This window comes from Caretta caretta, chromosome 12 (genome assembly GCF_965140235.1).
Source record: "Caretta caretta isolate rCarCar2 chromosome 12, rCarCar1.hap1, whole genome shotgun sequence".
Classification (NCBI taxonomy): domain Eukaryota; kingdom Metazoa; phylum Chordata; order Testudines; family Cheloniidae; genus Caretta; species Caretta caretta.
In genome coordinates this window covers 25737560-26025917 of record NC_134217.1, presented here as the reverse complement: position 1 = coordinate 26025917, position 288358 = coordinate 25737560, and the positions used below count along the sequence as shown (strand labels likewise).

Genomic DNA, 288358 nt, shown 5'->3' with positions numbered 1-288358 from the left:
TAGACTTTCGCTAGCAGGGCTTGAGCTAACACACTAAAAATAGCAATGTAGATGTTGTGGCTCAGGCTCTCAAGCCCACCTGCATGTTAAAGCCCATCTGGCTTTTCCAAAAGAAAATCGGAGCAGTTATTTATATTCAGTGGATACATTCTGGCATTGTGGTTATTTTTAACTAAAAGTGATTAAGTCTATAATATTTTTGTGATTTGTGCCCAGAGACAATTATGGTGGCATATTTTTAAAAACTGAAGAGGAAAAAATCAAATAGATAATATGGCATGTGTAATTAGGTTTACATTCATACACACGTGTACATACTAGTAGACTGAAATATATGATTTAAAAATGAAAACCATCTGGTGGTGCTCAACTGAGCGTGAAAACTGAATAAATGTAAAATGATGTGCATTTAAAAAATTGTTTTCACTGGGCATTCAGTTGTTGAGACACAGAAGCAAATGAAAAGAGCCTCAGAAAATGATCACCTTGACAAGTTTCAACTCTGTCTTCAGGGTTGGAAGCCCAAGGAGATAGGCAATATATGGGGCAGTGTTTGTGGCTACCCTCAGAATGCTGTATTGAAGTTATGATTGAGAATCTCTGTCTATTCTAACTTTTCCCCTTCGTTCACCTGCTGGTAACTTTCTCAAAAATCCTTTGAGCCTAAAAAGGTCCATACTTGGTCTCAGGTAAGAACAGGGTGTGACTGCGTGCGTATGTGTGTGTGTGTGAGGGAGAGAGAGAGAGAGAGAAAGAGATACAACCCTTTAAAAATAGTGAAAACCAAATCTTTTCAACTTTGGGGCCTGGTCTACACTGCCAAGTTTTTCCACCAAAAGGCAGCTTTTGGTGATGACACAGCAGAGGTGTACACACTGCAAAGTCACTTTTTGCAACGAAACTCCTCGGTTCCAGCGCTGTAATAAAACCACCTCAACGAGAATGATAAGGCTTTTTTGAGCAAAGTGCCAGGGTAAACACCTTGCTTGCTTTTACTGCTGTAATTGGCCTCTGGAAGTGTCCCACAATTCCTGTGCTCTGCTCCTTGTTTTGAACTCAGCAGCCCGGCAGGCATACGCCCCTCCTCTTTCAAAGCTCTGCATGCTGTGCTGCTCCGCTCTGGGAAACAAAGAGGAAATCCATGGGCGGCAGGTGAATGCACCCTTGGGGGAGGCTAGTCCCTGCCCCTCCCCCCACCCAAGGCCCTGCCTCTCCCCTTCCATTCCCCCCCCCACCCCCGCCGGAGCCCAGAGCACACTGCACCCCCTGCGGCCACCACTCCCCTGCTTCCCCCCAGCCCCAGCGCACCAGGCGGGTGGCGCAGCTGGAGCGCCCCCGGCCCCAGCATGCAGGGCCAGTGGCATGGCCAGAGTGCCCCCACCCTGGAACGCCGGGCGGGCGGCACGGCCAGAGTGCCCCCAGCACTGGGCGGGCAGTGTGGTCCCAGCGTTGGATGGACGGGTGGAGCAGTGTCGTGGCCCCAGCCCCTGGGTCTTGTGCGCACACCAACGTTCCAGCCTCTTGGCCCCAGAAAAGGAGAAAGGGATGGGAACAGCAGGCAGGAGGGGCCGACCTGGGGGTGGAGCGTGGGCAAGGCCACATCAGGCTGTTTGGGGAGGCATAGCCTTCCCCTGCCTATGCTACCTGCCGCCCATGAGCAAATCATTCACGTGGAATGCTCCTGCTGTCTTCCACACTATGAACACAGGCAGGCAGGGGTGGATGTGTGTGTGTGTGTGAAAGACCGACTCTGTTCTGTGCAAAGCCAGTGAGGGAGGTGGGGGCTGATGTCGTCGTTTCCTCTTCCCCCTACCTCAGAACAGTGGCTGTGGTTGTCTGAACTTAGTGCCAACACACTTACTCTGCCCCAACACAGTCCGTCCACCCCCATACACATGCTCCCTGTCACACACACTCCCACCCCCCCACACACTTCAGTTGAAGAACGTCTGGCAATCTAGTAGGATGCCCATGAAACAATGGGATTGAGAAACCTGCATCATGATGCTGTGCCTGCCCCATGAGGCATTGCAAACCCTTCCCAAAGCACCCTGTGGTCAGTTTCACAGTGGGATAGTAACAACAATGCACTGCTCTCTTTTTGGTTGCAAGAGCTGCTAGTGTGGATGCATTCCAGAAACACAAGGAGCACAGTGTGGACATGCAACAGCGGTTTAATTAAAGCACTTTAATAAAAGTGGTATAACTTTTAGCAAAAAAACTTGGCAGTGTAGACATAGCCTGAGTTATACAAAGGAGGAAAAATATTCTTCCAACTTGAAGAATTGTTTTTTTTTTTGTTTTGCCTGTCTTCATCTGGGGATCTCAGCACTTCATAAACATTAATTAATGTTGATCAAACCTGTGAGGTAGATAAGTACTGTATTATGTCTGTTTTACAGTAGGTCACTTGACCTGCCTTTCACACAGCAAGCTGGTGGCAGAGCACAGGACAAGAACATAGGAGTCCTTAGTTCTATTTTCCCTGCTCTCATGACTTCATTCCTTCCCTATGCTAATTAGAATTTCACATCCACAACTGCATTATAACAAAAATTCTATAGTCTTATTCCCCTCCCCACCCTGCAGCAGAGTGACCTAATGATTGGCATGCCAGCCCGAACATTTAAATTGCTTGGGTTTTTTGTAATGCAAACGCTTACTTTGAAAACATATAGAACACCTGTTGTTTAAATGTTTTAGGTTCCTAATATCACCTATTTAATTAATACTGACTCACATATTGGGAAATGGACTAAATGTTAGAAATTTTTAATAATGTCGTAGTGGCAGAGTAGAACTACAACAGAATTTGACTCGTAACACACGGTATGACAATCTGATCTGAATGCCACTAAGCTTAATTCTGTATGTTTGTTTCTTGGTGTATTTTAATTAGGTTCCAACTGTATCTTATCCCACAGTTGGAACTGACTCATGTTGCCTCCCACCCAGTGGAAAATTGGATCAAACCTTGTTGGAAACTTGTTCATATCAAGCCCCATTGTGAATACACACCAATGTCTCTTCTTATATTAGAGACCATGCTCTGTTCTGTGCTGTTGCATAGTTTACTGCATTGTTTGAGGATTCCAGGAGCCTAACATACTGTTGGGGGAACTGACTAATTGCACCATATTGTGAATGTTCTTTGATGGCATCTCATATGATTAGGGGAACTGACTCATGGCAGGACAGTCTTTTATTATGAGAACGTGACATTTTGTGTTTATTAGTCCTGTGACTCAGTCAAAAGAGGTCTGTTTTGATTTTGGGTGCTCTTTGGCAGAAGTAGTGCTTCATACTACTGTACCATGTTGAGAATCCATGTTTGGACTTGAGCTTGTTTGCTAAGCTACTATGCTGGCAACTGCTCAGAGATGACTGTGTTAGGAGGGAGGAATTGGTGCCATGGCAATGCTGGACCTGGCAGGTATTGAAAGGTAAATAATCTGAAAAGCCTCACCCCATCCTCTCAACCAAGGCATCCGCCATGCTGAGGAGGGAATTGCTTGGTTGCATGACACTATAAGTAAAAAAGGCACAGAGCACACAGCTGCTGCTGGTGTCCTAAAGCTGCCTAGGCCCCTATGCACCGAAAATGGGGGTCAGATTTTTCTCTACGTTACTCCTAGAAAGCTCCAATGACTGAAGTCAATATGGCTATATGGGTATAACCATGGGCAGAAATCAGTTTAAGGGGTCTGAAGGCTCCTTAACATTGAAAATGCTACAGAGACTTTCATAAATACTATCTGGTCATTGCTGGGACCTTTATTGAAAATTGGCATTTTGTGGTACTGTGGTGTTGTTTGGTTTTGATAGCTGTTATTAAAATAATGTGTATGCCTATTTTGTTTAGGATATGAACAGAAATAAAATCTTTTATTGCTATTGTAGGTTTTCTATTTATTTTTCCATATTTATATTATTACATTAACACCAATTACTGTTTCTGAAGACAGACAGATCTTGTCAAATCATGTCACATCAGACATGTATTAAAATTAACATACTTAAATGTAGAACACCTACAACAGAAACCAAGCAAAATAAAGTACACTCTTCATTTTAATAATAAGATATATATCTATATCGAGATATAGATATATAAACACTCTGCTGGTATAGTTTTCTGTGAAGATCCCAGATCCTTTACAGATGTTAATAATGTTCAAAGATAGAAATATTTCAGGAGCTGTATAAAGTGTGACAACATTTGTTTGAGTTAAAGCCCATCTGGGAAATATGGAATGTGCCAGTTCCTAACTTTAGTACTGCACATTATGAGAAATTTGTTGCCATTAAAAACAGAATAACCGAGGAGCAGCTATCTATAATGTAGAATTATTTACACCCAATTGTCATTCTAGTGGAGTGTGCAGGTGATGACATAAACTGCAAGAGCAAAGCTTGAGTAGTTGTCATTGTTATTATTATCGTTTGTGGCAGTGTCCAAGATGTGCTTGGCCCGTTCCAGGCATACAAGAAGGGATAGTTCTTGGCTAAAAGAGCTTCGTTGCTATTAGGACCCCAAGATGGAACCACAGCCCTATATTGATAATGAACATGATAATGAACACTTTTCTTCTTTGCTAACATTTCCATCTCTCTCCTGCTGCTGCAATCACAATTTCTCCACTTCTGGTCTGTGTTGGTCTCTCTCTCTTTCCTTGCAGAGTAACAGCCGTGTTAGTCTGTATTCGCAAAAAGAAAAGGAGTACTTGTGGCACCTTAGAGACTAACCAATTTATTTGAGCATGAGCTTTCGTGAGCTACAGCTCACTTCATCGGATGTATATGATGAAGTGAGCTGTAGCTCACGAAAGCTTATGCTTAAATAAATTGGTTAGTCTCTAAGGTGCCACAAGTACTCCTTTTCTCCTTCCTTTGTAAACCAAACATGCTGTTGAGGGTTTTTTTTTTTTAAGCTAATGAATTTAAAAATATATTTGTAACAAATTTTGTAAAATCAGCAATCTGATAGCTTAGTGGACTAATACTTTATGTTTCTGGGCAGTTAGTCTTTAGAAAGCTTTGGTGGCAGCACCTAATCCAACCACTCGGTATTAAGTTGAAGTAGTTATTTTATTACCAGAACCTCAGGCTCCAAGCCTTCGTGAACCTACAGGACCTTGTTTGCTTCAGACCTCATGAACCAAAACTTGAAAGGTCAGTTGAGAAACTTATCATAAGATGACCCGGACAGTATTTTCTCAGCTCCAGACTGTCTTCTTGGAGAGAATGGAGGCATTAAATGGGCTCTGATGATCTGCAAAGGACAGTTATTAGCTATTTTTATTTTCATTGTTACATCATGTTCCTGAGGCTGGCATTCCTCCTCTTTCTCAGAGAGAGAACAGCAGGAGCGGCCAGATAATCAGATCATACAGGACATTGAAAAGGGCAGAGTAATAGGCTATACTAAGGCTGCCTCTGACAGAGTGTACCAAGGATTTAAAACCTAACTTTTGTGACAGAAATTGTAATGGGAACAGAAAAAGGCACAACGTGAATCCAGTTTCAAGGCAACAAGTGTAATAAGAACAGGGAAGTGGCAGAAAATGCCCTTTAACTAAGGGCACAACAAGTGAACTCATAAACATGAACACAAACTCAAACTGTCCTTTAGCTACCATTCGTATGCCTGGTTACCCAATCTACCTGTGCAAATGCTGCTTTGTGTGCAATGCTGGGTTTTGCATGTTCAGAGGGGTAGCAATATGGGCCCACCTGTTGCAGCCATGACTGAAGAGCTATCCCAAGACTTTTAAGCATTTGTCTCTCTTGGATACTGTAGAGGCATAATGCGCAAAGATGCCATTTTATTTTAACTGGAGCGAGAGAGTGGGGAATCTATTATGACTCCTAGTTCCAGATTATTATTTCTTCTTTCTAGAAGAAACCAATGACAATGCAAATTTGACTGACAAGTATTTGCAAAATCTCTAATGATGGTGCATCCAGTTCAGTTCAGTTTTAGTATCTGTTTTCAATCTGTCTCGCTGCAATATTTAACAGCTTTTAATTTCATAGAGTGTTTGTTTGGATTTTAATTTCTCTTGTGGTTCTAAGTATCTAAATTCTGGAAGAGTGGCTGGTTGTTTTGCACCAGGTGGAGTTCTTCTGATCCATTTCATCTTTGGTTATGGTAATGCAAATCTCCTTTTAACAAAATGGCAACTTCTTCTGGTGGGGACATGCTGATAATTGTCAGTCAACTAGTGGCCAACCTCTGCCAGACAAATCTTAGCCAGTACAATAACCTGCAACTGGTGATTTTTATATGACGTGCTCATAATGTAGGCATCTACGTAACATAATTTGGCCTGAAAATTTTTGTGCCCACATTAGTGCTCCTGCAGGAAGTCTAGGTTGAGGTTGGGCTAAAATCTAGTTTTTTGTATATTCTTGTTTATATTCACTTTGGCTCAGCTTTTCAGAAAAGAAGGGCCAAATTCTCTGCTAATGTAAATCAGTGTAATTCCATTGAAATCAGTGGAGCTGTGCCCATTTACAGTGTCAGGGAATTTGGCCCATAGATTTTTTTTTTTAACCGTTCCTTAGATTTCAGTGGAAGCACCTCATGAGATCCAAGAGAAAACTTCATTGACTAGAAATGTACTGTTGACTTCAGTGGAGGATTTCTCATTAATATGATTTTTCCTAGTATTATTTACAGTGCAGTAGCACCCAAAATGTGCTCAGTGCTGTCCAAACATTCAGGGAGACTCTTGAATCCATTTGTCTCTTCTCTTGAAATCAAGGTAGGTCTTTGTATTATTCTGGTGGCTTAGAAATTTAGCCTCATGCCCACTCATTCATCTCTTATCTTAGTAAAATATGTTTGTCTGTTTGTTTCCCCCCACAGATTCCTCAGTCTTGTTGATGGATATCTTAGTGCTAGTCTCTTTTAAAACAGAGATGACTTAAACAGAATCTGTGCTTATGACAAACTATTTTTGCATTTGTTTCTAATAACAGCAACAAAAACCCCAAACCCCCATGTTTTTCAACAAGCTACACAAAAATTCCCTTGCCGAATGAGTGTGTACCAAGATTCAAATTGAAATGTAATTTTTCTAAAACTATAAACTCCTGAAAACAGGGGGTTGATCACAAAACTTCTACTGCTTTCTCCTCTACCATAACACAGATATAATATCTTAATGTTATATTGCACTGTGCAGGAGGTCAGACTAGATGATCATAATGGTCCCTTCTGGCCTTAATATCTATGAATCTATGAATCTATGAATGCACTACAGATAATACCAGTTTCATTCTCTAATAAAACATGGTGCAAACAAAATGCCAATATCCATTCTCACTGGGAATGGTAATACCTTTTCACTGGCACCAGAGAGCATGATAATGCGTGTTAGCTGACATGCCAATGTTTAACTAAGATCTGTGAATGTAATTCTGCCCTGTCATTGTTGTGACTTTGAGGGAAAATTCAAAAACTATTCATGACTCATTGAAAACTTTTAAAGAAAAAAATTACAAACAATTGTGGAACTACATATAAACACACAGACAGCATATTACATTTTTCTTCAAGTGATGGTCCCCATATGTATTCAACACGTGGGTATGCATGTATACCAGGACCCTGAGTTCGAGATTCTTTTTACAAGCTGTGTCCGTTGGCCTGCACGTGTGCTGTAGCTCTCCTCATACTCCAAAGCAAGGACATAAAGGGTGGCATGGGCTGACGCCTCTCCAGTTCCTTCTTACTGCTGCATGGTCCAAGTTGGAATCTTCAGTGTCCTTAGCTCCTTTCTGCTGCATCATTGCTGTAAAGATATTGTATACAGTTAGTTTTTGCAGTGTTGTAGCTGTGTTGGTCCCAGGATATTAGAGAGACACAGTGGGTGAGGTAATATCTTTGATTAGACTAGCTACTGTTGGTGGGAGAGACCAGCTTTTGAGCTTAAATGAAGCTCTTTAGGTCTGTGAAAGATACTCAAGAAGGTCTGTCTACACTGCAATCAAACACCCACGGCTGGCCTATGGCAGCTGACTTGGTCTCGTGGAGCTCAGGCTACGGGGCTGTTTAATTGCGGTGTAGACATTTGGGCTGGGGGACATCTACACCTCAATTAAACAGCCTAGTAGTCTGAGCCCCACAAGCCTGAATCAGCTATTGCAGTGTAGACATACCCAAAGTGTTGCAGCTAAATACAAGATGGAACAGATTGTTTAGCATAAGTAGTTAGCACACATTTCAAGAGACCATTCAAGGTGAAGTGGCCAGTTAACAACTCTCCAGTCATAGCGAGGAAAAGAGATGGAGGAGGGTAGCTGGGGTAGGGGTAGTGGGTCATTGTCATAAATTGTCATAAAAAGCGTCATAAATCCAATGTCTCTATTCAGTTTATGATTTTTAGTGTCTAGCAAAGTTATGAATTTAAGCTCCCAGGCTTGTCTTTTTTGAAGGTATTGTGCAGGTTTCCTTTGAGGATAAGGACTGATGGATCAAATATAGAGTGATCAGTTTGTGAAAAGTGTTCACCCACGGGTGATGTGTTGTTTTTTGTCTTTTGTCATTTTTCTGTGTGTGTGTTTGAGAGCATATTGATTGTCTCTTTTCACCCACATAGTTATTATTGGTGAATTTAATGCACCGGATGAGCTACACCACATGTTGTGATAGAAATGTGTAAGACCATGTTGTGTGGGGTGTTGATCACCATCAGCGGAGATATGTCTACAGGTTTTGCATCTGTTCTGGGAGGGTCTGGTGCCACTTTGAGTTGGTGTGTCCTGGTCTGTGGGGACCTTGCTTCTGATGATGAGCTTGGAGATGTTGTGGGGTTGTTTGAAGGCCAGAAGAGGGGTTCAGGAAAGATTTATTTCAAGCGCATGTGTGGGGCCAATGGACATCGCTTGTTTAAACAAATAAATAAATTACGGACTGAGGCACATGGTATGCATGCATATCCATGTGTGAAATAGGGACCACACATCTCGAAGAACCTCCAGTAACAGATATGTTACCTCCATTTTTCTTTGCTCCTTTATTATTAAGGACATTTCCATTAAGACAGGATTGCTTTTCCCTTAGCAGTCCATCTAGTCCTGCTGCATACTCCTTCCTTGATGTCACAATGTCTATTTGTAGCATCACGCTTAGCTGCTGTGACAATGTTTATGATGAGAAAAACAACAGATTACAATTGCAGGTGAGGAAACAGCAACAGGAGAAGAGCAGCTCAGAAACAAAAAGTCTATTCTTTCCAGATATCTTGAGTAATTAAACAAAACAAAAAAGAGGGAGAGGGGTTGTAGGAGGAAAAAAAACTAGCACAGACATGCCACACCAGCCAGATAGCACACAGAATTGCAACTGACAGAGCAGAGCACATATATCTGTCTCTTTTTTTTATTCTTCCTTTGTGTTAGGGCATTCAAATTAAAGACGATTCTAGAATTCTTTTAACTTCAGAATCAAGCTGAAGGAATGTTCTCTAAGTTTCCCAGAGGCCTCTCTCCCAGCAGGATACTACATCCATATGGTAGCACGTTTGTTGGCCGAACATCTCTCGAGGGCAGGACCCTGAAAGATGGTGATTAAAACCCCAAATCTGCAGTGACCTCCATATATGGATTTGGCTGTTTAATGAAATTTCTAGTACTTCCTCCTCTTTCTGCTTGGCCTGGGACCTAAATGGGCTGAAAACCATAAATAATGAAAGACAATGAGAGTGAGATGGAGGGGTAATTACTACCTAATCTGTGACATTCAAGGGTTGAGTTCAAGCTTTTAGCTGTGAGTTGGGTTGGTTCTTATTTTACCAACCTGGTTTGCCTGTCCCAATATATCTAATACTCTACTCTTCAAGTGTAACACCTCGAGTAAACATGCAGTGATTGGGTTTCTGTATTCCACTCTTGCGTGCTGTTTAGAAAGAGACACGTTCAGTTGTTTGCTCTCATACTGTAACAATGAAAGAAGATTCTCCTTTAGTGGAAGTGGTAGCTTGTTTGTTGTTTTGAGTCAAAGTTCCTAGGTTCTATTCCTAGTACAGGCATGTGATTCAGCTAGTGTTCATGGGGTTGGCTGTTTGTCTCACATGACGGCACACACTGCAGCTGGAATGGTTGAAGGACGAGCAGAACTAACAATGACTGGAGATACAACTGAATCTCGCCTGCTCAAACTGTACATTGGATTAGGAAAATCTTCGAATGAATCCAAGGTGGCCTCTGTTGCTTTCTAAGGACCAGACTGAGCCTTTGCTACTAGCCATGAGTCTGGCTCTCCAGATTGCTGCACCACCGGTTGGTTCCCTCTTGCTTTAAGTGAAGAACATTTCTAACCCTCAGAGGAGTGAGGTTCTGGGAAAGCCTTCCAGTAGGAGGGGCAGACAATCTAACTAGTTTTAAGATGGAGCTTGATAAAGTTAGAGCAGCCCTCAGCAGGCTGCTGCTTTCTTTTCCCTTGTGTCATTTTAGTTCTGCTGTCCGGTACACTGGCAGAACAGAACCCATTGGCTGACAGCGGTAGAAGGACCCGTACAAAGCCTTCTTTCCTCTCAACACTCATAGTCACTATCCAGAAAGGCTGCATAGGGGTTGGCCTTATGCACCTTCCTCCTCAGAACAGGCAGCTGGGAGGCAGTGACCATGAGATGGTCGAGTTCAGGATCCTGACACAGGGAAGAAAGGAGAGCAGCAGAATACAGACCCTGGACTTCAGAAAAGCAGACTTTGACTCCCTCAGGGAACTGATGGGCAGGATCCCCTGGGAGAATAACATGAGGGGGAAAGGAGTCCAGGAGAGCTGGCTGTATTTTAAAGAATCCTTATTGAGGTTACAGGGACAAACCATCCCGATGTGTAGAAAGAATAGTAAATATGGCAGGCGACCAACTTGGCTTAACAGTGAAATCCTTGCTGATCTTAAACACAAAAAAGAAGCTTACAAGAAGTGGAAGATTGGACAAATGACCAGGGAAGAGTATAAAAATATTGCTCGGGCATGCAGGAGTGATATCAGGAAGGCCAAATCACACCTGGAGTTCCAGCTAGCAAGAGATGTTAAGAGTAACAAGAAGGGTTTCTTCAGGTATGTTAGCAACAAGAAGAAAGTCAAGGAAAGTGTGGGCCCCTTACTGAATGAGGGAGGCAACCTAGTGACAGAGGATGTGGAAAAAGCTAATGGACTCAATGCTTTTTTCTGCTCTGTCTTCACGAACAAGGTCAGCTCCCAGACTACTGCACTGGACAGCACAGCATGGGGAGGAGGTGCCCAGCCCTCTGTGGAGAAAGAAGTGGTTCGGGACTATTCAGAAAAGCTGGACGAGCACAAGTCCATGGGGCCGGATCTGCTGCATCCGAGAGTGCTAAAGGAGTTGGCGGATGTGAATCCAGAGCCATTGGCCATTATCTTTGAAAACTCATGGCGATCGGGGGAAGTCCCCGAAGACTGGAAAAAGGCTAATGTAGTGCCCATATTTAAAAAAGGGAAGAAGGAGGATCCTGGGAACTACAGGCCAGTCAGCCTTACCTCAGTCCCTGGAAAAATCATGGAGCAGGTCCTCAAGGAATCAATTCTGAAGCACTTAGAGGAGAGGAAAGAGATCAGGAACAGTCAGCATGGATTCACCAAGGGCAAGTCATGCCTGACTAATCTAATTGCCTTCTGTGACGAGATAACTGGCTCTGTGGATGAAGGGAAAGTATTGTTCCTTGACTTTAGCAAAGCTTTTGACATGGTTTCCCACAGTATTCTTGCCAGCAAGTTAAAGAAGTTTGGGTTGGATGAATGGACCATAAGGTGGATAGAAAGTTGGCTAGATTGTCGGGCTCAATGGGTAGTGATCAACGGCTCCATGTCTAGTTGGCAGCCGGTATCAAGTGGAGTGCCCCAGGGGTCGGACCTCAGGCCGGTTTTGTTCAATATCTTCATAAATGATCTGGAGGATGGTGTGGCCTGCACCTTCAGCAAGTTTGCAGATGACACTAAACTGGGAGGAGAGGTAGATACACTGGAGGGTAGGGATAGGATACAGAGGGCCCTAGACAAATTAGAGGATTGGGCCAAAAGAAATCTGATGAGATTCAACAAGGACAAGTGCAGAGTCCTGCACTTAGGACGGAAGAATCCCATGCACCGCTACAGACTAGGGACCGAATGGCTAGGAAGCAGTTCTGCAGAAAAGGACCTAGGGGTTACAGTGGACGAGAAGCTGGATATGAGTTAACAGTGTGCCCTTGTTGCCAAGAAGGCCAACGGCATTTTGGGATGTATAAGTAGGGGCATTGCCAGCAGATTGAGGGACGTGATTGTTCCCCTCTATTCGACATTGGTGAGGCCTCATCTGGAGTATTGTGTCCAGTTTTGGGCCCCACGCTACAAGAAGGATGTGGAACAATTGGAAAGAGTCCAGCAGAGGGCAACAAAAATGATTAGGGGACTGGAACACATGACTTATGAGGAGAGGCTGAGGGAACTGGGATTATTTAGTCTGCGGAAGGGAAGAATGAGGGGGGATTTGATAGCTGCTTTCAACTACCTGAAAGGGGGTTCCAAAGAGGATGGATCTAGACTCTTCTCAGTGGTAGCTAATGAAAGAACAAAGAGTAATGGTCTCAAGTTGCAGTGGGGGAGGTTTAGGTTGGATATTAGGAAAAACTTTTTCACTAGGAGGGTGGTGAAACACTGGAATGGTGGAGGTATTGGGAGGTGGTGGAATCTCCTGCCTTAGAAGTTTTTAAGGTCAGGCTTGACAAAGCCCTGGCTGGGGTGATTTAGTTGGGGATTGGCCCTACTTTGAGCAGGGGGTTGGATTAGATGATCTCCTGAGGTCCCTTCCAACCCTGATATTCTATGATTCTATGATCTATGGACAAGTGACAGCTTTGTCCTACGTGAAATACTTCAAGGGCCTATGCTGGCTTTGTACCTGGTTTTCAGGTGCCCCATATGGTGTATATACACCCTTTGTTTTTGTAAGTTCCCTGTTGCAAGTTGGTTCTCCCTGAGAAGCTATAACTGAAGTGGACTGCATTCAATATTAAAGTTAACTAACAGGAATGTATGACAATCAAATTATGCTTTCATATCAGATTGTGGCTATGCACGTTTACTAATTCACCCAAAAGTTGTTATTTGCTTGACTAAAATGCTGTAACAATGCATCAAAGAAGAAATTGAACAGTTCTCTCCCAGAGGAGAGACTACCGTATGAAAGCCCCATTAACAGTGAATTTAATTATGACCTACGCTAACTGTGTTTGATGGCCTCTGTGCCCATTTCCCACATCTAATGTAGGTTTGTTCTCTGTGTTAAATGGGCTGTACATCACATTCTAAACCTAATCTGCCTTTATGAGCATGAATATGTTTTTCTTGTTTGCCATTCCACTCTCAAAAAACCAACCCACTCTCAGTTTAATTCTTTGCAATTGCTTTGAGGGTTTGTTGTACATATAAGGGGAAAACAGGTGAATTAAGGATAAAGGTGACCTGGAACAGTCAATTGGGCAGGACCCTAAACTCTTTGTGGGAAAAGGATCCTACTGGGAACAAATTCCACAATGTGTCTTGCCATGGGGCACCAGAAGGTTTCAGTCAGTTGCTGCTTTTTTTGTTTTTTTTAAAGACTGCTAGTCAGGGGGTGTTGCTGGGGAAGGAAAAATGGGATCCCCCTTCTCTGAGCATTAGTGTCCCACTTCAGAACACAGAAAGCAGATAACCCGTTCACAGCATAGTGCTGAGCGCTGTCAGCTCTAATGGTAAAAACATCATAGCTCTTCCTATAATAGTGCTAATGAATCTGTTGTCAAAGGCTTGGGGAGAGAAGGATTTCTGGACATATTTCTGTTTAAGAAAATGTTAAAAATAATGCTCTGATTTACAACATTGCAGTCAGAATGCCCAAGCCTTCCCCTGAAAGAGTCCTCCTGGCTTTCGAAGCAGAGTAATAGAACATCAAATATAGATGTGGATCACTAAGTGGATCCATTAAGTTGTACATGAGGAGTACAAGGGGTCAGGGTTGGGGAGGTTGCCCTAGCGATGACCATTGCTGAAAATTTATATTTCAAATGCAGCTATTCCTTTTCTGTGAGAGGTCAGCGTCTCAAAATAGATGCTGTAAACTTCTGTAGTTCCTGGTTATGGAAACACTTAGAATATGCTAAGCTTACTCTGATTCCAACCCACAAACCTCATGTATAGAATTTCTGGCAATCTACTTTGTGTTGGCATCTTCTAAGTGGTCTATTTGTGTCTCCTCCTGGACAGGGGGAATTCTGCCTTTGTGAAATAATAAGAGTGAAACCATGTGACACCGTTAGCCTGGAGGAATCTCTGCAGGCTCCCATTGATAGTTGGCAGGTGCACATATTACACAGATGAATAGAGCTATTCAGTTCTGGGTAAAACACCTACTGACTACTTATCTACCTCTTGCTTGCCAAATGTTAATTACAGCGATGTCTGTGTGTGTGTGTGTGTGTGTGTGTGTGTGTGTGTGTGGTGGTGGTGATATCAGACTTAGTGCAAAACATGTACCTTATCAGTCATCTGTGCTGCTCTCAGCAGAGTCCGTTTTCACCCATCTCCTCAAATGAGGAGGACAGGAAAAAGCCTTCCTAAAGATTAGGCTCCTGGCAGTTTTTGTTGTGCATCCTTTAACAGCAAGGTTCACCTTTGGCACCAGATTTTTAATAAAGGTTCATAAATGAACTGATAACATGTGCATGAACAAACAGCATCATGACATTCAGCTGTACAATTTTCATCATTAACGGTTATTGTAGTACCTTCCCAGCCAAGAGTAAGTTAGAGAGTTTCAGGTGTTGGTTCTGATCTCCTCACACCATCTGTAGTGTAGCTCCCATTTACACTGGAGTGAGGGGGCTTCAGCCTCCAGTCAACCTCTGAGAATCAGCCTTTCAGTCTAGACACTCACCTTCCCTTGCAGAGTTGTGTGCAGCATGCTGCCAGGACACCGTCACTTGACTGACACATACAGGGCAGCCCTTGGATAACATGTGTGATATAGAGGAAAGTTTCTGTTGAAAACACACATGGAAACTGGAGAAGAGAGGCATGGATTAAGGGTCTGATCTGTTACACTGGTCTGAATTCTCATTTGCTAGGATGCTACTGGGGTTATTCAGGGTGCACACCAGTGTAAGGGAGATCTTAGTGTAAACTAGAGCCTTTTACAATTTATCACACAGCATCTCATAATAGTAAGCCTTTCTGGTGTTTAAAGTGAGCACTGCTAAGTGTGTTGCTAGAGTAAGAAGAATTGAAGGTAGAATCAGTCAAGTCCAAAGGGATCTCTGGCTTCTTCTAGTAAACTGTAGCAGAAAAGGTTTCTTCTACGTAGTCTTCTAATTCACATTTAATTTCATATGAAATAAATGTAAATGGTGGGGCAAACTCAAACCTGGTGTAAGAGGGTGCAACTCCATTGCAATGATTACTGTAGCTCCATCGAGCTCTAATACTTTCTTAGAATATTTCCATTTTTTCATTGACAATTTTTTGAAGCATGAGTCATGATTTATTTTTAGATGAAGTCTGGAAAAATTCCTCACACCCCTTTGAGATCTTGAGCAAGTCACTTCATCTCCTTTTGCCCCCCCTACCTATTGTTTGACATGTCTAATTAGACTATAAGCTCTGCAGGGCTGGTGATTTTCTTTTGAACTGCGTTTATACAGCACCTAGCACCATGAGGCTCCAATTCAGAAAAGAATTCTCCTTCACCATGGCTAGATATTTTTCTGTACTTTAAATTCTGGTTGGCTGAATATAGTCTGACTTGCTAGTTATCTTTGTCTAGCTTCTCCCCTCCACCCTTCAGAGATTTGTGTAAATGAATTACTTGGTGAAAGATACAATGCAGAAAGATGTAGGTAATAAAACCTACAATAAAACCAGTCCTCCAAGATTCCATTTAGGCAAACCTTTACACCAGTGCAGAGTCCCAGTTAAGTCAAGGGGCTATTCATGGGTGCAGGGATGCAGCCACACACAACCGCTTGTTGGATCAAAGCTTTATTTCTTTCCACTTAACTTTTGAAAGACTAGACTTTGCCACAATTCTTTGTGGGTTTTTTTTTTTTCACAATTTAGAGTTGATTCAGTCTAGGAACAGCTTTCAGCCGGAGGCTGCCATCTCTTTCAAAGTTTAGAATTGAACAAATGTTAACATGAAGGGAGATTTTGTACTGAAAAAAATAACTCATTCGCCTCCACCAATAAATGCACTGGACAAAGTGACTGGGGAGAGGAATTTTATCTACAGGAGGGTTCAATTAACTTAATGATCAATTGCATCTACATTATCATGCACCTAAAATAAATAGGTATGTGAAGTTCTAAATTCAGCTGTTGCAATGGAGGACCTACCTTTGAAGCTAATTAGGTCAGATTTCTAATCCTTTCAAAGTAATTGTGAATGGATTGCATTCAGCAGCCTTAGAATATATTTCCTGATGCCTGCTACAATAGCACTGGTTGGAATCATCCTACTCTCAGATAAGCAACCTTATCGCACCAGTACTTAGGAAAACATTAATTTGCAAGAAGAAATTAGGGACTATGAACTGACTTCATGTAAGTGTTGCTTTTAAAATGGTTTCTATTCCTGCCTCTGCTGATGACCTGCTGTGAGACTTTGGACAAGTCACTTCATCTCTCTTTGCTTTCCCACCCATTATCTGATATGTCTAATTAGACTGTAAGCTCTTCAGGGCTTGTGACTTTCTTTTGCTCTGTGTAACACAGCACCTAGCACAATCACGTTGGATCTCAGTGTTACGTTAATACAATTCTTTAACAATTCGTAAACAGATCCAATTCCTAGTATTACAGCTGCCTCATCTTACTGCAAGTTGAGAGAAAATTTGCAATATCTGAAGAACTCTGAACTGGAGTGGAAATGAGACCTAAGTGAGCTGAATGAGAGATATGGAAGAAAAATATTTGCTGAAAATCATAGTCATATAAGTAACAGTTTTAGCTCATGCGGGGACTAGACAGCTATGTACATTGATATGGGATATCGTTTTTTGACTTTTAAATCACTGTTTCAAATTCAGTCTAGTTCCATAGAGGCCAGGTGTCCATCTTCTGGTGTTTTAGATAAAATGACTTTGTAGTCTCAGTCCAGTTTCTAGCAGGCAGGTTGCAATTGTCATGAAAATTGCCATCCTTCTTGGTAATCTCAGCAGAGAGGTCAAGGTGAGTGGGACAGAAGCTTGAACCCTCCATCCCCTATTGCGGGTCTCTCCAGATAAGACTAAAGGCACGGTCTGGTGCATCTCCATTAGCAAACTCAGTAGTAGTAATAGGCTCCCTTGCACCCTGGTGTTGACTACACTAGAAAATTTCGTAGTCCTAATTCACCACTGGTGCATCACGGGGGTATTTCCACTGGTGGGGGCAGTGGTGGAAGCTGTACTGCAGGCAGGGCTGGTTCCAGCTTTTTTGCCGCCCCAAGCGGCGAAGGGAAATAAAAACAAAAAACCAAGCCTGGTTGAGCTGCTGCTGAAGAGGAAGAGAGGGACTGCAGCGCTCGCTGCCAAATTGCCGCCGAAGACCCGGACGTGGTGCCCCGATGACGGACACAGTGCCGCCCCTTTCTATTGGCCGCCTCAGGCACCTGCTTCCTTCGCTGGTGCCTGGAGCCAGCCCTGACTGCAGGCAGGGCCTTCAGCATGTTTCCTAACTGTACTGACAACTTCCAGTTTTGCCATTCCATCGCTGTTGGAGCTGCATTAGTGGTGAATTATGTTTACAAAATGTGTAGTAGTGACAGGGCCCTAATATGAGGAAGTCTGCAGCTGTCTGTGTTATGGACAAACAGGACTTTGGTCTCCAGAGCTGTGAATCTGGCAGCTGTCACTAGTACCATGTTCACTTATTTAAAAAATATTATACAAATAAATTGTTACCGTGTAGTTAACTCAGAAAACATCTTACGGCTGCATGACAACCAGCAATGGAATGTAGCTGGGCAGTGCAATTCAAAGCTATGCTTTGGTGTTGCACTGAACCTCAAGCCATGAGATAATTTAAAACTTCTTGAAGTGACAAGTTCTTATTATCCCAGCAGTAAAGTAGAAAAGCACATGTGTGAGAGCAGTCTCCATTTTCTAGGCCAGCTGTTTCTCTAGTGCATATATATGTATGCTAGAATAAACATATTCCACTATCTTTAACAGAAACCATAAGCTCTCTGACAGGATCCAAGCTGTGCATGAAGCTAGTCACATGGGCCAAAGGTCCTGGAAAGTTTCTCCAAGTCTTTATGCCAAAAATAGCAAATGCTCAGTATCTAAAATCAAAGGGTTGTTATAAATAGACTCCTCTAAGCCTGCAGAATATCCATGTCATTTGTCAGGAGGGTTTATTTTCGTTGAGAGCGTTGACACCACCACTTGAAAATCAAGGCTGATAGAAAGACAGCGGGTGAACTGTGGGCTCCAAGAGTAACAAAGAACAACGTGACTCTCATGTGTGCTAAGCAGGGGAAGGCTACCACTCGTGAGCTTTATATAGTTATCTGGTCTCTTCAGTGTTGTAACATGGACCTCCCCTCATTTTGCTTGGGTCCTCCAGTATCCCTGCATTTTCCTTCACTGAAAGGCCTTACAGCAGGGTGACCCTCCCTCTACCCCATAAGGGCTGGATGCCGCACTGTATGGCGGCCACATGTTGTTAGATATTTGAGTGTTACAAGATATCATTCTCCCAAGAGCTGAGTTTGCAGCCTCTGCATTATCCCAGCCCTTTCTGACCCAGAAACATTGAACTCTGACGCAGTGATCTGCTGCTAGACTCCCTGGCTCCCTATATATCTTCTTCAGATGGTTGATGTCCAAAGTCATGCTTCAGGAAAAAGTCTGAATCAAAGGGGTCTCTTTATCTACTTATAGATCCATCATCATCCTGTTCATATGAATACCTCACCATCTTTAATGTATTTATCGGCACAACACTCCTGTGAGGTAGGGCAATGCTATTATCCCTATTTACAGATGGGGAACTGAGACACAGAGCACTTAAATGAGTTGACCCACATCATACAGGAAGTCTGTGGCAGAGCAAGGACTTGAATCCAGGTTTCTCCAGTCTTAAGCTAGTCGCCTAACCACTAGGCAATCCTTCCTCTCCCTGAGGAATGGTGAGTTCCTCTCACAGGCTGATGAGTTCAGTACAAGGTGGTACAGCAGAGTTGGAAAATTCTGTGAACTCTGAAAAAGGAAGCAGTCAGCTATTCTTTTTTTTGGTGTATTCTGCAGTTGTCGTAGATGTACACAGCGGTTTGCGACACAGATAAAGAGAGACTCCCTACCTTGAAGCTCTTACCAATCTAAAGAAGATAGATGAGCACAGGAAGAACAGATGACACAGAGCAAGGGAGGATGAGAGAGAGGACAGTATAATGACTGGTCACTTGGGAAGCTAGGGAACCGACCTTGAAAGTGACAAATAGGTTACATGAAGACTCCCCTCACCAGAGCAGCCAAGGCTAGGACAGGCACCATCTGGTATGTCCTCTGTGACAGGAATCCTTTGGATGAAGGGCTTCATCCTGTGGGCCAGGCTGGGCTTCTGAACTCGAGCCACGTCCACCCACTATCTTCTGGCTAGAGACTGCTGCTGATGGCAGAGCGCACACTGTGCCGCTGTGGAGCAAGATCCGCCCCTTTGAGAGCGTGGCGTGTGGGATGGCAGCTTAGCTAGCTGGCCTGCCAGTGCATTGCTGTGTGCTGTCGATTCATCCTGCCTGACTGCTTGTCTGTGTGGTGGGGAAGAGGGCTCCTGTGGCCTCTTGGCCCATCGATTCTGCAGAGGGCAGGACTAAGGCGTTAATTTCCTTCCAATTCATTAAAACTAATGAATTACCCAACTGGGAATTCCAGTAAATCTGAGAATATTTCATGCCTATATTGAGTGAGAACTCCATGGACCTGTCTTTCCTCTGCTTTCTTCCTCCTAAAAAAAAAAATTATATTTTTTTAAATCTCTTTTGAAATCAGACTCCTCTCCTCCCCTTTTCGCACCCTCTGAGTGACATTTCTGATCAGCCAGGAAGCACATTAAATATAATGCAGCTCTTGTTGGAAGATACATAGCTCAGTCTGGCCTGGAAGTCTAACAGCAGGATTTCCAAGTTCCCTATGCCGGCAGGGCCTGGAGAGTACTGTGGCAGCAGGATGCTCAGCCCTTGAAGTCAGAAGGAACTTCACATGGCCATGGAGCGTCCCACCAGCAGACATGCAGAGTGTGAGAATAGTGCAGGATGGGGTCTTTGGGAGGAGTGATGGGGAGGTAATGGGCAAGAGGGGAAATGCCACTCCTACCCTAGAAAATATTAGACGTAGATAAGTTACTGAGCAAGTCTGTTCTGCTGCAGGGGATGTATTTATGCAAAAATCTCTCCTTTTGGTTTTTGGGTTATGTAAAACAGATAAAATATGGAGAAACCTGTGCATCCAATGCTCAAATAAATGAGAGCCTGCATTTGCCTCCAGCCTGAGATAAGCATCCTTACAACCATGCAGCACACACAGTTTTGAATGTACTTTTTGCTGCTTTTATGAAATGATGAAATCAGTTATACTAAATCTCTTTTGTATGAACAAAGTCATGAGGCGTGATTCTTTTCTCTTTACACTGGTGTAAATCTGAAGTAACTCCACTAAAGTCAATGGAATTAAACCATTACAAAACCAGCTCGCATGAGAGCACAATCAGGCTTTATAACCTACATATTACACAGGTCCAGTTCTACTTAGAGGTTCACAAATTCTTTGTCACACTGGTTACGCAAATTTTCTGTATGAACATGGAAAAATTCAAACAAGTCTAAAAACAATACAATTGATTTGCCCCTGGGTTCTTGTAAAAGTGAAGCCCCTGCCAAGTTTCCAGGGAATGTGTTTGATAAGGGCTGGGCATCCTCGTGACCTTACTAAATACTACCCCTAGTGTGGGAATATATCTTACACACCATGCTGAATAAGAATAGTAACAAACAGATAGCTAAAAACAGACTACTTCACACCTTGCGTAAATTATTCCAGTATCTGGTGGGCGATGTGCTAAAACCAATGTGTGAGACTGGAAGTTTGATTTAAAAATAAAGGAGTATAAAAAGAGAGAACTCAAATGGTAACTCTAGGGTAATTAAAATACTTTTTTAACTGGCTTCTTTCTGAAGCTAAAGTTACACATGCAGGCTTACTCTGCAGTTCACCACGTTAACTATGAATAATAAGATAGATAACAGGGGAGCTCATGTTTCCTTCTTTTCCATAGGTTGCTAGTGGAAAAATAGCATTTCAGAAATTACAATGTCACAAAGTGAAACTAAAAGTATAGGGGTCACCACTAAAGAAAAACACAACAACATTTCCCTTCAGTATCACACCATGGCATCTGAAAACCACCCTTTATTTCCCATTTTAAATATAGGGAAATAATACAATTTCTCAGGTACCACGGTCTGGTGACTTAATAAATGCTGACTTTTTTTAATGATGACACCCGCCTGGCTTGGCATGTAATGAATAAATAGAAATTCATTCAGTACCAAAATGTATACCGAGAGCGTTGTCTGTATTTGACATAGTCAATCTTTCTCTGTGTCCCAATACCACCTGCCAGTTTAATGTCCTTTCTTACTATGCAACAGTTAATATACAGTAACCAGGCCAAGTGAAAAGGTACATATGAGGGTTTGATGTTCATTTTAGTATTTGTCAACTGTCTGCTTTATAGTGCATTTAAGGTATAATGAGAAAGTTTACAGCAGAGATCAGGCTATATTGATAAATTTAATTCATTATTGAAGATAAATATACAAACTCTTTGCAAATATGTTTGATTGCCATACTGCCTAGTTCCCCTGGTAACAAGGCTTTGCCATTATTTAGTAAACTACAATAAAATATTACAAGAGTACAATTTGTTCTTATGTAGTGTTGACAGCCAACCAAACTGGTTAGCAGCATCTAGAATGATTCAACTCATCCAAAACGCACGAGCACACAATCAATACATCATTTTTTTTCCTCAGTCACGATTGTGAAGAATGTCAAATTACACTGACACAGAAATGCTCTTTATTGTTTAAATGATCAATTAGGCTTCTCCCAAAGCAATGCCTCTATTGTGTTAACCAATGAAAAACTGTGCAGTTCAGTGGTAACAAATCTTTAAGATTAATTAGGAGTCTCATTATTTTTTTAATCAAATGTAGGTTTTTTGTTTTAAATTTCAGCCATCTCTTGTTGTTGTTTTATTCTATCTTAAATAACATTTTCTTCTAAGTAGTATTTTTTCTGGTCACACAGTTGACTTTCCAACTAAAGCAACTAGTTTCAGCAGCATAAATACACACTGGAGCTCCTTTCATTCTGATTTTGAACTGGGCTTTGAGAACATACTCTCCTACTAAGATTAACATCACATCACCATCCACTCTAGACTACTGGAAGCTGAGGCATCTGTCCGAAAATAGAAGAAAAAGACTTTGATAGATTATTTGTGTATTCGAGGTGATGTAATTTAGTTCATCTCTCATAATCAGACCAGAATAATGCTCTGTTTTATAATCTTATTTTTAGATTCCAGTGATTTCCTCTCCCCCCCCCCTTCTTCCATACACACCAAGTTTTCATGAAAGATGCTTTATAGTGAGCACAGAAGATTGCAAACCCTTCTCACTCTTATCATAGGACAGGTACAGCATGGACCAAAGAAATTGGCCAGATTTTCAGCAAAACTCAGCCATACTTTCAAATGTACTCAGCATTCATCACTGGGTCCGATTTTCAGAAGTGCATGGCTCCTCTTTAGGCAACAGTATCAATTGTGCGTGATGAGCCCTTCTGAAAATTCTGTCTAATGTGCTGAAAAGCGTAAACTGTAAGGGACTAATCCTGTAAGATGCCCATCGTCTTCTGAGAGTTGGTTAGTCATTGAAACCAATGGGAGATGAAGGAGCCTAGCAATTTGCAGGAATGGGCCATAAATTAGGCAGGTAACTAACTAAATAATGTGAGTAGGGAGTAAGTAAATTATGCAGAGAGAATGCAGCCACTGGGAGAGCGTTATTGGGTACAAGTATATCGTGTAAGCTGCTTTGGTTTCATTAAAGTTATTGATAGACTGTTAAAATCTTGTGCTCCAACGCTGGTTGAGACAGCATCAGAATGGATATTAAGGGCCTCTGAACTCAGTGGTAAAACTGACATTGATTTAGTTGGGTATTAGACTGGGTGTGAGCCCTAATTCAGAAAAGTTAACCAAAATAAATCCGTTTTGAGGCGGGATTATCCATACTAACCTTAGTATCTCTGCTTGGTCTGTCAAGAGATCTTTATCGGTGCCAGTTGTGATGGTGCTTCTGGTGATGTGTGGACAACTAAGAAATGGACTGGCTCCACCAATTTCATAAACTATTAAGAAAGTCCGATGATTTATTTGTTTTTCTTTTAAGAAAACCTGTATAATACTATTAGCAGTATATTATGTGTCATTGCCATTTTTATTTTTTGTGCTATCAAGTTGAAAGCTCTTATTATTAGAGCTATATTTTCAAATGCAAAAGGCTAATACATTATTGACATTTGTTATTGAAGCAAATTAAATATTGAAACTTTCTATCCCATGGCTGAGTGGGTTGCAGGATGTTTACTTCTGCACTTTTTTCTTTTTAGATAAAAGTAATGTTAAAGTGTTTTTAAATCCTAACATCCACATTATTATAAAACGTGGCAGAAAAATCTCACTTTCCTATCATACGTTTACGTATATGACTTTTCACTTTAAATTTTCCTATGTAACTGTTATTTTGCTCTTTTAAATTATATTAAAAGATGCAATGATTTACCATTCAGAATCAAGACAAAATAGACTGTACTGTCTGAGAAGAACTATTCATATATTCCCCATTGGCTCCACCTGCAAGGCACCCTTTCTGCTAACAATGGGTATTTTAATATTACACCTTTTACTCCATGCTCTGCAGATATAACTTTCAACTGGAGACTGCAGTGTTCTGGGAATCCTTGCAGACTCTGGAATGTGCCATAAATAGAGCATGCACTCAGTAACAGGAAAGCATGACTTACTTCGTAACTATATACTTGCCACAGATTCAGCTTCCATCCAAAGTCAAATTGTTCTTGTCAGGGATGCCAAGTTGTCAGTCCTGCAGAGAAAGCACTTGCAGTGTGCAAGGTGACTTCTCAGATTGGGGAGGGGGAGGAGGCGGAGTGAGGTTTCCCTTTTGCTGAGTAACTGCTTTCAATCATTTCACTAGGCTGTGTTTGTTTTTAATTTGAGTTACCTTCCCAGACTAAGATCAGACTGATTTTGTAGGTTTTCAAGGAAGCCTGCAGTACACTATTCTGAGGTGTGATCTCTGATGAGCCCATATTGGGAGGAGCGGTTCTGCTATTGAGAGGAAAGTGAACCCCCGCCCTCCCCCGAGGAAGATGAGAATATAATTGGACTAAAAAAGTGAACCTTCCTCTTAATTCTGTGCAACATTCTCAGCTGTTAATATAGTAACCCTTCTAGCTCTTCTAGAGGAAGGAACCAATGTGGGGATAGCTGCTCCAGCACCTAGACTATATAGGGCGTATATTCATATTCTAGTAAGCCACTTCAACACCACAAGACTTCATTGAACTGCTGAGCAGCCAAAGCAGAGGCATAAGGGGCATTCCCAAAAGTGCCCCAAATTAATAAGCATTGGTGCAGTTGAAATAGGGAGGAATGCCCCCTCTCAACATTGAAGCTATGGAGAATACTGAAGAGTGGAATACTGGAAAATCTCTTGTTTCTCGGGGAGGGGGGGGGAATTCTATTGAGTCCTATGTATTTTTTGAATAAAGAAATGAAAGAAATATTCAGTACAAATGTTGGGGAATTATGGGACTTTATAGGGTCATGATCTAGGCACTAGACTCTAGTGGTCAGAGCACAGGACTGGGATCCAGAAACCCCTAAATTCTAATCCTAGCTCTGGCCTTAGACACATCAATTGTCTTTGCTTTAGTTGCCCTACCTGTAAAATGGGATGATAAAATATTGCTCCTAGCTACCTCCCAAGAGTGTTGTGAGAACTGAATAATTAATATTTGTGAAGAGCTCCAAAGATGAAAATTGCTATGCAGTGTCTAGGCTAGGAGCTGTGGTACCTCCTGAATTACTGAATATCAGAAATATGTAAAGAGGCAACTCATAAGGGCTGCTACTTACCCAGCCTTATCCAAAGGGGACAGGGCCAGTTCTCAAAGTGAAGCTTAGCAATAAAGGAAGCAGCAAATACAGAATGAGTTGTCTCTGGGATCTCTTTTCTTGGTCTTCCTGTTCAGTTTTTGGAGGAGATTTTGGAGGATGGGCAGTGGCTCCCGTTCACTTGCTCAAATCTGTGACTAAAAAGCTGTGGGATTCTGCTTTTACCTCATGAAAGTACCTGGATTTCATTTGCCAGATATGAATCATTTGTTAACATCACCAGTGGGGGAAAATTATTATACACCAATCTGGTCCCATGAGATTTTTTGTCTTTCTCCTCAATTTCTTCTCTAGGGGGTGATTACCCTCCTCTATGCAGCTTTAGTATTGATATTGGCACTTCTGGCCTGTAAAAAACTCATTACTCAGCTCATCAAAGTAATTACTCCTGCCTTTACTCCTTATAAGCTGAAATGAAGAAATCAACCCTTCTTGTCTGATTTCAGAAAAACAGCAGGATCAAGAGACCCAATCTTGGATGGGACTGAAAGTAATTCAAATCAAGTTCAGGGGGATGGCAATCATGTTCTGAGTTATTGCTTTCTAAAAGTGTCACCCATGTGATTCTCAATTTTGAAAGTGTCAGAATGAGACAAAGATGGAGACAGGTCATTTATGGGTTTGTGTGGGCTCCACTGTTGCTAGTTTTGTCTTTAAAACACCAGCAGTCTTTAAGGTGACTTAGCCAGCCATACTAGAATCACCTCAGCCTAGGTGATTCTCCAGTAGCATGGTGCCAGGTATCACGGGGTAGCCATGTTAGTCTGTACCCACAAAAACAACAAGGAGTCCGGTGGCACTATTTGAGCATAAGCTTTCGTGGGTAAAAACTCTGGAGCAGGTCTAATGACTCCTACACCACTTTTCTCCCTTCTGCCAGGAAGGGAGGCGTGGGTGGGGAAGGGAATGTGGTTTGGTTTCCCCCATGTCATAATGATTCCTGGTTTTAATATCAGCTTGTTGGGATTTTCGTGTAACTCTGAGCAGCCTTCAGGCTGCTGTAACTTATACTTGGGGGAACTTGTCTGAAACACATCCAACCCAAGAGTGACCACAAGACCTCCTCTGCATCCCCCTCCTCATCTGAGCTAGATGTAGCTCAGGATGTGTGCCAATATTATAAGATGTATGTAAATTCCAAAAATATTTGGGATCATAGCTTCAAAGGGATTCTGCAAATGTGGAGCATTTGAAATAAAAACTTTGCTGATAATGTGAGGGATTGTTAGTGGTAGCGAGAGCTAGGTACCACGCGAGTAACTTTCCTTGCTGTTAAGCCAAGGTCCTCAGTCTGAGCCTGTCGTAGCCCTGCTTTTCTAGCCCTGGCATCCTAATGACGCTGAATTATCCAAATTGAAGCACTGAAACCCAACGTACCACCAAACCTGTATATTTAAAAGCTTTTTCTATTATTCTTTTCTTGGTAATTCCATTGGTTCTAGTTAAAGCTTGGTCTGTCTCCTGAAGTAAGTCAGATGGGGCCTCTTTCCAGTCTTGTCAGATTTTTGTCTTTTTTGCTATTGGGAGGCACCATGAAAGTTTAGTTTGACAACTGTGGTTCTGCTACATGTTGCTATAGTGCTCTGATTTGGTCCAAATGACAGAGCAAAATCTGAGGCACGTAAAACGCCCTTTGGTACATCTGTGGTAATAAAGCAATAATACTTATAGCCTCTGGCTGGATCCTGCAACATCTTCACTTTTCATTGGCTTCTGTGGGAGCTGAGAGGATTGGGCCCTTGTAGAGCATTTCATCTGACGAGCTCGAGGTACGTCACAAAAATCTTGAAACCCCCTCTGCCAGGCAGCAAAGTCTTATCCCCATGATACAGAAGGGCAGGATGAGTGCCAGAGAGGATAAGGAGCTTCCTGGCAGTCACACAGTGAGTAAAATTCAACTGTCCAGTCTCCCACTCTAGCCACAAGGTACATTAGAAAGTAGATTGGAAAGACTCAAGAGGACCCCAGGCAAGGGGGGAGCATATTGCAGTGCAGCCACATCAGGAAAAATGATCTCCTACTTAGGCTGAAGAGGAAGCTTTAAAACCAATTTGTCTTTTATTTTGAGCTCAGGGACATCATCGCCTTTCACCTAGAAGATGGCGTAAAACCTACTAAAGAAAGAAAGCCACGCTGACGGCAATGGAGTTCTGTTGGGGTACATGAAAATAAACCAGTCGGTAGAACTCAAATCTTAAAGAGTCAGGGATATTAGAGGAAAAATTAACAGACACTTTGCCTGGAATTTTCAAAGGGGCCAGAAGGAGTTAATTCATAGAAGTTCATTGAGAGTTGGGTGCCTAACTCCTGTAAACTTGAAAATCGCACCCTGCAGACTTTTCTAAACTATTACCCATTCATAGGGGAACTCTTTTTGTATTATTGGTGCACATGCACTATTTATTCTTTGTTCACATATAGAAATCATCCAGCTAGGGTCTGGGCACTGGACAAAAATTAAAAAGAACATGGCTGTGGTCAGAAACACCCTGTAACGGGCCTCCCCACTGTTCACAATGAATCATTTTCTTTTGTTCTGCCCATCAGCCTCCCCCAACCCCCCGCCCCTCCAAAAGCTATGGAAAATAGAAACATTTTGCCAAGTGTTGTGGGGGTCAGCACACATGGGCTTTGCTGGACACATGGGCTTTGGTAGAATTGCTGTCCTTTGGAACAGTGGTTGCAATCTCTAGAGATTCTGAGCAGGGAGGAGAAGTGGGGCCCCTGGTCCTCTCCCTAGGACTGTGCACAAGAGAAGCAATGAGCCAGATGAATTCCTAGTGCAACTCCATCTAACTCAGTGAAGTAACCATAATGGGACAAACCCACCCCTAGTGTAATCTGCTCCATAAAACCCTAAAAAAATACAAAGTGGTGGGAACAGCTCTTCCTCCTGCCCCCCCAGTGCTCCCAGGGCATGCCCTTGCTTTGCTCCTTCTTTTCATAGAAATCCTGCTGTGCTTGTATTTATTTCTGGTTTCTTCTATTTTGATACAGCTACAGTAGATCCTTACTTGCTGGGAGGGTTACAGAGAGTTCAGCCTTCTAGTTTCTTTGTATAAACAGCTTTGGAAAAACAATCCCAGCCTCCTTTTGGAAAAGGATTTTTTTTTCTTGAACAGGGAGGCCTCCTCTTTCCTAAGGGCACTATCCAAGCTTAACAGCGATTCTTTTTTCACTGATTCAATTGAAGTAGCCCTTAGAAGAAACCTGTGTATTAAATACAGTCAGAGCTGCAGTGTGGTTTCATTTGAAAATATGCTCTTGGAGGTCTGTAAGCCCTATGAATTACTGCACTGTACCATGAGAGCCAAACACATGTAGTTCTCATCACCTTTTTATGGCATTATGGCTCTGATTCAGCAAGGTACTTAAGCACATGGCTAACTTTCAGCACACACTAACATCAGTTGTTAATTAAGCACATGCTTCAATCAATGAATTGTGGGTGCAGTACTGCGTGCACAAATTTAAAGGCAAACAGAAATGCCACAGAGCTATCTGAATAAAAATAAAGTTACAGTGGGCTCTTACTAAGCAGCCACACAATACATAGCAGGGAACACATTTGGACAAAGGGTAAAATGAAAAGCTCTTTTTGAAAATCTGACTCAGTGGTTTATTCTTAGTAATTTGGGACCTGATTCAGCAAGGTGCTTAAGCATGTTCTGACTTCAGTGAGGTTGTTCATGTGCTTAAAGTCAAGCACATGTTTAAGCACCTTGCTGAAGCAGCCATGATGCATACGAAGGAGTAGGTAAGAGTCTGATTTTATGGTCGAGCTACATGCCTGATTTACTCTAGATTTAACTTGAGCAACTTTTATAATACTGGTTTTTGCAATTTTTTTCGAAGATCTAGATAAAAATCTGAATCTTGTGTAGGGCTTACAGACAGCCTTATTCCTGCCTTACTCTCTTACTCACTTTAGACAGAAGTCAACTTCATTGTTCCAGTCACGGTATTTAAAATGTGGTGCCCAAAATAGCAGGCGGCTGACAACAGGCCCCTATCTAAACAGAACATGTTTCCATTTTATCATATATACGATTTATAAAGAAAGAAGCCGGGTTGCTGTAACGGGAGAAGAGATGTTACTGTCTCTGTCAGGGTGAGATAATAAAAAGGGGTTTAAAATAAGTGCTAAAAGGCAGTAGGTGAACCCACTGGTGTTAGTGAAACAAAAAGTCTGAGCAATGAATTTTTAATAGCATCATAGGAAATAGGCAGCTTTGGGATTGTCACCCCCTCTGGTGCAGAGTGAATCTCATGGTACCAGAAAGGCCCGTTTCATTGTAGGGGAGGGGGGAGTCATCCTGGGGGTAGGAGTAGATTTAATTCTGCTGGAGGTAGATGGGCTTTAGGAGCAGTGGCTGCAAAAATGATGCAGTGACAGTACCTCCTTCTTGACCGGTGCCCTCATTATGGGGGCTGTGCTGTCTGGCTGTGAGCCAGCCCAGCGGAAGGTGAATTCAGGCACCACCGCAGTTCCCTTCCTGGTTGACTTTCCAGCTGCAGGAGCCCCCCACCAAAGTTATCACCGGCTCATACTGGCACAGACCCTGCATTAGGGACCCTGGCCCTTTAAATCAGTGCGCTGTAGAGGATTGTCAAAGAAAGCTGATTAAACTAAAATCAGAGCATCTGTGGGATGGGTGTGAGATGCCAAGTTCTCAAATGTCCCCCAAACTGTGGGGTGTCTTGGTTCAGACCCATCCCTGCCCTGTGCTAGACATGTGCAAACCTTTATTTTGAATGTACTTAATGTGCTGTGATTCCAGCTCACCCCTCACCCATTCATAGGTCGCTCAGATTTTGTTTGTGGCCACAAACCTTTGCCTAAGCCAGAGAAATGGCTCTGGGTTTCATTTGGAGAGCCATGAAACTCCTGAAGATGCTGTTTGCTGGTGGAATTATTGTTTGATTTATGTTAACTTGCAAAGAATACCTTGGGTAAGTTCCATGGCTTTTCTCCTGGATGGTTCAGCCTGTCCCATGTGACCAGATGATCAGCAGTAACCATTCTACTTGGTTTCTCCGAAAGAGAAGCTGGATTTTAGCTGAGATCTCTGATCTAGATGGGAAAAGCAAAGGGGAATCCTAGCCCTGTAACTGACTCATTCAGGCAGCAGCCTGAATTTGCACATCATTGTTCTTTCTTCCATTAGTTGTTATTATTTAAATCATACTTAGTACTGTCATGGTTTTGAAAGGAAAGAGTTCCCTGAGTGGCTACAGTTTGGATTTAAAACATCAGCAAGGAATTGCCAAAACACTACTGTTTAATGTCATCCGACAGAAGGCAGCCATTGGCTAACATAAGGCAGACTCTGAGACATGTCAGGGTTGCAACTGATTATATCGGAACTCAAATCTCAGAGCATGCTTTTGCACGTTTGGCTTATATGTAGTGCGTGAGTATTGGTTTGTGCATGTGTGGCAGGTCGGTGCACACAGATCTGCACTTCAGAAGATTTGTAGCTGAGCGGGCCGTGTCCCAGTGACAAAGGGCTTTGGAAACTTGAATGTTTCCAGTATTGTATGGAAGGACAATGAAACAAGGCTCAGAAAGCCTATGTGTGGGATTTAAAAACAAACTTAGTAGAAATGGACTGAATAATAAACCTTACAGAGAAGCATAGTGGAATCTCTTCCTCTCCCTGAAAGATTTATCTCCTGTGGTCATAATATAAATATCACAGTACTGTGGAAAAAAGTTCTGAGTAACTCCTGCCTTGATTTCGGTGAATCTCTGTTGGAGTTACTCTATGCCCAGACATCTATGGCCGAGGCACTTTATTGCTTTCAAGTTAATTGAAATCCTGCCCAATGTGTCAGGTCTGAAACTTCAGAATCAGGGTACAGTATGTGTAGAATATTTCCAAGGCACTCCAATACCATGGTGATGAGTACAGTATAAATACTTAGGTAGATAACATGACAATGTAGAGATTTCTGGTTCCCTGGAACCTTTTATCCTTTTGAGAATATAACAGTGGAAAGAGTACATTGAATTGCCTTGCTTTTCTAAGTCAGTGCTCCTTAGCAATGAAATGATTAGGATCTGAAATTAAAAAAGCTGCATTAAATTGTTATATCCTCAACTCGTAGGTGTCACTGTGGTTACTGGAACAAATTCCTAAGTGGTAGGGATGGAACAAAAGAAATAGTTTATAGTGTTTATCTGGTTAGCTAAATATTTAGTAGATCCAGACTTAGCTCTGTGCATAATTTATTAATAGAAACTATTTCACCTTGTTTATTTCTGGTGGGGTTTATAAGGAAAGCTTCAGGAAAATGTTTTGAAACATTACAGTGTTGTTGTTTATATCTGTTCTGCAGTGACATAAGCTGAACTTGCCAACTTTGTCTTCAGGGAAAACTCTGCCACTTGGGACTTGATCCGTTTATGAGATTATTCATTCAAGGAGAATCTATATAAAGTAAATTTACTCCAAGCAAAAATAAACATATGTTGCAGTGTTTTCCTTCTGTCTTGTTAACAAGGTTGTTTATTGCTTTAAATATTTAATACAACTCTATCTTTGTGCTTCTTTTCACTCCACAGTATATTCATTTCCAAGGATCTTCACACACTGGGCTATTGAATTTTTATCTTTTTTATTGCATTATGAAAGAGAATTCCTGTTTTAATGGAATTCTGCTGAGATGTTGTATGAATCTGTTATTCATCATGCTGAAAGCCAGATAAATAAAGACTGCTACTGAAATACACTACATTTTAAATAGTAAATAGTGTATCACTGAGAAATGATTCAGTCTTCAATTGAATATTAGGTAAAGTGCAAAGGAGTGACAGGAGTAGGAAACTGTCTCAATGGTTTATCATAGCACGGAAAACACAGGCAATGATTGTCAGGTTGAATGCTGAAAACAGCTGAATTACTACTACTTCCTTCAATGCTTTATGTGAAAGCACATTAACAATGCTCAGATGCCAGAGTAGTGGGCATGACATAGTTAGACAGAGGCTGGTGACATTGGGTCACAATTGTTGGGTTTACAATTGTTATTTCTCTGCATTCTGTATTGAATACAATATGGAAAGGGCAGAACATCTCTGGAACTAGGTACCAAGAGATCTCATTCTGGGATGTGGCCTGAATAAAATATGATTCCAAAACGGGGTGCTTTAAATAAGCTTTGGGGAAAACTCAGTCTGTGGGTCTACAGTCCTGAAGATTCTGCCCTGGAAAACATTTTTGTTGCCCAATACTAAGACCATGGGATCATAACTTATGGGATATTTTCAAAGAATACTTACCGTACAGAAACACATGATATTTCCTTTTTTCACAGAAATCCATGTAATAAATCTGTCCAGACACCCTGACGAAAATCTTTGGCCCAATTCAGAAGTACTGTGAATGGGTGCAACTTATGCCGGGTCTGCGTTTAGTCTTGTATCTCTAGGCCTCTTCTTTCATTGGAAGGACCCTACCAGTCCTTGGATGTGTCTTGTGGTAAAAGATTCCAAAATAAGTTACATCAGCTTAATTATGTCATCTTCACATGGCTGATTAACATAATGAAATGAGCTTTGAGAAGGTAACATGCCTGGAGGTAGAAGGGGAAATATAGTGACTGAACTGATTTTGAGAGGCAATGAAAATAACCACAGGTTTGCTGACAGAAAGACACATGCTCAGGTAGGAAAGATGGAGGCATAGCCAATATTAGGATAACAGCATATCCATACTACTAACAGCTGTCCATACTACAAACACAACTGAATCAAGTGACATGATGGCAACACAGTTGCAATTTGTAGAGTGGACAAGACCTAACCATGTTTTAACTGTGTTTACAAAGGTAAGGTCCTGTTTATACTACAGGTTGCAAGTATGTTCTGTCTAGGTCAGGGGACAACTGAATTGTAACTGGGTTTCCTGACTCTCACATATATGTACCATGAATGAGCCCTTAACACGTGGCTGGTGAAAGAAAAGCAGGTTAGCTATGCTGGAAGCCGTGACCTATGGTAACATTGGTTTTCCTATAGAGGTTGGGGTCTGAGTAGGTTGCATAGTGCCAGGGATCAGAATGTAACCAGTGTCTGGCCCAAGCCTCAGCATCGGAGCGCATCACAGCAGTGCCCCATCTGACACCTGCCAACCAGAGACCTCCGACACAATGCAGGGTTAGCCCAGATGAAAGCGGACACCTGAGATGTCTATTTCTGTAAGTACAGATATTTGTGGCACAGTCCCATGCATCAGCGCAAACATTGTTATTTGACCAGATAAGGCCTGTCCTGTGAGAGCTATTCATGATGGGTCTGATCCTGTGAGATCCTATGAACTCCTTCAGGACAAGGCATTTGGGATTTTGCAGGATCAATCCCGATGTAGATACTCAGGGGACAGAGATATGTGCTTTTTCTTTTTCCTGTTTAACTTCCTCCATTATATGCAGTGTCGCTGTAGCCATTTCAGTCCCAGAATATGAGAGAAACAAGCTGAGTGAGGCAATATCTTTTATTGGACCAACTTCAGCTGGTGAGAGAGACAAGCTTTCAAGCCACATGGAGTTCTTCTTCAGGTCTGGGAAAGGTACTCCCAGCGTCACAGCTAAATGCAAGATGGAACAGATGGTTTAGCATAATTAGTTAGCACATATGTAAGGGACTGCTCAAAGGAGAGTGGCCCATTAACACCTCTGCAGTCAAAGAAGGGGGTTACAGATTGTAATAAGCCATAAATCCACTGTTCCTTTCCCAGGCCTGAAGAAGAGCTCTGTGGTATATCTACACATACCAGCTGGCTTGGGCTGCAGGGCTCTTTCATTGCTGTTTAGACATAGCATGACTGAGGCACAGGCTTTAAGACGCTGGAAGGTGGGAGGGTCCCAGAGCCCAGGATGCAGCCTAAGCCCAGAAGTCTACACAGGAAGGAAACAGCCCCGCAGCCCGAGCCCCACGGGCCCAAGTTGGCTGGCACTGTCAGCTGCAGGTTTTTCTTTGCTGTGTAGACATACCCTGTTTGGCGCGAAAGCTTGTCTCTCCCTCACCAACAGAAGTTGGTCCAAAAAAGATATTACCTTACCCACCCTTTCTTCCTCCATTATAAGTTTCCTTCTGTGCTTATGCTATAAGAACAACCCGTGTGACTGGAACTTGAATATTTTAGTGTTCCCTGGCTTAGCCTAGGTTACTTGCTCCATTCTGGATTGTTTATGTGCTGCTGCTTTGCCTTTGCTGTTAGGCAAATGCTAAAAATAAGAATTTGCTTATCTAATTTGCATGGATCTTGGTTCCATGTGTGTGATTTCATTGACTTCCTTTCCCCCAAGCAGTGCACAGATGTTCAAAGCCTTATGACTATGGACTATGCATTCATTGCTGTCATAAGGCAGTGTGGTTTTTTTTCTTCCAAAAGTGACATGCCAAATTGAGACAGCCCTGATTCTTTCTATGGGGAATAGTTAGAGAGCACAGTTCCTTGCTCTGTCTGAGCAGACTCTGGGCTCTGTGCTTTGGGGATCTAATTATATTTATTTCCAGGACTGGAAATCTCATTAACAACTTCCTAAAAATCTATATCATAAAGATGTTTTGTAAAATGTGTTTTACAGGGGTTAAACCCATTATTTTCTCCCTCTGTGTCTTTGCTTTAAAATAAATGTAGGGCTTGTGCATGGCATAGTGTTGATAGTTGGAAGGCAGAAGGTTACTATTTATCCAGAGACTGGTTATGGTACAATTAGTGTCAATGTCAGCTTCTCCCAGCTGCCCCACACATGTGCTTTGAGACTTGCATGGAGAAGCCATCTCTGGGAACAAAAAGGTAGCTTGGTCTCCAGGCCCATCTTGTCCGTGGCTGCTCTGTCAAGACAACCAACACAAGTGCCTATTGATCAGTTGCAATATTGTTTTTCATTGTATGGACAGCTGTCCTCAAGGAACTGGACTTAGACCACCATCTTACATCACATTGGTCACCAAGCAGGCCTTAGATGGTAATAATGTGGGCTGGGTTGGAACCGTAATGGCCATGTATTCCATTACCAAGCCCGGCTCTAAACCACTGGAATGTTTTGAAATGTTACCTCATGGTGATAGTTTCAGAGACAGGCACAGCTGTATGCACACAGTGGCACATACCTAATTGCATACAGCTATCTAGTGTATGCACTCTTAGGCAGATAGCTATACGGTTGCACTCACAAATTCCTGATTTACACACATGCATTCGGTATGTACGTTCACTAGAAAGGCATGCTCAAATGTATGAGTATAATTGCATGCACCAGACTTCAAAAAGCCTGGTTCCTGATTGTCTCCTTCCAGCCAACTGGAAGCATGCTGGTAGGTGATATGCCTATCATGCCAAGCCTAGGTCTTAAATAAGGCAGAGCAGCCATTTTATTTATATCTGTTGTATATCCCAAATCAGTAAAAAGCCACACCTGGGTTGTACACCACTGATGCTTACACATGACAGGAACCCCCCCATAGATTGATTTCCCATTGTTTCTGTGGTCTTGCACAGCCTTCTGCACCTGCTTACAACTGATAGGTATGGTTTTTATAACTGAATTGAGCTATTAATCATTGAGAAATATCACCAGATTCAGTCTCAGCCACACCTGGGTAAATCCAGAGTCATTCGAATGACTTCAGTTGATTTCGTCCAGATTTACACCAGAATTGCTCAGATTATAATTTGGCTTCTGGACTGCAATCTCTTTTTCGGTCTGGGATGGGTCAGACTCTTTAAGGGAATAATGAAACAACTAAGGCAAATCAAGCAAATTTCCTCTCTGACAACGTGATGTGATGGCAGAAAAGGCCATTGTAATTTTGGGTTACATGCACTGAGACCCCCCATTCTGGATCTGGGACAGATAATATAGTATCCTCCTAATACAGCCCTTGTGAGAGTACCAGCAACATTGCATTCAGTTTTTACCAGTGAGGTATAGGCAGACGTAAGGGAGTACAGAGAGGAGAAGCTCAAAGGATTAAAGGGCTGCAAAGACAAGCAAGATTAAAAGAGCTAACTGTGTCTATGTGATGCATTAAAAGGGCGTTGATAATTATATACAAATATTGATGCATGGAAACACTGAGGAGGAAGAAGAATTTTTAGCATGGTGTATTGCACACTGACTGGTGGTTTACATACTTCCTCTGAAGAATAATCAGCAGGGAATAACCAGAGGCAGTGTAAAGAAATTAAGAAAAGGATATTTTAAACGAAACACCAAGAAACATTTCCCAACAGTGTTCTATGCTGTAGTCTCTCTGGGGCCGTGGTTGAAGCCCCTGTTGCATGAGATATTTAAAAACCTTCCCATCTCCAATTTCTATAGTTCTGAGCCTGTCAGGTTGTGCAGATGCTACCTTGAAGATTCCAGGTGAAATTCTGGCCCAGTTGAAGTCAATGGGAGCATTGTTATTGTCATCACTGGGGCCAGGATTTCACCAATAGTTTGCAAGAATAACTTCTATGTATGTGGTTAGAAGAAGTGGATAACCCATTATGGGCCCAGAGTTTCTTAAATAGCCTCTGTTTAATGAAAAAGTGCAAGATACATCACAAATGGCTCTAATAAAGGCAAGGCCTACCTGGATGTATCTCATTTGGCGTTAATGAAAGGACCTGGATTTACCCCATTTATTGTAAATCCAGACCCTCTGCTTATTGTCATTTATTTAGCTTCATAGTCCTTCTACTGAAAAGAGCTTTCAGAAAGACATTTCTGAACTTTGTGGAAACATTCTATGCTCAGAACTGGCAATGAGGAAGTAATGTAATTAATTACAGTTATGCAATGGCACTTGATAAATGAACGTGGACTGTAATGGAAGAAATAAAAGCTAATGCTATTTCTGGGATTCCACTTAGTAAATATCTTGAATAAAGACATGGAGCATCCAAACACAGAAGTTGTGCAGTAAGGTACAGATGGGTTTGATCTGAAGGGCTTGGTAGGTTACACTGAACTTAGAGAGGACAGGGGATGTTCTCTCTTTGTTTCCCAACTCCCTGACCAGAAGGACACATTTCACCTGAACATTTTTTAAAACTTCAAAAGAAGTTGGGTGAAATGAATATTGGTGAAAGGTGGTGTATGGAGAACCCTTGAGAAGGAAGTCCTCTGTGTATCCATAGAACAGGGAAAGCACAGGTAGGATTGCCAATACCCATTTGCCTCAACCTTGCCTCAGTCGTTCTTTAGTTCTTGTCATCTCTGCTGGGCTGATAACAGGTAATCAGTTAATTCTAATTCTGCTGGTTGGCTAGGTGACGTGGGAACTGATTACTAGGGACTTGAAATGAGACCATCAAATTAATTACATGTAGCACCGCTGAACAGCTCTGGAGGGGAAAAACTACAAGTTCCATTTTGTTTAGTCACTTTGCCATTTTGTTTGTAAGGAGTTGTTGTTTCTCCATGTTGGTGACCTTCTTCTTGAGACAATTGGCACATTTTTCTCTCTAAGGCGGGAAAGAGAAAAGGTCACATGACCTGTGTTCTGCCTAATAACAGGAGAGCATAAATGACTCCTGCACCCAAGAGGAGAGGCTTTCCTTCCTGAATGGCAGCGCAGTACATGTCCTAGCCAAGACTTCGAGGGATCTACAGAACACCACAGAAGAAGATCCAAATTCCATAGTTCCAGCTATCAGTTCCTGATTGATTCCTATCTTACCTGTATCCTGAACTCCTATGTCCTCGCCTAGCTGTCCTAATGTATTTCATCCATGATGTGCTCTATCATGCGTCCATTCCTCTGAACTTGGTGTAGTATGCTGTGTACCTCTGTACACCTTACCTGTAGTAAATTTCCCTTTATCCTCATGGGTTTGGGACCTTGACTTTATGTCAGTTTTGTTGTGCCAACCTGTACCTGTATGCCCTTTGTGTATTGTTTTGCTGGGGTCCTATAAGTTACTGTTTCCTGTTTGAGTCACTGTTTAATAAAGCAGTTTGCTTTATAGTTAATCCTCTCCTTAATCTTCTCTCCGTTGATCAATGCGGTTTGGGGGAACGAGTCTTCTGGGTGGGGACTCTGAGGTGTGGAACCTAGAGCACATCCGGTTAATCGTAGGCAAGATCTGAGTTCCTAATTAACAGCTCCAGGATGCTAATGACATACAGCTGCTACCAACCAGGGCACATTCCCAGCTGAAGCCAGGATGTATTTGTGTGTCGATAAGCAGAGGACTGCAATCTCTGGGATTATTAATCCAATGTGTATTATGAGTACTCCATTCCTCTGTGATAGAAGCTTGACCATTTCTAAAGCTCATAAATGACCTTGCAAGGGCAATTGCACAACTTCAGGGGACAAATTCCAAGCATTTTGTGTGTGGTGCTTGCCCCTTGTGAAGCTCCTGATACCGACATTCTGAAAGAGAGGTCATGCGAAAGCCAGCACTCCTGTAGGTTAGGGCTGTGTCTGGATTGCTCACCCTGAGAAGAGCTGTGGGTGGATGTAAATCAGAAAGGACAGCAGTGTCTGAACAAGCTCTTCAGATGAGGAGCTCCCACGGATGAGTAGGGGAGTTGGAGCTGACAGGTAGAAAAGCCAAGGCATGAATGTGTGGGCTGCTTAACAGACTTCTGTCACAGATGTATGAGTTCTGACACTAAGAAAGAATCAGTCTGCAGCAACAGAACCTGATGTCACAACCCAGCCCTTGCATGTTGTTCTTCTCATCTTTGTCCTCAAAGTTGAAATGCAAATTAATCTTCATTTTTTTAAATGGATCAACAGAACAATTCCATTCCACCTTAATGACCAAGAAGGATTCAGCTAATCTTGTTGTCTGGGTTTTGGAAATTTTACAGGAGATTAAATTATTCCCTCTCATTACATTTGCTATGCAGACTACATTTATGACTGTATATTGTGGGGTGATGATTTTTTTAAGTAAGGCTGCTTTGATAACATTTCCACTATATTATCTTTTACAATTTCATTTATCCATTTACATTGCTTTTTAAATTCCTTCCTCCCTTCACATTTGACTGACAAAACTGAGTAACAAATTTGAGTTGCTATTTATAACTTTCAGTGGGGGAGATTGTTTTGTGTTGATTACATGGTATAGTTACTTTGGTTCTGTTCCTCAAGTTTATCCAGTTCTTGTTCCTCTCCTAACAAATCAATTGGGCAACAACAAAAACAGCTGCACTGATCAGAAAAGCTGCTGTGCAAATCCTTTCTTGCACTGGGGATCCAATAGCACATAATGCGGTGACCAATTTGTTTGCTTTCAACTATTTATTTTTTAACTGCATGTGTTTCCTGTCCTGAATGGGGAGCAGCTTCAGTAAGAGAACCAGACAGCCCTTGCAATAGACCTGAAGCTTTCATCCATATACATTAAATGTATACATTTATAAAGCTTGATTAATGTTGTGTTATCTCTGCTTTCCCATATAAGAAGGGAGTTTGAATATAGCACAGCTGCTGTGTAGGGTTGCCAACTTTCTAATCGCAGAAAACCGAACACCCTAGCCCCACCCCTTCCCCAAGGCACCCCCTCCCCTGCTCACTACATTCATCCTCCCTCGGTGGCTTGCTGTCCCCCACCCTCACTCACTTTCACTGGGCAGGGTGAGGGCTCTGGCTGGGGGTGTGGGCTCTGGGGTGTGGCTGGGGATGAGGGGTTTGGAGTGCAGGATGGGGCTCCAGGCTGATGGGTGGGGCCAAGAGATTTGGAATATGGGGCGGGCTGCGGGTTGAGGCAGGATGTTGGAGTCTGGGAGGTTGTAAGGGCCCTAACTGGTGATGTGGGCTCTGGGGTGGGACCATAAATGAGGGGTTCAGGGTGCAGGAGGGGGCTCAGGGCTGGGGCAGGGAGTTGGGGTGTGGGAAGGGATGAGGGCTCCGGCTGGGGGTACGGGCTCTGGGGTGGGGCTGGGGATGAGAGATTTGGGGTGCAGGAGGGGGCTCCAGGCTGGGGGATGGGGCTGAGGGATTTGGGAACAGGGAGGGGGCTGCGGGTTGAGATGGGGGTTGGGGTGCAGGAGGGGACTCTGGGTTTGGGGGGTGCTCAGGGCTGGGGCAGGGGGTTGGGGGTTGGGGTGTGGGCTTACCTCAGGCAGCTCCTGGTCAGCGGCACAGTGGGGCTAAGGCAGGCTCCCTGCCTATCCTGGTTCCGTGCTCTGCCCTCGAAGTGGCCAGCAGGTTGGGCTCCTAGGTAGGGGGCAGAGGGGGGCAATGGGAGCGTGGGGCTGGTGTTTGAGGCAGGGACAGTGTGCAGAGCCCCGTGGCCCCTCTGCCTAGGAACCAGACCTGCTAGCTGGTTCCAGGGTGCAGTGTGGTGCCAGGACAGGTAAGGACTAGCCTGCCTTAGACCCACAGCATTGTGGACGAGACTTTTAACGGTCTGGTTGGTGGTGCTGACCATAGCCACCAGGGTCCCTTTTCAGCTGGGAGTTCGGGTCGAAAACTGGACACCTGCAACCCTACTGCTGTGTGATGCTGTTGTGTTGCCTTTGAGAAAGGATTAAGTGTGTGGAGGAAAATAGCACAGAAAGGGGAAAGGTCTAAACTAAACTGACCCCTCATAGTTATCTTGACTCTGTTCCTCTGCATTTTTCAGGAATATGATTCTTTCTGTGTGACTGGTAGTGAGTCACTGACTGGCTGGGGAAAGGAATCTTGTGGACACACTTTCAAAATCTACCTAATTCTGCATCCATCTTTTTTCAGGCATTAGCACCTGTCAGAACTCTGATTGTGAGGAAAAGGAGTCAAGACTGTTTTTTTCCACTCCCAGGTTTGTTGTTACCATCATTTGCCATAGTGCCTTTGACATTAAGAAGGCAGAATCTGCAAGCTAGTTGACTACCCAGTAGGGCTGAGCTGCCTACTTCAGATGCAGATCCAAACTCTTCCAAAGTTTGGAGGTCTTTGGATCTGATTTTTTGTTTGTTTGGGCTGTTATTTTCCAAATTTGTATGCATAAATGCTTACTGATGGGGGAATTTTGCATCACTGCACAGAATTAATGCCCCCCGCAGCTTTCTTTGCTTCCCCGTAGAAAAATGACTTCTGACAGGGAAGCAAAGGGAAGCTGCAAGAGCGGTCACGTGCCCCTCACCAGCAGTGTAAGCAGATTAGTTTGGGCGCTGAAAGCAGCTGGTAGACATGTAAATCACTGGTGGACGGGAGGGCTCAGCAGTCATGCATGTTAGAGAGAGAGAGAGACACTCTGTCCTTCTCACTCACTATTGCGGCATGCTCGAAGTGGAGGGGAAGGGCTTTGGGATGTTTCTGACGAGGTAAGTGTGAGGTAGGCTCTGTTCCTCAGGCAGAGCAGAATGTAGCAGCCTGCCTGCTTAGTGAATTGTTCTCATTGTTCTTAGAGCATTCCCCAGGAGTATAAAACATGTAAAAATTTTATGGATCCTTTATATTGCCAAAGTGGTGTAAAGGAGCCTTATTGTAAAGAACAGTGTGACCTTATAAATGTTTATGGTGCTTTAGTGATTAGAACTGGTCTAAATTTTTGGACTGAAAAAATTTCCTATCAAAATGTGCTCCATAAACTGTTTGCTACTGACCTTTCTGGAGATGGTCAGTAGCCAATATAAATTGTGAGTTTGAGTCCCCAACCCTCACTTGCTCTCCAGTTGCCTATGATGTAACACTGAGAATATGGCTGCATATATTTGTTGACTAATAACTAAAAGTAAAGGCTATGTTGCTATTAGACCGGGGGGGCGGTTTGGTGACTTCCTCCACTGCTCCCCACTCCCATTCTCCATCCATTGTTCTATAGTTTAAATAAATTACCAAAATAATTGAAACCAGCATGATTATACTGCATTATTTTAACAAATAAAATATGCAGAATTTTGCAGAATTTTTAAAACATTGTGTGCAGAATTGTTAATTTTTTGGCGCAGAACTCCCCCAGGAGTAAATGCTGTTTCAGTGTGGTTAACTCGCATGATGTTAAAAGTGCCTCAGCAGTTAATGTAGCCAGGATAAGGGTGTGTGTGTGTCCATGCACATACAAGGTAGGAGTATATTTACATATCCACAATTGCATACATGCCTGCTCCCTAAAATCAGTTCCTAGCTGATCCAGGGGCATTTAATTGAGCCATGTCCCCACTCTTTCACCTACACAGCAGTTATGTATTCAAGTCAGATGCATTTGTGCATAAATCAAAAGGATCAAGAGAGAGCTTATAAACTTTTACATCTGTTTCAGGTCTAGAGAAAACAATTACCATATTTAAGGTATTATAGCCACTCTGGGGATGGAAAAAAGTTTAAAAATACACTTCGTGTTTACATTCCTTTTACAGTAATGGCTCTATTCTCATTTTTGGTTCATTTGTTTAATGGCTGATTGCTGATTTTTAAGCTTATTTAGGATTGGAAACTGTCTAGTTTCGGCCCCTCTTTAGTTGCGTACTATATATGGATCTAGACAACTATCACCCAATTTCTCTTTCAGCCGTGACTGCAAAAATTGTATAAGGGTTGTGGGAGTGGGAACGGATGTTCTGTCAAAGTCATCAGGGTATAACTGTGAATATCTTACACTTTTAACAGTCTGGTTTTAGACTTTAACAAAGTACGATTTCTGTTCCCCTTAACTGCTTAGCTACTGAATGTTAAGGTAGGTTCTGCCAGAATGCACTTTCTGTGCTGCTAAAAATAGCAGGTATGTCCTAATGATTTCCGTGTAACGTTAATGGTGTAGTATAGACCACAAGTAAAAGAATTAAGGAACTTGGCTACATTTGATATCTGACTACCCGAACGAAGGCGTTCCACAGGACAGATCTGAATGTTTTATTCAAATATGGAGGTGCAATACTGGTTTATCACTAGAGCACAAGAGACTTTCATCTGACTTGTTCCTGAAGATGGACTGTGATACAATCTGTTACCTTTTGTGCTGCATGGCTCCTGTTTATGATTTGAGAAGAACCTTGGGAGTTAAGTTCTTCTTGATATAAAACTTAATTCTCAAGGAGCTAATGCATTTTTATTTGCCGCTTAATCTTTTTTTTTTTAAAAAATCTCTTACTCACTGGAAGAGGCATCATTGCTCCATTTGTTTAATTATAGCTTTACTTTTTTTTTTTAATGAATGCAAGTGTTTTTACAGTTTGAACTATAACTGAATATACTGTATTAATTCCATGCTGCAATGCATCTTGCATGATTGCAAGGAGTGGGTTTGTGTGACCATCTCCCGAGGACACTCTTTGAAACAATGGTTCAGCGTGTATCAGGCTTGCTTGGCTAAGTATTGGTAATACTAAGCAAATACAGTACTCCTCAAAGTGCACCTGCTTGAATCATAGAATCATAGAATATCAGGGTTGGAAGGGACCTCAGGAGGTCATCTAGTCCAACCCCCTGCTCAAAGCAGGACCAATCCTCAATTAAATCATCCCAGCCAGGGCTTTGTCAAGCCTGACCTTAAAAACTTCTAAGGAAGGAGATTCTACCACCTCCCTAGGTAACGCATTCCAGTGTTTCACCACCCTCCTAGTGAAAAAGTTTTTCCTAATATCCAACCTAAACCTCCCCCATTGCAACTTGAGACCATTACTCCTTGTCCTGTCATCTTCTACCACTGAGAATAGTCTAGAACCATCCTCTTTGGAACCACCTCTCATGTAGTTGAACCTGGACGCTATTCCATGAGCTAGGAAAGAGATTTATTTTACTCATAGGTATCGTCTTTTTAGGACAGGGGATGAATATGCATAACACAAGGACAACAAGAAGAGCAGAAATTCAACTGGTTTTCATGCAGTGAGGTTGCACATTTATTACGGGAAGCTTTACCTAGCTATAGCAAAGCCATTTATGGAAATGCCTCCACGTTCCAGACCCTAGTTCCTTCTGCCTCTGAGAGAGCCTCTAACCTGGTAGAAGCTAGTTCACTTGGGTTTAGTACTAACCCCACTGCGCCATTGTTCAGGGTTCTAGGACCTAAAGATCAGCTCTGCATCCCTGTGTTGGGTGGTAGAATCCGGCACCCTTCTGCTACGGGATATCAGTTGTCTCTGTTTGCTAGGTGGAAACTCTACTGGAGTTTACTCTCTTCAGAAATGGAACGATGGGCTCATGGAAGCATGCCCACCCCAGAAAACCAGCAAAGCATATTTTGGTCTGACTTCTGTGTGGGGTTCAGTCCCAAGTCTAAACTGAACAGGCTGTACTGCATGCCCTAGTCACTTCAGCCTCAGGAGGTCAAAAAAGTTACTAAAAACAGGAACAAACAACATGCAGATGACAGGTTTCAGAGGAACAGCCGTGTTAGTCTGTATTCGCAAAAAGAAAAGGAGGACTTGTGGCACCTTAGAGACTAACCAATTTATTTGAGCATGAGCTTTCGTGAGCTACAGCTCACTTAAAGTGAGCTGTAGCTCACGAAAGCTCATGCTCAAATAAATTGGTTAGTCTCTAAGGTGCCACAAGTCCTCCTTCAACATGCAGATGGTGGATTTAATTATTTTACAAGTTACAAACTTTGAGATCAGTTTCAATTGTAACAAAGGTCTCCCCCCTTCCCTTGTCTTTCAATAGAGCTTTGTTACAACAGAACCAAAACACTCTTCTAATCCCCAGGGATAGTTGTGCGTATGGGTTTTTGGCTGTTTTATTTTGGTTTATTATGAATTATAATTCAAATGACTGGATTGGCAAAAGCCCCCTCAGCCAATTGACTGCATTTTAGTTTCTAAAAATGATGGTTCATTTTTAACTGTTTAGACCAGGAAGGGGCTGAAGTTTCACGATGTGAGCATGACCATATAGGAAAATGACCTTAAATGTGATCACAGGCACAGGCTGTGGTTCTTAAAGGTTACTTTCATCAGGCACTGAAATGAAACTTTCTGCTAATCAAACGTAAGCGGGTTATGTCGACAGAAAGCCGATGAGCAACTCCAACTGTAAAGCTAGCTAATAAGGAGGTGTCTACAGCTACCAGAAAAACAATAGGTGGCTGGATTTCTTCTGCTTGACTTAGGAATAGTTCGTGCTGCTTTTGCTCCTTCCTTTATCATCATGAAAACCTAATTGGCAGTGACATTCTCAGTATGTGCTTGTCTCTGTATTTGCCACCTTGGACTAATAAAACAGGACATCTCTGTCTGATTAAAAAGACAACGTGTAGCTTGTGGTGATAGTAGATATGTGTCCAGAGGGTGCAGAAGGGATGTTTGCGCTTGCTCACAGAAAGCCAAAAACCAGTCAGGGAAAGGCCAGAACTGAAAGCTCCTTAAAAATGGTTCAAAAGGGGAATTAGAAAAGGGAGGCCGAGTTGACAGAGTGGCCCCTCAGTGGATTTTCTCTGTCCTCTAAGAGTTCTCACACATGGGTTAGTGTCTGAGCTCCTGTAACGGTCCATTGCGGGGAAGAATGAGAATCCTTGCTGTGAATACAAGAGCTGTGCAACAGAGCTCATTCCAGCAGGTGACATGATGACTTTCAGGACAAAATCTCTTATGGCTAAGAACGTCAAGTAGCTACTTCTTAGAATTGCCTACCCGTGGCTTGAGTCCGGGATTTTCAAAGGAGCCTTAGGGAGTTAGGTGCCCAGCTCTCAGTAAATTTCAGTGGGAATTGGGCACTTAACTGTCTGTCTCCTTTGAAAAAACCTAGCTTTACACATTAGATTGTAGTGACTGTAAGGGATCATTATGGAGTATTGGGTAAAACCCACATATTTTCAAAATGACTGCCGAGCCCACAATACATAGACTCCCAATACCACAGCAGGTTATGGAGAAGCCAGGCAAGTCTGTCAAGTAAATAACATGTTTTTTGGAAAAGTACAAGGTTGTATTTCTAGTGAGGCCTAAATCCAGCCTCCCACTGTGTGCATGCAATCTTGAACATACACATGCATGCACACCTTGGTGTACCATGACCCATGAACCCTATTGAGAATCTCACATCTGCATATCCAGGTGATAGAATTGTAATTTCCGATCCCATCAGCTGAGTGCACAGGGGGTTAGAGTCTATTACTTTTGCTTGCAGGTGGTGCTGCATCGAAGTGTTCACTCAGAAGTGTTCCTGTGCAGAACAGTGCAAACACAAATGGGAGCCAAGCTCTGAAAATCCATGCCCATGCTATGTAGGTATCTGATTCTGGTTACACAGCAAAAATAAAGGAAATCACAAGCCAACAACTACATTCAAATAACACTGATTACAAACAGCCCTCCCAGAGAGTTGAAATGCCACCCACACCTTGCCTCCTCCGTCACCATCGTTGTGCTGAGGAAAGTAGCTTGTTATTACTGTCAGCAACTGTATCTGCATCTGCCAGGCATATTGTTTCTAATGAAATACAAGAACACAAACTTTTGTGCTATCGTTGCAATGATCCAACTTTTGTACATACCAGTTTGGCTTAATGAGTTATAAAGAGGGTTTTGGGGAGAGGAACTGTTAATATCAATGTCCACACAAGTCCTTACCCTTCTCCACCTCTTACAAACTCTCCTTGTAAGCCTCTGCTTCACATAACCTGTCTTCATATTTGGGCATTGAATGCAAAGCAGAAGTACAGGCCATCTTAAATAGTCAGTATTTTAACAGATTGCTCTATGACCTGCAGCTGGTTTATAGGTAGTTCTGTGGCTGTCTATGAAAGAGACATCTCATTTTTCTGGCTAAAATCCAAGTTGTGTGTTTTAATGGAATCTCAGTAACACCTCACCCACAACTAGAAACACGGGGGGGTAACATTTTCAAGAGTCACTGAGGCCTGGTGTACACCTAAAACATAGGTTGACCTCACTACGTTCCTTAGGGCTGTGAAAAATGTGCAACGTAGTTAAGTCGACCTAACTCCCACTGTAGACACAGTTGGGTTGACAGAAGAATTCTTCACCTGACCTAGCTACCGTCTTTAGTGGGGGTGGATTTACTATGGAGATGGAAAATCCCATTTCATCACTGTAGCAAATATCTACACTACAGAACTAGAGCCATGTTGCTGCAGCATCACAGTGGTGCTGCTGTAGAATTTATAGCGTTGTCAGACCCTAGGTAACTTAGGAGACTTAAGGTCTGATATACAAAGATAGATAGGCATCTAAAGATAGGTACCTAGTGGAATTTACACCTAAGTAGTTGAGGTACTTAACTCCCCTTTACTTCAATCCTGATGATGTCAGTTAAAGTCAATAGGTTTTCAGAGTTTGTAAGTCAACACAGAAATTGCCCCACAGCTTTAAGTACCCAAATGAAATGTCCGTCATCGTCCATGACATTCAAATTCCCTAAAAGCAATATTTTAACCTGCAAGAGACAGCTCGTAGAATCAGTCACTGTCAGTGTAAGTATTTAGTGTGTGTGTTTTATACAGAATTGCATGTGCGGTCAGATAACTACAAACAATGGGCTAGATCCTTGACTATGGCTGAGATATGCTTGGTGCAGCTGGGCTGGCTGGTGAGCAAAGTTACCTTTGTGTGCCTTCAGTCTTCGAGCCAGGCCAGTCCCCAGTGGAATTCTGGGTGGCTTTAGCGTCATTCTGGCAGCCAGGGATCACCAGGATGGAGTGGGTATAGGAGCTTTTCTGGCAGCTTTTCCACCACCCAAGGATTTCACTCACACTAGGGATTTCTCAGGAAGTCAGTTCAGCCAGCTTCCCAGCAACTGGCCTAGACCTGAGATTCAGGCTCAGTAAATATTAAATCTCCATGTTTATTGGCAGTGTTTCCTTGCTGATGTTTCAGGGCCATGGGAAACAATGTGAAAAGCAGTACCTTCTTATGTAGATTTAATTGAACAGCAGAGATCTGAAATGAGCGTTAATGTTGTTGCTTTAATTTCTTATAGTGCATATTTATTTTCCAGCATAATAGCAGAGAAATACTTTAGTGAACAGAGTCTAGTTTATAGGTCACTTAACTTATCAGAGAAAACAAAAGGGTCATTTAATTACAATATTTAATTAACTCTATTGGATTCATACAATTTATAGCACTATAAAATTCATGAGCTCCAATCATCATTTAGCCTCCCAAATTGCTTAGTGCCCCATGAAAATTTCACAGCAGGTAGAAAATGATAGCTTCCCAGAAATCTACAATTCTTTAGAATCTTTTAAAGCAAAAGTTATTATTTTTCAGTTGCAGTAAGCTGGAGCAGAAGGAACAGAAGAGTATTTTTCCACAGTGCTGAATGAGGCCACTAAAATGGTAACTCTGAAAAGTACTTCAGCTTTCATTTGCAGTTTCTGATCTTGTCACTGAATAACTAGAACCCATGAACTTCCAAGGGGCAGGAAGAAGAGAGTTGAGAGTACTATTTGTAAGAATGAACAGGGGTGTAAAATAGCTACTGGTTGTTTTTCAGCAATTATTGTTAAAAATTCAGTCTTATAAAGGGGGATTGAAGTGAATTATACACAGACAATGTGATTGGGCTACTCTATTATATTGCAAGACAGGCTAACACTGCTTATCGCATCAGGGATACAAGGCAATTTTCTAATAATAAGTACCCTATCTAAAGAAAAGAGGGAACAAGTTTCTACCAAATTAGCAAGGCTCCCATGGAGTCCAGACTAACCTAGACCTTGTGCTGCTCTCTTACTTACTTATTTGGGGCCTGATCCTGCTTTCATTCAAATCATCAGGAGTTTCACCACTGACATGAATGGGAACAAGGTAGGGCTTTCTATTTGGGCTCAATCCTGCAAGGTGCTGAATGCCCTCAATACCCAGTTAAGAGTACCTATTCAGTACCTTTTAGAATCAGGCCCTTAAAGAGAGAAAGGAATCACATTTCTGCTGGTGAAGATGATACAAACCTGGAGTCCCTGGGTCTTTGATCCTCTCTGTCTGTTCCCAATTTACTTTTTCAAACAAATTCAAACAAACATTTTTACAGTAACAAAAACCATTCTAGTTTGTTTTCTTAGTTGAAGGAGGTTTCCTAGATTAAAGAGAGATGACATTTCAGTTACTTTCAGTCACTGCACTCTTTGTGTCATAATCCCATATACTGTACCATATTGAATGTGATTTGACACACACACTGTGTTGGCTGACCTATCCATTTGCAAGTGTTTTGTAAAATAAGCTGGGCCATTATTTTGCTGTGTCATGCATGTCATGGACTATAAAGGTTGTCACAAGCTTTGCATTTCTTCTTTTTATTAGCTCCCAGGAGGGTCAAATGAACAAAGATTATGAGCATGAAGAAACCTGGGGGGAGAAATGGAAAACAAAATGAGTTGAAGCTAACGAGTTGAAGCTTTGTCAGTGTTCACATTTTTGTATTAGAACAATTCATAAACCAGATGTTGTTGTTTTTTGCTTTTTTTGTTTTTTGTTTTTGTAAATGATATTGGAAGTGAAGAAGAAAAAAATGTGAACATTATGGCAGATAAAAATAAGAATATCAAAACAAAGCTTGTGTATCAGAGAATACTTCCACTGAAATGCTACCTGTGCTAGAAATGAGCAGACATAGATTCTCTAAAACAAAGTAGACTCTGGTTTGTTTTGTTTTTGTGGGCAATTCCATACCTATAGTTCCCAAGGTACCAACAATAACGCTCACTGCAGAAATCACTGTAGGCTTCCCTTCCATTCTTCCAACCTCTTGCATGCATTCTCCTTCCATGGTACACAAGCAAATAGTCACTGGGTTCAAAAGGAAAGACAAAGAATTCAGGATTAACTCCCACGAGGGAGATCAGAGATGAATAGGGACAATCCCCTGAGTTGAAAGAGCATTCTCATCAGAACTCAAACTGGAGGGGAGGATGATGAGCTCCCCATGGACAGATCTTGTGCCTGCCTGGAGCAATCAATTCCCAAGTGGGCACATTCTCTAACATGTTCCTCCCCTTTCCCCCCCTTTTTTTAAAAAAAAGTCTGTACTAACAATAGTTGGATAAGGCATACCTGCCTATATTGCCTCCTCCACCAAGTCCTGTACTGATTCTTGTGGTAAAGTTTAGTACAAATGTAAGGCAGGGTGTGATGTTGTCTGATTAGAGTATGACCATGCAAATCATTGTTGCTACCACTGTTATATAATTGCAATGAATCTTATACAAAGTGTGATGCATGGCCAGAAAGGGCTAAGCAGCTTGCAGGCTGATTGACCCAGATTCAACCTTTAGGGACATATTGGTAGATAATGTTTGTGTTTTTGTGTGTTTACATATATATTGTTATCAATGTAATTGTGCAGTCCGTGTCTATTCTGTTAATTCAGAGATCAAAAGGAAGTATTAACATTTAAATGAACTATAAGCATAGGATAGCACAGTATTCATCTCTCTTTGAAATGTATAGCAAATCACCTGTGAATGGTGGAAAACAAGCAATTGTCTTATGTTAATCTGTGAAGCTAATTACTGGTGATGCTTAGGAAATAGGTTTACTTCAAAGTCTCCATGATTGCCTACTGTTCGCCTGAGGACTCCGACCTGTCAAGAGAAGGCCTGGAACTGTATAAAACCCCCTCAAGTCCTGATCCTTTTTACCTCAGATCTACTTGATGCTTCATGCAGGGGAAGCTTAAGACATAAGGCTGAGATCTCCAGTCCTAACTGGATCACCCTGAATATGGACATTGAACCTATTGACTAAATCTGAAAGAACCCTTTGCAACTATAAAGCTCACCATCTCCACTATGAATCTGATCTCAGAACTGTACTCATGTCTGTATGTATACTGATCTTTTAATAAAGACTCTCTCTTTTCTCTTTTAATAAATTTTAGTTTAGTTATAAGAATTAGCTGTAAGCGTGTGTTTGGGCAAGATCTGGAATATTCATTAAGCTGAGAGGTAATGTGTGTAATCCTTTGGGATTGGTAGAACGTTTTGATATGATGAATAAGATTTTCAGTAAGCCTCATTACATTTGACTTGGGTGTCGGGGAGGAGGCCTGATGCTGGATTGCTTGAAGGGAACTGTGTTGGCTTCTCAGTAACCAGTAAGGTATTATAGAAGCAGTTTTGTGTTGGTTTGGTAAATTTAAGTGTTGGAATATCCACCAGCTTTGGGGATTGCCTGCCCCATTCTTTGCAGTTCACCCTAATTGAGTGACCTCAGTGCGGCTCCCCCGGGATCCCGGTTACACAGGGTTACAAGGTTGGGAAAGGAAGAGGAGCCTGAGTTTGCAGCTGAACTCAGCTCTGCCTTATTTGCAACAAAATAAATCCACCTTCTTGACAATCCAAGAATGGGAATCAGAGAAAATTACCTAAAACTATGAAAGAAAAGGATAAGCAGACACAGGCAAAGACCTGGTATTCATATGGGTAAAACTCAAACAGATGGGAACTCAGGTCAGCTTCAGACTAGGATTCAGGGTTTATTTTGCCCAGATTAGTTCACCCATCCCCATTCTCAACCAATTTTTTTGATGAGCACCTCACATATCAGAGGTGTAAACAACCCTGAACCAATTCTCTGCCCTCGCCTAGCTATTTGGCAAAAATAAAAACCATCTTCCGTATATTTTTAGCCCTAGCTAGCAATGTTACAGGGAGAGAAATTGCAAAGAAATCATTAGCAAAATTATTTTAAAGTTGTAACATCTTCAGCAATAACAACTTTCCAACCCTACTTAGCACTGTTAGCTGTATAAACTAACATTTTAAAAGCAAGAGCTTGGCTTGTAATCAACTTTATACATACCAACAAAGCCTAAATTCTGAGATATCAGTTTTAACCCTTTCGTGAGAAAATCATTTGCATTAATAGAACCAGGTGAACAACTTACAACAAATAATTTATAAGGTGAATTTAGCTCTTTTTCCTGTTCATAGATTGTCTGCAAACAGACCTGTGACTTTATACATTTATTTGAGATTCAAGTTGTTTGACAAAAGCTTTGTGTGACCAAATCTCTGTGAAATTCTTAAGCACCCATCCTGCAAAGATTTATGCATGTGCTTAACTTGCACATGAGTAGTCCTTTTGAGTTCAGTAAGACTAATCATGTATTTAAAGTGGAGCATTTGTCTACGTAAACTCACAGATGCACTAGTCAGTTTCACTAAAGACCCAATCCCAAGACCATTGAAGTCAAAGGGAATCTTTCTATTGACTTCAATAAGACTTGGATCATGGGACATTCAATGAAATTAAAAGGTGGCAAATTCAAAACCGATAAAAGGAAAGACTTTTTCACACAATACATAGCATTTAGATGTCATTGCAAAAGAAGTCATTGAGGCCAGGAACTTAGCAAGATTCAAAAAGGGACTTGTCATGTAATGGATAACAAGAATATCCAAAGTTATAACAGTTAATGCTCACAACAATTTTGGAAAGGATATTAAATCTCAAAAATCACGGTTTAAACCAATGTCTATTAGATTAGATTGGTAGATTACTGGGGTGGGCTGGGGGGGTCAAATTTCCCAGGTCTGCCTACTGTGAGTTCTTAGACCTTCCTCTGAAGCATCAGACACTGGCCTTTATAGCTACCTCTACAAAGGGGAAAAAAACCCACTGCTGGCCCAGGTCAGCTGACTTGGGCTTGTGGGGCTCAGTCTCCAGGGATGAAAAATCACCATGGAGACGTTCGTGCTCAGGCTGGAGCCCAAGCTCTGGGACCTACAGAGCTGGAGGGTCCCAGAGCTTGTGCTCTAGCCTGAGCCCGAATGCCTAGACAGCAATTTTAGCTCTGCATCCTGAGCCCTGCAAGCCTGAGTTAGTTGACCCAGGCCAGACATGGCCATGCTGCGGATCTTTTATCCCTGTATACACATAGCCTATCAGAGACTATGGAGTAGATAGACTTCAGCCTGACCTGATATGGCAATGCCTCCATTCATAAGGTCCATGCCCTTATGTGTTCAACGGAGCAATAGCTCAGTAGCCTGTCATGATCTTGTGAGGGTGAAAGAGACTTTTAGTGTACTCTTCTCTCCTGTCTTCCCAGCACTATAGGTGTGCTATGATTTTGCCACTGAAATCACAGAATTCTCTTATTTGAAAGTAAATGCCTGTGTTAATAAATTGTGTTACTGCTACAGTTCATTATATGTATTTACTTTCTTACTGCAGTCTTTGGAACAGTAGTCTGATTAACTGGTGCAGAGGAATAATGATGCATCGATATTAAATGTTTCCATTTATCTTTTCAATGTGTTCGCACTAAGGATGTTCCACTTAGTGATCCTTAAAATAGCCCCTCTAAATGGTTCTTTTTCAAATACAAGTGCAATGCATGCAGATGAATCTGTGTAGCAATTTTAAATACAAATATCAAAACATTACAGACTCCTGAACCCGCGCACATCTATTGCGATGGGTTCTCAAAAATGTAAGTGCCTGCTGACCTTATAAAATGTAACTGAGGCTTTTGAAACATCTTATGAATTCAGACAAAACAAACATAAGCTCATATAAACTGCTCAGAATTACACTGGCACAGACCCAAAAGATGACACCTGTGATACTCCTCCTGTTCTGAGCTGCTTTCACTTTTTAATGTTATAATTTTCTCTACACCACTTAGAGCCACGTAGGACAGGTTTGCTAGCTTTATATACTAGCAGACTGTGCTGTGCTATGGCACGTGCCTTCTTTTGAACCTGAAGTAGATTATTCGCTGTGTTCAGTCCTGTATGTTCTGCTCATTATCCCCTAAGTAAATTCCACTAAGTTTGTCAAATAAGATTTACTATTTATGTAGACTCATTCTTAACAGCTCATGTTTCTTCCCTGTTTGTAATCTCATCTCTTATTCATGTGTCTTGAATCTCTCCTGCCACTGAAGTGAGACTTACTGGGCTTGCCTTCTCTGACTTTAGACCCTCATTCTTCCTCCAGTCTCCATACTTCCCCTCTCTGTCCCTAAATAGCAACCATTATTAGAAATCTCTGTATATGGATCCACAGCCACCCAGCCATCTCTCACATCTCACATGTGGTGCTTCTCCATCCAATTACCATATCTTCATCTGGGTCTGTAGTAGGAAAATTACTGTGGATATTTACTTGGGAGAGGAGCGGTAAGCGAACTGTTGACATGTGCACTGTCTGTAGTTAAAAATATGTTCTGCATTGTTCATACAATCCTTGAACAGGGCACCTTAATTATGTAACTCTTTGGGGTTCTAACATCCGGTGTTTATCCTTGAGGAAAGCTTTCATTTTCTTTACATGACACAATTAACATAAGAGGTTCCACAAGAGATTAATTCGGTCTAGGTTCTTGGTAATGAGACACGGATAAAGTAGAGAATAAAATAAGTGGCTGCATATCTTCTGTTGAAGTTGCAAATGTTTTCGCAAAGGCAACAGCTCAGGTGCAAAACAGGAACATAGACTTTTGGTTCTTGGCCTAAGGCAAAAATATCATTCATGCATTCATGTACATGCTGTCCGAGAAACAAAACTGCTCTTCCCAAAATGTGTTCTGGCACTCAGAACAGTTTGAAGGAACGTAGCAAAAATAGCATCAGTGGGAATGCACAGAACAGCCTCAGCATTAGGCCACTAGAAGCTCAATGCTACATGGTTTAATTCTCTGGAAAATTCATTTTTATTTTTGCTGAAGCATGTTCCTAACTTGGACGTTTTGAGTAACAAGCATGAAATGTTTCTCTGTTGTGCTTAATAATTTGCACTGGCTGGAGAATTTTGAAAGAATCTACAAGTCCTGCACATATTGAATAGCTTGCTGTGAATATTTCACCTCTTACTTCAGACTTGTGGATTTTAAAGCCAGAATGGACCATTCTAATTATCCAGTCTAAACCCCTTGTCATGAGTCTCCCTTATGGGCCAAATCATGGACTGCTTCTCACCAGGAGGTATGGGGAGAAGGTGGCTGACTGGAGATACTCTGAGGACTTTCATCAGTGCAAAGCAGACACATGTACTGTGCTACAGTGAACATACTAAACTGTGCTTACACCGGCTACAAAAAGGAACAGCATGTGCTGTCACACACTAGGAGGCACACAGTGTGGCAGGGCCCTGCCCATGCTGCTAGCCTTGATGACCATGCTGCTTGGTGTAGTCACCGGCCCCACACAGCCTGAATATTAGGTCTATGCTGTCTGGCTCCTGCACTGATGTGCTAGTTGGAGAGGCTCCCTGTGCCTGCTCCCTTCCTAGGGTATTGGCAAAGGGGAGCTGTAATTATTTAGCCCTTCATCTGGAAGTGACCAAGAGTGGTCCAAAGAGTATCCTTGGATTTTCTGGTCTTTCTTTGCGTGTCTTCTCTTTGCCAGGCGGTCTCTTAGTGATCCTTCTTCCTTTCAGAGGGTTGCCAGGGGTGCACTAGTTGAAATGTGGAGCAATCACCCACCCCAAGACGTTCTGCTGCTGCTATTGGCTCTTAGCAGGTGTGCCACCTTTGCAGCCAGCATATCTGAGCAACCGTGTCAAATCAGGGACTTTCCTGAGGTTGCACTTGACCCTGCATCTCCCCCCGTGCGAGGTCTCTCTGCTGTTACCAACTCTTTGTGCTGCCTGAGGTGAGGCAAAACTATTTTTACAAGCAGATGTCTTTACTGATAGCTTTAAAATTGCAGCTCCAGGGTGGCGCATGGGGTGTTGTATATAATGAGAACGGCTTGAATAACAGAACACCAGTGTGATTATAAAAAAACACCCTCCAGATTAAAACCCAGAAAGCGAACTGAGTGAGTGCGACCTGAGATGACATTCCACTGCAGGCGCTACATTACAGGTGCCACATGGAAAGAGCGGAAAAGAGATGCTAGTAGAGACCATAATTTACAAAGGAAGATCTTTGTAACTCCTTAACTTATTAACGTGGAGAAAAGAGTAGATCGGGGTTCTCAAACTTCATTGAACCGTGACCCCCTTCTGACAACAAAAATTACTACACGACCCCAGGAGAGGGGACCAAAGCCTGAGCCCCACCACCCTGGGTGTGGGGGGCAAAGCCCAAGCCCCACTGCCCCAGGTGGGGAGGCCAAAGCCCAAGGGCTTCAACCCCAGCAGGGGGCCTGTAACCTGAGTACCCCTGCCCAGGGCTGAAGCCCTTGGGCTTTGGCCCCGGGCAGTGGGGCTCGGGCTTCAGCTCTGGTCCCAGCAAGTCTAAGCCAGCCTTTGTGACCCCATTAAAATAGGGTTACGACCCAGTTTGCGGTCCCAACCACAGTTTGAGAACCACTGGAGTAGATTAATGGACTGTGTTATAAGAACCCTCTCAGCATGAAATGCCTTCTTATTACCTGGTAGTTGAATGTGTTGGGCTTTAGATGGAGTTCCACTGTCTTTCAGGATAAAGGTAACAAGGTGCACTTTGGGTTCCAGCCAACTGATTCCCATGGTGAGATAAGCATGTGTGTCTGCGGAGTAACAGAGAACATGCAAAATGAAACAGAAGGACAAATATCAGAACTGGGAATGAGGAGGGAAGGAGCGGGGGGACAACAAAACAAACCAGCTGTGGCTTGCAGTCACTCCCTCTTTTCTAACCTTACACTGATCCTGGGCTGCTGTGTACCTTAGGAAGCTGTGGGGCTAAGTTACGGCAGCCTCCCTGCGCCACCATATGGTCTGTAGCACTGCCTGGAATCTCTGCAGCACTATGTTCTGCCCTGCCTCTAACGTACCCCTCCCAGGCCAGCCCCTACTCTTGTCCAGGGCTTGCAAAGGGGTGCTTGCGAGACAGCCGTACAGCTGTCTTCCACAGACCTGGCGCCAGGATAATTGTCCCCCAGTTGGAGCCAGGATTTGTAGGCCTCCTTTTTGCTGCTCTGGCAATTTTACCTGGCCACTAAGAGGAGGGGTGATGATTTCACCCATTATTTTTATCAGAAATGTGTGTTATGTCACATCATAGCAACCTTAACTCTGACCCAAAATAAACCCCATTCCATCAGAAACCTCAAAATACACAAAGGAGAGAGGAAATACACACACACACACACACACACACACATATTAAGGACACACACTGATCAATATCAACTGCAAGGAGCATACATAATGTTACCATAACAACGATATATGCTTTCCTATTAAACTATATTTACAACATTATTATCAAGAAACAACAATAACAAGGACTTACTTCCTAAAAGATCTTATTGTCCATTGACAAATATATTAAGTAATATTTCCCATTAACAATAGCCCTTAAGAGAAAATACATTGATTTTGGTATCTGACTAACACAAATATTATACTAAAATCCCTACTGACCCATCTATCTCTCTATCTTAGAGTTTTATACAGCTGGTATCTATGCATCTTCCATGTAAACACCTCGTAGATCTATTTGTCAGATGTGAGAACTTCCTTTGACTTTTGAAAACTAACCAGAGGTTGAATTAGTTCAGAGGCTGATGACAAAACCTTTCTCTGTTGCTATAATTCCTTTCTCAGTAAGCTTCATCATTGAATGATAATCACATCTGGCTTTCAAATACTGACAGTTTCTTAAACACTCTACTGCTCCTGCCTTTAAAAACTGCCACTTGTGGGAACCAAACTTGAAAATGTTTGAAATTTTCTATGTAATGTTATCTAATGGTGTAGGCAGATGGGCACAAACACACAGAAGACAATTTCCAAAGGTTTCAACAAGGAGCCATTTTAAAGTCTTTTGATCTCCAAGTGCCTACTCAGTTTAATCAGCATTTTCAGAAAATCTTCTAGTTGCTATTGAGACTTAACTGAAAGAGCTGGAAAGCATGAGACTATTGCTCTTCTTTAAAAGTTACAAGGAGATCAAAATCAGCCTTATAATGGGACTATATTTTCAGTCTTACCTAAGGGGGGAAAACCTACTGGTTCTCCCTAATAAAACGACCCTTATGTGCTGACCTGGAATGCTGGCCCCCCGACCCCACTCCAAAAATACTGCCCTCCACCACTTGAGTGGAATGGAGAACTATCAGTTCAGCAGTTAGCTATGGAAAAATCCTGTTGCTCTCTCTAGGCTGAAACCAGTCAATTGAAGGAGCATGATCAAGTGCTGATCCTACTCCTACTTGAAGCCAATGACAAAAACTCCCATTGGCATTATTAAGGGCAGGAATTGGGTCAGTAACTCCCATTGAAATCAAAGGGAGCAGGATTGGACCCCCAAACCATCCATAACAAATAATATTTCACCACTTGGCTTAATTAAAACTCCTCTCCTTCAGATACATCCCGAGATTTCCAGGGGTGAGAGGTTTCAGAGTAGCAGCCGTGTTAGTCTGTGTTCGCAAAAAGAAAAGGAGTACTTGTGGCACCTTAGAGACTAACAAATTTATTTGAGCATTTTCCACTGAATGCATCCGATGAAGTGAGCTGTAGCTCACGAAAGCTTATACTCAAATAAATTTTAGTCTCTAAGGTGCCACAAGTCCTCCTTTTCTTTTTCCAGGGGTGTTTAACCATGTGGAACGTTTGAAAGTGTAGTAAAAAGCTGTTGGTGTAAGACCAAAAAAAAGGACAAAAGGCAAATTTTGAAATCAAAATAACTTTTTAGTGACCTGTAGTTCAAAACCATTTGCCAGATGTCCTTCCCACTTCCCACAAACATTCTCCTTGGCCTTCGTGTTCAACGTGGGAATTCTCAGCCCAAACAATTTTCCTAAGACAAAGTTAGAGCGGGACTAAAACAGGGTTTTGATCACTTCTCTGTAATGAACCCTATAGTTACCATTCACACACCATTGATCAGGTTGATCCTCCAGTTTCTCCGAAGCATGGGGCTATTGGCAAGAGCAAAAATCAATGGGACACTGTTTTCTGCCCCATCAGGGTCAAATGCACTGATAATGATGGATTGCTTTTCCCTCTGAGGTGTGCAGAGATGGGATCTGGAGTAGTCTCCTACTAGGAATGGAGAGTTATCATTGACATCCAAGATGCGGATTGCTATATCAGCAGTGACCATCATTGATGGGCTACCTGCAAGAAAACCGCAAAGTGAAACAGATAAAATTGCAGTGAAATTATTTCTGAGCTGGAATTACAGCTGTTTACAATATTTCCTTGCTCTTCTGAAAATCTGGAACCAGATCTTCAAAAGTATTCAGTACCCAACTGGCACCCAGCATACTGAACTGTTTTGAAAATCTGGCCCTGATTCTGGGTGCTGAGCCCTTTTGAAAGCTTTGGCCATAAAACTTGAGGAAGTGGGAAGGTTTGTGTAATTCCGTGAAACCAGACAGGCATATAAAGGAAATGAGGTTCACAGAAAGCCTTAATAGAATACAGTTCTGAATCAGATACTATAATGCAATCATGGGCGAACGTCTTAGGTAATATAACAGCTAGTATCTTGGAAGCTTCCTCACATTTTCAGCCCGGCCATACAGCATGACTCATTTGGTCTTGAGAACCTTCAAGTAACTTGTAATGAGGAGTATGAAAGCACATTTCTTTATCTAACTTTGTCAGAAATCCTAACCCTTTCTCGCCATAGGAAGTCAGTGTAGACTTTCCAGTGCCAAATTTTCAGGTGTTCTCAACCATTTACACCTATTGATTGCTAGCATACAAGTGAAATGCACTCAATTCCAGCATCCAGTCTGCATGACCAAATTCTTGTTTGTGTGCACACATGTATGCATGCATTTTTGTGTCTGCACATTTAGTGACAACAGCTGAAAACATGGCCCCCAGCTGTCTTTAGTGCATTGGTAAAATTAAAACCAATAATCTTTATTTTTTTAAACTCAGTACTTGGGTCTGAATGCAGTCTTTCATGTGATGTATGACATAGATATCACTTGTAGGAGAAAGGGATAAAAACACTTCTTTATGCTGGCTTGATACAGCCACACTCAAAGGAACATCTGTAATTTTAAGCTCTTCATAAAAGACATGTTCCTAGATCAGAGAATCTAAAGAACGATGACAAAGGTGTTCAACGGATGAGAATTTAAGTCTCAACCCATGTGAGGAGGATGCTCTTAGGTGAACCCATTGATATTTCTTAGAAGTTGCAATAAAACAATATGTATTGGCAAATACTTCCCAAATATCAGACCTAATCAGTATAGTCATGAAATTCCTGTCAGAGTTAATGGACAAAGATATGCGCCAAGGCTGTCCATGTACTCTGTCCCAACCAAATGATCAAAAGCCAGAATGACTCGTATTGTGTGGCAAGTCCTGTGAGCCTCAAGTTGAGTCACTAGCACCTTTACCAATATAAATTTGATAAAGTGGCGGTAGGAAAAAAAGATCCCTTACTAAGTAGTAGCAGCCAGTATCTGTGTTAGAACTGTAGAGGTGATTCCACTGTTGCCAGGTCAGTACTCAGAACACTATGTGTACAGTTACAGATAGTTCTATGAATGGACCCTCCCGCAGTAATGAGGGAACACTAAGCTAAGACATCAGGATGCAATCCTGGGATGTGCCGAGTTCCTTCCATAAGGTGCTGAGCTGCCTCAACTCCTACTGGCTTCAGTGCCTTGCAGGATTGGGCCTTTTGAACACTTGTGGCTATTTATATTTTAGAATGAATCATCCTATTTGTTTCTCACTGCAATTGTGTATAAAGAAATGTGATCAGTCATTTCCTTGACCTTGCCCCTTTAAATGCATTCAGTGATTTACCATTCAGTGGTGATGTTGGGTTTCGGCAATTTGAATGCCAAGCCTTTCATCCACTACACACTACAGCCAGATGACTACTGCTTCATATGACACACAAGATTTTTATATAATTACAATACTTGCGTTCACATATGATTCTTTCATTGACGGTGACAATAGTAAATTCTCTGTCTGGTGTCAGACACAGGTGTGAATCAGACAGGCTGAAAGACGAATGTTCTTGTCTGAATTAGTTGGGGTTTTTTTTAAGTAAATTTGTTCGTGACATCATTGAAGTGTGAATCATTGCTGAGAAGCAGCGTTTATAGGAATAAATGGTTGATATGCTTTACTTAACAGCTTTGGTCTTTAAAAAACAACCTCGTCATTTTCCATCCATACAATCAGACCATGCACCTGTGTCCACTGATTGCAGTGGTGGTAGAGTTAGAAAAATCAAAATCAAGTTATGCTGTTTGGGATGCTGAATGTGAATTGAATATCACTCAACAAGCCCTCTTGTTAAATACAACTGAAAGAGTTTTTTAAGTCGGGACATTTCAATAAGGCCATCCATATACAATTCTTAGTGTGGAGGGGGATGGGAAGACAGACTGTTAATCAAAGCCATTTCACCACAGAAAGAGTAGCTAGTTTTTCTTTAGGTATGTTTCAAAATATTTGTTAAATAATTTGTTTTCTTGGCATTAATCAATTTCCCTTAAGTTTCCCAGCTCTATAGTGGTCACTTTATTTTTAGATAAATAAATAAACAAAACACCCTGGGGGGGAAAAAGTGATATCTCAGGTTGGTTGGTTGGTTTGAAGGTGAAACAAAAGATTAGAGTCTTCTCTCAATTACATTGATGTAAATTTGGTGACTTAGTGATGTTACTTCAAACTTACATCATATAAATGAGAGCAGAATTTGGCTGTAACAGATCGTCAAAACTACTAATCCTTGCAGTCTGTATATCTCAGACTTGGATGCATAGATAATGCATAGGTCCAGGAGGTGCAACCTGTCCTTTTCAGTAGTAAGTGGACCACCAGTAAGTCCATGAAGGAAGGATTTTGGTGAAGGTGTGTTCTGCTGCACATTTCATATACGGTAATGACAAAACTGTCAGTTTTTACCTCATAATGTAAACACAAGCCCAGCACTGCTTACAGAAGTCTTTAGTCCCAGGTTCCTAAAGTAAGCAGGAGTGAAACCTTAAGCTAGAAGTGGCAAAGAATCCTGTGGCACCTTATAAGGTGCCACAGGACTCTTTGCTGCTTTTACAGATCCAGACTAACACGGCTACCCCTCTGAAGCTTAAGCTAGAAATCTCTCTCTCCATGCTGTTTGCAAAATTAGTGAAATCATGCAAGGTTTCATAGACTCATGATGCTCCTGTCTTTGTAATCAAGACAAACTACATGGAGAAACTCCAATCTGAGAGGTGTGTCAAAGTCTAGAAAAAGTAAATCTCTTCTGTCTCCCTTTTTGCAAATGCATATGTTATGCCAATATAGACTGAATGTCTTATTTAGACATATATCCACTTACAAACCTGTTTGCATCACCTCTGAGTTTGGTCCTCTATCTCTTCCCTGTGCCTGAGAGCAAAAGAAACCTCTCTCATCCAAAACCAAATACACATTCTTACCTTTGTCCTGAGCAATAACCTGCACTGTGTAAACATTCTGCATCATTTCTCTGTCCAAAGTCTGCATGACTCTAACTTCTCCAGAATGCTCATCAATGGAAAGCCAGTTCATTGAATCATTTCTTAGGGAGTAACTGTAAAGTGAAATGTGATAGAGGTGATCTATAGTATGTTCATTTAATATTTTATTAAATGAATAATCAGACCATGGCCTACTGTTTTGTTATTAGCCTGGAATATCATTGTACATTCACAACGAGCAGAATATGCTTTATTCCTCATTAGCCTGTCAATTCTACGATGCACAGTTATGATGCAGCTATTAATTATATAATTCCCTTCACCTTTCCCCTGAACAGTAAGATTCAGACTGTGGCATAAAGTCAAAATCACGAACGTGAAAATAAAGGAAGAAAATTCCAATCTGCTAAATCATAGAATCTGCTAAATCAAAAATTAAGATGGAATTGATAAAAAAAATCTAGTGAGTCTGAAATATTCAAGCCCAGAGCTTTAAAAACAGACACTTCATTGTATCAATAAATGTGAAAATAACCCTGTCTCCTTTCAGGAATTCTTAAAGGAGTATTATCTTTAAACTGGAGACAGTAGATAGAAATTCTCCTGGGCCATAGTCTCCCATAGAGGGATACAGGTGATTTCCACTGAAGTCAATGAGAGGGCCTCTTATTCTGTGGAGTGTGTGGGCTGTGTAGATCAATTTCAGTTCAGTGAGTTAAATCACTTGTGGGCCTGATTCACAAAAGTGATGGTTTTATTGCTACGGGTGAAGAGTTATGGGTGGCAGGCAGAAGAGATGGGGTTGGAGAGAGATGCACACCACTATTCTCAATCTGACGTTTTGTCTGACTGGTGGTGATGGTGGAATTTTTAGGGCCACATCATCAGCTTCACCAGCGCTCCATTCCAGCATGCCCCTGGCTCCAGCGCATCCTGCAAGGAGGATTCCTGGAGCTAGCTACACCAAGTCTGTGCCAGTTGACAATTCCATGACATTGAAAGAATCCCCACCTGCATATTCATGGACTTTGATATCTGATATGGTGGAGAACGGGGAGCCAGAAAATGAACCTGAGGGGGACGAGATGGATGTTAGAAAGGCCAGATGAGGAGGATGCTGCAATAGCCAAAATGGGAGAGAAAAGACAATGCTAGCATGTTGTAGCATGCATTTGGAATAGAGCCATGCAGCACTTTCTGAAGTTACCTCTGGCTTTCCCAGGGAAAACTGTATTTCAAGTACTGAGTACAAAATGGAAATCCAGAATTTTGAAGGCCCCCAGGAATCTGTTGGATAGGATTCCCTTTGTGTTTATATTTAATATTGAACACTACTAGACCAGCAATTAATCCATTTTTTAAAGGATCAGATTAAAATTGTATCCTTATTTTAATGCTGTTTGGGTACATGTTTACAGGAACAAATAAGAGGTAATTTGAACTGTAGACTGTGCTCTGAAGGAAATTATACACTGGCTCATTAATTCCTGCTTGCTTTCTGGCAGGGTGCCAGGGCATCTATAATTTACCTCCTCCATTTTAGCCAGAAATCCAGACATTGCCTCTAAAACATGCAAGAAATTTTCATTCTCTTTTGCCCCGGATGCTCTTTAAACAACTGCAATTTCCATTTTAGGTTTTGAATAAAAAGTGAACCGTTAACCTTCTATTTGGTCAAAAAAACCCAAAACCCATGCTTCATGGGCTATTGCAGATGAGTTTAGAATTTTGAATGTATTCATCTATAAATATATTTTTCTATCTACTCTCCCCCATTTAAAGGTAATGCTCACATGCTGGTATATGCAGTTCCTGTTCATGTGTTAATTTGACAACCTCTCCAGCATCATTAGGGAAAAAACTCTCCATGTCCAAATGAACAAAACGATCTCGCAGTAAGCATTCCTTATACTTGACTTTTACATTTATTCAGACAGTGAAGGATATAAATGTGATCACATTTATGAAAGAATGGGTACTGCATTGCCTAAACAGGAGCCAGATTATGGCCTACACAGGAGAAGCTCGAATAAAGTCTACATGTTTCAACTCAGTTTCCTACAGATCATCCCTTTAATTTAGGGGTGGATTTACTTCATTGCTACTAGCAGGAGAGGTGTGGGTGTAGCCCTCAAAGCCTCTGGGTAATGGTGTTTCTACAAGGAATTTTCATGGATCTTGGGGGAGCCATGGAGGGCTGGGGCAATTGTGCCCCCTCTCTATTCCCTGCTCCCACTCTGACCCACTTCTACCTGCCTCTGTCCCTCAGGTTGTTTCACAGTGCAGCGTAATCACTGGGTTAGGAAACTGATAACACAAGGCTTGAGCTATTGCCTATTCAACTCCACAGCAGTCTGTCCATATGGATCAGGACTAGAGATGGCAGTATTATACATAAGGAAATCCCTACAAGTTTGAGTGTGGTATGGTGCTTTTCTTCTGGTTCCTCACTGCCCAGCCACATTCCTCCCAGTCATGGATTCACCAATGTGTGGATGTGGTGTTTTGGACTCAACCTTTATACCTTTGGCTCCCTTCTAGGGGAAATTCACAATGCCACCCACTCCACCCTTCCTGGGGCTTTTCTGAGGGTTGGGCCTGGCCCCAAGTGTTGGAAAGTTGCCAGGGTGGGGAATGTCCTTTTGGACTGAAATAACATATTTCCCCCTCAAATCAAAAGCATGCCAGCCTCTCATATTATTCTTTTTGATCAGCCAGTTCTCTCCAGGCATCACCTCCTACAGTTCCTTAGTGTGATGAATTCCCTAGTATGACTATTCTAGTTCAAGGTGTTGTCATTTCAGGGTTATAGATTCATTACTGAAGATGGTTTTGTCCCATATATCAAAGAATCAGGCCAGGGGTGGCTGTCTCTAATGATTCCTGCTGTTGGGCTAAACGCCATGTCAAGGCACCAGAAACAACCATGTTAACTGAACACATCATTCTGGGCTCTTCAAAGGAGAACATTTCAGAGTGCTTTAAAAAATCATCAGTCCCAAAGGATGCAACATAGCACAATTTCATCAGATAAAGGGAAAGTCTTACCTTAATGATGGTGTGTAGATGTCAGGATCAGTAGCCTTAACAGTCAGTAGCACTGTTCCCAACTCTACGCTTTCTGGTATGCTGACCTCATACCTTTTCTGTGTAAGTACGGGTGCTTCGTTTACATCCTTAACCAACACATGCACTGTAGCTGTAGAGCTGGCATCCTGCTCTTTCTCAACCAGTTCTTCATTGTTTCTCACCGAGACAATCAAAACATACTCCTGAACAGTCTCGTAGTCAAATTCCTGTAATCACATTAATTGGGTGTCTTTTTAAGTCAGGCTAGTCAAAAATTTCCTGACAAATTTTTTGACAGAAAATCGGGTTTTGTGACTGAATGAAGGCTTTCACTAAAAGTGGCTGCTTTCTGTGGAAAGTATTGTCTTTCAGTTAAAAAGCTGAACCCCCAAAAGCCAAAAAGTTTAAATTCATAAATGCTGTTGCCTCAGAGCAACAGTTGTAGTCTGTCTGCCTCATGCCCCTATCCTCCTCTGTGGGCCAGGTTCCCTCGCCAGACTACATCTCCCATGATACACCAACATTAAAAAATCCCATGATGTTCAGCAGGCTGTGACTCAGCAAGAAAGGAGACTGTGGTGCATTATGGGAGATGCAGTCTGTCCAGGAAGCCCAGACCAAAAAAGAGAGAGGGGATACAAAGCACACAAACTACAACTCCCTTGAGGCACTGTGGTACCATTTTGACTAGAAATTTTTGGTTTTAAATTTTTTGCCACAAAGTCAAAATTTTCCATGGGGAGAAACCATTTTCCAAATAGCTGTTTTTGTACGTCACCATGTTTAAAGGTAAGCTATTTCAATCACTGTGTTTTGAATTATTAAAAAAAATAGGAATGAAATAAGTGTTTCATCTGAATTCTTAACAGAGATGAACTGAAACCAACCACCTATATCTAAAGCCCTTTGAATTTCACTGAGAGGAAATTTGAATAGCCAGATCCAAACCTATGCCTAGATTTTTGATCTGGGTTGGAACCAAAACTAGAAGGAATGTAATTTGGGTTGTCTGTGAGTTACATTTATTGAGAACATACTTTTTCCATGACAGCTTCAAATGGTGAGAATTTGAGACTTCTACCACTTAGCCCAAATTCAAACCCTACCCTAAACTTAATCTCAATACCAGTCCTTCTTTAATTCATGGGACTGAGTTCTGCCTTCAGATATCTTGACTGGGGGCTTACACCTCAAGGCATTTATGTTGTATTATGTATAATAAATCTTTCAATCTATAAAAATACAACAGTAATTACTCTTGTGTTTTGGACCATTACTATCAAATATCCTATTCTATTTGTGAAAGGGTTTCCCATTACATTATTAGCATTTGTGGTTTAACATGTAAAACCTGCAGGTCAGCAAGCACAGCAGGAACAGTTCAGAGAGATGCTCATTATATGCAGGTTTCAGAGGAACAGCCGTGTTAGTCTGTATTCGCAAAAAGAAAAGGAGTACTTGTGGCACCTTAGAGACTAACCAATTTATTTGAGCATGAGCTTTCGTGAGCTACAGCTCACTTCATCGGATGTATAAGGCTTGGGTGTAGAAATCTCCTTTTTTCCTTATTTGGTCATGGCACAATACTCCATGAGCATTCTGCCTCCTCTGTGTGCATTGAAATCCCCCCATTAAGAAACTACAGGTGAGTCGCATCATATGCTTATTTAACTTACGCAAATTCAACTCTACGTGCTTGGCAAAAAAAAAGAAAAATAACAAGATACCTGTAAATAGTGTGGGTGATTCTGCCCACCATTCCACTCAATGAGCATATGCCCCGGAGTGAGCGTGAGATGGGAGATGTGAATTTGCTGTTCCCTCAGTCAGTCTCAGTTCCCGCGTGCCTCTCACAGTGTGAGCATCTCGCCATGCTGAGTGTGATTCTAGTGTTTAAAGATACTGTACGTATTTTTCATACAACATGGCCCCTAAACGCAAGCTAACAACTTCATCTGGTGCCCAACCGAAGAAACAGCAATCTGTTCCAACGCTGGAGGAAAAACTGGCTGTGTTGGACTTATTGAGAGATGGTATGTCGGTCTCCAACGTGGCGCATAAATATGGCTGCAACGAATCTAGCATCTGTGCCATCAAGATTCGAGAGAGAGAAATTCGTCAAGCCGTGGGATCAAGTGCTCCAATAACTGCTAAGGTGACGAGCCAGGTGTGTGATAAGACTTTAGTGAAGACTGAAAAGGCATTAAACTTATGGCTGGAAGACATGAACTGTAAAGGTGTCCCTATCGATGGCAACACGTTGCGAGAAAAGGCTCTTAGCCTCTATGCGCTGTTCAAACCTCCCGCCGAAGAGGGACAGCCTTCTGATGAGAAGGAATTCAAAGCCAGCCAAGGTTGGCTTAACAGCTTTAGGAACCACTTCAACTTCAAAAACGTGCAGACTACTGGTGAAGCTGCATCTGCCAATGAAGAGGCAGCAAAAGCCTACCCCGAACAATTAAAGAAAATCATAAAAGAAAAGGGCTATCTTCCGGAACAAGTTTTTAATGCTGATGAGACTGGGCTCTTCTGGAAAAAAATGTGCAACCGCGCTTACACTTCGAAATCAGAAAGACAAGCACCTGGCTTCAAAGCAGCTAAAGACCGTGTGACTGTGTTGTTTTGTGGCAATGTGGTTGGACATTTAATAAAGCTGGGCTTGCTCTAGAGGGCTTCAAATCCCCGTGCCCTAAAAGGCGAGAACAAAAATCTCCTGCCTGTGTTCTCGCAATCAAATAAAAAGGCTTGGGTGACAGCAGCATTATTTCTGGATTGGTTCCACAAGTGTTTCATTCTGGAGGTCAAGCGGTACCTCGAAGAGAAAGGACTTGACTTTAAAGTGTTGCTGTTCGTAGACAATGCTCCTGGCCACCCTGTGGCACTCTGGTTTGCGCATAACAATGTTGAAGTCGTCTTTTTTCCCCCTCAATGCCACCTCCATCCTCCAACCTCTCAACCACGGCGTGATTCACTGTTTCAAGGCCACATACACGAGGCTTACATTCTCACGGATACTTAGCACTATGGATGCTGATCCCAATCTTAATGTGATAGAGTGTATACTGTACTTTATGGGCGATTTAAGGGATTTTCAAGGGTAATTTTGTCTATACGCGATTTTCGCCTTACTTGCTGACTTTAGAACCTAACCCCCGCGTAAGATGCGACTCCACTGTAACTTGTTCTGTAAGTATTCCTCTAATAAACTGAACCTGTGGAGACTTTGGTATACTGCCTCTGTCATAATGAGGGGTATGACAACATTACTGAAAGGAAGATGCAATTGTTTTATGAGATCTTTTAGAAGAGGCAAAATAGAAAAATATAACACTGCCTCTTTAATTCCAGAGAGGAAGTGTGATGTGCTGGTTAAGTACAATATTGGGAGTCAGGAGATACTGGTTCTATTCCCAGATCTGCTGCCAAGTCACTCGGGGACCTTGTTCAAATCATTTCACATCTGTGTTTCATCTTTCCTATGGGTAAAGTGGGGCTAATTTGTATCTAATAAGGACCTGATTCTGTGCCACTGAAATCAATGGGAGCTTTGCCTCTGACTCTAGTGAGCATAAGATCAAGCCCTAAGGAAGCAACTGATAATGTTTTTGAAGTGAAATCCTGGTGCTTTATAAATTTAAATTATTAGGCACTGTAAAATATTTTGTTTTATTCTACCTATAAATTGCAATCATTGTCTAATGTTTTTACATGGAAATACAGAATGCTACTGCCACTACTTAGCACTGATCTAATACTTTTGTCTTCCAAGTTTTTTGTTTTTAATTATTAGGAGTGTGGGAGGGAGGGGGAGGTCCCAGCCAAGCCAACCAGCACTTCTGACAAGAAAACCAAGGGCCCCAAATTGGCACTAGGGAGGAGGACATTAATGAAACCCAACAACCACAATACAAGGTTGATAAACACTATTATCCCCATTTTCCAGATTGAAAACTGAAGCAGAGCCACTTGCCCCAGGCCACAAAGAGGAGTCAATGTTAGGATATGTTTACATTGGCGCTCGAGTAGGCATATCTGTGTTAGTTTTGATTGAGCTAGCATGCTAAGAATGGCAATGCAGCCATAGCAGGGCACAGGCATTGGGATGGGCTAGTTGCCTGAGTACATACCTAGCGTTTTACACAGGATTGTACTCGGAGCAGCTAACCCATTCTGACACCCAGGCTGTTGTGACATTATTGCAACTTTCCGCTCACTAGCTTGATCAGAACTAGTGTAAGTATGTTGAACCGAGCTGGAAATTATACCTCCTGGTCCAGTGTAGACATACTCTTAGAGCCGCATCTTCTGCTCTCTTTTCCTGTCTGAATTTAGTTGAAACTCACTTCTAATGTGTTTATTTGTTTAGATACAGAAAATGCTTTAATTTCTCACTTCCTTATATGTTAAAAACCAGCAAATTAACCCCCACCCCAAAAAAGCCCCTAAAAAGGAGAAGGGATAGGAGTGTGGGAGGGAGGGGGAGGTCCCAGCCAAGCCAACCAGCACTTCTGACAAGAAAACCAAGAGCCCCAAATTGGCACTCGGGAAGAGGAGCATTCTGAAAACAATGATGACTAGATAGAATCTTGGTTTTACAATTCTCAGCAATGATTTACGTCCAGATGTGCCTGGTTTACGTCAGAGAGCACACAAACCACAGAGATGGGGTAGAATTATTAGTAACCCTGCTGGTTTACTAAACACTAAAACAAAGTTAACATTCCTCTCAACGATTTAAAATAATATTAGAATAATGTAATCATCATCATTCTGTAAGGGCAACTTTTAAACCACAGACCAAATAAATACATTCATGGATTGAAACAGCACTCTGGGATTGGCTGCATCTCACTTTTTGATGCAGGATTCCTTCCTGTCTCCTACTGATTACCATTGTGATTATGTGTAGCTATCTGGGTTATAAGAAAAGGAGTACTTGTGGCACCTTAGAGACTAACCAGTACTCCTTTTCTTTTTGCAAATACAGATTAACACGGCTGCTACTCTGAAACGTAGCTCGGTTATAGTATCCCTCTGAACTATAGGCTTGTGAGAAGGAAGGAGATTGATAGATTACTCTCCCAGTAGGTTTAACCATAGTTTTGAGCGTTCTCTGGTAATAGCAATTACGCTTAGCACTTACATTTTCAATACGCTTCATGCTTTTTAACTATAACTCTCACTGCACCCGTCTAAGGTAAGTGAATTGTGTAATCCCCATTTTAGGAATGAGGAAACTGAGACGTGGGAGAAAGTGACAAGACCACATAGCAACTAGAAGTTAGTGTCAGAGGATTAGAACTCAGGTGTTCCTGGCCTTGTGCTCAGTACCCTCTCCTTTGGTACAGAGATACAAGGAGATTCTTCTGTGTAATTTCCATCTTGGCTATGAGCCAAGTGCTGTCCAGATATGTGTGTGATTTCAGCTACCCCATTAACTCCAGTGATATGCTAATCTGATGGTGGAATTTGGTCCGATATCCCTGTTATCAAGATTAGAATTTACCCCTTACATTTTGTGCTTCAGGGGCCTGATCAAAGCCCATTGAAATTCATGGGAATCTTTCTGCTGACTTCAGTGGGCTCTGGATCAGGCCCCTGGATCGTGACTTGTGGTTTACGCCTATAGAGCATTCTGGGCAGGGTCAGCGTTTTGTGTTCAGATTTTAGGGTCTAACACTCGTGGTGGCTGAATACCACAAAGAAATTTGTGGATTCAAGAGCTGCTTTTTCTGAATCATTCTCATTACATTGTTCCTGACTGTTGGGTTCTCAGTCCTCCTGCTGTTCTAGAGGAGACCCTCAGAGCAACTCAAACCTTCAGATAAGACAAGTGAGATGTCTGCTGCAGTCTAAAGGCCAGAATTTGCAGCTCATGACAGTGAAATACTGGCTCAAGTCAGGGATGGTGCAAGGTTCTCCATGCAGTTCAGCACAGGCATCTCAGACCTAACTTGCCACATCCCCTGCTATTTCAGTCCTGGCTATCTCCTGAGCTAGGACTCCCACCTGTGATATTAGAGGGTGTATTTGTCTACCAGGTATTCAGCTGATACTGCCAAACTCTAGTATTTATGACCCAGACACTGCAATTTGGACAAAGAACTATTTGAATTTTTCCTATATTGCTTATGACCTCTCGCCTCTGTGCTATACAAAGTCATATGCTAAAAATGAAGCTCTGTGCCACTGAGCTCCTAGTTTTTAAATATTATGTTTAACATTATACCACTAACTTTTTTCAAGAGCTTAACTCTCCTTATAAGTGTCACACAGCAAGTAAAAAGGTAAGGCTTTAGCTGACTTCACTGAAAGGATATTATCACTTATACTGCTGTCTATTGAAGAGTATCAGCACTTTCGGTGATGACACTGAAAAGCCAAGCTTTTACCCTTTCACTGACGTCAATGGAAAGGTAAGACTGGTTTACACAGATATAAACCAATAAGGATGTACTGCATTATATAATTACTAAAAGTTAATCTCCTTTGTTATTAGTGACTCATATGGTCCCAGCACAGAACCCTCATTGCCTTTTTATGGCTTTGATTGTTCCTTCTTGAAAGTGGAAGAGAAATGGATACATGATAATATAGAAGGGCTCAATCATACAGTCCTTACCAGGCAAAATTCCCACTGAAGTCAAGGAGTGCAGGGTCAGATTTCTAATGACAATCTCTTTTCCTAGGGATGACGGCCAAATGACTAATTCTGATGTTTGTTATTTAACAAGTACAATGACTTAATTATTTACTCAGTCTGTAGTTGATCACTTACTATTTTAATTCAAGCCAAAATTGCCAAATTAAAGTGAATAGAAAAACTGAAACTTAATTCCCAGGAGTTTAGAGATTTTTTTTATGAGAAAGGAAATAGTTTAACTCCAAAGTTTTAGAAAGTTGTGTATTATTGTCTTTTCCCCACCTTTCTCCTGTAACTTTATACTGCATTCTGCTGGCTCTCTACAAAAGAGCAGAGTAAAAGGAATATCTGTCATAGGAATGAGGAGTTTGCTATAACCCTGCTCACAGCCTTGTCTGTTTTTCTTCAAATTTTCTATTGAGACTGCCACTGGTAGGAGCGCTAGTGGTACCTGGTGTTCATGAGCAGCATGTCATGTAGACCTTGAGCAGAGTTAGACAATACCATGCTTAAAACATCAGCAGTTGTGTAGAACTAGTGCTCCCACAATTGGTACCAGTGGTATTTTAGCAGTGGGATATTTTAGCAAAGAATTCCTCCCAGAAGTGTTGACAAGGCCATTGTGAGCAGAGATCGCGCTAACTCTTTTTTCCTATTGCAGATGTTCTTTTTAGCTTAGTGCCCATTAACTCGGCTCTTTTTGTGGATCCTCAGAAGAATGAAGTATCAAGTTAGAAGAAGAAAGAAGTCAAAAAGATAAGTTTCAAAGTGCCTCCTTTTTGGATACTGATCGTGGAACATTAGGCATCCCATGAGCCTTTTAAAATACAAGGCAGATGGACAATCCTTTCTAGGGGTCTTGTCTTCACTGATAAAAAAATGCATTTTATTTTTTACCTCCGGGTAACTAATGTGTGTAAGCTATCCTGAGGTAAAAACACAGTGAAGACAAGGCACTTTGGTTTTATCACGAGGTCAACCCCAGGTGAGGATATAGTGCTGACCTCACCTAGCTTAATTTATTGTAAAACTCAATTGGCTTGTATTCACTGTGTTTTTACCTCAGGATAACTCACATGCATTAGATACCCCAAGGTAAAAAATGCACCTCTTTCTTAGCAATTAGACATGGCCTAGGTCTGACAGTCGGGCACCTTTCACAAACACTATATATGCTTTAAAAAAATTCAGAACAAAAGCCCCTTGGATTTAATGTTCGGAGGTAGAGCTGGGCTGCTTCTACAGTCTCAGTAACCCCTATCCTCATTAAACCATAAACCAGAGACGGGTGAGACTGCCTTCTAAGATATGTTCATACACTGTGGGTAGAATCTGGAATGTCATTTAGAGCTGGTCAGGTTCATCCATGTTCAGACAATTCAGTGCTAATGACATTTACCTTATCATATGGTGCCACAAGACAAAGGAAAACTACACCATAAGTAACTGTAGTGACTACAGAGAGTGCTAAGTAGTAACTAAATAATAGTATTTTAAATTAAAACAGTTCTGTTATCAATATGGTGGTGTTATCAATCTGGTACTGTTGTCACAGCAAGAGACCAGCTTCTTAACACTTTTCAGGAGAGCCAGTCTCAAGATGCAGAACAGGACGTGAATGGGCAGATTCTGTTCTTAGTTGGTTCCACCGGAGTAAATGCAGAATAACTCTACTAAAGTCATTAGGATTACTCTACATTTACTTTGGAGGAACTGAGATCAGAATCTGGCACAGAGGTTTTAATTCAGAAGTGACACTAAACTGCTGTAATTTACACCTTATTCCTGAGCATCTGAGTAAAACCAGCTAAGACGCAGGGTTTGTCTATAGGGAGAGTTAGTGTATGGCAAGCCCACATGTAAATCTATAGTGCACTAGATTGCTATACTCTAATTGGCTGTGTGGATCCTGCTACCCACACACTAAAAGTTCTATAGTGCATTTTGACATACTGCTGTCACTTCCGAACTTTTAGTGTGTGGGTAGCAGGATCCGCATGGCTAGTTAGTGTACGGCAAGCTAGTTCTCTGTAACTTTTTACTCTGGCTGGCCGTGCACGAAGTCTCTGTGTAGACAAGCCCTCACTTTTTACACTCTCACTCACTTACAAATAGGTAACCTACACCCAGTTACATATCGCCTCTAATTTTGGCCCACTAAGTCTAAGGGAATCTACATTAGTGTACTTGACTGGTTGGAGGAAAGGGGTGTAGAAGGAATAGGAGGTGGTAAAAAGGAGTATATTAAAATAGCAGGGCAGCCTACTGATCTGAGGAAATTTAAACATAGAGGGCCCACCCCTGTAGTTCTTACACACACACGCTCCCATGGATTTCAGTGACCGTGTTCCAGACTAAAAGCACATAGTACCTTTTCAAGCCAGATGCTGGCTGTGCCATTTTGTGGATTGCTTAGAATTTTGAAAGTTTCATCTTCATTTCCCAATTCCACGGAAAAGTTTACGAACTTGAACTTCATCTCTTCATCCGCGTCTGTTGCTGTAATAGTTGTTATTAATGTACCTACTTCTGTATCCTCAGGAAAACTGAATGGCCCATACTGCATTTAAAAAGATAAAAGAGAAATCAGAAGTTCTATTTCTTATTGTGCTACTGTTTTACACCTTCCCTCAGGTTACTTTTAGGTGCAGTAGAAGAAAAGAAGTTGGTATAAGACACGATGATTGCACCAGTGGTTATAAGTATAGGATGATTATTGGACAGTCTCTATTTATTTAATCTAGGATTGGTTTAACTAGGATATGGTTTACCCATATTATTTGCATTATTCCTATTATGATAGTGTCTAGAAGTCCTATTGTGCTATGAACTGTATAGCCATGTAAAGGAAATTATCCATGCCACAGTGATCTTACCTATGAACATACCAAGTAGTTATAAAGAAAATGGAGGGGATGAGGGGAGGAGGAGGAGATTACGGTAATATAAATATGTTGTTGCATAGACAAGCTATGTGCACAATTTGTAGGTAGCCAGTTTTTATATAAACGGTAAATAAGCATGGTAGTATCTTAAGCCCATAGAAACTCTCCATTTTTCATTTTTTTTTACTGTGACAGGTCTTTGACTCTCTAGCACATGTAAATACATTTGTTATTGTAACCTTAGACATAGTAAATTAACATTTGTGATGAAGTGCCAGGTCTCATACATAGACATTAAGGGAAGGATTTTCAAAAACACTTATTAACTTAAATCTGCTCTCACTGAAGTCAATGAGAGTTTTATCATTGACTTAAGTGGGAGCATAGTTAGGCCAACACTGAGCATGTTTGAAAATCCTACCCTTAACCTTTATTATATCTATCTACATATGGAAGTGATTAAGCTGCAGGGCTATTTGCATTATATTCAGTGCACCAGGGTGCCATGCTGTAAGATGTCAGCACTCCTTTGACAGCTAGCTATCAGAACAAACTTTCCAACTCTGCTGTGTTAATCTTTGAATTCTGTCCCCACTGAGATCAAACATTGCACCTTCTATAATAAGAGTGACAACATCTTAACAGGGCTGATATTAATCAAGAGCACTTGGAATTTCTTCTGTGTTTTGTGCTGTGTTTATTTTACCCTTAAGCAACCCAGGGAAACACTGAAATTACAAGCAAAATCTGTTGTCATTCTGAGTAGTACTCAGTTCATCAGGACCGTTTGTGTGAAGCAAGTGAGCCTTTGCTTTTATAAAATAATGTTGCCATCAGTAAATAGAATGTTGTCAAAGCTGCTACAGTCAGTCAAAACCCTGACCTGCCGTTAAAAGTTTCATGAGTTGCTTTTCAGTCTTTTAACAATTCTTTGTGTCTTTATACACCCAATTCAGTGTTGCTAACGCTCATGATTTTATTGAGAGTCTTGCAATATCTGGTGGTCTTCTTATAGCCCAGCTCGTAGAGACAGGTGATTAGGTGACAATCTCAACCTTTATTTAAAAAAATATGAAGAGTAAGTTTTTTGCCCTTGTGTATGTGGAGAAAAGCTTAAAACTGCGACCTGAGTGTCACCTCTACAAGTTCAAAAATTAGAAAGGGAAAAAAAGAGCCGCATATTTATTTTTTCTAAATTTTGTGGGGGGGTTTAAGATAATCTCATGATTTGCAGGGCCAGACTCATGGTTTTTGAACATCTGCTGTTGTCAGTACTGTAACTCTCTGTGCATGGAACTACCCCTACATGAACACACCCTGGGGTTTAGAGGTGTTCCCTTAGTTATGACTTCTGCGATGAGTAGGGAGGATAACAGTAGCTCGAACTGGAAAATACAGAAGTGTACATACCAACACAAGACATCATAATACCTAGACTACATTTTTATCTTTCTTGCTTGGACTGTTGAATCTAATGTGCTCTGGATTCCCTTCATCAATAGAACTGAGGGGAGAATACAGCATGTGTCTTTACAGTGCTGTAATATCCATCACTTTGTGGATATCTTTAAGACCATACCATATCTTCCCAGTCACTGATCTACAGATGTTGTAAATCACTCGCATGCTGTGTAAGAGGGTTACCTTTGTCTGTGAGAATACAGGAGGGCTGTCATTTACATCCACAACTTTAATCAAGACTGTACAAGTGCTGCTGAGACCTGGAAACAAACACAGAGGATTTTTGGTCCTCAGATTTCTTGACCAAAGTAAATATTTGGTGCAGAACAGCTATTCTGTAATGGAAGGATGTCTGGGATGCCTGGTACAAAGTCAGCAATATTGTGCTTTTGAGAGGAGATGATAATCTGTTTCTATTCAGGACCTGATCTGAATCTGAAGACTACAGAAGCCAGGAGAGCAAAGTCTGGGTGCTGTGTGTAGACATCATAAATGGGAGTTGAGATAGCAGTTCCTTAATTCCAAAATTGTCTGTATTTCAATGTGTGCGCACACAAATATAAAAAAAAATTATCTAACACATACAACGCACTGATCCACTTTAAAAATTATCTTTCGCTCCCTCTCTTCTGTTCCCCAGCCATTCCAGTATGAAACCCTGCCTCCCCTTCAGTTGCACCGTATGTCTCTAGTGCATGGGATCACTCACAAGAGTTCAGGAACTATTTTTTTCTCCAGGGGTTGCAATGTGTTTAACACTATAATCTGCATGTGTGAGGGAGCATGATACATTGGTTAGCAGATGAGACTGAGCCCAGATTCTCAGATGGTTTAAATCAACAGAGCTCCATTCACTTCACTGGGGTTACACCAATTTACAGTAGCTGAAAATCTGGCTTTTGAATCCTAGCTCTGGCACTGCCACCTTGTACAAAGTGTTAATAATACTCATTTCTTTCCCAGGGAGGCAGGAGGTTAATTTCACTGGAGAGAGACAGAAACTTTACAATCCAGCCTGAGTAAAGTGCAGCTGTGCCTGGAACGGAACGAAGACTCTGACAGACACAGACTTACCTATGCTTGGCTCCTGGAGAAGGTCAACTGTGCCAGCCCTTTTATTGGTTTATCTTGTTGTTCCCTTCCTTACAGCTCAGCTGCACAGACTGGCCCATTGCAGGGATAGCCCTCAGGCTCCTCTCACTACTTCTGCCTGCCCACTCCCAACCCATCTCTGCAGCCTAGCAGCAGCTGCTTTTCCTCCCACCCCTTCATGCAGTCTGGCAATGCCAGTACCCAGTGTAGGGACGAACAGGTGCTTCTTATTTTTTGCACAGGTGGACTACCAGACTCATAAGTGGCCTTTAGTATTTGTAAAGTGCCTTGAGATCCTCCAGTGAAATGTTACAGAAAAGGCAAGTGTTGCAGTCGCTAAGCTGCACCGCATGACTTAAACTAGCAGGTTTAGTGGTGCTGTGTCACTGGGTGATCGCTAAATAATCATCTCAAGTCATGATAGTGGGCCATATAACAAATTTGTATCCAGAATGTGAATGCCACAGCTACTGTCTGACTAAATATTTACATGTAGGAGACTTGCTATACTGAACAGTTTCCCCAAAAAGGCAATCGTTTTTGGACTTATTGAATTTCTAGTCCTGGAAAGTGATGCCTGTTATGACAATTTCATGCCAACTGCAATCTGATCGATGTATTTAACTGAGGGAGTGTTTGTTTTAGATGAGGTGGGTTTTTTTACATTGGGCACTGCAACAGGTTAGTAACAAATCACTGATCAGACCCCACGGTCCTTCAGAAAACGTACCCCCTTCAGTCCCAGCAAGATCTGCTGCGAGAACAAGGAGGTGGTAGCACTTTGCAGCATTGGTCTTCAGTTCAGAATCCTGTAATGTTATCACTCCAGTGTCTTTCCCAATATGAAATAAAAAGCCTTCTGACGCTTGAGGCTCTTGGCTCAATATCTCATAAGCAATTTTAGCATTGTTGGTCTTTGGGTCGTCAGCATCTTCTGCTTTTACTGTGATAATCTCACTCCCTGCATGCAGAGAAACATTACCAATGAATAAAGGAACTATAAACACAGCAATTAAAAAAATGACTTTTTAAAGCAGTGATTTATTTGTCATTTCAACTCTTCAGTTAGCATAAGAGATGAGCCTAAGTTGCAACATTTAGAACCAGATCCAAACTTTTCCCAAGATCAGTGTGTTTTGATCTGCAGTTTGGAGCAATTTCTTCTTAATATACAGGATTCAGTGAATATGTTGGTACATGATATCTTCACAGGAATACAACCAAAACAAGAAACTAGACAAAAGGGGCATTTTTGAACATGCCTATTTTAGGTAATATTACTGTAGGCAGGTACCATTTTCGGTAATATAGTTGCCAAATTTTCCCATAATTAAATTACAAAGGTTTTCATTTCCCTTTTACGAGTCGTATTGCTTTATGTTTAATTTTTATGTTTTAAGGTGAATACAAGATTCACAAAGTGTTTAGTTTGCCATAATCCACTTCTTGATGCTGCTCACATAGTGGTTTAAGGGAACAAGCACTCCCCTTCGAATGCAAGGGGACTGAGTTAAAATGCTCTCCTTGCATTTTATTTTAGGTCAGACTAGAGGATCCTATTGGCCCTAATGGCTTTAAAAATCTGTGACCCTCCGAATTATACCTCCTGCCTCTTGTGCAGGCAATGCTCTCACTGAAGTTTTGCCTTGTAAGGACTGCATGACTGGGCATGGGGTAGAGAATGATCATATTATCAGTATTGCTTCTACCCACATGTTGGCCACCATAAGCATTTTGCTTCCTGTGATGCCACAGATAGACAACTCTCACCTTTGGCTGTGTTCTCCTCAAGTTCTACCTGATAAATCTCCTGGGAGAATACTGGCCCATTGTCGTTCTCATCCATCACTGTTAGCAGGAGCTCTAGTGGCTCATTATACAGCATTCCATCCTTGTTCTCAGCAAAAATCTGAATCTCATACTGACAATGTTTAAATGAATTCATAAGAAAATTTATAATTAGCATAAGATTTAGTCAACTTTATTCATTTAATAGAAGTTAACATTTATATTTGCCCTTTTGGAAAAAGTCCTACTGAGTGCAATGGGGATGGAACCAATGTGCTTCTGTAAAAATGATATGGGAGTTCTATAGAAATTACTCTAAAAGTCTATAGAATTCAATAGAGAATGAGATGCTTTCTTTAAGTATTTTTAAGCCATCCTATAGACTATCATAGCAGGGCTATAATTCTGTGTGAAATTATATAGACTGGTTACCATTCTCTGTTACACTGTACAGAATTTTTCTATGAGACTTCTTATAAATTACATACGGCCTAATTTTGCACTACTTAATCTGGTAAATCTCCTATTGAAACCAATGGGAATTCTGCTGAAGAGAGGAGTGTAGGACTGGACCCGTAATATTTAAAATTCTCTCCCCTTTCCAGTGCTACAGATTGTCCCTCCAGCTGGGGGAAGTGATCCAGATGAAATTAATTCTTATGAAACTCTGTGCTGCATGTGAACCATGACAGTGGATACTATAAACAGCTAAATTACCAGCACAGTCTCACTTGGAAACTAAGCTTTACCAAAACATGTTAATCTTGGGTCATCTCTGGAACATGAGACTTTGTCCCATGAGCTAATCGTTTCTGAACTAGCATGTCTGAAAGACAGAGCCAAAATTTCATTCTATTTATAAACTATACAGACAAGTATTGATCAAGGTTCAAATTACAGTATGATAAAGGGTTTTTTTGTAACAGGTCTTTAGACCCTCACGTTATTGGACATGGTGGTCTCCGCTTTATACGTTCCAGGGATAAGAATCTAGAGTTTAAAGGTAAAACTTGTATCACTGATGGTAGAAAATCGACTTTAGAAACCCAGATGCCAGCTTGCAGGCTTTCCAACTGTATGGAAGGTCCAGGCCTCCTGCTATAAATACTAGGGCCATATGTTCCCTTAATACAGAAAAATGAGCAGACTCTGTTCTGAATAATCCCCTTGGCAAAGTGTGACATGTGGCATTGTGGTCAGGACACTGCCTCCTATCAACATGGAGACCAAAACTGTGCAGCCAATAGGGTCCAAATCCTTGAGTCCAGCCATGCTCCACTTGGCTCAGGATCCACACTCAGTGCCACCTCATTATGCCCCAGGTGACTGCTGGGAGCAAATTCAGAAGGGACCTCAAAAGCCAATTACAACCAGGGATTTCTTGAGAATAGCAGTGCTCCATCCAGGCCACCCTTGCCTCAGGAATGCCCCCAAACAGCCATCTATACTGTCTATCCCACCTGGGGACTCTTTGCAACACAGCTTAGGCCAAAATCTGGCTCTGTTCTTCTCAGTTGGCCAAAGCCTGAGGCCCTTACTCAAACCTCATTCAGGTAAATGCCTGTTGACAGTTATGACATTCACCAGAACCATGACTGAATACAATCTGGCTGAAGATCTTAAGATTTAGCCCACTGGGAACAACTACATGAACAAGCAGAGGTCAGAGTGATAGTGGCATACAAAGATAGATCATATTAATGCAGTCCATTGTATCTGGATGAAAGAAAAACTAAATACTATCTTACTTATATTTGGGAGTTTGCTGAAGGTTGAGTGTAAAGATGTGAGAGGTGCACTGGTATAAATGATAGCAAAGTCTATCACTAATAAGAGAGGAAAGCTAGTCTAGGGGATAGGGAACCGGGCTCAACCACAGACTTCCTATATGAACTTGGACAAGTCACTTAATCTAGCCCATGCCTTATTCTATCTGTAAAATGGGGATAATAGTACTTCCCTACCTCCCAGTGATGAGGGCCATATAAGTACACAAATAGATAGATTCTAGTTGCATGATTCTAACTTTAAGATTCTGTTTCACACACATGCAGGTTTGTTAATGAATAAGTTTCTAGTGAATTTCCTCGTTAGTCAAATCTTCAAGTGCTAATTAAGGGTAGGGTACTGAAACTTTGGACTTATTCAGCTAAACTCCCTAACTGATCCCTATATTCATACGTATCTCTGCTTGGCTTTCTCTGTCCAGTGCTTGTGTCACATAGATATTCCCTTCTTGGTCAATTGAAAAAAGGCCTTGAGGGAAGCTCTCCTTCAGATAGTAATGGACTTCTCCGCTATTCCAGTTAACCTGGAATCAAGGGGACAGACAGCCACACAAATGACAAGTATTCCAAATTTCACAGGAAATGGCAATAAAATAGGAAAGGCTCCATCGCCAGAATGTGTGCCAGTGAAACAAGTTGGTGGTCTCAGTTCAGTCCTAGTGGACAAGAGATCACCCACAGTCACTATCACAATGATCACTAATTGGCACCTTTAGTGGCAGTCTGAGAAGAGAAACAAGAGATTGACTATACATAGAAAATGAACTGCCTTCTCACCCTATAGGTCTTCCATTCAGATCAGTGTTGAGGCATATTGGCAGAGCAGCATGGGGTTGTTTGCACAGTTTCCCTGTTTGATGGATAAATGGAGGCTGTTGATCTCTGGAATTACCAGTTCAGCACCTTTCTTTAAAATTATGTTCATTTTTTAAAAGGCAGTCATAGGAGGTGTAACAAGCAGCATTGCACTGATACCTAGACAACATGTAGTATCTGTCTTTAAAGCAGCTGTAGTTAAAAACCATGCCCAGGTACTTTGCCACAAGAGATTTTAAGAACAATTTATATTATATGAAAGTGTTGTATAGATGTAGTCTGCTGGCTACAGCATGGTTCTGGGAATCAAGAGAACTGGGCTCAGTACTGTCAGATTATCGTATGGCCTTTGGCAAGTCACTCAGGGCCTGATTTTTCAAGGCTGAGCAGCTCCCATTGACTTTAATTAGGTTTATGAGTCTTCATCATGTCTAAAAATCAGGCCTTCCCTAGCCCCTATGCCTCTATTATTGTGAAATAGGCATAGTAGTTGCCTACCTGCCCTTTGGAGTGCTGCAAGGCTTAAATACTTAATGTTTGTAAGTGTGCTTTGAGATCCTTCAGTGACATGCACTATAAGGTCATATTGGTGTTAGTCAGGCTGCAGACAAGAGATGGCAAATGTCCACTGTACCCCAATCAACATTTATATAAATTAAATTCAAAAGGCTAATAGTGCTTTGATCACTGGATGCTAAAAATAACTGAAATTCTTTGAAAACTTTTGGACAGGTTTCCTTGTAGTTCTATGGTATAATCTGTACATCCTCTCAAGCCAAAGCAAAATCAAATCAGCGTAAGATTTACCTGGCATCCTTTAGCAGACTGAAAGTTAAATCACTTCAGATTGATTTAAATCCAAAATTAAATTACTAGAGCTAAAAAGATCTGCAATATCATACCAGCAAAAAGTGATAAACAGTCTTAGGCCAGATATTATAAGGGAAAGTGGACAAGCAAACTCAGAACAATTTTTTACTGTTGCCACAGAAATGTTGTAGCTAAAAACACTTTTGTTTAGACTGCACAGCCCTGGTAAAATATTACCTGTCAGTTGTTTTTACAAGCATAAACCCTTTCAGCTCCATGGGTGCAGAACAGTTCCTAACAAGGAGAAAGTGGAATGGTAACTCTTAGAAACGGGATGTGTGTAATGCTTTATCAAGTCTCAAAATAACAGGGGAGAAGCCATTATGGAGGCCTTATTCTAATTTAAACATCCATTTATTTATGCTAGCACTAATGTTTCTTGGATGACTTTGTTTAGATTTCATGCTTCTTAGCCCGTATGACTCTATAAACTATGTACATGGAGTTTTGTGGCAGAAAGCTCCCTTACTGCATTTCTTGACTAACCACCAGAGGCGAGTGGGAGAGACAGTGCAGTCTGTGAGCAGTGTTTAAAATAAGAATGTTATTTTAAGCAACTTTTTTTACCCTCTTCTTCTGTTCATTCCTGAGGGATTCCCTTCAGAGTTCCAGTAAACAGAGCAACAGCAGGTTTCTGTCCGTACATTACACAGCAACAGTGCTGCATTTCTAGCATTGCTGGAATGGGGAGAGCTTTACAGGAAATCAGGCAGGTTTGGATGAAGAAAGTTGGGGCAATCCAACAGTGATATCAGCTATTGTGTGTGTAGAGGTATGAATGGCAAACACTGGTGTTGAGCTTTGACACTTTGATAAATAGATATGGCAGTCTGAAAAACCAATGGGTGTTTAATACTATGGCATGGAGGAAGCACACATCCATCAGTCATCACTTTAAGATCACAGAATAACCCTTTTCAGTACTATACTCCCAATTAAACTCAGCCTGCTGCCATTCTGGTTTACTTTGGCTTTTTAGATTTCTGACCATAACAATACTTTCATAAGGAAGCTACACTCCATGGCTGCAGTCTGTAAGTACACATGTAAGTAGTAATATTGAGTTTAATGGGACTATTCATATACCCAAGGTTGCTCACATGCATAAGAGTTTGTAGGATCAAAGTCTATCCTACTAATTCAGGAGAGCTCTCAGAAATAGTTCTAAGGGGTGTGATGTTAATTCAGCCAAGTAACATGAATTTGAAAAATCTGCTCCCTTGACTCACCTTTGAAATTTTCTTTGGATAAGTCACATTTAGGTGTTCTTGAAGGAGAACGGGACTTGGGGTTATCCAGGTGTTCTCCACAACTGCAATTTCAATGTTCGCTAATGCACGATATCCCAGAGACTGATTTCCCAGGTCTTTGACTTGCACAACTAGTTTATAATTGCTGACCTGGGATGAGTCTAGCAAAGAGCTACCTGCAAATAAAGAGAATCTTGTCAAAGACATCTTTATATCCTTCATCAGAAACATGAAAACTGGACAGGGGACATGAAAACTGTCCCCTCTTCTTTGGTAGGTTAGGCCAAACGATTAGGCCAGTTAGTTTGCAGTGGGGGTCGGGATTTCGTGACTTTCTATATCCCTCCCCCCATAACTCACAGAACACTAACTTCAGCTTCGCCATTCCCACAAAGTCAGGGGTAGAAGTGCCACCTCTGCTTCCCCTGCAGGTGGTAAGCGGTAAGTACACTGTATCCCTGATAGCTTTTGTTGCTGGTAGTGGTGGGATACTTTCTGTTAAATCTTCTCTCAGAGGTGGTTTCTGCTGCTGAAAGCCACAGGAAGCTGTACTGCCTGGGGCAGACCATCCAAGAGCCGCAGACTGTAGAAGAACCTGCCAAGGGAGGGAGATGATGCATTTGAACTCCCTGGGGAGGGATGTGGCAGGGAGGTAGGTGACAGGGAAAAATGAGAGTTGGAGCCAGGGAAGAATTCAAGGTGACTCACCTATTCTGCTCAGGGCCGGGCCTAATTTCCATCTAAATTTTCCATCACTTACCTGCAATGTGTTCCACAAATTTCCCATGACAGACTGACGGTGCCGTGTGCGATGTAGCACATGACTTCATCCCATTGCAGAAAGTCAGGGTAAAAGGCTTCCAGTGGCTCTCATTAGGACTATCCTGTTCCCGGTCACTAGGGCCCATTCACCCAGTGCTGCCACATCTTGAGCTATGTTGGGTCCTAGGGCCTTTGGCCCCCACCATCCATTGGTGTGATGTTTGCTGCTCACACTCTAGTGCTGAAAGGGGTTGATGCCAATTTGCTTCATGCTGACCAACAGCTTTGTGGGGGAATAACTTCAGGATGTTTCTCACTATAGTGCAGCCCTGGCTGGAGTGTGTCACACGTTTCCCCCCATTATTCTTCTTTAAAAGAAAACCACCATTTCCTCCTTCCCTAACTCCCTTCACACACCCACACTCCAGATCCGAACCCATCTGTTATTACCTTACCACCATCCCAGTCTATGTGCAAATGAGTCTCCCTTGCTGGGGTGGCAGGGAAGTATGGAGCAGGTAGGGGAGGAGAAGTTCACACATTGACTTTTGGGCCTTTTAGTAGAGGCCGGCTTTGCACGGGCCCCCAGATTTACTTTAAACAGCCCTTCCTGCCCTACAACTCTGTCAAGTTGGACATGAGGGTCTAAACCCACAAGTGATCCCAACCAAAACCAGCCAATACTTGAAAGGGCTGCCCCTGAGTGCTTGAGTGAAGCAGGCTGTGACTCCAAGGAGCAGGACTGTTAGGGGTCCTGGGGAGAGGCAGAGGCAGCACCTTGCCCCACACCAGAGGCCCTAAGGCTTATCTCAGGTTGCTTTTTCAGTAGGAAAAAGAATAGGACCAGGAGTCAAATAAATAAATAAAATGGAAGTCTGGGTTCCTCAGCCTGCTTCCCCTGGTCTCTGTTTAAGGTGGCTGTGTTCCATAACTAAACTCTTTTTAGCACAATAAAAGTCAATTCCCTATAAAATGTATTTCAGACACTTTGGGAACAGTGCTTGAATAGATACCTCCATATGGCTCTCAGCCTCAGTTCAGCTGACCCTGCCTCATTATGGGTTTGCTGCTGGACTCAATACGCACATTTTGATTAGTCTAATTAAAACAGAGCTCAGACATAAGTCAAGCAAACAAATCTCCATGGTTGGTCTCTATGTTTCCTGACTGCCCCTGTGACCTTTAGCTTTGATCTAAGATGCAGACAAGAGCTCTCCTCAGAGATGACCCCTCACTATTTTTCAAGGCAGCTCTTGAACCCCAGTCTCATGGAAACAGAGCTACTATCTAGCCTTGGGTTTGCTTTCAAGTGCACTTTACATACAGTAGCAACTCCTGTCTAGCATTTGAAAATGTAAAACTAAAAGTAATAAGTACAACTAGGGCCTGGTTTTCAGACCTAGGTCTTGCATTTGAACACCTAAACGATGTGCATTCACTGTACTACTTCAGTAACGCCGTGCACAAATGACCAGCTATTGCAGCTTCTTAAGCAGTTCTGATGCAAACATTTGTATGTGTTGTTGAAACAATTGTACCTTTGCTCATGCAGGCCTCTGTAAATCTGGCCCGACGATCTCTTTCTTATTTTTGTTATTTTCTACTTGCTGCTATATTTATTCCTGTATTTTGAGGGAATTTTGCTCTATAATAAGCTATCTTCATACTTTAATTAAAATCATGGAAATAGTCTCTTTGGTTAGACAATATTCTACAACACATGGCAGTTAGAAAAAAAAAGGAAAGTCTAAGCCAGCAGGACCTGCTAAGAGTAATATCCTTTGAAACCACACAAGGAGATTCCTTCTTCAGCTGTTGTAGCATGGAATGAAAAAACTTTAAAGCTAGGTATTCTGATGTGGGGGAGCAGTAGACATTTAACCTATTAAGGACTTCTCTTTGCCAACATTTAATATTATTCCATTTTCTTCTAGGCTTTTTACAAGAGTTATTTTTCTCTTAAGCCATTTGGTTCCCCACTCCCCATTGATATCAAATAATAGGTTAGGTACAATTTGTGCCATGAATCAAATTATGGGTTTAAAAAAGCTGTAAAGATTGATTTAATCCCCTCTCCATTTGTGTTGACTTAATTTAGCTGCACTTTCCTGATTTTTCTGACTGTTACATTCACATGGGCTTAGTCTTTGTAGCCTGTTTCATCCAGTTCATGATGACTGCTGGTATGTGCACAAAGTGAATTTCTAAAGGACCGTTCATTGCACTACAAAACCAAGAGTACAGCCTGTCATTACCGGTCATGCAGTATGTGGGTGTACACAAAGCAACTGGCTGTATTTTTCAAGGATAACAATGTTTAAGTGCTCAGCTGTATTTTATAATCTGCAGCTTCAGAAAAATCTAGTACAAAATAAAACCTGGTTCCATGCAGAAAGCATTTTAATCACAAGCCAGGTAGAAATCTGTGTGATTAAATAGTTTCGTACAGTACGGCAATATCTCTGGGTAGTCTGGTGGCACAGTTGAAAGGCAACTGGAAGCCAAAAGCAGGGATTCCACCCAGGATAGTAGATGATCTACTCAATTTGGAGGTTATGATGAAGTGATACTAAAATGAGTAATGTGATCGGATTAGATTGGCATTATTTAGATGATTTAAAAATCTGAATCAGAGTTTTGGCAGCGACTCTTGGAAGGGGCTTCCCTACTTTGTCAAAGGTAGTGGAAGCTCGTGGAAATGTAATATATAAAAATTTTACAAGGAGTTCCATCATGGAGTGGATATTGCACTCTGTTACTTTTCCATTGTGTAGAAATTTGACTATCCAGAAGCCTTATCAGCGGCGTGAGTTATGTGTGAAATAGCCTTGCATATCCAATGAGGCTTTCCAGTCTATTGGTACATAAACAATGTAGGTGCCGGCTCTCAAAAGGAGTGCCTGCTTGCTTTCCACATGTATGCACACAAAAGGAGGCAACTGACCTCGGGCCCTTCAACCTTAAGGACCGGAATTATTCAGACACTTCAATACAAAGGACAAAGCTACCCAGCGGTATCTTACCTTCTGCAGATAATGAAATACCCCCTGTCCTTGAATCTACCTGGAACATATTCTCTGAGGGTTGGCTTGGAGTCTGAGTGAGGATTTTATACCGTAGATCAGCATTTGGTGTGGAAGGGTCATCCAAGTCAATAGCACTGACACTCATGAAAGACGTTCCTGGATTTAGAAAGATCACAGATTGGGTTTGGTGGCACAAAGGTTTATCTAAAACAACATTTTAATTCAACATGAAAAATGCTTTCTATCGCAGAATTTCAATTCTCCTTCCTTAGCTTGACTCTTCCCATCTATAACCAATTTAACTGTGTTGTGACTATAGACATTTTATACATGAATTACTTTTTTTTCATGTGAAGGCGACAGCGTAAGTATAGTGTGTGCAACTTCCCCTCCGTTGCTTTATTTAACCTGGCTTTGGGTATTCACGCTAGTATAATAATTTCTTTTGTAAACTTACATCAATTAAGATTTTAAATCCCATGGATCCTTCAGATGGCTACCATATATGAGCTGGAATAATAAATGATTTGCAGTTGTGTAGCACCTTCTACACAAGGCACTTGGAGTGCTGTACAACCAATGAGTTAAACCTCACAACATTCCTTAGGATCCCTGTTTTACAGGTTCTGTGTTTCCAGCCCACACTGTAGTTGGTGTTTTTCTTAAAGCACCGACCCCTGGAAGCGTTTGATCAGGTGAGACTCTGAGCTTTTAGTGGGGAAAAAATAAAATGTCTAGCATGCATGGTGGCCAAGACAAGTTTGAAAATGTGACCTAAGTGCACCCTAAAGGCTCAGAAACTGGAAGGCAAATATAACCCTGCACACACCCAGTATTATTATTTATTATTATTTTATTTTTAATCTTTTGATTTTTAAGACAATCGCATTCTTTTTGAGGCCTGACTCAAAAACACCAGAGCTGACTATCTTTAAGCAGTGGTCAAACTAGAGCCAAGTTCTGCCCTAGTTTTACCCCTTGTGTAAGTGGGGTAATACAGAGAGTGGAGAGCAGGAATTGGTTCATGGATTATACAATCAGTATTCATAAAGTGCTGATGTCACACTGTCATCACAGTCATTTGGCGGGTTAACAAACACAGACAGACATTGACAGAGACCCAACCTCCTGCCCACTGACCTAGCTCCCTTCCTGGATAAGTCATAATGATGGTCCAATAATGTCTTTAAGGATCATTCCCGGGGATGAGCGGTGCGAGCTATCTGACTCTATACTTCTGCTATGTTCCTGTTACCGTGTAGTGGGGGAAACTATAGTAGCATAAGGGTTAACAGTTGGACTAATAAAAATGAGAAAGTAGAACCAGGAAAGTGCTGTTTGGTTAAATGCCAGTAATGCATTCGGATTGCAGTAGTTTAGTTCTCTGCCTGTTTTCCTCAGTCCTCAGTTTTTGTGACAAATTGTAGCATATGACAAGTACCCATTAAAACTCATTTAGTCTTCACACTATGAAACCTGTTACTGCGGCATGAGATTGCTTCCATGTCTCTCGCAATCATATGGAAATGCACTCCAAACTTTTTATAACATTCTACAATACAAAGAATGCTGCTGTCAAGAATCCACTCCTGGGATATGATACAAAGCAACACAACCAAAGCAACCCAAATGAATGCATTGAGGAAGCTGTCACACTTAAGGCAACTACAGATTTAAGACAAAGAAATTATATTATTAATTAAGGGCCTTATTCTCCTCTTATTTACACCTGCTTTACAGCAATATAAGCCAATGGAGTTCAATGGAGCTACAGCTGATTTTCAGTAGTGTAAGTACCACTGCCTCTTAGCTGGTGTCCTGACTGACACCTGTATTAGCATAAAATGCTGCCTTTCTTAGATGGGAGCTTTTTTACACCCCCTTTGCTCTCAATTTGCAGGGGGTAAAGTCAGTGGAGAACCACCTCAGTGTTTACCCTAGATCCTCTTATGGTATGTTAGGCAAGGATGAGCGGTGTTTTTTAAAACATGTTACCAAACACCCTTTTAAACTTTACTGTAGAAAGGACAAGGTGTATTTTAACACACATTAGCAGATAGAAGCGACCCATAAACTCCCCCTTTGGGGTTCACCTCAACCGGCTAACGTTAAAATACAACTTGCCCTGTCACCACTTGAAGCTTAAAATTTAATTTTTTTTAAAAAAATCTTCTCAAGACCAATCCTTATGCACCGAGGAGCCAGAACCATAAGTTAAAGTAGGGTGGGGGTTACTCCTACTTTGGCCTCAGTAGAGTGAATGTAGGTAGTGCTAAGGGAGTCTGTTCGTGTAAGGGGAACTCACTTACTCATCTTTTCTGATCTTGGCCCTCTCTGTGGTACTGGGCGAGCAATTTAGGCCTAAGTGTTCAGAAGTGTCCACTAATGTTGGATACCTCAGTTCAAGGTGCCTGATCTGGGACACTTACCCACTGTGTCTTGGTTTCACTCAGCTCTTCCACAGGGGAGTTGTGAGGTTTAATGTTTGCGAAGCACGTTGAGATCATCAGTTGAGAGGCTGTAAGCACAAAGTACCTCAACGTCTACCACAAGGTATCACAGCTCATGAGATGTCCCAGTGCAACTTGCATGTACTCAGTGGAGATGCTGAGCCAAGGTGGGGTTGCACTAGTGTCTATGAGAGCTGAGTTTGGCCCCTGTTTCATAGAATCATAGAAATTTAGGGCTAGAAGGAACTTCAAGAGGTCATCTAGTCCAGCCCCTTGTCATCTCATGCCATCATGATGTATCTCTTGGAAGATATCTCATTTCACTGAGGTGCCTGACTTTGGAGGAAGTAAATTTTCAGGAAACCTTTCTCTGTGTTTCTGATAGTGTAGATCACATTAAAAGGTCTTTGTTGACACGAGGAGTTAGATGCATAGGCAGATTAAGTTGATGGCTTAACCATGTCAAACTTTCTGACTCCCTGCAGGAAAGCCCTAAAATTACCTTGGGTTCCATTTTAAAAATGTTCTCTTTATGACTTTATGCTCAGCTAGACAATAACGTTTGTTGTTTAAAAATACGTTGTGAAGTTTATCTATAAAACTAATGATAGAACAGTCTAGCTTCTAAGATAGGCTCCTTTTAGCCTGCTTATCTCCTCCCTGACATTTCACTACTGAGCATCAGTGATCAGGAAGCTTTGTACTGACATCTGAAAGCAACTACACAGCAGCCCTGTGCAAAAGGCTATGGAACAAGCAGTCATGTGGTTTCTATATTTTCTCTCTTGTTTACTGCATATATATCGGCCAAATGGCAAATAAAAAGAATGTGCTAATCCCAAAGAGAAAGGCACTTAGCTTCTCACATCCACACGTATGGTTATGGTTATCTCTAAGGAGGGAAGCCATTTTGTACTTGTTCATTTTCCCTCTAGCTCCCTCGTCCTCAGAGAGCAGATAATCTCTGAGTTGTTTCTAATACAAACATGATACAATTTATATAAATGGATGGTCTTAAAAATGGAACATTTCATCAAATGTACCAAGATTAGCACATGCAGTGTATAAAGACCTTGGCATGAGTCAAGTGGCGGAGGAAAGTAACAATGAAACAGATCTTAACAGAAAGGAGTCAGGGAGGTCACTGTTACCTTGCTTTGTCCCTTTGCTAAGAATTCCAGGGAACATATCCTCAGTCAAGACTGGCATGTTGTCATTTTCATCTTTTACTGCTATTGTTATGGTTACAGGGTTAAAAACCAGCTGCTTCTCTTCATCTTTTACAGTCATCTGATTTTAAAAGAACACGTACTTCAATAGTACTCATTTGCACATGCTGCCTTTTAAGGTTAGTGTGAGGGTATGTGTACTGTTTCTGTAAATCTGTAACGTGAAGCCAAGAGGGAGGGGTGCTGAGGAAGGTTCTAGGCAGAAGCAGTGGGAAACTACAGTAGGTTTATTTAAAGTTCCTTGTTCAGTGTTAGAAGAAAGTTGTGATTCTTTACTGTTGTCACATGACAGTAAGATTAATATACCCTGTGTATACACCAGCCAGCTATGATTTCTTAGTGACAAATGTGATGCTCATTGTGGCCACCTCTGACTTCATTGCAGCAATGGGGATTGGACCGAAATACTCCTGCACTGAAGGCACAGGCTACTAGCACTTGAACTGAAGGAGAATCTCCATTAGCTGTTAGCAGTATGGGGTCTATGACACTCAGACCAGTTCTCATTCTATCCAGTAGAGGGCAATACTCAAAATGCAACAGAAAGAAACAAAACATAACATAGAGGTTTATATGATAAAGAATGGTGACCTCTGGCTCAGTGCTGACATAGACAATATGCCTCTGGAGGCTGTGGGGAGAGGTTGATCGGAGACAGCTGCTGTACTTCTTTTTGTGAGGATGCAGTATACACTGCTCTTCTGTTGACTTAGGTCCCCAGCCAGTGCAGAAGGGGAAGGGGAGCACGGCCTTGCCTTCACTCCATGCGCCCCAGGCCTTTCAAGGTATTTTGCACCACTGTCACTAGTGCTAACAGCCCCTCAGGAAGCACAAGTTTGGGGACTGTGGTTGTCCCTGACTAGGTGAACAATGGGAGAGAGTTCCTTGCACCCTCTTCTGCACCCAGACAGGGCTAGCCACAATCTGGCCCTGTGGGTTGTCCAGAAAGAAGGCTGTGTGGACAGACATCCTGATATCTGTATTAAATGGCATTCCCATTTCATATGCAGAAAACAGCCCAGCTCTTTTACTGCTGGGCAGTCTATTGAAATGATTGTCTAACTTCAGCTTGTCACAAATACACATTTACATCACCAAACCCCTGCGTGGGAAAAAGTACATTCTCTGCCCTACAGAAAACAGGCTTATGCATCAGCCACACTGGGAGGTGGTCTCTGGATCAGGGTTGAGGGATTAGAACAGCAGTGAGGGATGTTAGATACTTTTGATGAATCTGAAGAAGGATAAATAAAAACTCATGTTAGGAGCACAGCACATGTTAGAGAGAAGGGGATTGGGCCAGGAAGAACCAGCTGGAAGCAGCCCAGATGGTTTCTTAGGAAAGGCTAGATATGGTGCTGAGCTACTGTAACTTCTGTAGAACTCAGTGGAGGTTGTCAGTTCTCAACAGGTGCTCAGTAACCCACCAGATCTGGCCCAAACAGCTGTAAAAGGTGGTACAAAGTAAACTCATTGCGCCAGTAATAAATGTATTAATGCACAGTGCGCTAATGCAGTTTTGTAAGGCTCAGTGTGTAAACGGACTCTGTACATAAGCTTTACTTTGTGTAAATGCTGAATCAATTGGAGCAGACTAGATTTAATGCATTTATTCTGTAAATGGATTCAAAGAAGAGTGACAGACCCTCATGGAGTCAGAAACAAGGAGGACACAGTCTCGGCCCCCAAGTCCAGGGCCATTAGTTATTTAATTCAAATTTAGGCACCTAAATGAATGGCCTAAATGATTTCAGAGGGGCTGAGAGCACCCATAGCTTCTGTTTATTTCCATGGGAGTTTGCCAATGTAAGGGCTGAATAAAAACTGAGGGAAGGTCTTAGGAATTTGTCCTTGAGTTTTTTCCTTTTGGTGTCTGGCAATATTTACTGCCAACAGAACAAATGGCATTAATGGTATTAGACAGCTGGGGGATGTGTAGTAGGGCAGTGAGATGAGATGGGGCTTGTGCCATTGGAATGTGCCATACCTGAAGGGTGTAGAAAGCTTGTTTCTCCCGGTCCAGCGGTCTATTGACGTACAGAATGCCAGACTCTGGATCTATTCCAAATAGGCCTTCTTCATTTCCAGCCAACTGAATGTCAACCTGGCCATTGAGCGTGATGTTTATCTGAAGTTGGAAATCAGGTAATCAAGGGAGTATTTTAGTGCAAAGCAAAAGGGGAGAAAACATTTTACTCCTAATAGATGCATCTTATTTTCCATTTGGGGTTCACAGATACTAATACTCAAACCGTGATGCCTGCCATTTTTAATAGCTGGCCACCAAGGGCCATTAATTCTTCTTAGTTCATGCTCAGATTCCACGGATACTCATGGAAGTTCACCACTCCACATGGCCCAAACAGCACAACACATCTGTGGGGCAGGCAGAAGTTGGGGAGGTCTTTTACCACTGGATACCAGGAGAGTATTGTCATCCGGAAGTGACATTTGTATCTGGGAGAGTTTTGAATCCCCAGGTTCCACTTTCAAAATGGGAGGCTGTGGTGAGCTAGCAAGTCGGAAAGGCAGAGGGGCACACTGGGGAATGATGCAAATGAAGAAGGCTCTGCTCTTCTGACAGGGGAGCTCTTGTGTAGCCCAACACTCGACATGTATCCAGGAATGGCCTTCCCCACCATGGACCCAGAGCAATCCTCATTTGCAAATTCACACTAGTCAGATGGGGATTCTGGCTGGGGGACGATGTTAAACAGTTGCATGGTTTTAAATTAATATTTGTTTTTAATTTCTTTTGCTTTTTGGCTCCTGTTCTGGTACTACTACAAATTCTTATTCTTTATATAGAGCTGCACATGGACATGGCACTGTGCAACAGCTGATCTGTGTCGAACAAATAAACCCCTGTCTCAAGAAGAAGAAGAATATCTAGCTCTTATATAGCACTTTTCATCCATAGATCTCAAAATGCAGGGCTTAAAATCTGAAGATACAAACAAGAATAATACACAGATAAACCCAGAGTCCAGTCACTAAGGGCCTCATTCTTTCTTTACTTACTCAGGCAAAACATCCAGTGACTTTAGGGGACATTTTGCCTAAGTAGGAAATTCAGGATTAGCTCGAATGCTTCAAGAAACAAGTACATTTTGTAAGTTTTTTCAAGGAGGAGGCATCTTGACACACAATAAGATAATGAGTTTATTATTCTCTAATTATTCTGATAAAAATTGGGGGACAGATTTTCAGTCTTCAAAAATATGCCTACAAATATTTGCAGGCATATCCATTTGCATGCATAAAACTTGAATTTGCACACACAACTGGACAGTTGTGCACTCAGACAGCCCCATGACCATTACATGTTGCACATGCAAGGCTTATTTTTTCAGGCCCTCTGAAAATATGACCCTTAATATTTTTATTTTTAAAAATGTCTCTGTCCCTGGCACCAATCCATGTGTCCATGCCCTTAGAAGGTACTAGCTCTGGAAAGTGGTACTGCTGTTACTATCGACAAAGTAGTTCTTTGTCACCAAAGATTCAGGCCTGGAAATACCCATATTTTTGTGCTGATACTGGCTTTATCTTTACTGACTATCAAAGCTGACTTTAAAGCATCCTAGTTGGTGGTGCAGAGAACAGCAGCCATAAAATGGCTTGAAGTCAATTTAAGTACAGACTGAGTCACAGAAAACACTTATTAAATGGCAGATGGTGCTTGTGACTATGAAAGAAAATGCTATTCTAACAGAGATCAATTATTGAATTCAAACAGGTTATTATGAATTTAAAAAAAAAACAAATGCAACTATCAGTGATAGTTTCTGGTCCTGTTTTGTTTCAGTAAAGCGCTCTCTGACTTTTGTGTTAAAATTACTTAGCTTTTTATTTTCTTACAGTTTTGTCTTTTCCCCATTTCTAGGGAATGACTTTTTGGAATCCATTAATCAGAAGAATATCTATATGGCATTGGATTATTTAAAATACACATTTAACCTGAGTGACTACAGTAAATGGTGTTTACTTACAGATTCGGGTCAGCGTTTTTTATCTTCATCAAACATTATGCAAGCTTTCAACCCCTTGTTTTTTAGTTGAAACATTTTCAGTTTTTTATTTTTTGCTAAAAATTTAGACATTTCCATGGGAAATTTTAACATTTTTTTTCATAAAATTAACAACAAAAAAATAGAAAATTTCTATTATTGAGTTCTCTGCTCTTTAGGCAAATTAAAATTTCCCTTTTATTGTTCACATTGAACTCCCAATTTCAAACCACTTCACTAACACAAGACATGGCTGAAATAGTTAATCACTATGGAGCAAAAAACAGATTGCCAAAAACAAATATATTCAATTCAATATATATTTATATCATGACAATGGCTGTCTCCTGTGTTTCCTGGATACTCTGAGGATGGAAGAGAGCTAGTAGGGATTAGAAAGCAGACAGAAAACAAAGAGTTAAATTGACTTTTCTATATATAGCAAAAAAGTTCTATTATACAATGGCCCATTGGTAGAGGGCATAGTAGTCTGACTCTCCTCTTCGTCATGCCAGTTTTGCCCCGGCATGACTCCATTAATTTTGGTGGAGGTACTCCAGATTTTCACCAATGAACATGAGGATCAGGCCAATGAAATCTTGATTAGGTCTTTAGCTCAAGTTTAAAGTATTTTACCATTTGTCACCTTGTTGGTTGTATAAAACAGTATTTAGATTCCTACCTTCTTCAGATACAGTGGGAATGAACCACCATAATTTTCAGGTACCTCAATGTGTTCTTCACTGCCAGTGGGAAAACAGTGGAAAACCTGTGAAAGAGGATTTAGCCTCTTAGTTTTGTCAAAAGCAAATGAAAATATTTCTTAATTTAATTTTTCTCCTGACAACATGTCCCTTGCTTTAAGATCATGGCCCAGATTCTGATCTCATTGATACCAATGTGACTCCATAGAAGTTAGTGGAGTTACTCTGGATTTACACCAGTGTAAAGAGATTAGTATGGGGTTCAGTGTCCTCAGTGAGAATAAATGTGAATGCAGTGTCTGTAAGGTGTTACTCTAATCCGTCTCTGCTCATAAGAGATGTGAAGCTGATATGGAAATGGCAATCATTTTGCTATAAGTTAACAAACTAAATAGACCAGCCTATTACATATCCATCTTCCTTTATGGTCACTGTCAGCGGCCTGACACAGAACAGCTAGTCTCAGCCAAGGTTCAACCTGCTTCTAGCAGCAAGTAGGATAAGGTAGTAGGTTCTCATATAGGACCTGATTTTGAAAGGTGCTGAGAGCCCACAACTTCCATTGAAATCAGTGGAGCTGTGTGCTCTCAACACCTCTTAGTATTAGCTTTTGGTCACTATGATCCTAGCTCCCTAGCCTGACAACAGAACCAGAAACTGCTTCTCTCCCCCTCCCCTGCCCTTAAAGTGGTAGCTTGCAATTGCAACACAGTCCTCAATATACCACAATAAATGTTTTGAAGACCTCTTCATTGTCAGAGCTGTCAGCTATCATGATGATGAATATAATGCCTAGATTGACAGATGTCAGAGTAGCCTTGTACACGACTTTTCCTTTGTTGTATTTTACAGACTTCTTGGATTCCATCTTATATAAAATGCAAAACAGGAAAACTCTGAATATGGCTATAAACACACCTTGCTCAGTCTGTTTAGTTAATATGATGTCATCAGAACTCCTTGCTATGCATAGCATTGTTTCTCAGTACTGGTGTAGCAGTGTCTTCAGTATAAAATTTCTCTGTGAAATTGGGTCCATATGTGTGTTTTATAATCTGTGTGTGTGTGTACATAGAGTATATGCCATCCTACAGAAACTGAAATCACAAGTAACACCCTTTTATTTGTTTGATAATTAGAATTAACAAATTATATATGCAATAGAAACTGAGAAAGGAATATACACTATTACTGCTCATTATTCTAATACAGAGATATAAAAGGTATAGCCAAATCTTGAATCTCAGAGAACTGTATTGTAATGTACACTGCTACTCTAATGGATGGTGAATGTATTACAAAAAAATCCAAAAAAGTACAAATGATTCACAGAACAGTAATATAAAAAAATCCTCATCTAAATTATGAGAGGGAAAGAAAGCCTTGAGTAGGCAGGGACCACTCTTATAACCCTTCACAAACACACAGAACATTTCCTGCTGAATACAGGAGTACTAATAACTAGAGATGGGGAGAAGTCACCAAGCATGTGTCTCTTTGGTACTAATATCTAGATATCAATACCTAACATCAAGAGATGTCAGTGAAGTAAATATTCTTCCATTGGAAGTGCATGTGTGTGTGTGTGTGAGTGTGAGAGAGAGAATATGTTTTGTCAGTATGTGTGTAAGAGAGATTTATTTTAACCTCTATAAGCTCTGTCAAGGTTCCTCCCCCACTCTGAACTCTAGGGTACAGATGTGGGGACCTGCATGAAAAACCTCCTAAGCTTATCTTTACCAGCTTAGGTCAAAACTTCCCCAAGGTACAAAATATTCCACCCCTCGTCCTTGGACTGGCCACTACCACCACCAAACTAATACTGGTTACTGGGGAAGAGCTGTTTGGACGCATCTTTCCCCCCAAAATACTTCCCAAAACCTTGCACCCCACTTCCTGGACAAGGTTTGGTAAAAAGCCTCACCAATTTGCCTCGGTGACTACAGACCCAGACCCTTGGATCTTAAGAACAATGAACAATCCTCCCAACACTTGCACCCCCCCTTTCCTGGGAAATGTTGGATAAAAAGCCTCACCAATTTGCATAGGTGACCACAGACCCAAACCCTTGGATCTGAGAACAATGAAAAAGCATTCAGTTTTTTACAAGAAGACTTTTAATAAAAAATAGAAGTAAATAGAAATAAAGAAATCCCCCCTGTAAAATCAGGATGGTAGATATCTTACAGGGTAATTAGATTCAAAAACATAGAGAACCCCTCTAGGCAAAACCTTGTTACAAAAAAGATACATAGACAGAAATAGTTATTCTATTCAGCACAATTCTTTTCTCAGCCATTTAAAGAAATCATAATCTAACACATACCTAGCTAGATTACTTACTAAAAGTTCTAAGACTCCATTCCTGTTCTGTCCCTGGCAAAAGCAGCATACAGACAGACACAGACCCTTTGTTTCTCTCCCTCCTCCCAGCTTTTGAAAGTATCTTGTCTCCTCACTGGTCATTTTGGTCAGGTGCCAGCGAGGTTACCTTTAGCTTCTTAACCCTTTACAGGTGAGAGGAGCTTTCCCCTGGCCAGGAGGGATTTCAAAGGGGTTTACCCTTCCCTTTATATTTATGACAGCTCTACATCATTAACCTCCTGCAGTGTTTCGTACTTGTGTCCATACTTCTCTACTCTTGTTGTGTCATTTCCCTTATCAACTTGTTCTCTTTCTACATAATTATAGAACAGATGCATTAGTAAGTGCACCTTGGTCAAATGCATTATGGATTTATTGTGTTCAAAGCATTCATAATCATATTTAGCTCCTCTGCTCATGATGTATACACGTGTGGCAGTTCACAATATGCTTCAGGAATAGGTTCAAATTAAACTTCTTCCCATGCCCCACAAATAGTGTTTGCAAAGCTAAGGGTTCTTCCGAGCCAGTAATATGGGGAGATTTGTGTCATAATATCATGGGCCAAACAACATCACATCACAATACAGCACTGTAACATTATGGTTGCTAACCCCAAATTCATGGAAGTTTGGGTTCAGTTTGCTATTGTTTAGAACTCAGCCTGTTCTGGTGAGACTGGATTCCAGTCCTTCCCAAACCATCCACCTGGCCATAACCAACTTCATGAGTTGGTAAATGTGGCAATGATGAGGAGCTATGGCTTCAGCATTTGTAGGCATGGATAAGAGTTGTGTTGGAAGATGTGTTCGGTAGGCTTCACAATTAGGACTTTTTTTTTTGTTACAGATACTGCTGCATATCCAGAACTAAGCTCTCTGGGTCACATCTTCTGCTGCATTGCATCTTGTGTATGTAATACCGACACACCCCTGTTGTCAGTGGGTGGGTAGCATTTTACACACCCCTGTTGTCAGTGGGCAGGACCTCTGGAACTAAATGCGTGAGCTAAAAGCCATATGGCTGTTAGCTAAGGCTGTAGAAGAGACTCATTAATCTCTCTCTCTCTAAGTGGTCTCATTGTCATAGGTGGGACAGAATGCCACACTCTGGAGGTGTGTGGGTTACATACTTCCCCTAGCTGAGGAAGCACATGCCGAGCTTCAGAGACTTCCCAGTTGAAATCCCAGACAAGCCCCCACTTGTAATACCAACAGACCCCAGTCATCGTCAGGTGGGATCGAACCTGGGCCCTCTAAGCTAAATGCATGAGCCTCTACTGCATGGGCTAAAAGCCATGTGCCTGATAGCTAAGGCTGTAGAGCAGACTCATTAATCTCTCTGTCTCTTTCTAAGTGATCTTGGTGCCACTAGATGGGACAAAACTCCACACCCAGGAGGCGTGAGGGTTACATGTAGCCATTTACACCTGAGTGCAGTATTTCTGATTTGGTAGCATTTTACACCCACTTTGTACAATGGCTTCACTAGGTGCATGACAGTGAAGAATCAGGCCCTGCACACTTCATCTGATCTAACTTACCTCAGTGTAAACTTGACTGAGTGGGTAGCTCCTAACTGAGACCTGATTCAGCAAGATTGTTAAGTATGTGTTTAACTTTAAGCACATGAATAGGGGGACTAGTCATGTGGGACAGCTCCTGTACTTAAAGTTAGTCATATGCTTAAGATTTTGCTGCACTGGGGCCTTACATTGGTAAGCAAGGTCAGAATCAGCCCCAATAGGTGTTGCCGAGCCACAAATGTCTCTAGACCCAGTAATAAAGAATCTAATTTCTGTTTCTTCTCTTATTAAAAGGCACAGCCCAGATTTATGGCATAAGAAATCTACCCTGCACTTTGCATCATAGGAGTTTAGAAACAATGGGGAGTGGATGGGTGGGGAATTACAAAATTGTTCTTAAAGCTAAAAGTTGTTGTTTTATTTAATTGATGTATATAAATGTTAATTTTGGAGTTTAATATTGCTTTCCTCTTTGTCCTTAAGAACTATATCCGATACTTTATGATAGAATATTGTATTAGTTTACATTCATTCTGTTATAAGTGCCTTTTATTGTCTGACTTCTAGGTTATTTAGTATATGGAGTCTTGCAGTACGTACCATAGTAAAGTTATTAACATAAGCAATGCATGAATGTTCATAGAAACCTAATATGCAATACAAGCACGACGTGTAAAATATATCACTCACTTGAATAATGGAAGAGCAGACAATCAGTAGCCAGACAGGAAACATGCATTTAGACACCCTAAAGTGAAATGAAAGAAACCACATGAGTTGGAATTCACTTAAGAAACAATCTTTTTTCCCCCCTGACTTAAATTCTCTGTTTTGCCTCTGCAATCACATAGCAAGATAAAATTGATATGGTGAAACATGGTTATAATACATATCTGAGCCCGTTTGAAATAAAGTCAGGGACCTAGAAATACACAGGACCTGACCGGGAAATATGTAGATTGCATAGCATCTAATGTAGAACTGGCAGATGTTTCTAATGTAATAGAAGGTACTATATGATACAGCTGGTCACCCCCATTTTTGAAGTTATGTATTAGATCTATCTATGATTATCCATTAAATGTTTGAATGTATGTTGATATGACTGGAGTACGAAGCTCTGCACCTAACCACAGAAGAGTTTCAGAGCTAGCAGAATTAAAGCAAGCTCCCCACAAATTACTGTCAATGCCTCTCAGCCTGGCCCTGCATGGACCACCCCCACAGGAAAGAGGGCAGTCCTCTCTGGGACTGCCAACAAGCATTGCACTTGTTACAGTGACTTTTGTGATGCTGAAACCTTTCGAGACCACCAAACCTATTTCATTCAGTTAGTAATGACTTTCAATCTGTGCTGACCCAAGTCAGATTTCAGTCAGTGACATCATAGCAGGTTCTGTTGTTGCTGCTGCTGTTATTTTCACAGGACTGAGAGGCCCAAATCCAAGGGGGCCTGTTGTGTTAGGTAATGCTTATGTGTAAAGAAAGAAGTGCCAGGGCTTAAGCGAAACAAAATGGCATCCTCCGCATCACATGACCTCGCACTCACCGTAAGTGCAAGGTCACGCCTTGCATGCAGTGTAGAATTGCATGCCTTACTAAATGCCACTGATGGAAGAGGTACCGGAGCTGTGCCCAGCATGAAAAGAGGGGCCAGGGTGAGCCCCGGCAAGCCTCAGCACAAATTAATCCCTGATGCTAGGTAGAGCACAAATACATAGCGAGAGATAGTTCCTGCCCAGAAGATGCTGCAGAGATGATAATGGGTGGGAGGGCAAACAGCGAAGTGAAGTGACTCACTCCAGATCACCCAACAGGTCAGTGGCAAAACCAGTAACAGAACCCAGGACCCCCAGTCCAGTGCCAGTGGATGTGCTGGCCATCTGGCCCCTATACTTCTGATTACTCAAAGCTTCACTGAAAGATTTTTGTTTCTTTAACTATTTAAAATAAGCTTGATGTCCGCAACACTTTTTTGTTTTGGTGAGGTTCAGCCAAAGAATGGATCATCAGAAGTGCAACACAATGGTTTGATCCCAAGACAAACCATTGTAAAGGAAGTATCTTGCTAGAAAGCTCTTAAATTAGCCCTTTTTTGTTTGGTCACTTAAAACAATGGAATTTTAGCCTTGTGCTTTATTATTGTTTTGTGTGTCGATGTATTTTAAAGGACCTACAAAGAGGTTAAAATATAGTTGTGCCCTTGTTGCGTCTTTCTGTTGTTTAAAGAAGACTTGAAAGGAGTTCTTAAAGCACTTTTTTCTTCTTTGCTTTTCACAGCAGAAATAGGTCTTGATTCCCTGTCTTTGCTGGAATGCTACTTGTATGACTGGAGAACTAGTTGGATTATAACTTCACAAGACTGAACCCTGAGCAATTTCACAGAGAAGGGATTTTTAGTCAGGCTGTTTAAAAATTATTTCCTTAGTTTTATTAACACCTATTTAACTCGAAATTCTTGCAAACACTTGAGAGGAAAGCTCTCTTTGTTAACTAGTCTCTTCTCCTTCAAAGCACAACTGAGAAAGCTCCTACTCAAGTCCAAAGAATTAAGTAGGAGATAAACCAAAACCAAGACTTGATATTCCTGATGTTTCTAATGAAAAAATACAAAGCAGAAAATTTTTAAAAAAACTTTCAAGCCTTCTTTATGCAACATAAAGAATCAAAAAGAGGCACAAACGCATTTTTTCTTCTGTCGGTCACCTTTAACGTAATCCTACAGTGTGCTTATTTTCTCTCTCCCTGAATCCAAATAACTTGAGCTGGTAGTAGTCCTATGTAGTAGTTACTATGCTAGGTTAATGCACTGCAGGAAAATACTGGCTCACACAAGCTCAACCTGCCTTAAATGCACTGCTCATGTTTCACATTAATTTACTTGCAGACCCTCAATCCAAAAATTAAGCAGAAGACCAAAACAAAAACAAAAAACCAAACAAATACCAAAACAAACAAACATCAAAACAAGGGTGCCAGGATTTCTAAGCTCTTATTTGTGGTTTCTAAAAAGTTTTGCCTCCTTCCAAGGCTGGGAGTTTTAATCTAATGTAAAGATAACACGTTAATATTTTCAGTGTTCTAAACCTTGAATATTGCTAAACAGAAATATTTGAAAGAGGGTAAATACTTATAAGGAATCTCAGCTAACAAGGGAGGCTGGTATTGCTAGTGAGGTTGGAATGCTAATGTGCAAGATTGTTATAGCATAATAGCCCTTAGGTAGATTAAGTGATGGTACTGTGGGCACAAATTGGACAGATTGAGCCCAATTCTCAGTTACCTCCAAGAAAGATAAAGGGGTTGCAGGGTGTAACCAAGTTGTTCTTATTCTACACATGTTAGAAATATCAAATATTAAAATAACAAAATAATTATGAATAACAAATACATTTCTTATCCACAAATAAACCCACTATTAAGAACATAAGAACATAACAATGGCCATACTGGGTCAGACCAAAGGTCCATCCAGCCCAGTATCCTGTCTAGGACATTTGGGCTTAATAAAATATTTAAGTTTATTAAAAGACAAACAGCAAGGGAATAAAAAGCGGGGGGCGGGGGGGGAATGATTCTTCAAAAGCCAGTTGTGATTTGCTGTTCGGCTCAGTGTGAGAAACTTGGTGTATTTGTATCCCTCATGTACAATATTTTAAAATAGTTGACAGTTCCCAGGGTACAGGGCACCAAACCCAACAGCAGATGAATCATTTTAATTTCTTCTGTTTTTATATGTGTACTGGACATGGTAAGTGATTATTCGATCCCTGTTTCCTGATGCCTTTAAATCTATTATTTATCAGGGAAGGAATATTGGATTGAACACTGAGAAGAGTAATGCCAAAAGAGAAAGAACAAGCTGATAACAAAATTAATCACAAGGGCACTAATCCAGCAAAACCCTAACTCATGTGCTTTAATTTAAGTACTATTGACTCTTATATAAGTAAAGTTAAACACCCGTGTAAGTGTTTGCCGGATCAGGTCAAATTAAATTCTTTTGCATGTTAATTTTAGTTTGGATTTTTTGGTTGTTCAGTAAATGGTAGCTTGGTATGTCCTGGTCCTGCAAACACTTAGACATAACTTTACTCACATGCATAGTGCTGTTGAATTCAGTGGGACTATTCATGTGAGTAAAGTTAAGCAGTGCATATGGTACATCTTTGCAGGATTGGGGCCTTAGTTTCCATTTTTAATCAAATAAAGCCAAGAGCTTTACAAAAAGAAAAGGAGTACTTGTGGCACCTTAGAGACTAAAAAATTTATTTGAGCATAAGCTTTCGTGAGCTACAGCTCACTTCATCGGATGCATGCAGTGGAAAATAGAGTGGGGAGATGTTATATACACAGAGAACATGAAACAATGGGTTTACCCTACACACTGTAACAAGAGTTAAGGTGAGCTATTACCAGCAGAAGAGCGGGGGGGGGGGGGGAGAGGGGACCTTTTGTAGTGATAATCAAGGTGGGCCATTTCCAGCAGTTGACAAGAACATGTGAGGAACAGTGGGGGGAGGGGGAAATAAACATGGGGAAATAGTTTTACTTTGTGTAATGACACATCCACTCCCAGACTTTAGTCAAGCCTAAGTTAATTGTATCCAGTTTGCAAATTAATTCCAATTCAGCAGTCTCTCATTGGAGTCTGTTTTTGAAGTTTTTTGTTGAAGTATTGCCACTTTTAGGTCTGTAATTGAGTGACCAAAGAGACTGAAGTGTTCTCTGACTGGTTTTTGAATGTTATAATTCTTGACATCTGATTTGTGTCCATTTATTCTTTTACGTAGAGACTGTCCAGTTTGACCAATGTACATGGCAGAGGGGCATTGCTGGCACATGATGGCATATATCACATTGGTAGATGTGCAGGTGAACGAGCTTTACAGTAGTTTTTGTTTTTCTACTAGACATAGAAACTTAGTTTCATATTTAGATCATTCAAATATTCAAGATTGCTGCAACAAAACTAATCAACAAATCTTTGCTGGGTTCATTTTCTGGGTTGCTCTGTTTGGGTGCATGCATCTGTCAAAACATTCTTGTCCAAAACACAGAGCAAGAAGAAGTAACAGATGCTTCCTATTCATAAGTTCATCTCTTTCCTCATTTTCACAACCCCCTCCCCCTAAAAAGGGCTTTGAGATTGAATACACCCAATCCTGCAAGGAATGCAAAACCAGGTTTTATTACATCTGGGACTGCAAGGAAAATATAGGATCATTGGGTGATGTTCTGGCCCCATTGAAATTAAGGCAAAACACTCACTAGCTACAAAGAGGCCAGGATTTTACTTTATTTTTTCATCATTGGTCCCTGTCATGGCTTGCCAGCCCTTTAAGGCAAGCTGAGCTCAGCTTTGCCCATGATTTAGTAGCTATCCCTCACTTGTGAGCTAGCAAAATAAGAGCTAATTAGTGGTCCCAGCTGCGTGTAATGGTGCTTAATTAGAAAGGATGACCCCAGTAAGTGGTGCTGAAGCAGCGTGAGCACTGTTTAAACAGAGATGGGAGCTCAGGAATACCCTGAGATAGTCAGGCTGTCACCCACAGGGCCTGCCAAAGGAGAGAAAGACTCACAGGGATCAGAGTAGGTTCCTGTGGGGAACTCTGTGATGGGTCCTAAATGAAGTGGGGAGATCATCAAAGGTAAACTGCTGGAGTCCCTGGCAAAGGGAAGCAGCTGGGGAAGAAGCAAGATAAGAGAGGCTCTGCAGGGGCCAGGAAAAGGGGTGGAGAAGCCCAGGACTTCAGTGGTACCTGAGTAGGGCAGAAGAACGATTAGTCTGAGCATTTGATTTGGACTTTAAGTTGGATCTTTTTTGTTACCCCAGATGGAGAATACATTGTTGTGTGACTTGGCCAGAGGGCTGAGCTACAGAACTCCTATAGAGGGAGTGAGGAGAAGACAGTGGCTGGGACTGGCCATTACAGCCAAGGAAGTGCCCACTGAGGTATAAGTGGTATAAGTATAAGAAACAAAGTTCCCTGAAACATGGTGCCCAGGCGTGAGGGGCGACCCTAGAGGTGAGGGCAGATATATATACACACCTGGGACAAAATTCTAAATGATATGGGATTACTTTATACCATAAAATCTCTAAAATCTTCATAAATCAATATCTGTCAATAATTTACATAAATGAAAGCAAAACCCAGACCTCAAAATAGGGAAAGAGTGTGTGATATACTGCAGCTCTGTCAAACTTTTCTTTCCTTTCTTTTTCCAAATGGTAGTGAGTGAGAACATAACCATCTCTCCAGTTAAAACATTGGTGATGCCCTAAGATCCAATTTAGGTCTACCATAGGTTGTCCTCTCTCCTAATGAAGCGCAACTGGTACACTTCATAATGTACTGAATCACTGTGAAGAGTTAATAAAGGAAGGTTTGGGTGTAAGGAGAAAAAAAAATGTAGACCAAATTCTACTCTGAAGTCGACAGGGTCCCTCTTGATTTACTCTGGTGTAATTTGGAACAGCAGTGAATTAAAGAACATAAGAACGGCCATACTGGGTCAGACCAAAGGTCCATCTAGCCCAGTATCCTGTCTTCCGACAGTGGCCAATGCCAGGTGCCCCAGAGGGAATGAACAGAACAGGCAATCATCAAGTGATCCATCCCATTGCCCGTTTCCCAGCTACTGGCAAACAGAGGCTAGGCCCACTGTCCCTGCCCATCCTGGCTAATAGCCATTGACGGACCTATCCTCTATGAATTTATCTAGTTCTTTTTATTAACTGAGTTTATTTTCTCTCGAGTGAAAATGGACACTTTCTACTAATTATTGCAAAAATCCTCAGTGTTGCCAACCCCAAATGTTTAAAAATCATGAGTCAGGAACCAAAATATTATGAGATTCAAATTATTTATTTATTTTGGTATGTCTAAGAGTAATTGTGATTGTGTGAGGGAGGGGATTGGGGTTTTTTGCACCTTTTGAGGTTCATTCAAGTCACATTTTCATGCTTTTCTCTGCATCCATAGGTCTAGAAAGCTGTGTGTCTCACAAATCACTTGTTTCCAGGAGCTGGGGCTTGAAGGAAACCATCATGTATTGCCAGACTCCTGAAAAAATAGGGAGAGTTGGCAACCCTGACTCCCCTAATGTTGAATCATAGCCTAGTTCTCCTTTGTAAAGTTCAGTCCCCCATTACATTCATTTGCTGAGTTGATGATTTAACTATTTCTTCATGATTTTTTAACTATTTTAATGTACCATGCAGAACTATATTTGCAGTGAATATTCTGAGAAACAATGTTTAATTTGGTATAGATTAATTTTAAGTTCTCCTCCTTGTCCTGGTGATGTGTACCTGATAAATCCTCCCCTTTCCACACCCCCATAAAAAAGGATTAGGGTAAAATAAAAGCAGCAATTTGGTGACGCAGGACAGGGGTAAAAAATGAAGTATCCTAGCCTTGTTCAGACTTTCCCCAGACTGATACCTGCAGGTTTTGGTTTTATTCCAGGTCAAAATATAATGCCTGGTCCTGCAAACATACCCATATAGTCACAAGAGTGCTACTTACACAAACTGCCTCATTAGGCCAAATGCTGCTTTCGGTTACCCCATTGCACAACATGAGTACAGCCCTAAACCTGCAAAGATTTAAACACGTTTAACTTCACGCACAGTGGGTAGTCCCATTGATACAGTGCATGAGGTTAAGCATGTTTTTGTCTTTCCAGGATCAGGACCTAAATCCACTGATTTACCTTGGTTTTACTAGAAGCAGGGTTTGGTCAATTACTTCAATGAGATTACTTGCATGAGCACTACTCACAGGAGTAAGGAGCTGCAGGGTAGGGGCATACATTTTGAAATAAGGTTATTCCTTTCCCTGTCACTACCCAGATAATGATGTTAAAAGAGTAAGTAATATTAGGATTTTAGCTGAGCTCTTTCTCGTTCATCCTTGTGGAAAAATCTAAAGTTGAAAGAAACAGGAAAATTAAAATGCTCTGCATCTACTTAGTCCATTATGCACCCAGTGACCCTAACAAACCACATTCAGGGTCATGTAAAATGTTGAAGATGTTTGTACGGTTTTGACAGCTTTCCTCACAACCCCCTAAAGATGAATTCAAGGTAAAGTCTAGGAAGAGGCCTAAACTTCATCACAAAGGTTTACAAACCTGATCTGGAATTTGTTCTCTGAAATGGATGTTAGTAACCCATTGAGTCTTAGTTAAACCTCTATCCTGCCTGTTTGGAAAATGAGCCTTGCAATCAGTGAATTAAAAATAGCTTGTTGTTTCTTAGGGGGCCCTTTGAAATACGCAGTATAGGAAACCTCCCGCAATGCATGACGCTGTGAAGAAAAAAATTATCTGGCAACATCAAGCCCCCTCATTCGCTTGCTCTCAGTCAAAGCTCCCATCATTTGTCTGAGCTAAATCCAGACCCTGGCTTATGCAGCGGTAAGGGATAGATAAGCTCCTTATAACTGTGTAAAGCAGCTGCACTCCAGACTGATGAATCCTTCAGTGGGTGCATGAGGGTGGGGCAAAGGGGACCAGTGCCTGCTGGGAGTAGCTCAAGGGTGAGGCATTAATGCAAGCCACCCTTTTATTTCCTGTCCCCAACCCAAGCAAGCTCCGTGTGTATCCAAGCCTGCTCCATGGGTTAGCAGAAAAAAGTAACCTCTGCCCTGGACTGGGTCCAAGGCTGTATATTTTTGAATATGGTGTTGGGAACAGGGGAGTCTGCGGTCGTCTTATACCCCTGACTGATTGCCTTCAGAGGAGTATTCTACTGCCTATTGGTCCACTTGTTCCTTCCCTGTCCATGAAACAATATCTCTGGGGCTGGGGTGAAGCCAGAAGGCTGATTGCTGCATGGACACTTGAGTCCATCTCCTGCATGGACACATCAGGCTGTCATAGCCCCCACATACTATGTCTGTTGTCACTCTCCCCCTCCCCTTCCGCCCGCCCCCCATGGTTACCCAGTGCTCAGTCAGGTTACTCAGGCAAGGGACTGTGGGCTGGTTTGACCTTGCATTTGGTCATATGGGGTCAAATCCTAAGAGCTGCTGAGCACCCCTGACTGCTATTGACTCCAGTCAGAGTTGCAGGGGCTCAGCACTTCCCAAGATTAGCCCCTGACGTTTTTTATGTATTTTTCCCCTTAAATCTCTAACATGCCCTCAGCATATTTGTCTAATTTCACCATTTTTGTGTTTAACACCCAGAGCTCTGAGAAAAGTCATTAAAAGAAAAATTCCAGTTAAGACAAATGTGATTTTTTTAAAATTTAAATAACCTTAGCTTTGATTTCTTATTAGTTTGCCACCTCAACAAATCACATCTAACGCAAAACAAAAACCCTAACGCACAAACACTTATAAAATCATTAAAATCAGACTAACAATATTGGTTTGTTAATATAGTAAATGTTCAAAACCTTTACTCAAGAAAGATCTGAAGCTTATGCCCAGAATAGTAACTTGCCTTTTACAATAGTCACATAGTTTCCACCCCTTCCAAAAATTGTCAGCAGGTTTTTTTTTTCTGTTTGACGTTTGCTCGCCATCACATCCCCACTTTAATACTTTGTTAGCATGTTTGCAAAACAAGACGCTTCAGAACCTAAAATCCAAGCAAAACTGCTAGCTTTAGGGGTCACTTTCAGAAGGCCAGACTACGATTGCCTTACCGTTGGCAAGTTGGGGACACACATCCCTTCAGTGGGACCAGCGTGAGTAAGGAGTTCACAATCTAGCTCTTAATCTTGGCAGCGGGATGAAAAATCTAACCTATTCCATGCTTTTCTTGATAAAAGGAAAGTGCTCCTTACCTCATCATGTTCCTTGAAGGGCAGAACATAATATTGAGAGTGAAATAATAAAGGCCTGGTAGTTAATTATTTACTTTATCATTAAAAATGTACCAATCACTAACTAGGATCCCTAGAGGTTAACTGCGCATTTAATTTACAGCTCATTTTCCAAAAGCTGAGTATGAAATACTAACAAATCTGTTAGTATTTTGGGAATTCATGGAATTTTTAGAAAACAGCATACCTTCTCTTTTAAACTCCCATAAAAGCATGAGAGTCTTGTCATTGATTTAATTGGGAGCAGGACTGGGCCTTAATCATGACTGATAATTCAAGATGAATGTTAGTGCAAAGGAAACATTGGGGATCATTAGGATTAAGGGTGTGTTGTTGAGTGTTTCCATACTATATCCTTTCGGGGATTTATCCATTTCAGTTTTCGATCTGACATTTAATTAGCTATGGCTTGTAGTAAAGGTAGGTTGTGTTATGCATGCATGACTGACTTAGCTATCCGGTGAATGTGTGTGTCTGGCAAAATGTGCATTGAATGAGATGGTGTTCTGCAGGAGCTGTTATTGGCTTGACCACTGCCCCTTATTCCTTGAATTTAATATTAATTTGATCTCTGCACCCCATTTATTTGAACATTTAAAAACTGTGTACTAACTTAACTGTGAAAAAGAAACAAAAGAACTGTCTGTTGTTGTTGTTTTTTTAAAGTGGGACATTCCAAAAACGTTGTTTACAAAGCAGTGACCACTCCAGCAGTGCTAAGCGGTCTCCTAGCAAGTTTAACTGTCTAGTAGAGAATTCCCTGCTTCTCAGACAAATTCTCCAGTGGTGTAGGGTTAATATAGTGGCTCTTATGCTGGCTTTCTCTTAGGACGCAGTACGACCAGCATATCCTTTGCCTGGGTTCCCAGGCGGGAGTTTAGCAGCCAGGGATCACCGGGCATGTCAGGTGTAAAGTAGCACAGTCTTGAGGTTCGGGTTGCCAGCTGTTTTCTAGTTTTCACCTGGAAAGTCTGGGTTTCGGCTTGTGTCCAGGTGCCATGTGACAAGACCTGATGTCCAGTTTTTTTACCTGGGAGGGGAAAGCGGAGCAGGTGGCAAGGCCTCAGGAGTCTGGTTACCAGCCATTAGAAAGGTGACAACCCTACTTGAGGTGGCTCCATTTTACACTGGAGTTTAGCCCATCTGCCAGGCAGACTTGGGATTTGGGGGGCAAGGTGGAAGAGAGGACATAGAAGTAACTTAATGTACCCCTTTGGATACCTTTTAGTTCAGCATGAAGCTCAGTTCAGGCCACATTCTGTCAGGCTCTTGTGCTGCTGCCTGTCACTGTGGTATCATGTCCACATTAGCTCTTATATTGTAAGCTCTTTAGGGCAGGGGTTTCGTTTGTACAGCTCCTAGCACAGTGGGGTCCTGGTCCATCACTAGGGCTCCTAGGCACTATCACAATACAAATAAATGGTAGTAGTAACTCACATATGCATGTGCACACTACATGTGTATTAATATAATTCTAGTTCCTTACCTATGTTACAAGTAAAACCTTATCTTATTTGTACTGAAAGAATTAAAAAGCCTAATCTACTTTTCACTACTTCTGCTTGGTGATGTCTTTGCATTTCAGCCTGGGAAGTGAAGAGAGACCAGGTGCTCAGATAATACAGAGATGAGAACATGGTATATAGATTGATAGACGCTAACCAGTTTTGTATTTTCGTAGTCAGTTTCCACTTCCAGATTCTCCTGGACTAGCACAAGGCTGCAATGTGTAGGTTGCAAATCCTGCAGAGAAACGTTGATTTGTTGAATAAAATGTTTTAATTAGAATTTTAAAAAAATCATGGAAACCTTTCTACTGCTCTTAACTGACCTGATAGCGTTTCTTTAGGATCAAGCTTCTAAGCATATTTTCCAATTTGGACTGGGTAGCCTGGCTGAGCTGCAATACTACAGTATAAACCATTCTGTGAACAGTGAGTGCAAAAGAGCATATGCAACTGTGGCCTAAAAGATTTCCACTATAGAATGGATTTAGGGTAAAAATGAGGGAAGGATGTCAGATTGCATTAATTATTAAATGCTCCATCCCTATCCATCAACAGATTGGCTACAAGTCTACCATTCCCCATTGCCTTGTAAGCACCCAGGATCCCTGACATTCAAGGAGAGAGTAATTTAATTTGCTATGTTGTCTTAATCATGGATGTACAGCAAAATCTGACATTTTAATCTAGACTTTATTATGTAAAACAATGGGCTGGGGGACCCAGTTCATATTGCAACTGTTGACAGCTAATGTTTTTCAGTCATTTTTGTAGCAGCAGAGGAGTGTCACTCTCCTGCTCCCAAAGAGCTACTGCTGCAAAAGTGACAGTATGGAACAATGGAGGGTGGAAAGATATAGAGGAAGTTGGCGTAAAATACTGAGCATATGATAAAAGGGAGTCACCCAACTGACATACTTGCACAGTACGAGCTTAACATTTGACATATCAAAAGAGCATTTCATTATTGTTTGTGCTGAATATGGTCGATGGATAGACCTCATTACCAATTCCGGCCGTGCAATGTCATTGACTTTAAAATGGAGTTCATGTGAGTTGGTTTGCTTTTAAAATGCATTGTAGGTTTTAGTTCAGCCATGTTTTGTTTGATTGTTCAGGGGTTTGGGGTTTGTTTTGTATAACCTCCTGGATCTTGGGAGGTAGTGAACAGATCTTTGCTATGATGCCTCATCAAGTCATTTTGAGCTGAATATAAATTCCACTTGTAAAAGCAACTGTTAACTTTAAGCACTCTAAAGTCAGGAAATACCACAGTCCTTACAAAAACTTCAACGAGCTCTGCAGCTAACCAGAAAAGATGCAATAAGAGGAGGCAGCCTCAGTGTTAGCCAGCAAAGGCTATTTACAGCTTTATAGATAATCCTCTGTTACATGCATTGCACCTAGAAATGTATAAAAAGCCAGGCCAGAGCACAGAAATTATGTGCTTCTTTTGGCCTGATCAATTTCATTCATCTGGCCATATTTTCTACTAGCTGAAGCTTCTGGGTGTTTTGTTAAGCAGAGCATATTGCAATTGTTCAGCTTGGAGGTGATAAGGTTCATCCTGTTCTGCTGCCATGCCATCTGCAAAGTGTAGACTCTTCTGAGTGGGGGACAACATGGCACAGATTCTGTGCCCACTCCTCAAGCCCTGACCATTAGCTACCCACAAGGCACCATTTTGGGGCTGAGTAGAACTGTTTTTTAGGAGGATGGGAAAACAGATATTTTATGTATAAAATACATGTTCTTGGGCTCAGTCTCTTCGCCAAATTTATGCCAGAGTCTGATCTTTTACTGCTCATGTGATGTGATATGATATGGGAAATAGAAAAGGTTTGTCAGCTCTAGTTTCCATCTGATTATTTTAAACAGAACAGTTTGAAGAGACAAAGAAAAAACAGAATGAGACAAGAGAAATCCTTTAGATGTTCTCCATCCGTTTTTGTCTGTGGTGGTAATTCACTGGGGGGGAAGAGTGACAGTGTTCAGGATAGGTGATTATTAGGGCATGGTAGTTGTGGGAAGGTAAAAAGTCCATAGCTGTGCCTCCTAGAGCGGAGTGGTAGGACTTTGTGTAGGCTTCTAAACTGAATCAGCTGTTCCCCCTTTGCTTTTCAAAATAGTGTTTCAGGATAACTTTATGTAGGAATAAATATCAGATCCCTCTTTCTCTCCCTCGAGGTGCAAACTGTCATTGAGTAGGGGGCAGTTCAAACCACTTGAACTCTTAATTTTTTAAACTGGAAATTTGTTTAAAATTTTCAAAAATTTCAATACTGGCAAGATATGGTTATTTTTATTTAAAAAGGAAACCAAACTGTCCTAGGAATGATAGACAATAAGAAATAAAATAATAGACAATGTTAAATAGACAGCACCTTTGTTTAGGGATAGAGATGCAGTGAGATCTTTGCGAGGTACTGGTATGTATGGTTACGCTGTACATAATTTTTTAAATAAAATTGGCCATTGTTCTTTACCCAACTTCAGCGTAATATTATTATCCTACCTTCATTGAACTCCTGGTAAGCATTCCTTTGGGTTCTTAATCCTTAATTCACTGTTCATTCTTTTTCACTGAAGAAGAAGAAGAAGAATAACAAGGGCTTAAATTCAGCCAGAGCTGTCCAGAGCAGAGCTCTGGTAAATATTTTTAAACCTGTGGGGCTAAAGCCCCAAGCCCTGGCATGCCCCCTCCCCCACAGGGCTAAAGCCCTGAGACCTCCCCAGTATGCAGCTGAAGGCTGGAGCCCCGAATGGGGGGAGGGAGCATGGGGAGCTCTGGCATATATTGTTTGAGAATTTAAGCCCTGATCATGACCATTTTCTACCACTTCCCTATAGTGATGGTGGGATGACTTGAGTAATACCTTTTTTTGAGAAAATATTCCTGAGTGAAACAATTATTTGATAATGCTACAATTTACCCAAGAAATGGGCATTTAGGGAATAATAAAGCATCCAGGGAGTTGACTCTTTCTGTTGTAAATATTTTTGGTGTGAGAAAGAAATTATACTTGTTTAATATCTTTCCTATTGTAAAGCTACAGTGCTATTTTAATAATAATAATTTGAGGAGACTTCACTTTGTTTACATGTTATCAGGATCAGATGTAGGTTGGATATTAGACTATTTCCTTTCACCATAGAACATAGGTGCTGGAACTAGGGGTGCAGGTGGCTTGAAGTGCTTTCCATCATGTACAGGGTTCACCGTTCTGGTTCAATGGCTCTCAGCACCCCCACTGTACAAATTGTTCCAGCATCCCTGCCATAGAAGATGCTGATAAATCCACTGTGAACAACTGTAATTGTGCCAAGAACACAAAAGGCACCACCACCGAATAATAAGAGACCCATTAGTTGGCAGTCAGCAAAAAGGCAGAGGATTTAATGGGTGTGGAGGCTGAATTACCTTCCTATTCTAAAGGCTGTCCCTCAAAGTCAGGGCTGATGGACCTTGGCAGAGCAGTACAGGAAAGCTTGCAGTGCCACTGCCCATGCTGTGTGGGTTCTGGAAATAAACAGAGATTTGCAGGGAGCAGTCTTCTTTCTGGTAACTTTCATAAGCACTAGAGTCACACACACTAACAATAGCATTCCGAGCTTACTTTCCAATTGCAGATCTCAAAGTCCAAAAAATTAGAGATGATACTGATACTCTTAAAGATGTGAGGTGGAATTTTCCAAGGCATTTAATAGAATTGGGAACCCAATTCTATTAAAACCTGGATCTATGCAGGAAATAGCCCGACTTGATTATGTAAAGAGTTGTCACTTTGGATGGGCTAGCACCAGCAGGAGAGTGAATTTGTGTGGGGGGGTGGAGGGTGAGAAAACCTGGATCTGTGCTGGAAATGGCCCACCTGTTGATCGCTTTAGATAAGCTATTACCAGCAGGACAGTGGGGTGGGAGGAGGTATTGTTTCATATTCTCTGTGTGTATATAAAGTCTGCTGCAGTTTCCACGGTATACATCTGATGAAGTGAGCTGTAGCTCACGAAAGCTCATGCTCAAATAAATTGGTTAGTCTCTAAGGTGCCACAAGTACTCCTTTTCTTTTTGCAATTCTCATTGACATTCAATGAGAGTTCGGCACCTAACTTGTGTAGGTGCAATTGAAAGTTCCACCTAATAACATGAGACTGCAGGAACTTCATGTTTTATTTTATTGATCCCAGAAGTATTATCTCTAGAAAACAGTGATTCTGATGAAGTGAGCTGTAGCTCACGAAAGCTCATGCTCAAATAAATTGGTTAGTCTCTAAGGTGCCACAAGTACTCCTTTTCTTTTTAGTGATTCTACTGTTACAGGAAAATGAATTGGGATTAGATTACTATTAATTATCTTAGTGTGGCTCCTAAAGGACCTAGTCATGAATTGGGATCCATTGTGCTAAACCCTATACAAACATAACAAATAGATGAGTATTTAGAATAAACATTATTGTACATATTTCATTAAGGGAGAAGATTAGACTAGTCATGGACTCTTTAGACTGACTCAATTTGTTTCATACAGTTCTACCATGTGACAATGCTTTCTATATAAACAAATACTTTGCATTTTATAAAATCTCTGGCAGTGTATTCATAAATATGTCAAGTTTAAGAGTTGTTCAAAATCCATTCTTGTGAATTCATGAATACAGAAAAAGGTCTGATTTACAATGCACAGTATTCATGAGCACAACTATTAACCATGACCTTGAGGAGGCTTTAGAGCTACATTCATGTTGTAGCATGAAGAGTGACACAATCATAATAGTGCCTTGTGAGACCCCAAATTCTAACCAGTGAGCTTGTAGCATAGTCCTTATTTGTTAAAAATGCAATTCAGAGCTCATGTTCAATGAAGCAACTGTATCTAGTGTCCTACAAAGAATAAATCTGACAATCAACCCTCCAGTGGTCATTCTGAAAGCACAAGGTGACTAAAAGAGCAAAGCTTCATGAAACATAGGGAGTCACATTGTAGTTTTGGCACTGAGTCTAAGAGGAACAAGCTCACAGTCTGTGCTATAGCAGGTGCATGTGACTTGGGATGTTTTGCAGCAGCGTTAAAGCTCCAGAGTAAATAGATGCAACTGTTTTGCCATCCCTGAGCAAGGTTAGATGATAGTGACCATAGTTTAGTGCAGATTACTACATTCAGTTGAAATTTCAGGGGGGGAAGAGAGTTAGGGATATGTATGGAATCACCTGAGTTGGAGTTTAACCAGACCACCAGTTAACACCTCTTATGAAGATCATCATGAGCTCTTTACAAGCTACTAGTGTTCAATAATTTGGTTTTATGTGTGACCCAGGAGTTGGTGCCTCCTAGCACCAGGCTAGAGCATTGATTCACTACAGACTGAGCAAAGAATGCCACCTACAAAAGCACTGATTCCTCTTCATGCAGGACCTGGCTTTTCCTTGGAGGTCTCCCAAGTATTGACCCAACCACACTTAGCTTGTGAGCACTAACAGGATCCAGCAGTAAGATGGAATGGATATGCAATAGTTATTCTGCATGTGGAAAAAGTAAAAGCGACCCATACAAAATCTTGGGCATGAACATTTCTGAGTGCAAGTTTAAAGCTCTCTTTTGAAAATATCATAGATAGGAGGTAAGGGAAATAGAAGAGAACAGGAAGACTGTTTTGGTCAGAGAGGTGGAGTTATGAATTTAACTAAGAGAATAAGTTCTATACCTGGAAACTAAAATTGATGCAACAAGTGATTTACTAAGACAACAGCTAGACAAGCCCTCTAATCTCATCAATAGGGATGAGTCAAATAATAATGAAGCAAAAAGAACACTAAAACTAAGTGGTAACAGCACAATAGACCAGAATGGCATGTTGTCACGCATATTAGCCACAGTGCTTCCAAGCTGAGGCTTTTAGCAGAGCTGCTCAGAGATTTCCCTGATCTGCCTCTTCTACAACAGGCCAGTTCCCAATAGGGGGGGTGGGAGGAGGGAAGGAAGCTCATTTAACACACTGTAAGGCCATAAAGCACCAAGGAGTAGTACAGCATGAGCTTCATCATATCATCTATTTAGATGAAAGACTTGCATCTGGCTAAAGGTTTTACACAGCAGGCTTATTCCTGCTCCTGTTGAAGCCCATGCAAGTTTTGACACCTTAAACAGGTGAAGGAACAGGCCCTTACTGACGTGAGTAGTCCTAGTGAAATAAATGGGTCTATTTATGTGGCCAAGGATCTATTATATATATTTATATCAAATACTCTTGATTTGGAATGAAGGACATCCATTTTTAAACCCAGAATCTTATCTGGTGTACATCTGCACAGATCTACTGAAGTCTATTTCTACCAGCTGAGACTGTTCCTGGCTAACTTTGTCTGGACACTTATTCCATTTTAGTTTAATGCACTTCCTTATTCTGGAATAAGATTGTCTGGCTCAGAAGTTATTCAGAAACCCTAATAATGAAAAAGGCCATGTGTAGACAAGCCCTTTTTTGTACAGGAAACACTGTCTCACTTTGTGCTTGCTATGAGAAAAACACAGCCTAATAGTATAACAGGAAATAACTTTATTATAAAATCTGCATGTAAACAAGTAACAAATTGAGTAACAGTTAATGGAAGTGCAAATTAACTTCATAAATGATATTTATTCTGTATTTAACTATATATATATATAGCTATCTCCCATTCTAATGCTGTTTGAACTGCCTCCCCCCCCCCAATTTAAAAAGTATTTATCATTGCTTATTTTATACTAAAAAAGTGTACGAGCCTGCGTACAAACATTTTCAAGTTTTGCTCTGCAAAGGAGACAAGTTCATGGTGATATTTCACTTTATCATCCTTTATCTTTGCTTCTCTGGTATCCACAGAACAGGAGGACATGTAACAAATGTACACAGTGAAAATGTGGGCATATGAAGCCACTTGTTTAAAATTAGTTCATTTACTTGCACACACACTGATGCTTAAACCATTTACCGCTGAAGTGTACATGGTAATGTAGCTTCCAGGTTTTGCTTATGAACCTTAAGGCATTAAGGAGAGTCCCATATAAGTCATTCATTTTTATCACCATGTAGGTTTGTTCACACTTTTCAGAAGTCAAATGCTTGTTCACAACCCATGTGCAGCATCTGGCCTTGCTGAAAGATTCTAAAGCACAGATAAATCATGGCAAGACTTTGACTTTGCCTTGAAAGCCATCTTCTTATTGTTCTTTGCCACAATTCTCCCAAGGAATCGCTTGGCCTTTTTGCTTATGCTTTCTCTTCTTTTTGCATTGGCCATTCTCCTGGCATTGTCTTCTTTACTGTCTTTGCGAAGTCTGATTTGTCGAATGATACCTTCAAACAGGTCCTTCACGTTATGATGAAGGGCAGCCGACGTCTCAATGAATTTGCAGTCAAACACCACAGCGCAGGCCCGTCCCTCTAGAAAGACAGAAAAAGGGGCAAGTGAATGACAGTAGAAGGAGATTTTCCTTCATGCATATTGGCATCCAAAGCTGCAATGTGACTTAAAATACCCTTATTAGGGGAATATGGCCTTTATACCACTAATATACTTTGATGCATGTTGAGATGAATATTCCCAGTCACAGAATCATAGAACTGGAAGGGACCTTGAGAGGTCATCTAGTCCATTCCCATGCATGGACTGGATCCTCAGAGAAGGCTGTCCCGTCTTTTCAAGATTATACCATACTAGGGTTGGAAGTCTCAAGTCCACCAATTTGATGGAACATAAGGCAACAGAGTCCCTCAAATAAACTGGCCCACTATGGTTCATGTCTTGAACAAGGCATGCAAACATGTTTGTACAAGAGGGCAGCCAGCATAAGACAGAGCCAGTATCACCATTTCTTTCAGGTGAAAGCCCTGGCACAGTTGTGCTGCCACATTCTGCAAAAGCTATAACTGTAAAAGCAGTGAATTTTCTAAGATAGGCTTTATTTGGAACAGTTATAGCTAGGAAGGCCAAAATCACCAGACCCATTGTTAGAGGTCAGGAAGGTAGAGTTCATTTTGGTGTAGCAAGGTCTGCATCCACAGAAGGATGCAACTCTAATATTTCAGAGATAAAGCTACTTTTGACCACTGCTGAAGCATGAATTTCCACATTCAGCTTGTGTGGAAACAATGACCCTGAAGTTGTAAACTTAATCAGCTTGAGCAGGGCAAACCACATCAATAAATAGAATCACCACTGGGGCAATAAAGACCTTCTGGGCACTGCACCAGCCCACAAGCAAGCAACTGCTCCATGTTGCCTTTGCAGGCTAATGGGCAGTCTAAAGCAGGGAATGAGACAACACCATGACAGAATCACGAGACTGGAAGAGCTAGTATCTCAACATTCCACCTAGTGAATATAAAAACAAAATTTTTAAAAATGATGTGGATTCAGTGCTGTTGGTAGGTGCTTGGTTGACAGTCTTTGACACTGAAATACTCAGAAGAGTCACAGCATAGACTCAAGCAGGGCAAGCGTCCCCACATTGCCCTGCCAATATATCTCCATCCCATCATGAGATCACTTTATAGGAGAAAGGATTGTTCAGTCTCTATTGTCTTGCCCTCAGCAGAAATTGCCAGTTGTGGGTTTTGTACCTCTGTGCATTAGGAACAGGACTGAGACATCAAGTCATTTCATAAGTGTCCTTGAGCAGCCAGAAGATGGCTAATGACTTTCAGTCACTATTGACCTTGAGACACATGCAGTAGCACCCTGAAGCTGCAGCTCTAAGCCACTCCTTTACTACTGCAGCTTCAGGGCACTATGCCAAGGATAGTCACAAATCAACCAGCTCTGCTCCTGACAGTTTGCTCCTTCTCTGTGCTCCAAACTCTGAACATGGAATGTCTATGAACCAGACTCTTCAAATCATGTCCCTTTCTGCAGTAGAACTGGTTATTAACTTTGACTTGAATTCACAATTCAGTAGCATCTCTTACCATCTACTGAGACTTCTCTGGATCGGACAAGGTCACTTTTATTCCCTACGAGAATGATGGGAATATCTTCCGTTTGTCTTGCTCTTCTTAGCTGAATTCTCAGTTCTGAGGCCTTTTCAAAACTAACTTTGTCTGTCACTGAGTACACAATAATATAGGCATCCCCCATTTTCATACAATGATTCTGAAGCCACTGGGTGTCATCCTAAAAGGAAAAAAGAATGGAACCATTTATTGCATTGAAAATACATAAAAACTACACATTCCTGGTTCTAATAAATGAATTATTTTGGAAACCCTGCTACAGCTGGTTTTGTTAAAAACATAATAAAAGAATTGCAAGTCTGTATTAAGTTTTACACAATCGTTCTTGGGAGAGAAAAATCACAGTTTTGGATGTTCTATTATAAAGAAAGAATTTTTATTTCCACAAATTGCATCAAGGCCTGTGATGGGCCAGATTGTGACCCCCTTACTGACTGATAAGCAGCTACTCACAGAACTGCCTCATTGGCTTGACAGAGTCTGCTTGTTCCGGTAACTCCCTAGCAGCAGGAGTAAGGGGTTCAGTCTGGCCCTAAACCATGGTCTGAAATAACCTAGCTACTAGAAATGTACTACTAGAAAACTGAGTGAACACAGAACAAAAAGAATCTCAATATTATTTTCTATTAGGATGTTAGATAACAATAAGTAGCCATACACTACCTTATTCTGAAACTATGCCTAGGCTGTGCAATTAACAAGTGACCCATAAATAAAATGAACTATTCGTACCTGCTCCCATATGTCAAACACTATGAGAGAAGCTTCTTCTCCGTCGACTATAATCGATCTGTTATATGTATTCCCTATAGAGAGAAAATTTAAAATCATTATTTGACTTCGTTGACTGCAAAAATCTTGGCAATCAGAACACTTCACAACACCTGATTGACTAAGGTAAAGTGGTTACCACAGTTATTGCTTCCAAACCAGTTCTTACTTAATTTACTATTTACAGATATTTTCATTATGGTGACAAAGAAGGTTGCATAGTGTGTGCAATATGAAATCAATACTGTTTCTCTAGCAAATTTTGAATTAAACAATTTTTTTTAAAATGCTTCAATGGTCAAGTAATGACCGCAGCCAAGAAAAAAAGTAAATTCAGAGTAAAGGCCATCACTCCATCCTTCACTCACCATGTTATACCTGAGTATTGTAGCATATATTTAAAAATAATCTTTACTCAAGGCATTCTCATTGACTCATTAAGGACTTCAGTGCATAATATTCTACACCCTGGGGCACAATCCTGAAGTCTCACCCCAGAGACTTCTGCAGTCCATTTGCAAACATAGGTACAAACTATAGAGTGATAAACTTAGCTCTGCATTTTCCTGCTGTTTGGGTTTAAGTGAGAATCCTCATTATTTAGGGAGGTTTTTTACCTTAATGTCTGACTTTTTAAGGAGTATTGTTTAAAAGTGCCTAGATTTCCTTATTCCACATGAAGGGAGCTTAGAAAACTTTGCTTCAGGGCAGTTCTAGTCAATTGACTGCCATCTATGTGGTCAATAAGACAAATTTAGAAACATACTATGTGTAAAATGGGGATAATGATACAGCCCTCCTTTGTAAAGTACTTTGAGATCTACTGATAAACCTCAATATAACAGTCGGGTATTATTTGTTACATGAACCTTTAAACCATCTAATGGGACGGTGTATTAAATTATGAAAAATTAGTTTGTTCAGTAGCTAAAGTGTTAAGAAAGATTAACTGTTACCTTTCTTAATCATAAAAAGCCTTTGTTTATTCTATAGAAAAATGCCCTGAAACCAAGCCTTTCTTTACTAAGAGGAGCACATATTGGGTATCCCAAATCAGCTACATTTACATGAATATTAATGTATTGATGTGACTGAGTTAATCATCAACTATAGTCATACTTAATATGCATTCATGCAGTAATAGGCTTATGCAAACCTATTAGTGTGTGAATACATATTCATTTTGTTTAAACCACAAATTGTTTTATCCTATACTTGTCTAGGTCTAGATGTAATAGACATGTGAGCACACGGAGTTGATGGACACACTGCATGTCCAGCTCCAGAAGGGGTCTGTAAATTCCTCCGCACTAAGCCTGTAGTTCAGGGCCAGACACTTCAAGCGGGCAGCTCTGTAGCGAAGCTCCAGCCTGGGACTCGCTGTCCGGGCAGGGCTGGGAAGGGGGAGTCGCTAGCGGCGGGGCGCTGCGGCTGTGGACGGTGCCGCTTTCCCCCTCAGAGCCCGCTGGCCCCACTCCCTCCCCGGCTCCGCCGCGCTCACCTGCCTCCTCCGCATCGGGGCAGTCCTCGACTCCGCCGAAGATCCTGGCCAGGCTGGTCTTGCCCACGCCGTGCTCGCCCAGCAGGATCACCTTGTAGAGGTTGCTGTCGAAGTCGCTGCCCGAGGAGATGACCGAGTCGGAGGAGTCGGACGCCCAGCTCTCCCGGTCCGGGTTGTACGAGGTGCAGCGGCCCAGCGGGGAGAACTCGCCCAGCAGGGCGCCTGGCGGGACGGACGCCTGCAGCTCCCGGTCATCCACCGGCATGCTCCGCCGGTGCAGGTGCTGGTGGGCGGCGAAGGGCGTGCTGCAGCGCCGCTTCTCCAGGCAGCGCGGCTTGTCCCCGCGGTTCAGAGTCATGGGGGCGCCTAGCTAGGGGGAGAGCGACCCGGGCGGCGTCAGGCTCCGCATCCCCCTGCTCGCCCCAGGGAGACTCCCCGCTCCCGCCGGCCCCTCGCCCTGCCAGGCGCTGAAGCCGCCGCCGCCGCCTCCCCTCGCCCGCCCGGGGGCACCCCGGCAGCTTCCCCCTCCCCAAAGACCTGGGTCGGTTCCCGGCCGGCTTACCTGGGACGGGGGCCAGAGAGGAGACGGGATTCCCCGGCGGTGCCTTCTCCCTGTCGCCGCGCTCAGCCACGCGAGCGCCGATGCCAGCTCCTAGCAGCCCGCGCCGCCGCGCTCCTATTTATGCCGCGGCCAGCCCCGGCCCTCCCCGGCGTGACGCGCCGCTGAGACAAGGCCCGGGAGAGGCAGCAGCAGCGGGCCAGCCCCGCCCCCAGCGCCCCCGCGCTGGAAGCCGGGTGGGGGGGTTCCAGGCTGGCGGCTGGGTCACTGCCACGCGGCCCGTACACACCGGGGTGCAAGGGAAAGCCCGGGTTGTGGCCTCTCCTGGGTGAGCACCCAGGGGTCCGGGGCATCAATTACTTAATGTGCGTACAACGCCTGGGAGAGGTACAGCAGGATGGGAGTGCTGAGGACTAGTAATGGTTCCTGTAAGCCAACGGTCTGAGGTATCTGGCTCATCATTGTGGTGTCTGAGTGTCCTTAGCCCTAGTTACAAATACATAAATAAACATGGGCAACTTCTGTTTATTTAATTAGCAATGGAGTCACCTTGAGCGGGCTGCAACAGGGTCAGGCCCCACTGTGCGAGGCACTGGATAGTGGTAAAGTAAGAGACAGACCTTGCCTCTGAAAGAGTACAGACAAATTTCAGTAAAACATGACAGTATTTGTATTTGTATTTTTTTTTTTTTTTTTTGTGTATGAATTTAGAAGAGGTGAAATGTGCCAAACTGACATTCTGGAGAGGAGGGCGCTCAGTTTGTTTAGATTCTGGAGCACAGGCACTGTACGAACAGCGCAAAGCTCCCGTCTTGACCCTGTAAATGTGCTAGGTGTCGTTTTGTTTCCTTATTTATTCAATCCTTGGCTTTTTTTCTAAAGGCTGCAAACAAGGTGCCAGCCAAGATGGTAGGTTGTCCCTTAATGAGTTTGTCCCTTAATGAGTCTGCTGGGAAATGACTATGACCAGCAAATTTGTTTCCCATAAATACCTACAGTATTCTAGAACAATGATCCATAATCACACAGTTTATGATAAGGATGATGGTGTTGGGACTATCAATACAACTCTAGTACTTTTTGTAAGGGTGAGAATTTTGTAAAGCATGAAACCAGTTTTGTGAGGCTGTATTAAGAGAGTTTGGAGCCCCAGAACCATAGAAGTCTATATTATAACTCAGCAGTTGATATTCGGGACACTGCCATATTAGAAATATTATGAAAGACTGGAGTCTACCGTATTAACCAAGCCCCTGGTTTGAAATGCACTATAAAATTATGGAAAACTGATCAATAACATAATTTTAAAAGCTGAATATTTCGGTAAGAAATGTATTCCACACTTCAATTTAATAATGTTTGTTATAAATCATTATAGAGCTTAAAAAACCCTTCTTTTGTGAAAGCAAAGGCACGTTGGCTGGGTCCTACATCTAAACAGAGCCATTTCCAGTTCTGCTCCCTCATGTGTGCACATCTTTGTTGAAGATCCCAACACGACCCACTAAATACACAAGTCTAACTGCTTCCTTTGTTGTTCCCTATTACAGTGATGTATTTAATGTTTGCATGTGTGTATTTGTGAATGGTATAGGATGCAACAATCTTTTTCACAAGGCTAGTGTTGTGGTGTTTTTTTGAAAATGTCTGTCCCCCAGTTTCTCAGATTTCACTTTACTGGTCAGGAGTTTAAACATATTACTGCTGTTTTACAACAGCATTAGGAGTTAGTACTGTAGCACCTAGGAGTCCTGCTCAGGGACAAAGACTGTATTATGCTAGGTGCTGTACAAACACAGAACAAAAGCACAGTCCCTGTCCTAAAAAGCTATGTGTCCTTGTGTAAGATTCTCATAGACCAATATGAAACATAAAGGGACAGAGTCTTCTCAATTTCACCTGGGCAACCTAATGTAACTGTGTGACATTCTCTCTCCAATAACACAGAGCTCCTTTAGTCGTTTACCCTGTAACCACATGCGTACATATAACTAACCAGACATCTGTATTTATATTCTGTATGGCTCATCCGAGCATTATTTAAAATTATTTATTTTCACAGGACCCAAACTGCTACGCACTTTACTGACAGACTAAGGCAGGTTCCTGCCCCCAAAAGATTATAAGCCAAGGCCACACTTCTGCAAACTGTTGGGTGTGGGCAAATTCCTGCAATCATATGGAGTCCTGTGTTATTGGGGTTCCATGCAGGTATAAGGATTGTCCATGTAGATCAGCCTCCAGGATCAAAGCCAGCGTGGACAGCATACCAAGGACAGGAGAAAGGAAGCAAACAGGCGGAAACAGATGAGAGGGAGGAAAGAATCCGCAGAATAGGTTGTGAGGTTGTTGGACCAGTTCAGTACACAGCATGTTTGCACCTAAATTTCTATTCTCTTGTAACATGTTGTGCAGTTGAAGGCACTTGTGTGGGACACACAATCAGGGAAACTACTATAAAGGGACAAACCTCAGGAAACTGATTTTTTGGCTCTTAAATGGAACAGACATCCTGCCACTTTTGTGGAATCGGTGTAATAACTCAGTTGATGTTGGGATGGCTTTTGGCCTTACTGTCCTGTTGGTTACAATTAGAGGTATTCATAGGCAGTTAAAGGTCAGCAAATGCTCACAGCTAGTGCTCTCTGCCTGCCTTGCGACATGGCAGGCAAAAAATGGCCTTGAACTTGTCAGTTGTAATTATAGACTTCAACAGGTGGTTAAAGGTTGTAAATGCTTCAGTTAAATTGACTAAATTGCAAAGCCAAAGCTAAAATTTTAAATAATGTGCAAGTACACTCAGTTTAAAAAAGAATATTTCTTAATTGGGATAAACTGGGATCTATCAAAACATCTTGACTAAGCTCCTTCTACATACAATTAAGTGTGTCCCATTCTCAAAAACAGTTCCTCTTCAGCTGATTGTTAATAAGAGCTGTGTGTTCCTTCCTAAACTTGATCCTACCGTGAAGTGATCACTTAATAAAATATTCAGAGTGGATTTATGAACTTGTTCACTCAACCTTTTTGAGTTCCTGTCTTGTATTTGAGGGTCAAACCATGGAAGCTGGCATGTAAGGTATTTCCCCCCGTTCCCCCAACAATTCCCATGCTGAGGAAGGATTTACTCCCTGAAACAAAGTAAACACACAACATATCTCTGGAAATCAGTGAAGCATTGGCGGGGAGGGCAGAGGTACAGGTGGTTCTGTCAAAACCACCCCATATGTCATGGTTACTGACTGAAAAAAAAAATGAAAGGGAGGGGAGGAGGGACTGAAAAAAAATTGGGACTTATTGGAACACTACTTTGATCCATCTCCTGCTGTGATGAAAATCTTACATATTTTTATGGTGTGATTGCAAGATAGAGCTCTCAAGGGAAAAGAGACAATATGAGTAGGCCTTCGCAACAATCATTGAACATAAACATCCTGAGAACAATGCTACAGGAAAATTAACTAAATCTAAACATTCACAGTAACAGCATTCAAACAAAAGAAAACGTTACAAGGACTGTGTGAGAAATATAGTGTGTGTTTGTGTACATATATGTACAATGAATAGATCCAAAAATATGATAAGAAGGAGCAAACTCACAGTAAAGCATTTGAATCTACTATAAAATACCTATAAAAGATTAAAAAAATATTTTTTCTAAAATTCTAAAACTATCCTGTTGTGACCTCGTGGAGGAAGTCCCCCTCCAGACACATAGGATCCAGTCCATTCTTTAGAAACAGTTGTGTGGCTCTTTGACAAACTTGGGAGGATTGTTGGAGTCTTCTCTGACTGTAGTTTGAGGAATACAGTAATACACCAGGCATGTGGGTACTGCTGAGGCATGATACCTCCAGGCTCTGCGGGACTTGATGCTGGGTTATGTGAGTAGTTTTTTTTACAGAAAGTGAGATGGCCTTGGATTAAGTCACTGAGGATGGGTGGGTGAGATTCTGTGGCCTGCGTTGTGCAGGAGGTCAGACTAGATGACCCTTCTGACCTTAGTATCTATGAATCTATGATTCACTTATTCCTGGTGGGATGACTAGAAGTTTCACAGAGGGAGCACAGTGGCTAGGCAGTTAGGTCTGTTTCTCATCTGCCTCTGGATCTGTGCCTGGAACCCGAGAAAGAGATTCATGACTGAGCTCATACAGCTACTTGATGCCCTTTGATCTGCATAGGACCGACTATTCAGTGAAGTTGGAAAGAATTAACAGATAAGGCAGGATGATTACTGGAGATGGATCACAACATACTTCTTTGCATAACATGTAATTCTATTTATTATTATTTATATATTAGAGTAGCATCTAGTGACCTGTTGTGCTAGGCACTGTATAAACAGAGACAGTTCCTTCTCCACCGTGATTGCAATCTAATAGAGAAGATGCACAAAGAATGGAAGAAAGGGAGCATTCTAACACCCAATGACTTGCCCAAGGTCACACAGGGAGTCTGTGGCAGAGCCAGGAATTGAATTCAAATTTACTGTGTCCCAGGCCAGTGATTTAATCACAAGGCCATCCTTGTAAATTGAGTTAAAATTTGAGGTAAGCAAAAGCCATTGAACCCAGTGAAGATACAGCTGCACTCCAAAGTGCCCCGAAACCCAAGGCTAGATCATCTACTTTATCACTTGTGGCATTTCCAAACTTGTTAACAGGATTATCTTATTTTACATCATTCCCAGAAGTACCAGCAGCAAAAGCAACTGTACCGTAGGATGAATAAGGCTGTTCTGATAGAAGAACAGTCTCAAACATTCACCCACATCTGGAGCTGCATTCAACTGGAGGGAGGGGAGTTGTTTAGGCTGGCTTTACCTAGGAATAATTGGATGGAAATTAAATAAAGGAAACTTCCTAGTTAAGAGCTAATGAAATCAGAATATTTTTCTTCTGTTGCACCTTCATAGTACCCTTTTTTAGGATCTCAGTTCACATTACAGACAATGTATAAAGCCTCAGAATATCCCTATCTGGTAACTTATTGTTATCCCCATTTTACAGAGGGGAAAGCTAGGGCACAGAGAAATTAAATGACTTGACTGAGGATACACAGGAGGTCAGTGGCAGAGCCAGGATATATTTTATTTAGTTGTCATATTTAGATACCTAAATAAAAGTGGCCTGATTTTCTTCTGTGTTGAGTACCTGTATTGCAAACCGTCTCACTGAAATCAGTGGGAGTTGCATGTGCTCAGTACCCGTGAAAATGGGGTCATTTTTATTTAGGAATCTAACTGTAGGCACCCAAGTTTGCAAATGTTGACCTTAGCTCTTTGGCGGATTCCCTGCCTCCACAACCACCTCCCTGTGCTTTTAACAGGTATTTCAGTTGTATTTAATCACTAATTAAAAGGCAATTTTGATTATTGTTTTTTTAAAAACCTTATTTCTACTTCTATTGGACCAATAGCCTGTCTGAATAAGTGCTTTAATCACGTACCGTAGACTTGGTGTCTTTAGCAAATACAACACACAGTATCTCTCACTCTTAACTGGAAGCAGGAAATTACATAACTATTGGTTTTGCATAAAGCCAGACCCTGAGTCTATTCATGTTTATGGCAAACCCCATTCAAGTCCTGCATAGCAGATCTCTGGAGCTTAGTGAGTGAAGGCTATCACTTATGGTGAATTCTGAGCACAAGGTTCTTTATTAAAGGATCATAAATTTGTCTGTATTTCTTTCCCCCCTATTTTTTCAAATCCTAGTTTATATTTTTTTTTATTTCAGTTGCTTTCCTGCTGAAGGTTTTTTCCCCCATACTTCATTTTTCTACCTTGCCTGGTTTCTTTCTCCTTATTACCTCCAGTCCCTTTTCTTCTCTGCCTTCTTTTGTTCCCTTTTCAATCTTTTTCTAACTCTTGAAAAGTGCCAGTGTTCAGTTCCGGTGTGTGTCATATTGGCCGGACCACTCTCCATTATACAGAAATTGTAAAACACACAGTCTGATTTTTTTTCTATTATTTGTTGCTGGGAATAATGCTTGTTCCTTGGGTTGCTTTGTACCATATGAAGTGTAGGATGCATTTCCCATTCTAAATAACAGCTACATTTACTCTCTTTGCAAGCTAAATGCTAATAACTGGAGATGGGGGCAGAAGAAGAATCTTATTCCTTGATCCCTTTGAATTTTGTGTCGGGGAGCAGCAGGTTCAGATTTGATTAATTGTACATGAGTCTGTTTCAATGGTATTGGTTCCAAGCGAAATGACTCATTAAGAGAAGTATACTACAGTAGAACCTCAGAGTTATGAACACCAGAGTTACGAACTGACCGGTCCACCACAAACCTCATTTGGAACTGGAAGTACGCAATCAGGAAGGCAGCAGCGGAGACCAAAAAAAAAAAAAAGGCAAATACAGTACAGTACTGTGTTAAATGTAAAGTACTAACCTGCATTTTTCTTCTGCATAATAAAGTTTCAGAGGTGTGTTAAGTCAATGTTCAGTTGTAAACTTTTGAAAGAACAGCCATAAGGTTTTTGTTCAGAGTTATGAACATCTTCCATTCCCAAGGTGTTCGTAACTCTGAGGTTCTACTTTATGTAAATTTTGTAATATAATATTTATAGCATTTTTCTGCTGTAATTTTTGTGCAGTATTGTTGTATCCATGTTAGGTCCTAGGATTTGAGAAGGTGAGTGAGATTGGTCCAATAGAGGATATTACCTCACCCACCTTGTCTCTCTCTCTTATAATTGTAATTCCAGTCTTTGCATTGCTGTTTGTTTTTATGTTTGTGTTGTTTCATCATCTTCATTTAAATCAGTTCCAGCTCATAGGCTGGAGCAGTGCATAATTTGTAATGAAAGAGTTGCTGGGGCTCAAACAATTAGTTGCATGGGCTCAAGCAATTTTTTCCTTTCACAACTGATGTGGCAAGCCCAGAGGAGCTGGAGCTATGAACTGCCAAGCCTGAAAGAGTCAGGGCTCAGTACTGGCACAAATTAAGCACTGGGCTGGAGTAGCAGCACCGGGGCAGGGAAGATAGAGTTGTCCATCAGCCTGGCTCCATGCTGGGAGAGGTGGATATCAGCTCTTCAATCTCTCTCCCCTAGTTCCCTTTAACTCATCTGCATAGAGCCTAATTAATCAGGCTTTATGTGGGTGAAGGTAATTGTGCTCAGACTGCAGAAATATCCATGGAGATCTGATCTTGCCAAGGTGTATGACACATTGCTCTGGCTGGAGAGTGAGGTTGGCCATTTCCCAAATTCCTGGACTAAAAAAAGATATAGAAGCAATATTTTTATTCTTTTTTAACTACAAAACTAGCACACTGGGGCCAAAGAGAGGGGAAACGGGAGGTAGCAATGGGAAATGGCATCTTAGTATTTTACACAAGCAAGAGACACAGAAGTCCAGGGAGTAAAATAATAGACTGTTTCAATCACCTAAAGTGTTCTAATATCCCTTTATGTGCAGAATCTGCATTAAATCATGGGGCTGCCTAGGTGTAAATGAGGGCAGAATTAGGGTCTGTGGGATGTATTTAAAGGAACATTAGATATTCCGGTCTGTAGTGTACCATATATTGCATTATCTCATAGACCATTCTGTATTTTATATCCTATCCATGAAGGTACAGATTCAGGATAGAGTGTGCATCGTTCACTCTGCACTTCCTTTGTTCTGATCGCTTCATTTCTCAGCATTAACTTGGCCTCCATGCTAAATCTGTGCATGGAATATTCCCAAGGGATGGTGTTACACCTGTCTGTCTAACTGAGGAGCCAAATGAACGAGCTCTGTAGCCACATCTACTATTGCATTTAGTCATATCCAGTCTTCTTTGATTGAAGACTGGTGACTATGAATTGGGGCCTCGAGGATGAGGTGGAAACTGTGGTGGAAACAGGGGAGCCCTCATGGCTTTGAAAGGTTACAGAACTCACCAGAGAGAAAAAATGCCCAAAGGGACTTCATCAGATTTAATCCTTGTATCTATGGAATTAATAGCGGTGTCACGAACCCAGGAGTTGGCTACTGGCACAGATCCTGTGATGCCTTTTACACCCAAACTAGAAACTCTAATGCCTCAGTTGTTAGGGACCTTAAAGGAATTTGGTCCTTTTCAGGATTTTAGATCAGTATTTCAATATATGTAGCTATGCTTTCTTTCCCGCCCCCCGCCCCCCCGATTGCCGCATGAGACAGTGAAATTGTCGGTAACTACTTCTCTGAAGTGCCATTAAAAGGCTTCAAAAATAGCTTGGGATGGGGATTACCCAAATGTTGTCCATCTTCCCGTTGCTTTTTACTTCCTATTGCTTTGAGAAATTTCCAGAGATTTTATCACTGGACTAACCTCCAACTAGACTGGATGAATCACTGCTCTGAAAAAAGACAGTCTGGAGAATGGTATATCTAGTTTCACTTCTGCCCACAAGAAATTTCCCAGTTTCTTTTGTGTAAAATGGAACAGATGCTTGGGGCTGTGTACTTGAAGGGGCTAAACTGACCCTCTGGGACACAGTAGTAAGGAGTGGTCTGATGCAGTCTAATTTCAGACTTACATTTATTTTTAGCGTTTGGTCTTCAGGTCTATTTCTTACTGGTACAGTAATATCCGGATAACGTGCCCTGACTTAGTACTAAAGTCACAATTTGGGCATGCCCTTGAGTCTTTCAGTCACTGTGGAGCTGAATCATGAGCATGTACCGTATATGATCATCTGTTTGCTCCTATTGCATTACAAGTCTGGAATAAAATCAGGACGTGACCTAAGCTTTTTCCTTAGTTATTTTCTCGTAAACCAGGGATGGGCAAACTTTTTGGCCTGAGGACATCTGGGTATGGAAATTGTATGGTTGGCCATGAATGCTCACAAAATTAACAATTCAGAGATATTCAAATAAACTTTATTAAATAAAGATATATTTTAGTGGAAATAAAATTAAACCGTACTTCCTATTATAAATGTACCATCATACGGTATTACAATAATTAAACCAAACTAACCTCCTTTCCATGCCCTCTTTGATTAACGTGTACAATGCAGCTGGCACTCCCTGGCCAACTACTCTTTGTTTTATCCTCAACAATGGAAAATGAACACTACTAAAACAGCAGAGTCACTGAAGCCAACAAGTAGCAGGCACGTGGGCTTGCACGTACTAGGGTCTGATGGCGTGTTTGGGTTTTACAACTGCAGTAACACGCGTGCCGTCACACAGGTCCCACCTGAACAGTATGAGCGTCGGGCAGGTAGAGCGGGGCAAGCCCCCAACCCCGCTCCCGGGGGGGGGAGGGGCGGATGTGGCCCACGGGCCGTAGTTTGCCCACCCCTGTCTTAATCCCTTTCAGTGTCAGAGCCTGTCAAGGCCAGTGTGTGCAACATACACCATCCATAATTTGACTAAGCATGGGATAATAAATATCCTGTTACTATTACTTAGGGCTATTTGCTCTTGAGTGCTGAGTGATGAAGACTATCTCAGCCCATAACAAAAAGCCCCTTGCAAGAAGCATAATATCTGCCTACTAGTCTGATGTCATGACAAGTTGAAACTCTTAAATGGTGCAAGACACAACGTCTGTGTCTTCCAATCAGCTAAAAACATGGTGTCTGTGAAAGTCACCTGTATAGATGCTTCTTCCATATGATACCCCAGAAAAAGTGAAAAAGCTAAGGCTTGGTCTACACCTGAAGCTTAGGTTGATTTAGCTTTGTTGCTCAAGGGTTTGAAAAATTCCCAGCCCTGAGAGACATTGTTAAGTTGACCTAAGGCCCAGGATAGACACCGCTAGGTGACAGAAGAATTCTTCTGTCAAGCTAACTACCACCTCTCGAGGGGAATGGATTTATTACAGGGACAGAAAAACTTCTTCCATCATTATAGCCAGTGTTTATGCTACATAGGGGATAACAAAAGGAGAGAGGGCTGTGGGATTCAGGGACTGACAATCTGGGCTATATTTAAATAATGAATGATCTCAGATAAGGCTAACGTATGATGGATACTTTTATGAATATGGTTCTCAAAAGTCTATTGAGAACTAATATAATCCTGGGCAGCAGGATCATTTTCACCGGAGTCTTTGCACTGGGAATCTTTCTGCATATGCGCAATTGTGGTGATGTGGTCTGTCGTCAAACCTGCGGTAGATTTCACATGACTGATGCTGGGTTTTTTTACATTATGCCTTTCTTGAGGATTATGCTTCATACACTTGCTGCTCTTTATGACAAATGGGACTTCATGTAGATTTTGTAGCATGCTACAATGCAACTTGTTGTGATCATGTACCTCGTCTTTTTCACTGTGATCCAATAAATGATGCCGTTTTCCCTGCAGGTCATAATATTGTCCTAAACAATGAGATCTAGGGAGCTGATGTTAACAAATCCATTTTGTCAATTACCACATATTTTTGTTTTTAAATTAGAATCTTCCCCCTCAGTACCAGGCCTATGTCATGATATCCCTTCTACAGGTGATGGTCTCATTTTGAAACTTCACCTCTACCATGGCTAGAGTGACCAGATACCAGATGTGAAAAATTGGGGCGGGGGTTGGGGGTAATAGGTGCCTATATAAGAAAAAGCCCCAAATATTGGGACTGTCCCTATAAAATCGGGACATCTGGTCACCCTAACCATGGCAAACTGCAGGGGGAAAGCTTTCATTTTAATAAAAGCTTCTGACTTTCTTTTGAAGACACCTTTGATTTAAAGATGAAGAGTGGGTCTCTTAGATTTAGGTGGTGATCCTGTGAAGCATGTAAGCATATGCACAATCTCATTGACTTCAATGGAACTTTACTCATGTGCTTAAAGTTGAGTATGTGTTTAATTGCTGAATCAGGCCCTTAATAAGAGAATTGACTTCTTGAATCAGAAATATGGTATGTTATTTTATATGCTGACATGTGCAATGAGTTCATTTTACTCCACTCCACTGTGTGCTGAATTAAAAGTTGCCTATTAGATGGAAAAGAGGTTTTTGGAAAATCATCTTCCGGTGAAAATCCATAACTATGTATTGGACCGAACACAGGTATCTCAGAGGAAATGATGGGAAAGCTATGGGAATATGTATCAGAAGGTTAATTCTCAGAGGAGACTAGACAGAAATGTAATTTAAAATGTTGGTTTCAATGTCAAGTGAAATTTGAATTGTACTGCCCTCTTCTGTGTGCTGGTTAAGGTTAAGGGCAGGGTATTCTCCTGTCAGCAAGTTTCAGCCCTTCCTTCCAAATGGACATTTCTAGTTTAACCACCTGTAACAATGGGCAGTGAGTTCTGTGGGCCTGTGGTGCCTGGGCACCAGGAATATTCCTGTCTCAGGGGCCCGGCTCCAGCAAAGTTTCCCACCTTCCCCTCACACACACACACTCCCCCTGTGCTTTCCCTGGCCTCACCTGCCGCCCCAAGGTGATTTAAAACAGCCCAGGGGCTCCCGCCGCCACCCAGCAGCGCAGCAGGGCTGAGCGGTTTCCTGTGCACTCGTTCCACGTGGCTGCCGGCAGGTCCTTGCAGCCCCTTCCCCCCCCCACTCCCTCTTGCACTCCCACCCCTCCCCTGCACCTACTTTTGCCCCCAAACTCCCTCCCAGAGCCTACACACCCACCCCCTCCTGCATCCCCGCCCCCTGCCCAGAGCCTGCATCCAGCACCCAAACTCGTTCCCAGAGCCTGCACTCCAGAACCCCTCCCCCACCCAAACTCCTTCCCAGAGCCCGACCTCTCACCCCTTCTGCACCCAAATTCCCTTCCAGAGCCTGCACCCCACACCCCTCCTGCACCAGCCCAGAGCCTTCACCCCGCACCGCTCCTGCACCCCAATCCCCTACCCCAGCCCAGAGCTTGCACCCAAACTCCAGCCCAGAGCCTGCACCCCAGACCCCATCCCCCACCAAACTCCCTCCCAGAGCCTGCACCCAAACTCCCCTCACACCCACTGCACCCCAACTCCCTCTCAGAGCCTGCATCCGCACCCCCTCATGCACCCCAATCGCCTGAACCCCAGACACCCTCCCCCACCCAAACTCCAGCCCAGAGCCTTAGGCAGGTGTGTGTGGGGATTTTGCAGGGGGGTCTGGGTGTTCTGGGCACCACCAAAATTTCTACAAATCTGCCGCCCCTGCCTGTAACAAAATATAACTCGTCAGTGCATGGAGTTTTGGTGTCCTTTGCTGTAGACCCCCCCGGCCAATCACTATGAACACTTAATTAGCCTCAAGTCTCATGCAGCAAAATATGACTTTTTTTGGTTTTGGAAAAGCTCCAGTTTCCTTTTTGTTCCAAGAAAGACTGTAGCCAGTGTGAGAAAGCCCAGTCATGTAGAACTCCACTCTTTACTTTAAGGTGAATTGGAAAGGATGTTCATCTTTTTAGACCTGATCTTAGGACTCTGGTTTTCCCTTGTTAGCGATGTCATCAAGGGATGTAAAATGATATCCCTTGGCTATTATTTGGCTGTCAGTGATGTCATCAGCTGTTTCAGGAGACACCCAGAATTTGCTCTGTTGGAGTGACTTTGCTGACTAGGTTAAGCTCCACCGCTGTATAATAATAGAGAAGTCATAGGCCCCCATACCTCTTTAAAAAAATGTATTCTTTCCTGTTCAGTCTCTGCTGTCTTAAATGGGGATATTTTAGTGGAGATCAATAAGCTCATTATTGTGAACATAATAAGGTCATATGAGCTCTGTTCTCTGCGTGTCTGTGATTTTGCTTTGTGTTTAATTTGTCTCTATTTTTGTCATTGAGAAAGTACTTAATAATAATATAATATGTGATTCAGTAACTATAACTTTCAGCCCAATCCTCACAAAACTGAGCCAATGAAATCTGGATTAACCAGCCTGACTTTTGTGGACATAGTATAAATTTCAAATGATCAAGGCTTAACACATATTGCAAAAGAGGTAAAGAGCCCAAACGAAGGCTGGAATAATAGAATGGTTTGAAATGTTTACTCTGGTTTGTGATTTGTAGGCAGTCATGTGATAATTATTAGAGTGATGCATGTATATCTTAGCACATGGAAAATTTTTTCAAAAATAATTATAAATGGACCCAAATCAAACACAGATCCAACTTCATGGCCAGTTCTTCTTTCTAGAATGAGCTAAACCAAAACCCCTCAAATTTTGTGACTTGGACCCATCTCCAGAAATAATCCACTTCTCAACCAGCTATTGCAAAGCTACTATGAAATTATTCTATTTTGCTGTCAACCTTACTAGCCCTGGAAGTAATCACTTGTTTTCAGGTCCAGAGAATGGCAATGTAATGGAGTCCTTTCAATTGTATTTTCATTACACTGGGTTCTGGTGGTGGTTCAGGCTCATGTTCTTGCACTCTATATGTTATACTTGTGATGGATTGGACCCCACTTCTGGGTTGCCACCTGATGTGGTGGGGTCTCACTGAGCCCGCCCTTATATTTGAAATACTCTCTCGCTGGAAAGGGACTTTCCAATAAAAGATACCTTTAAAATGAACAGTACAATAGAAATTCTAGGGTCTTAGTTGTGGTTTTAAGAATTTCTTAATTTTGTTAATTGTCAAAGGTATCTGGGTTTAAATAAAGGCAGACAGGTCATCCCCTTCTTCTGCAGTAAAGGTGTAACTCCTAATTTGCTATCTCCATTGCTGTCATGGAGTTGCTCCTCATTTACATTGCTGTAAGTGAGACCCAGAGGGTCTATTACCTCCTTGATACCTAGTCTCAGTGGTAGTTAACATGAATGGGATTTACGTGTGAAATCCAGAGAACAAAAGGCCATGCAACCACTTCCTTGATACTAGGCTCTAACATCAAAACCGTCAAATCTGTGACTTCACTGCCAGCTCATGCAGCAGTGGCTGGATTATGAGGGGAAAATGGTATTATTTAGCAGCTAATAACATAAAATATGAGTACAGTACATTGCTCCTAGTATAAATGTTCTGTCTTATTCACACGTTTCAGAGTAACAGCCGTGTTAGTCTGTATTCGCAAAAAGAAAAGGAGTACTTGTGGCACCTTAGAGACTAACCAGTTTATTTGAGCATAAGCTTTCGTGAGCTACAGCTCAGTTCATCGGATGCATACTGTGGAAAATACAGAAGATGTTTGTTTTTATACACACAAATCATGAAAAAAAATGGGTGTTTATCACTACAAAAGGTTTTCTCTCCCCCCAGCAGTCTTATTTGTCTTATTCACATTTGCCCCGGTTCATGGTCTTTCTTTAATAATAACCACCAAGCAAAAGATTGGATATTGATCATTACACCTCTGCTCATATTCCGGCAGAAACAACACACACACAAAAATCATTCAGATGACTTTACAGCCTTCTAAGGTAACAGCAGCAAGTAACTAGGCAACGACAAAGAATATAGTAGTTTGTCGAAAAGGTTTTTTGAAATGATCTCACTCCGATGCAGTGCATTTTCCCTTATAAGAAGAAAAGTGTTCATTGAATAACTAAAGCAATGACTCTGCCATATGTCACTGCAAAGTCATATGGAGATGTGAAACTACATTTTTTTTGATTAACTGATAAAGAAAATACCATACCAGTATATTGCACTTTACAGATGTATAAAGAGCAGACAAATAATTTGCTTCACAGAGGCTAAAAACCATACTACTTTGTAGATTTCATTAACCGTAATCCTAATTAAAATTGAACGTTTCAGTTATTACCAGGTCAGCTGGGATAAATCCCATCCCAGTGCAGTTGGGACAGCCTCAGAATTGAAAAAAGATTTCTTATTTCAGACTGAGAAGATACTATGATATGAACAGCTCCTGTGCAAACCAGTACATTACGATATCTCTTGGTGCAACTGCTGTGATTCTGGATCCTATGAGTCTAAGACTTTTGGAAGATTCAGTTCATTGAAAACAGAAGAACCACCAAGCAGAAAACCTGGAGTAACAGATACAGTGTGGGCACTGGATACTACAATAGTTCAGTCAGAAAGGATAGACAGCTCTTCATTCTACAGCTCAATCTGGCTCTTACTATAAGCAGGAGACAGCAAGAGTTCTGAGACGGGGATAAAGATTGTCTCCTCCCAGCTCTCAGATGTATGTACATTCAAAGTAAAATCTCAGAAAATGCTGACCTGTGTGAAACTGCAGCACCATCTGCTGGTATAAGGCTAACATCACCTAAGGAGCGCTACTTTTATGAGGGGGTTATCTTGAAGTTCCAAGAGGATATTCAGTTTCTGCTGTGGTGAACATTCATGTAGAGATGGCTCCAACCAAAACCTTGTATCGAAACACCTCTGAACCTGGGGGAGGGGAGTTCAAACTTTGGATCCAGATCCCAATGTTGTACTGAGCTCCTGGAGTTCACACTAGTAATGCTCTAATATTACTAGAGGGATCCTTGAGCAGGAGGCCTGACCATACTAGCCTCAGATCAGTCACATGAGCAGTCAGCCCCTTTCCAATTCCTCCATAGACTTTCCATACCATATCTGTTTGTGGGAGTGCATGCAGCACATGTTGTTTCAGTTTCTGTGGTGAATACTTTTTACCACCTACAGCCCATATGGGTAACCAGAATGCAGCAAGGGTTTCCCCTAGGCAGCTTTCATCCATGCAGTTTCTCTCTTTGGCATATTTGTTTTATTTGTTTATTCTAGATCCTTTCCAATGGGAGCCTTTCCAGTAATCCAAAAGGGTGATGGATTAAGGTGCTATTCATGCCACATTGTTCTGTTTACTTGACTTTCTCTCCTTTCTGGATCAGCGGCCTAGGAGAAGAGTGGCCAATTAAACGTACAAGAACAAGAGGGCAATCCAACATCCACTGCGGTCAGTGGAAGAGTCCTGTTAACTTCATGGGGAGTTGGATTGGTCCCCAAGAGTTTTTACACATAATAGAATGAGTGCTAACATTTGGGGAGAAAGTGATATATAATATATGCTTCACCTTTCAGCTGCTCTTCCACCCTCAACATAAAAATGGCAGAGGGTGCCATGCATACCCATCCTGTATTTCCATTGTAATAAAAATATTGCACTTATTTTTATGAATTAGTGGAATCTATTGTTATTGCAATTTCCAGTTCAAGTTAATGGTGCTGGAAATAGCATTATCTGGAGTATATTATCTTAGCTATAGGATTAATTTTGTTCAGCTACGAAGTAAAAAAAAAAATCAGTAATTTGCTACATAATCTGATAAACATACAGTACAGTATCTGATAGACCTAAATGCTTATCCAAGAAAATTTAGATAATTCTGCCTGGTGTATGAATCAACTGCATCTGCATCTGAAGTGAGGCTGTCAAAGGTGATAAGGTTAAAATTTGATTTGATTTGTTTTTTGTATATTTGTTTGTCAAGTTGATATAACTGTTGGATCATATTAAAGAAGTTCTGTATTAAAATCACAAATGAGTTTGGTTCCCCATAGTTTAAATTCCAGGGTATTACTAATTAAGAAGTCTCTTGGTTTTTGGTACTGTTTCTCTCCCTCTATGTGTGAAACTTGCAAGCTGCTAATTGCGTTAGTACATTCTAAGACAGAGTCTGAATTCACAGAGAGAGAGAGACTCAAAGCAATACTCTAACAGAAACAGCACCCAGAGACTCCCCGCCCTTTTGTTGTATTAACAATTGTGATTAAAATAGAGATAGAGGATGTATATGGATGGATGCTTGGTGTGAATAATAACTGAATGATCAGGGAGGTGCCAGCCTAAGAATCCAGTGTCCATCGGCTGAAGAAGGTGTCAAGTGGAAATAACCAGAGGACCCCCCGGAGGGCAGACTGGAATCCACCCAACAGCCTCAAGAATGGGAGAACCAAAGAACAAGATAACATCTGGCAGCACGGTGCCATCAGGAATGTGCTATCTGCTGATTGATTCAGCAACAGCATGATGAAGCAATTCCCATAGACTGGCATAGGAAGAAATTCCTATAAAAATGGACTCTACGAAGTGAGAACTTTGGGATCTGATTCTGCAAACCAACTTCCAGGAGCATCAGATGAGCATCTGACAAGGCCCTGCTCCCTCCTCATGTCCAGGCTACCTGGCCAGTGGCTTGGCACGAGCAACTCTAAGGCTGGTAACTATGATAACAACCTTGCAGAACCTGTGTGTGTGTGTATGAATGAATGTGTGAATAAATATGAGATTGAATGGAATGTTATAACTATAACTAACTGCTTACTATGATTCTTTCTGTATTCACAATAAATGTGGTATTTTGCCTTTTCCCCTTTAATAAGATCCTGCTGGTTTTTATTTTATTGTTACAACATAACCTGTTAGGGGGTTTATTCCTTCACCCACTTACTTCCCTGGTCCTTCTCGCATGAACAGAGAGCAACAATACCCGAAGTCCAAAGGTGCAAACAATTTGATGTTTATTGGGGTGAACTTCCAGCAAGCGTGATTCCAGGTTCCTTCCTTAGTGTCCCCCTTCCCAGCTCTGCCACCACAGAGCCTTACACCTGTGTCCCTGTTCCCATTCCTGCCCTTAGCCAAACATGATTCCAATTTCCCCACTCCCATTCCCTGTTCCCATTTCACCCACCCACCCCCTCCCTGATTGACTGCAGACTATATAGTAAAATGTGAGTTCTGCTTAGCTATACTTTAACCAATCATTTTCCTGAAATTTAACTAACCAATCCTAACATATTGTAACATGATTATGTAACCAATTATATCTCACCACCTTAATTAGTTTACACCCAGCAAAATTAATTATACAGCAGACAGAAACAATCACAGAACCAGACAGAGATTATACAGACAGACAATAGGGAAATGGGGACTACAGTGATAGAACAAACACAGAAATAAGGATTTCACATCCCAGCTATCGATAAGTGAGTTCTTGCCAGACAGGATGCTATCAAACTAAGTTTCCTTTTACATTTTCTAGGCACTTCCCTTTCTCTGGAGGCAATAGGAATACAATTCTGCCCTGATAGTGCCTAACAGCCCAATAGCACCTTATTTCAATGTGACTAGTTTGGAATGTGAGTTGACCAGTAGCTTCCCAGTTTAAGGCTGCCTCTGTTGCTTAGCCAAAGGCCTTAGCCTAAGAACAGGGCCTCAGACTGTCATAGTAAGAGAAGGACCTTACACTGGCAGACAGTGATTTTGATTTTCTTTCTTTTATACCTCTAACTAGCCAAGTGATAATACTACACTTAAATTCTTAGAGTATAGGCCTTTACAGACAGGCCTGAATATCTATTTCCTAACATAACCCTTTATTTTTGCTACAAATGACTCAGTGCTCTTCTTTCTGGAAAAAAAAAATGCCAACAGCTCATCACTCATGCGAAACCCTACAATAACAATCAGTATGTGACCTCAATATGTGACCAGTGTCTTGCAAATGTGCAGAATGAGGCCCTGAACATCCAGCGTGCAGGGGGGGGAAGAAGAAACCGGCTCAGAAACAAACGTATGTTTCAAGCTCCCCATCGCTTATTAAAAATAGTGACCATCATTAATGGAATGTAACTTCACAAGGTATTTTTCAGGATCTGCCTTCATTGTCCAAAAACAAGTTATAAAAAAAATCATTTGCTCACGTAACAGGGTCCACAACCCATCCCTCTTCCTGGGGCCCACTTGCTGCTCCCAGTAAGGTTCAGAGAGGCTTCAGGGTTGTGCAACACCCATGTCTTTATTTACCTGCAGTCATCCCACCACCAGTGTTTATCTATTTACAAGCTTTTTCAACCTCTTTTACAGGCAGAGTCAGCCTTCAGCTAGGCCTCCAGTTCCCTCTCTGCCCACCTGTCCCCCTCCCAGCCTTTATAGCCCGTGGCTTGTCAGGTCAGCAGGTGTTGCCAATCCTCAGGCCAACATCAGGCCTTTTCCATCAGCCCCAATCTGTTTCCCCTGATTGGAGCTGACTGGGCAGGGGCTAATTAGGTGCTTTTGCACCAGCACCCCACTACACTATGAAAACAGAAGCCAAAACTGAGATGGAAGAGTCTGTCGGTCATTGCTGTTTATCAGATTTTTCTTTATCCCAGAAGCAATTGCCCTTAATAAAATGTTGACTACAATGCTAATGCAACCACTTTTTTCAAACACTATATTTTAAATAGCCAGGCCTTATTAAAAAGATGTGAAAAGCTGTTAGTGTCCTTCAGTTTCCACTGTGAAGGTTTCAGATTATTTGGATGATTTATTTATTACTTTGCAAGGGGGGAAAAAGATGGCTGAGTAACTTCTTAACCCTTAAATGCCAGCACTTCCATTAGCACAAATCATCTCAAATTGGAGAATTGCAACCCTCTGACATCAAGGGTTAAGAGCTCTTTCTAATAATACAGCTGCCCCTATAATCCTTTGAGGCTATTGGAGTCTAATTCCTATGTGTTTCAGATGTGATGGCAGCCCACATGAAACCTGACTAGGTAGGTTGTGAAAATAAGGAATACTATGAAGAACACAAGTGTCTATGAGAATAATAGAAATTCCCTTCACAAAAGCTAAGGGGAAGGTGCTGAACGTGATGGGGGTTTCCCTGACCTGCCAGGGATTGTGTCCAACTCCAGCAGCAGGGAAGGAGAAAATTGTCCAAAGTGACCAAAGCCTAGATCCTCAACAGTATTGAGGCAGCTAATTCTCATGGATTTCAGTGGGAGCTAGTGTCTCAATTGTAACCCTTCTGCCCGTCAGAGTTGGCAGCAACAAGGGTCGGGTTCAATATCTAGGGGATCCATTCCAATAACACAATGCAAACCGGCTCGAACCCCCACCCAGTGACCTGGGACAAATATATACCACCCCTGCTGGGCGCCTCCAAGAGGCAATACTTCCCCTCTCGCAAGCACATAGTCTGAGTGTAGCAAAAAGCCTTTTAATAACAGAGAGAAACAATGTAGCATTATGTTGGGGAAACACCACCAACAGGATTCATAACACAACCCATGAGCAAACAAATCCACCCCAAGCAAATTGGGGCATGCCCTTTCCCTTTGGTTCTTGAGTCCAGCAACCCCAAATCACCCAAAGTCCCAAAAGTCTAATGACCCAAAAGTCTCTGTCCCTGGTCAGGGCAACCCCAGAGTTCGAAAATTTATCTGCAGAGCTTTACTTCCCAACCTGGGTGGAGATGGGGGCAGGGGTAAGAGGCACCTTACATGATCTGAAGCTGACCGCCCCACAGCTCCATAGGCTTTCGCTCCGCTCCACCAGCTGCCCCACGAACTGCTTCACTCAGATCCGCTCTGCTCTGCGGCCCACCAGCTGTCCCACGAACTGCTCCGCGTCCCACCAGCAGCTCCCGCTATCCTATGAACTGCTCCACCAGCCTGTCCACAAGGCATGCCAGCTGTCCCACAAACTGCTCCACAATATATCTTCAGGCTCCCCCACTACTTAACACAACACTCAGTGATTTCAGCTCTTAGGTGAATTCAGCTTGTAGTAGATGAGCCTCAGTGCTGGTGCACTATTAGCCCAAAGTGAGCTCAGCAGCCTGTAACTAGACTTCTAATGAAATCAAAATTAGCTCTCAATATTCCACAGTGGAGAAAGAAGGAAGGACAACTAGCACATAAGGCCCTCACCAAGGGGCCCATGCCACCAAGTATTAATACTTGTCCCCAACCTCTCTCAATTCACAGAGTTTTGGAACCCATGACCCTTGCCTAGCGAGTGCTACTTAGTTGATGGTGAGTCCCTCCATCATAACAAAAGGCCTAGTACAGTTCCAAGCACAGTTCCCATAATCAGGGTAATAACAATTTATTCTTCCTGCCCCAATAACAGAGACACTGGGGATCCCACAGCAGCCAAAGTGACCATTTGGGCAGCTATGGCCTCATTCTAGGTGGGGTGGGTGTGCCCATGCAAATGAGATCAGCCCCTGAAGTTCTTTTCCACAACTTGCCACACCTCACCACCAGGTGTCAGGGTGGAGCTCATCCTGACACTGCTTACACAGTATCTTTGAGACTCTGGGCCCAAGTCCCTGGCTCAGATCAATCCTGCTCTGCCAAGGCTGTGTGCAGCTGCTATTCAGGCCTGTTCTGGTTCCCACTGGCCCCTTCACTCATGGTGTCTAGGGGCTCATGGACTCTCTGGTTATATTCTCTCTCATCTTAACAGCCTAACTTTCTGCCACCTGAAGATCTGGGTATCCCCCAGCTCTCCTGGGCCTCTATGTCCCTAGCTGCTGTTTGGGGGCCAGGGATTTGGAGTGACCTATAGGGGGCAGTATGGGATTTCCTTTCCCCTTGTGCTGTTTGAGGGAAGTAACAGGGCTGCTTGAATGGCAAGGAAATGAGGAAGAGCTTAATGAGAAATACAGGGCAAAGTTTATCTGCAAGGGAGACAACGGCTGATCCATGATACCTCAACCCCACCCCCATTAGTATCACAGTGCATCACTGAGTGGCCACGACTTGGAAACCGGCTTCTTATCAGATCCACCTCTGAGGACATTATTTTAGGCACTGGTGACACCCTAAGCATGGGGCAGGGAGAGCTTACTCATGTCGGCCTGCAGGTGGGAACTCCTCAGGACAGCAAGCAGCCACTTGTAGGTCTGTCTCCTGCCATAGGCTGAGGGGGACTGAGGCCGGACGGGTAGTGAGGGGTGTCTTGGTGATAGGAAGCACCTGGGTGTGGGGTGCAGCGTGGGAAAGAAGCAGCCAGATTGCTCTTGACTGGTGGGCTTGGGTGTGGCTGCAGCACCTGCTCCCTCCACACACCATGCTCCAGATCTGCCTGTGCTCCTGCTATGCTGGAAGGTAACCTCCTGCTCCCTGGCTCTCCCCAGAGCCCCGAGAGTTCTCGGGCTGGGCTGGAGACAGCCTCCTACCTGGGGTGCATTGTACCCTGCCTGCGTTGTGGGGAGCTCTGGTTGGACATGTTGCGGGAGCGTGTGGGGTGGGTTGTACTGCCTGACGAGCATGCCCCCATGGAGAGGTGGTTGATTGTGACTCCTGCGGGGTTTGGCTTGGAGTTACTGGTCCAGTGTGATGCTGAGATCACAGCTGTTAATGCTCAGCAGTGAGGAGTGGTAGAGATCTGTGCCTTGTGTGGACACTTGGCTCTGCTCAAATACATGAGTCTAGCAAGGAGTCCCCAGGCTCAGTGTGTACAGCTGGTTGCACTAGTCGGTTCATACCGGGATGTGTGGGTCTGGCCATTGCGTAAATCACAATCGTGGCACCAGAGTCTCAAGCTCTAGGCTTTGTAGAGCATAATCAGGTTTCTGAATTGCTTGGTATGCTCAGGAAAAATCTTGGTGATGCTGTGAAAGAACAAGCATTGCATGTCCTAAATAACTTCCTGAAAGGCTGGGGGTGTCCAGGCACAATGGCGTCCAAGTTCTAATGCCCTTTCTCCAGAAGGGATCAAGACAGTTGCTGCTTGGCTCGGCAAGGGCCATTTGTGCAATTGCCCACGACAAAAGCTTTGCTGAAGCGCTGTGCTCGGCTCACTCTTTCCCAGCACATCCAAGGGTACTTAAGTGCAGCTAGTAGAGGCAGCAGCAGCAAGTCAGAGAATGGCAGTGAAGAGACTATTTTAACATGCGCTGTCAGGGGCTGGGCCTTGAGGGCTGAAGCCTGTGAATGCTGTGAGGATCCTGGAAAAGCAGCCTTGCTTCCTGTCAGGATCGGTGAGCTGTCTAGAGCATTGAAAGTATGGTGATGAAAGGGTTCCCATAAAAATGACACTGCTCCTCATTGTGTTGTAGGAGTGAACATGCTGGTTGAGTTTTTGGGCTCTCTGTTGTGGAAGCTCCACCAAATAAGAATAGAAGTACTTAGTGTACTTTTGCAAGGTCCTTGTGATGTGAGAAATGCCATTTCCTCAGCAAATGGAGTGGAGCATCTTGTAAGGTTGCTGCTTTCCCAGAGAGAAAATATGGTGTTAAACACAAGCTGAGCTCTTCACTATGTGTGTCTTGGTGTTGGTAGGTGTGCCATGTGAAATCTGGACATGTCTTTAGCATCTTGGGCAGCTAGGAAACAGGCAGTATCATAAAATTACCTTACTGGTAATGGGTTTGCCACAACACTTCAGTGGACTTAAATGCACAAATAGCTGCATCAATTTCAATAGGACTTACTTGAATAAAGTACACAGGATATGGCTCCTGTGGATGGCATTCACATTCTCAAGGGAAAATTTGCTTTTGCTTGTTATATAAAAGTCTCCATTTCAGATGAGGAAACAAACATAAACCATCATTCGCTCACCCTCTCTGTTTATTTCAAATTATCTTTTGTTATGAAGGGGAGAAGTGGCATAGCGGCCTGTTCGACAGACTAATGGGAAACATTTGCAATAACTATAAAACCATTGCAAAAAATGTAGTTTATAAAATGAGATTCCAGAGGGAGATATTTATCAAACTGCTCCATGGATATAAACACATTAATCTCAAACACAGGCAAAAGACCAAAATAACAAAATATTCTTTTTACAGACTGTTCCAAGTGTGTGTGGGATATATGTTATAACAGCCAGGGATATGAGAAATGACCAGGAAAAGTGTCATCCATCGGTATGCAAAGTTAGGCCTAACACATTTTCCCTGGATAGTGTTTAACTGTGTCTCTAGATACAAAGCTAGCCCAAACCTTTAATTATCCACGCATGGGGCTCTCAGAATCCCCAAGATGAGACTGCTGGAAGGCAAGGACTACACAAATGTTTCCATACTCCATGGAGCAGAACTCTGTGTGCTGGCCCAGAATATGTCAGTGAGTAAAAAGTGGGGGAACTGAGGGCTTCCCAGGGGCAGAGATACTCAAACCATAACAGTGCAGATCCAGTGGCTCAAACCCACCTTAGTGCGCGTATTAGCTACAGCAGCTATTCCAACATCTAGGTTAGAATAGTGCCTGTGGGTGGTCTTGTATTGATGCCCTGCAGCTTGCCTGCAAGTTTGGAGGAATTAATTCTATTCTCCAACCCCCACGGAAATCCTGGCACAAAGCCTATGAACTTCATCTTTTCTACCTTGCTCTATACAATGTCCAAGCAGAAAAACTTTACGGTGCTCTGTGTGAGTTTGAGTTTCTTTGTATCCCATGTGCCTCGTAGAAAGAGGGATATTTTCTGAGAGGGCATACTATATTATGAAGCATTATAGAGACTAAAATACTTTCAAAAAGACAAAGTTTGGTGCAAATTACTTATAAAGCTGAATCTATGTTCAACCTCTTCTCCCACCTTTGTTTTTTGCAACTCACGTTCTTGCCGCCTTTGCCGATATATTCTCATTCAGAATCAATCCAAGTGAGGCAGCCTACAGTGTAGGTTGGGTGGTCCTAGATAAAGCACTCTGAATAATGCCCTAGACTGAGTTCAACTGTAAACAAACATGATAACAAGGTAACTCGGGATAGCTAGTGGGTTTGTTCTTACTGTGGATTCATGCTTGGAACTGTCATCACTAATACAACATCCGCGTTGATCAAAGAAATACAGCAGATCCAAAGCAATACAGCGTTTCCCCTTCACAAAGCTCTAAAGGGTGGTGCCCAGCTGCGTTTCATTGATAGCCTCCAACATGTTCCCTTCCCTGAAAGCTCCTCCTATGTTTAATTAATACAAAACCAAACACTTTAACCACATACTGCTGACTAAGTGACCAGGCAGGTGAGGCAAAGTGCATCTCCAGAGCTGCTGCCTGTGCCAGGTGTCACCATACAGATGCCAACACCGCAAGGGAAAAAAAGCACCAGGTACCACCAGGTAGTGTGCAATCAAGGCCAGCGCTGAAGTTGTTAAACATAATTTCCAGACCTCTCCCATTAGAAGACAGAGTTGTGAATAGAATCCAAGGTTTCCTTCCTGCCAATGCATTACTTTAGACCAGTGGTTCTCAAACTTTTTTTTTTGTGTGGACCACTCGAAAATAGCTGAGGGTCTTGGCGGACTGCTTAATGATCTTTCCAAATGTTGTTTGTACCATTAGCTAACTATTGTAAAGCGCTTTGGATAAAAGTGCTATATAAAAAAAACAATTAAGGTTTTTTTGTTCTACAAATAAAAGCACACAACTCATATTTTTCTATCAGTAGTCTTACCTTTGTAATGCGATGGATGTGCCCTCTCTCTCCCCCGCCACAGCAGCCCCCAAGCTGGGGCTGGGAAGAAGAGGGGGTCTCTACCTTGCCACAGAGCTGAGGCTGGGAAGGAGGGCCATCTCTCCCCAGCAGCCACAGCCCTGGAGCTGGGGAAAGTCGCCTCTTTCTCTGGCTTCCGCAGCCTTGCACATCCCAAATTCCCCCCCACCCCCTCTTCTTACCCCACTGCCCCCTCCCATCTACCCCCTATTCCCCCCAAGGCCACCACCTCACCTTACATGTTGGTCTTCTCCAGGGTCCAGGCACCTAATTAGTGGAGCCAAGCCTGTGCAGCTTCTAGGAGCCAGATGCTTACTGAATGCTAATGAATGAGTAATACAATGGTGAAAAACTCTTTTATTTAATAGTATCCATTTTGCAGTTTGCATAGAAACCTGTAGTCACTGAGGGGAATGTATTTTGGCAGATTAGTAGCTTGTTTCCATCCTGCTTTCAGCCTTTTAGCTTTCATTTGATAAACAGTACATCAATTATTTCCTTTGTCTGAAAAATTAGTGACTAGTTGGTCTGCTTCTAGAAAAAAAAAATTACTGGCATAAGTATCTTATGCTGTTTTTAATGAGATGACTGACTCCTTTTAAATGCCTGTATCCAGTAGTTTACTACAATCTTAGGACCCTTATGTAATATGCTGGTTTAGTTCACATGACCATATCGGGTTGCCAACTTTCTAATCGCACAAAACCAAACACCCTTGCCTTCCCGACCCGCCCATTCTCTGAGGCCCCACCCCTGTCCTGCCCCTTCTCTGAGGCCCCGCCCCTGCTCAGTCCATCCCCCCTCCTTCCGTCGCTTGCTGTACCCCATCTTCACTCATTTTCACCAGGCTGGGGCAGGGGATTGGGGTGCGGGAGGGAGTGAGGACTCCAGCTTGGGGTGCGGACTCTGGGTGGGGCCAGGATGTGGTAGGGGGCTCTGGACTGGGGCAGGAGGTTGGGGTACGGGAGGGGTGAGGGTTGCCAATTTTGGTTGGCGGTATTCCTGGAGGTTTCATCACATGACATGATCTCTAATTAAAGATTAATCTGTAATTCCTGAAGACTCCAGAACAATCCTGGAAGGTTGGCAACCTTAGAGGGGGTGCAAGTTCTGGCTGGGGGTGTGGGCTCTAGGGTGGGGCTGGGGATGAGGGATTTGGGGTACAGGAGGGGGCTCACAGCTGGGGCAGGAGGTTGGGGTGCGGGCTCTAGGATGGCGTTTGGGTGCGGGAGGGGACTTCGGGCTGGGGTATGGGGTTGTGGTGTGGAAGGGGGTGAGGGGTGTGGGCTCCGACCGGATGATGTTTACCTCAGGCAGCTCCCAGAAGCAGCTGGCATGTCCAGCTCCTAGGCAGAGGGGCCAGAGGGCTCTGCATGCTGCCCAGGCCCATAGACACCGCCCCCACAGCTCCCATTGGCTGCGGTTCCTGACCAATGGGAGCTGTCGAGCCGTCACCAGCACTTGGGGTACGAGCAGCACATGGAGCCCCTGTGGCCACCTCTGCACCTACGATTTGGACATGCCGGCTGATTCTGGGAGCCATGCAGAGCCAGGCCTTAGCCCCACTGCGCTGCCGCCCGGAGCCACCAGGATCCCTTTTCAACTGGCAATGCTATGACCATATGACACTCCAGGGACTGGCTCCAGTGTTGACGCTCCGCAATTTACTCTTGGCTGAAGGAGTTTCCCTTTAGCTCAAGAGGTAGAGACTTGTGTGTTCACTGCTGCAGATCCTATGATCCTCAATGACAGTGAGGAGTGTTTGTTGTCCCTAACCAGCTCTCATAGAAGTCAATAGAGAGATTTGCATTGATTTCAGTGGGAGCTGGATTAGGCCCTGTGTATATGCAGCCGTGGCTCATTCCACTAGCATCTCTGATTTCATACAGTGAGAGTGTAATGTCCAAAGGGTCCAGAGAGTTCCACAGCAGTTGAAAGCCTTTTTCTATGTAAGCAGGGTGACCATACTTCCCATTTTGGCCAGGGCAGTCCCCTGGTTAAGCCCTGTCGCGAACATCGCAAAGTCTGGGCATTTGTCCCATTTGCTCTTGCCAACTGATCATTAGTTGGCAAATGCCCAGTTTTACTAAAAAAGTGGGGTGTGCCCCCCCAGGGGGTCGTGGAGGAATGTTCAGGAGGGGCCGCAGTGATACCAGGCACTGGCTGGGCAGCAGGGCTCTGGCTGTCAGCCCCAGCCCTAGGCAGCGGGGTGAGTGGCGACGCCAGGCAGCTAGGGCCAGCTCTAGGCAGGGGGTTTGGGAGAGACTTTGGCTAGCCCCATGGGGGAGGGGGTGAAGAGGGTTTGGGCCAGGAGCCGTGACGCCAGCCCCGCATGGTGTCCCGTTTTCACTTTGGGAAATATGGTCACCCTATATGAGGGGCATGATTGAACTCTCTAAGTCTTTCTTTCCAGCTCTTCTTTCACATCTCTCAGTGCCTTTCCCTTTAACATACCTTATATAGCAGCTCTCCCCCATGCTCCCAAGTACGTTATATGTACTCAGATTTCAAAATGCACAGCTCCGTTTTACCAGAGTCTTTCTGGCTGTATTAAAACATCAGTCTTCAGCTAATCCTTGTATTTCTGTTTTCCTTTGTTTTATAAATAAAGAAGACATTCAAAGAAGGCTATGCGTGAAATCCTTGGCCTAACTGACGCTAACGGCAAAACTCCTATTGACTTCAGCAGAGCCAGGATTTCACCCAGTTTATGGTGTAAGGGATTTATTGTGTAAGGGATTTATTTTAATACAAGCACAGACAAAGAGAATTAATTTCAGAGCCACATTCTGAGCACTTTTCAGTTGTATGTATGAGCTGGCTCATAACTCAGAGTTTCTATTGTGGTTTTGGATTGGAATACATAAATGACTTGTTTTTACTACTGTGTTCGGCCAAAAATGAAAATCTGGAATACAGGCTTCCAATGTACACACATCCTTCCTCTGTTATAGCCCACTGAAGGAGAGAAGCATCTCCTGGCTGCTGGTACCTTAGCAACATTTGCTGGACATACACAAGTCCATGGGGCCAGATGCAATGCATCCGAGGGTGCTGAGGGAGTTTGCTGATGTGATTGCAGAACCATTGGCCATTATCTTTGAAAACTCAAGGTGACCGGGGGAGGCCCCAGACAATTGGAAAAAGGCAAATATAGTGTCCATCTTTTAAAAAGGGAAGAAGGAAAATCTGGGGAACTACAGACTAGTCAGCCTCACCTCAGTCTCTGGAAAAATCATGCAGCAGGTAATCAAGGAATCCATTTTGAAGCACTTGGAGCAGAGAAAGGTGATCAGGAACAGTCAGCGTGGATTCACCAAGGGCAAATCATACCTGACCAACCTCATTGCCTTCTATGATGAGACAACTGGCTCTGTGGATATGGGGAAAGCGATGGACATGATATACCTTGACTTTAGCAAAGCTTTTGATATGGTCTCCCACAGTATTCTTGGCAGCAAGTTACAAAAGTATGGATTGGATGAATGGACTATAAGGTGGATAAAAGCTGGCTAGATTGTCGGGGTCAGTGGGTAGTGATCAATGGCTCAATGTCTAGTTGGCAGCTGGTATCAAGCGGAGTGCTCCAGGGGTCGGTCCTGGGGCCATTTTTGTTCAACATCTTCATTAATGATCTGGATGATAGGATGGATTGCACCCTCAGCAAGTTTGCAGGTGACTAAGCTGCGGGGAGAGGTAGATATGCTGGAGGGTAGGGATAGGGTCTAGAGTAACCTAGACAAATTGGAGGTTTGGGCCAAAAGAAATCTGATGAGGTTCAACAAGGACAAGTGCAGAGTCCTGCACCTAGGACGGGAAGAATCCCATGCACTGCTACAGGCTGGGGACCAACTGTCTCAGCAGCAGTTCTACAGAAAAGGACCTGCGGATTACAGTGGACGAGAAGCTGGATATGAGTCGACAATGTGCCCTTGTTGCCAAGAAGGCTAATGGTATATAAGGCAGCAGTAGTAGGAACATTGCGAGCAGACTGAGGGAAGTGAGTATTCCCCTCTATTTGGCTCTGTTGAGGCCACATCTGGAGTATTGCGTCCAGTTTTGGGTCCCCCACTACAGAAAGGATCTGGACAAATTGGAGAGAGTCCAGCGGAGGGCAACGAAAATGATTAGGGGGCTAGGACACATGACTTATGAGGAGAGGCTGAGGGAACTGGGCTTATTTAGTCTGCAGAAGAGAAGAGTGAGGGGGGGATTTGGTAGTGCAGGAAGGGGCTCAGGGCACGGGATTAGGGTGCAGGGGGGGTGCAGGCTCTGGCCTGCCGCTGCTTAACTCGAGCTGTTCCGGGGTGGCAGCGGCGCACAGCGGGCCTAAGGCAGGCTCCCTGCCTGCCCTGGCTCCACACCGCTCCCAGAAGTGGCCAGCATGTCCAGCAGTGGCTCCATTGGCCGCAGTTCCCCGTTCCCACCCAATGGGAGCTGCAAGGGGCAGTGCCTGCAGGCAAGGGCAGCGCACGGAGCCCTCTGCCTTCCCTCCCCCAGGGGCTGCAGGGACGTGGTGCCAGCCGCTTCTGGGAGCAGCACGGGGCCAGGGCACGTAAGGAGCCCTGCCTTAGCCCTGCTGCGCCACAGGGCTGGCAATCCCATGGGCTGGATTGAAAGCCCTGACAGGCTAGAACCGGCCTGTAGTTGCCTTCCCCTGCACTAAAGCTTAAACTGCTGGGAAAATGGAGTCCTAGAGAATGTGGCTAGGAAATGTGCATTATCTGATCATGGGCTGCACAAGAGTGACCTTCATGCACCACTGGGTGATCACAGTAATGAAATAAGAGTACGGCAAAGTAGAATTTCCTTCTCTTTATACCCCTGCTGCTGGCCCAGAAGTTATGTTACCCTCTGCTAGAGCAGGCAGGGAATGAGCACACTGTCATAAACTCTTTTACATCCTTGTGATTCCCCCACAAGCTTTATGCTCCCTTCCAAAACCCCCCTCATACTCTGTCTCTCTGTCTCTGACAGGCATTTCTTTTCAGTAAGACCAGCAAAGCACTACATGTTTGGAGGCTGCAGGCTAGGGAAGTGTGATGGACCAAAACAGTTAAATTGCCTTAATAATGTCAATGACAGGGACATATGTAAACATAATTCTTAAATTCCTTTTCTGATCTGTTACAAACTTCCCAGAAGAATTCTACCCTGGGCTAAGATGTGGGCTGTGAAATTTCAGAGTGATTCATTTCTTTGGGGGAATGTGGGGGCTCTTTCAAATATTGGGTTTAAATTGTAAAGCTGGGTTCAGCTATATACCCACTACAAAGCAGCATTTTGGTGCCTTTTTTTTGCAATGAGCCCTCTATAACCTGCCTAAATAAGCTAGCAGTGGAACAATAATACATGGGGTCAAGTCTGTATTCACTTGAACGTCCTGGCCTGGAAATCTGAACGGCCTGGCCTGGCCTGGCCTTGAGGCTGAACCTTGAGGTTTGAGTTCTGTTTAATGGGCAGTTCCTTTATGGCCACGCAGACAGCTCACACACCCTTACTGAATGGCAGTGACAAAAGAGAGCACAGGAAAGGGGGAGACATGGCTGTGCTGAGGCTGTTACTAGTGTTAATAATTGGCAGTGTTGTTAAGGGCATAATAGTGCTGCAGTTCCTCCCTCAGAGCTCCTCCAAGAAGTCCAGCACTGCATTCTCCAGTCTCTTTGCTCCATCTGCACACTCCAGGAGCTCTGGTTGGCTCTCTCCTGCCAGCTGGGTCTCTCTCTCTCTGATATGCCAAGACTTGGCTCTGTCTGCTACCTTCTTAAGTTTCCTTTTGGTCCCTTTGATTGTTTCTTTCAGCTTCCCTATGCCCACAGTGGTTCTCTTCCCCACCTCTACAGCCACAGCTAGCCACAGCTGGATATAGCTGAAGGGTGGATTCTTAAAAGTACCTTTTACAAAGCACTGCTGGAGCTCAGCCATTATGAACTCAGACCACAAATTACCAAGGCTCTTCCATTCTTTAAGACTGTTGCACAAATACATCATTACCATTATACATAGGTGCTTCACAGCTATTTGTTAAATGACAAGTCTTTAGAGTCTACAGTCTAATTCAGACATAGCACCACAAGAAATGACAATAAGCCAAGTTGTGGGTGGCGTGGGAAGACAACGGCGAGGGTAGTAAAAGTCACCATGCATATGTTATATGCACACCATTATCACCTGTGTCTGCATTCCTTCAGGAAGCACAGCATCGATGCCGCTCCCATAGATGCAGATAGTTCACTGTTTCGCCTGCTCTCCATCTCTGCAGACCAAGTACAGGATTGTACTGCTATTGCACTTGGTTATCTAAGCTTCAGTCACATAGCGGAAAGACAACTGCTGAAAAAGTAAAGTACTCGGAGTGCAGCTGGGGCAGGCAGTTAGTTTACAGTGTCAAATAAAATGACAAAGTCTGTTTGCAAAGCACATTAAATATCAGCCTAGACATGTTCATATAGGCAAGCTAAGGAAAGGGGTGGGGAAGTAGCCTTTGCATTCCGCTGATCTTTGGCTGTGCCACAACTGTCCTCCAGAGTCACTTAGAGCTGCCTGAGGAGGTTGATTTCCTGTAATAGCATTACATTGCAGTTTGTTAACCCTTATGGTACTGTCTCTGCCTACAGCTGCAGGAAGGAGCCTCATCTTGCTGAGATATTGTCTCTCTGCCCCAGAAGACACAAGGTATCCTCAGCTTTTCTAGAAAGGTGGCAACTCTCCCAAGCATTGAAGCTGCCTCTTATTTGGTTAGTTGTAGTTTACACAGGTCTAATCATGGTAATTTTATGAGCCTGAAGAGTTGTTATAATTGTAACTTATGCATTTATATAATATCTCATCTCAGGAAGGCACTTGAAGCATTACATATTATAGGTATATATATATATATATATAGAGAGAGAGAGAGAGAGAGCGCGAGCGAGCTTACTTACCATCAGTCCAACTGTACCAGGCTCAGAGGAAGCCCTGCAATATTGTTTTTTGGGGGGAAACCTCTTACTAATGGTGTAAAACTTCAGCAAGATATTAGACTTTAAAGAAGTGCCATTTTTATGTACAGGAAAACTCTCACACACCCATAATAAATACTGTTTGTCCTGAGCTTGACTAGGTGTAGCTCTGGGGGGCAGAAGAGGAATACATATCTCTGGGATGCTTTTTTTTTTTTAAATGATGTCTGTCTGAATCTGTTCAGAGAGCTTGGAATGTTAGAGTAAGTCCCATGGAGATGTCCTCTGCCCATGAATCTTAAGTGTGGCAGTCATGATAAACTCTTTTACAATAGGGATATCATCACTGCATATGTGGTGAATATGTGCACATGCATACTGGACATATGTGTGTAAATACAGATTCCCACAGAGCAGCATTTGGGTTAAAATGCATCATCAATTAAACACACAGGTTAGGAGGGACAGGAAGCACACACCTTATCTAACAGGAACTCAGGAATTGAGATGCAAAATTTAATTACTGAAGATGGAATCTGGTCAGGTGACTGGCACTAGCCTTAATCCTTGTGAAATATTCCCCAGGATCTTTAATGATCTCAAGCAATCAGCCCCAGTTTTGTGAAAGACTAAAAACCCAGCAGCAGATTTCCCCCATCTCTAGGTTGGAACAGTGGTTTGTTACCATAGAATTACCAGCATCGATATTGTTCCTGTGACCAAAGCACATTGTTTATAAAAACTACAAAAAAATCTGTATTGTATAAACGTAAGAGGCTTCTGAAAGCCATTTAGTCATGACAATCTCAATGTCTGATCATACCAATGGAATAAGACTACATTTGCATCATCCAGCCCAGGAAAAGTAAACTTTTCAAAGTTAAGACCCTCTCCAGTAAGAGTCTTATTTTTATTTTCTATTCCCTCATATTTTATCACCTGGCAAGAGGAGCTGAAATAGACACATGTAGAGATGATGATGTGACTAATTCTGGAAATACAGCAGCTCATATTGGATTGCCCATTTGTTCTCATTGCACTCTCTGATTCATGCCTAGCTCCATGGTTTGTATTTAACATGCAGAAATAACAGGTGCTGCTGAAATATTCAAGGTTTCCCTTTGGTTTTTCTTATAACTAACAACTGGCCCATGAACAATTTTCTGTTGCTACAGTTCTCTGCTGTGACTGTTTTTTTTCTCCCCACCAAAAACCTGAGGTGCCATTAAACTTATGTCAAATAAATGGGTCCCACATGGACTGATTTGGAGGTAAAGGTGTCATAGACAGAGCTGGTATAACGGACAATGAAAACAAACATCTACCAGGTTGTTCCACAGCCACTAGCTGGTTTTATGTATCACTGTATTTAAAAATTGTCAGTTTCCTGTTTTGAGTTCTAAAGACTCACTAACCAACAGTCATAAAACAAGATCTATGAGCAATCTGCATGAAGATACCAGCCACAGCCCTGGAACATTCTTACAACTCTGACTAGCACAACACTCTTTGAGAACACACACCATGCCCAAGTCTGAATGTACAATGGCATAATGAATAGGATAAATATCTGTATTTTCAAATGGAGGCCAATTTGTTACCCTTTCTACATTCTCCAATGCTTTCAACTTCTGCAGTCTCTATATGAACTAGTTGTTGCCTTCATTAAAAATAGTTCTGTCTCTAAGGTGGCACCAAAAAACACTCTGAACTCAGTTGCGTACCTGCTTTGGACTGAAAGCTATACAGAACCTCAGAGTTACGAACATCTCGGGAATGGAGGTTGTTTGTAACTCCAAATAAAATGTCATGGTTGTTCTTTCAAAAGTTTACAGCTGAACATTGACTTAATACAGTTTTGAAATTTTACTATGCAGAAGAAAAATGCTGCTTTTAACCATCTTAACTTAAATGAAACAAGCACAGAATCAGTTTCCTTATCTTGTAAAAAAAAAAAAAAAAAGTAACAGTACTGTACTGTATTTGCTTTTTTTGGGGGGGGGGTGTCTTTGCTGCTGCCTGTGGGTAATTTCAGTTCCAAATGAGGTGTGTGGTTGACCGTCAGTTCGCAACTGAGGTTCTAACTGTATACGTTTACTGTCACTGTAATATGTATACACTGTATATGTTCACTGCCAAAGAACACATCTACAGTACTTCTAAGGAAAATGCCATCTTCCCAAACCTTGTAACACAGGATAGGTGTTGCTGTTAGCTGGCCAACTATGATGCCTTACCCCTTGCTGACATTTTTATAGTGAAACTTAACACATTATTATTATATTAACATTGTGATTCAGCCGCCAAAATTTGCAGGGGAGTACAGTGAAGTGTTGCAGCAAGGCAGAACTGGAACTAGCTGTAAGCCACCTTTATTCCCCCTCCTGAACAGAACTGGGCACAGAAGAGCCAGTCCTAAGGATCTTTTATATTATTTGTATTCTGGTTGAACCTACATGCCCTAGTCAGGATCAGGGCCCTGTTGTACTAGGTACTATATAAGCGTACCACTAGAGGTTGATTTATCAACAAAAGCAAAGGAATTCAGACTAACATATTCCAATATGTTGATTATATCTTATACCAAATATTGGATGGCTCCTCAGGACACATGAGTTAATGTAGCAAAACAGGTCAGATTTTTAAAAGTACATGCACACTTGTGTATATGCTGTGTGATATACACAATTAAATTCAAAATTCAATTTGCACACTTGTACTTTTAAAGATCTCAACTTCTAAGACTGAATATAAGCAAACTAACAGTCCAGTACAAGTGTGCATAAACTGATCTGAATTTAAAGATTAAACTATTCCATGGCTTAATGTCTGTATAAATGATCAGAATATAAATAGTCTTTGGTTTAGGATAGTGATGACTGGTCAAAGCAAATCTATATTTTAAGGTAGGAGTTCCTTCTCTCTAAGGAGAAGTCACACTGTTACAGGTGATGAATTAAAATATAAAATTATAAATGTTAAATTCCCTGATTCCAAAATAAAACTGTCATCTTAATTTATTGGTATCTTGGCTGCACCATTACTACGTTAATTTCCACGTTAACTCTTGTAATAGTGGAACAGTCATTTTTAAAAAAAATTATACATTTTAGTAGCTTTATTTTACCCACAGAAACATATTCAACTACATATCAGAAATCCCGTTTATGTATAAAATTATCTTAACACACCAGAAAAACAAAGATTTCTTCATCAGGCAATTATGATCGAGCAGACAAACACTGGTTCACCACTTCCAGCAAATGAGAATTCTCCAAAGCAGCTGCTACTCGTTCTTTGTCAGCAAGTTGTTTATTAACTGTGTGAAAAGAAACCCACAATAGATCGGTCAGTACACATTTCTATAGTGATGCATAACATTTTACATACAAATTGTTTACCTCCCACACTGTTGTAATGGCAGACATAGCCCAATGGTTTTCTTAATTCTAATGTGCCGCAGAATTGCACTGTACAGTGTAAATTAATGATTTAATGCACAGTACTGCAACTTTTTCCAGATGGCTGGACGTAGAGTCCTTAATATTTATTGGAGCTCCGTGTGAACGCAGGGGTTCATCGGCCTGGAACAAGTTGTGGAATCACGGCCTACACATATTATCTCAGTATTTTAGCACTTATTCAGCTACCATGCTTATCCATTGTTGTTGGAGTCAGTGGTAGATTTTGGTAAGGGTAACTTTGCTGTAAAGGGTGCGGAACTAAGAGTTTAAAGTCTCCTCTGACTTCCAATTCCTTCTCTATCCTGCACTTACAGGTCAGTGAACTTGATGACAGATCTATTCCATCTCTCAATTCTAATATTTATTAGATAATTATATTATAATTATTAGCACCCCTTGGACTTAAGAAAAGCTCACCTGCATGCTCAGAGGCATGGGTCCCTGGTGTTATGTGAACATCCATCTAAAAAATAAAATACTCTATTTGTAATAGTTATTTATAAAACTTGTTACACTACAATAGGTCAGTATTTACTTTGACTTCACTCTTGAAGTCTTTGTGAAGTTGTTGGACAAAAGCTATAAAGATAGAAGGAAAATTTATTCAGCAGTTCAGAAAGCAGAATGTAGCATTCTCCCACAAAAAATAAATGTAAAGGGTCTTTATCAGCTTCAAACTCATGCCTGAAAAGTCTGGACCTCCCATAGTTACAAGCAACACCTTGGTCAATACTGAAGTTGCTGAGTAAACGCCAATCCTTTCATGTATTTCTACCTACTCCTGTATTTTCACTCCATACATCTGATGAAGTGGGTTCTAGCCCACGAAAGCTTATGCCCAAATAAATTTGTTAGTCTCAAAGGTGCCACAAGGACTCCTCATTGTTTTAATTAAAAAAAACTGTTTACTTTGTGCATTTGACAGCTCAGAGTCCCCTCTCCTTTCCCCCTCCCACTCTTATGGTCAGTTTCTCCCTTCCTGAAAAGATTATAGACATTTAACAGGACAGCAGAAAAAAATTCTTAAGATTTTTTTAATGCGTTTATCAAAATTCTGGACATACTATTTGAAGGATGTTTTATCAGACTGGGTTTTTTCAATATTAATCAATTTTTTAAAAGAACATGTTAACACTATCCCTTAAAGGTGATTTAACGTTATGACAAACCAACAAAACTCTGGAATTTTGGAGATAAACACTTTCATAATTAAACATGAAAACATTTCTACACAAAGGAATTTTTACTTGGACCAGTCACTTTTTTTTTTTTTATTATCTGAATCAGTTTTCTTTGGGACAGATGCGTAGTTTAATGGTCTGAGCCCAGAACTATAAGTCAGAAACTACTGAATTCTAATCCTACTTTTGCCACAGACTTCCCTTATGGACTGGAACAAAGCATTTAACTTTTCTGTAGTGTCAGGTTCCCCATATGTAAAAATGAGAATCTCTTCCACAGGGCATCAGTTAATTTTGAAGTAGTAGGTGTTATTTCTCACACAAATCCAAGTTACCATTTGCCTTGAGCCTGCAGTGATTACTAATTCTGTGCTAGTTTCAAATTTATTGGGGTTTGGGGGTTTTTTGGTTTCATGGAGCATGTCCTTGTCCCAGAGCAGGAGGAGATAAAGAGAAGTGGTAGTTATTTTTCACTTTAGGTTTTTCTCTTTAAAACACTTTCCCTCTTCTTCTTTGGGGCTGATTTTATTACTCACCTTAAACCTTTCAGGTAGTGATCTGATCAACTTTACTTTTATTGATAGGCCAATTAATGTTGCCATGCTGCAGTGAGGAATTGTGGGAGTAAACTCCACCACTACTGTGCTTTCAGCATCACTCACCTGTTGAAAAACAAACATTTTCCATATACAAAACTCACTGATCTGACCACAAGTCAATACTAGCCATTTTAGTTGAACTTCAACTTAATTAATAGTCCTTAACTCCTCCTACTTCCCTGCTTGTTATTTTATCTACGGTATCACTATTGTCAAATGCAGTTTTTTACCATGACAGCTCTAAATATTCGCTTTCCATACCGGAAATGTGTGATAAACTAAGTAGACAATGGACCAAATGCTGTTCTTTAACACCTGTGCAATCTGGCCACAGTCAGGGGTAACAAACATAACTGAGGACAGAATCTGTCCCAATATACATAACTGCTAAAATAGATATAGATCATATAATCATTTTACCAAAATGTTATAAGCAGAACATAATCCAATAAATGCTCCATGGCAATTTAATAACATTTAATTTGTATAAATAATAATTGTATTTCTTAAGAGATTGATGTTATCTAACTTTGTTGAAAACTGAAGCCCCAACTTTTCCTTGCCTATTTGAGTCATTGCCAGCACCCCACCCTTGCAGGAATGAGATATTTACTGGAAGTTCTTTACTCCAGTTTTAAAACATCTCTACGTTGCATTTCCTATGTATGTTTCCTGAGACAATTATGCGTTTTGCTTTCAAACATGCCAGTACTGAGACAAAATGTGGTTAGTATACCAATGCTTGCTAAGTCCTCTCTATTATAATTTTGCTACTAAAGTAACTTACGTTAACTCTAACTTGTTCAACAACATTCAGCTCTTCCAAAGTAAGGGGATGTTCTGGGTCATTAATTGAACGAATAAGATGTATAATGTAAAGGAAAATAAAGCAGTAAACAGAAATAACAGTGGCACCCAGTATCAATGGAAAGGGACATCAGGTGAATGGGTGATGACCCCCCTCCACACACACACACTCTTTAGGTTTCTCTCTTTTCTACCTATAACATAGATATCCCTTTGTTATTCAAGGAGCAAGTGAGAAGAGACCTACAACTTTCTGCAAAGCTACAATAAAGTATTAGATTAACTGTTTAATTTACTTTTATACTAGCGTAGCTTTCAGAGTTTGCTTTATGGGGGGGAGGGGGGAAGCTCATCCAGCTGTTTGGGATTCAGAGCCCTTAAGTAGTGCCACAGAAGGGCCTGGAGCTTTACAATGTTCTGTAGGACTGACCTACGCAAAGAAACACCCCCACCCTACCAAGCCACTACACGCACAATTCTTTCCCCTGGCGAGGGCATGAGGAAGAAGGGCGCTGATCTGACAGTCACGTCACAGGGCACTACTGGAAGGTGCTCAGAGACTGGGGGGCTGAGGGCGGAGTAAGAACCACGCAGAACACACAGACGTCCACGAATGTCTTCGTACGGCACCGGCCCTGTCAGGAACGGAGCCCGGCCCTGTTAAGCGCGGGCCGAGGCGCTTACCAGGGACTTGCACCGCAGCTGTTACCAGCGCAGTCAAACCAGAGAAAATACATCCCACGTTTTCCCACACAGGGAAGAAATCTGCAGCTGGCGGGCAGGGGCTGCCCCAGCCCAGGGGAGCAGGAGGCGAAATGATGGAGCGTGAAGAAAACTCTCCCCCCGCCGCCCCCGGCCTCCCCTAGCGCAGGATATCGAAGATCTCCCGGTCGTCGATGGAGTCGGGCAGCTCATCGTCCTCTTCGCGCGCCGTGACGGGCCGCTCCCCCGAGCGCCGATAAATCAGGGGGTTCGCGTTCTCCAGGGGGCTCCCCCCCCCGGGCCCGGGCCCCACCATCGTCCCCGGCCGCCAGCACCGGCACCCAGGGGCAGGCGGAATGCCGCGCTCGCTTCCGAGAGATGGGGGTGATGGGTGGGTTACCCGGTCACTCGTCCACTTCCAGCGCTAGGGAGGGGGAAGATGTTCTCTGGTGCACAGACTGACGGGAGGGGCCGAGATTGCTCGCTCGCTCGGACACACTTCCGGTAACGGAAGGGGACGGATTTGTAGCGCGCACACTTCCGGGCAGCGGAGAGGCGCGTCTGCGCTCTCGCGGCCCCTGCTGGGAGGAGGGAGGTGAGTCTCCTCAGCAGAGGGCCGGGAACGGGAACGGAGAGGCGGGGCCGGTAGAGTCCGCGCGGTCCCGCTCTCGGAGGACAGGCCGCGGGGGATGCTCTGGGTCAGGGCCCGCTCGGGGCTGGGGCTGCCCTGTCCCCTGTCCCGCTGCAGCCTCCAGCCCAGACAGTCAGCATCGCATCGTCCCCGCACGCACGGGCACCAACAGTGAAGCGAGTCACGTCCAGTGAGGTGCCTGGGATCGGGGGAGCATGCAAACAAGAGCCCATAAAGGGCATCCGAACAACACACGTGTGAAAACCACTCGTTCTGCCACCGAATTACAACAGGAGACGCTCTCAAGCTCCCCCGGCACCTTCCTGTGACTGTGGCAAAACAATAACTCAGCCCAATCCCACGTCCCTTCAAAGTGCTTGTGTTTGCCAGCAGGCTGAGCAACCCCAAAATGCAGATTTTTAGGTTGCAAACTCACTGGGGCCAATGACCTGTTTATCAAAGTCCAGTGGTCAGGGAAAGAATGATGAATTGGAGAATTCCTTGTAGTGGGGTTTGTTGTAGATAAGTGATCAGGGTTGGTCTTGGTAGCTCTTGTTCAACCTGTCTCCAGAACTGGCTTTTTTATTCACTTAGGGGTGGGGTGGAAATTAATTCCTTTCTAACACATATCTCCAGGGCCTTTTACCTCATATCTGTTTCGATCTAGAGTTTAGTAACAAGCCCTTAGTCACTCTTCTGGCCATGTGACCTTTGTGCCTGCATTTTGGCAATTAGAAGAGAACGAGCAGTTGGTTAGTGTAGACGTGAAAATGCAATCTGCTGTCAGGAGTTTGCTGCTCAGATCTCTGATTTGTACTGCATGGTTCCTTGTGATTGCAACTGAAGGTAAATATAACCTCCTTTACTGATGGGAAAAGTCAGGAAGGGATATAAGCACGGGACCCTTAAGATATTTTTAACATTTTCAGTCTGATTCATATTAGGGGCTTTGTCTTATATATACAACTAATCTTCCTCTCCCCCCCCCCCCAAAAAAAGTGTCACAGAAAGCGGCCAATGGGAGTGTGGAGCCGGTGCTTGGGCAGGGGCAACGCATGGAGCCCTGTGGGCCCCCCCACCCCGCCTAGGAGCCGGACCTGATGCTGGCTGCTTCCAGGGCACAGCACAGTGTCAGAACAGGTAGGAACTAGCCTGCCTTAGCTGGGCAGCACCACCAACGGGACTTTTAATGGCCCGGTCGGCAGTGCTGACCAGAGCTGCCACGATCCAGTGCTTTACATTCTGTGACCCACTACTGGGTCACAATCTGCAGTTGGAAAACCAATGACTCAGAATATGTGCTAACTATGTATGCCAAACTGTCTTGGCTCTTGTATTTAGTTGTGACAGTCTAAGGGCTTGTCTGCACTGGCACTTTACAGTGCTGCAACTTTCTTACTCAGGAGTGTGAAACACCCCTCCCCCAGCCCCCCCCGAGCACTGCATGTTTCAGCTGGTCCAATAAAAGACTTTACCTCTCCACCTTGTCTCTAATATCCTGGGGATGACATGGCTCCAGCTGTTATACCAATAAATCAAAAACCAGCAGGATCTTATTAAAGGGAAAAAGGCAAAATACCACATTTACTGTGAATACAGAAAGAATCATAGTAAGCAGTTAATTATAGCTATAACATTCCATTCAATCTCATATTTATTCACACATTCATTCCTACAAACACACACACAGAGGTTCTGCAAGGTTGCTATCATAGTTACCAGCCTTAGAGTTGCTCATGCCAAGCCACTGGCCAGGTGGCCTGGACATGAGGAGGGAGTAGGGCCTTGTCAGATGCTCATCTGACACTCCTGGAAGTTGGTTTGCAGAATCAGACCCCAAAGTTCTCACTTCATAGAGTCCATTTTTATAGGAATTTCTTCCTATGCCAGTCTATGGGAATTGGTTCATCATGCTGTTGCTGAATCAATCAGCAGATAGCACATTCCTGATGGCGCTGTGCTGCCAGATGTTATCTTGTTCTTTGGTTCTCCCATTCTTGAGGCTGTTGGGTGGATTCCAGTCTGCCCTCTGGGGGTTCTCTGGTTATTTCCACTTGACGCCTTGACACTGGATTCTTAGGCTGGCACCTCCCTGATCATTCAGTTATTATCCATACCAAGCATCCATCCACAAACATCCTCTATCTCTATTTTAATCACAATTGTTAATACAACAAAAGGGCAGGGAGTCTCTGGGTGCTGTTTCTGTTGTTACAGAGTATTGCTTTGAGCTCTCTCTGTGTGAATTGCTTTGAGAACAGACTCTGTCTTAGAATGTACTAACGCAATTAGCAGCTTGCAAGTTTCACACACAGAGGGAGAGAAACAGTACCAAAAACCAAGAGACCTCTTAATACCCTGGAATTTAAACTATGGGGAATCAAACTCATTTGTGATTTTAATACGGAACTTCTTTAATATGATCTGACATAATAACACTGCACAAAACTAAGAGGTGTTACCTTCACAATTGTCTGTTTACAGTGAGGCTGTGCCTCACTCAGAGGCCAAGGGTGAATGTATTTTGTTGAAGTGTAATTTTTAGTATCTAGGCTTTCCTCTGGTTTTTTTTGTTTGTTTTTTGTTAGTTGTAAAATGAAAGTGGTAGAATTTTATTCGGTGCTATGAAATTTATTATCTCATAGACATAGTGAACCTCTGCTCTGGGAGTACAAAAAGACAAAGTGCCTAGTTACAGCCAAACTGGTAGGCAAAACTCGAGTGAATTATTAGAAGCATTTTATAATTGTTAGGGCAGGAGCGAAAAATAGACACTGGGGTGAAGTCCTGGCTATACTGAAGTCAATGGGAATTTTGCACACACACAAAAAATTTTGACAGGTTTCAGAGGAACAGCCGTGTTAGTCTGTATTCGCAAAAAGAAAAGGAGTACTTGTGGCACCTTAGAGACTAACCAATTTATTTGAGCATGAGCTTTCGTGAGCTACAGCTCACTTAGAAACTGTTGCTGTGGACTCTTTGTTTCTGAAAATATGTAAATGAAATTGGTTGTTACTTGCAAGACTTTTCTTTATTGCTATACATTGATTTTACAATGAAATAGTATTTTTATCTCAAAGTGAAGGACGTTATGATATAAATCAAGCCCTCAACTCATGGGCGGCAGCAGGGCCGTCCTTAGGATTTATGGAGCCCTATGCAGTATTTTTACACTGGTGCCCCTATGCCTGACGGCAGCCCGGACTCGCATGTATATTTTAGATAAGGGTGGTCTTTTGAAGGATTTATTTAAAAAACTATATGTTTGAAGATCCAAGCATTTCAGGCTAAAGGTGAATACTCAGAGTGTGCATCTAAAAATTTATGCAAGGATTTTTTTCAGATGTGATTTTATAATCTTCAGCAACACACTAATGAAATATTTTTAAAGCAAATTTTAAACTAAGGTCCTGTAGACTACATGTTCTGAGTAAATATTACAGTAATGTACAACTGTTTTTGTCAGTAAATTCAGAAATTAACAGTATATGCCTGGAGGTTGGCAAATGCCTGTTAAATGGCTTCATTACCACTTGAATGGCTCTTTAACAGTTTCAATGTTGTGCTAATAGGTCTGGCAGGTTTTTTCACTTTTAAGTACTAGATCCCCTCTGGAGGAAGAGTCAACAGGCTGCAGCAGCCAACTGTGATGGGAGCCTGCAGGATGGGTCAGAACTGGGATAGGAAGAGGCGGGAGGGAGGACACTAAGACCCAGGGGTGCTCCAAATTTTCGAGGGCGGCAGATATCCATAGGCAGAGGTAGGCTGTGCTTACCCAAACAGCCTAGTAAAAAGAAAAGGAGTACTTGTGGCACCTTAGAGACTAACCAATTTATTTGAGCATGAGCTTTCGTGAAAGCTCATGCTCAAATAAATTGGTTAGTCTCTAAGGTGCCACAAGTACTCCTTTTCTTTTTGCGAATACAGACTAACACGGCTGTTCCTCTGAAAACAGCCTAGTGTGGCCCTGCCCACACTCCACCCCAAGGCCAGGCCCCCTCCTGTTGTTCCCAGCCCTGGCGGCCCAGGCTAGCTAGCTGGCTGGCCTGCCTCCTTCAGGGAGGCAGGGCGGCTGAGGTTGGAGCCATGCTGCCCAGTGTACCAGGGATGGGGGCTCTGCATCTGCGCTGCCTAGCGCTCTGGGGCTGGGCCACAGGGCACACTGGGGCTGCGGGTGCCATCCAGGGCTGGGGCTTCATCACCTGGCCTTGGGGCCAGGGGCTGCAGTGTGCTCTGGGCTCCTGCGGGGAAGGGAGATAGAAAGGGGTGGCCTTGGACACAAGAGGAGGGGCTGGGGCCTAGCCTCTCCCAAGGGCCGGGTCACTGACACCCCATGCCTCAACTCCTTTCATACCTTTGTCACAGGTTTCACATAACCAGGTCACCTTCTTTCTCTGCCTTTCATTTCAATTCAATTTAATCACTCCTGTGCACACATGTTGCACAAAATCTAGTTTAATCCCTTTGCTGCACACCTATATAATGGTTCTCATGTCCTTTAGGGGAGAGTAACCGCTAGCCATGGGAACAGATTTTATGTTTAGCTTGGCACTTGCTAGACTTGCAATTGCCATCCTTTGCCTTGTGGTAGATGCTTTTTAGGTTTTTAATTCATTCCTTCCTCTGAACAACTGTCAGCTTGATCCTCACCTCTTAGAGATATGTATCATACAAGTGCAGATTTTGGATGCTTCTCCCAAAGTCATGTTCTTTGCTGTAGTCACACCAGAGGTTAATCAGAACCCTGGTGTGATCCTTTGGCTAGCTAGCAGCGTGCTTGCTTGGCATCTTCTAGGGCTGTTTGGATGAGGTGAACTGAATACTGCAGAAATGGAGCATGGGTGCATGGAATGAAGAATTAAATGCTGGCCTGGTGGGTATAAACTGGCAGGTAGCTTCAGGCACATAGGAGGCAAGTAGGAAGTGAGTAGGTAGGAGGGCCAGAAACTACAGGCTTAGAGGGCTGACAAAACCTGAGCTGTGACCTGGGCTACATCTTAATTGCAAAGTGGGCTGGTCAGAGCCCACCTTAAAGAGGACCCTGTGCTCTAACCTGAACCCCCAGATGGGCAAAAAGGTATAGGTTCAAAACACATGCACATGCATAAGGGTTTTGTGTGAGGATGATGGGGGGTAAGAGCATGGGTTAAGCCTGCAGCGTAGGCATGTCGTCTTTGTTTAATGGTCACATATTGATTTCTTGTGTTCAGTAAATAACAAACATTGCCTATTTTACCTTATCCTTTTTTATAAAAGTCATTACATATTCATCAGGAAGAGGAAAATTATGTTGAATGAAGTCTTTTTTGCCTTCTGGTGGTTCATATAGATGCTAGTAACTCTGAGTGGAGCTAATACTTGCCTCCTCAAGAGATTTGTGGGAAAAGTCATGCATTATGCTGCTGTTGCCTAATACTAAAGTACAGCCCCCATAATTCATCCAATCGTAATTCTGGTTATAGTGAGCCCAGTCAGTCATACAAAAAGTACAAACCAACATGGTAAAACTGTGAGAATAGACAGATTCTTATTGTTTAAAAAATGATTATGTTGCCACAGTAGATTCGATACTGAGTTCAGCGTTCTGCCTAATTAACTTTTATATTTCAGTCAAAGGACCAGGTCCTATGGAGTACCAACACCTCTCAGAAGTACTGAATGCCTATGCCTTTGCTTCCCATGGACTTAGTTGCGGGCAGTCAGCATCTCTCATGATCAGGCTCAAAGACTTTAGTTGAAAAGTTGGATACATAAGGAAATGCTTATCTACGTGATAAATTGTGGTAAATAGCACACTGTCTTCTGCTGGTCAGAGCTGACCTATAACCACCTGAAGTCTAAGGAAAAGTCAGAATGGGAGAAAGAAGAGGAAGAAATGAAAAATATCCATACTACATACATTTAATAAGTTAAACCCTAAGAAACTGCACCTCACTGCAAAAAGTTTATGGAGTATTTTTATTATGAAAATGATAGTAGTATCTTTAAGTATTAATAATAATGTGAAGTTCTTTACTATAGTGAGAAGTTAGTAAACACTTCTACTACTTCCTTTTTGTTGCAAATCATGTATGTAGTGTAGCAAATGTACATTGTACTTTAAAAACATAGAAAGTGACATATTCCTTGCCTGAAAATGCTGACAGTCAAGGGCATGTGCACAGAGAAGACTCTTACTCCTGTGTAGAAACCCATTGAAATAAATGAGGTTCTTCACAAATACCCATATGGATTAGTTCAGGATTGGACCTAAGTTTGAAGATACCAGTTTGTATTTTTTTCCAGTTAATAAAAATGTAGCTGCCATTTTTATTTGTTTTAGTTTTAAAGGTGTACACGTCTTTACAGAAAGACCAAGTTGAGTAATGCTTTTTATAAGCCTTTTCCTGAATGTATTATGTACTCCACTTTTTGTAAAGAAGAGACTCTTTGAACACAAGTTATTAAAAGATGTCCATGCCATCTAGAATTCTGCAGACTATCATTACCTTGTATGTGTGCAAAGACCAAAGAAAATCAAACAATAAATTATGGGTGAGATTTTCAAAGTTGCCCGAGGAATTTGTTTCAGAGTAGCAGCCATGTTAGTCTGTATTCACAAAAAGAAAAGGAGTACTTGTGGCACCTTAGAGACTAACCAATTTATTTGAGCATAAGCCTTCGTGAGTTACAGCTCACTTCATCGAATGCATTCAGTGGAAAATACAGTGGGGAGATTTATATACACGAAGAACATGAAACAATGGGTGTCACCATACACACTGTGAGGAGAATGATCACTTAAGATGAGCGAATACCAGCAGGAGTAGGGTGGGTGGGGGGGAAATAAACATGGGGAAATAGTTTTACTTTGTGTAATGACCCATCCATTCCCAGTCTCTATTCAAGCCTAAGTTAATTGTATCCAGTTTGCAAATTAATTCCAATTCAGTAGTCTCTCGTTGGGGTCTGTTTTTGAAGTTTTTTTGTTGAAGAACTGTCACTTTTAGGTCTCTAATCGAGGGACCAGAGAGATTGAAGTGTTCTCCGACTGGTTTTTGAATGTTATAATTCTTGACGTCTGATTTGTGTCCATTTATTCTTTTATGTAGAGACTGTCCAGTTTGACCAATGTACATGGCAGAGGGGCATTGCTGGCACATGATGGCATATATCACATTGGTAGATGTGCAGGTGAATGAGCCTCTGACAGTGTGGCTGATGTGATTAGGCCCTATGATGGTGTCCGCTGAATAGATATGTGGACACAATTGGCAATGGGCTTTGTTGCAAGGATAGGTTCCTGGGTTAGTGGTTCTGTTGTGTTGTGTGATTGCTGGTGAGTATTTGCTTCAGGTTGGGGAGCTGTCTGTAAGCAAGGACTGGCCTGTCTCCCAAGATCTGTGAGAGTGATGAGTCGTCCTTCAGGATAGGTTGTAGATCCTTGATGATGTGTTGGTGAAGTTTTAATTGGGGGCTGAAGGTGATGGCTAGTGGCGTTCTGTTATTTTCTTCGTTGGGCCTGTCCTGTAGTAGGTGACTTCTGGGTACTCTTCTGGCTCTGTCAATCTGTTTCTTCACTTCAGCAGGTGGGTAGTGTAGTTGTAAGAATGCTTGATAGAGATCTTGTAGGTGTTTGTCTCTGTCTGAGGGGTTGGAGAAAATGCGGTTGTATCGTAGAGCTTGGCTGTAGACAATGGATCGTGTGGTGTGATCTGGGTGAAAGCTGGAGGCATGTAGGTAGGAATAGCGGTCAGTAGGTTTCCGGTATAGGGTGTTGTTTATGTGACCATCGCTTATTAGCACCGTAGTGTCCAGGAAGTGGATCTCTCGTGTGGACTGGTCAAGGCTGAGGTTGATGGTGGGATGGAAATCGTTGAAATCATGGTGGAATTCCTCCAGGGCTTCTTTTCCATGGGTCCAGATGATGAAGATGTCATCAATGTAGCACAAGTAGAGTAGGGGCATTAGGGGACGAAAGCTGAGGAAGCGTCATTCTAAGTGAGCCATAAAAAATGTTGGCATACTGTGGGACCATGCGGTACCCATAGCAGTGCCGCTGATTTGAAGGTATACGTTGTCCCCAAATATGAAATAGTTGTGGGTGAGGACAAAGTTCAGCCACCGGGTTTGCCGTGACATTCTCGGGGATACTGTTCCTGACGGCTTGTAGTCCATCTTTGTGTGGAATGTTGGTGTAGAGGGCTTTGACCAAAACCTATTAAAAATTAATAGGAATTAGACATCCAAATGGTTTAGATGCTTTGAAAAGTTCAGGCTACATCTTCTCTGTGAAGTACATATGAAGCAGAGAAAGATTAACACCCAAAAGAAAGAAATCCTTCAAGCCAAAGCAGTCAGTAACAGTGACTAAAGTAAGAGGTCAATAACATATTTGAAGGTATTCCTAAAATATCTAGCGCAGACATTTTTTCCCCTTTTCAACTGTAAAGCAGCTTTAAAAAATGATCAGTAAAATACCTAGTTTGGGCCAACCCTTAGGCCTGAGAGTTAGTGCTCTGCATGATCATATAACCTGCTGTTGTGTGATTCCTGAATCTGGCCTCATGTATCCTTATCCTGCAAGGTACCTCATGTATCCTTATCCTGCAAGGTAACCCTTGCTGGATCGGGACAATAGTTGACCTGCTGAGGGAACACAATGGAAGGAACCATTTGTTTTCTTAGGCACAATGTTGGGTCAACTGAAGGGAATAAATCCCTCTTACTTATTAAGATAATTATTTGTTACCAGCGTCACCCGAACAGTGTCTGAGTTCACGTTCTACAAGAGACAAAACAGTGAGATAGATGAAAGGTCATGCAGGGGAGTATGCTAAGTAATCAAAGTGGTGATTGGCCACTTTTCAACCATATAGGATCAGATAACCCATCGTTTTTGTTGTTTTTTAAAAACTTGCAGCCTATTCCTAATTACACCCCAACTCTCACTATCAGAGCATATTTCTGCTTCGGAATTGGAAATACGATAAAATTCTTATAGTGAAATACTGTAAGGGAAGAAGTAATTATTTTAACAGTACTTTTACTTTGATGTATGATAGCAAACAAATAAAAGGACTATGCTAAAAGCATCGAAGAAAGATTAATAAATTGTAAGGCCAGAAGGGACCATTGGGATCATCTTGTCTGACCTCTTGCATAACACAGGCCATTAAATTTCCCCCAGTAATTCCTGCATCAAGCCCATATCTTGTGGTTGAGCTAGAACATATATTTTTAAAGACATCCAATATTGATTTAAAGACATAAAATAATGGAGAGTCCATCATATGACTTGATAAGTTGTTCCAGTGATTAATTACTATATTGTTGAAAATTTACAACTTATTTCTAGTCTGGGGTTATCTAGTCTCGATTCAGCTTTCAGTCATTGGATCTTGTCATGCCTTTGTCGGCTAGGTTAAAGAGCCCTCTACTATCTCAAATCTTCTCCCCATGTAGGTACTTATAGGCTATGATTAAGTCATCTCATAACCTTTTCTTGGATAATGTAAATAGATTGAGCTTCTTGGTATTTCTTACAAGTACAACTTCTTACAATACTTACAAGAATTTCACTGTAAGGCAGGTTTTCCTGGAAAAAAAGTGGAAGATTTTCTGAGCAGCACTTGAAGCCCTGGGAAATCTGCCTCATTGAGAATGTGCTAATGTCTTATCAATATGTTGCACAGGGCATAAAGGTGCACAACCAGAAGTGACTACCAAATATGGGCGACTTCAAGGAAAACAGACCAGCGTGAAAGGAGCAGACAGGCTCGTGAATGTTTTTCTTGGAATTCCTTTTGCAAAACCACCTCTTGGATCCCTGAGATTTTCCCCACCACAACAAGCAGAGCCATGGAAAGGTCTGAGAGCTGCAATTTCCTACCCACCAATGTAAGATCCGATTGTGTTAGGCTTTGCCTATCTACCCTGTTTAGTAAATGAATCTGAATTGCATCATGTATGCCTTTTTTTGGTTAATGAGAGTATGTAACATTATGTATCCTAGGAAAGGAGTTCGGCTTTATTGAATGTGTTTGCATGATAATGGTGGGTCCCAAAGGGAAAATGTGAAATTCCTAAAATCCTCCAGTCGTTTCTCTTGTGAATTGAATGGTGTCCTTGTCCTTTACTAAAATAGCCCAGTAACACCACAACACTAATATATCGTTAGAGATCCATTTGAGTGTGAGCTGTGAAAACCGTTGCTTTATTTTAGAAAAATAAAATGAGAATAAGAGTCTACATTTAAATTTTGGATACTCTGCCAACCTAGTTAATGTTGCCCTCAGTAAATAAATCTGGAATGTAAGTCCTGCTAGGTCAGTTTAAGTGGGGTCAAGCTGTCTGGAAAAGATTTTATATGTGATTGATTTTTAACTGTAATTTAAATTTTATGGCCATTGCAATAAATAATTTTCACTGTTCATCAGTGATGTTCTCTCCCACTTTCTCTTCCTCCTGCTATGCAGACTCAACTGAGGTCAGGGAGACTACTCTCAGTAGAAAGAAAAGGAGTACTTGTGGCACCTTAGAGACTAACAAATTTATTTGAGCATAAGCTTTTGCGAGCTACAGCTCACTTCATCGGATGCATTCAATGAAGTGAGCTGTAGCTCACGAAAGCTTATGCTCAAATAAATTTGTTAGTCTCTAAGGTGCCACAAGTACTCCTTTTCTTTTTGCGAATACAGACTAACACGGCTGCTACTCTGAAACCTATTCTCAGTAGGAGTTTATAAACAACTGTGCTGTTGACTTCATTATCCAACATCTCCAGCATATTGGCTGGAAGGAGCTGTAAATGAGCAGGCAGCCCCTTGTATACTGAATATTTCCAAATAATGCCTTTTGTAGTATTTTTGAAAATAAGTTGATAGCTTAGTTATTGTTTCACACATTTCCAAGCAAAATGATTCCCCCACTGATCCACTGAGTTGAACTTTGATAAGGCAACCTGAAGCTTTAAGAGCTCTTTTGGTTATATCTTGACTTTCATGAGTTGCGCAGAAACAAAAATAATACGTGTTCAAAGTAAGAGGAAAATCTACATGATTATAATGCCAGGAGGATATAGGTGACTGGGGTTTTCTGTTGTAACTCAGATCAATTGCAATTCTTACTTAAAGCTGGTTTCCTTATTTCAAGATTAATGTGGTGTTGTGAATTTTTGGATCACTCTGTAATTGTGTTCAGCTTTAGAAATGCTGTTGTCAGAAATCTAGTATCAGATAAAACTAATATTATGATCATGTGTTACTATCATTTTACTGAACACTGGCATTTTCATTATATCATTAAAGGTGCCTACAAGTCATGGAGTGGATAAAGACAATAGAAAGAATGTTAAAAACTGAATTACCTCCCTTAACAGTTTCTGAAGATTGTTTATATCTGAATGTTTACACTCCTGCCCATTCCAACAAGAAGGCTAAGTTACCTGTAAGCAAACCTACTTAATGGTTTAATCTGCTAATGTTAACCTACTAACGTTAACCTGTCCTTCCTCTCTCAGCTTCTCACTACTGTTCTCTTACCCCTTTTCATTGTGTCAGATCCGAAATTAGCTTTTCAGAGTAGGGATCATGACTTCTTATCTATATTGCAAGATGTTCATCACTCCCTTGGGTGCTGTAAAATAATAAAAAATAATCATCCTAGTTCTGCTGAGTCACAGGGCAGGAGCACCTTTGTTAGAAATACAAAGTGAAGAGCCATATATGAATTATAGCAAACAATCGAACAAAAGAAAATGCTGAACATTATTTCAATAAGATAACTTGGTTAGCGTAAATAGCCTCTGATACCCTTTGAAATGTCAAAGCACTGTACATAAATATAAGTGAATGACACTGGGTAAAAAGGATATTTAAAATGCATTATCATGGTCTTGGTGACAAAAGTAAATAAAAATGTATTGGTCCTTAGCATGGGTCACTTGTCACACTTCTAACAGAGTAAATGTTGTACATAAACAAGAGTTTGTTTTCTCTTTGTTGAGCACTATCTAAAACTAAACTGTTGCTTTAAAAATAATAATCCTGTTTATATAAATTGCAACCTGCAACCCTTTGATTTGTTTTTGTCATTTATTACAAAATTAGCAAGTTCATCATTACAAATAGTTGTAACTGATCCTGCTTTTTTCAGGTTATGGTGTGGATCCATGGAGGAGCTTTCGTGATAGGTGGGGCCTCGATATATGATGGGTCGGCATTATCCGCCTATGAAAATGTGGTGGTAGTAACTGTCCAGTATAGATTAGGTGTCATTGGATTCTTTAGGTGAGACATGTTTTGTTACTATGAATCTGCTCAAACCAGATACTCTGTTAACTAACACACACACACACGCCCACCCACCATGATAGGAAGTACGCTCATGATGAGTGAACCTTTCTTACTGCACAATTACAGCATCTTTTTTCCAAGTAATTAATTTTATTATTACCTTTCATTTTTAATGACAAAAAGCACCTATCCCGTTCTACTCTGGATGCCCTGACAGCAGTTAAAAATTCACAGTCAAACAAAAAATTATAAAATACAGAAAGCTAATCTGGTCAGCCTAAACCTATAATGTAACTTGATACGTGCCTGTTGCTAAATGCTCTGTCTGTAATATTATGTTGTCTGGAGTTCACATGTATAGTGCAAAACTATTCCTTTGAAAGTCAAGCAACGATCAGCAGTGGCCTGTAGTACTCAAAGCCATACGTTGGGGCTCAGAAATAGACCTTGAATAAGCTGGTGTAAGAATAAAGTATCCACATGGTTTTTGTTCTGTAGAGCCAGTATTGTATGCCAGACAATAAGGAATAAATAGCCGGTGGTATTATTCCTTAGGTAGCTAATTCCTTAGGTATTAGTGGTATACGACTGATACCCTATATACACTTCTGATTTCAGTACTGGTGATGAACATGCTCGTGGAAACTGGGGCTTATTGGATCAAGTGGCAGCTCTGCAGTGGGTTCAGGAAAATATTGAGTTTTTTGGAGGAGATCCAGAGTCTGTTACTATATTTGGAGAGTCTGCAGGAGCATTCAGTGTTGGAGCACATGTAAGTTTCCAATAAATACCTTTGTATTAAGAACACTAAGTAAGTCTAGACCAGGGATCAGCAACCTTTGGCACGCGGCCTGCCAGGGTAAGCCCCCTGGCGGGCCGGGCCAGTTTGTTTATCTGCTGTGTCTGCAGGTTTGGCTGATCACAGCTCCCACTGTCCGCGGTTCGTCGTCCCAGGCCAATGGGGGCTGCGGGAAGCGGTACGGGCTGAGGGATGTGTTGGCTGCCGCTTCCTACAGCCCCCATTGGTAGCTGGAGTGGCAAACTGCGGCCAGTGGGAGCCGCGGACATGGCAAGTAAACAAACCGGCCCGGCCCACCAGGGGGCTTACCCTGGCAGGCTGCGTGCCAAAGGTTGCCGATCCCTGGTCTAGAATCAAGCCTCACTTTTAAATCTAGCTTCTGAAGTAAAGTCAGTCATGGATTGTATCAAATCTGCATTTTAACATGTAAATTATATTTTTGTTTTTCATTTGTAGATTTTATCTCCATTGTCAAAAGGTTTGTTCCATAAAGCCATATCAGAAAGTGGAGTTGCTCTGCTTCCTGGCTTCTTTATTTCCCATGCTCAAGCCATTGCTAACGTAAGTTTTCAGTATTACCTTAACCGTATTTCTCTAAAATACCAAGTTTCCAGTGCCTGAGACCTTTTCAAAACTGAGTTTCAAATTAACCACCATATGTTTGCACCCTCCTGTTCTTTCCTGATGGAGAAAGATGATCTCAAAGGTTTTATTTATAGTTTCTCCTACTTCAACAAAAATTGTAGACTGAAAATATCAGGTTCTGATTTCCCTCTTTTTCTGTAGGACCTCTGCAATTCTAGGAAGACTTTGAATGTAACATCACAAGAGGCTAATGCCTGAGCTGCAATAGTCTGCCAAACTCAACAGATTCATTTATTGAACTGGGAGAAGTCAGTGTCCTGTGCTATTACTTTCCGAATCCGGGAGGAAAAACAGGAGTTAGAACTTGACTTTTCTAATGTTTTTAAAAAAAATGTTAGGAGACAAGGAAGCCTTAGACATTACAAAGGGAACAGAAAAAGGACTGCAATCAAAGGAACCCGAATTTACCCCAGAATTACAACTGAGACCCATCAAAGCATATATCTGTTGAAGATTAAGCTTTTATAAATAGCCTGTTTTGCTTTGAATATTGCCAAGAAAACAGAAAGTATTCTTCAAACATGGGGCCTGCAGACTCCTGTTCATATCTCCATACACCATAATCTGAGTGTATCTATATTTTGACACGCCCACCATTTGATCTAAGGCAAGAGATGTATGGAATGGAGAGTTGACATAGGAAGCATCTAATTGCCTCTGCACACTGGTAACTTGTTTGTGGCGGGCACTTTTTAAAATCCATCATACTAGAGCAGTTTTGGTTATTGATGGATGATTTGTTTTTATCACACCTCTCTCATCCGTTTTTTTTTTTTTTATTAACAGTTGCAGGTAATCGCTAATATATCTGGCTGTGAGACAACCAGTTCTGCCATGGTTCACTGTTTAAGGAAGAAAATGGATAAGGAAATAATGACCCTGAGTGCTGATCTAATGAAGGTAGGTGAGAGTTGCTAGTTTGGGAGCTGCCAGAAGGCTGATTAAGCTCAGTAGAAAGACTCCCATTGACTTCAGTAGGCTTTGGATTGGGCCCTTACTGCAGTTACTGATATTTAGGGCTTGTCTACATTTACACTGTGCCGTTGTAGTCCTTCAGTGAAGATGCTACTTACACCAAGAGGAGAGTTTCTCTCATTGGTGTAGGTACTCCAGCTCCCCAAGAGGTGGTTGCTGTGTCAATGGGAGAAGCCCTCCTGTTGATATAGTGCTGTGTACAATGAGGATTAGGTCAGTATAACTATGTCACTCAAGGGTGTGGAAAATCCACACCCTTGAGTGATGTAGTTAGACTGACACAAGTTCCTAGCATAGACCAGGACTGAGTGTTTCATACAAGGATGGTCCACTGAGCTGCAGAATTTGAATCCACATTTCAAACTCCACAAAGTCCAAGAGTATCTGAATCCAGGACTTGGATTCAAGCCCATTTTTAATTTTATGACATTTATTACTTGTTTATTCTGCTACCCACTGATTCTACACCCACGCAAAGTTTATTGCAATTTTATTTCTGATTATTTATAGTACATCTGCACACCGAGGCTTCTGTATCAAGCATTAGAATGGGAAAGTAAGCAGACTTCACAGAGCCAGCTGTCAGCAGATAGAGTGAATTCAGGAATGCCTCCATTTCTGTGAAGGGGATTTCAGGGTAGAGAGGAAAAAGAGGAACAGCAGCAGCTGTGGGGAATGGAGAGTTGGCCTAGGAAGTATGTTCGTGACAGTGGAGCTCCCAAATATAAAGTTAAAAGACCATTAATGTTTTCTTTAGAAGGAAGTTCTAGTGGTTTAAAACTCTCTTCTGTGGCCCAGAAGTCCTTAGGGGACAATTGGCTGACCCTCTCCCCAATCCTATGATCTTCCAGAAGTGTCCAGAAGGCTCACTTCAGCCTTCAGAGACTACAGGGGAGCCAACAACTGTCCACTGGACTATTGGCCAGGCCAATAAAGAGCCTTCTAGAAGAGAAGCTTCTTCTCTGTTTCCAACCTCCGCGGTCTAGCAGTGTTGCTGTTGCTGCTAAACTCAGCCTGGGATCAGAGTCATGCAGTGTTCTGAGGACTTAGGCATCTACCAGATTTGCATCCACAAATGCAGTTTCAGTATGCAAACCAGATTTTATGTGCACTAAGTGTTAGTCATGGAAACAAAATCTTGGCACCCTCAATTTTAAACACCAGGTGAGGCCACATTTTCGATTCCATTCTGTCATTTCCAGATATGTTGTTCCAGAAATGTATGTTTGAATTGCAAGAAAATATATCCTCTATTCCAGAAATACTGGACGTATGTGTGCTAATTTTAGCATGTGGCCACATCCTTACCTAGGATTATTTTCATGTTCTTGGGCTTGCCTCTTCGGGTCAGTGCTGCTGCTCACCTGTTGTGAAAAATAAATTAATTGTCCCTGTCAAACTGGGAAATATAGCTAGCTCATAGGGAATGTTTCCAGTGCCAGAGTCATTTTTTTCTTAGAAGGCAGAATTAAAGTATGTTACACAGCAGTATAAATGCCACTGCTGGGAATTTACCATCCTCTCTTTTTTATAGTCATGTGAAAGGTTCTTTGAAATTCTTCTTCCATATTATTGAAGTCTTAACTATACATCTTATACAAATCAAGCTAATAACACACATTTCCAAGGTACGTTCAGCTGATGTATTAATCTTGGCCATCTGGAATGGAACATTCTAAAGTTCTCGGTCCAACTTAACTGCTCCTATTGAAATAAATGAGTGTTTTATTATTGACTTCAGTGGGAGCAGAGTTAGGACAACAGAATGGTGAAAATCTCACACCTAGTATTTATTTTGTTGTAACCCTCCTTATTTATTTCCCAGTATGCAAAACTCTGCCATATTTTCCCTCCATGCACCCACATATTTCTGACATGGAAAAGGTGAAATAGACCTAACGTACCCCACACATACATTGTGTAGATATTCCACAAGGAAGCACATGACAAAGTAATAAAAATAGCCTGAGACTTGAGGGCTTTGTTAATGGCTTTTACAACCCTCTTCTGTGTTGGATTGTAAAATGTTAGAACTTGTGAGTACTTATTTTAGTCTTGGCTCGGCTTGGCTTGGCTCAGCAGTGGGAATTTTTCAATGTCATCTAGAGGAAGAAATAATTATAAAATAATATATTGATTTTTTTCTTACAGCAAGGGGCATATTTCTTTGCAGTTATAGATGGTGTGTTTATGCCAAAGAAACCTGAAGAGCTGCTGGCTGCCAAAGAATTCAGTACTCTCCCATATATAATAGGAGTAAATAACCATGAATATGGCTGGCTTATTCTTTCAGTAAGACATTTTTAATTACTTTTCTACACTAATTCCTGTGTTACAAAATATGAGATTGTTCCATAGGACCAGAATCAAAGTACAGTCCCCTAACATGTAGTGTTTTAAATATAGCTCTGCCATCCCTGCTCTACATTGTCTACACTCTGTTCTTACTCCTATAAATCAGACAGCACTCTTTGATGTCATTGCTATCAGTGGACTATGGATCAGGTTCATATTGAATTAGCCTTGCCCCTCTTTTAAATGCATGGGGGTTGACATCTCCCAGCAAATGTTTTAATATCTTCTCCACTGTCTCACAGAGTCTAAACATATTGTACATTTATTGGTCTTTCCAAAGAGTTTGCCAGGAGCCTAGAACACACTGCCAATATGTCGTGTGTTCTGTGAGAGTTTTGATTAATCCCACAATTTATATTGTCATTGATTAATAACTCTAATTTTTGTGTGAAGACTTTTAGACATGTAATTTTTGTTAAAGGAACATGTTTTAACATGTGCTGTCAAACTGTCTTCAGAAAATGGTACTAAATCTGATCTCTGGTATCAGTATGTCCAAATGGCTTTCAGTAACTCAGTCTGTCACAACTTTTCGTGCCCATCTGCTCAACCATCAAGCATTTTTCTGGTTACTTAAATAATTTCGTATTTAAAGAATAAGTTTATATTTAATAAATGATGAATCATAATTACTGGCTAGTATAAAATGGAGCAGTAAGTAGTTATGAATTAAATAACACATGGTATCAAATCATTTTAATCAATATATAAAAAGGAAAAACTATATTTTAACTATACAGGCACTTAACTTTTCTGGCATAGAAGAAGGGATGGAGAAACAAACCATAATCTCATCATTGCAGCTGACATTTTCACAACTGGTAAGAGACCAGCAGGTTAATTTGGGTGATATTTTAATATTCATTTTAAACCCACTCCACATTTGGGGCTATATGATGCTATTGGCGAGATCTCATTTTTGCCGTATTTATGCATTCAGTGGCTTAGTAGTGGATTCCAGACCTAACTGTGGCTCCTCTGGTGTCATCCCCTGTGAAAGGATGGAATATTAGGAATTGGTGGCTCCATACTGCCATATAATATGAGGCACAAGGAGAGTAAATAAAAGAAGGTTCCCACACTGAAACTAATAGTATCTTTTGTGCCCCTCCAGCCCCTTCAAAGAGGTGGTTTCCTTTAACATAAGCTGTGTATGACTGTTCTTTTGCTGTTCTTGTTTATAGCTATTACATTGTTTTATAATTGTATTCCTTAGGGAATGTGTATACATTGAATCTCTACTGTCCAGAGTGATGTTCCAAAACGCCACATCACTTTTGGCTTCTCCAGCACTAATAAAAAACCAATTGATAGTATTTATTAATTCACGAGTGAGAAAGAACTCGAGAGAGAGAAGCACACTAAACGCTGCCGTTAATGTTGTATTTCCATCCTTCATTACAGAAGTTTCCATCTGAATCTGTGTCTGTGGTAGCAGATGAATATTTAGGAGACACAGATGATCCTGCTGAGCTGCGAGACCGATTTCAGGATCTGATGGGAGATTTCCTCTTTGTTATTCCAGCTCTTCAAGTGTCTAAATATCATAGAGGTGAATTTCCAATCAACGTCGAAAATTCAGACCAACTCCCAGTTGGCACTCAGCTGAGAATAAATCATTGTAGCACTAAATTTGTATTATGCCAAAATTCTCACTGATTCAAGATTTGGCACTTGCACATGATAATTTTCTGCCATGCTGCTCTCTCCTCCTATGCTGTTTCCTTCAGTGGAGAAACTCATTTAGGACAAGTATCCTCATTTAGGATCTGATCCAAATGGAAAGTCAAGGGAAAGACTTCTGTTGTCTTCAGTAGGCTTTGATTCATGCCCTTATTTCCCTTTGTTTGGAAAAAATGTTGTCTGCATTTTTCTCCAGTTTAGACTGTGCTTTCTGAAGAGTAAAACTTGGTACAGTAACTCCTCACTTAAAGTCTTCCCAGTTAACGTTGTTTCGTTGTTACATTGCTGATTAATTAGGGAACATGCTCGTTTAAAGTTGGGCAATGCTCCCTTATAACGTCATTTGGCAGCTGCCTGCTTTGTCCACAGCTTGCAGGAAGAGCAGCCCGATGCAGCTAGCTGGTGGGGACTTGGAACCAGGTGGACTGGCAGCCCCCTATCAGCTCCCCGCTCCCCTAAGTTCCCTGTGCAGCAGCCGCCTAGCTGGCTATCAATTTCCTGCAGTTCAGCTGTCCCTCCCCCACTGTCCTGTGCTGCTCCTGCCCTCTGCCTTGGAACTGCTTCCCTAGCCTCCTGCTTGCTGGGGCGGGGGAGAAGAAGGGGGTTAATGTCAGGGTGTCCTTGCTCCTGCACCCTGCTTACCCATCTCCATAGAGCACGGGGACACACGACAGGGCTCAGGACGGAGGGAGCTTCCTGGCAGCAGCTGTGGTCTCAGCTTGCTGATTAACTTAACAAGGCAGTGTACTTAAGAGTGGGGCAGCGTACTTAAAGGGGAAATGCGCATCTCTCTCTCTTACACACAGACACACGGTGTATGTGTCTGTCTCTGTCTGCCATGCTGTCTCCCCTCCCTCCATTCCTGCTGCCTTGTAGAGTGTGAGGCTACATTAACAATGAGTTAACCCCTTGAGGGCTCAGCCAATTGCTAGTTCATCATTTAGCAGTACGGCATTCCCTGGGAAATATCCCACCCTCTGACTCCTCCACCTCAACCAAGCTTCACAATAATCATCGCTGTGTACCGTATTAAATTGTTTGTTTAAAACTTTGTGTGTGTGTGTAGTCTTTTGTCTGGCAAAAAAAAAAAATTCCCTGGAACCTAACCCTCCTATTTACATTAATTCTTATGGGGAAATTGGATTCGCTTAACATTGTTTCGCTTAAAGTCGCATTTTTGGGGAACATAACTACAACGTTAAGTGAGGAGTTACTGTACTGGTTATCCTTCTTCAGTCTAGCCCACCTTTACTTTGTCAACGCTTTCTTGGTTACTAGATCCTATTGCTCTTTCTAGTATCTAATATTGGAGAGAGTACTCTAGAGTTAGGCAGGATCAAGTTTTATGCAGCAGAAATAAATTACATGAAAGAACATAACATGTTAACACTGAGGTTGGATTTCCTCAGCTAAACCAGGAGCTAATGGATGTTTCTCCTATGGTAGCGCCCTCATATTTTTCAGTCAATATGCCAAAACATTGTTTCTTCATTTAGTATTGGATGCAGCTAAAAAAAATATTGGCCCCAAGTTCATTTAGTTCTAATTATTCTGTATCCAATACTATTGTCGGGTCTTGGGTGGTGGTGTGTGTTCTTTAGATCGAAGGAGAGGACGGGAGGGATATTAAATCAGTGAATTTAGTCTGCTTGTACCCCAGCCTCTTGTATTTTCTGAAATCTAGTTCAGAAACAACTGATTCTAAACCTTAGCTGAGCTAGAATTTTAGTCAGCATCTGATTTCAAGATTTAATCTATTGCAGCCTTTTAAAATATGAAAAGAGATTTCAGAACATGCATGAAGCTGTTGATCTGATTTAATGGTTCCCTGTGGAAAGCACAGTAATTGTAATCTTGGCTTTGATTCTCAATGTTATCTTGTTTAGACTCTGGCGCTCCTCTCTACTTTTATGAATTCCAGCATGGACCCAGTATTTTTAAAGATACTAGGCCAGATTTTGTAAAGGCGGATCATTCAGATGAACTTTTCTTTGTCTTTGGTATGCCGTTCTTGGGAGATGATACAGGCATAACTGGTAAGGACTCATCTTTCAGATATTATCCTTTCATGGTAAAGTAAACCTATTTCACAGTATGGATGCATACTTGTCTTTTAAACAAATACGACCCACACTTTTCACTTCGTTGAACTAAGTACTTTTGCTAACAAAGAAAAGATGGGTAAGTTATTTTTTTCATTAACTTTGGTTTTTTTCCTTATAACACTGATGTACTTTTTTTGTCCTTCCCTTCTTCCTTCCACATAATTTAAGCTCGTACATTCTTTTATTGAGGGTTATCTTTAGAGTGGTACTTACGGCATTTTCTTTCTACACCCTGTTGCATCTTTTAAACCCTGTATGTGGAAATACATGTATATTGACAAACCAGTTTTCCACCTGTGCATCAGGACTATGATGTGGTTTTGAATTTAGCACACATCTATGCTGTGAACCTGTCTTCACAGCTTTTTTTTTTTCTCTTCACTGTACCTTCCCGCTTCTCTAAGGGAATGACTAGGAATAGCAGCTTTACACGATCTGTTGAGATGCAAACATATTTATGTATGATTTTAGAACAAGGACTGAATGCTCAGGAACATATATAATGAGCCAACTCATCATTCTTTTGGCTGGTAAACTTTGAAAATACTAGCATTAGACAGGCTAGAATAATATCTAAACAATAAAAATCTGTAAGCGTCATTCCCTATTAAGCAATTCTGTTATAACTTGTATCTTGAATAGTCTAATGCACTCATGCTTTGATATTATGCATGTATAATTTCAAACATTTTGTTTTGGTTTTTTACTTTACAAAATAGTTACATTTACATATTCTCCCTTTCAGCTGAGGCTACGGAGGAAGAGAAACACCTCAGCCGAACGATAATGAAATATTGGGCTAACTTTGCTCGAAATGGGTGAGAATAATGCTATAATAAAATATTATGTTGTAACATTTGAATTTGTTTAGTCTCAATAGATTAAATGGGGATTTTATTCTTCATTCTATCATTTCCAGAAATCCTAATGGCAAAGGTTTGGTTGAATGGCCAGTCTATGATTTGAATGACCAATACCTGGAATTAAATTTAAAGCAAAAGAAAGCAGAGAAACTGAAACAGAACAGAGTGGAGTTCTGGACAGAGATCTTCCCTGAAAATGTGAAGAAAATAACTGAAGACAGGAAAGAGCACTCAGAGTTATAAATGATAATGTTTAAATTTGTATCTTTCAATTTGTCACAGCAAAATTCTACCAGATAATATTGGTTCAATAGAAAAAGTTTAATCTTATTAGCACATTTTTTAGTTTGATTGAGGGAAGTGAGAGCAAAGCTCTGGACATTATAGAGATTTTGTTGCTAACTAGCGAAATATGTGACAAAGTGGAAAACTCCAGATCATTTACATTAAATAATAGGAGATATTAACAATTGAAAAAGTCCCAACAGAAGTAATTGAGGCACTAGGGGCATTGGAGGGAAGACTAGATATAGCATTTAGGGATTTAATGTAAAGGATAATCTTGTATTAGAGGAAGTACAGGGAAATAGAACTCTGTATCTCAGGAAGAGACCCATCTTCTGAGATATGAATCCAACATGGTGTGTATCTTTTAAACAGCAACACATATTCCCCTCAAATATCTACATTTTGATAATGGACTGGAATAAAATTTGGAACATAAATGATTTCAAATATCAGAAAAGTCTGATGGGGAAATGTTAAAAATATAGGGCCAAATTATATCCTGAGATGCATGCTTCTGTTTCCTCAACCAGACTTTGAATGATGCTAGGTAGGGCTTTTTGGTTTATATTAATGCTTTGGGAGGGGGTTTTTAAACAGAAAATGAAAGAGCACACATGCAAAGGTTGTTAGCCAATCTCAATGTACGTACACATATATGTAATATTGCTAAAAGCTTAACCACACTCTCCCATACCAAACACAGTGCAAATAACTTACCAAGAAAAGAAACATTAACATTTTTCCAAAATTAAAACAATCTCTTTTATCATCTAACATTTTTCAGTAATATTTTCACTTGTAAAATTGCACAACATTTGATTTTGTATCAGATAATTTCCCTTTTTTGATTAATTTGTCTTTTACTCTTCCCTGGATAAATTAAAGCAATGGAAAATGAAATAATCTGAGCCACTGAAATTTTCTTTGTTTACTGATACGTCAGAGATTATGTCGTTGTGTGTGATCAGGGATAGATAAAACGGATAAAAATTGTAATACAATAACAGGAATAAAGATGTGAGCCTCAAACAAAAATTAGTTGCCTGTATTAAGTAACTATTTAAAAACACAGCAAAAGTTGTCCCAGTGTCACACACAATGTTACATACTGAAATGCTCATCATACAAAGACAGGATTCTACTTATAATCAAGATGAATAAGTATGTATAGTACTGCATGTTTCAGCCTGGAATATCTCCTTGAAAGACCCCTTCAGAAGCTCTGCCCATGATGTTCATACTGTTCTGAAATTGTTTTCAAGCATATTAAATCCATAAGGCTCACAGGTCTCCCTGCAGGGTGGATTAAGGCTAAGGAAGGGTGCTTATGATTTGTAACTCATGATGCCAGCTAGATCAAGAAGGCAGAGCAGCCAGAAGCAACACAAAGCTCTGATGATTGCTGTGGACCAGCTGGGTTGATTCATTTAGAAGGAAGCTCAGGGACTCAGATGTGGGAAAAGGAAGAAAAGAACCCATCTGCAGAAGCTGAAAGGGAACGTTAACCCTGCAAAGGGCCTAGACTGAGAGAGGACTGCTTGTGAGAAACAGAAGCTCGGTGGATCTGAGCCCAGTGTGGCAAGATTGTTCCCCAAGGCTGTAGTGGTTTCAAGCTGTACTCCCCTGATTAATACTGCAGGGGTTTGTGTATCTGAAGACACAAAGCCCTTCTGGAACTCCACTGTGGTGTGCTGAGGAAAGGTGCCTGCAGCTCTGTCCCTTGAGACTGCGGCATACATGCCTGCTAGTCAGCTAGTTCCACTCAGCCCATAGCCCTATCTCTTCCTGCCACTTTTGGGGTGGTTTGCACCCTATGAGGTGCTGGCAGAAAGCCTACCCTGTTTGTAGGATTGCAATTTTGACTGGCTTCTTGTGCCCTCTCTGACCTTGCGCACCCTGCATAAGGTGGTTATAACCTGACCTTTAATTTTTAACATCCCTGGTTCTTGCTCTAAGGTAAACAGCAATGACTTTCAAACGTGCAGTTTTATTTTTGTTACATGAGGTGAGAGGGGAGAATTTATTTTAGAGATGAAAAATTTGGTCTCTGGAGGATACAATGTAACTGTACAATTCCATCAGTTCAATGTCACTTTCCAGTGGGTCTGATTAATGTTTACATAAGGGGTGGGCAAACTTTTTGGCCTGAGAGCTGCATCAGGTTTCTGAAATTGTATGGAGGGCCGGTTAGGGGAGGCTGTGCCAGGCATGGCCCAGGCCCCAACCCCTATCTGACCCCCCCACTTCTTGCCCCCGACAGGCCCCCCTCTAACCACCCCCTGAACTCCCATGCCCTTGTCATAAATATAAAGGGAAGGGTAAACCCCTTTGAAATCCCTCCTGGCCAGGGGAAAGCTCCTCTCACCTGTAAAGGGTTAAGAAGCTAAAGGTAACCTCGCTGGCACCTGACCAAAATGACCAATGAGGAGACAAGATACTTTCAAAAGCTGGGAGGAGGGAGAGAAACAAAGGGTCTGTGTCTGTCTATATGCTGGTCTTTACCGGGGATAGACCAGGAATGGAGTCTTAGAACTTTTAGTAAGTAATCTAGCTAGGTATGTGTTAGATTATGATTTCTTTAAATGGCTGAGAAAAGAATTGTGCTGAATAGAATAACTATTTCTGTCTGTGTATCTTTTTTGTAACTTAAGGTTTTGCCTAGAGGGGTTCTCTATGTTTTTGAATCTAATTACCCTGCAAGATATCTACCATCCTGATTTTACAGGGGGGATTTCTTTATTTCTATTTACTTCTATTTTTATTAAAAGTCTTCTTGTAAGAAAACTGAATGCTTTTTCATTGTTCTCAGATCCAAGGGTTTGGGTCTGTGGTCACCTATGCAAATTGGTGAGGCTTTTTATCCAACATTTCCCAGGAAAGGGGGGGTGCAAGTGTTGGGAGGATTGTTCATTGTTCTTAAGATCCAAGGGTCTGGGTCTGTAGTCACCTAGGCAAATTGGTGAGGCTTTTTACCAAACCCTTGTCCAGGAAGTGGGGTGTAAGGTTTTGGGAAGTATTTTGGGGGGAAGGACGCGTCCAAACAGCTCTTCCCCAGTAACCAGTATTAGTTTGGTGGTGGTAGCGGCCAGTCCAAGGATGAGGGGTGGAATATTTTGTACCTTGGGGAAGTTTTGACCTAAGCTGGTAAAGATAAGCTTAGGAGGTTTTTCATGCAGGTCCCCACATCTGTACCCTAGAGTTCAGAGTGGGGAGGAACCTTGACAGCCCTCTATCCAAATCCCCTCCCCCCCCCCGCCACCCCCTTACTGCGCTGCCTGGAAAGTTTCACCTTTCTGTCTTATAGCACTAAAATGGATCTCCTCCTCTGCCTTGTCCTTGAAAGCTAAAGGTGAAAGTTTTCTTTCACATAGTTAGAACAATGTTTTTTAAACTGGCATTGCTAAAGTGAGTACAAGCTAAAGTTACATTCTAGGAGGATGCTATTATTTGATTGTACCACTTTAAATAATGAATGCCAAAGCACAATATGATAATAAAAGTAATAATGATAATTACTCCAGCCAGGACAGGTTAGGCATTTTAGAACTCACTACTCAAAGAATTCAATATAAGCCTAAGAGAGAAATACAATTATGAAATGCATAGCCCAGTAAAAAAAACTAAAATAACAGCCCTTTGAAAGAATACAATTACAGAGAATATATGTGCACTGTAGGAAGTACCAACAAGTGACGACGACAATATCAGCATGTACTGGGCCACGGTGGCCAACCTGTGGCTCTGGAGCCACATGCGGCGCTTCAGAGGTTAATATGCGGCTCCTTGTCTAGGCACCGACTCCAGGGCTGGAGCGACAGGCGCCAACTTTCCAGTGTGCCGGGGGGTGCTCACTGCTCAACCCCCGGCCCTGCCCCCACTCCACCCCTTCCCGCACCCTCCCCTGAGCCTGCCGTGCCCTTGCCCCCCCCCCCCCCACCGCACAGCACACCATGAAACAGCTGATCGGGAGGTGCGGGGAGGGAGGAGGAGGGGGAGGTGCTGATTGGCGGGGCTGCCGGTGGGTGGGAGGCGCTGGGAGCAGGGAGAGGGGGCGAGGAACTGATTGGGGGGCTGCTGACATATTACTGTGGCTCTTTGGCAATGTACGTTGGTAAATTCTGGCTCCTTCTCAGGCTCAGGTTGGCCACCCCTGTGTTGGGCGGTGATGAGTGTGAAAGAGACAGTGTGTGAGCTGGGGGAGTGTGTGAGAGACGCGCGCTGCCCCTTTAAGACAGCGGCAGGCAGCAGTCTGAAGGAAAGCTCCTTCAGACGCAGCAGCAGCCGCCAGCCGCTCTGCCCCCCCCACCCCACCACCCGCTGTGCGGAGATGGCTGGGGGGGTGGGTGCAGGGGACACCCTGACATTAGCATCCCTCCTCCCCCCCATCCCTCCCCCCTCTGCACAGCAAACAGGAAGATCCCAAGAGCAACTGCCGGGGCGGCTCTAAGGCAGCGGACAGGAGCTGCAGACACCAGCTGAGCAGTAGGGGGGAGGGGGCCCCCCTGCTCCGGAGGCGCCCCGTTTGTAACGGCGCCCTGGGCTTTCGCCCCATTTGCTCATGCCTAAGGCCGGCCCTGCTCCCAAATGGGCAGGCCACCCCTTACGCCCAGGTCAGCCCAAGGGGCACAAGGAGGCCAAGTGCGAGTGGAACGCCACCAGTAGGCCTGCTAGGCACCCCAGACATCTGAAGCGTGGCTCATAGATGAAGGTCTAGCCCACATCCCGCAGGCGAGCTGCCCTCAGTCTGGGAAAGAGGCTGGCAACCCCAGCCCATTAACATGCTATGCTTGTGGGCAGATGGCACATATCGAGGGAGTGCCCACTGATGGCGTGTGAGTACGCCCCGGGCTGGATGGTGGAAACCCGGGCACGGAAACACCCCCTCCCCAAGTTGATGGCACCGGTGATGGTCCAAGGGAAGCTGCAGCCAGACAGTGGTCCAGGCCTCCATGGTGAGAAGTAACACCACTCCCAAAAACACAATCCACCTTCAATGTATCCATGGCAATGTCAAGACCTACCCCAGCCAGCAGCTACAGCTGATGGTGGGAGCCCATACTGCAGTAATAACCGCAGCCTTAGCAGAAAAATTGGCCTACCCCATGATTATAGCCTAGATGATCCTTTTTATGGCAGGTTATTAATACCCAGGCCTGGGCCGCAAGTGAGAACGGGGCCAAGTGGCGACACCAGTTTGCCAGAGCTTGGCAAACCTTGGGGAAGCCAATGACCCCAGAGAAGGGACATCCTGAGCAACACAGCTGCAGACCCTCACCGAAAGAAAGAAGCAGGCCACCAGGAGCTGGCAGTCCTCTTACGGAATGGGAATTTCTTGTTAGAACAGAGGAGCAACCCTAAGTTAAGCCATGCATATGAGCAACTAGTCCCCATTAAAACAGAGTCTCAGGAAGGTGAATGGTATCCACACTTTGCACTCAGGAAGGTGCACTTATACCAAATAGAGAAGAATCAGCAAACTGGATTGGTGAGAGACCAGCTGGTGGTACCATGCTGGTACCGCCAGGCCGTGTTGCAGTTGATACGTGATATCCCCTACATGGGCCACCTCGGGAGAGAAAAGATATTGGCCCAGATATTAGTTCAAGTCTATTGGCCAGGCGTAAACCATGAAGTGAGAGAATAATGTTCCTCCTGCCCAGAGTGTCAACTAGCTAGAAGCAAAGGGATTCCCAAGGCACCCTGGGTCCTTCTGCCCTGATTGACACCTCTTTTGAAAGGATCGCGGTAGACATGGTCACCCTAGAAAAAACTGCAGCAGGGCATCAGTACATATTAGTTATTGTAGACTATGCAGCCAGGTATCCAGAGGCTGTGCCTCTCCACTCCCCAAAAGCAACAGCTATAGCTCCAGAGCTCTTGAAGCTCTTCTCACTCAGAAGGTTTCCCTGCGAAATATTAACAGACCACAGGACTAACTTCACTTCCCAAATGATACAGGAATTATGCTTCCTTCTGAAGGTCAAGTCTCTGAAGACCTCAGTGTACCACCTGCAGACTGATGGTCTAGTAAGGTGGTTTAATAAGACCCTGAAGGGGATGCTGAAGTGACAAACCCAGGCAGTGGGACCAGCTCTGATACTGGAGAGATTCTTTGGACTCCATTTTGTGTCCCTAGCTTCCATTTTGAATAGGCAAAAGTCAGTCTACCATTAGAAGCTGCAGGTCATATGATACTTCATTGCTGACAGTAGGCCAGAAAGTTTAAAGTTCAGCTAAAAAAAAACAAAAACCACCCTCCATAGAATTGCCACAAAGCCAAACAGGTGTGGCATAACTCTGTGGCATACAAGTAGTGATAAGCATGTGCAGTAAAGATCTGATAGCTGAGAGCACTGTATAAAAGGTCGATGGTTAGAACAGCTGAGAGAGAAGAAGTGAGGAGTTAGGAGAGCGGCTGCCGGAGCAGAACAGACGGCGAGATCAAGCAGAGAACTGACCTGACGGACCAGAACAGAACGGAACAATCTGGCAAAGCAGCAACAGCAGTGGTAGCGGCTAAAGTCAGCAGATAGCGTAAACCCATTAGTTTTAATTACAGTATAAATATAAGTATGGTATAGTATAGCGTAGTGTAGGGTATAGTATTAATGTGTGTGTATGGGTGTTAATAAAGATGCATAAAATTCTGTTGTTAATCATAAGTTACCTATGTAAAATTTAGAGTACGTTTAAGAACTGCTAAAATCTGGATTTGTGCTGGAGATGGCCCACCTGATGATCACTTTAGATAAGCTATTACCAGCAGGACAGTGGGGTGGGAGGAGGTATTGTTTCATATTCTCTGTGTATATATAAAGTCTGCTGCAGTTTCCACGGTATGCATCTGATGAAGTGAGCTGTAGCTCACGAAAGCTCATGCTCAAATAAATTGGTTAGTCTCTAAGGTGCCACAAGTACTCCTTTTCTTTTTGCGAATACAGACTAACACGGCTGTTACTCTGAAACCTGTCAGCGATCTGTAATGGACCAGCCGTTACAGAGCGCATCCACTCAGTATCATAAAATTATGTTATTGTGGTTTAATTGCTCTTTAACTTGCAATAAGGGATTTGTGTCTGATTTTTATTTGTAGATTATACTGTGGTAGGGATTATTAGTTACATTCATAAAAGATACTTTATTTAGGAGAAAATACTGCCTGTGTCAATCATTTTATCGGAAGGTTATAGCTATGTCTTCTAGTGTTTCCTTAACTGCCCTGGAAACCCATATCTTGGGAAGGACAGGTTAAAGGGGTGATAGGCAGGTTATTCTAGGGGTGCCCCAAAATCCATTTTCCGGGTTACACTACCACTCCTGTTTGCCATAAAGGAGGTCCTACAAGCCTCTACAGGATTCTCCCTGTTCTAATTGCTCTATGGTTGCCAACTGCAGGGCATCTTAGATCTGCGACAAGAAGGACAGGAAGAAAAAGATGTGGGGGGCCTTAAGCGCAATTCAATATATCATACAGTTAAGTGAGCAACTCAGAAATATAGGGGTGTTCACCCGGGAGAATTTGAGGAAGGCCCAACACACCCAGGAACAAAATTACAGTGGGGGGAGGTATGACTATGGACTCTTCAGATGGGTGACAATATTTTTCAGCTATTGCCCTCAGCCAAGTCTAAATTAATGGCCTGATGGCCAGCAGTCTCTGGGTGGAGCACCTTCTTCCTCTTCAGCGCCCCTTCCTGTAGTAAATTCCCCCTTTTAAGCTCCTTCTCCACCAGGCTGAACAAACCTAGCAGGTAGGTCTCCTTAGCGTGGAACAGGCCCAGAAGAGCATGTTAGCCTCTTCCATATCGGTGTGAGGAGACAGCCACAAAACCCACCGCTCCCAAAGCCCCCCTGACTTATAGTGAGGCAATACATGGCAGGAAGAGGGGTATAAGGTAAACCTTGCAAAGGGGCAATAGACTCTGGGAGACCAAACCCTTCAAACTGAATGTCCTGGGGCTGTCTGAGAGACTGACCCTCTTTCCAGACAGATCCTCATCCCTTGCAAGGGGAAGGGAAGAGGAGGAGTTGAGCCTCTGGCTGGTGCAATTGCCTTAGAGAGCTCCCTTACGTGCTGCCAACTGGGAGGGAAGTGAGGGTACACAACAGGCATTTGGACCTGAGGGGGTACAGGTTGCCTGACTTCTCCCCCACTCTTGAGTCTGGGTCTGTGAGGTGTGAGCAGTCACATGTGCACTCCTCTCACAGTTCTGTATTGTGACTATTATATTGAACAATATCCCCTCTGCAGGAAGAAGTGCAGGTTTATTGAAATACTCTCAGTGCACCAACCTAATTTTGTAGTGAGTCCTATCAGCTTTTCCTTGCTGAATTGATTTCAAATAGTTTGTACAACTGCTTTGTCTTCCCTCCTACCCTGCATTTCAGAAAGCAAAGAGGAACTCACAATGATTGTGACATAAGTGTGGCTCAAAATGGGGGAGAGGCAGGGAGTGTGATCATTACTCCAGGCAGGGCCGTCCCTACCCATATGCAAAGTACGCTGCGTACGGCACCAGGAAATTTGGGGCACCACATTTCCTGGTGCCCTGTTCAGCTGCATGCTGCTCTGCCCCAGCCCCGTCTCTTTCCACCCCTGCTCTGCCCTAGCCCCACCCCCACTGCTTCCCCAAAGCCCCTGCCCCGCCCCCACTCCCCTGAGGACTGCCACAGGGTCGGGCCTGCACTCACCAGCAGTGGGAAGTGTTGCAACCCAGCCGCACTGCCAGTGAGTGCTGGGGGGGCAGTTCCTACCTGCCCCCGAAGCCAGCCCCGCCCCCACCCCCGCAGAGGCTTGGGACCACACACCCCCTGTGGAGGGGCTGCATAGGGCCCCAGAATAGCTAGGGATGTCCCTGCTCCCAGGTGATTTTCTGTGACAGGTACCATATTGACTTCCTCCAAAAACTACTGACTCATTTTCAGTCAGGGCTTAGGTCAAAACTGAGTTTTAAAAACAGATTTCAACATATTTCTATCATGTGTTTGAAAGAGAATGTAATTGTGAGCTCATAGTTTGGCCCTTGTAGTGTGACTTTTGGGTTTGCTTTTTCAGCAGTTAAAACAAGGAAGACAACACTGTGTTCAAGCGCACAGAAGAAAATGTCTTTTCCTGGCAGGAGTTCCTTGCTTTGGTCCCTGATTTGTGCAGCATGGGTGCTTGCAATTCTAGTTGAGGGTAAGGAATAAAATGTCTTACTTTAAAGGCAAACACTGAGTGGGATTCAGGGATTCCACAATCAGTTTCTGTCTGGTTCTGTGTAGTTTTTTTAATCAAAATCCTATTTCATTTTAATTTTCCCCCAAATGAAGTTGGCAGACAGTTTACAGGACCTAGTTTGTACTGGAGACAAAGGATTATTCTCAGGAATTGATCTATTTCACTTTTACAAAGACAATGTGTGACTTAGTCTGTACATTTTCTGGTCATTTGTCATCACAGTCTTTCTTAAGGCTAATTTAAATATTAGTACATAAAATATTTGAAAGGAAATCTGCATTGTCTGAAAGTAGAAATGTTAAGTTGACTATCAAAATCTATCCAGAGTGCACATGAAGGCTGCTCATTATATGGTTAACTCTGTTGGATCAGCAGTTGAAATTACTTCAACTTTTATCTAATTGTTGTTTCTACAGCAGAGTTCTTGGGTCAAATTCCTACCTGCTGTAACTCCAGTTAAAAAGTTTATCCACTAAATTACAATAGAGTTTCACTTGCTTACATCAGATCTGAGCTTATCTTCTTGTGTTTGTGGGCTCATTTCTGATCTCCAATGCTTAGGCTGGCTGTGTTCTGAACACAGCTTTAGATTACTATTTTTTTCTTATTAAATCTAGTCCTCTTTGTATCCATACTTCATAGTTGTTTTTGCTGTGCTTTTACAGCACCTCACTACTTAGGAGAGCTGAAGGCAGTAGAATGGAGAGAGTGCCAAAAAAAAAAAATCCCACCATTCCTATATTTCAGAGCAGGTTCTTTTCAAGAAAAATAAGGAGCCTTTCTTTTGCTGATAGTCTGGGAAGAGTGTGGCTAGTACTGACCAGAGCCATGAAATATTTTTGCTGCACTTCTTTAAACGTTAGCTCTAAATATTAGAGCTTTCAAAGACGAAGGGGAAATTTACCAGACTACACAAGACATTGAACTTTGTGATGTGTGCTCGCCTGCTCAGCAGCAGGACCGAGTATAATGATTGATAGGATAACAATTGTACTCTAGGTAACTTTAGACCCTGCTTTTAAGTCATGTACTGTAGATAGGGATGGACTCAAGACTTAAGTCACAAAATTTCAGATTTCAAACATTCAAAAGTTTGGTGGTTGTTTGATGGTTGTTTGGATCTGCAGTTTTCACTGTGGCCCATCTCTGGGACTGACTGCAAAACGGTGGCTTTCGAGGCTCTTTTTTCCTAGCTGCTGAAAAAGCTAATGACGGGAAAATATCTGACACTGGGGGAATGTACGCTGCAATGGAGAAATCAGTGTTTGTAATAGCTACATTTACTGTGGCCACTGAAAACAATGGAAAGCTTTGAAGAGAAGGGGTAAAAAAGCAAATTCTATGGGTACTAGTGTTTGGTGCTAGTGGGGCCTGATCCAAACCCCATTAAGTCAGCAGGACTCTGAATCAGGCTATTAACTTGTCCGGTTATTTATTTATCTTATGTTATACAGGACAACAACCCGAACAACCAGAAGTGGCTACCAAATATGGGCCACTGAAAGGGAAACAGGTTACTGTCAAGGGAACTGACAGACTTACAAATGTGTTTCTTGGAATTCCTTTTGCAAAACCACCTGTGGGAGCCCTGAGATTTTCCCCACCACAACCAGCTGAACCATGGATTAGTGTGAGAGATGCAACTTCTTTTCCACCAGTGTAAGAACCCTTGTGCTCCAAATTATACATCTTTTACTTTTTTTTAATGTAACATTTTTGGCCTAAATAAATTGAATTTATTCACTGGGGAAAGGTGTTTATCCTTGAGGAGAACTTCAGCCCAATGAGTATGCTTTTACAATAACGAAAAACTGCCCTGATGGTAAATCTAGTCACACAAACTGGTGCAGGCTTAATACTGTTTTAGCAATACTAAATACTGTTTTACTCTTGCACTAAACCCCTCAAACAACAGTGTTGGGGTTCCTACTTGTCTAAGGCACGCTGGTCTTAACGGGACACACAGTTACAGATGTGATAATCCTATGGAATGTGACTGGAGAACATATAGACTGTTTCATAGAAGTCCTCCACACCCAAATTCTAACTGGGAAACTCAGCTGAAATTGATGAGGATTTGCTTGAGATTCTTGAATAGCAGGTGCTACACAAGTTTAAACTATTACCAGTGATAGATGTTAACACCTCAAACAGTTAATTTTAAACCGCATTGTTGGTGAGGTCTTGTGAAATACAGTATGGAATTACTATTACTGCTTACAGGAAGAGCAGAGAAACTGGTTTGGCACTTTTTTTCTTTTCTTCTTTCCTGCTGTATATAAGAAATATGGTGAAGGAAGCATTCATTACAAATGCCTAAGTTGCTAAAATGACCTAATTGATATCAAATTTTTAAACCATTTTTATACGGGAAAATTGAGCTGCTGATGAAACAGGGTGGTGAAATTTAAATCAAGGTATATTAAATCACTTGATTTTCTTTAAATCATTGACTTAAAACAGGTTGAGGCTTTGTCAAACTGATTTGGAAACTTGTGCTATTGCAATTTTAGATTTAAATTTATAATGAACTAAATTCTAAATGCTGTTTTAAAAACAATGGTGCTACTGGTAGGGTACCTTATTTGAATTTTACAAAACTGCTATAAGCAAAAAACCCCAGATATTTGAAAAATTAACATCCTGATTCTGTAAATATTTAACTTGACTCACATGAATAGTCCCACTGACTTTATTGTGACTAGTCATGTGCTTAAAGTTAAGCATGTGCAACAGTGTTTGCAACATTAGCAGGTAAAACTGTTATGTATTTTTTTTAAATTTACTAGTGACTTAAAACAAAATTCCTTCTGTGTTAACAATGAAAAGTTGCAGTAACTTTCAATGCATGAACCAAGTTATTGCGAACTTTTTTATACATGCACAAAATCTGTAAAAATAGAAGTCAGTTTTAGGCATAAGTGAGCAAATGTCCCTTTGACTTCTGTGTGCAAACTGTAATGGAGGAGTATAGCCTTGTTGAAGCATTTCAACCTTCTTGACTTGTGGAAGGTCAGTATATTGGAAAGTAGTGTTGGTTGGAAATATAGCATGTGCTATTTGCTATCAGTTTCGGGGTTGGGTTTGTGGAGTTATCACAGTAAGGATGTTAATGAGGCCCTGTGTTTGACTTTTTCAACAGAGATGAGCATTTTAATGCCCTGACCTTGCAAACACTAACTATATTCCCATAACTAGCTGAGTTGGTTTCAGTGGGTATACCTACAACAGTGAAGTTAAGCACATGTGTGTTCACTGAATCAGGGCCCCAGCATGAAACTTTTTACTAGAAAAAAATCTCCATGTAAAAACTGAAATTCTGCTAATTGGCAAACTAATTGATGAAACAAGTACAAAACATCCACATTCGCAATTTCAGACTATAAGATGGGAAGAAAGAACTAGCAGCATGTAAACTTTAAAAAAATCTGAATTTAAATAAAAAGAATCATGATTTGAATTTTTTAAATTATTTTTTAAAAAATGTATGATGAAATGTAACATCCTCCAGTGAAACTGATAATGGATATTTTTGTCATCATAACAGTGAAGAACCTTCTTCTCCTTTCTGTTCTTTAAGGTGCTTACAAGACCAGGCGATACTGGAAAAATTTGAAGAAATGTTTCTACCTAAACAACTTAACTTCCCAATTTCTGAAGACTGTTTGTACCTGAATATTTATACCCCTGCCCATTCCAATGAGAAAGCCAAGTTACCTGTAAGCAAAGCTACTGTACAAATGTAATGTTTTCAAACCATGACAATTATTACAAGTGCTCAGAGATCTCCTCCAATAGTACTGGACAGCAGCCAAGACAACGTCTGCATCCCCTTAATTTTGTAGAGCTGGAAGTACTCACTTAAGCCAAAATTCAAGCTAAAGAGTAGTTTTTAAGAAAGGTGTTTTGGAAGTAATTTTTCTGGCAGCTCTCCAGACGAGGAGAAAGAGGTCCTTTTCCTAGATCTACTCCTCCAAGCTTTTTACACATCCTTCATTGTTTAAGAGTTGGGGAGGGAAGTGTGTTTTTGTTGGAAAGACATAATTGGGAGTTGTATCTAAACTATTACAGGTTCCTTCTTAATGTCTTTCAAAAGCCTTTCTGAATCCTACCATATTATTTACATAGTGCTTTACAAGCAGTAATTAACTCCTAGGAGTAATGTGGGGATTAGCTTGCTATTTGTCATTATTCCCATTTTACAGATAAGGCAGAAGAGGTTAAATGACTTGCCTATGGCCACAAAGGGAATCTGTATGAGAGCGAGCATCTCTAGCTCTATTGGACCATGCCTCCCTTTCATGTAATTCATGTCTGCATTTTAGCAGTCTAAATCTCGGAACAGGGGTTAACATAGCCCATGTTTATCTAAGCTTTATGTAACTGACTACACCTGAAGAAAAGCGGCTCTACCTCTGCCCTTGTTTTCCCTGTTGGATGGATTTTAGTCTCCAGAACAGTCTGTGTAACACGAGCACTAGCTTACGTCCAGTCTTCAGTTAGTGCATCTGCGTTAGAACTTCAATCTGCAATGTTCTGATTTGGGTTTTTACATATGAGATCAGAGCTGTCACCAGATTTGTTCTTTTCAGGTTATGGTGTGGATCCATGGAGGAGGTCTGTCGATGGGTGGAGCTTCAATGTTTGATGGGTCTGGATTATCTGCCTCTGAGAATTTGGTGGTGGTAACTATACAGTATCGATTAGGTATCACTGGATTCTTTAGGTGAGTCTTTGTATCATCACATCCCCATTAAAACACAAACAGTTTGTATACAAGGATATAATGGGTGAAACATTTTAATGATATAAAATATTAAATATCAACAGTAGGAGCACTGTTCTGCTGCATTCCTCTAAATATTTGTCCAAAAGAACTATTTTACACGCTTGCTTCTTCAAATGACGCCTCCATGAAGTCCTAAAACACACAGATCACGTGAGATACAGAAGCATGTTTATAGGTTCATTCTTTCAAGTACCTCTCTTTATGGTCATGAAAAGAAAAGGAGTACTTGTGGCACCTTAGAGACTAACCAATTTATTTGAGCATGAGCTTTCGTGAGCTACAGCTCACTTCATCAGATGTTTACCGTGGAAAGTGCAGCAGACTTTATATACACACAGAGAATATGAAACAATACCTCCTCCCACCCCACTGTCCTGCTGGTAATAGCTTATCTAAAATGATCAACAGGTGGGCCATTTCCAGCACAAATCCAGGTTTTCTCACCCTCCACCCCCCCACACAAATTCACTCTCCTGCTGGTGCTAGCCCATCCAAAGTGACAACTCTTTACATAATCAAGTCGGGCTATTTCCTGCATAGATCAAGGTTCTCTCACATCCCCCTCACCCCCATACACACACAAACTCACTCTCCTGCTGGTAATAGCTCATCTAAACTGACCACTCTCCAAGTTTAAATCCAAGTTAAACCAGAACATCTGGGGGGGGGGGGTAGGAAAAAACAAGAGGAAACAGGCTACCTTGCATAATGACTTAGCCACTCCCAGTCTCTATTTAAGCCTAAATTAATAGTATCCAATTTGCAAATGAATTCCAATTCAGCAGTTTCTCGCTGGAGTCTGGATTTGAAGTTTTTTTGTTTTAAGATAGCGACCTTCATGTCTGTGATTGCGTGACCAGAGAGATTGAAGTGTTCTCCGACTGGTTTATGAATGTTATAATTCTTGACATCTGATTTGTGTCCATTTATTCTTTTACGTAGAGACTGTCCAGTTTGACCAATGTACATGGCAGAGGGGCATTGCTGGCACATGATGGCATATATCACATTGGTGGATGTGCAGGTGAACGAGCCTCTGATAGTGTGGCTGATGTTATTAGGCCCTGTGATGGTGTCCCCTGAATAGATATGTGGGCACAATTGGCAACGGGCTTTGTTGCAAGGATAAGTTCCTGGGTTAGTGGTTCTGTTGTGTGGTATGTGGTTGTTGGTGAGTATTTGCTTCAGGTTGCGGGGCTGTCTGTAGGCAAGGACTGGCCTGTCTCCCAAGACTTGTGAGAGTGTTGGGTCATCCTTTAGGATAGGTTGTAGATCCTTAATAATGCGTTGGAGGGGTTTTAGTTGGGGGCTGAAGGTGACGGCTAGTGGCGTTCTGTTATTTTCTTTGTTAGGCCTGTCCTGTAGTAGGTAACTTCTGGGAACTCTTCTGGCTCTATCAATCTGTTTCTTTACTTCTGCAGGTGGGTATTGTAGTTGTAAGAAAGCTTGACAGAGATCTTGTAGGTGTTTGTCTCTGTCTGAGGGGTTGGAGCAAATGCGGTTGTATCGCAGAGCTTGGCTGTAGACGATGGACCACACCACACGATCCATCGTCTACAGCCAAGCTCTGCGATACAACCGCATTTGCTCCAACCCCTCAGACAGAGACAAACACCTACAAGATCTCTGTCAAGCTTTCTTACAACTACAATACCCACCTGCAGAAGTAAAGAAACAGATTGATAGAGCCAGAAGAGTTCCCAGAAGTTACCTACTACAGGACAGGCCTAACAAAGAAAATAACAGAACGCCACTAGCCGTCACCTTCAGCCCCCAACTAAAACCCCTCCAACGCATTATTAAGGATCTACAACCTATCCTAAAGGATGACCCAACACTCTCACAAGTCTTGGGAGACAGGCCAGTCCTTGCCTACAGACAGCCCCGCAACCTGAAGCAAATACTCACCAACAACCACATACCACACAACAGAACCACTAACCCAGGAACTTATCCTTGCAACAAAGCCCGTTGCCAATTGTGCCCACATATCTATTCAGGGGACACCATCACAGGGCCTAATAACATCAGCCACACTATCAGAGGCTCGTTCACCTGCACATCCACCAATGTGATATATGCCATCATGTGCCAGCAATGCCCCTCTGCCATGTACATTGGTCAAACTGGACAGTCTCTACGTAAAAGAATAAATGGACACAAATCAGATGTCAAGAATTATAACATTCATAAACCAGTCGGAGAACACTTCAATCTCTCTGGTCACGCAATCACAGACATGAAGGTCGCTATCTTAAAACAAAAAAACTTCAAATCCAGACTCCAGCGAGAAACTGCTGAATTGGAATTCATTTGCAAATTGGATACTATTAATTTAGGCTTAAATAGAGACTGGGAGTGGCTAAGTCATTATGCAAGGTAGCCTGTTTCCTCTTGTTTTTTCCTACCCCCCCCCCCCCCCCCCCAGATGTTCTGGTTTAACTTGGATTTAAACTTGGAGAGTGGTCAGTTTAGATGAGCTATTACCAGCAGGAGAGTGAGTTTGTGTGTGTATGGGGGTGAGGGGGATGTGAGAGAACCTTGATCTATGCAGGAAATAGCCCGACTTGATTATGTAAAGAGTTGTCACTTTGGATGGGCTAGCACCAGCAGGAGAGTGAATTTGTGTGGGGGGGTGGAGGGTGAGAAAACCTGGATTTGTGCTGGAAATGGCCCACCTGTTGATCATTTTAGATAAGCTATTACCAGCAGGACAGTGGGGTGGGAGGAGGTATTGTTTCATATTCTCTGTGTGTATATAAAGTCTGCTGCACTTTCCACGGTAAACATCTGATGAAGTGAGCTGTAGCTCACGAAAGCTCATGCTCAAATAAATTGGTTAGTCTCTAAGGTGCCACAAGTACTCCTTTTCTTTTTGCGAATACAGACTAACACGGCTGTTCCTCCGAAACCTGTCTTTATGGTCATGGGATCCCATTACATAGTGATGTTCCTCACTTTACTGGCTTATTGTACAAGGTAGGTTTGGTACCATTCTCATCAATTTGAGGAAGGTTTTAAACCCACAGCAAATGTCATTATATCCGCTGAAATAGTGTTAACTTTCGGGAGACAAATTGTGCATTGACAGTGAGTGATGCTGATAGCCAATGTCTATAATGTACATTTAATGCATGGCCTTTAGTTCCTAACCTTTAGAGAGTCCCTTGAATAACAGCACTAAGGTCCGTCTGTACTACAGACCTATGTCAGTATAACTAGGCTGCTCAGAGATGTGAAAAATCCACACCCCTGAGCAGCACAGTAATCTTAATCCCTCTGGGTAGACAGCGCTATGGTGATGGAAGAGCTACTACCTTTCGGGGAAATGGATTAACTACACCAATGATGGGAGAACTCTCTCAAGTCAGGGTAGGCGCATCCTCACTTCAGTGCTACAGGGGCGCAGCTGCAGCTGTGCAGCGTTTTAAGTATAGAGTTGCCATAAACCCTTTCCAGTTCTGCATTTTGGGGGGATTTACAATTTTGTCTCTTTTTGTTTTCATCACCCAGAAATGCACAGAAGCCTATAACCAAAAGTCAAACCACAAATAGGAAAAAGTTTATGTATCTTAGTTAACTTGGGCCAAATTCATACCAGAAGTTACTTCACTCACCGAATGACAGGTTTCAGAGTAACAGCCGTGTTAGTCTGTATTCGCAAAAAGAAAAGGAGTACTTGTGGCACCTTTAGAGACTAACCAATTTATTTGAGCATGAGCTTTTGTGAGCTACAGCTCACTTCACTGAAGGGGAAGTTACCCCAGGGTTGAATTAGGCCCATTCTCTGTAGGTATTTGTAGAGGTAGGCTTGTAGAAATATGTATCTTCAATAAGGTTATTCTAAACAATGTACATAAGTGATTATTTTTGTTTTCTGGAGACAGAACCATAAACTTAATAACAGCAAAATAAAGTCTATTGGGACTTACTTAGAATCCTCTTGCTTTCAGTACTGGTGATGAACACGCTCATGGAAACTGGGGCTTTTTGGATCAAGTGGCAGCGCTCCAGTGGATTCAAGAGAATATCAAACATTTTGGAGGAGATCCAGGATCTGTCACTATATTTGGAGAGTCTGCAGGAGGCATTAGCGTTTCTGGCCTTGTAGGTTTTATAGTGATTAATGCAATACTTTGCATTTCTGTGCTGCCTTCCATCCATGGGTTTCAGTGTGTGTTACAAACACTGACTGATCGAGTCTCATAATGCTGCTGAGAAGTTGGGAAGTATTATCCCTATTTTACAGATGGGGTGACTGAGTCATAGAGAGCTTAAGGGCATAGCAGGTCAGTAGCAGAGCCAGAAATAGAACTCCTGTCTTCCCTTTAGTCACAAGGCCACCCTTCCTCTCAAATGCTATAATGGATACAGATGAGGCTTTGAAACACCTCCCCCCTACAAACTCCTGGTTTTACTTTACGTTGGGAATAACAATGAGTATCCGTCCTACACTACAGCAAGTCTGACAACTGAACCAGCCCCCCAAATAGGAACAACCATCCCAAACTCTGGGAAAGGTTGCATGTCCATCTGAAACTGGAAGCCTGGTCCATCTCTACTGTAAACTGACTATAATGTTTGAACCCTACTTTTTTCCAATCTCTTCCAGGTTCTCTCTCCTTTGGCCAAGGGCTTGTTCCATAAAGCCATCTCTGAGAGTGGAGTTGCACTTTTTTCTGCCGTCTTCAGTTCACATCCTGAAGTGACTGCTAAGGTTCTGATATACCCATTCTTACTAACTATGTTAATGAAGCAGCACAGTTATGATGACACATCGTCTGCCCTCTAAGCTCTGTGTCTCATTCCAGAGGAGTTAACATTTTTTCTTTGTTCAGCTAGATTCTTTGAAACTTCATCATGGGGCATGTGCATTGCAACCTATTACACAGAGATCAGATTCCATCCTTCAAATGTTACATATTGTTTTTCCTACGTGGAAACTGTCATCTGCCTCCTTTGCGAGTTTCTTTCTTCCCTTCCCCCTCAGACTCAGTTTTTGACTTAAAACTTTGTATGTAGCTTCCTTTTTCTTCATACCCCTATATAGGTACTCGTGGAGGGCTCATGCTGGGGAATGTAAGTCTGCTTCAGTAGAATATAAGGACTCTAGAGATTGATTGCTGTTTTATTGGCACAATCTAAAATATTTTTTAAAAATATTATTACATCAACCAAAAGCAGCCAAGCAGTTCAGAAAGAGATGCAGGATACTTTATTCTAAACTCATGCCAATGATCAGACAGGATGATCAGTTATGTGAAACTAGAGTGCTGCGCTTGGCTTCGTTCATTTCTTGTGAGGTTTATAAATGTCCCTTTAAAACAACATGTTTTTTACACTTATCATTTGGTCTCTTGTTTAGATTCCAGACCTACCAAGCTGATTTGTAAGCATATTCAGCTAGTATTCTATGCTATGGGTGAGATTTTTCAAAAGCATCTGGCATAAGACTAAATCAATTAGGCTAACAATGAGCAGTTTTGACAATCCCATCCTAGGACTTCAGGTGCATGTTATGGAAAAATTGGTGCTCAGTAAAGATGGACTTGTAAGTGTGTGTGCTAGGTTAGCTTCACAAATTCCACTTTCTATTCCTTGTAACACTTTCTTGTTTTTACTATTTAACATAATCTCCCTAGAACCTAAAAGATTTTAAAAGATCTAATTTTTTTATTTGTAAATAATTGCAGATAGTCGCTAACATAACTGGCTGTGACACCTCCAGTTCAGCTGCAATGGTTCATTGCCTAAGGAAGAAACCAGAAGAAGAAATGATTTTGAATGTTCAACAACAACAGGTGGGTGAGGCTGACTGAGATATCAAATGCAGCCACAGTGCATGCAGTTATAATGGCACTGACATCCATAGAGGTGTGTCTGGGCTGAACTGGGACCAGCATCATAATTTTTTTTGCATAACTGTTTGTAATAGGGTCACACTCACCTTTCACAAGCACCCCCTGGCCAAGTGTGTGTGCCTGGACTCTCTCTGTTTGTGGTGGGTCTTCAGTGACTCAGCCCTCTGGCCAAGTCATACACAATCTGTCTGTGAGATAAAAGCAAAAAGTCCAGCAGGGGCCTCTCCCAGTGCTCTCTGTAATGGCTCCCTCAAGTTTTCCCTGCTCCAGAATAGAGCAGTGCCCCAGGGCTCCTCCCCTGGAGGTAGTGACTTGGCCCTCTCAGGGCCTTTCTGGCCCCAGCTCTTCAGCTGGGTCACTACAGTTCAGTTCCCCTTCTGGGGTGCCTCAAAGTCCAGGCCACTTTCCTAGTGGCTGGCAGGGAACCTGGGTCCGCCCTCTACTCCAGGTCCCAGCCCTGGGACCCAACAGATAGCAGCCGACCACAATGTCCCTTTAAATAATCTGCATTGCTGCTCTAATTCCCTGGGCTACTTCCCCATGGCTCCAGCACATTCTTCACCCTTTCCTCTGGGCCTTGTCCTGGTGGAGTCCTAGCAGCCAGTTCAGAGTACCATCCACTCTCCTCCAACTCAAGCAAGGAACTGCTTAATCTGGCCCTGCAGCTCTTCTTATACTACCCTGCTGGGCCCTGCTTGGCTGCCTCCCACACAGCCACTCTCGGCAGCTCGGAGGACTCTCTCCACTGCCCTTTTCTGGGGTGAGGTGTGGCAGGGCCACAAGGCCTCCAGCAGGGGACCTCAAGACCTAGTCCACCCCATCACACTGTTACTAATATTTGTCTGATTTTTTTTTTAAGTCTGGTCTCAGTTGAAACTGTGCAATACTGTCTATAGGAAAACCAGTAAGTCCGCATAACAATTGAAAATGTGTAGAGCCCTACAAATCCACAGATATTGGCTCATATCCACAGATATCCATGGACCATTTTTGCAGGTCGCAGATCGGATATAAATTTTGTATCTGCACAGGGCTCTAAAAATGCGTTCTTTTTTTCTCCTCCAGCAAGTCGGAATTATCCCAGCAGTTATAGATGGTGTGTTTATTCAGAAGAACCCTGAAGAGCTAATGGCTGGCAAAGACTTCAGTGCTGTCCCATATATAATAGGAATAAATAATCATGAGTTTGGCTGGTTGCTTCCTTTCGTAAGTAATTTCTAATGGCTCTTCTACAGCAGTCTTTGCATTAACTGCATATTAGTGGCACATTTCCCAACCCTTTTTATACCAGCCTCCTCTCCTATTAAAAACAAAGTTTGGTCACCCATTCTTGTTTAGGAAAGGCCCTCTTCCCCTCCCCCCCCCGCCGGCCCCAAGCTGCTCCTGTGCATTTTTATAGTTTTCACTCTTTCCAAAAAATTACTTTATGTTCACAGAGGGCCTTTCTTTCTGAAGGATCCCAGAGTTATTACATACATAGACCACCTCTGGGATGGAGGGTAGAGTAGCAGAAAGTTAAGTCTAAGAATTAGAAAAGACTGGAAATTTAAAGTAATGATCAACATTCCTCACCAGGCTCTTCCCCCCCCCCCCCCCTCCCCACACACACACACACTCTTATAATCTGAGCTCCAGTGTGTATCTGATGTCACCACAGAAGTCCTCTAAGAATTTTGCCATGGTCCTCCAGCAAAGAGAGGGAAATTTGATGGCCAGAATTTTCAAAATTGACTAGTGATTTTGGATGCCCAGATGGTTTGTTAGAAAGCGCTGAGTGCCACTCTCTGGGAATCAGGCACATTTAAGGGCCTCAGACTGGACATCCAAAAATAAATTAAGGCACCCCAAATCACTTATCTCTCTTGAAAATTTAGGCTGATATTCAAATGTTAAAACACGCAGGGGAAACCACTGTCTTTGTTAATTAATAAATAAAGCTATTTTTAATATCAAATCCATACATCATCCATACATCAAAAAAAGTTGGTTTCTCTGCGTCACTACTACTTTGTGCTTTGCAATTCAACTTCAGGAGTTTACAACCTCACTCCCTCCACATCACCAGCTGCGGGTTTCTCCAAACTGAGAGCCTCCTGTACTAGGAGAACTCCCATAGCTTGAGTTTGATTTACCTTATAGTGAGAACTTTAGGGATTTATATCTAGATCTACCTTCCCCTAAAAACTTGGCAAAAGCTTTACTTATTCTATATTTTGTATCTACTTTTCTAACCTTAACTAGAACCTAGCAAGACTCAAAAAGGGATTGGACGCACATATGATAAGAGTATCCAGAATTGTTGTTGTCATTTTGGGAGGGATGTGAAATCTCACATTTAAGGTCTGAAACCAGTCTCTAACTATTAGAGATCAGGATGAGACATGATTCGGGTGTGGGACGGGAGACAGATTACCCACACCTGCCTACTGTGTGGTTCTTACACCTTCCTCTGAATCACATGGTCTTGACCACTGTTTGAGACCTAATAGTGTAGTAGATGGACCTTGGGTCTGATCCAGAATGGCAGTTCCTCTGTTATACAGAACCTTTCATTTGTGGGTTTATATGTAAATCTCTGTGTAGTTGTTAAGGCTCTTGGGCTATATAAACATAAATGATTATTTTTAATATGTTCCTGTGTAGTTATTGGACATACCTGGCTTGAAGGAGGGGATGCAAAAAGAAACCATCCTCTCAACATTACAAATGCTGCACCCGTTCTTGGTAAGAGACCTGCAGATTTTCTCATGTCTCTTTCTTTTCAGATGTGTTGAACATTTAGGACTTGGGGGAGTTTTTTGGGTTTTTTTTGTACATACATTTTTTAAAAAATCCCACAGATGCTGAAGGACCTATGTGCATTTTTCACACGTGGGCACCTACTTATCTGCATGTACTTAACACAAAGCTGGGCACAAATAGGGGTTGTTCTCAAAAGCTACATTTATTGCTGGGCTGTCTGGTTCTGATTTTAAAAAAAGAGATTTACAAGCTAATTGCTGACTTGGAATTCTAGATACTGACACTTCTTTTTAATGGTTTTTGGTTAATTTCTTCTCCTTATCCTTCTTTCCAGCCTGTGCCAGCTGAATTTGTGTCTCTGATAACAGACGAGTATCTGGGAGACACAGACGACCCTGTCGCTCTGCGGGACCGGTTTCTGGATTTGTTGGGAGATGCAATGTTTTTAGTTCCAGCTATAAAAACATCTAATTATCACAGAGGTAAGTTTCTAGTTAATATTTGTTAAATAAAAGGTCACAAGTTCAAACCTACCAAGACTCAATTGTCACTTGACTTCAGATAGCACACTTAATACGTCCATGATCTGATTTCAATTTGGTCACTGCTCTTTCTAGTTAGGCAAAGCATTCTCAGTTGTATTCATTATTGAAGATTATTGGGTCACTTTTTAATGCGCTTTGTGACGGGTTCCCCCCAGGGTGCTGCCTGGAACTGGAGTACCACTGACACCCTCCCTCCCCCTGACCCATCAGCTTGGGGTCCCACTCACCCTGTAATGCTGTGACAAGCTGCTGTGACAAGCTGACATGTCCCAGTCTCACACTTTCACCAGCACACAGGTAGGGACACACCCAGCTGTAATAACATGCAGACAGGCCTTCTGACCAGCCCCTGCATGGGAAGGCTATACAGCTAGGACACTTACCAGCTTCCCAGGCACCTACACCCCTCTGGATTTATACCATCTTGTGCTGCACAGAGAACTATACAGCATAAGCTCATAAAATTCGCCCTCTCCCTCAATGTGGAGAGACATATGCAACAGCTTTCTGCCCGAAGTTATGATTTCCACACACTTGTTTTAGACAAAACAAAAACAAGCTTATTAACTACAAAAGATAGATTTTATGTGATTATATGGGATAGCAAACAGATCAAAGCAAATTACCTAGCAAATAAACAAAATGCAATCTAAGCTTAATATACTAAGATATTGGATATGAGTAGCAAATTCTCACCCTAAATGATGATTTAAGCCAGTTGCAGAGATTCTTAAAGGACAAACTGCACTTGCTTGCAGCTTAAAACCCCAGGTATTCCTTTCACAGGCTAGAAATCCTCCTAGCCAGGGTTCAGCCCTTTCCCCCAATTCAGTCCTTCTTCCTCAGGTGTTTTCAGGAGTCTCTTTCGGTGGGGAGGCAGTGAAAAACCACAGTGATGCTACTCTCCTGCCTTAAATAGCTTTTGCCTATGTGGGAACTCTTTTGTCTCTAGGCTTAGTTCCTATGCTTTTCAGGGGGAAACACTGGTATTTCAAGATGGAGTCCAGAACCAGGTGACTTGATTACATGTCCCTGTAAGGTCACAGCAGCCATAACTCGGAGGCTGTTTGTAGTGTCCTCAGGAAGGCTCCCTGGTGGGAGACTAGGGAGAACAACAGGTCTTAGAAGAAGCTAATGTCCCTTCCCAGCCAGTCATCTAGACTGATTGCATTTTGTCTAGGGGGCATTCCCCAGGTGTAAACACATTTGTAATAGATGCATAGACAATGTTCCTAACTTCAGATACCAAAATAATACACGCATACAAGTAGGATAATCGTATTCAGTGAATCATAACATTTTCAATATCTTACTTGATCTGTCTTGCATAAAATATATCCTAGTTATAGCATAATCATATAATAATATTACTATGAAGAATATGGGGCGTAATGCCATAGCACTCTTCCTAATCTTAGTGATTGAATAGTGGGCTGGGGACAAGGCATATACATACTTACGGTGAGTATATTTCCACCTTTCACTTGTATAAGCACTTTAACTCTCGAAGACAGAACTCAAGTATTCCTTGTGTTAAGCAGGCTTTAATTATTTCTTCTGTAATATCTCCCTAATCTTTTTCAATCACTGTGCCCAAACTGTTCCCCCTTTGGTACTGGATGCAGCCGAAAAGCCTTTGTATGCAGGTCACTCTCGTTACCGATTTAGCTATTTTAGGATTTTACACTGCCACTTGTCAGCATAGTATTTGGCTGTCTTCCAAGTAAAATGGACAGCAATAGCAAAGTCCCTAGTGGACTTCATGGCATCATTAGTCCTTCTCCTTTTGTGGGGAAAAAACTCTTCTTGGAGTATGTGTTGTGTTTTGTTTTGGTTGGTTGGTTTTGTTTCAGCTTCTTTTTCGGGGTGATGGACGGTTGTGTCAATGGGATTTTGTTGGTGTCATTTTTGCTATGGTGGAAAAGCTTTTTCAAGAGGTTCTATAGCGTCTCCTAAAGATGATGAGATTCTAGATTCAGCTGATTTCTTCTGGAAGTTGGTTCCATAGCAAGATTGGGGGATTGAAAATGCTTTGCTGTCAATGCTCATGTGCTTTGTCCTTTGGTTTGTCCTCTGCATTGTCCCAAACGAGAAGAACTCTTAGTCGTTCAGAGATCAAAATTAAGTCTTTAATGTGTCTGGGGCTTGATCCATTAACTGCTTTGAATCTGTTTTCCTTCCTTTTATGTTTGGAGTTCATGTCTCATCTGAAACTCAAGTCAGAAACTATTGATTCCAATCTCCAGTTACATGCCTAGAATTGTTTTAGCTTCTCACTGTAAAATGTAATATGTTGTCCTTTTATTTTTTTTAAATCTATAACTTCCATTCCCCATGCAGCACTGAATAGGCTCGGTGCCTTTGTGGATTTGTAGTGGTTTTTCTATTTATTTTAATTGTGTTTTCTCTTAGACTCTGGCTCTCCACTCTACTTTTACGAATTCCAACATCGTCCAAGTTCAGCAAGTTTCAAACCAGATTTTGTAAAAGCGGATCATGGAGATGAAGTTAGTTTTGTCTTTGGAGGGGCATTTCTTACTGATGAGACGTCACTGTCTGGTACGGAATTTTGTAACATAGTGTATGTTTATTGTTCCAGTATAACCGCAGGTTAGCCCAGTATTTCTCAGATGCAGCCACCATGGCCACATGCGGCCATGAGGGACTTTTCTTGCGGCCACAGGCTCCTGGGCGGTGATTGCAGGGGGCGTGGACAAAGCAGCGGCCCCCTCCCACAGAGCCGCCAGCAGTGGTTGGGCCCTGCCCACCTCTGGAGACACACAAGCTGGAGGAGCAGGCAGTCAGTGAGTTCCCCACCTTCCCAGGGCTGGTGGGGTCAGGCTTCAGCCCTTGGGTGGTGGGTGGCAGGCTCCAGCCACGGGGCTTCAGGGTCCGTTCCCCGACCATATGGTGGCAGGCTCTGGCCCCAAGGTCACACACCTCCACCTTCAGTGTCCCTGGCCCCCGCTGCTTCCATATCCACCTCCCCATCCAAGGCTTGCTGGGGCTGAGTAAGTCCGCTGTGAAAAGTGATATATTTGTATGTTTATTAATATCACTTTTCACTGCAGACTTAGTTACTAGCATGTCTTGGGGGGAGGGGGAAGCAACCAAAAAAAAAGCAAAAGACAAGAACGTACAAGGCACCTTATTTGTGATTCTATTCTGTTTAGGTCCAGTAAAGAATAGAGACAACTGTACATTATTTTAATTGAGTCTGGGAGAAAAGATTCTGCATAAACAAATTACAATGATTTGGACATGGATATGTGCATATTTATTTACTTTTCCTAAAGTTAATTAAGTAGTTTAGGAAAAATTGTCAGACCAGCCACCAGCAAGAGATCGTGGCCGCATTCTGAGGCCCCCCCTTCAGAATTGTGAGAACCCCTTGGTTAGCCATATGTTGTTCCCTTTGGTATTGAGGGCTGACAGGTACCTGCTAAAATCAGCAGAGTTGCACAAGTGGGTGTATGAGAAGGCAGACTTTGGCCATATTTAAATCAGCCTTGCAAAATTCTACTTGTAAAATTAAAAACATATATTTCCTTCTTGCTCCTCCCATCACAAATTATTCTGTTTGATTAATTTGGCATAGGAGAATAATGGGTAGTTTTTGTTTGTGACACTTTTTCCCAGTCCTTACCTGACAACATGGATTTACATCCAGGCTTCCTTTTTATCCAGCAATATATGGTAATTTAACCCCTTTTTGGAGGCTATAGACATATACATTCCCTTTCTGTAACACCCCCCCCCCCTCAAAGCAGTAGTTTGGCTGGCAGCCTATAAAATACCGAGGTTCAAAAGGTTAACTGTAGTTGGTGCAAGGTGGTTCTGAATCTACACCTACTACCTGTTTTCAAACAAAGCCTCCTTTGATATTCCCAGCTTTCAGAGATGCTACAGAGGAAGAGAAACACCTCAGCAGGACAATAATGAAATATTGGGCTAACTTTGCTCGAAATGGGTAAGATTCATGGCTTCTTTTCGAATAGAGAATTTTGCTATTTGAATGTACAGCCAATTAAACAGCCCAGTTATGCAGACCCCGTAATGTTTCCAAAGTAGCTTCATGGATAGCCCTAGAGACTTCAGTCCTCTGCTTAATCACAGAAAAGGTACAGCATGGGTAGTGACAGTGCAAGCTGCTACCCAGAGCCTCACTAAAATGTGTCGGAATTGTGACCTGGGACCATCTTGAGAGCTAGGAACAGAACCCAAGGCCTAATCTACATCTCACCCTAGGTCTACCTAGCTAGCTCCAGGGCTGTGGGAAAATTTTGTACCCTATGTGACATAGTTATGTCAACCTAATCCTCACAGTGGACACCTCTAGCTCGATAGTAGAATTCTTCCCTTGACATAACTACTGCCTCTCAGAGAGGTGGATTATCTACATCAACGGAAAAACCCCTTCCGTCAATGTAGGAAATGTCTTTGCTACTGCAGCTATGCTGCAGTAGTGTCGATGTACCCCAAGTCTCCTGAGTCCCAGTCCTACACCCTATCCTCCACACCACACTACCTCCTCACAGTGCCTATTATTGTGATGACTTCTCTGCTATGGAAGTGTTGTATTAGAAGCTAACCTGAGCCCACTAACTTATTTCACATGCTAATGAACAGCTGTCAGAAGAAAGTGGCTTTGTTAGTCTGGGCTGGATTAAAATTGAAGGCCTACAAGTTATGGATTATCCCATTCCCAGTCTATATCACCACTGTATCACCTCTTCATTCTATTGTGTGCAGAAATCCTAATGGCGAAGGTTTGGTGGAATGGCCAGTGTATGACATGAATGAAAAATACCTGGAGTTGAATTTAAAGCAGAAAGAAGCAAAGAAACTGAAAGGGAATAGAGTGGAGTTCTGGACAAAGACTCTGCCTGAAAAAATCAAGAAAATGAAGGAAAAGAAAGAGCATCTAGAATTATAATTCATAATGTGTGGGGGAGAAAGGGCGTGTGTGTATGTCACAAAATAAAATCAGATACAATTGGTTTAATTGTGAGAAATTAACAAATTCTGGAGTCTTATCCAGAGATTTTTTTATACTATTTCATGTATCTGGTGTAAGGATCAGCTTGCAGAATGCTTTGACACCCATAGGATTCATTGCTAGCTCCAGCAGGGAGATCTTCCAGATAACTTAAACAAGGCACTAGCATAGATTTTTGACACTGAAGTCATTCCTCGGAAAAATAACTCACCGAAGGAGGATCACCAAAGGTGCTCAAGAGTGAACTATGTGTGACAGGGTGCAGGGTTCCCAGTAAAGGAGGACTTAACATCAGTTCAGCTCTTCCCCTTGCAGAAGTGCCCCTGGGAAGGGCAATACACTGGGTACTTGGGAAATGGTTGGACCCCCAGCTTGGGGGCATTTTATTTCATTTTCTGTTATGTTTTTATTCACCTTTTCACATTACAAACATCTGTTCAGAGCAAAAACTTGCTTGACTGCATGTTGTTTCTGCTGATTCGTTCTACCAGTTTACTCTTCTGCACTGAGCTGTGCAAGGCTGGACTGAAGCCTAATTTTCCCTAGGCTGCATGTGATGCACAGGACCTGTACAGTCTGCTCCATGCATTAAGATGGAGTAGATTGCTCCCCTTGGTTCACCAATCCTGCTCTTGGGTCCAGTGCAGAGTGGGGGAAATCAATACTCCTCTTCTCTCCTTTCTGCCATCTTACTGAAAATGTGAGTGTAGGGATTGGTACCATGAGACGCCCTTATTCAGCTGGGTAAAATTGAGGTGGAGGATTTTGTTATATACCATGCAGGTCTATGTGAGGGCACCTTTACTGTATAGCACTCGGTGAGGGACCCTCGAGATTGGTTGTGTAAAGTAAATGATAACAGTTGCCCTATAAAATCAACCTTCAGATCTGGCACAATGTGGCTCTTGTCTCCATCGGGACTGCTGGACACTACTTTGATAACAGTAATAGATGCATGCAATCCTAGCAAAAATGGAAAAGCTGACGACTGAAAATCTAAAACTCTTCCAGGACTTGAGACATTTAAATGAAAGAAGAATTATTTGTTGAGTTTTATTTACAGTCTTTAATCTAACAACCCATAAACTAAAGTCTCTACCAACAGAAAGTATTTCTAACTTCTACATATTTTCCGTGTGCCACCATAGCCTTATATAGCAACTTGATTTATTACTGCTATTCAAGGCAACTGTCTCTGTTCAGTCTATTTGCCAGTTCAGCCAGCCATGCAGAAATAGTAGAGAAGGACATCACCCCTCTGTTTTCTTAAAATGCAACTTTATAATTTTCACCACTGTCAAAGTCAGCAAGAATCCTTTCCAAAAGTCTGAGGAATAAAACTCCCAAGGAGAGAGTGTATGTAACCATACAAATCTGCTATAACTGAGCTATTATGCAAAAATATTATTTTCCAAAAGATCAAATCTACGATGTTTTTCCATTCTAAAAATGTACCATGTGTACTAACCTTTGGAGGGGATAGCTCAGTGGTTTGAGCATTGGCCAGCTAAACCCACGGTTGTGAGTTCAATCCTTGAGGGGGCCATTTAGGGATCTGGGACCCAAAAAAAAAAAAAAAATGGGGATTGTGCCTGCCTTGAGCAGGGGGTTGGACGAGATGATCTCCTGAGGTCCCTTCCAACTCTGATATTCTATGATTTGGGAAAATACATGAATCAGCAAATCTAAATGAGCCTGAGCAACAGTGGGCTAAGGGCACAATTCAGCACGGATATGAGTAGGTACATAATCCATGGGACTAGTTCCATGTTTAACTTTATACATGTGCTGAAGTGCCTTGCTGAACTGAGGGCCTTTGGCTTCTAAACCAGCACTTGAAGCTAAATACTGATGTAGGCCATGAACTCAGGGCACACAAGTTTGAAAACTGGGCCTTTAAATTGTTAAATGTATCTGAGGAGGAAACTCAATGGATCAGTCCACTCCATCTAGGGAAAGGCAAAAGCTAGAGCAGTTTGCCAACTTCTCAAAATACCTGAAGCTACTTCTCCTAGTGTACTGAAAGAAACAGCCCACTTAAATAAACACAGTTGCATGAAGTTAAATAACTTATGGAAAGCCCGCCCTGGGAAATAGAACATTATCTGTTGACATCAGTGCTACAGAATGAATGATCTTTTTGGAGCTAAGGCCTGTTGAATCACTGCCACAACAATTAGTGAGGGGGAAAGACTATCTTGGAGTACAAAATCAAAGCCAGAAGCAACTGTTGATTTCACTGGTCTTAAGAAGGTTTTTGATATGGAATTATTGTACACCCAAAATGAGCTACTGAAAACTACTAAACAAACTAAAAGCAGTTCTTAGTTGATGGAATGTGCTGCCAACACTAACGCAAAGGAAATTGCCACTTTGCTTTCTCCTCTACCACCCCCCACCCCATTATTTCTTTAATAATAAACTTATTGGACTGGAATGGACTAAAATATGTTGAATGTTTACTCAAAGCCCAACTCTGCAAAGTGCTGAGTGTCCTTTATTCCCATTATATCAGTCAATCTGATAACCCAGAGTAAACTATCACAAATACCTCCAGAGATGAGATCTGACCAGAGCTGCTTGCATAATATTTGTCGAGAAATAGTGCAAAATTTTCAAGTCATTTGCCCAGTACTGCTTTCGTTCACCCAGCTCTTGATATGGCATGTTTGTATACATATACATTTTAGAAATCAGTATTAGCTATGGAAATAATAAATATTCCAGGAGGAAATTAGTACTTAGCCATCAATATGCTGGCCCCATGCACTCCAGTCCTCATGAGATCACAGAACACTGAAAAGGATGATAGGGATTTTTAACACACACACACACACCCTGAATACACCCAGATAGTACGGCTGAAAGTTATGCCTGATTTATTTGTTATGAGCCAAGTAAAGAAAATGGAAACATCTTGCTTTCTGAGTACATGTTATGTCAACTTAAAGTATGCTATGGCCATCTGTAAGGGGGTCTCCTGCACAACCTGACCCGCCTTTCCTACCTGGCTTCACTGCTCTCCTCTCATTCGGGAGCCTGAACAGAATAAAACACCAGAAGCAGCAACTTGTAGCTGTGCTAGGGGGTGGAAGCAGAAGGAGCTGGAGACATTGGGGAGAAGAAAGGCTGTTTCCCTTACCATAACTGTACAGCTGGCAGCTGTCCTGCCTGTTCATGGCTGGGAGAGCTCTTCTCTAACCCCCACCATCCCCATGTGCCTCTACAGAAGCATCAGGAAATAAGTGGGACATGTCCCCCTTTCCATTCCCACACATGTGGCAACAGCTTAGGCTCCCATCCAGCCAGGACTCACCGATCTTGCACAAAAAAATGCCTGTCACCAATACCAATGCTACATAAGAGGCACATTTTATATTGTACATTTATTATTCATATATGAACTCAAAAGAAAGTGGCCTCTATATGCACAGGCTAGATGTGTAACAAAGAGTGCTGCGTTCCCGCAATCCCTGCCAGCATAACGCCCCATAGGGGACTGTGTCCAGCCAACAGAAGTTAAAGGAGCCCTGAAGTTACTCTAAGATATGGTAGGGGCTGAACTGGACCATGACAAACCCAGAAATCAGAGAGTGCAAAAGTGCCATATAATCACCTTTGTGCCACTGGCCCTTCCCCTTCATCCTCTAGGTCCTAGGCTGAACATAGCTTGACTAGACCCATAAATTGGGGGCAGTAGCTTTGCAGAGGTTGGTGGTTTGTTTCTGTGAGAGTAACTGTGGGAGCTAAATCTCATCCGCACAAGGAAATGTTACAGACTACGCCAAAATATTTTGTTACAACCTTATCAAAATGTATTGTGTTGATCGGGCAAAAATGTTGTTTTGTTTTAATTTTTATGTTACATTATATTATGGTTCAGAATAATGTCAGTTTTGGCTTTTACATTACAGAGTTACTGCTTTCCGTTTAGTTTTTTAGTAATTTGTTTAACACAGTATTATACTGTATTTGCTTTCTCTGTGTGTCTGCTGCTGCCCAATTGTGTACTTCCGGTTCCAAATGAGGTGTGTGGTTAACTGGTCAGTTTGTAACTCTGGTGTTCATAACTCTGAGGGTCTACTGTATATTATAAATTATAATACAATATAACATAAGTCAAAATGATAACTTTAAAACTGTTAGCCAATACATATGTTAGGCCTAGGGCTTACCATATTAATATTGTATTATAACCAATATATGGGCAGTTATGTTAACCAAATTATGTTATGTCCTTCACACAATTCTGTCCACTTTGCTTACTTATTTATCCCACAATATTCTGCAAAATTAATTGTGGCTTTTGGCATTAGCGAATATAAAGCTTGTCAAAGGCAAGATGCATTTGTTCTATGTCCTAATACAGGTACCTTCCCAGGCAACTGGTTTAAAATGTAGTAGCCAAAATAGAGATTATGAAACAAGTTAAGGAACTGGTACAAATTGGTGGGTTGGCTCTTGGAACATAAGATCATAAGAGCTGCCATATTGGATCAGACCGTGGTCCATCTTGCCCAGTATTCTGTCTCCAACAGTGGCCTATACAGTGCTTTATGAGGAATGTACAGAACAAGGCAACTATGGAATGAGCCACCTCTGTCTTCCACTCCCTGCTTCTGGTAGTCAGAGGTTTAGGGTTGTGTCCCTGACCATCTTGGCTAATAGCCATTGATGGACCTGTCCTCCATGAACTTATCCAGTTCTCTTTAGAACTCAGTTATACTTTCGGCCATCACAATTTCCCATGGCAATGAGTTCCCCGGATAAATTGTGCATTGGGTAAAAAAGTACTTTCTCTTGTTTGTATTAAACCCACTGTCTATTAATTTCATTGGGTGACTCCTGAATTTTGTATTGTGTGAAAGGGGAAATGACACTTATCTAGTCATTTTTTTCACACCATCCATAATTTTATAGACCTTTATCGTATCCCCCCACCCCTTAGTCATCTCTTTTCTAAGTTCAACAACCCTAATCTTTGTAGTCTCTCCTCATATGGAAGTTGTTCCAGTCCCTTAATCGTCTGTGTTGCCCTTCTCTGAACCTTTTCCAATTCCATTATATCCTTTATGAGATGGGGCAGCCAGAATGGGAAACAATATTCAAGTATTCTTAGGTGATATATAAAGTGCTTTCTAACTTGTAAGCAACTGTGCTGTAAATACAAGTGGCATGGGGGGGCGGGCATATTTGGAAGCACACCTTCTGTGTGGTGAACATACTACAAAATAAAACATGCTTCTTGGAAAGAGGGTACATATGTCTCTTTTTTATATTATACTGGTTGGGCTCTAGACAAAAAAATTGGCTATGTTTGATTAGTTGGTCTCTTAAACATTCTTAATAATGAATGATTGGCTATACTTTTAGACAGTAAAACAAAACATTTCAATAATTTCCCACTGAAAATTTCAATGAAATTGATACATCCCTGGAAAATGTTTTGATTTAGTTGAATCAGAATTTTCCAATGGAAAAGTGTTCCATCAGAAAATTGTTTACAGTTATAGCTGCCAGTTTTTAAGCAAAACACCCAACTCAATTTGCTGCGGAATCCCTGTATACGGTTGAATGATCCAGACAGTCTACAGAATGTCATGCCTTCTTATAGGTCTTTATACTGTAATGTTTGAGTTTATAATCCAAGCAAGGTGAAATAAAGGTGAAACCATTATTTCAGGACAGTCCCAAAGTGCTACTGGTTAGTGACTGCAATGTACTTTAAACAGCAAATAATCTATGTCGGAAATTGTGTAAGATGTCAGCTGTTACTTTTACATAATCTTTGCACTTTACTGACTTTTTAAAGCAAAAGCAATGAACTGGACCTCTGACTCCTGGAGCATCCTGCAAAATGTCAACCGGTGAGAATATTTTGCTGCTGTCCCTGATTCTTGCAGCCTGGTTCACAACCTTTACAGTTAATGGTAAGATTTTAAAATATTTTACACTATTGCCTCTCCTGGGGAAACAGAACAATTGAAGTACGGTGAGTTGGGAACAGCATGGCTCATGTGTGTGTGTGGTTTTAACACAGGAGCTGGGCACTCATGAATTGTTTGGAAGAAATATGACAGTCTGAATATCAAAGTGTTCTTGCCTGCTTTTCATTTTCCTGTTTTCAGGCATGTGCCTGTTTGTTGCAACTTTAGTTCCTACAATGTCTGCATTACTCCCATGTGATTGTGAAGGGCACTCTCCTTAGTGGAACAGGTACAGCTGCATTAATATTCATTAACTAGTATTACCTGAACAGCAATAAACTACTTATTTAGTGCTACAGATTTACACAGAGCCTTCTAAACAGCAAACTACATTCCCTTCCCAGAGAACCTGGACTTCAGTCGCATCTGGATCAGAGCCTGGGCACTTTTTCAGAGGGCTCAGAAAATTCTTTTCCCCTCACCTGTGCCAGAGGCAGCTGGCACGCATGGAGCAGAAGGACCACTAACACAACTGGGGTTCTCTGTACTGCAAGCCTGATCTGACTGCAGGTTATGAAATATGGTTAAAGTCCATTCTGCACAACACCCTGAAACCGTGTTAGTAATAGTAACTAGTGGTAAGCAGTGCTGTGACTGAATTCCCAGGAGTGGGTCTACTTGCAGTGCTGGCAGGATCTTACTGAAGTTGTGTTGGAAATGAATCTGGCCCTATATGCACAGTTAAAAGAAGAATTCTGTTTGGTCTGTGCAATACAGCACTGGCATTCGCATTCTCTTAGTTTAGATTCAGTTTAGGGTAAAAGACACCAGACCAGACTAACTTGCAGTGCCAGTTCTTCCACTTACTGCCACTTTCCCATGCATTAAAAATGCTTTCCCTGGCCCAGTGCTTAAACTGGGACGGATTGCAAGGGGTCACAGACTCAGAAAAAAAATCAGGCCAGATTGCGGAAGGGTGCACTGTGAGCACTCTCTTATCAAAGTGGCTGTTCCCAGATTATGATAGACGCCCACCTCCACTTTTTTCAGATCACCTTAAGCATTGCCCTGGCTGCTTTTTACCCTTAGGTAAAAATTAAGATTTGTATTAGTGCTGTGTATCAAACCTGCGTAGTGAGACACTATGACATGCAGAGCGTGTTTAATTCACTGTTGTATCTAGTTTAATTCACTGTTAATTAATTCACTGTTGACATTACCAAACACTGACTAAATTTTTCCCATTACACTGTATATAAAGCAGTCTGGCTCTGGAGATTAAATTTTCCATACTCAGTTTATGGATGGATGAGCACAATCAGATCCTGATCCTAGGTGCTATGGTAGTAGAAATAATATAATAATAATAATCATTTCAGCCTCATTTCTTAGTTTTGATCATTACGGACATGTTCTGTAAACTGAATTATATAACTATATAACAGATCTTTAAATCTAGTCCCCTCAATTTTGGAGTTCAGGGTGTGGAGTCAAATCCCTAGATGTAAATTCTCTCTGTGGTTTCAGTTCCAGGTGGAATGTAAAACTGGAAGAGTCCTATTTTCTGGATCCAACTTAAGTTCAACCAAAATGGCAGAAATCTGGAAAGAACAACTGATCTTGTGAACAACTTATGATATTTCAATGCCGCTGAACCCAAACCCAAGCTCCATTTTGGTTTTTAACCCAAATCTCAACCTAAATTGAATATGGATGTAAACATCGCTGCCTTAGCCAAACTACTATCCAAAATAAAATTTTAAAAACATGTCTTAAAATGGAGCTAAGGCTGCTGAATTCCTTTAATTAAATACACACAGTTTAAAAATACAGGGAATCTTGATTTAAGTTTCCATCTCAAAATTTAAAAATCACTCCAGCATTCATACATTAAATTGCAATAAATACACTCTCGTATTATCTAAGTATAAACATAACAACAGTAATTCTGACCATTTTGTGAGTCTGTACATATACAAACAATACCCCACATAAAATGTTATTAAATCACAATGACTAAGTTGTAATAATCTGTTAAAACTAGATACTACATAAAATAATTCAAGATGAACTTCAGATGAGTAGTTCTCCACCAGATACACAGGTGTAGTGAAAAATAGCCATAAATGAAGCACTTCTTCATTTATACTGGAGGATGTTTGTGTTTGTGACACATTGGGGATTCTGTCTATACCACTTCTGAGTTGTGGATGATTTTATGAGAGTGTGTCATGAAATAATTGTGTCTCGGAAAGCCTATATGTATGTGGATCCATTCTGAGTTAGCAGGGTTGTATCATGTCTCTGCCAGACGAGAGACAGTGGTGAGTGATCAGCACTCAGTGATCCGTCTATTCAAAGTAAAACACAATGGGTTTGCTCCAGCTGTGAGAAGACACTTTCTCCTCTTGTCTGATGGGTGTGGGGTTTGAGTGATCCGTCTATTCAAAGTAAAACACAATGGGTTTGCTCCAGCTGTGAGAAGACACTTTCTCCTCTTGTCTGATGGGTGTGGGGTTTGAGAGCAGTGGAACATTACCAAAAGGCAGAACATAAGAAGCAGGTGACTATAAAGGGACTGTGAAAGAGTGTAGGGTGAAAACAGGTGAGCCTGCACGCTGATCACGCAGATGTTAATCCGTTCCCCTTGAGAAAGCTGATGTGGGTAACTGGACAATAAGGCTGGCTGGCTGTATGGTCTAAGCAGCCAATTACCCCCTGTAACCGTGCCTTAGTGGGTCACAACTGAGGATGCCAAATTCAGGATGAACTGCTAAGAAATAGGGCAAACACAATCCAGAACTAGTGATTATTCTTTTATAAGATATACCAAACCAGCCAGAAAAGTAAACTCCTGTTTCACCATACTGGCTAACAAGAAAACATAAAGGTAATTTCCTTGGGCATTCCAGTTCTTATATCACCACCAAAAACACTAGATTCAGAGATGAGTGGTTCTTTACAATGTCTCATCAAATAATAGGTTCTTCTGATCCCAAAGGACCAGCCACACACCCAGGTCAATATATAACTTAGATCTTACCCAAAAATCATGCTGATGCCAATCCTTTAGTATCTAAAATCTAAAGGTTTATTTATAAAAAGAAAGAAAGAAAGGTGAGAGTTAAAATTGGTTAAAGGAATCAATTACATACAGTTTTGGCAAAGTTCTTGGTTCAGGCTTGTAGCAGTGATAGAATAAACTGCTGGCTCAAGTCAAGTCTCTGTAGTACATCCCCAGCTTGGATGGGTCATTCAGTCCATTGTTCAGAGTTTCAGTTTGTAGCAAGTTTCCTCCAGAGGTAAGAAGCAGGATTGAAGACACAATGGAGGTATTTCCAGGGCCTTTTATCGCTTTTGCCATGTTGAGGGCATTCCATTGTTTTTACTGTGGAAAATCACAGCAACAAGATGGAGTTTGGAGTTACACGGGCAAGTCACATGTCCATGCATTTCATCTAGTCACAGCAGGAAATTTCATTAAGGGTAGATAGGCATCTCCCATGGTTGGTCCATTCTCAGTTAAATGTTCTTTCTATGAGTCACGCAATTAGAATAGGCCCTCCAAGATGTGCTGGCTAATTACTTTGTGGGCGTTACCCCAGGAGCAAACATTTGAAATCCAAATATAGAGCCAATACTTATTACTTCACATACAAAAATGATACATGCATACAGATAGCATAAGCATAACAAGCAAATCATAACCTTTTCATAGACACCTCACTCGACAACCTTTGTACAATATTTGCTGCAAATATATAACAGTGGTTGCAACAATGATCTATATGGTCATATTTTAATCAGATAACGTCACACACCCCCATCAGCCCAAAGCTGATTAAGAGGCAGGAAGGATGCCCCAAGGAAGGGGGGAAGGGGAGAGAGGGCCAGCACTTCACCCCTTATCAAGATAATTAAAGAAACACTGTTGTTTTTTTAAAACAATAATAATGCAGTGTTGCCATTACATGGCAATCAATATGACTGAAGGTTTTCCTTAATAATACTTTCATAATAATAATACATTGTGTTAAAATAGCACAATGGTCATACTTTTGAAAGACATATAAGCAACTATTTTGCTACTGATGTCTTTAACACATAGCCAACAATTAATCAGCATAATGATTTCTGTATTACACATGCACTGATGCCAAGTTTAATGTTAAACCTTTTTCCTACCTTACAGGCATACATTATTGTGCAACAAGTTGCCTGTAAGAACAACATATATTTTGAAAATAAATTAATGCAATATACAGACTAGGGTTGTCAACCTTCCAGGATTGTCCTGGAATCTCGAGGAATTAAAGATTAATCGTTAATTAAAGATTATGCCAAGTGATGAAACCTCCAGGAATACGTCCAACCAAAACTGGCAACCCTAATACAGATCTCTCATAAGCCTTGTTAGACTTAGAAGTTGATACAGTTTGGGGTTTTTTTTACTTGCTTGTGAATATTTATTGAAATATTCTGTAGGAAATGTTTAAAAGAAATCAAAGGTACATGCGTAAGCATCTGAAGGACTTAGAAACTTGTCAGGTCATTTTGAACCTCGTGATATATAATCGGATTTTTTGTACATGTTTCACAGGACAAAATGCTGCACACCCAGAAGTGGTTACCAAATACGGGAAACTCCGAGGGCACCAAATCAAAGTTGATGGAGCTGAGGCACATGTAGATGTTTTCCTGGGAATTCCTTTTGCAAAGCCACCTATTGGACCTTTGAGATTTTCCCCACCGGAGCCAGCTGAGCCATGGAAGGGTCTCAGAGATGCAACTTCCTACCCACCCATGTAAGACAGTGACATGAACATGTGGATGGGTAGGAATGTGTAATATGGAGCAACACAATACTGACACTCATGCCAAAATAAATCTAGCAAAATGAGCTCTGGGGTCTGCTAATGCTCTGGGGTCTGTAACTGGGGTCTGTTAATGCCTGTAGACTGTTAACCTAGGTGAGTTTTAAAGGTAAGTCTTAGGATCTTTATTTGGCATTAGCAATGGACCACTCCCACTCTTCATCAATGATGTTATCCCTTGGAGGGCTTTTGAATCTCCAATTAGTAATGTTTATGAAACCTATACCTCAGGAGTAGAACTGAAGAGGAGCTGAGAAACGTTGGAGGGACTAAATGCCATATGAATCACATTCCCAATGCTACATATATGAAGTTGAGGGCAGTCTATTCTATCGAGGTTCTTATTCTGCCCTCATCGCTGTAGTGTCAACGTGCCTTCCAGTAGTGCATTAAGTGACATGATTAATGTCTATAATATGCTATATGATTGGGGTATATAAGGTGGAAAAGAATCCAGTTGCATTTCCACTGAATGACAGCACCTGCAAGGAGGCTCTTATATGTCTTGGCTCCTGCCTATTTGCAGGCAGATTGCTATGGTGTTTCAAAAAAGCCTACAAGTAAGTGTGTTCACCTGGAGGCTGTGGCCATTGTCTGTATGACTCCTTAATGCACTTTTGGCTGGCAGTCACAGGGAAGAAAATGTTTTTATGTTAAAAATGGAAAACAATATGATTCTCCATTGCCAACAATCTGGAAACCTATCACAGGTGGATTTGCTTTATTTATTGTGGATGGAGCATCTGATGGTTTTTGTTACTATGATTCTGTTGAATATTTTATATATATAATATATATTAATTATTAAGGTGCCTACAGGATCCAGTGGCTGGACAGCATCTATCGGATACATTTACTAACAGAAAAGAAAAACTTCCTTTCCAAGTTTCCGAAGACTGTTTGTTCCTAAATGTGTACACACCTGCGAGCGCAGACAAGGACAAGTTACCTGTAAGCAACATTACTGCAAAATCGGTGCCATGAGTTCATCCCTGGTGTAACTCCATGGATCAAATTATACCTTGGTGTAAGTTGGCACAACTCCCATTAAGGGAGGTCAGTGCGTACATACTGCAGGGCTCAATCTGATTCCATAAGAGAAACTTCACAGCACTTTACCGCTGTATGCAAACTTTCAGGGGCAGTTCTAGGGGCTGCTTTTGAAAATTGGATCAAGCTATCTAGTTGCATGTTCATATTTTTAAAACATTTGTTGAGACTTACAACATATAAACTCTCTAATATTTTACAATTAACTATTTACTTAAATGTTAAATGTTAAATAAGTTAAGAAAACTGAAAAGAGAGAAACTAAGTAAATAGTAAAAATGTGCCCTGTCATAACTGGATAACTTCCAGGCACTTGCCTCGGTTTGGTGGTTTCTCATTTTATTTCCCATTTTTTGTTACTGTAACTCAGAATTATTTTCCACATTTAATGAACATCTATTTTATTCTTCATGCCATTCTGTATATTTCATACCATGTGAATTATCTTAGATCTAAGATCCAAAGAGACTGATATATTCTGCCAGTTTCTAGGGGTACATGCTGTCCTCCAAAGTAAATTAAGAAAAACCTTATTGTCCTTTGAAAATAGAATCTCTGTTAGAGTATGAAGTACTCTGTAAGGACATTTGGAATTGAAGAAATAGGGGTAACTATTCCCTTTCTTTTTCTTTCCTTTTCCTGCTCCCTTCTTCTCTACCTCTTACCCCAATTAAAAATAAAAAACCTAAACTCCCTACAATTTATAACCAACAAATCTGTGCCAATCTTTCCCCATATTTCTCTGCTTTCAAGTTCTATTCCCATCCCCTACCCTTTGTCTGTTTGTGTCTTTAGATTGTAAGCCCTACAAAACAGAGCATTATAACTATATAAATATTTAATAAAATAATAATTTCACTTTAAAACTGAAATTTGCATACACGAAAAAGTCTTACCACTTTTTTTTACTATACTCTCAAGCAGCTGAGCCAGCAAGAATTGTTGTGTTGTGCAATAGCACAAAATAGTACTTGATCACAGCACAAATAGCAACCTCTGGTTTGAATTTTACACCAGAAGTAATATCAGGGTGTTACAGATGCAGGTAACTAACTCTTCCTGCTTTTTTCAGGTCATGGTATGGATCCATGGAGGTGGACTAGTGATTGGTGCAGCTTCAACATATGATGGGTCAGCACTATCAGCCTTTGAAAACGTGGTGGTTGTAACCATTCAATACAGACTAGGGATCTTTGGATATTTTAGGTAAGACATTGTGCCCTAAAGGCACACAGGATAATGTTTCCATTACCAGTACTCCCCAGTGGCTGAGTCTGAAAAAGACAAGCACATGTCAATCCAGTATAGAGTGTCTTAACTCACAAGCCATAACAAATTAATTCATCCTTCCATGGGGAAACCTGAGTGAAAACCCTAATGCCACTTAGCCAATAAGCTGTTTAAGGAATTCTGCTGCATATAGGCAGAAGCCTAAAAGAGAAAGGACTATACATTTTTGTTTCTTACTCATATTTGTTTTATCGTTAATTTGAGATGGCCATAACCAAAACCCTGAACCTAAGTGCCCTAAAATTGTGGGAAAGTTCATATGCATAGCCTGGCTCAGCATTACCTGAACTTTGGAAAAGTTTGGGTGTGAACTAGCACTTCAGCCTATTCATGTTTTTTTACACAATGGGATTGATTTGGGTACCAAAGATCAAGGATACAAATAAATTATCTGCATATACCCTCTCCAAAAGACAAGGAAAACAGGTATAGGATAACACGAATGCACCCAAATAAATATTGGAGAACAGATATATTTATTTGGAACCAAAACCACCATGATGCCCATCTGTGGGATGAACAGTGGGTTGTACATTAAAGGAAAAAAGGAAAATAGACCAGGAAGCCGCAATAGGACAGTATCATTATAAAGATGTCATCCACACAGCAGAAATTCCAAAGATATTTAGTGATTGATTGCACATCTATCTCTCCTTAAGCCACATACTTAATTCTCCTTTAACACTGTGTCCATTCTTCTTTTCCTCATTTTTCACCTGCATCCCAACTTTGTGAAATTTACCAGTAAGTATACTAATAACCCTTTGAAAACTACCAGTTTTCCATTATATCTTGATCACAGTTATAATCTGATCTCTTTGATTATCTGCTTTTTTTTATACTCTAATTCAGGTGAGGGTGAAGAAAATATCAGCCCTTCTCTCAGTGGAGAGGAAAATCTGAGCTGAAAAATACCATCTTGTAGGAGTTTGGGTTAATTCTTAGGCAGGTTTATCTAATCTATCTATGCACTATGCACTGACGTATTCAAGCCTCGGTTCAACAGGGTGTTTAAGCTTGTGCCTAACTTTAAACACATGAGTAGTCCCACCGGCTTCATTACTTCTTTGCTGAATAGGGACATCAGGGCTATTGTCATATATTCTGTGCTCATCACTATAATATCTGAGCAACAAAAGCCACTGTCATTATCTATAGTGCAACTGGAGGTGTGATGGCAGCTCAAGTAGTCATACCTGCATTAGTTTTAATTTAGCTAGCACAGCTGGGCAGTGAAGACATGGTGGCATGGAACACAGCTGTACAAGCCCCTTCTTGGAATCTTGGGTTCGTACTTGTGCTGCTAGCCTACACCAGGGTCCATGCTGTGGGTCTTCACTGTTATTTTTAGCCATGATAGCTAGATTAAAGCTAGTGCAGATATAACTGTAAGAGCTGCAATCACACCTCTGGCGGCAGTGCAGACATACCCTTCAATTGTGTTTCACTAGTGTCTGGGGCTAGGAGTGCTATTTAGATAACTGACGCTAGTCCTGACCTGAGTTTTCCAGAGTTCAGAGTCTTCTCACTTGTTTTCTGACACTGCCAAGAACTCCCCATTTTCAGGTGTTTGCTCCATTACCATCTTTGATACAATCCTTGGATATTTTTTATATAATACAATGTATGTTATAACACTCCAGGCTATCTACTTCTCTTTATATTCTCTTGCTTTCAGTTCTGGTGATGAACATGCCCGTGGAAACTGGGGTTATTTGGATCAAGTGGCAGCTCTCCAGTGGATTCAAGAAAATATTGAACATTTTGGAGGAAATCCAGGATCTGTCACTATATTTGGAGAGTCTGCTGGAGGAATCAGCGTTTCTGCCCTTGTAGGTTTTATAGTGATCACTAATGAATTTTTAAAAACACCCCCATATTTTTATTGTGAGTTTGTGAGCAAAAAGTCAGGGTGATGATGACAGGATTGAGTATTATTGGAGACTGAAGCAGCTGGGATCCACGGATCATCAACCTTCTCTGAAGGGAGAGTTTGATATTAAAGAATCTTCTGATGAATTAAACTCTTCTTTTCATACAATCACCTATTTGTTTTAGGAGCCCAAGTGTTGATTCCTCTTTAATTAATCTGAGTACTGAATTATTTTAAACAGCTGTGGTAGGGAACAATATTGTGGCCAGAGAGAGTAAAATTCACCAAGGTGTAAAAATTAGAGGTTAGTGCCTATGCCCCACTTAAGATCTGCATTAAGGATCACTTGCACATATAGTCACCCAGTCTGGGTGAGCAGCCCTGGTAACAGCACGTAATAGACATGCATTCTGGGTGAATTGCACATTTTTTTTTTTTTTTTTTAAATCTCAGCATATTTGGAATTGAGGATAATCTGCACCAGACTGTGAGAGTTTGGAAGTAAATCAGACCTTGAGTCTACAGAGCATTTGACATAGTCTAATAATATTTGCTTTTAAAAGTGAAATAATGATGTTAAAATGTAATTTGTGACCCTGCAGTTTGTGATTCAGTAGTCAAAATAGATTGTTTTTGCTCTCCTTCTTTTCCTGCTTTTCAGGTCTTATCTCCTCTGGCAAAGGGCTTGTTTCATAAGGCCATCTCAGAGAGTGGAGTTACAATCCGGGTTTTGTTTACTGCTCATCCTGAAGCACAAGTTAATGTAGGTTCTTTGTAATATCGAGTCTGTATTTGTAAAAGCTGGGACCTGACTTCCACCTGTAAAAATGTACAGTAACTGTAGACATGAGCACCTACATTTGTGTATGGAAATAAGAAAACTGTGCATACTTGATATGTTAATACTCAGATACCCATTTATATGTGCATTTATCATTCTGGCCTGTTCACACCCACAGATGCACATGTACACACATATTTTTGGCTTAGTCTTACTCCCATTTTTTTTTAAAAATGGCACCCAACATCCCATTGTCAAGGAAGGTAATATGGTTTTGTGCTTAGAGTACAGCAGGGGTAGTCAATAGGCAGACCGTGGGCCAAATCTGGACCGCCAGATGCTTTTGAACGGACTGCAAAATCTTTTTATTTATTTATTTTCATTATTGCTATTAATTTCATTTTATTTTCTCTGGAGTCTAGGTCTTGACTATACCTTAACCAAGAAATTTTCACCTTGTCAAAAAATAATTGATTAACCCTGGATTACAGGACTGGCCAGTGGGAAACCTGAGTTCTATTCCCAGCGGTGCCAGAGGATAACACTCACCTACCTGACAGCAGAGGCGCCCATAGGGGGAACAGATGAATGTCCCCTTCCCACCTATTTTTGCACTTGCTCAAAGTTCCATAGACCACAGAGCTGGCGGGGGGCATGGCCTGACCACTTTTAAGTAGAAGACCTGTACCAAATCAGTACGGCTTCTCCCAGAACAGTTAGGAATGTCTCTCTGGATGCCTGGTCGTAACACCACTGAAATTTGACTCGACCGCCTGTCTGTAAAGATGAAGAGGCAGCTAGGCCAAATTTCAGTGGGTGGCATTGCAACCTGGCGTGCTGGGTTGCAGTGCCACTTAAATTTGGCCTGGCTGCCGCTCCATCCAGATGGAGGGGTGGCTGGGCCGAATGGTGTTGCAGCCCAGAACACAAGGAGTCTGCTCCTCTACAGCACAGTGTAGGAGAGTCCACTGAGAAGGACAGCACTCATGCACTGTGTGGATGAGATAGAGGGGAGACTCCCCAGCTGAGGGAGTGTCTAAGCCTTGGTCCCTGTGGGAGGTGTGGGGACTGGAATGGGGTCACTGCTGGGAAGGGAGGGGCAGGGAGCAGAACTGGAATTTGCCCTGCCCCCCAAGAAACATGTATATTGGCTCTAGGGGGACCAGATGTCCCAATTTTATAGGGACATATTTTTGGGTCTTTTTCTTATATAGGGTCCTATTACTCTCCACCTCCGTCCCGATTTTTCACATATGCTGTCTGGTCACCCTAATTGGCTCCACTGCCTGACAGATATGTGTGAGGCTTAGTTGATTAACGTCTGTGAAGCTATTTGACTTCCTCATGTGGAAGGTTCTATAAAAATGCAAAGTATTGTTATTACATCTTGCAACAATCAAATCTGAAAGAGTTTACAGCAAAATTGGAACTGAACTTATTGGAGGCAGAAATGTCCTAGAGAATATGTCACCTTATACGATTAGTAGACAACACTGGAGCCGATGAAATCTATAGTTTGTAGTCACTTGAGTTTTTGGAGGATTCCACTAGGCTAGTTTGAGGTGCTCTGGGACTGGCCACTTAGGGACTTCCATGGGTTCCCTCCCAGCTAGCTGCCCATAGCTCTGCTGCCCCTGGCTCAGCTGACTCCACTGCTGAGCAACAAGTGTGACCCCTAGCCGCAAAATGTGAGAAAAGCTAATGTAGTTTACTAAGCACGCGACTGACAGAAACACTTATATGTTGTGATCCTGGCTCTGACACAGACCCTCTGTGTCTTGGTCAAGTCATTTAACCTCTGTGCCTTTGTTTTCCCATCTTTCTACCTGGGAGGAGTTTTGTGATGATGAGTTAATGTTTGTAAAGCTCTGAGAAAGTAAATTAAGCCAGCAAGTGCACAAAACCCTCCTACACTGAGATGCTTAGCTGCGTGCAGACCCCTGATTTATTTGCAGCATCATCCCTTGAAAAGCTTTTGAAACATACGAAGTGCAGAATGTACAGCTGAGCTCCCTTTCTCCTACAGTAGGAGACTGTGACCCAAAAATCCCAGACCCACCCAAAATGTAAGGTGCACACAGCACACTGAAGGGATAAAGTGCTATCTAAGAGCTAAATATTGTTGTTGTTATTCTCCATAGAGAGCTACTAAAAGTGATTTTTTTTAACTGATTGCAGAAAATTGCTAGGGTATCTGGCTGTCAATCACCCAGCTCTGCTGCAATGGTTCATTGTCTGAGGGAAAAGACAGAGGAAGAGATGATGGAAATAACGCTGCAGATGGTAGGTGGCACTGTTACTCACTGTGTGTGGCAACTGATCACCTTTTACTGCAAACAAACAGGATTTCAACCTTGGGTCCAAGAGTGGGCTTATTTTCCCTTTCTGTTTGCATCAGAGGAGGAATTAAAGACACTAGATTATAAGCACTATGGAGCAGGGACCACGCGCATTTGCATTTTCATTGCCTGGCACAATGGAGCCCTGATTGTGAATGGGGTCTCCGAATGCTATCTTGTGATAAACAATACCTAACAACTTGGGTTCTTACACTTGGAAAGAAAATGAGTAAAAGGAGATAGGACAGACATTTGCAAAGTAATGAGGGACAGAAAGCACAGTGGGCATTTGTGTTTACCTTCACTGATAACCAGAGCACTAGTGCACTCACTATTAAAAGGCAACAAATATAATAGATAAACTGCAATGCTATGACATGGTGCATCTTAATTAAACCATAGAGCCAAATACAGCATCTTAATAAGCTTCTAATGAAGATTAGACTCGTCTGGCTAACGGTACATTTTCTGTCATGGCTGTCATCAGAATCAAGACTGCTGTGATTTTTTCACAACTTTTGACATTTGAGGTTTTTGCCATGTGGTGGAGGTGGCAGTAAACAACTGACCTCATTTCCCTGAGAACCTTAGGAGCCATCACATTAAAGCCTGGATACCATGGGAAGCGGGAGCTCTAATGGTTTGTCATGCTGGGGAAAGGTGTCAGACGCTACGATTTCTTCAATGGGGCAAGTGTGAAATGCACCAGGGCAGCACTACTGCCCCTGCAGCTGTGGCAGAGACAATCAGGGAAGAAGTCCAGAGCGTGGTTCTCTCCTTCACTGAACTGACAGGCACTGGGATGGCAGTTTCAAACAGTTTTAGGATGGGATTTTCAAATCAGCCTATGGGAGTTCAATGTCCAACTCCTAGTAAACTTGGGTACCCTTAGACTCCTTTGAAAACCCCAACCTTAGCTATCTGTTAAATGTTATTGCATGGCTTTAAAAAATTTGTATTGCAAACCAAAGATCATTTGGCTATAAATAACATGATCTTGGCATTTTTCTCTATATTCATGATATTAGATTTTGTTTCACCATGACCATGATATTGTTTTATATAACTTGTGATGATAAACCACTAGCCCCTCTTTAGAGTATATTAAGAATAACATCTGAAATTAGAATGAAAAATATAAAAATGTTGAGGCCTGCCTATCCTTATGCTTCAGTTGATCAGGACTGAATGGCCACCTCCCCCATAACTTAGCATCATTGCACCGGATGCTTTATTAGTGACAAAAAAGAAAAGGAGTACTAGTGGCACCTTAGAGACTAACCAATTTATTTGTTAGTCTCTAAGGTGCCACTAGTCCTCCTTTTCTTTTTGCGAATACAGACTAACACGGCTGCTACTCTGAAACCTCTTATTAGTGACAGTATTCACCTTCCTCTCAAGTATCTAATGTATTGCACTCTCACAGACGGCCAGCAGAGGGACCGATTCTATTTTTCTTTGGCAGTTCCTAAGTTCCTAGGGTCACCCTGCTTGCTGTTAAGCAGATGCAGCCATAGGGAAAAGACAGGCAGAAAGGGTGAAGATAATAGGTGACACTGTCTGCAGTGACACTTCAACTTTTACTGCAATAAAATAAATAAAATGTGTGCTGTAAGATTAGAAAAAGTGGCAACCATCACACAACTCATCCTTTTCTTCTCCTCCTTGCCTTTTAACAGGAATTCACAACCATACAGTTGAATGCTACATCATCTGGAGACTCTGAAACGGTGACATTTTTTTGATTTCCTCTTTGGGCTTTGAACTGTTTGTGTCTTGTCATGAACCCATTTTCAAAAGGGAGCTGGCATCACAGCAAGAATGTACCAAAACTCACAATTTCCCAGGGGGAACAAACATGAAAAATGCAGGCTTGCAAATACAAGCAAATGAGAAAATGTGCAAAAGGAAAATGGCCCATTTTTTCAGAGCTCCCAGTGCCACCACAGTCATCAGCCAAATGTATCCACTGGCACTGGATGGATGGCTTTTTAACATGGCATGCAGGAAGTAAGCACTGCATATTTGGGGATCTTACTAAGGATTAATCAAAACTTTGCACAAAGCATAAAACATCTGAAATTTTTGTTTTCGGCAGAATTGCAATTTATTGTCCCACTTACATGGTTTTCCCCATCACTACATTAGCTTACTCAACAGTTTGGCAACCCCCCAGCAAAATTAATTCTGCCCTTACTTACACAAATGCAGGCCCAGTAGTAGGGTGACCAGACGTTCCGTTTTTAAAGGGACAATCTCGTATTTAAGCCCTCCTGCAGGTGTCCCGACTTTTTATTTAAAACGGTCAAATTGTACTGTATTTTCTATCTTGCCCCCATCAGTACTGGCAGGTCCTGCTGCTGGCCAGATCCCGGCTCGCCAGCCGCCTGCCCACCAGCAGTGACCAGGTGGGGGGAGTGGTTCCCAGTGGCTGACAATGGGGGTGGGTGTGCAAGGCTCCTGGCTGGTCCATCAGTGCAGTGACTCAGTCCCCACTGCATGCAGACTCTCAGCCAGCAGGGCCCTTCCTCCGTCCCGTTTCTGGCCGTCTCTAGCTGAGCGCTGCTTGCTGCAGTGGCTGGTGAGTGCAGGAAGGCGTCAGGCAGCAGCCAGTTATGTGTCATTTCTGCTGCCCACCACCAGCCCTTTACGTGCTCCCCCTCTCGCTGTCCTCTCCCTGCTTTGCCCTTTTGCCTTTCCAGCCCTGCTGCTCCTCCATATCCCCCCCAGCGGGGTGCGTCCTGCTCCCAGCCCTGTGCAGAGAACCAGCCCTTGGTCAGAGCACTGAGCTCACCAACAGCCTAGCCAGCAGGCTCCTTCCTTCCCCCACTGCCTCTGGCTGGGCTGGTGCCCCAGGAAAACCCAAGACCCTCTGGCTTAGGGTGCCTGCCAGGAGATGCTGAGACCTGCATGTGCCAAAGCCCCGCACAGCATTGGCATGGGGAAGACTCTCCACCCCGCAGCTAAGCTCTGGAGTGGGGGGGAGCAAAGGGGGATGAAATTTCCAGCCTGTTCATACCCTGAACCTGGAGGCTCCACAGTAGCCCCCAGGGTAGGGGCTTAGCACCCTCTTCACCCCCCAGCTTTCCGCCCTGGGTCTTGCCCCCAGGGAATGTGGGGCTGCTCTGTCTCCTAGGCACCCTCCCCTGCTGAGCCACCTCTGTGGCTGGGTTTGCTGAAGCTCCTGCAGTCAGGTTCCCTGGGCTCTGGTCCACAATGCATCCTTAGGGCTTAACCCCTTCCTGCCTGCATTGTAGCCAGGGAGCCAGGAGGCAGCTGGCTTATGTCGGTGGCCAGCAGCAGCCTAGAGGTGTTAGCTGGCTGTATACACTGTGCCGGAAGGAAGGAGCAAGCTGCTTTCAGCCATGGGGGTGGGGGGCGGTGCAGAAGAGATGAGCTCTGCAAAGACATGGGCCAGGTCATCCCTTCATGCCCCTCCTCCTCCCCTGTGGCTGGAAGTAGCTCCCATCCCTTCCCTCCTGCACAGTGCCGAAAGGCTGCTGCTGGCCACATTCTGGTGAAGCCTAGCAGAAATCTGGGGGGTTGGAGGGAGCATGTGACCTTGCGTGCTCCCCCAATGTGTTTCCTTGGGAAGACACAGCACCAGATATCAGGAGAGGCGGGTCCATCCCAGAGGCCCAGCCAGGCATGGAGGGCGGAGAGCACAAGGCAGGGAAGGTCAGGTTGGTTGGTCAGTCACCCCAGCTGTGTGAGAGAGGTGTACGGGAGTGTGTGTGTGTCACCTCTCCCACTATGTTTGTGTGTGGGGGGTTAGAGGTGTGTATATCACCCCTCCCTGTGTGAACCCTAAAGCTTTAAAGATAAGAAGGTAAATAAAAGGAATCAAACTAAGCAGTTTCTTTTTAATGGAGGCTCAGTCAACTTGATGTTAATTTGTACATTTGTACTGCGTAGTTCTGACTGATTGTCGTTGAACTCACTTGAATACAAGTAATTTTACCAGGTGTCCTGTATTCAGCAAAGGGAAATATGGTCACCCTACCCAGTAGGGTTGGAATGGTGTAAGCAAGGATGGAATTTGACTGACTTATCTATGTGCCATGAGCATTTGACATACAAAGGGCAGAACACACATTGTTAAACAGGATAGAAAATCTGCAGGAGAAACTCAGAACACAACTTGAAATGTGTATTCATCTCTTACATACACATCTTACACTTTCACTAATAACATGTGAGCTCACCTGGGCACTTGTTTAGGTTTGGTTGAGGTCTGCTGTGGGAATCTTGAAATATCTTCTAGAGGCAAAAGTAACTCATAAATAACAAAGGAATTTGTTTTTTCCTCTGCAGTCACTATTTAGCTCTGCAGTTTTGGATGGTGTATTTTTTCCTAAGAGCCCTGAGGAACTACTGGCTGAAAAAGCAATCAATGCAGTCCCATATATAATAGGATTAAATAACCATGAATTTGGATGGCTACTTCCTAATGTAAGTGATTGTAATAGCTTTATTTATCTCCCAGTCTGTTAACTCTTTAGAAATATAGGAATTCATGGGCAATATCATGTTCTTTTTACTGTGCAGATGTTGAAATATCCTGCTTTCACTGAAGGGTTGGACAAAGAAACAGTAACCTCACTGCTACTGAGCTCAGAGTTCTTTACAGTAAGAGACTATTTCAAATTAATTAACATATGAGGGGTATAGTCCTAGGTGAGATCTCCCTCCCCAACTTTCAGTACAGTGTGCAAGAATATCTTACACCATACTGCTTTATTGCCGGGCTAGGCCTTCCCTTTTTAGAAGAGGTGTATATTGGGGGGGAATTCATTCTGGGCTAAAACTTCTGAACAGAGAGCAACATACTCCTGACAGAAAAGTGCCAAACAGGCACAAGGGGAAGAGAAGCACAATGCTGCTCCCTCTTGAGATTAGACACCCCACAAAATCTGCTATAACCTATGCTCTTCTTTCCCTCCCCCACCCCCACCCCTGCATGAGGTGGACTCCCATTCTTTAATAGGAGTTCCATGGGCAGCGCAGGCCAGAAAGCCCTTGGCAGCATGGCTCCTGTAGGTATTGCATTGTCATGGGGCTGCAGGTAGTTGGGAGGGCCAGGCAGCAGCGCAGAGGTGAGGGACTTGAAGAGGGAGTATATCTCCAGTTTATCCCTGAGGTCCACCTACACCCATCAGAGATTTGGGGGTTTCAAACTCTTGGCCTCTGACAGAAAGGGGTGGGGATAAACCTTGGTTCCTTTCCCCAATGGGAGAAGTCTGCGGAAACTAATGGAATTTCTGCTCGCCTGTATAGCTTATTCCCACGTGGAGGAAAATAGGTCCCTATGGAGTATTGTGAACATCAAAAGTTCAAAAATCATGGGATCGGCCCAAAAATCATTAGATCGTTTTAAAGAGAACATAGTAATTTTTGGTCTGTCTTTAGTTTTTTGAAGTCCCCAATGTGTGTGGCAGTTACCATGTTGCCAATGCCAACTCTGCCAAATGTATACAGTGAGGTGATTCTAGCCCTTCCTGCCAGAGCTCTCGTTGCTGCCCAATGGCACAGAACTTCCAGCTTCTCTCCAAATCTCACTCTTTGAGTTAATTAATTCTGTGGTCCGCCCTGCCCCAGCCCCACAGATACCCATCTCCCAGCCCAGCCATTAATTTACACACTTCCCTCCACCGCCCTACATCAGCCCCCAGCTGCTCAGCACACCTCTGCTCCTTCTGTAGCTCCAGGGTTCTTTATCCATTTTCCCCCTTCTTAGGCCTGTGTTGCAGCCAGAGAGAAAGAGGGGAGAGCTGGGAGCACGATTCATTTTTTACAGAAAGGAGGGAACAAAGCCACCCTGAACACCTAGGCTGTTTCCTCCCTCTTCTCTCCCCAAAAACTCCTATTAGCTCCTGGGCAGAGGGAGGGGGAGAGTTTTTCTACCAAATGGTAAGGGCAGCCAATTAGAGGACGCTTTTTCTGGGGCAGGGCTGGAAATCCCATGATTTTGTCATGGTGAGACCTCCAGTGGACACCGATGTTGCATTGCTCTCAAGGGGGTCACTAGGGCTAGTGTCACTACTTCTGTTTGTTCATCAGCATTACTGATTGGTAACACTTGTGTGGATGTTAATATAGTGGTCTCTGACCCCTTCGCAGTCCTGCAAACCTCTTCCTCCCAAAGACAGCATGAGTTGGCAACCTCACAACTTCTGACTCAGAGTTTTGAGTACTTCCCATGCCCCCCATGACGTGGGATTTTCTGTGGGAGGTAACGTGGTCCAGTGTTCATAGGGTTAGCTAGTGGCTGCTGTGGCTGCTCTAGGGAAAATGAAGCTTGCTAAATGCTGCAGTTGTTTCCCATAAATATCATCATTATAACAAGTATCTTTATTGTTCATTCTAGCATGTTCCTGCTGAGTTCACTCATCTATTATCTAATGAATATCTAAGCAATATAGAGGAGCCTACCCAGCTACGAGATAGGCTTTTTGAATTGATGGGAGATGCACTGTTTGTTGTTCCAGTCATTCAAACAGCTAGATATCACAGAGGTGAGTTTCCAATTAAGTACATATTTTTTAAAAAGGTTAAATTCCATCCTACTAATATCCTTGTTCAAAGCCTGACCAGGAAGTAGGTTCCTGTCTATATACCTGTGTCTGTAATGGATCATCACAACAGCTTTCAGCCCGAACCTCTGTTGTCATGAAACTTTTAGAAAAATGCATGGCCTTGGCTCTGGCTTTCATGAATCCTGAAAGAACCATAAAAAGAAAAGGAGTACTTGTGGCACCTTAGAGACTAACCAATTTATTTGAGCATGAGCTTTCGTGAGCTACAGCTCACTTCATCGGATGAGCTGTAGCTGTAGCTCACGAAAGCTCATGCTCAAATAAATTGGTTAGTCTCTAAGGTGCCACAAGTCCTCCTTTTCTTTTTGCGAATACAGACTAACACGGCTGTTCCTCTGAAACCTGAAAGAACCATGTTACCATAAAAGCCAGAAGAGCTGTACACATGGTAATAGAAATGGTCCCTTACAGGAAAACTAAAGAGCTGCAGGTTTAGAGAGTTGGTCCCCATTCTTGTTCTGCAGGGAAAGGAGCAGGCACATACCTCCTGCAATGGGTATAACAGAGTGAAAACCATGGAAGCAAATATAGGGGGTTCCTGTTCTTCACATTGTCTTGTCTAAGGGACAATCAAGTGCATAGTTTAGTATCAGATGAACTTCTGAACTTTTTCTATTGGCACCAGCTCTGTGACTGTCTGGGGGCTCATTGTGCTGCAGATGACTATTTTCCATTAATCTTTGGTATTGTATGTTTGCACCTGAATTCCAGTTAGTATTAATAATCAAATAAATAATCAACAAAATAGCTATCATTTTGCCAGCGTCTTATCAAAGTGGCTGTTGATGAAAATGTATTGTTCTGTGTGGAATATATTTTTACTACTGGAACCCTTCTTATCTTTGTTTTCTATTAGATTCTGGCAACCCAGTCTACGTTTATGAGTTTCATCATCGACGGTATGAAGGTGTTAGACCAGACTTTGTAAAAGCGGATCATGGCGACGAAATTGGCTATGTTTTTGGAAAGCCCTTCTTAGCTGGTGATGTCTCCATGCTTGCTAAAGAATTCTTATTAAAGCATCATTATTGTGACACATGTGGAACTGATGTCTAATAATGTTGTAAATACTGAAATGTAACAGTTGTATGAACACTGTATGTGTCTCGGTCAGTGAGGTGAAATTATTATATATTGGGTTATTGGAATTTCCTGTATGGCGGCATTGATCAAATTTATATTGGGGGTTGTGGAATGTTTACTATAGGCCTATAATGCTCAAATGTATAGGGGTCGGTCTGTGCATGAAGGCAGCACAATGGCTTCCCAAATAAGAACACCCAAGCATATACTTGAAAGACAATGGGGCAAGTTGTTAGTTTCTAGGACTCTCTGTTCAGTCTCAAAACAAATGGAAAACTTGGTTTTCCCAGAGCTGAAAGTTACCAGATCAAGTGGCTATAACACTCCAAAGGTGACTTGATCCCTTTGAAAGGAGGTGATAAAAACTGTGCTGTGAGTTCAGGAGTGAGCTCTGACAAGGAAACAAGCTTACGCAGTCAGGCTCCACTGAAGGAACTAGTCCTACCAGGGTCCTAGTGCGGAAGGTAGTTTGGTACCTACTAAGTTAGACATGAATATAGTCTGTTTTATTGTTTGTAAAGTATGTTTTCTCCAAAATGCTTTTTGTTCTAAATAAATGATACTTTGCTTTTTTAAGGAACCTGGTTGGTAATTGATTACCACTGTAATTGCCCCTGCAGGAACAGGACTGTAGAGTCTGAGCCTAGATCAGCCCTGCTGAAGCAATCATAGTTAGTACCAGGAGACTGCTACTGAGGATCTGATCTCAGAGTCTGAGAATTGCATGATTCCCTCCTGAGCAGGTGATGGCTAAAGGCCTGAGACCTGGGCAGAGAACCAGGAGAGGGTCAGAGGTGCAGTTTGCCCAGTAACTGACATTATTATTACTTGAGCCCTATTAGCAGGCTCACTGCTGTAAAAGTAGAGGAGATGTGATCTTTGTTTCCTGTCTTATAGTAGTGAACTAGTTACTTTTTAATTGGAATCAATTCTGAGTGCACCTATCTCAATATAACCTTTGTGCTGACATTACATTTCATATCTTGCCTGCAGGTGATGCTGCAGAAGAAGAGGGTAAACTCAGCAGAACAATTATGAAATACTGGGCTAATTTTGCTCGAAAAGGGTGAGATTTATAATTCATTAATTAGGGGTCAGATTTTGTCATTGCTGCTGAAAACACTATGCCAGTACTTTTCTGGTGGGCCCCATCTTTCTGCAGAGTTTAAGATTTCACTTCACAACAAACTAGTTTCAAATCCCTGTGGCTGCAAATAAAACATGCCAAATATGATCTACTGCAGGGCTGTCTTACTGAACCTGGAGATAAACAGAAAAAATATGTCCAAAGGCTTGAGCTATCACACTCATATAATGAAGCATTAGAGCTGAAGCTTAATGAAGAAAATTTAAATGACAACATGTTTCACTGCTAATGACAGATCATTTTAGCAGAAACATCCACAGATTGTGGGGTTGTGAGCAAAGCTTGAATTAACCACCACTGTGTCCTCTTCCCCACATCCCCCCAAGGAATCTGACCCTTGACAATTAATGAACAAACACTGTGTTGTGCCGTTTTCATCGCAATGACATAAAAGTGGCAAGATGATTCTTCACTGTATTTTTTTTCTAGAAATCCTAATGATGAAGGTTTGGTGACATGGCCAGCGTATAATCTGGATGAACAATACCTTATAATAGACTTCAAGCAGAAAGCAGCAAAGAAATTGAAAGAGAACAGAGTGGAGTTCTGGACAAAGACCCTGCCTAAAAAGATGGCTGAAGGAAAGAGAGAGCGCAAAGAGTTATAAAGTCTGAGAAGCATATGGGTTGCTTTTACTACAGTGAAATAAAACAAGATTATGTCATCTGAATGGGAGACATTTAATACTCATTTTGTAATTCATTATAATGTAGTTTAGTTTTATGTATGAGGCGTTAGAGAAGAACCTGAGCAAAACTGAGTCCCAGGAGGAACTGAGCTGCTCTGTTGCAAACCAGGCAGAAAACAGGCTGACCACTCAGTCTTAAGCAGAGTCAGTGATGTTTGCTCACAAAATAACACCAACTAGAGTTGTAGTACAACACTGTTGTAGAGTTTCGTACGGCACTGTCAAAAAATTATACAAATAAGTTCAAATACAGTACCATGATAATATATAGTACATGTAACACGTTGCAGATGCTGAGTAGCAGTGTTGCCCTTTATTCCCCCTTTATTTTCTCTCTCAAGAGACATTAGTCACTCATAGGCCTCGCATCTGCTCCCACAGAAGTTATGAGTTTTGCTATTGACTTTAATGCAAGTTCAATATAAGGTGCTGAGTGCTCTCCAGTTCCTTATAATGAAAATAGTTGCAGGTGCTCAGTGCCTTACAGGATCATGGCTCAACTCCAGATACCTAAGAACATCAGATAGCCTGATGGTCCGTTTAGCCCAGTGTCCTGTCTTTCAACAGTGGTCAATGCCAGATGCTTCAAAGGGAATTAACAGAACAGGGCAATTACTGAGTGATCCAGCCCACTGTCCAATTCCAGCTTCTGGTAGTCAGTGGCTTAGGACACCCAGAGCATGAGGTTGCATCCCTAACCATCTTGGCTAATAGCCATTCATGGATCTATCCTCCATGAACTCATCTAATTCTTTTTTGAACAAAGTTATAGTTTTGGCCTTCACAACATCCCCTGGCAATGAGTTCCACAGGTTGACTATGTGTTGTGTAAAAAAGTACTTCCATATGTTTTCAACCTGCTATTAATTTCTTTAGGTGACCCCTGGTTCTTATGTTATGTGAAGGGGTAAATAACAGTTCCCTGTTCACCTTCTCCGCACCATTCATGATTTTACAGACCTCTATCATATCTTCCCTTAATCTTCTCTTTTCCAAGATGAACAGTTGAATAGTTTTTAATGATGAATAGTTTTTAATCTCACATTATATGGCAGCTGTTCCATACCCCCCAATCAGTTTTGTAGCTCTTCTCTGTACCTTTTCCAATTCTAATCTATCTTTTTTGAGATAGGCTGACCAGAACAGCCTGTGGTATTCCAGGTGTGGGTATACCATCGCTTTATATAGTGCCATTATGATATTTTCTGTCTTATTATTTGTCCCTTTCCTAATGGTTCCTAACATTGTCAGCTTTCTTGGCTGCTGCACATTGAGCAGATGTTTTCAGAGGACTATTCTCAATGACTCCAACATCTCTTTCTTGATGGGTAACAGCTAATTTAGGCCATCATTTTGTATGTATAGTTGGAATTATGTTTTCCAATGTGCATTACTTTGCATTTATTGGCCATTTTGTTGTCCCGTCACCCAGTTTTGTGAGATCCCTTTGTAACTCTTCACAGTCTACTTTGGATTTAGCTATCTTGAGTAATTTTGTATCATCTCCAAATTTAGCCACCTCTCTGTTTACCCCTTTTTCCAGATCATTTATAAATACATATAAATATACATTGAATACCTACAATCACTTTTTTATTGTTTAGCCCCTTTTCCTATAAATGTTATATACATAACTGTTAACTCTTCACTTTTTGAAGTTCTTATTCTATTGCCTCAGTGAAACCTAGACTGATGGGAAATTCTGAGATTATGTGAAAAAAGATAATATGGGGGGGGGGGAAATAAAGCACATTAAAGTGTGAGATAAATAATCTTAAGGGCTTTTTACTGTTAAGCGCCTGCACCAATGTAAAATTTAATTGCATTAGTCATATCAGATTTCTTTGGGGCTCTTTGTTGATGCAGTATCTTTCTTTTTGCGCTGAGAGACAAGGTGAGTGAGTAAATATCTTTTACTGGACCAACTATTCCCTCATGGGGTTGTCAGGCATCCGGTTTTCGACTGGCACGCCTGGTTGAAAAGGGACACTGAAAGGGCTCCTGGAAGGGGCCTGCATGTCCCGCCGGCTCCTAAGCGCAGGGGCAGCCAGGGGGGCTTCACATGCTACCCCTGCCCACAGCACAGGTACCACCCTGAGCGCCGGCTCCGCAGCTCCCACTGGCCGGGAACCACAGCCAATGGGAGCTGCAGGGGCGGTGCCTCGGGGTGTGGGAAAGCACAGAGCCCCCTGGTCCCCCCTTTGCCTAGGAGAGACATGCCACCTCCTCCGGGAGCTGCCTGAGCGCCGCCCACGCTCTAAACCCTCTCTCACGCCCAACTCTTTGCCCCAGCCCTGAGCCCCCTCCCACACCTAACCTCCCTCCTGGGCCTGCACCCCAACCCCGTGCCCCTGCCCTGAGCCCGCTCCCGCACTCCAAACCCTTGGCCACAGCCCAGAGCCCACCCTCCCTCCTGCCCCCCAACCTCCTGCCCCAGCCCCGAGCGAGTGAGCCAGGGTGGGGGAGAGCCAGCAACAGAGGAGGGGGGGTGGAGTGAGCGGGGTGGGGCGAGGATGGTGGGTTTCCTGCAATCATAAAGCTGACGATGACAACCCCCTTCCCTCACCCACCTCGCCTCTCTAATAGCCTGGGACTGACACAGCCGCAAGGGAGGCATTTACCCTCCCTGTGGTAGATCCACTGACCCCTCCGCCTCCTCTGACGAAAATCTCACTTGCAGCCCGACATGGAGCGCATGCCAGCGCAGCGCAGCGGCAGGGCGGCCGTCGGGCCCGGCGCGGTGCCCGCGGCGCGCCGCCAGCGCCAGCAGGAGCCCGGGGCAGCAGCGTTGCGGGGCTGGCCGGGAGGGGGCAGTCTATTCGGCAGCACGCCGCAGACCGCGCGGAGCGGGTAGCCCGCGGGGCGGGGCCGCAGGCCCCATCAGCCGGCCAGGCGCGCCCGCCAATCCGAGGTGCGCACAGCCCCCGCCCCCCGGATTACTGCAGCAGCCGCCAAGCGGCCTGCGCCCGCCGCGCACGGGCTGCCGGGAGCGAGCCGGAGGGCGGCTTCGCGCAATCCCCAACCCGGCGCTCCGACTCCGGGGAGGAACGTTCCCTTGCCTGCATTTGTCCCCTCTCGGCTGCCTTAGTCACGTGGCACGACGCGCTCGGGTCCCCCTTTCCCGCAGGCCGGCATGGCCGCCTCTGCCTGCCGCCCTCCGGGGCCCCGCGTGCTGCTGGGTCTCCGCGACGCCGCCATCCCGGACCCCGGCCGGGACAGCCTGCAGCCGCCGTCGTGGGCCACCAGCAAGCTGGGCGGCTCCCCGGTAAGGGGGCCGCGGGTGCCCGACGGGGGAGGGCGGGCTCGCGGGCCGGTAGCGGAGCGGCCACTGCCGGGGCCAGCCCGGGTCGCTGCGGGCGGTGGAGGCTTGGGCGGCTTCGTAGCGCAACAGCAGAGCGAACCGCCGGTAACATCCAGCGCGCGGGCCCCCTGCCGGGCAGCGGCTCAGCGCCAACGCTGCTGGCGTTTTACCCCCGCATCCTGCACTTACCTCTGCCTGGGGCGAGTCCCAGGGAGCCCGCGGCACGCACCGGCCTCTGCCCACCCAGCTCGCCGCAGGAGCTGAGCCTCAAGTTCGCTGTGACGAGCTTAGCCGGGGATGTCAAAAGGCTGCTGGAGACCCCAGCTTTCTCCAGTGATTGTACATGCTCAGTTCTCCGAGATGCGCCTGGCCCCTGTCTCGGCCTGGCTGGCAGCACGGGCTGGTATTTGAAGGGTTTTTGCATAGCCACGTTAAGTCAGGCCATAGTGGGTCAGACCTATGGGCTATCTAGCCTAGCTTCCCACAGTGGCCAGTGCCAGATGCGTCTGAGGGAAGTGAACAGAGTAGGGCACTTACTGAGTAATCCATCCTCTGTTGTCCAGTCTCAGCTTCTGGCTGTCAGAAAGTTAGGGATACCCAGAGCATGGGGTTGTGCCCCTGACCATTTTGGCTAATAATAGTTACTGATGGAGCTATTCTCCATGAACCTACCTAATTCTTCTTTGAACCCAGTTATTCTTTTGACCTTCACAACTTCCTCTCACAATGAGTTCCACAGGTTGACTGTGTGTTGTGTGAAGAAGTACTTCCTTATGTTTGTTGTAAACCTGCTGCCTGTTAAGTTCATTGGGTGACCTTTGGTTCGTGTGTTATGTGAAGGGGTAAATAACACTTCCATATTCACTTTCTCCATACCATAATTTTATATCCCTCTCTCATATCCCTGCCTTAGCAGGTCTAAGTTCATTAAATAACACTGTGCAGTGCATCTTGAAATCATCCTTAATCAAGGCCACTGTTTTGTGTCTCCTAGAATTGTGCCCCTTCAGTAACTATGACTTATCCTTCTTGTGGGATCTGCGGTGCCATCCTGATGCACATAGTGCAGATATATTGCCCCCTTGAAAGCTCACTATTCCACCGTGTCATTAATGTATTTGCTTGTGCTGTGGAAGGCTGCTGGGGAAAATCAGAAAGGTATGTGTATGGTTTACGTTTCTCTTCTGAGCCTTCTGGGTTGGGGAGGGTGCTACTGTAATACAAAAAATGAATCCTATTATCTTCTTTTGCCTTTATCACGTTAATTACTTGTTTTAATTGCGTGTCACTTTCTTATTTTTCACTTTAGCTGGAAAGTGTTACGCTCCCAGTATTTGCAGATGCAAGGAAAAGAAACACAAGATTGCAAATTAAAGCAGGTATTACTTGCAAGTATGATTTCTTTTTAAGTGCGATATATAGAGTGTAATATTTAGGAACCTCAAACAAAATGTATAGTTTCTTCACAGCTGAGATGTTTTTTCCCTATTACAACTTTTTTTTTTTAACTATGGGTGGGTGAGAATAAAAAATGTATGGTTTTTGTACTGATAGACTTGAAATCTGTTTGTACAGTTATTGATTAATTTGAGTTGGCAATAAATGAAGCAGATTGTTTGTTTTGTTTTTTGACAGAAATGGTGAACCATAATTATGTAGTAAGTCCTACCTTTGTTCCACCTGCCACAAGAAGTCAACTTTTAAATATTAAAGTTATAATATATCTTATTCCACAGATAAATCTTTGCATGTTATACACTTGTTTTGCACGTTTCTCTTTGTTTTGGGCAGTTTTAGGGTCAGTATCTAGCATTGGGGGGAAAAATTAAATTAAGCATTAAATTGAGAAACTTAGTTCCTTCATTTGTGTCAATAAAAATGTGTGAAATATCTTAGGGACACAGCACTTGAAAATTGTCCTTTTTATTCTCAGAAACAAGAGAATAACTTTGCAACAAAGGATTGGTGCGATGGAGCAGATGACTGGGGAATTTGGGATGAAACAGAATGTCCTGTGCGAACCACCAGTCACCTACTTGGCTTAAACACAGTGAGCAGTTCCTCCTTGTCCACAGCCACAGAGTGTGCATCTCAATTTCAAGGACTTAGCCTGTCAGAAACTACAGATATCTCTGATTCCTTACATAAGCCAGTACCATGTGGAGAAAGGATAGTAATGCCTACCACTTGTCCCAGATTCCAGTCCTATTACATCAGTGTTGTGGATGAGGAAGACTACACTGGCTACCTTGATACAGATCATGCACACAAACTTTTAAAGGAATATCAGCAGAGGGAGGGCATTGATTTGGAACAGTTGATGTCAGAAAGGTGAGAATAGGCTTATAGTCCGTGTTGTTAAACGAAGACCATTTGATGAGCTCCTGTCTGCTGACCTCTTCCAAATTTGTTAAATCACTATTCAGGTTCTAAATCATTAGAGCATCAGTCAATTTTATGTTATCTTAATTATATATTAACAGTTAATTATATTTTGTGTATGGATTATGTCCAGTATACTTGTAGTTTCCTAGGTTAGTATTGAAACTTCCTTTTCCTGTGGATTTGAGTAAGGGATTGGATGACTATGAGAGATGGACCCATAGAGACTTTATGAAGGAAGTCGTGTGAAAAATAGATTTTGGGCATTAGAGTTATTGTATGCTGCTAGAACACTTATGTAGTTGACCACTTATACCAGGAACAATTGCCACTCTGTTAGAATATAAAATAGGCTCCCACAACAGAAAAGTGGGGGCTCAATCTGGTACTTCAGTATGAAAGATGATATCACTTGCAGGATATACATACATGCTTCTCTGAAGTAGTTTTCCTGTTCAGTTGAATGGACCTTCTTGAAAGAGTATGTTAGAGGACTTACAATTTTGTATTGGGAATAAATTAAAAACAATACCAAAATTAAAAACTGGAAGGGCTTTGAGAGATCACAGAAGGGAATGACACTAGATATAAACAAGTATGTGATGGATTTGATTTCATGCATTATATTACAGGTTAGTTAGAAATAGCTTTAATAATTGTGAGCCAGTGAATATCTATGAATCAGGACCAAACTGATCAATTACACTTTAATAAAGGGTTGCCTCTAATTTAAGATACAGGTGTCATTTAATTATGGGTAATATAACAAGAAACTTCAAGTGTTTTTCCTCAGAGTAACCATACTTATTTTTGAACATGTATACTGTACTGTGCGCCTTATTGGCAAAATTTCCCCCTTATTCGTCTAGTTTTGTAGGTGAAGGTGATAATGAGAAGTATGAAAAGAGTGAAGGCAAAAATAGAGACCATGTGTTCCATAAATTTATGAAGAGAATTTCTTCCTGTCATGAACAAATTCTAAGGTATTTTGATAATCTAAACATGTTTTTGGTGGGGGTGCAATGTCAGTCATTTGTGTCAGAGAATGAACAAGTCTTTGATTTGACATCACTGAAAATGTAATATTTTTAAAAATATTTTAATTTGTAAGAGTTGCTAAGTGTGGTGTGTGTGTGATACAGTATAGATGACAGAAACACACTGTTCAGAACAGGTGAGATTCTTACCCCTGTTCTGACTCCTTTATGCCAATAAAAATGGTTGGAGGAGCAAAAAGCCCTGGATTTGGTAAGGGAGAACTGAGGAAGACAAAGACAACTACTGAGACTCTGGCATGCGTGTGCGCGCGCGCAGGAACAGGGCTTGTGGTAGAAACCTTAGTCCACAGATCATTGGAGAGCCTGAGCAGCATTGCTGTCCCTGGGCAGCTGATACTCAGCTGTCGTAACTCCATCCCAGCCCCCAGAGCAGCCCAGAAATGGAGAGGCGCACCTTAGTTTCTTTACTTTTGGACTATGATTTCTGTGCTGTGCTTCTCAGAGGTGCAGAACAGTATCCCACATGTTGCATTGAAGCAGAAGCTACCTTTTAACAATGGTTCTTGGGAGATGAGGGATCTGTTGTACCAGAAATGTTGTGCTTTACTGTAATGGACCACAGTATTGCAAGGTGTTAAGAACCCTCTGTTCCCAGTGAACTAGAATTGCACAACTGCATTTAGTGAGAGTTGAGGGTACTGCACATCTTACAGGCACCAGTCAATGGCTTCTGTCTTCTTTTAAATATTGGGAGGCTGCATTCTTTGTCATCCAGCTCTCTCGTATGACCCTCTAAGTTTTTTCCCCCACTTTAACCTTTGTAAATAATGAATGAATACTTCTAAAACTTAGGGCATCAGCAGGAATCAGAATCTTTGCCTATTTGTATGGCAAGCAGCCTCTTAGATTTAGAATCCCAGGTACTTATGTGACATTGTCATGTGTCTGAGTCAATGAGATTTAGTTGCAAAAAATGTATATAAGGGGTCTTTTTCTTCTCTAGATACTCCTGGGGTGGCCAGCCTTTATTTATAACATGTCCTTCATCCAGCATTAATGAAATGGTTCCAGTCTGCAACAGCTGTGGAAGTAACAGAGTCTTTGAATTTCAACTTATGCCAGCACTGGTCAGCATGCTGAAGAGTGTTGATGCAGGTTAAATCTTTTGTTGCTTTAACTGAATACTAGTCAATCTGCTGGTTGATTTATGATTATAGTGTACTGGAATTTAGGCTGCTTCTTGCAAAATGTACACAGTGAATGAAATGACTATTTTTAATACCATTAAGCCAATCAAGAAGCCAACTAATATTGAAGGTAGCCTTCTGTTAGGTTGTACTCAGTGCTTTTGGGGTCTTGTGAGGACAGTATCTTGTACAAGACTCACTGTTGTTCGATTTTTAGCTGCTCAGCTTCCTTTTAATGAGAAGCAACATTCCCATTCCCATTTTGTTCCTATTTTCTGGGACTGTTTGATCAAAGCCTCATATTTTCCTTAGTGCCTTTCCAATAAGAGAAGTCTAGAAAACTCCTTGTCCCTGAATAGTAATTAACATGTAATGCTAGTCCAAACTGAAGAAGACTTGAGAGCTGAATAAATATCTGTTAAAATTCTGTTTCATCACAAACAAGACTGCAGCTCCACACAAGAAGCTTTAATTTGTTGATTTAAAAACTTCAGCAGGTTTTCTTTAAAACCTTGAAGTGACAAAGTACTCAATGTTTGCTAAGGAGATTAAACCCTAGTCTACACTACTAACTTGTGTTGGTATAACTATGTCACTCCATGGTGTGGAAAATCCACACCCCAGAGCAACAGTTATGCTAACCAAACTCCCAGGGTAGACAGTGCTATGCCCATGGGAGGGCTTCTCCATCAACATAGCTACTGCTTCTCAGGGAGGTGGAGTACAGGAGAAGCTCTTCCGTCAGCATAGGTACCATCTTCACTAAACTCTACAGCAGCACAGCAAGTGTAGACAAGCCCTAAAAGTTAACCATATTTGTGGTGAGGAGGTTTTAGTTACTAAACAAAATCCTGATTTATTATGTATTTATATCAAAATGTAGTTCAGAACACTGATCATTTAGGCTTCACTGAAACCAACCTTCTACATTGCAGATTATGGTAAAGATGTTCCAGGCAAATTGGATTGTGATTTCCCAAATACATACTGAACTATATTCTTTGTGTTATATCTATTCAACCTCACTGACTCACTGAAGCCACAGTGGTTGATACAAATATGAGAGAACAGAATTTGACCCACTGTCTTTTTTTTTTAATTGCAGTAAATTTTAAGGTAGTATGTTCAAGGCCTGCTTAAAGTTCTTTATGAATTTCAGTCAAAGGATTGATAACTTAAAAATCAAACTTCCATCTGAATTTTATAACTATTACAGTAATATTTTGTATTGTAACTGAAAGAGAAAATCTCATTTCTAAATTACTGTATGCTGTTTTGTACATGAGGTGGATAATATACATTCTCACATTAGAAAATAATTATATTTTAGAGGCATCTGATAGGTGAGATACTGTGTAATTATATATGTATTACAGAATGATTAACATTCAAATTAAGTTTTATGAAGCAATGGAACATTTCTGCAGCATAGGTGACAAACAGGTATAACCAAAACGATATAGTTTTTCCTTAAACATAAATAAATCTTAAGCAAACCTTCTTGGGCTTCTGGGGTCCAACTTTTTTTAGATACTGAATTATTAATATCTCTCAGCCTATCATTAGTATTTGAAATCTGGAATGAATGAAGTGGAATGTGAGTTTTAGATAATTTGTTTTTTTTAATAATGTCAAAGAACTTTTTAGGGTCCAGAAACTTAGCACTTAAAAATTAAGTCCAGTATCCTGTAAACACGTACACATTTGCTTACCTTTAGGCATGTGAGTAGTCCTTTTGCCTAGCTACTGCCAGTGCCCCCTTACCCCATCATATGCTTACAAGACATTATAATTAAGTCAGTAGGACTTCTCACATGCTGTTGAGCATGTGCACAAGTGTTTGCCAGATTGGGACACTAATTAGCATCCCAAAGTTGTTTACAATTGTACCAGTCTACCTGTCTGCCCCACTGTAAATAGATATTTTAATTACCTGTGGAGAAAGGGCTATACTTTTAGAACTGCACATGAACAAATGACCAATTAGGTATGTAAATAGCTGTTTGTTGCGTATCCTGCTTATACATTTTTGTGAATGCAGTTATAAACACCTGCCTTTTAAAATGTTAACCACTAATACAGTACATGTTGTAAACTCTTAAATATTACTTTTTTCAGATCTATCAGTGGAATTTGGAACAGGTATAGTTTACACATGTGAAAGAAGCTGTTGGCCAGCTAATCATCAGAACCCCTTGGAGGAATTTATTTTTATACAAGAAGATCCAGATCAGCAATTATTTAAATAAAAAATTAATTTTCTTGAACAGATAAAGTTCTTATTTGAGTAAAATGAAGGTATTTGTGCAGCAAAATGTCACATAATGAAAATATGGTGACATTTTGAAGTCACATGGTAGTGTGGGTTTTTAGTAATTCTTGCAAAGAGAACTCCAAAACAGCTGTTCTGGGAAGTGAATATTAATACACTTTCATAAAACTTGGTACATTCACAAGATTTGTTACTTTTGCTTATGTACACAATTTTGTATAGTGATTTAGTAGTACATATTCTAGCTAGTAACTATGAGTACTTTAAAACGGTCAGGAATGGGAGGGAAAGGAGGAAGGTTGTTCTTATTGCACTTGCTCTAGCTTTATTTTGTTTGGCTTATGTCAGCTAGGCAGCATTCTAGAATCCTGCAACTGTTCAGTGGGAAAAGTTGACCCCCTCTGTAGGGTTCTGTATATCAATCAGATTAAGTATAAAATACAGGCCTTTCAATTGGATTTCTTTATCTTCCGTTGGCATTAAGTGAATATGCAGTTTGTGATCCAAGAAAATGCATTTTTACTATGACTACTGTGCTAAGGATGAGGGTCTCTTTATGACTTTCTGCGGTGCTACTAATACTGAGTTCCAGGTGCACGGCCTCTCCTCCCGTTGAGCTTTGAGAAACATTAACAAGGAGCACAGTAGTGATTAGGTACAGGCTTGATTGTGGAAAACAGGGATATAGGTTTGAGTCCTATCCCATTTACACATGCTTTTGTATGGGAAGCTTCTATGATATGAAGAAGGGTTTAAAATTACCTCTCCTATAATGCGTTTCTAATCCCTCTCTTCTTCAATCTCCTGTTACCCATTTTTGCTTTAACACATATAAGGATGCAAGCTTTCGGATGCAGTGCTAGGAATTATTCCATATATTCCTGATTCTGGGAGGATGGGTACAGCCTAACTTCTGTGATCTAAGTGCTTCTCTAACCTAGGGCATTGGCTGCATATAACTGTGCCTGTGTTTAGTTAACCCCCCCGTGTGAACACCTTTATTTTAGTTTGAGTGGTTTTGCTTAGCCCTGTTCTTAATCTATGTAAACTAAACTATAGCAAGCTTGGTTTAAATTGAACTCAGAGCCTTTTGCATTGGTGTATCACAGTGTAAGTAAAAACAGTGTAACTCTGCATGTGGGTAAGTCCTATGACAAAAGGTGTTTTTTTAAATTGTTAGCTAAACCCTTAATAAATTTTAAAAGCCTAGTACAGACAGCACAAGTTGTGTTTGTATTTAGCAAGTAGAAGTGAAGCTAAGATGTGCCTCTAAGGCTAACACGTTTAAAAAACAAGTTAAAACATTATTCCTTTGTAGATAAGCGTTGCTAAACTATGATTCTAAATGAGTTCAAAAAGCACTGGAACCCCCTCTGCCTACACTTCAAATAAGGCGGTTTTCACAGCACGATAGCAATCCTCCCTTGCATTGAAGAGACACTTCGGGGGAGGATAGGACCACTGAATCCCAGCTGGCAGGGGGCGGAAGTCGTTCTCACCCTCAGCAGCACGTGACCCAAGCCCACCAGGAGCCATTTTTCTGAGCTCTCTCTGCAGTAGATTTGGGTACAGGAACTGAACCCGGCTCTTCTGCGTCCCCACCCGCCCCTGTCGCCACTTGGCCGTCAAGCCACGCTAGGCACGTCCGCTAGCGGCTCCTGGCGTTCGGAGCGGCCCGCTCTCCTCCCCGCCAGCAGGGGGCGCTGCGACAGTTGCGGGGCGCGGTGGCTACTTCAGTGTGGGCTGCGGCTCGTCGTCGTTGTCCCGAGCGCGGCCCGGCGCTGAGGAGAGACGAGCGGAGTTGCTGCTCGGCCGCCCGCCCGCCCGCGCGCGCGCTGCCTCCCCCTCGCCATGTCGCTGCCGGTGTCGGGAGCCCTGCGCAGGGAGCTGGCGGAGGCCGTGTCCGGGGCTCGGCTGCTGGTGGTGGGAGCCGGCGGCATCGGCTGCGAGCTGCTCAAGGATTTGGTGCTCACCGGCTTCAACAACATCGACGTGGTGCGGCCCGGGGCCGGAGCGAACGCCGGGCGGGGAGAGGGAACCGGGGCCGGGGAGCAGATACGGGCTTGAGGAAAGCGGATCGGAGGGAGCCGAGCGCGGCCCGCTTTGCGGGGGTAGAAGCAGGTCGCGGGGCCGCCGGGGGAGCGTGCGCCGTGCTCCCCCCTCCCCTCTCATTGTGTGTTTTCAAACTGCTCCTGCCCGCCAAAGCTGCAGGGACTAGGGAGGGGCTGCCGCGTCCCGCAGGGCCCCCTGCGCGTGGGCCTCCGGCGCTGGCGGGAGAAGAGGTTACAGCGGGTGGGAGAGGTGGGAGCTGGCTTGGCAGGGCTGATGGGGGTGGCCTGCGTTGGGCGGGTGGGGAGCAGTTACCGCTTGTGTAAAGAGAAACCCTGACAGAAAATAAATAAAGTTTCAAGCCCGGGAACCCACAATATAAAATCCAGTGTAACGATGGTGTGTGCGCTTTGCGTCCTGTAGGGATGGGCTGTCCAAAAAATACTAAAGACTCGAGTGGGATCTCTCGCTCTCCAGGAATTCAGAAGTGTGTTCTGAGAATTCACTAATAACATCTGCATGGCAAGGCATCGCTGTCTGTCTTTCCCCAACAGGGATTGCGCAGTCACATGGTGAAGTAGAAGCCTCACTTTCCCGAAAGCTAGTAGGCAAAAACGCGCGTGGGAAATAGCAAATCCTTTTTGCCACTTTTCAGCTGCCCCCTTAAAATCTTAGCAAAAAGTCGGTGTTCATTTTTCCTTAATGCTTGCTGTCTTTTAGTAGAGATGTTAATATCTAGAATAGACTGCTGTTGTAGTCTGCTGGGTGACACTAAAAGCGAAATATGTGGGTGGTGAAATTGTATTTTTAGATAATGAGTTGTAAAATTGTCAGTCTTGAAAGTCCAATCCTGATACTTCCTTCAGGCTGTTGCTTTCACTTTTGTTTCCTGATGTGAATCTCTAAACTGGAGGATAGAAGAATGGGTACACGTGAAAAAAGGAACTGTTAGCACTTTTGGCAGAAAATTAATGTCCCCAAATAAACCTGGTTTTCCGCTCTTAATTCATTACTATCATGTAATGTAGTTATAAAGAGGTTTTTTTAAAAAGGCAAATTATAAATTTAGCAGGTCTTAGTCACCTGTCTTATTTCCATCACTGTTTTGATTTGTCCGCATTTGGCCATAAACAAAGTTTGAAAATGTTGTGTGGAAAACAGATTTTAAGTTTAGTTCTGAGAAGTTTTGTTCATGTCCAAACTTGCTTAACAAACTAAATTAGGAACTTTTATCAGAAATCATGTTTTGACACTTGGCAAATGGTTTCCAGACCCATGGCCATGCTCAGCCCGTAGTACATTATTCCACAAGCAGTCCCATTTATTTCAGTATTTTCTGGATGGAGTTAACATTAATATTGTCAGTGAACCAAATCTAGAAAAGAAGACGAAGATAAACATTTTTCTTCATTGTGAGGCATTTTTAGTGTTTTTCTCACCTTGTTATTGGACTCTTGTTACCCCTTAAAAATAGCAAGTACTTTTGTTCCAAAGATTGGTGTGGCTGCCTTGGAAAATCAAGGTTTATAAGCCAGGTAAATTTTCCATGGCATGTTTAGTATTTTGCTTGTGCCCCTGTTTTAGGACCATGGCCAACTCTATTAGCATACATAGGGGTTGGATCAGATCCTTAGTTTTGTTCCCTTTACACTCTCTCTCTCTCTCTTTTTGACAGCAGTTTGAGAGTGTCTATCAAAATTTGACTATGGAGGAAGGGGCTGAGCAGTGGACAAAGAGAATGAGAGCAAAGCTATAATTATTGTGCAAAATAGTTTTGTTATTTTACAAGGAAATTATTTTTGTCCAATATCAGTAAATGAAAATGTAAAGAAAGGTTCTTAGGAATTAGGACAGTGTCAATTTGGCCATGTTGCACAACTTGGATATTTTGTGGCATATGTGTTTAGTCTACCTGATGGCATGAGTAGGCATTGATGTCAGCAGGTTTGTCTAACAAAATTTGATTGTTGAAAATAATTTTGAACAATCAAGTTAGGTGACAGTGTTGAACGTGATTCGTCATCTGTGCTGCTTGCTAAGTTATGGTCAGCATTGTCATGCAACTGAGTTTTTCAAAACCGTGTTCAAATGTGATCAGTTTTTGATATACAGACATGCTCAGTGGAACTACTAGTTTGTGTAATCCCTGCATTAGACTGTAGTGAAGGTTACTGTGTCAGGATGTAAACTGAAACCTACTAAGCTACACATTCAGCGGGAAAAAGAGAAATAGAAGCTACTGCATACCTGAAATGTGTCTGAGTTAATACTGGTTTAAGAACTTTAACTTCTGCACTTCGTATTTTTATTTTAACTGCAGCCATAAATCTAGCCATAGAGGGCTTTTTATTCAGTTAATAAAGTATATGGGGTAAGAAAACTACATAATAGTAAAATATATATTGTTCATGAGCAGAATTCTTGCAAATGTTCTTCATTTGCACGTGGCATTGCTAATTTTCCACACCATTTTGAACATGTCCTAAAATACAGAAGGATCAGAAATTGGAGCTTTCCTACTAACTAGCATGCACATTTTTAATATGTGGTTCAAAGTCACGTGTCTGTGCATTTTTCATTTTTCCCAGGGATTCTTTCTGTATTATCTAACTCTCGCATCCTTAAATTGTGAAACTTATCCTAGCTATTAACATTACTGAACATGTGCAAGAAGATAACCAGTTAGATATGTAGTTGATCATTTGTATGTAAAGGCCCTGCAGCTGTCGGTGTGCAGATGTAGTAATTGTGCATATGCACAGATCTGAAAATTTGAGCTTTAAAGTCCATGTATATCAATGCATTTAATTGTCCTGGTCAGTTAAGTCTAGTAATTTTAACATTTTAAATGTAAAATCACATTGTTTTTATTAATTAAATTTATAATTCAAAAGGCTTGGGTTGTGCTTTTTTTTTTTTATTAAGTCAGGGTGGAGGAGTAGAAGGTGAAATGAAGCTGTTCCTGAAATTCCTGGTCTTAAATGTTGACTCAGCCAGCTAGAACAATTGTGGTTTTCATGTTTTTATTCATAAATGCACATAACTTTATTTGATAAATTGCAGTAGATCTGAAAATTGTGCTCTCTGAAGATAGCATGAAGAACTCTATTTTAATGTTACATGCTCTACTTTTGGTCTGTTTAGTTTGTAAATGTGAAATGGCTGTCTCTTATGCACTTATAGATTGATCTGGATACTATTGATGTCAGCAACTTAAACAGGCAGTTTTTGTTTCAAAAGAAACATGTTGGGAGGTCAAAAGCACAGGTAAGGAGAAAATTTTGAAAACTGAACTTTTTTCTAATGAATATAATAAACATCTTTCATGTTATGAATGTAATTTTAAAATAGTTATTGTACATACTAGATCAACATCAAATTCGTGATTCATATATCATATGATATGTAATATTCTTTTCTGCAATAATTGATGGAGTAAGTATTGATACAGTATTTCTGCATTTAAAAAAAATTAAAGCCCAGTATTAATGCGTAGTGTTTGCAGATTTGTTGAATCTTGAATGTAAGGTAGAAATATTGGACTACCAATTGTTTGTTCTTTTTCAGGTGGCTAAGGAAAGCGTGTTACAGTTTTACCCAGAAGCTAATATTATAGCTTATCATGACAGTATCATGAAGTATGTTTGTCTTAAATTTTATTTAAATACTCTTATTATTGGGAATTTCATATCTGTATAAATATCTAGTTATTTAAAACTGGTATCTTGAGGAGATTTTATAAAATTACTAAATATTGAAAAATTAGCTATAAATGTCAGGCTACAACAAACTGAGTGACTTCAGTTTGGGCATGAATTTATGAATTTTATTTTAATGATATTTATTCAAATGTTTGTATCCAATTTCTCCTTTTTTTTCAACCATTGTGGAAGTTTTCTAGAACAGTGTTACTCAACCTTTTTGATACCAGGGACCAGCTTTCTGCCTTCCTAAACTCTGTCAGAGAGATTGCAGGCCGGTGCCGGTCCACAGACTGGTCGTTAAGAAACACTGTTTGTTCTAGAACATTGAATTCTGCTTGGGCCTCGGGTACTAATTGGATAAATGTGTAATTTGAATACTTTTAAAAAGTATGTTGAGTTCTTAATAAAAACCAGAAGATACTTTAACATGTATGGAGATTAACACATTTGCATATTCTACTCTTATACATGTGAATATGATTTTTTTAAAATCATAATTTGACCCTAGCTCTGTGTCAACAGTTAACATTTAAAAATCTAGTTAAGAGTTAACGTTTTTAATGTACTATATCAGTACAGTACCAAATACATCTTTCCATAAGATGGAGTAATTCTAATGGTTTCATTTGTGTTTTTCCAGTTCCTTCAATGCCATGTTTTATGTTGTGTTAATGTTAATTGTTGACACACAGACATTTAAATCTTTATTAGCTTTACCATTTTTCTTGGTTCCTAAAATTTTAAAACCATTAAATATATTTTCCAGAATATACTTCTCTTCTCCCATCAATCCTTTTTCCCTGCCTTTCCAAAAAAAAAAAATTGGAAGTTTTTTCTAATTGGGTTACAAACGTGTTAGATGGGTTAACAGTTAATGTTATAACATTTACTAAATCAACATCGCTACAGTATTTGGTTTAGAATGTTAACATGCACATTAAAAGATGCTGTCAGATACATTTTTTTAGTTCAACTTTTTGTTTTGCTTTCCCTTTATTAGCTGTAAAAACCCTTCAGCATTTGGAAAATTTCTTTGCATATTAAATTTGCCTCTTTCACTACCAGACATTAACATTTCCCCCGTGTTCCAATGGAATTGATATGCACATCGTGTTTTTTGTTTACAAGTTTTTTCATAGCTATTAAAAGGGGACTTGTGGGATATGTAGTGCATTCTCCTCCACTGTGGCTGAAAAGACTTTTGTGTGAATCATAATTGTCAATGTTGTTAGAAATTTGCACAGTTCTGGAAGTACTATTGGTGAGTGAACTACTGCTCCAGAGCTTAAAAGGAGAATTTTCACCCTGCTTTGGATCATGGGGGTGATTTTTTTTTAAGTGGAACTACAAAGGACATTTCCCATTGGACAACAGTTTTATAGACTAACTGTCAGTAATACTAGGAGAGGTAATAAATAATACTGTTCTGTAAAAGTAGTTCTTTATTTTAACAGTTGGTGGTTATGCATTTTGTTTGTGCATATATTGTTTCTATGTGTTTAAGAACTTTACTGAGTAATAATACGCATATTTCCCTACCTATAAGGATAGGAGTCTGAATGACCATATCTCAGTTGGAGAGAAATTAAAACTAAATTGGGGGGGGAAAAACCCTTCCAAAATAACTTATAACTAATAGCATTTTTAAACAAAAAAGGTCATATCTTTAAAGTCCACTGTTTGGGGCCACTAAGTTCAGATGGGAAGCTTGGAATAGCTCCTTTTGAGTAGTATAATGTTCCCATTCCTAGCCCTGCAGTGTTGAGGAATATGAGACTTTAAATTGGGCAGAGGACAGGTGAGATAGTTAAAGGTGAGTGGTAAACTTAGCTTATGTCTGTGGAACCTATCATATGGATATTATTTCTGTTTACATTGTTTGTGTAGAATTTCTGCTGTGCCATAATAACCAAAAGCCATTTAATAAACTGGTTTTAATATTTTTTCTTTTCTACAGCCCTGACTATAATGTAGAATTCTTCCGGCAGTTTACATTGGTTATGAATGCTTTGGATAACAGAGGTGAGATTTCCACCTTTTTTATGGCTTGATTTCTGAGATGAAAGAAATGTGACCTGCACATAGAAGGTAGAAACCAAAAATTACTGAGTTCTGATGTCAATTCTGACGTTAATGCTCTTTGCAGCCTCAGGTAAGTCACTCAGCCTCTGTCTCTGTCTCACCACCTGCAAAATGAGGTTACTGCTTACCTACTTCACTAGGGTGGCTTTAAGGTGTACTTCATGTTTGTACAGTTTGGACTTTGAAAATGAACAGTGGTGTATATGTAAATGCTAAGAATTAAAAGTGTGCCCCCCATGGTAGGAAGGTCCCCATGATACATAACTACATTTTAGTTGGCATTTTCTATGTTAAGAACAGCTGTCAATATATGGTACTAACTGAAAGATTGGTGTTGTGAGAGAGGCAAGGTGGTGTGTATAATGAAATGAGGTAGGTGCATATATATATAATGCAGGAGGCTGGTCTCCAACCTTTCCAAAGTCAAACATTCTCTTTTTAGTTAATATTCAAATTAATCCTGAATGCTTTCTCTTCCAGCTGCACGTAACCATGTGAACAGGATGTGTCTGGCTGCTGATGTTCCTCTTATAGAGAGTGGAACTGCAGGCTACCTTGGACAAGTAACAGTTATCAAAAAGGTTAGTTGATAAAACTTTTTGTTGTTGTTGTTTGAGTCATTTATTCTTTCGGACAGCATAGGCTGGATAATGTCCTTTATGTTTATTGAGATATTGCTAACATTGTCACTTTTTAATGATGAATACCGTATTAGTAGCCATCACAGTGTGACTTACGGAAATAGTTATCTTTTCCTGATTCTATAGGGAGTGACAGAGTGTTATGAATGTCATCCTAAACCAACTCAAAAGACTTTTCCAGGCTGCACAATTCGCAACACTCCATCAGAACCTATCCACTGCATTGTGTGGGCAAAGTATTTGTTCAAGTAAGTAAACATATTTTAAGAAAAGAGCGATCACACTGCACACTGTTTTCTAATTTCTAAATGTATCGCCAACAACAAAAAATCAAAATAGGCAAATTAAAAATTACTTTACAGGATCCTTTTTTCTTTTCCAAACTTCTACCACATTTGAGGAATGCACTGAAAACCTATTGATAGCTTGCCCGATCTGTTTCACTTAATGATAGAACAGACTCTAAAAACAGACTGATATTCTAGTATCACAGAGAGAAACTGGCAAAAAAGTTTTAGGCACATTGATATGGGTTGATTGGAGGTGTGTTTGCCTATTGCTTCATTATAAATTGTGTTTTGTGGGAAGCCAATGAATATTTGCGACCATAATTACTTCATTGATTGAAGAAATTTGCTGCCTTTTTAGAGGCACCAGCTTACTTCAGTATAAATAAAAGTGATAGACACAGTATTGTTGGAGTTATATAAATGAGGAGGTAATTTAAGAGAAACTTGGCTTTACAGCTCATTTGTTTCCATTTAGCTTTGTGTTGTGTGTTGTCTTGCTGAAAAGAACATAATTTAAGATTAGATGTCACCTGCAAGATCTCAGTGTGACCTTAGACTAAATTTCCGAGCTGGAGATTTATTATTTAAAAAGTTTTCTCTTCCTTTCATGTTGACTGGTTGATAACAGTAAAGATCGTAAGTTTTGAGGGATATGTGTTAAATGCAGTACCCTCTCAACAGACATTTGAAAGGCAACAAATACTAACTCCCCCTGTGCCTTAGTTTGTTTTCAGTTATAAACTGCATTACATAATACAGTTCTGTGGTGACCTAGAATCCTATTTTTGACGCCTCTGACTCAAGGAATATTTCCAACACACCTCTGAACAACATACTAACCCACAGAGAGCTTCTTATCAAGACTACAAAAAGAAGGATTCTGGGTGAACTCCTCCTGAAGGTCGAAACAACAGACTGGACTTCTACATAGAGTGTTTCCACCGACGTGCACGGGCTGAAATTGTGGAAAAGCAGCATCACTTGCCCCATAACCTCAGCCGTGCAGAACACAATGCCATCCACAGCCTCAGAAACAACTCTGACATCATAATCATGATGATGACAGCACCTCCTTTGTCAGCCTTTTTGAACAGGTTGGAATATGAACAAGAGGCTGCTAGGCAGTTCTCCAACACCACTTTCTACAAGCCATTACCCTCTGATCCCACCGAGGGTTACCAAAAGAAACTACAGCATTTGTCCAAGAAACTCCCTGAAAAAGCACAAGAACAAATCCGCACAGACACACCCCTGGGTGAGGTATTCTGTATGCTACCCAAGATCCATAAACCTGGAAATTTTGGATGCCCCATCATTTCAGGCATTGGGACCCTGACAGCAGGATTGTTTGGCTGTGTAGACTCCCTCCTCAGGCCCTACGCTACCAGCACATCCAGCTATCTTCGAGACCCCACTGACTTCCTGAGGAAACTACAATCCATCGGTGATCTTCCTGATAACACCATCCTGGCCACTATGGATGTAGAAGCCCTCTACACCAACATTCCACACAAAGATGGACTACAAGCCGTCAGGAACAGTATCCCCGATAATGTCACGGCAAACCTGGTGGCTGAACTTTGTGATTTTGTCCTCACCCATAACTATTTCACATTTGGGGACAATGTATACCTTCAAATCAGCGGCACTGCTATGGGTACCCGGATGGCCCCACAGTATGCCAACATTTTTATGGCTGACTTAGAACAACGCTTCCTCAGCTCTCGTCCCCTAACGGCCCTACTCTACTTGCGTTACATTGATGACATCTTCATCATCTGGACCCATGGAAAAGAAGCCCTTCAGGAATTCCACCATGATTTCAACAATTTCCATCCCACCGTCAACCTCAGCCTGGATCAGTCCACACAAGAGATCCACTTCCTGGACACTACGATGCTAATAAGCGATGGTCACATAAACACCACCCTATACGGAAACCTACGGACCGCTATGCCTACCTACATGCCTCCAGCTTTCATCCAGACCACACCACACGATCCATTGTCTACAGCCAAGCTCTACGATACATCCGCATTTGCTCCAATCCCTCAGACAGAGACAAACACCTACAAGGTCTCTATCCAGCATTCTTACAACTACACTACCCACCTGCTGAAGTGAAGAAACAGATAGTCAGAGCCAGAAGAGTACATAGAAGTCACCTACTACAGGACAGGCCCAACGAAGAAAATAACAGAACGCCACTAGCCATCACCATCAGCCCCCAACTAAAATCTCTCCAACGCATCATCAAGGATCTACAAGCTATCCTGAAGGACAACCCATCACTCTCACAGATCTTGGGAGACAGGCCAGTCCTTGCCTACAGACAGCCCCCCAACCTGAAGCGAATACTCACCAGCAACCACACACCACATAACAGAACCACTAACCCAGGAACCTATCCTTGCAACAAAGCCGGTTGCCAACTGTGTCCACATATCTATTCAGGGGACACCATCATAGGGCCTAATCACATCAGCCACACTATCAGAGGCTCGTTCACCTGCACATCTACCAATGTGATATATGCCATCATGTGCCAGCAATGCCCCTCTGCCATGTACATTGGTCAAGCTGGACAGTCTCTACATAAAAGAATAAATAGACACAAATCAGACGTCAAGAATTATAACATTCAAAAACCAGTTGGAGAACACTTCAATCTCTCTGGTCACTCGATTACAGACCTAAAAGTGGCAATACTTCAACAAAAAAACTTCAAAAACAGACTCCAACGAGAGACTGCTGAATTGGAATTAATTTGTAAACTGGATGCAATTAACTTAGGCTTGAATAGAGACTGGGAGTGGTTGGGTCATTACACAAAGTAAAACTATTTCCTCATGTTTATCCCCCACCCCCACCCCCCACTGTTCATCAGACGTTCTTGTCAACTGCTGGAAATGGCCCACCTTGATTATCACTACAAAAGGTCGTCCCTCTTCCTCCCCCCCCCCCCCCCCCCCTGCTGGTAATAGCTCACCTTAAGTGATCACTCTGATTATACTGTGTATGGTAACACCCATTGTTTCATGTTCTCTATGTATATAAATCTCCTGACTGTATTTTCCACTGAATGCATCCGATGAAGTGAGCTGTAGCTCACGAAAGCTTATGCTCAAATAAATTTGTTAGTCTCTAAGATGCCACAAGTACTCCTTTTCTTTTTGCGAATACAGACTAACACTGCTGCTACTCTGAAACATTACATGGTAGGTGAGTCTAGCTTCCTGTTGAGCCAAACAGAGAGATAGAGGTGGTTTTTGATAGTTTCTTGTCTTTTGTTTCAAATATAAATTCCCAGTCATAAGTCTTGGTGTTCCTTCAAGAGGTTAGGTCATGCAGCCTTAAAACAAAATTGCCACGAGATGAATTTTTTTATTCTGGAATTTTTCTGTTCATAGGAAAGATAAATAGTTCTACTGCAGGATGGGACTAGTTAATTTCTCAATCCATGTTTGTAAGAACCTTCCATTTGGAATTCTATTCTTCGCTTTATTTCAGCTCTATAGAAGTGCAGACTATGGACATTTTATTTTCTTGCCCTAAAACTGTGCTACATTACCCAGGGTACAATATGAACGGTTGAACAGCTGTGTCCCCTCAATTCTCTAGCCTGGGTGCCTTTTACCCTGCTTCACTGTGAGAATCACTGCTCTTGTGCCCACACACAGCCTCCAACATGTAAATTACTCCCAGCTATATTATATGAGTGCTATGGCCAGCCATTCTTGAATTACACTTCAGAGAAACACTAACAGTTTCCCAGTCCCAGACTTTCCCCAGAAGTGTGCCCTCTCCTGGACAACACAAGGTCATATAAAGTCTTGCACAAATCTTGTTCTCCTAACGTTTTGTTCAGCGTCACGAACAACCTCCATTCCCGAAGTGTTCGTAAAGCTGAGGTTCTACTGTACTTGTGCTTCTAATTGTGCTTACAGATATACAAACAGTTTTTATGGACTGAGTTAAAGACCCTTTGACAATTGGGTTCTGTGTTTCCTAATGTCATGTTCTACAAATTGTTCTCCTCTTCCAGACTTGAAGACTACTTTTAGTAAGTAAATCCAGTAAGAATTTATCAAAACAGACTATATCAAGTGCTTGCTCATGTTTTTCCTGTTACAAATTTAAGGAGACATGGGTAAGATTACATTAGTTCATACATTTGCTAAACAGAGATCTTTATTATCGCAGGAGTGGGTGGGTGAGATTCTGTGGCCTGCATTGTGCAGGAGGTCAGACTAGATGATCATTATGGTCCCTTCTGACCTTAATATCTATGAACTGAAGTTTCCTGAATACTTCAATCGAGACATACTGGTTTAGATAAAACAATAAAACAAGTTTATTATAGAAAGAAATAAAAATTTTAAGTAACTACAAGTAAGGAGGCATTAAAGTCAGAATTGATTACAAAGAAATAAAAGGTAAAAACGCAACTAATACCTAACTTAACAAGGTAAGTGCATTCAAAGCAAAAGGTCTCTCACCACATGTTCTGGCAGTCTTACTGGCTGAATTCCTTTCAGACAGAATTCCCCCCTCAGTCCAAAGCTGTTTCTTTGTTCCTCAGGTGTTGTGGTCACTGTGGGAAGAGAGAAAGGGAGGAACAACTTGGGGTATCTGTTCCTCATTCTTATCCTTTTCCTCCTCTTTGAGAATTGTCTCCAGCTGAGATTCAGGAGACAGAAAGTCTGTGGGGACAGGAACCTCCAGCTGTTTCTTTACCAATGTGTAAATTTCTCCCTCTCACCCTTTTTTCTGCCAGAGAATTGCCATTTAACCAGGTGATGATCTATTTGATTCCTTGACACCTGGCTGAGGTGTCAGTTTGCCTTTTGTATCTGAGGAACTGGTTTGTGACTGCTTCCCCAGATTTGGAATATGTTTTAATAATATCATTCAGTAGAATCTTATAACTTTATATACCGTGTTGGCACACATATTGTACTGGGACAATAATGATCAGCAAATTATGAGTTTTCATAATATCATTCAGTAGAATCTTATAACTTTATATACAGTGTTGGCACACATATTGTACTGGGACAATAATGATCAGCAAATTATGAGTTTTCAAATACCACCTCACAAGGCATACTTTATGAAATATTTGTCATAGTTTTAAAAAAGGAATGAATATAGGAGTACCAACGGTCACACTGTGTCTGGCTGACTTTTTAATTAGCCTGTTCTTTTATCAAAGGATGCTCCCCCTCGCAGAATATTTTCTGTATCGTTTTTGGGGTCCAAATAAATTTGGTATATACATCATACTTCCATGCTATAGAAGCCCTGAGAAATTATCCTGTTGTGGCTTCTCACAATATAAATATTAGACTGTGCTAAATGAAATTCTCATAACAAAATATAAAAATCCTAGATTTAACACAGCTGTGATAATCAAGTAGAATAGACTGGGATAAGTAAGGTTTCAGAGTAGCAGCCGTGTTAGTCTGTATCCGCAAAAAGAACAGGAGTACTTGTGGCACCTTAGAGACTAGCAAATTTATTAGAGCATAAGCAGGAATCATAACATCAACAACCGGGAGGAGAACACTTCAGCCTCTCTGGCCACTCAGTAAAAGATTTAAGGGTGGCAATTTTGCAACAGAAAAGCTTCAAAAACAGACTCCAACGAGAAACTGCTGAGCTTGAATTAATATGCAAACTAGATACCATTAACTTGGGTTTGAATAGAGACCTGGCTGGGTCATTGCACATGTTGAATCTATTTCCCTAAGTTAAGTATCCTCACACCTTCTTGTCAACTGTCTTAATGGGCCATCTTGATTATCACTACAAAAGTTTTTTTCTCCTGCTGATTATCGCTCATCTTAATTAATTAGCCTCTCATAGTTTGTATGGCAACTTCCACCTTCTCTATATGTGTATATATATATCTTCGTACTATATGTTCCATTCTGTGTATCCGATGAAGTGGGCTACATGCTCTAATAAATTTGTTAGTCTCTAAGGTGCCACAAGTACTCCTGTTCTTTTTGGGATAAGTAAAGCATCTATCACAAATTTTTTATGACAGGCTTTAAAAAACCAGGTATAAAGAAGGAGCTACTTACTTAACAATTACCTTATGATAATCTCATGTTTTTGTTTTTTTTAAATACATAGTCAGTTGTTTGGTGAAGAAGATGCTGATCAGGAAGTATCCCCTGACAGAGCTGATCCTGAAGCTGCCTGTGAGTGACATAAATCAGTAACTTCATTGTATCTGAGTTGTGTTAATCAAAATGTCTTAAGTTTTACAGCTAGTTGTATGATATTCAATTAATGTTAGTCTATTAAGAAACGATCCTGAGAACTGTCTACTTTCCCTTCTCCTTTTGGATTCTCTGATGGGCCAATGGATTGCAGAGGGAAAAAACCTCTGAATACTTCAGAGACAGGTGAATGTTCAGTTTTATTCCCTGGATAGCGTTAGTTTATCCATGATGAAAAATATGTTGGGTCACAACCTGCTTTTTTTAAATTCAAAAACATAATCAACCTTTTATTTTATAGGGGAGCCAACAGAAGCAGGAGCAAGAGCATCTAATGAAGATGGTGATATTAAACGTGTTTCAACTAAAGAATGGGCTAAATCCACTGGATATGATCCAGTTAAACTTTTCACTAAGGTAATAGTTTTGCTCCCGATAAGTATTATTGTTTGAAGTGTGTGAATTACTATAGACTTAACCAAAAATTTTCAACTTGGATGCTTAAGTTAGCAGTCAAATCTGATTATTTAAGAAAAATAATAATCCTGATATAACACTGAGGCCTTGTGTACACTGCCACTTTACAGCGCTGAAACTTTCTAGCTCAAGGGTGTGAAAAAACACACCCCAGAGCGATGCAAGTTTCAGCGGGGTAAAGTGGCAGTGTAGACAGTGCAGCAGTGCTGGGAGCTACTCCCCTGGTGGGGGTGGTTTGTTTTTTTTACAGCTGGTGCCGCGACTACACAGCCACGTTAAAGCGCTGCCGCAGCAACGCTTTAACATTAGTAGTGAAGACATACCTGAGAGTAGTTCTTGGTGTAGCATCGTGGTCCTACCATGTATACTCCTTTTCCTGTGCTCCAGTGGAGGGACAGTTACCAGCTGCCTCTGTTGCACCAGAGTAATGACTAAATTGTAGTTAAATTTACATCTGATTTAGTTATTTTTAAAGAGAAAAAATTCAGAAACTATTTTTGAGCTCTGTGGGAGCCCCTCCAACATAAGCAGATGCAGTCTGAGTATGGGAAGGTTCTCCTTTATGCTCTGGGTGCAACCATCCCAGGAACAGGGATGTAGGTGCTGTTTCAGAGTCCCTCCCCAAACAGTTGTCCCTAGTGGACAGAAGTTAGGAACAGGCATGATACAGACTGTGATGTTAAGCAGTACAGACTGTTACCATGGTCTTTAGAATTAGATCACTATTTAAGTTGACATATAGGTAAAAATGCCCTTCAGCACACGTTCCAATATTTACAATGACTACTTCAGTGTGTGTTTGTGTGTGGTATCACTATTCCCTTGACGCTTCATGGATGATAAAATATTTGGGTGCTAACTACTATTTATTTTTATTTTACATAAAATAGTTAATGTTTTAGAAGGCAGGGATTGGGAGTAACTTTTCAATTTCTATTTCCCCTTTGTGCCTTCTTGAGGTGAGGGGAATTGTTATATAATTTTAATCACTGTGGCTGAAAGTGCTCTCCGGTAGAGAAACACAAACTGTTAATCTTAAAGTAGATTTAAAAATGAAGTAAAACAATATCTTTACTTTCCTTTTAATTTTTCATATTGTTTTGTAGCTTTTCAAAGATGATATCAGGTATCTGTTGACAATGGATAAACTGTGGAAAAAAAGGAAACCTCCTGTGCCATTGGATTGGACTGAAGTACAGAATCAAGGTAATCTTTTTTTCCCTTTTTTTTCCCCTTTTGTGTTTTGTTTGTGCTTTATGGTATACTTTAAATATTCAACCATATAAAACTGTATGCACTTCACATACCATTGTAACTATTTAAAAATATTGATTTTGACATTTAATTCTTTGAAGATCTGCTGTTTCTATGGAGAATGAAAATGCCTTTCTAAATTTGACTTGCCCTTGCTATTTCAGGTATTAAGTACATAATTCTGTAGTTCTCATTTTAAAAAACTGAAGCCTCATAGAATACGCTGATATCTTCAGCTGTAACAATCAAGTGGTGTTAAAACTATACTTCATTCTTGACAATAAAAATGTCTCATACTCAGATTGTCTTTGGTCTGCCTTCTGTGTTTGTATTATTTACAGCAATTTTGAGTTTTCAGCAGTCTTACTGATATGAATATACTAAAATTTAGCTTTTGAAAATGAAGACGTAAGTGCAGATTTGTTATAAACTATTTCAGCCACTCTAGTTTATGGCTTATAATTGCATGTTTTCTAAATGGAGTACAATTTTATTAAAATTGGCAAATTTGACATCTTTAAAAAAGACATCTATGAAATTCCTAAATATTTGTAATCTTAACTTTTTTTTCTTTCATTTTGAAGAGAAAAACATGTCTGATCAACAGAATGACTCCTCTTTAGGCCTGAAAGACCAACAGGTTCTGGATGTCAAGAGCTATGCACGTCTGTTTTCAAAGAGTGTTGAAACTCTGAGAGTTCACCTAGCTGAAAAAGGTGATGGAGCTGAGCTTATATGGGATAAGGTTAGTTCAGAAGATGTATAAGAACTGGTCATATGCTAAGTAAATATGCTAATCAGTTATTAAAGGCTTAGTTTGATTCTACAGTAGCACTTCTAGGAACAAAAAATAGGTGTGGCTACTCATGTGAATGCCTATTTGTATTTAGTCTTTAATAGTTATGTACAACAATAGTTAAAACAGTCTGGCAGATAAAATTGTACAGTGCAGGTAATTCCATAATAAAGTACATATATTTGGGGAGTGCAGGGCTGCTGTCCACTTTACCCATTCTGGCCCACAGCCAACCTGCTGCTAGGACCTTGCCCTCTCCCTCCTGAATGGGGAGGTGGCTATAAAAGAGCAATGGATTAACCCATGGTCACATTCAGCGGAAGGATCAAGTATTTGGAAGTAAAATAATTACTTTTAAAAGTTGACATATCTGCTAGAGCAGTGTGGAGCAGCTTTGCCACTTCTAGTTGTGGCTTTTAAAATAATTGTACTTTGTTAGTCAGGAGAGAGATATGGTAATACGTTTTATTGGACCAGCTTCTATTGGTGTAAGTGACAAGCTTTCAAGCTTGTCTCCTCCACCAACAGAAATTGGTTCAGTAAAAGATACTATCTCACCCACCTTGTGTCTCTCACAGCTACAACAGCACTTGAAACAACAATGGAAGATACTGAATTCTAGTCATATCCATTTAATTCCTCTCCAATATAGACCTTACACAGAGGTAAGGATGGAGCCAATTACTGTGTAAAGCTAGTGCAAAACTCTAACCATAGACATCTGATATATTATGAAACTTTGTTAAAGAAAAGTGAGGAACAGAAGAGTTGATCTGGCTATTGTCTGAACATCAGAAATAATGTGATCTTGTCTGTGAGTTGTGGTTATCTGAGTTGAAATGAACAGGGGAGAGTTTCTTTTTAAAATGACCTCACCACACTTTAAGCAGTGGGGGCCATTGTCTGGCTTATCAGAAAAGGTCAGAGAGCAACTTGCTGTGGCATCTTCATGTCAGGTCAGTGTGGAGATGTTAACCCATTCTCCCCATGTGACCAGAAGAAAGGAGGGACTGTTTATGTCCACGCAGATTGGCCCAGACAAGGGGGATTTATTTATTTTTTTGCCTTCCCCACAGCTGGTTGGGTGCTTTGTTGGGAGCAAAAAAAAGTTAGTGGGGATTAGACTGTGATGTCGCAACTCATTATGTAAGCTTGGGGCGGTTGTCTCATGCAAGTACTACATAGGGAAAGGATGCGGTGATCAGATAAAGGAGGCACTCCTAAAAGGAGTGGAAACAGGCAGGGGTTCAGGACTCTTGTGACTGGTACAGCCGGGAGTAAATCCATTGCTCTTGTATAGTCCTCCCCCCCATTGGGGCAAGGTCCTAGCAGTGGGTCGGCTGTGGGCCAGGATGAATAAAGTGGGGAATGTGGACAGCAGCCTTGTACCCTCCCAGTTATATGTACTTGATTATGGAATTACCTGCACTGTACAATTTTATCTGCCAGGTACTTCCAGATGTTTAGGAATAAAGTTTCAGCCTAATTAAACCACATCCAGTGTCTTGTGTCCTTTTTCTGGCATAGCCAGACAATAGTCTTTCTGCAGTAGACTTGTATAGTAAAAGATCTGGATTGTTGTACTGCCATTTCTGAAAAAAATGGGGTTGGAACAAAGAGCTGTTAATAGAAACAACATAGAAGAAGAGTCAAAGGTCAAACTGAATTATCGGTGAATCCAGTAATGTCAATATAATATGAAGAGACAAAATAAAAGATATAACCTCACTCACCTTGTCTCTAATATCCTGAGTCTGGCACAGCTACAGCTACACACCATACAGTAAAATATAAACGCAGATTTTTAAAAAAAACAAACAGTTAAGATGTCAAATTAGTAATAGATAATATAAAGTCTTAATTGGAAATACACTTTAAAAAAATTCCTACTAAAGCGCTAATCGTGCAAGCTGCTATGCATCAGCATACCATCAGGATCTTCACTTAAATGCCAAGTCATAAGTTCAAGACTGTTTTTCTTCATAGTTGAAAACATCCAACATGAAATACAGGAAAATGCATTATGCTGTATTTTAGGGTCTTACCATATTGGCAGTTGTTTGATAAAAGTAGAATCCTGAACTCCATGGTTTGGCTCTGATGTGAAGGAGAAAGAACCTTTATTTTTCATTGGATGGCAATGTGATAGAGGAATGGTCACAGATTTGGGAATTAGGAGGTTCTGAAATCTAATCCTGGCTCTGTCACTGACTTTCTGTGTAGCCCTGGGCAAGTCACCTCCCCTGCCATTTCTTAGTTTCCCTATCTGTTATTGGAGATAAGACATTTACCTACTTTCAGGGATGCTGTGAGGATTAGTGCCTAGAACTTGCTTTGAACATTTTTAAAGCATTATGTAAATACATTTACAAAATGAAAATACGTCGTATTTATTATATTTGTTTAAAGTACAACAGTGTCTAAAAGTTGAAACATAATATCTGAAAGAAGAAATGCATCAATTATAATTACTGAGTATTGTACAAGATCTCTCAAATTGTCTGTATTTATGGTAATAGACTTCTGCAAACATTTCTTCCAATTTAAAATCTATTCTAAAATGTTTTGTTAAACTTGTTGGCAGGATGACCCATCTGCAATGGATTTTGTTACTTCTGCTGCAAACCTCAGGATGCACATTTTCAGTATGAATATGAAGAGCAGATTTGATATCAAGTGTAAGAATAAAATTAATAATGACCTCGTTAAATGAAGTATTTTTCTCTAGCACTCTTTTAAAGGTTCATGCACTGGAAAAAAAATCTACTTTTGCTTTTTTCTTTTTTTTGCAGCAATGGCAGGAAATATAATCCCTGCTATAGCTACAACTAATGCAGTGATAGCTGGTTTGATAGTGCTGGAGGGTTTGAAGATTTTATCAGGAAAAATAGACCAATGTAGAACGGTAAGCGAGATAACATTTTTGCTTTTGTTTTGAAGTTATTCATTATATATTTGACCCTCATTTTTTTCCCTCTTCTTCCTCAAAGATTTTTCTGAACAAACAACCAAACCCAAGAAAGAAGCTACTTGTTCCTTGTGCATTGGATCCTCCAAATCCCAATTGTTATGTGTGTGCAAGTAAACCAGAAGTGACAGTGAAACTTAATGTACACAAGGTTACTGTGTTGACATTACAGGATAAGGTAAAGACTCTGAAACCTTAACTGTCATTTTTTACTTAGCCTTTGCTTTTTTTTTCAATTTAAATCTAAGGTTAAGTACACTTATTGTACTACAAAATTTTGTTGATGTTTGAACCCTTTTTATTACGGTATGTATGTCAAGATTAGCAATTATGATACTAAGAGGAGAAAGGGGAACACAAACTAATTAGATATACTTTTTAAATTGCATTTTAAAATCTGTAAGGGAAGTTTAAAGACAAATGTCCATTTCAGAGATGAATTTTGTTAAGAAATAGAAAATGAAATAAAATTCGTTAATTGTATTGCTAGTAACACCTCAGATTATTAAAACTGACTTGTTAAATCTGTGTCCACTTTTCAGAGTATATTTAAGCTGTTTACCTTTTTCTTTTTACTTTGAACTTTTCTTATCAAGGACAATAAAACTAGATTAGTCGGTTCACTTCTATTTTATTCTTATTAGTAGTACTGTTACTATAGTGCCTAGGAGCCCCAGTCATGGATCAGGACTCAGTTGTGCTAGGTGCTCTATGAATACAGAACATAGATGTTCCCTACCACAAAGATCTTCTTTACAATACTGTCGCTGTATAGGAATGATTGAATTTTGTAAATTTTCAATGGAAGTGATAAAATCCATTATAACATGATAGCTATTTTAACATCCTGTCTCTTGTTGAGTATCTTAATATTAGATTTTAAAAAAACTACCTGAACACCTAAAAGAGAGGGCCCCAGTTACATAATTTAGTCGTTTTTTGTATTGACTGGGTTTTGAGATTCCAGTTATGGTGGGGAATTTAATTTGATCAGATGAATAAGATAGATTTTTTTAATAGGCTTTAAATGCAGATGTCTCAAGAAGAAGAAATTATTGGTCTTAAAACAGAGTATTCAGTATTTATCACTTTTATCCTTTCAGATAGTGAAAGAAAAATTTGCTATGGTAGCACCAGATGTACAGATAGATGATGGAAAAGGGACTATTCTCATATCTTCAGAGGAGGGAGAAACAGAAGGTATGTCCATACTAGCTTTCTGGTTCGTTTGAAACTGCATTGAGTCCAGATGGCTTAGTGTAGTGTTGTTTAAACCTCTTTATTAGTAGTCTTGTGTATAAAACAAAAACCTCCCCAGAAGTTATGCACAAATGTATTAGAAGATATTAAGGGTTAAGTTGGATGCAGAGTGATCAGGAAACTGAATCAAAATGTTTCTCTGTTCCATTATTCTTCTGTTATGGCAAGGTATTGGAAAGATCATAAGGGTTACAGTGTGTAGATAAAAATGGCATATAAAGGAATGAGAAGATTCTGAACCTTCTGGCTTTTATGCTTTAAACTCTACCTATAAAACTTTAACGTATATTTGTACCTTTTTGAATTTTTATAATATAGGTAACATTTTATTTAAAGTAAATCAAATATACTTTACCAGTCTCATTTTCTTACAGTGAATTACTTGTTTTTAAAAGCAAACTCCTATTCATTGAAGTACTAGTACTAATTCTAGTACTTACCATAATTTTTGTAAAAATTCTGTTAAATATCTCACTATTTTTGTAGCAAATAACCACAGGAAGTTATCAGAATTTGGAATTCGGAATGGCACTCGGCTACAAGCGGATGATTTCCTGCAGGACTATACCCTGTTAATCAATGTGCTTCATAGGTAAAGATTTTGGAACATTTGTTTTCTTACATATAATATATATTCTATAGTATTGTTCTAAGGCGAATTTTAAACAAACAAGTTTAAAACATTAAGTGACTAAAAGGATATGAAGACTTTGATAGGGAACATTTGTCTTACTGTTGGATTGAAATAATTTGACAATTTTAATGCAAGAATAGGAACTTGGAGAGATCTTAGTTTAATTAAACAAATTTTATGATACACGAACAAGAATGCAGTGTATGCTCAAAATAAGTACAGCTGGTGGATCTCAAAGGAGAAAATAGGTATAGCTTTCTGGACTGTCATATCAAAAACTACTAACTAAATGGAAGATAGATGACTATTTAACTACCTGTTATCAGAATAAAGGGTTGCAAGTTTGGTGCTCAAAATCAGTAGTCAGTTGAAAATCTTGGCCTGTTTTATTTACTGTGTAGAATGCTCCAAGAACCAAGGTAAACATAATTATATTGTGGGGAAGCTGAGTAAATTATTTACATACTTAAAAAATAGATTCATTCACTCGGCATTTGGGATGAACACAGAAATTGGGCATTTAAATTGAAGGAAACTCTGAGGGAAAAAAATTCAAATGACTATTTCCCTCAGTGATGCTCTTATTTGAAGAGGCATTCCCAGGTAGGGCATTGAAGCAAGGTGTGTATGTGAATAAAAAAAGCATGTCAGTCAGGAGGGAGCTTGAACAGCTTTTCCATTTATTATCATTTTGTGATAATTACATGTTGCTCTCTTAGTAGTGGATTCAGATATGTGGTTTTGTTTATGAAAAGACCAATGTGGATGCTTACATGTTTGATTAAAAGCCTATGGGTTTTTCCACAGTGAAGATCTAGAAAAAGATGTAGAATTTGAAGTTGTTGGAGACAGTCCAGAAAAAGTTGGCCCCAAATCATCAGAACCAATTTCTAAGAACATTACCAATGGTAGTGATGATGGAGCACAGCCATCAACTTCAACAGGTAAAGAATACTTATGCGATTGAATTAAATAGCTTCTTTTACTAGAAACCTACCTGTTTGATTGTGCACTACAGTTAAAACATAAAATAAGTGTCCTTTACATGATGACTTAAAGCTAAGTCCGTTTTTGTTATGTGAAATAGCAGTGGGGCCCAAGATACCTATTATGAAGGCATCTTATGTGTATATAACATTATAAATAGTAAAAAATGCACCTTTGAGACTATCATTAAAAATGTTAATATTTTATCTTAAATGTAAACTTTTAAAAATCTGAACTACTTGAATAGTTTTTCTTATAAGGAAGATGTTGTTTAACTGCAAAGGATTTTGCAGGCATAGAGCAGTTAAAGGACTAGAGTGTCATTTGCAATGATTGTGTAAAATAGACTCATCATGTTGTCATACTGTATGTTGGTGAATAAATAAAATTATTTTTGTGAACCCACACAAAGCAAATACTTCCTCTGTTACAGCTTTTGAACCGGTTGATGCTGGTGGTAGTTTGACCAAAAAAATCAATTAGATAGATAGATATATACACACACTAATAATATCTAGCTCTTAAATTTTATAGTGCCTATCAGCAGCAGATCTCAAATCAGTTTCATTCTCCCCATTTTACAGTTGGGGAAACTGAGGCACAGGGAAGGATGTGAGTTGCCCAAGGTCAGCCAGTAGGGCGGTACCAAGGCTGTGTATAAAACAAAGTCCAGTGTTCTGGGCATTAGGACACACTGCCTCCTTTTTCCCATTCTAAGCAAAGCATGGTGAAAGCAGTATTTGCTAACCAGAAAAATATCCATACCTTCTCTTGCAGTTTTAGAATGTCTGTCTGTCTGAAGGTATCCTAAATAGTTTAAGAAATAACTCAAATGGATATGGGACTCTAAAATTTAAGTTAAGATATTTGAAACTTCCTACTATGCACTCAGAGCTGGCACAGAAGCACAGATTATATGAAACTGAAAGCTTGTTTTATGTAGAAATTATTATACGTGTTTTCTCTTTTAAAGTTTTTTGAGAAGTTTATATGACTTCCGTGGTTCTACCCAAAATATATGTGCAAAAAAGTGATCACTTGCCCATGCCACTTAATTTATCACTTTTTCTAAATTGAGAATAAGCATTAGAGCGTGGTCAGAATTATTTCAAATTTAGGTAGAGGCAGTTTTTATAAGTACTTCAAAAAAGTTTCTACAGTGTATTCATACAAAAAACATGGTTCTTCAAAGGTAAATCTGCTTTTCTAATGTATCTTTTCTGTTCTCCTCTTTACATGTTCCATTGTCATCTTTTTAGCTCTTTGTTAACACAGCTTCCCGTCTATTCTTTTTCTCTATGCCTGGTTCTTTTTCACTCTTATGGACTATGACTGTTAGTAGAAGTTCTAGTTCATTCACTAAGAGTAAAAGTTGAAGATGGACTGGACTCAAGTGTGTAATTATTCTTGACTTAAAACACCTGCACATAGGGCATACGTGCATTTCATACTGACTTTGCATGTGCACAAAGATCTTGCCAATTAACCCTTATCCCAACAAAAAAGTATTGGACATTCAAGGGTGAGAATGGCTTATCAAAAAACAATCTGTTCATTTTTGGCATTGAAAGCATTTTTCTATTTTTGTGCTAAGTGAAATAGTCAGTTTTTAGAGTATACCAATTGATTATTTTTTTTTAGCTCCAGATCAAGATGATGTATTGATTGTTGACTCTGATGATGAAGGTCCTTCAAGCAATACTGATGATGATATGGAAAATAAAAACCGCAAGAGAAAACTAGAAGATAGAGAGCATGTCAGTACAAAGAGAATGCGTTCAGACCAGACAGAAGAGCAAGATGACATAATAGCACTAGATTGAGTGCAAATACCCAATGATAGAACGATCTAGATAATGTAATACAATAAGATGTTACTTTGGGGTGTGTTAAATGTCCAGAACTAGACTATTTTTATGGCCTTTGTTCCCAGGGAGAATCACACCACTGGCTTACAGAATTTGTGTCCATTCCTCTTGATGGTAAAGCACTCATTTCAATAGAATCTTAGAAGTTTTCCAGTATCCTATATTAAATGTAGTAGAAACTTAGTTTATAAATACTTAAACATAAGTATTTGCTTAAACAGTCATGAAGACAGAGCATGTTATTTTTATGTAAATACGTTTAGATATAATTCATTAGGACAAAACTACTCTTGTTTAGGAAAGGGTCATCATTTGAAACCCAGATTTATAAATATGTAGATTTTTATTTTGGCTAGACATAAAATATTTTTAGCCTAGATCTAACCATTTTTCACACCCTCAACTAATATGAGATAGCAGATTCTTTAAAAAGAGAAATAAGAAGTGCTATGTTTAAACTCTCTGATCTTAAACATCAGCTGGCACTGTGTACATTACTGTAAAACAATGTTAATTTACTCAAGTTTTTCAGCACGTACTGCCTGGTATGTCAATGTAAGAAACAAATTTTGTGTATTGTTACAGTTTCAGGTTATTTATATTTGCTGTTTTGTAAAACTCAAATACTATTACTATACTGTACATCTCATGGACCAAATAAACGACATCTGAAATACTTGCTATATCTGTTTGCACAGTCCAAGTTTATGTGGAATTCTGGGATATTTTACCATGTATACAGTCTTCATAAATTAATACTGTACTATTTTCATTTTTGAAACATGATCTCATAGTACAGAACTTAAAAATTAATTTGTTTGAGGTAGAAGGGGAATTTTTTTAATAAAACTTTTATGTCAATATTTTTTTCCTGGACAATCAATTATTGGCCTATTCAATGTGAGCATTTAAACCAGCTTTTTCCAGGTTGTAATCTCCAATGGATATTGCCACTTCATGGCTTTGGAAAGGGCTGGCACTGGGCTTCATGTGGTTCATTAGATTACACTAAAACTACTGTTATGATTTCTTTCTAACAAGAAGTTCTGTAGTTCAGTTTGGTATTTGGAAAAATTACTGTGTGGTAAATGTGTAAGTTTTGGAACAATATTTTGAAAGTATTAAATTGTTGTTCATTTCAGTAGCGCCCAAAGTTTGCAATATGTCTGCAACATATTCAACTTGAGGTGAAGATTTCACACCTAAATCAGGATTACTACTATTTTACCAAAGTTATTTTCAAAATGGAAGATCACCAATCTTACTGAACCAACACTGCTTGCTTTAGTATGACTAGTGTTAGCCCTACAGAGTCAATAAAATTGACCAAATGAGTTCTATTATTATGGCTTGCACGCCAACAGAATTTTAAATGAAATTCTCAGCAGAATCTGTTGATTATGATGTGCAGTACAGAAATAACACTACTTAATGTTCAGATTCCTGGTAGAGTGTCTGGGCTGTGACATCTACATAAGCTACTTTTTCAACTGTAAACAAAGCAAATGATATAGATGCCAACAAGACAAAAGTACAGGATTCCTCAATTCCACATTTAGTCTTCTTTCATATTGTATTTTTGATATAAGACTGGTTTCGCTATTCAAAAATCCAAATATGAAATTCTAGGTCTAGATGCTTAGTCTTTTTCTTTTGTTGACAGGGCAGGACTTGATGTCAAGTTGAAAATGAAGACATGATCCAAAAGTGTTTTTAATCATGCCAAAGTAGCATCAATTTGAAAAGAGAAAAGAAGAAATTTTGATAGAGGACTAACATTCTTGATATTTTGCTTCTGTAGCTTTCTGTGTGCATGGGGAATTCAAGTACAACAGTGTGGATGTGTCTTTGCAGCCCTTCTTAAAAAAGAATCTATAGAATGTCATGAATACATGTTCAGATGTAAATCTTCCTTTACTCAACTGTTCAGTACTTCCAGAAAATTAAGGCAAATGCACTTTTTCTTTACAAGGTTTGTGTATGTGTTTTAAAAGAAACTTTATGGCTTCGTTACTACTGCTTGTGATCCATATATTAGAGCTTTACTGTCATGCCACAATCAGAAACTCATGCCATCTGGGCTAACAGCCTGTGTCCAAGATGCTGTAACCTTGTCTCATATTTTACCTAAATGCTTGTTAACAATGGCTGGTATGAAAGACCTTTGAGAAATACCTACCATTTTTATCCATCAGGGAAAGGCTGCAGTTTTGATTAACTTTCTGATTTCAAGTTTACTCATGTTGAGGGTTGCTTTTCATCTCTTGGCATTTGAATTTGGTGTGAGCCAAATGGCTAAAATTTTCCTTTAAACAACATAAGCAATTTTGCAACAGGATTTTCTCGCAGATTGGAGAATGGAACCTTGGAGTCATGGCTCTCAATTCTCTGCTCTAACAATTAGATTTACTTTCTTGAGGGACTTTTTATCACCACTGTTCATTTTGTTCCATTGTCAAGGAACATTCAAAGGCATTAGTCTCACAGATTGGAAGGCTGGTGGGGGGGAACCCAAACCTTCTTTCTATGCTTCATTGGTCACTGGTCCCAAACGCTTAGGTGTTCTGTCTGTTGTACAGTACTGAAATGCTGTATTTTGTATTACAACCGTTTCCCAAAGTTTGCGGGGAACACTCCCCTTGGTGTTTCACATTGCCACCTGCCTTGCCAGCTTGTTCTATTCCTTGAATACACCACTATTAAATCAGTTTCCAGAAATCCTGCAGTATGGAGCTAAAATGTAGTAGTATTTGGCCCTAAACTTTGAATCGTAGGAGTTAGCCTGGCATTTGTGTATGTGGTAAATATTTTACCTGTCTGTGAATGTGTGCTTTTTCTGTACTACTTAGAAGCATTGCATACCCTCACTTAACTAAATTATTAGATGCAAAAACCTATATCAACAATCCAGTTAAAATCTTGTATTTGCTGAGTGAAGTTTCCATGTAACCTGTGCATCACTGTCTGATTTACAACTTTAAAATCTAGCCTAAAATTTAACACTACTCATTCAAAAAAAAAAAAAAATGTTTTTAGGAGTTGAGCTCTTTTTTGTTTGGGTAATCAATGCTTAGGTGACTAAATGAGTTTTGAGACTTTTCTTTCTTTTAAAAAAATATTTAAAAGGGAGTTATAAAACTACTGCCTTTAAACAGGCTGTTTCTATAGAAATAGGCGACTTCAAGATGTGCTGTTCATTTAGTGCTGGATATTCTCTTGGGTCCTTTATTAAGTTCAGAAATACTTGATGAATCACTAAATATGCAAAGTGGCTCTGAGAGCAAATGAAAGTCTACATTTCAAAATGATGGAAGCTGGATCACCTTAATTTGACCATCATCACCACATTATACTCAGATTTTTTTCACCTAAACTTTATCTTGCTGCTGACAGCTCCAGATTTTTTTTTAGATTAACAGAAAACTGAACAAAGAATTTCCGAAATTTACCATTTTCAGCTGTGACAATTTCAGTTGTTAAACTCTTTTTTTGTATGGGTGTTTTTAAAAAAAAGTAAGAAAATATACTCGAGAAGGTTATGCCTAATGGTTAAAACACTAGAGGCGGAGTCAAGAGATTATTTCACAGTTTCTCACTTGCGTTACTGTATGATGCTAAGTAAGGCCTTGTCTCCATTAGAGATTTTTGCAGCAGTATAATTGCTTCAGTGTGGTTACACCAGTGCAAACTGCTAATTGAACCGTTGTAAAGCGGTTCCTGTGTTGGTGCAACTTGCTATGGTTATTTATTACATTGATGCCATTTTTCCTAATGTAGCTATTTAGGAAAGCAGCCAGAAAGAGGCTGTAAAAGAGGGTTAGTACTTAATGCTTGTTACTTTATGGGCATGTTCTGAAGCTTAATTGTCAATTTGGGGTGCTGGAATGAAAAGCACAACTACAGTGAAGTATTTACCATAATTAAATATGAACATATGCATTCACTTCCACCTCAAACATCCTTACTAAACTGGGTAATGGAAACTAGCATGAAATTAAAATGGAAGCTCATGCTCCTTTGTTCTGTGGACTGTTTTGTGGGAAGAGATTCTTGTGGACTCTCCCTAACTTTCCAGCCCTGCACGCAAGCAACTGCTTGGTTCTCAAAATATTTTATGTGGCAGACTAACCAACCCCTCCGCTGAACTGTCAAAATGAGACTCTTTTTTTCCTATCCCCTTCAGCCGGGAGAGAGCCTAAGTTGGGCAACTGACAACAATTCACTGGCCTGGTTCCTGAAAAATCAGCTTTGAAATTGGTATTACTAATTTACTGCTTGTAGTAATTCCATCTGATACCTTAATTTTGTTCCATGACACTGACAATTATGAGCCATCCAGAGACATGAGTGATTCCTGGTCAATGCCTATTGACTTTCACAGTGGCCAAGTAGCATCTAATTTGCATTTTCAAATTGTGATCCTTACAGTAAGCCTATTGCCAGCCACTTGTTCAATCCCATATGCTAAGCAGATTCAGACTCTGTCAGCAGTATAAAGACAATGTCAGTATTGCCTATCTGAAGCATTCAAATGAGAGTCAGGCCACAAAATCATAAGACTAGCTTAAAATCATGTTTTATTTTTTTTTTAAAATAATTATAAACTGGGTTCTTTTTCTTTTATGCTGGGTTGTTTTTTTTTTTGCAGGGGGAGGGAGTTTAACCTTTTGTAAACACACTGGTTTACATTTTCAAGCTTTGCTCTGCAACTATGAGAGCTGGGTACTTAGGTTTTTTTTTTTAATGGCACTGCAATTCTTATGTAATCCTTTGATTTCAGGACCTGGCACTTTAAGGAAAACAAGAAATACTGCTAGAGTCAGTAACACTTTTATTTATCATTCGTATAGCATCAGCAATGTGTTAGGATCTGTATGGACAGCTGAGATGTGCTTCTTGTCCAAAGAGCCTACAATCTAAGCAGACTGGCATACTGCAGAGGGCATGGCATGTACCTAACAGTGAAGTGTTAATGGTGAAATGGGCAGTTTAGGGCCTGCCTTTGTTGTAGTGACACTTCTTTGAGGAAGGATGGATGTATAAGATGGCTCAACCTTCTGGGAGAAGGGTGTTTTAAGGAAAGAACTGAAGGAAGAGAGACTGGAGGCTTGTTAGAACACTGGGCAACAAAAGTAAGAGAAGGCCTTGAAGAAGGCTGGTGGTCGTGGCTGGGGAGAGCATAAGGAAAATGATGTCTTCAGAAAGCAATAGTGATTACAGTAGGTGACACTCTTCTCTCTTAGGGTACATCTACCTTGGAGCTGTAATTTCCAGCTCCAGTAGACATACCTGTACTAACTCTGATTGAGCTAGTGCACTAAAAATAGAAGTGTTGCTGCAGCAATGCAAATGGCAGGGGAGGCTCGTCCCCCACAAGTACCCACCTAGGGCTTCAGGTGGGATCCTGCTCCTGGCAGCTAGCCCAACCTGCTGCTTGCACTGCTGCTGCTACACTTCTATTTTTAGCACCTTAGCTTGATCAAACCTACCAGGGGTAATTACACCTCCAGGTATAGTATAGACATACTCTTAATCAATGAGCCATGGCTCAACATCATGCTGGGAGTGCTGTGCTGTTGATGGTTTTATATGTAATTACAAAGATCTCACCAAGTGCCTTGACCAACTGTAGTCAGGTAAGTTCCCACCACACATTTTATAGAAGTTATGGGCTTGGCTCCAATGCCCTGAGCAAATTCCAAGTCATGGTAAGTATCTTCTTCCTTCCTAAGGTCCACTGACGTTCCTATGGTAACACTGTTCCTCACTTTCTGTACTGTCTATCATAGTTTTGTAATTTTGCTGTGTTACTATGTTTCTCCCCCTAGGTGACTACATTTCAGTCCTGGATGAAGGGATCCCAGTGTACATATTATGGAACAAACAATGTTATGTGAATGTAAGTTGTTATATTATTTGTCATTATTACCTGTGTATTATTTCACTAATGTATTAGAGAGATTGAGAAATGTTTTTACTTAATGTTACTTGCATTGAACATAAAAATTAAATTGGTACAGTTATAATTGTTTAGAAGAAAATACCATCATCATGATTAAAAAGAAAAGGAGTACTTGTGGCACCTTAGAGACTAACCAATTTATTTGAGCATAAGCTTTCGTGAGCTACAGCTCACTTCATCCGATACTTACGAAAGCTTATGCTCAAATAAATTGGTTAGTCTCTAAGGTGCCACAAGTACTCCTTTTCTCTTTGCGAATACAGACTAACACGGCTGTTACTCTGAAACCACCATCATGATTGAAAGTAGAAATCTCAACAGAGACTGGAGTCCCCCTTCACTTCTAGAAAAGATCCCTCAGGTCATGGGCGAAGCACATTGCTTGGGCAATATCAGCAAGCTAACACTGCTACTGGCCTGCTATATTTGTTGGGTGGGTTTGAAGTAAAGGCTTCAGTCAATGGTGTATCTTGCACCAACTGTAAACTGACATTTAAAAAAAAGTAAGAGGAAAAATCACAGTGGACTGACACCTATGTAATGCCTGTGTTTTGGCTCAGATACTGTAAGAACATCAGGATTTCCTAACTGGACAAGGTTTTGTAGTATTCCTTTCATGACTTTCTTTTTATCATTAAAAGATAAACTGTAGCCCTATAGCTATAAATGTGTCTTCGCCCCGCCCCCCCTTTCTTTCCCTTCAGATCTCTGAAATGAGTGACCTTCAGACAAGGCCTCTGATTTTGCCCCACATTTAAATGAACTTATCAGGTGCGTAATTAACTGATTTGAATTAGTAAATGTGAGGTTTGTGTATGTGCAAATGGAGTGTCTGGTCTGAAACCAGCTGATTATGTTTGAAAATATGTCCTATGTTTGTGAATCATTATGATTAAGACAGACCTGGTGTTGCAGCTGTCCAAAATCTTAGGAAACAAATTGTTTTAGTAAGTAATTTTACTATTTAAACTCCTGGGGATTGTGGAATGCGAAACTATATGACAAATGAGAAACACTTGCTAATGTTTGTTTTATATGGAAATAGTGAAATAGACTAGTGAAATCCTTGGGGATACTTTGTCTGCTGGTTTAAGCTTATGGGCACCAATCATTGGTATTTTCAAGGTGTTGTCCTGTTATTATAGCTTGGTGCTTAGCTGCATCTGCACTGAAATATTAAAAGAATAAGAAGAATGTAAAACACTTTAAACATTGTTGAATGCAGCTTTAGAATGAAAAATGATCTGCAAAGCTTGCAGAGTAGTGTTAGTCAAAAATATTTTAAATAGCTTTGTCTAGCAGTTACATGTAGTTGATCAAGTGCAATGTGGCCTGTGTACCAGAAGATGGTGCTCTGAAACATGTTCAGTAATAACCAGAACTTAATAGCATAATAAATTGAGTTCCAGTATTTTTATAAACATATTAGCACAAGATTCACAGAGCCCTTTCAACCTCAAAAGGAAAGAAATGTGGCATTTGTGATGCTTCTATTCTCAGATATACCCCAAAGCAGTGTAAAAATAGATATCTATAATACCACTAAAAGTCAAGCAGCTAGACTGGGAGAATTGAGGGTATTACAGCTGCTCTGTTTTAAATTATCCTGAAGAAATAGATTTACTTTCAATAACCTTTTTGCAACCAATTAATACTCATCTGAGCAATGATGTATGGTGATGTCCGAAACTTCAGATTTGAAAAGGCTTGTTTGCGTATTTATTTTTTTTAACTTTCACCCGGAGACATACAAACCAATTTTCCTCGAAATGATCACCACTAATTTTGAAAAATCTTGGCCCAAGACAGAAAAGGGGGAGGAATAATCATAAGATTTCCTCTCCCCACCAAAAATTTGAGCTGCTTTTTCAAAAGGAAAAATGTAGTAGTAAACTTATATAATATTAAATCTACAATAGTGTACCCAACAACATAATTTAAGTATTGTACTCAGTATTGGGAGACAGAGGAGCAGGGAGAAGATGTAGCCAAAAATTAAATATTGGGTAGCATCAAATCTGGTAAAGTGAATCTCAGAAAAGTTCTCACCATTTCCAGATTCTTGAACCGGGGAGGTCAAAATGAAAACAAACAACCTTGCATCATCAGCATCATCATAGTAAAAACATACGGTGTGAAATCCTGGCCAACTGAAACCAGTGGAAGTTTTGCCATTGACTTAAATGGAGCCAGGATTTCACCCATGAATTATCTTTACAGAGTCTCAGTTTTGCTGTGAGTAAGCTATTTGCAGCCGAGAGACACAAAATCACCACACACAGAGAGTAATTTATTTCTACGATCTTGCTTGGCCAGGGTTTCCTCGAAGGCGCACTGGCAATTAACAGAAATAAGAGTCCAGTGACTGCCAGGCCCAGCCAGCTGATATTCACAGATCAATAACTCCACCTGGCTTTTTTGTCCCTTTAAGTCTTTTAGACAAAGGAGCTTATTTAACAGAAGCAGGTGGCTTTCCTTGATATCTGTTTTACTGGTATCACTTAAAAATCAAACGTAAAGATTAACATGCCAAATAAAGCAGCTAAATTCAGCCGTCTATTGATCTAACTTTAATACTGCCAGGTAGCTCTATGAAAGCTATTGAAGAAGGATTTCCTTTGTGCAGGAATGAGCCCTATAGCTACACATACATTTTACAGCTGGTTCTATTAGCTGTTAAATCTAGGCAAATATGCCTAAATTAGTATCAAGAGAAAAATGCCAAGACTATCAAATTATAATTTGTTACTTGCCTTCTTTCTGTTGTTTTTTTTTTCCTGTTGTTTGGCTTCTTTCATAAATATAAAAGTGGAGAGAACTACTAGAGTGTTTATAATAGCTACAGCACTTTCAGCTCAGTCCCTCTGTGTTTGCACATTGCAACACATGTGGTCTTCTATGAGAAAATGTAACAACATTCAGGCATGTTATATACCACTGCAAACATATTTATTTCACCCATGTGGGCCACATCTGTGATTCTAGTGTGTATAAGTATTTTCCTCTACATGTACTACAGCAGTACAATTTACTTGTGAAGAGTTGGTCTCCAGCATCTCTTATTATAAAAGGACAGAGAGAAGTCCATTGTGCTGACATACACAAGGAGGTTCAGTGGTCTGCAGTAGCATGACACAATCCTTGCTTTTGGATTGATATATCGAGTGTAATCTTTCTTTTACTATAGAAAGCTTGTAAAAAATGTAATTAATCCAAAATGCTTTCCAAAAGTGATTTTCCCAGATTCCCCTGTTAGTCCCAAATATTTTTGCTGAGTTCATACTAAAGAAGCAAGCACATGCTTTAACTCCTTGTGCATCAAAGGCTAGACTATAATCTTGCAATCTTTCCCTGAGCAATGGGTAGCATGTAACTGTGCTGCCCCAGAAGCAGAACAGGGACTGAATTGTGACTCCGAGACACCCTTGCTTCATGAGAGCAATCAGCTCCACTAGCCCTTCTCTTGCCACATCTCACTACCCTACTTCATGCCATCTTCTCAGCTCTGCCAGCTGGCACACTGGGAGACAGAGACAAGGTTGCAATTACTCTTTGGAGCTTCCTGTCTACATCCCACCCACCTGCACAGGAGATGGAGAAGTGGCCATCTGGCTACTTTCCTTGTCTATGTTGTTGCCTACAACAGAGGTAGGAAAATACAGGGGAGTAAGGGGGCTCCTTACACTCCTTTACTCCCTTGCATGAGCACACAGCAAGGGTCATGATATGACCCCGAGTCGCTAGAGATAACTTTCACACTAACCTGTACACCATGTCATATTAGTACTGATGTTGATTATTTCCTGGGGGAAAGTAATTGAAAAATTGTCACTCAGTATGTCAAATTATCTATTCAAGTTCTCTTATGGCCCTTCCCACCATGTTATCTGAGCAACTCCCATGGTTACCCAAGGAGAAAACGGTGTCATATTTGCAAATAAGTAAATATCGACAGAAAACAAGATCTCAGAAAAAGGCCAAGATAACTATAAATGGGACTTATTGGTAATGGGATATAGAACTTTCCTCCTGTAGGGCACTGGGTCATACAACCCAAGTGCCTAGTCCTACAGCTGGACTTCCGTTGGGCTTGATATGGGTGCAGGGCCCAAGTTACCAATGATTTGAATCTGTTATCTTTTGAAGGCTGTTCTGTGGTCTGCATGAGATAAGTATTCTCAGACCAGTTCCTGGTGGATATCTGTCCACATTATGAAAAGGAGGACTTGTGGCACCTTAGAGACTAACCAATTTATTTGAGCATAAGCTTTCGTGAGCTACAGCATCCGATGCATCCGATGAAGTGAGCTGTAGCTCTAAGTCTCTAAGGCGCCACAAGTCCTCCTTTTCTTTTTGCGAATACAGACTAACACGGCTGCTACTCTGAAACCTGTCCACATTATGCCGCTTTGTGGGCTTCCCTCCAGGTCAGAGTTGCAGGACAATTGCAGGGAAGATTATACTACTGCTGTCCAATGGTGCTGATAGTGTTGCTAATTTTGTTTGGACATATTCCTGGAAGTTTCATCACATCGGGGCCCATGACCCCATCACTTTTACCAGCCATAAGGCGAGCGATGGGGTGAGTGGGCTGAGAGGAGGGAGCAGGGGATGAAGTCTTAAGGGGAAGAGGTGGTGGGAGAGTGGGGGCTCAGGGAGAAAGGGGGCAGCATGGGGGTGAGGCCACAGTTCAGGTGCCAGTGGCACCCCCACTTTTAGGGAGCTTCCGTCACCCCTGCATCACATGATACAGTTTTTAATGAAATATTAATCTTTAATTCCTGCAGGTTCCAGGACAATCCTGGAAGGTTGGCAACTGTATATTTGATGTTTGGAACAAAGATAGTAAGCCATCACAGATGGCAGGTGCACAAAATATTGCAGGTTGCATTTACAAGGCACAGACAACTGCAGACTAAAATATAATACACCTTAATGAAGGGGGAAAGCAATCAATAGTACATGCACATGGCAACAGCATACTGAGGAGCCCAACAAAAAGCATGATAAAGAAATTAGGTACATAAAAATGTATTAGAAAAGTGTGTTTTATTGACAGGACTTACAGTATTTGCACATATTTGTCATTGGAACTAAACATTACGTTGGCAGTGACATCAAATAGGGAACCTATCCCTCTGCCCCCCTGAGTTTTTCTGTTTCCCCTACACACTCACAAATTGCCAATCTTTCTCTCTCTCTCTCTCACACACACACACACACACACACACACACACACACACACATTTTGTTTCTATTTCCCTTACACACACACAAAAATTGCCAATCACCCTCCCTGGCTAGGGACTTTTTCAAGTACACAGTTGCTTTTAATGTTTAATTAGGTATGATAATAGGATAAAATGTTCCTGGCACTGTTCAGTGCCCACAGCTCAGACTTGCAACATTTTCCACTGATTGCAGGCAACTAAACATCTAGCACAATAGTGACAACATCCACATAGCTATTGTTAGGGCTACGTCAGCACTTCCCTGATAAACGCAAGCTATTTGCAGGGGCTTATAACTTAGTTGCAAAAATGTACTTTAGGCTCCACCTTTGTATCCAAGGTTTCAGACCAGTAACAATTTCTAGCTTGCTTTTAGACTTTATTATCCACCATTTTTTAAGTCACACAAATTTAAATGGCAAGTACTACTATGCTTCTTACTGGATCAGCACATAAAATAGGGTAGAAACTCCTTCTGCATAGGCATAGAACCAAAATAAATAGATTTTTTTTTAACTCATGTTGATTCAGAAATAGTTTTGGGCCATAATACTGTATATACATCATATATATCCTTAAAAAAAAATTTAGTCTCAATACATACCTGAGAATAAGTTATTTGTTTTCATTCTAAGGCCCTGATCCTGCAATTGGATTCCCCTGGGCACACCCCTGTACAGCTCCACACAGCTGCAGGTTGTCAGTCTGCAATGATCCAATTGCAGAATTGACATGTAATCTTGGGACTGATCCTATAATTCTTAGCACCTGAGGACCCCCATTAAATTCAAGTTATTTGATTTTAGGCCTTATTGAGAGTTCTACCAGTTCTATGCTCAAACACATAGTGGCAAAAATGCCACTACACGGCTGTCCCCCCATGGCTAACGCCTGAGCAACTGCACTGGTGCTGGGGCAACCAGGGGAGACTTACCCAAAACACTCAGTTGTAGACAAAGCCTAAAATACTTTAATTCAGTGGGCCTCCTGCAATGAATAAAAACTACAGGACTGCTTCTTTTGTTTAGACTATGACATCCACATCAACAAACAAGCAATCCCTCTGAACACCCTATTAAATACAGATTTGCACAATCGAAAGCAGCCTCGGAAGCAGCGGTTGCAAACAATTCAGATCCATTAATTTGAACAAAAATATATACACTTTTTTGCTCATAAATTGTATTTTTAAAAAAATGGGAAAGATACAGTTTAGCTAATTCAAAAATGATTGAATGAGTTTGTCTTAAACTGCCCCAGAAAT

At 41.6% G+C, this 288358-nt stretch overlaps 8 protein-coding genes across 16 annotated transcripts; 5 read left to right on the top strand and 3 right to left on the bottom strand.

The window, feature by feature from the left end:
* Window positions 1-48079: 48079 nt before the first annotated feature.
* Window positions 48080-100929, bottom strand: CDH16 (cadherin 16). 3 transcript variants are annotated; one of them, XM_075118421.1, is made up of 17 exons: window positions 100876-100929; window positions 96275-96361; window positions 93570-93710; window positions 91505-91643; window positions 87901-88059; window positions 84095-84291; window positions 81580-81703; window positions 79375-79527; window positions 78335-78565; window positions 76696-76772; window positions 74538-74726; window positions 65503-65750; window positions 62434-62567; window positions 58904-59143; window positions 56467-56583; window positions 49811-49927; window positions 48080-49486 (listed from the first exon to the last, which is right to left on the bottom strand). In XM_075118421.1, exons 1-17 carry the CDS (start codon window positions 100918-100920, stop codon window positions 49392-49394), a joined length of 2493 nt encoding a protein of 830 aa, XP_074974522.1. In that variant the 5' UTR covers window positions 100921-100929; the 3' UTR covers window positions 48080-49391. The 3 variants fall into 3 exon arrangements, with proteins under 3 accessions (XP_074974522.1, XP_074974523.1, XP_074974524.1); XM_075118422.1 differs by lacking the exons at window positions 91505-91643; window positions 96275-96361; window positions 100876-100929 and having other exon boundaries at window positions 93570-93660; XM_075118423.1 differs by lacking the exons at window positions 91505-91643; window positions 93570-93710; window positions 96275-96361; window positions 100876-100929 and adding an exon at window positions 90333-90354.
* Window positions 100930-118074: 17145 nt separating this feature from the next.
* RRAD (RRAD, Ras related glycolysis inhibitor and calcium channel regulator) lies at window positions 118075-123470 on the bottom strand. The gene is made up of 5 exons (XM_048816697.2): window positions 123360-123470; window positions 122798-123167; window positions 121258-121331; window positions 120481-120685; window positions 118075-118956 (listed from the first exon to the last, which is right to left on the bottom strand). Exons 2-5 carry the CDS (start codon window positions 123153-123155, stop codon window positions 118679-118681), a joined length of 915 nt encoding a protein of 304 aa, XP_048672654.1. The 5' UTR covers window positions 123156-123167; window positions 123360-123470; the 3' UTR covers window positions 118075-118678.
* Window positions 123471-158445: 34975 nt separating this feature from the next.
* CIAO2B (cytosolic iron-sulfur assembly component 2B) lies at window positions 158446-162570 on the bottom strand. Its single transcript, XM_048816703.2, has 5 exons — window positions 162273-162570; window positions 161377-161456; window positions 160527-160652; window positions 159227-159272; window positions 158446-158664 (listed from the first exon to the last, which is right to left on the bottom strand). The coding sequence occupies exons 1-5, from the start codon at window positions 162412-162414 to the stop codon at window positions 158567-158569; spliced, it is 492 nt and encodes a 163-aa protein (XP_048672660.1). The 5' UTR covers window positions 162415-162570; the 3' UTR covers window positions 158446-158566.
* An 853-nt stretch (window positions 162571-163423) lies between these two features.
* LOC125620668 (fatty acyl-CoA hydrolase precursor, medium chain) lies at window positions 163424-186001 on the top strand. The gene is made up of 13 exons (XM_048816690.2): window positions 163424-163575; window positions 172404-172608; window positions 174018-174156; window positions 174865-174998; window positions 175623-175776; window positions 176260-176364; window positions 177235-177348; window positions 179575-179715; window positions 180519-180599; window positions 181183-181330; window positions 183348-183497; window positions 184312-184384; window positions 184486-186001. The coding sequence occupies exons 1-13, from the start codon at window positions 163500-163502 to the stop codon at window positions 184670-184672; spliced, it is 1707 nt and encodes a 568-aa protein (XP_048672647.2). The 5' UTR covers window positions 163424-163499; the 3' UTR covers window positions 184673-186001.
* Window positions 186002-190916: 4915 nt separating this feature from the next.
* On the top strand, window positions 190917-212879 carry LOC125620669 (fatty acyl-CoA hydrolase precursor, medium chain-like). Of its 4 annotated transcripts, none has more exons than XM_048816694.2 (14): window positions 190917-191238; window positions 193776-193895; window positions 195392-195596; window positions 197518-197656; window positions 198530-198663; window positions 202680-202833; window positions 203339-203443; window positions 204420-204527; window positions 205653-205793; window positions 207231-207311; window positions 207664-207811; window positions 210287-210433; window positions 211766-211844; window positions 212627-212879. In XM_048816694.2, the coding sequence occupies exons 2-14, from the start codon at window positions 193820-193822 to the stop codon at window positions 212808-212810; spliced, it is 1701 nt and encodes a 566-aa protein (XP_048672651.1). In that variant the 5' UTR covers window positions 190917-191238; window positions 193776-193819; the 3' UTR covers window positions 212811-212879. The 4 variants fall into 4 exon arrangements, with proteins under 4 accessions (XP_048672651.1, XP_048672650.1, XP_048672649.1 ...); XM_048816693.2 differs by having other exon boundaries at window positions 193773-193895; XM_048816692.2 differs by having other exon boundaries at window positions 190917-191251.
* A 5648-nt stretch (window positions 212880-218527) lies between these two features.
* Window positions 218528-242266, top strand: LOC125620667 (fatty acyl-CoA hydrolase precursor, medium chain-like). Of its 2 annotated transcripts, XM_075118424.1 has the most exons (15): window positions 218528-218577; window positions 218686-218803; window positions 223401-223605; window positions 224484-224625; window positions 225797-225930; window positions 227693-227846; window positions 228549-228650; window positions 230847-230951; window positions 232687-232737; window positions 235322-235459; window positions 235556-235636; window positions 237375-237522; window positions 238460-238585; window positions 239680-239752; window positions 240263-242266. In XM_075118424.1, exons 2-15 carry the CDS (start codon window positions 218731-218733, stop codon window positions 240438-240440), a joined length of 1710 nt encoding a protein of 569 aa, XP_074974525.1. In that variant the 5' UTR covers window positions 218528-218577; window positions 218686-218730; the 3' UTR covers window positions 240441-242266. The 2 variants fall into 2 exon arrangements, with proteins under 2 accessions (XP_074974525.1, XP_048672644.1); XM_048816687.2 differs by lacking the exons at window positions 218528-218577; window positions 218686-218803 and having other exon boundaries at window positions 223289-223605.
* Window positions 242267-243498: 1232 nt separating this feature from the next.
* PDCD2L (programmed cell death 2 like) lies at window positions 243499-251870 on the top strand. Its single transcript, XM_048816696.2, has 7 exons — window positions 243499-243786; window positions 244817-244980; window positions 245132-245201; window positions 245756-246153; window positions 247074-247187; window positions 248206-248357; window positions 250508-251870. The coding sequence occupies exons 1-7, from the start codon at window positions 243655-243657 to the stop codon at window positions 250636-250638; spliced, it is 1161 nt and encodes a 386-aa protein (XP_048672653.2). The 5' UTR covers window positions 243499-243654; the 3' UTR covers window positions 250639-251870.
* A 540-nt stretch (window positions 251871-252410) lies between these two features.
* Window positions 252411-276764, top strand: UBA2 (ubiquitin like modifier activating enzyme 2). 3 transcript variants are annotated; one of them, XM_048816686.2, is made up of 17 exons: window positions 252411-252656; window positions 255894-255977; window positions 256278-256348; window positions 258372-258436; window positions 258977-259077; window positions 259264-259385; window positions 265569-265636; window positions 265959-266074; window positions 267241-267340; window positions 267973-268133; window positions 270769-270862; window positions 270977-271089; window positions 271175-271330; window positions 272256-272352; window positions 272899-273004; window positions 273854-273990; window positions 275675-276764. In XM_048816686.2, exons 1-17 carry the CDS (start codon window positions 252513-252515, stop codon window positions 275854-275856), a joined length of 1917 nt encoding a protein of 638 aa, XP_048672643.1. In that variant the 5' UTR covers window positions 252411-252512; the 3' UTR covers window positions 275857-276764. The 3 variants fall into 3 exon arrangements, with proteins under 3 accessions (XP_048672643.1, XP_074974520.1, XP_074974519.1); XM_075118419.1 differs by lacking the exon at window positions 252411-252656 and adding an exon at window positions 252663-252834; XM_075118418.1 differs by lacking the exon at window positions 252411-252656 and adding an exon at window positions 252841-252962.
* Window positions 276765-288358: the final 11594 nt, after the last annotated feature.

What these genes read in the sequence shown, in the direction of transcription:
- CDH16 (XM_075118421.1), bottom strand. Translation starts at nt 100,920, where the DNA reads ATGTTTCCTGTCTGGCTACTGATTGTCTGCTCTTCCATTATTCAA. An exon ending in ATCCAAAGAAAATTTCAAAG is followed by an intron (nt 81,704 to 84,094) that starts GTGAGTCAAGGG and finishes CCTTGATTCCAG; the next exon opens with GTTAACTGGAATAGCGGAGA. An exon ending in TGGTACCTTGGGAACTATAG is followed by an intron (nt 49,487 to 49,810) that starts GTATGGAATTGC and finishes TTCTCCCCCCAG; the next exon opens with GTTTCTTCATGCTCATAATC.
- RRAD (XM_048816697.2), bottom strand. Translation starts at nt 123,155, where the DNA reads ATGACTCTGAACCGCGGGGACAAGCCGCGCTGCCTGGAGAAGCGGCGC. An exon ending in CCCCGATGCGGAGGAGGCAG is followed by an intron (nt 121,332 to 122,797) that starts GTGAGCGCGGCG and finishes TTCTCTCTATAG; the next exon opens with GGAATACATATAACAGATCG. An exon ending in TGTTTGACATATGGGAGCAG is followed by an intron (nt 120,686 to 121,257) that starts GTACGAATAGTT and finishes TTTTCCTTTTAG; the next exon opens with GATGACACCCAGTGGCTTCA.
- CIAO2B (XM_048816703.2), bottom strand. Translation starts at nt 162,414, where the DNA reads ATGGTGGGGCCCGGGCCCGGGGGGGGGAGCCCCCTGGAGAACGCGAAC. An exon ending in TTGAACAAGTTAGAGTTAAC is followed by an intron (nt 160,653 to 161,376) that starts GTAAGTTACTTT and finishes GTTTTTCAACAG; the next exon opens with GTGAGTGATGCTGAAAGCAC. An exon ending in CCATGCCTCTGAGCATGCAG is followed by an intron (nt 158,665 to 159,226) that starts GTGAGCTTTTCT and finishes CTTTTCACACAG; the next exon opens with TTAATAAACAACTTGCTGAC.
- LOC125620668 (XM_048816690.2), top strand. Translation starts at nt 163,500, where the DNA reads ATGCAATCTGCTGTCAGGAGTTTGCTGCTCAGATCTCTGATTTGTACT. An exon ending in CATTCAGTGTTGGAGCACAT is followed by an intron (nt 175,777 to 176,259) that starts GTAAGTTTCCAA and finishes TTTCATTTGTAG; the next exon opens with ATTTTATCTCCATTGTCAAA. An exon ending in TGAGTGCTGATCTAATGAAG is followed by an intron (nt 177,349 to 179,574) that starts GTAGGTGAGAGT and finishes TTTTTCTTACAG; the next exon opens with CAAGGGGCATATTTCTTTGC.
- LOC125620669 (XM_048816694.2), top strand. Translation starts at nt 193,820, where the DNA reads ATGTCTTTTCCTGGCAGGAGTTCCTTGCTTTGGTCCCTGATTTGTGCA. An exon ending in ATCCTGAAGTGACTGCTAAG is followed by an intron (nt 203,444 to 204,419) that starts GTTCTGATATAC and finishes AAATAATTGCAG; the next exon opens with ATAGTCGCTAACATAACTGG. An exon ending in AACATCTAATTATCACAGAG is followed by an intron (nt 207,812 to 210,286) that starts GTAAGTTTCTAG and finishes GTTTTCTCTTAG; the next exon opens with ACTCTGGCTCTCCACTCTAC.
- LOC125620667 (XM_048816687.2), top strand. Translation starts at nt 223,289, where the DNA reads ATGTTTAAAAGAAATCAAAGGTACATGCGTAAGCATCTGAAGGACTTA. An exon ending in GGGATCTTTGGATATTTTAG is followed by an intron (nt 225,931 to 227,692) that starts GTAAGACATTGT and finishes TCTTGCTTTCAG; the next exon opens with TTCTGGTGATGAACATGCCC. An exon ending in GCTAATTTTGCTCGAAAAGG is followed by an intron (nt 239,753 to 240,262) that starts GTGAGATTTATA and finishes TTTTTTTTCTAG; the next exon opens with AAATCCTAATGATGAAGGTT.
- PDCD2L (XM_048816696.2), top strand. Translation starts at nt 243,655, where the DNA reads ATGGCCGCCTCTGCCTGCCGCCCTCCGGGGCCCCGCGTGCTGCTGGGT. An exon ending in GCAAGCTGGGCGGCTCCCCG is followed by an intron (nt 243,787 to 244,816) that starts GTAAGGGGGCCG and finishes TGTGTCTCCTAG; the next exon opens with AATTGTGCCCCTTCAGTAAC. An exon ending in AAGATTGCAAATTAAAGCAG is followed by an intron (nt 245,202 to 245,755) that starts GTATTACTTGCA and finishes TTTTATTCTCAG; the next exon opens with AAACAAGAGAATAACTTTGC.
- UBA2 (XM_048816686.2), top strand. Translation starts at nt 252,513, where the DNA reads ATGTCGCTGCCGGTGTCGGGAGCCCTGCGCAGGGAGCTGGCGGAGGCC. An exon ending in TGTTGACATTACAGGATAAG is followed by an intron (nt 271,331 to 272,255) that starts GTAAAGACTCTG and finishes TTATCCTTTCAG; the next exon opens with ATAGTGAAAGAAAAATTTGC. An exon ending in TTAATCAATGTGCTTCATAG is followed by an intron (nt 273,005 to 273,853) that starts GTAAAGATTTTG and finishes GTTTTTCCACAG; the next exon opens with TGAAGATCTAGAAAAAGATG.